Source organism: Archocentrus centrarchus, chromosome 9, assembly GCF_007364275.1.
Source record: "Archocentrus centrarchus isolate MPI-CPG fArcCen1 chromosome 9, fArcCen1, whole genome shotgun sequence".
Lineage (NCBI taxonomy): Eukaryota > Metazoa > Chordata > Actinopteri > Cichliformes > Cichlidae > Archocentrus > Archocentrus centrarchus.
Window position 1 is genome coordinate 11,725,641 of NC_044354.1, and position 288,358 is coordinate 12,013,998.

General features: G+C 39.3%; 14 protein-coding genes across 30 annotated transcripts in view; 8 read left to right on the forward strand and 6 right to left on the reverse strand.

Moving 5' to 3' along the window:
• Positions 1-22,414: 22,414 nt before the first annotated feature.
• Positions 22,415-51,383, reverse strand: agtpbp1 (ATP/GTP binding carboxypeptidase 1). 6 transcript variants are annotated; one of them, XM_030737022.1, is made up of 27 exons: positions 51,220-51,383; positions 49,784-49,842; positions 48,500-48,630; positions 44,339-44,406; positions 42,307-42,370; positions 41,933-42,079; positions 41,359-41,490; positions 41,076-41,169; positions 40,911-40,948; positions 40,531-40,739; positions 40,232-40,409; positions 39,967-40,008; positions 39,061-39,155; positions 38,506-38,622; positions 37,453-38,222; positions 37,280-37,363; positions 36,996-37,085; positions 36,649-36,797; positions 36,356-36,443; positions 34,098-34,242; positions 33,602-33,752; positions 32,670-32,850; positions 32,306-32,435; positions 31,773-31,904; positions 30,905-31,081; positions 29,062-29,213; positions 22,415-24,753 (listed from the first exon to the last, which is right to left on the reverse strand). In XM_030737022.1, the coding sequence occupies exons 2-27, from the start codon at positions 49,813-49,815 to the stop codon at positions 24,579-24,581; spliced, it is 3,771 nt and encodes a 1,256-aa protein (XP_030592882.1). In that variant the 5' UTR covers positions 49,816-49,842; positions 51,220-51,383; the 3' UTR covers positions 22,415-24,578. The 6 variants fall into 6 exon arrangements, with proteins under 6 accessions (XP_030592882.1, XP_030592880.1, XP_030592881.1 ...); XM_030737020.1 differs by having other exon boundaries at positions 22,415-24,756; XM_030737021.1 differs by lacking the exon at positions 51,220-51,383 and adding an exon at positions 50,728-50,739 and having other exon boundaries at positions 22,415-24,756.
• On the forward strand, positions 50,852-68,318 carry naa35 (N-alpha-acetyltransferase 35, NatC auxiliary subunit). 3 transcript variants are annotated; one of them, XM_030737029.1, is made up of 23 exons: positions 50,852-50,990; positions 55,578-55,706; positions 55,820-55,853; positions 56,152-56,266; positions 59,912-59,986; positions 60,426-60,593; positions 61,062-61,128; positions 61,587-61,630; positions 61,743-61,793; positions 62,174-62,257; positions 62,504-62,618; positions 62,987-63,165; positions 63,624-63,683; positions 63,854-63,960; positions 64,707-64,773; positions 66,011-66,109; positions 66,219-66,397; positions 66,507-66,643; positions 66,796-66,863; positions 66,943-67,083; positions 67,211-67,333; positions 67,600-67,680; positions 67,913-67,972. In XM_030737029.1, the coding sequence occupies exons 2-23, from the start codon at positions 55,586-55,588 to the stop codon at positions 67,970-67,972; spliced, it is 2,175 nt and encodes a 724-aa protein (XP_030592889.1). In that variant the 5' UTR covers positions 50,852-50,990; positions 55,578-55,585. The 3 variants fall into 3 exon arrangements, with proteins under 3 accessions (XP_030592889.1, XP_030592888.1, XP_030592887.1); XM_030737028.1 differs by lacking the exon at positions 50,852-50,990 and adding an exon at positions 51,500-51,647; XM_030737027.1 differs by lacking the exon at positions 50,852-50,990 and having other exon boundaries at positions 55,586-55,706; positions 67,913-68,318.
• A 644-nt stretch (positions 68,319-68,962) lies between these two features.
• LOC115786293 (kallikrein-2-like) lies at positions 68,963-70,726 on the reverse strand. The gene is made up of 5 exons (XM_030738385.1): positions 70,594-70,726; positions 70,179-70,341; positions 69,648-69,949; positions 69,430-69,569; positions 68,963-69,318 (listed from the first exon to the last, which is right to left on the reverse strand). Exons 1-5 carry the CDS (start codon positions 70,631-70,633, stop codon positions 69,169-69,171), a joined length of 795 nt encoding a protein of 264 aa, XP_030594245.1. The 5' UTR covers positions 70,634-70,726; the 3' UTR covers positions 68,963-69,168.
• A 7,278-nt stretch (positions 70,727-78,004) lies between these two features.
• On the reverse strand, positions 78,005-79,627 carry LOC115786341 (kallikrein-2-like). The gene is made up of 5 exons (XM_030738458.1): positions 79,588-79,627; positions 79,206-79,368; positions 78,675-78,976; positions 78,457-78,596; positions 78,005-78,344 (listed from the first exon to the last, which is right to left on the reverse strand). The coding sequence occupies exons 1-5, from the start codon at positions 79,625-79,627 to the stop codon at positions 78,195-78,197; spliced, it is 795 nt and encodes a 264-aa protein (XP_030594318.1). The 3' UTR covers positions 78,005-78,194.
• Positions 79,628-80,770: 1,143 nt separating this feature from the next.
• golm1 (golgi membrane protein 1) lies at positions 80,771-93,060 on the reverse strand. 2 transcript variants are annotated; one of them, XM_030738411.1, is made up of 11 exons: positions 92,882-93,060; positions 91,661-91,802; positions 88,370-88,549; positions 88,098-88,152; positions 87,908-88,010; positions 87,636-87,756; positions 86,486-86,636; positions 86,095-86,322; positions 84,581-84,745; positions 83,788-83,886; positions 80,771-82,776 (listed from the first exon to the last, which is right to left on the reverse strand). In XM_030738411.1, the coding sequence occupies exons 2-10, from the start codon at positions 91,787-91,789 to the stop codon at positions 83,789-83,791; spliced, it is 1,230 nt and encodes a 409-aa protein (XP_030594271.1). In that variant the 5' UTR covers positions 91,790-91,802; positions 92,882-93,060; the 3' UTR covers positions 80,771-82,776; position 83,788. The 2 variants fall into 2 exon arrangements, with proteins under 2 accessions (XP_030594271.1, XP_030594270.1); XM_030738410.1 differs by having other exon boundaries at positions 86,486-86,639.
• A 2,691-nt stretch (positions 93,061-95,751) lies between these two features.
• Positions 95,752-105,695, reverse strand: LOC115785934 (LMBR1 domain-containing protein 2-B-like). Of its 2 annotated transcripts, XM_030737876.1 has the most exons (19): positions 105,561-105,669; positions 105,239-105,285; positions 104,820-105,081; positions 104,508-104,617; positions 102,960-103,058; positions 102,202-102,369; positions 101,897-102,107; positions 101,682-101,756; positions 101,444-101,548; positions 101,131-101,311; positions 100,021-100,202; positions 99,640-99,773; positions 99,306-99,411; positions 99,117-99,214; positions 98,286-98,389; positions 98,000-98,046; positions 97,684-97,792; positions 96,345-96,438; positions 95,752-96,217 (listed from the first exon to the last, which is right to left on the reverse strand). In XM_030737876.1, the coding sequence occupies exons 3-19, from the start codon at positions 104,991-104,993 to the stop codon at positions 96,154-96,156; spliced, it is 2,061 nt and encodes a 686-aa protein (XP_030593736.1). In that variant the 5' UTR covers positions 104,994-105,081; positions 105,239-105,285; positions 105,561-105,669; the 3' UTR covers positions 95,752-96,153. The 2 variants fall into 2 exon arrangements, with proteins under 2 accessions (XP_030593736.1, XP_030593737.1); XM_030737877.1 differs by lacking the exon at positions 105,239-105,285 and having other exon boundaries at positions 105,561-105,695.
• A 12,215-nt stretch (positions 105,696-117,910) lies between these two features.
• On the forward strand, positions 117,911-131,090 carry slc1a3a (solute carrier family 1 member 3a). The gene is made up of 10 exons (XM_030737499.1): positions 117,911-118,057; positions 118,523-118,841; positions 119,794-119,931; positions 125,559-125,763; positions 126,068-126,110; positions 127,187-127,455; positions 127,535-127,768; positions 128,072-128,266; positions 128,560-128,694; positions 129,300-131,090. Exons 2-10 carry the CDS (start codon positions 118,661-118,663, stop codon positions 129,505-129,507), a joined length of 1,608 nt encoding a protein of 535 aa, XP_030593359.1. The 5' UTR covers positions 117,911-118,057; positions 118,523-118,660; the 3' UTR covers positions 129,508-131,090.
• A 2,585-nt stretch (positions 131,091-133,675) lies between these two features.
• Positions 133,676-161,388, forward strand: nipbla (NIPBL cohesin loading factor a). 4 transcript variants are annotated; one of them, XM_030737123.1, is made up of 49 exons: positions 133,676-134,085; positions 135,606-135,680; positions 138,773-138,922; positions 139,197-139,362; positions 140,207-140,307; positions 140,435-140,546; positions 140,735-140,898; positions 142,098-142,246; positions 142,523-142,613; positions 142,844-143,065; positions 143,238-143,486; positions 143,609-144,360; positions 146,101-146,311; positions 146,437-146,613; positions 146,777-146,950; positions 147,299-147,460; positions 147,574-147,680; positions 147,794-147,880; positions 148,137-148,368; positions 148,997-149,148; positions 149,256-149,336; positions 149,516-149,616; positions 149,832-149,961; positions 150,075-150,157; positions 150,494-150,626; positions 150,946-151,089; positions 151,269-151,355; positions 151,694-151,914; positions 152,015-152,117; positions 152,316-152,414; positions 152,613-152,759; positions 153,713-153,847; positions 154,002-154,100; positions 154,236-154,289; positions 154,391-154,499; positions 154,674-154,804; positions 155,354-155,494; positions 155,603-155,696; positions 155,940-156,094; positions 156,343-156,433; positions 156,643-156,816; positions 157,048-157,238; positions 157,501-157,608; positions 158,151-158,351; positions 158,886-159,032; positions 159,146-159,531; positions 159,632-159,806; positions 160,152-160,349; positions 160,451-161,388. In XM_030737123.1, the coding sequence occupies exons 3-49, from the start codon at positions 138,859-138,861 to the stop codon at positions 160,811-160,813; spliced, it is 7,653 nt and encodes a 2,550-aa protein (XP_030592983.1). In that variant the 5' UTR covers positions 133,676-134,085; positions 135,606-135,680; positions 138,773-138,858; the 3' UTR covers positions 160,814-161,388. The 4 variants fall into 4 exon arrangements, with proteins under 4 accessions (XP_030592983.1, XP_030592985.1, XP_030592984.1 ...); XM_030737125.1 differs by having other exon boundaries at positions 147,577-147,680; positions 160,451-160,813; XM_030737124.1 differs by having other exon boundaries at positions 135,609-135,680; positions 160,451-160,813.
• Positions 161,389-163,125: 1,737 nt separating this feature from the next.
• ndc80 (NDC80 kinetochore complex component) lies at positions 163,126-169,955 on the forward strand. The gene is made up of 17 exons (XM_030737980.1): positions 163,126-163,332; positions 163,812-163,910; positions 164,265-164,348; positions 164,731-164,857; positions 165,106-165,278; positions 165,471-165,573; positions 165,729-165,818; positions 166,040-166,133; positions 166,533-166,633; positions 166,759-166,903; positions 167,184-167,389; positions 167,520-167,669; positions 167,844-167,933; positions 168,057-168,149; positions 168,371-168,501; positions 168,719-168,821; positions 169,483-169,955. Exons 1-17 carry the CDS (start codon positions 163,325-163,327, stop codon positions 169,609-169,611), a joined length of 1,926 nt encoding a protein of 641 aa, XP_030593840.1. The 5' UTR covers positions 163,126-163,324; the 3' UTR covers positions 169,612-169,955.
• Positions 169,956-186,323: 16,368 nt separating this feature from the next.
• Positions 186,324-188,592, reverse strand: LOC115786198 (glial cell line-derived neurotrophic factor-like). Its single transcript, XM_030738252.1, has 2 exons — positions 188,079-188,592; positions 186,324-187,541 (listed from the first exon to the last, which is right to left on the reverse strand). The coding sequence occupies exons 1-2, from the start codon at positions 188,296-188,298 to the stop codon at positions 186,958-186,960; spliced, it is 804 nt and encodes a 267-aa protein (XP_030594112.1). The 5' UTR covers positions 188,299-188,592; the 3' UTR covers positions 186,324-186,957.
• Positions 188,593-198,951: 10,359 nt separating this feature from the next.
• Positions 198,952-225,515, forward strand: egflam (EGF-like, fibronectin type III and laminin G domains). Its single transcript, XM_030738146.1, has 25 exons — positions 198,952-199,376; positions 204,636-204,745; positions 208,036-208,122; positions 208,235-208,261; positions 208,512-208,629; positions 208,739-208,874; positions 211,551-211,717; positions 214,454-214,566; positions 214,669-214,919; positions 216,494-216,681; positions 216,837-216,937; positions 217,022-217,122; positions 217,309-217,453; positions 218,504-218,693; positions 219,628-219,753; positions 220,190-220,433; positions 220,522-220,633; positions 220,809-220,925; positions 221,178-221,358; positions 221,665-221,688; positions 221,866-221,944; positions 222,115-222,258; positions 222,605-222,688; positions 223,321-223,424; positions 223,523-225,515. The coding sequence occupies exons 1-25, from the start codon at positions 199,271-199,273 to the stop codon at positions 223,672-223,674; spliced, it is 3,207 nt and encodes a 1,068-aa protein (XP_030594006.1). The 5' UTR covers positions 198,952-199,270; the 3' UTR covers positions 223,675-225,515.
• A 5,773-nt stretch (positions 225,516-231,288) lies between these two features.
• Positions 231,289-237,657, forward strand: LOC115786174 (putative defense protein Hdd11). The gene is made up of 6 exons (XM_030738224.1): positions 231,289-231,352; positions 235,146-235,403; positions 235,597-235,709; positions 236,109-236,218; positions 236,386-236,450; positions 236,534-237,657. Exons 2-6 carry the CDS (start codon positions 235,211-235,213, stop codon positions 236,641-236,643), a joined length of 591 nt encoding a protein of 196 aa, XP_030594084.1. The 5' UTR covers positions 231,289-231,352; positions 235,146-235,210; the 3' UTR covers positions 236,644-237,657.
• Positions 237,658-240,214: 2,557 nt separating this feature from the next.
• On the forward strand, positions 240,215-247,960 carry opn4xb (opsin 4xb). Of its 3 annotated transcripts, XM_030738143.1 has the most exons (9): positions 240,217-241,146; positions 242,297-242,430; positions 242,567-242,770; positions 243,048-243,219; positions 244,137-244,298; positions 244,914-245,021; positions 245,170-245,341; positions 245,630-245,773; positions 245,902-247,960. In XM_030738143.1, the coding sequence occupies exons 1-9, from the start codon at positions 240,980-240,982 to the stop codon at positions 246,307-246,309; spliced, it is 1,671 nt and encodes a 556-aa protein (XP_030594003.1). In that variant the 5' UTR covers positions 240,217-240,979; the 3' UTR covers positions 246,310-247,960. The 3 variants fall into 3 exon arrangements, with proteins under 3 accessions (XP_030594005.1, XP_030594004.1, XP_030594003.1); XM_030738145.1 differs by lacking the exon at positions 245,630-245,773 and having other exon boundaries at positions 240,215-241,146; positions 245,170-245,186; positions 245,900-247,960; XM_030738144.1 differs by lacking the exon at positions 242,567-242,770 and having other exon boundaries at positions 240,216-241,146.
• Positions 247,961-256,603: 8,643 nt separating this feature from the next.
• The window catches only part of pdlim5a (PDZ and LIM domain 5a), a 76,872-nt gene continuing 45,117 nt past the window's right edge, over positions 256,604-288,358 (forward strand). For all 3 annotated transcript variants that reach the window (XM_030737156.1, XM_030737157.1, XM_030737158.1), the window contains exons 1-3: positions 256,604-256,706; positions 257,586-257,839; positions 275,241-275,392. In XM_030737156.1, coding sequence (XP_030593016.1) covers positions 257,741-257,839; positions 275,241-275,392 — 251 coding nt within the window. In that variant the 5' untranslated portion in view covers positions 256,604-256,706; positions 257,586-257,740. The remainder of the gene's footprint in view (positions 256,707-257,585; positions 257,840-275,240; positions 275,393-288,358) is intronic.

Below are 288,358 nucleotides of genomic sequence, written 5' to 3' on the forward strand. Positions count from 1 at the left end.
AAATATTTTCAAATGTACTGCTTTCTTAAAAAAAAAAAAAAAAACAGAAAAAATGTAAAACACATTATTATTATTACATTTTTACATGTTGATTTACTTGCATTTTTGAACAGGAAAAAATCATTTTAGGGGCTAAATGTTATGCTTGATTAATCTCTGACTTCTCAGAGAAGACCAGTGTGCTGGCTCAAATTTGTTATTTGCCAAATAAATAACAATTTTTGGTTTTAAACAAATTTTGGACAGATTTCTAAAATATCTGTTTTCTTGTTTTTTGTTTTTTAGGACAGGTAGTCAAATAAATTTGTAAAGCACTGCATTTGTTATGGGGTAACCTGAACCACTGGCTGAACTAGTGAGTCCCCACAGCCCAGGTCATGAGCTTACTTGCCTTGAGGTGACTGATGTGATTTGGTGCTATATAAATAAAACTGAATTGAATTGAATTGAAGAGTTATAAGAGTTTTTCTTCCACAGCAAGATGAAAAAGGAAAAATTCTATCCAAATTTAGGGTCAAAGGATTAAAACTGTGTATTTTTCTCAGGTTATTACAGGTAGAGAGGGTCAGCTTACCCACTGGCTCATCTTACCCTGGTCTCCCTGCCAGAATGAAAATACGAGAACGATCCTTGCCTCTTGCATGCTAAAGCATTTGATATATGCCTAGCTGTATGCGTTTTAACATGCCTCTATGTGTTATGTGTGGTTACTTAAAGATCTGCATGTTTTTGTTTAGGGCAAATCAGGTCAAGACTTCGGAAATGGTTGATGACGCCAGGCGTCAATCTCCACTTCCTCTCCACTTCCACTAAACAGTGGGGTATGAAAAGCCTTTAATTTTTTAAAGAAGCAATGCTTCTCTGAGCCGGAAAGCCTCTCCTGTACAGTCATTTCATGCATTTTTAACACAAGAAAACAAATCGGACAAAACGCCACAAATTAAAATTGCACATATGAGAGTAGCTCACCTAGTGTTTTACTGTTTTTCACAATTCACACAATACTTTCTGCAGCCGTGCTCAGAATCCAGCAATTAATCATGAGAAGAATCAAACTGAGGGCCAGAAGTAAAAGGACAGAGGGAGAAACACAGCGTGTGAGAACGCCACCACACACAGCATCCTCTATTCATGGTAACACAAAAAGGTAAACAAAACTGCTATTTGAGAACATATTGGTCTGGTAAAATTACTCTAAAACATCCTGTCTTTGCAGTGATTTCCATCAACCCCCAGACTTGAACTGTAAGCCAGGCTGATATTAATTTCTGGGGTGCTGATTGTAGGTGAAGCTAATTGCGTGCAGATGATATCATGATGACAGTGTGATTAGGCGGCATAGCTCTAATTACTAAACAACTTGATTCAATATTTTTTTTGAATCACTAATCAAGCAAACCTAAATTTGTATTCAAAGTGTGCACACCAACACCAGTGGATGCATGTAAAACTGCAACTATTAAACTCCACTGAAATTAACTTACAACAATCCAACTGAGTGATTTATTTATGTCCTATTAAGCAAAAACTGCAAAGTGATTATGAATAGCTTTAGGTTTTATGATGAATGATCAGACATCTGGGACATTTAATTTATTTTTTAACACACCAAACAGAGCTTGATAAAGAAGACCTCATAAACTCAACATCTCAACATAAAAGGTTTTCATTAAGTATGTCTTTCAGTGACCACAGGCTGTCTTGACTACTGTTTTTCTTCTTTTCCCTCTACATGATGTCTTCTCCCTTTGTCCCCTTCCCTGCTTCTCCTTCTCCTCCTCTGGCTCCACCCCTTTTCCTGGCTGATCATTTTCTCCTCTGTTTCCATATATCTGCTATTAAAACAACTAAATTATTAAACCTATAGTGATAATCAATAACACTCTTTCTTAGAAGGATAGACCTCTTAATAATTGACTAATCCTGAGGGAACCTCTTCACCCAGTGCATGCTTTTTTGTGTGTTTGTGAGCGAACACACATGCGTACACCCCTTTGGAAGAGCTGAACCATTTGCATTTGTGTGCACCTGGATGTGCTTATTGTTCCTTTTGATTGAGATGAATATTATTGAGGTAGGCTGGCTCTGATGAGGGTCATGCAGTACTAATTAAACCCTTAACTCTCATTTCTAGAGAACCAGGAAAAGAGAGCAGTCAGTGCACGTAATTAGAATGACTAAGCCACAGGTGCAAAAGGGTAAACAAACACATTGCACGCTACATCACAAGACGTCACTAGAATTCTACCACTTCATGGAAACAGTTTCTTGATTTATATATACCTTTAAATGATTAAGCACTGATTTAACAGATGTATACTTCACTCCCCCCTGTCCCCATCTAAATATCCTTATTCCCTCTCCTTTCAAATCTCAACCTATAAAACAAAATTGTTCTCTTTTAACCTGCCAGAGTGGAGACAAAAATGTGACCTACTTACAAAACAATGCACGAACCCCATTAGTCCAGTGAAACTAAAATTTCCAGATCCTGTTCCATTAAGGAGGAAAATCTTTCAAACTTCTGAAAAGGTAAAAGTAAATTAAATTCACATTATCATTAATCATTATTATCACATTTTTAATTTACGGGCAATTAATTTTAGTTATTTACTGTTAACAAGCAATCAAATGATAATGCTTATTTTGTTAATAATTGGTGTAGTGATTTACTGAAACATGCAAACATACATGGCAAAACAGTATATAAGACAAAAACCGAGTTTGTACAATTCTAACAAGTTTGAAGGATGGTGTGTCCAATAGTATGCTCACCTTTATTCTTCAACACAGCCTGAACTCTCTTAGGCAACTTTCTTGTAATTTCTTTAAGTAGTCTTCAGAAATAGTTCTCCAGGCTTCATGAAGGACATTTGAAGCTCTTGTTTGGATGTTGGCTGCCTTTTGTTCCGTTCTCTGTCAAGGTGACCCATACTGCTTCAGTAATGTTCAGGTCTGGGCTCTGGGGAGGCCAATCTACAACTGATAGTGTTCCATTGTGTGTTTGGGATCATTGCAATGCTGAAAAATGAAGCTGTTGTCAAGCAGATGCTTTCCAGATGGTGTTGTGTGATGGCTCAAAATCTGATGGTACTTTTCTGCATTCACAGTTTTGACAAAATCCCCAACACCACTGGCTGAAATGCAGCTCCAAACCATGACAAAGCCTCCACCATGTTTTGCAGATGGGTGCAGACTGTCATGGTCCTGGGCCTTTTACCCAATGTTTTGAGTTTATGGTTTTGCAGTTTTGTATTTTTTCTATCTGTTTCAGTTTTTGAGTGTTTTGGTTCTGTTGGTGTGTTGTGGGTTTTCCTCAGAGTGCTTGCCTCCAATGTCTAGTCTGTGTTTCTGTTTCCATGTTTTCACACTTCCTGTTCTGTTTTGATAATGTCTTCCTTGTGCTTTGTGTTTAGTTTTGCTTCTTGTCTTTCCCTCCCAGCTGTTTCTAATTGTCTCATTCTTGGTGTGTATATGTTGTCTGCATTTCCGCTTGTTCCTCGTCATGTTGTCGTCTATGGCTCCCTGCCCGCTGTGTGCTCTCCTGTCTGTCTGTATGCTAGTTTTGAGTAGTTTTCTAGTTTGTGCTGTTGCCCTGCATTTTGGGTCCATCTCCTGCCTGCCACACAGCTGACCTTGACACTCACTGCCGTACCTTTCTCCTGACCTCCTTTGTACACATTGATGTAAATTTGAACCAAATGTTTCAAATGTGGATTCATCAATCCATCAGACCTGTTGCTACTGATTTTCAGTCCATTACTTGTATAATTTGGCATACAAACAATTTCAGCCTTTTTTCCCTAGTTTCCCCTTCCTTAAGAGTATCTTCTTGACAGCCACTCTTCTGCTGACACCATTTCTGATGAGGCTTCAGTGAACAGTAGATGGATCAACTGGAGGGCCAGATGCATCTCTCAGGTCTTGTGTCAGGTCTTTATTTCTGAAGGACATGACTTTCAGACACTGTTCATCTACTGTAGATAGTTTTTTTAGGCCTGCCATTTCTTTTGCCCTCCACTTGTCCTCCAGGTTCCTCAAAGGACACACTGCACACAAGCAGTGATATCCCAAGTTCTTGGATAATGGCTCTTTAGGAATCACTTAGTTGGTGCAAAAATACTGTTTAATGCCTGTCAAGCTGTGTTAACGTTGCCATCTCTTTGCAGATTCAGCTAAAGAAATGGGAAGAAATTATATGTTTCTGCAACAGGCTGCTTATGAATGATTGATCTTTCTTTTTCTTTCTTCTTTCTTTCTTCTTTCTTTCTTTCTTTCTTTCTTTCTTTCTTTCTTTCTTTCTTTCTTTCTTTCTTTCTTTCTTTCTTTCTTTCTTTCTTTCTTTCTTTCTTTCTTTCTTTCTTTCTTTCGCCCTGGTTTAAATCAGTATGATTCAACCCTGAATATCTTTTTGTGGTATTGTGGTTGTTTTATAGTTTATGTTTAATAGCATGTTTTGGCTCCAGTGAGTCGTTGCTCTTAACATTCCAAAGAGCTTTTAAGCTCTTTTATTGAGTCAAGAATTCAACCTTTATCCTACCTCTGTCCTTTGTATTGATAGCAACTCTTCTGTCAATTGCAGTAGTGTGCTCCATCTGCCTTAGTCCTTAAATTACCTAGTTAATCTTAGAGGACTGTCACACAACGTCTTAGCTGATGGGATTGGAAGCTGCCTATTACATTAATAAGTGGCTAAAAGTCACTCATGTAATCCTAGGGTCACGCAGGAGGTTACTCTTTTTAACCTTTGATGGCTTGGAGATGTTCTGAGACAGCTGTGGGGGAAAGACAAGACAATGACAGAAATTAAACACCCCGCTGTTTTCAGGAAAAAATATTCTATCTCCTTATCAGTGTTATATTAAATCTAAAAAATGCATGTTTTGAAATTGTAAAGCAGGTTTGATTGATAGGGATAGGGATGGATGCTCAGGTCTTTGTTTGTTTCCTGTCACACCTCCTCCCAAACAGTCTCTTTGTTGTTGAACTAACATCTGTTTGAGATGCTCTCATCGTGTCCCAGTTAAAGAATGAGCTACAATCCTATGCAGAAAACCTTAAAGGAACTTTAATATTGCATTTATTGATTTTTATCTTTTGCACAGCATACCTATTGTAAAGTAGGGTGTCCATAAGAGCTCACTGTACTGCAAATAAAGGAAAGATATAAATACAGAACATATTTCCTAGTTTGACAGGATGCACCAAAACAGAAAAAAGAAAACAAGTACTTTACAAATTTAGGCAGTACAACTAAATGCAAAATCTTACATGTATTGATTACCTGTCAGTCACCGGAAGGTGAGCCAATGGTACAGTTTATTCTTTTTCTCAGTTTTAACATTTTGAAAAATCCTAATACTATTCTTGAGTTCTGCTGTATAACTGACTTTAAACATGTAAAGATGGTGCACAGGCTATAGATTGCCAAAGAGAAGCTCTACAGGCACTTTTCTGGGTAAAAGGCTTATTTTTGGGTGTGAAATGAGCTCAGTGTTTCCCCTCATGGCTGCTGGGAAGGAAAACATTAACATTAAAATAAACAACTCCTTACAAAGTGTCCATCGTTAAACTATGTGAAGGATTTTAAAGATGAAGACAAAATGGGTGTTTCTGAAAATGTACATTTAGCATTTAAGCTAATGCGACTGTACCACAGGAGTCATGACTTCATTGTTTTCTCTGTTTATTGTCTAGATTTGTAGTAATTTGGCTTATGGTTGTGTTTTCAGTTTTTTTCAGTATATTTTGTGATTGCCGGCGAATATGTTTTCTTAATTGTTTCTTGTTATGTCTGCTTGTATTATTATATTTAGCTGCAGCACAGTGACCTTTCCTGGCCAGTAAAGAGGTATGCAGAGAGGCTGCTATACTCATATAGCGGACATACAGTACTTTAACTCATGCATTAATGGCACTCCTGAGAGAGTGTGTGCTGGTCTGTTTGTATGTTTTTCTCTTTGGATCTATCATCACCATTCACTCCTTACTACCGTGTACACTGAGCAGTCTCTACACTGGCATCCCATGAACTTAACATGCTTCATGTGTGTGTTTTAGGTGTGCACATAGTTGTTCCCTGTGGAAAGCTGAAGGTTATGGCTGTTGACCTTGCTGGCGTCCATCCATTGACTTCCCCAAGTCGCCTTGGTCCTGGGTCTGACTGGACGCTGACACAGGACTCTAAGAGTCTGCTGTCACTTTGTCTTTCTTCTCTTTCACACACTCTCTCTCTTGCTCTCTGACAGAAAGCTGACACAAGAGTGTAGGCCTATCCCTTCCTCTCTTTGCCCTTTCTCAGCATCTTTTTCTCTCTTCGCTGTTTAGCTGCATCTAAATGTCTAAATTTGATTCTTTCCCCATTTATAATATTGTATCTTTACATTTCCCTGTTTTCACACCATAATTTATCTCTAATTCCTGTCTATTTGTGTATTCAGTCTTGCTGCATTGTTTTGGCATGAAATCAATGAAAATAAAATGCAGGTGGTTATTTAATGGCAGACTAAATAAAAATTCCGGTAAGTCAGTTCAACTGGGATAAAATGCTGCATGTCTAGATTGGCACAGAACCAGCAGAGGGAAAATCTGCAGTGTACGTGCTGCTGTTTAGAAATACAGCATATTCCTTTTCACACTTATTTTCTAATTTACTGAAGGATGTTTGAATGCTGTTCTTATGTATTTTTATGTAACTGTAATTACCCAGATGTAAACCTCACACAATTATTCAATTTTATTAAAGCCTGTCATTTTGCTTACTTCCAAGTTTGTACATAATTAATATGCAACACTGGAGCTACAACATGTTTTTCCTCTTTTTCCAGAGACAACATTTACACTATAACACAGGAGGCTTTATTTGCTGTGTTTGTTTGTGTGTGTCCAGTATCCTTGAGTGTGCATATATTTGTCCATCTAGGATCTCCAGAGCTCTGTCTATGAGGCACTTCCTGCTTCCTACTTTGTCGGCCAGTGATAACTTGATACACCCATGAGAGCTCTGCGGGGGCGGCGATGGGGGCAGTGGAGTAGAAGAGGCAAAGGATGAGAAGTTTAATAAGATGGGGCAGCAGTGGTGTATTGAGGTTTTAAGTAAAGTGTCAGTCTATAAAGACTTTTTTTTGTTTGTTTTTTTTTTGAGCAAATACAGCAAGCTCCCTCTGATTTGATCCCCACCAGGTGAAAAGAAACACAGACTAATTTCCAGGTCCTTTGCTCCTCTATCAAAAGCAAATTACACAGACATTGCCGCTTAGATGTCATGTGGGTCTAACTGAGCCACTATCTCTGTGTCCAACCTCTGAGGACACAATGCTGTTCGTTATTCAATTCTTTTTTAATTGGTTTCAAGTCTGCCTCATTTGCATATGCATGCCAAGAGGGCATCTTATTGGAGGAGAAGTGGGAATGGAAATGGCCTGAAAAGCACCCAGAGAGAGAGAGAGAAAGGGCAAGAGAGCGAGATATAAAGGAGACTAAAAGGAGGAATGAATGAACAAACAAGTGAATAACAGACGGGATGTGAGTAAGTGCTTCTAGAAAACTCCGTCTCTCTGGTTACCACGGCAACGAGAGGTGCAAGTTGGCTCTGCTCCCTACGTAACCAATTATGTCTGTGTATGTGTGTATGTGTGTGTGTGTGTGTGTGTGTGTGTGTGTAACTACTATCTAGGACTATTGATATGCAAAAGAGAAAGCATATCCACATGAGGGTCTGTGAAAATGTTTGCAGGGCATTTGATTTTAATGTAATGTGTTTGCATCTGTGATCTGTGTCAAGCTGTCTTCTGTCAGTCTATCACCAGCCACAATTTCTGTCCTCACACACACACACACACACACACACACACACACACACACACACACACACACACACACACACACACAAAAGCGAACAAAATCCACTGTGTTTGCACTGTTGTGTTCGTTGACTGTTAACAAAAAGCTTCACACTGGGCTTGATAGAAGAATACTATCACAAGTGTTTCCCCCTAGTGAGAGACACAATATATGCTACCCTGTCCTCTTGACGTAAACATTTTATATTTTGGTTTCCTTTCATGTCTTCTGTCAAATAGAAAAGGCACTGTGTTTATTAAGATCTATCTCTGCGAAAAGAGCATTCAAAATAATATACAGTTGGCTTTGTATTTTCAAAGCTTTACACATGCACATACTCATGTTCCTTCCATTCTGTTGACATTGGCTTTACTTCCTTATTATGTTGGCTTTTTGTTCCCTTTTCTGACCTTTTAAAAACCCAATGCAGAGTAAAGTACACAATCTGTTTGAGGTCGTTTAGAGTCCATAGACATCTGTTTTTTCAAGAACAAACTCTTATAAAACTACAGTCAGAAATCTCAATAGGCATAGATTTTAGGACCCTACAAGATGCAAAAATGAAGCAGATCCTTCCTTTGTAATTAATCATGCTTTACTCCTCAAAATAAATAAAGCTACAGGAAGTCTTATGTTTCTTTAGGAGACTTAAGCATTCATTTCTATCTGTTGTCAGTGTGTCATAGAGTGGTGTGTATCTGTTCATGAGTCAGTCAGTGTTCGCATTTTTGTCTGTTAAATTCGGATCACTTTTTTTTTTTTCTTAGAACAGTACTTTACAAAAAAGCACTTCTCTTAAAAAAAGAAAAAGAATTACACAGATTGGTTAGTTTGAGGCTAAAACACTGAACATGTGCTTGAATGTGGTACCTTCAGTGCTGAGTGGCACCAGTTTTAACCATTTAAGCATCTTCAAAAGCACTTCTTCCTATCATGATGTGTAATAGTTTATACAGTTTAACTCTTTACTGAGGACTTCTAAAGCTGCATCACACACACACACACACACACACACACACACACACACACACACACACACACACACACACACACACACACACACAGTTATCCTACTTCTGTGACATGCAGCCCATACACACATGTCTTTGTCAGGACGTTCTTTGTGGACTTGTACCTTTTCAGGGGAGCCATTCTGTCCCTCAGTGGGACCACCAGTGAGTTAGAGAAGCTGCCAAGTCAGACTCTGGCACTAATTGGCTCCACTATTAGAGGCTCACAGAGCCACACTTAGACTACAGAAATAAGCTCGTCAGTGTGAGGATGGAGGTTGGGCATGGTGCCTGCATGAATGCATGAGACGGCGAGAGAGACAGAGGGAGAGAGATTACTAATTAGGGGTCTCTGATGAACATGAGAAACCTACAGAAGCAGTTCAAAGCCCTCCACCCTGTAAGACTCACGCACACACACACCTAGCATCCTTTGGCTTGGGCATTTAATTGGTTGGATGATGCTGATTCTTTCTGGTGTTGGATGGAGCAAATAGGGGGGTCTTTTGTCCGATGCACTTCAGCTGCTCTGATTGACAGCAGGGACAGGAAGTGAGGGCGTGGGGCTTAGAGTGGAAAAGAGCTTTTCTCTCTATGCTGCCTTCCTCAGATTAACATTCTCCTCCAACTCTCCAAATTCCTCTCATCCTCCTTTCTGCTTTTCACTCCCTTGCGCTCTCTCTCTCTCTTTCTCTCCCCCTCTGACTTTGCTCCCTCCTGCATCTTTCTCTCCAGTTATACCAGTTTACATTCAGCATCAGTATACAGTACTGATTTTCTGACCATATGTACTAGCTTTTGTTGCCTCATTCCCCCATGTTCATTTCCTCAGAACCAAGAGATTAGTTTACTCAGGGCATTAGCAGTGAAGATATATTGCTAAAAAATGCTTATACAACTGTGCCTCTGACAAGAAGTGATTGATTATCTGCTTATGCTCTATTAGCACAGAGATAAATCAGACCAAACCAAACCCAGACAGAGATTTGTGGACTTGACCTGGTAGTGATCCTGTGACCTGGCATGTTACATGGTTCATAGGTTAATTTGTAAACCTTTTTTTTTTTATTGCAGTTTTGTTGGAAACTACACAAACAATGATACCACTGAAGGATTCTGTCAATTATTTTCTACTCCTCAACAGTGGCTTGAGAGCTGCTATGCTTCAGGAGGCTGAGTGAGAAGAAAGCATTACATCATCAGATTTTCAAAACCTCCTCTTTCCCAAATGTAACTGCTGAATTTGCGTGGGAACAGAAACATTATCTTTTTATCACACTCATAAGTACATCTGCCTAAAGAGGAAGAAGTTTCTCTGCTCTGTACCTCTTTTTTCCCCTTTGTATCAGATAGATAGATAGATAGATAGATAGATAGATAGATAGATAGATAGATAGATAGATAGATAGATAGATAGATAGATAGATAGATAGATAGATAGATAGATAGATAGATAGATAGATAGATAGATATGCTTTTAATGGAGGAGACCTAGAGTTAATTTTAATTATTTTCAACCTAGCTAATCTAAGCTAATTTAATTCTATTTATTATTATATTTATGGAAAAACTTATCAGGTACAAGTTACTTTTCACTGCCAAGCATTTTGTACTGTATATCTTCCAGCATGCCTGGAGGGGATGTTTGAAGAAAAAGCAAGTTGTTGACCTTTTTCTGATCTGTTCAGATTCGTTGATGTGGAAACTTCTTCATGTGTTATGGAGACATGAGCAGTGTACCAACAACAAAACTAAGAATAAAAAAATAGTCTTCTAACAAAGACACTGCTCAAACAAATTAAAGGAACACATTCTCAATGGGAAAAAAAAAATCATGCTGGATATCTGTACTGATATTGGCTGGGTAATGAGTCACGAATGAAAAGATACCATTTTATGGAAATGAAAATGATCAACCTACAGAGGGCTGAATTTAAAGACACCCCAAAAATCGAAGTGAAAAAACTTTGCAGCAGTTTTGTCTATTTTGCCTAAATTTCATTGCAGCAACTCAACATGATACTCAGTAGTTTGTATGGCCTCCACATGGTTGTATGCATTCCTGACAATGCTCCTAATGAGACAATAGATAGGGTCCTCTCAGATCAGGACCGGGGCATGACTGAGCTCCAGGACAGTCTGAGGTGCAACCTGGCCGTGTCGGATGGACTGAAACATAATGTCCCAGAGATGTTCTATTGCATTTAGTCCAGGTGAGTGTGGGGTCAGTCAGTGGTATAAATTCCTTCATCTTCCAGGAACTGTCTGCATACTCACAACACATGAGGAGTGACAATGGGGCCAATGATTTCATTCTAATAGCTAATGTCAATGAAGGTGGCATTGCCTAACCTGTAAAGGTCTGTGCCTCTCTCTCCATGGATACGCCTCCCCAGACCATCACTGACCCATCGCCAAACTGGTCATGCTGAATGATGTTACAGGGAACATAATGTTCTCCACAACTTCTGCAGACCCTTTCATGTCTGTCACATGTGCTCAGGGTGAACCTGCACTCATCTGAAAAAGTACAGGGTGGCAGTAGTGGATCTGCCAATTCTGGTATTCTATGCCAATCAGACTCCATGGTGCCAGGCATGACTGTTTCTGATTGTTTGGTCAGACATTCACACCAGTGGCCCACTGGAGATCATTTTGTAAGGCTAGCGCTCATCCTGTTTCTCCTTGCACAAAGGAGCAGATACCAGTCCTACCGATGGGTTAAGGACCTTCTACAGCCCTGTCCACCTGTCCTAGAGTAACTACCTGTCTCCTGGAATCCTGGAATGCTCTTGAGATTGTGCTGGGAGACACAGCAAACCTTCTGGCAATGGCACGTATTGATGTGCCATCCTGGAGGAGTAAGAATCTGAGCTGCAATAGGCTATGTACATATTTGTGTAATGTATGCTCCAGCAGTAAACAGCAGCATGTACAGTTGCGCATGTTGTAAATTGTAAAATGTAGATAGTCAAATATAGTTGCAAGCTGAGGTAGACCAAGGTTGTAAACTCATATCAGGTGTTTAGGAGTCTAATGGCAGTCTACAGGTCCTGGATGTCACACTTCTATACCTCTGGCCTGAGGGTAGAAGTGTGAACAGTCCATGTTGGGAGGTGGGTAGACTCTTTGAGAATGGAGGCAGCTGTCCTGTGGACTCTGCGATAGTAGATGCTCTGCATAGCAGACTATATGACTGCATAAAGGATTAAATTAAGAGATGTCATTAAACAATACTTAGATGATAACAGGAGTATTAAAAGTGCAAATCACTGTCATTGCACTCCCTATCCATGTTAGTGAATAAAGCTCTTTCTGAAGAGATCACAATGTAAGTGACTGTAGAAAAAAAAAAAGTATTCTAGCCTTCAGCACAAGTTAATTTGCATGAGCTGTCTGAGTTAGAAAAACTAAAGTGGATATCTCCCAAAATTTATGTTTTTTGTACCTGTATTTCTGTGCTTAGCAGTGAAGAGGCAGTACCGCAAGGAGGGAATTTCATTCCCAAGACGACCCAGTTAATTTGTCTAAGTCAGACTACAGAGGCCTCATATTAACACTGGCTGAACTTTTAAATAATTTGCTACACAGAGGGAGGACTGGGAATATTTTTCAAAGTCGTGAGCATAGAGTGAACAGGGTAAATCCAGGTTGGGGTGTTGGTGCATACCCAGCAGTCAAGCAGGGGTTTCTGCTGGGGTACTATTGTCATGTGGTGGAAGCAATTTTAGTGTTTTTACCCTGTATTTTTTTGGTGTGGTTTATATTAGTAAAGTTGGTTTTATGCTTTGCATGTTTGTATTTTGTTTGCTTGCATTTATTTTAAAAATTGTTGTTAGTGATACTTCCTACCCACATCTCCCCAATTAAGGCAATGAGGCACACCTGCCCTGAAACCCTTCCTGAAGTGGAGACAGGAGGCCAGCATGGGGGTCAGCACAGCAGGAGAGAAACAGCAGAGTGGGCACAGCAGGCATCACAGAGACCCAGCAGAGCAGGGACAGCAGTGCAAAATGGACATCAATAATGGACATCAAAGAAACCTGGGACTGGGAAGCTGTGATGAGGAGGTCATAGAGTTGTTTCTTTGGAACCAGCATTGGACATGTAACAGGCAATTTACAGTAAAATGCAACTGATGAAAGACTAAGTACGTGCCTTCTGCATTGCTGCAATGGTTTGTTTTAAGACTGTTGTAGGCATGGATACAATCTACTGCTGGACTGCCAGTTTGCTCTGTCTGATTTTATTTTTGCTATTTTTGGCTTGTTTTTAATTGTCTTATGTTTAGGAAGAGTCCATCTTTTAGTTGATTTTAGGGTATAGGGATTTCACATATTGAAAATAAACTGCATTTTCTTAACTGCTACTCTGGTCTCTCTCTGTACTCCTTGGTTGCCTTCCTTCTTTTCAGCAGTTCTTTTTCTTGCAAGTGAAACAAAGCAACATTTCATAATAAATCATTATGTTCATAGTGTAAATTTTGGTTATTTTAAGTCTCACAAAGATTATGCAGGGTATGCTCGCTGGCTTACAACTCATGACTGACAAGTTATTAGCCAGTAAGAGTGCGGTTACACAGTCAGATCCATCCCTCAATCATCACATCTGATTTCTAAACACCAAGATCGCCGCAGTTCATCCTGAGGCTTTAAAAGAGGCTTTCACAAGCCAGTGGTTTATATCATGGCAGCATCACATCTTTATATAATGTCTGTGAGTACAACTGACAGTTACAGCAACATATTTTCAGAACAGGAAGTGCTGAAATTTTGCTCACTTTTCTCCAAGCTCTCCTTTTCTGTGCCTCTAAAAGCAAAGTTGAACCATACAGCTCCAGCTTCAGTGCCAGTTAGCGTGTCCTCCACTTCTGATTGCTGGTGACATCAGGAGAATCCAAGTTGATGAGTTTTCGCAATGCATCACGAAGCAAATTTTTCACCAAAATTGAAAAAAAAAAAAAAACATAAATTGCATGAATGCATCTTGGTTTACATCGCACAGCACAAATTCACATCAGTCGCATCAACTTTTTAATGTAAAACTCTGCTTTGTTGGAGTGAATGCATCATAGTAATAATACTGGCTGAGAATTAGCCAAAGTTGTTGGACTGGATTTTTAAAAATTCTTATTATATCAATAGATGGGGCAATTTTAGAATATGTGAACACTGGCGTAGCCTTAACATATGAATTGGCTTTAGGAAATGATCTTTACATTGTGGATAGGACAAAGCAACCATAGGGGATTCTGGTTTTACAACAGACTAGAAACAATGTGAGTCCCTCCAGTAATGCATTATTAAGAAGCTAACATTTCTTCACTCGCTCACTGAAAAGATTCATGTGCACTGCACCAAAGCTGGACAGGTTGTTTAACAGGCACACTTAATGCTGTGATTTAAAAGAGTATCTGTCAAAGAAATAAAGTGAAAACCACTGTATATAAAAGCCCATCTGAAACCACTGTTTAATGGTCTGGCATTTTTGAAGTCTTGACTACAGTTTCTTGGTCTCTTTTGGAGCCAGAAATATTTACAGGCGTTCTAAGCTACTGGCTATGCCTAGTAACCTTATTTAGCATCTATAGCCTCTGTGGATGCATTGCACAGACACAAAAAAGTAAATAATACTGTTTCTTGGAATATCTGCTGGCACATTTAACCACACTGCAAGCCATATTGTTTATCAGATACACTGTGTACAGTGTCTTTGCACACCCGTCATTTCTTTATATTTTGCTCAAAAAAATGGCAAATAGGTGCAGTGATTAACTGAAACATGCAAACAAAATGGTAATGCAATATATAAGACATTTCTGAAGGACATGACTTTCAGATACTGTTTATCTGCTGTAGATAGTTTTTTTAGGCCTACCACTTCTTTTGTCCTTCACTTGTCCTCCAGTTTCCTCAGAGGACACACTGCACACCAAGCAGAGATATTCAAAGTTCTTGGGTAATGGCTCTTTGGGAATCACCTTGTTGCAGCAAAAATACAATTTTATGCCTGTCAAACTGTGTTATCTTTGCCAATTTTTGTAGATTGAACTAAAGAAATGGGAACAAATAACAGTGGAGTAAATAACTATTTGATCTCCTGTTGAATTTGCAAGTTTATGCACTTCCAAAAAAGTCAACAGTCTCAAAATCCAGAAACAAAATTGCATAAAAGTTATAAATTGATTTGTATGCCATTGAGTGAAATAGGTATTTGATCTAAGTGTCCAAACCCACCCACAATTCGGGCTCCCAGAGATTGGCTGTGTGCCCATGTGGCACACAGATTACAATCAATCAATTAATTACAGTTACTCCTGACCTCAACTCGTTATGTGTATAAAGCACATCTGTCCACAGAATCACAGAATTTCTTCATTTCCAGCCTCTTCACCACCATGGGCAAGTCTAAAGAGCTGTCAAAGGGCATCAAGGACAAGATTGTAGACCTCCACAAGGCTGTAATGGGCTACAAGATCATCAGCAAGAAGCTTGGTGAGAAGGTGACAACTGTTGGTGCAATTATTCAGAAATGAAAGAAATAAAATGACCATCAATTGTCCTCGGTCTGGACCTCTATGCAAGATCTTGCCTCATGGGGTGAGGATGATCATGAAAAAAAGGTGGTGGATCAGCCCAAAATTACACAGGAGGAGCTTGTTAATGATCTGAAGGCACCTGGGACCACAGTCACCAAGAACACCATCAGTAACACACTACACTGTAATTTATTGAAATCTAGCAGCACCCACAAGGTCCCCCTGCTCACGAAGGCACATGTACAGGCCCATCTTAAGTTTGCAGATGAATATCTAAATAATTCAGAGAAGGCTTGAGAGAAAGTGCTGTGGTCAGATGAAACCAAAATCCAGCTCTTGGCATCAATTTGACTCACCACATTTGGTAGGATGAGAATGAGTACGGTATGATCCAAAGAACACTGTCAAGAATACAGAATACTGTCAAGCACAGAGGTGGAAACATGCTTTGGAGATGTTTTTCTGCTAAGGGTGCAGGAAGACTTCGCCACATTGAGGGCCAGTGGACGGGGCCATATACTCTAAAATCTTGGACAAGAATCTCCTTCCCTCAGCCAGAACGCTGAAGATGGGTCGTGGATGGGTCTTCCATCACAACAATGACACAAAACATACTGCCAAGGAAACAAAATAGTGGCTAAAGAAAAAATACATTAAGATCATGAAATGGCCTAGAAAGTCTCCACACCTCAATCCTTAAGAAAATTTGTGGAGGGTTCTGAAGCTTCGAGTTTCCAAGCAGATTTAGTTTCTGTAAAGAGGAGCGGGCCAAAATCCCTCCTGAGATGTGTGCAAACCTGGTGACCAACTACAAAAAGCATCTTACCGCTGTGCTTGCCAACAAGGGTTTCTCCACCAAGTACTAAATAATGTTTTGCTTGGGGATCAAATACTCTTACCTCAATGAAATGCAAATCATTTTATAACTTTTATGTAATGTATTTTTTCTGGATTTTTGGTTGATATTCTCTGTATATGAAAATGAAACTGCAATAGAATTAGAGACTATGTAAGTGAGCAAACTTACAAATTCAGCAGGGGATCAAATAATTATTTCACCCACTGTATGTATTTTCACAATATGCAGCTAATTAAGTGCCTAAAGATACAATTTAAAACTGGTTCTTGATCAAGTTGTCTGTATGTGCCGACACAACACTGGTTCATCCCTTGAGTTACGTGGCTTTTTTATGGTTGAATAATTCATAGGTCATTGTTAAGTGGCTCAAAAGCAAACAAAAAAATTTTTGAAGAAAAAAAAAACCCTTACGAAAGCCAGGAAAAATATTATAAAAGACAGCTTTAAAAATTACAAGAAAGTCTGGCTCCTTGAAAGCAAAATATCAAGAAACGAGGAGTGGCTCTGGATGTTTGCATAGTACTGTGATTCAATTAAAAATTTCCAAAAAGGCACCAACAACTCAGGTCCAGCTCAGTAACTTATACTAGCAAAGTTAAAGACCGGCAGATGGCTGGCTACTACTATTTTAGCAAACCAGGCAAAGACCCCACACTCCCATCCAGCTACAGGCCAATCTCTCTCATTAATGTAGATCTTAAAATAATTTGCAAAGCCCTTGCCAAAGATTAGAAAGTATTACTCCATTTATTGTACATCCAGATCAAACAGGCTTTATCAAGGGTCGGCACTCAGCCAATAATACACGTCGACTGATAAATATAATAGACTATTGTTCCATTAACAAATTAGAGACGACAATCGTGTCTTTAGATGCAGAGAAAGCATTTGATCGGGTAAATTGGAAATTCTTACTAGCAGTTCTGCAAAAATTTGGATTCGGTTCATCCTTTATAAACTGGATCAGAACACTACACAGCTCTCCGAATGCGCGAGTTAGGACAAATGATCTCATTTCACAAAGTTCAGTCTGCAGAGGGGCACTAGGCAGGGCTGCCCACTCTCTCCCTCTCTTTTTGTAATTTTCATTGAGCCGCTAGCAGCAGCAATCCGTCAAAATGCAAATATTAAAGGGATTCAAACTGAAAATATGGACCATAAACTTAGCCTTTATGCTGATGATGTATTACTTTTCCTTGGGAATTCACAAGGCTCTCTTTTGAAGACTATCACACTGATAGATAAGTTCTCATCTATATCTGATTACTCTATCAATTGGAGTAAATCAACAGTTTTGCCTCTGAATTGTAATTTCCAGAGAACCTCTAGGACCCCACTAAAGTCAGGAAATATTAGATATTTAGGCATAAATTTTTCCGCCAGGCTCTCAGACTTGGTACGATTAAATCATATCCCCTTATTAAAAACAATAGAGGATGATCTCACACGTTGGAACAGTTTACCTATATCACTTATGGGGAGAGTTGCTGCCATTAAAATGATGGTTTTACCAAAATTAATTATCTATTTTCATTGATCCCTAATAAACCTTCTATTCCTTGGTTCAAGTCACTAGATTCAAACATCTCAAAATTTTTATGGAAAAACAAACCGTCAAGAATAAGCTTAAAAACTTTACAAAAGCCAAAACACAGTGGAGGTCTAGAATTACCAAACTTTTATTACTATTTCTTAAGCAGTAGATTGCAGTATATTTCAAAGTGGATCAAATCCAACTCATTAGACAACCCATGGCTGGATCTAGAACAGGCGTTTTGTGGAAAAATAAAAATCTCAGATTTACCTTTCATTAGTTCCAGTATTAAACATCATAACTGCTATAAAGTCCTTAGTATAAATACCTCTCTGACAGCCTGGTGGGAATTTTTAAAAATAACTAAGTCTTCACTCATCCCCTGTAAACTAACACCCATTTGGAACAATCCAGATATTTGTCAGAAAAAGAAAATGCTGAATTTTCCGTTATGGCGTGATAAGGGTATAAATAACTTAGAACATATTATCCAAGATGGAAATTTTATCACGTTCCAAGAACTTATATCAAAATATAGAATTGGCAACGGTAGATTTCTGGAATATCAACAAGTTAAGTCCGTCCTACAGGGAAGATTTAACCTTAATCAATTGAATCTAGAAATGCCTACTTGGGTAACAGAATTTCTTAACCTCTGTACCCCAAAATTGTTATCAAAATTATATAAATTATTAATAAAAACTGATGATTCAGTTTCCCTCCCAATTACAAAATGGGAGCGTGATCTTTCTGTCAACCTGGATCAAAATTTATGGACAGAAATATGTTTAAATATCTTCAAAATGACTAAAAGACCCCAAATACAACTTGTACAATATAAGATTCTCCATAGAACATACTACACTGGACAAAGGATGTTCCAAATGGGCCTTACACACTCAAACATATGCACCCACTGTACAAGCAATTCAGAGGATAATCATCTACACGCTCTGTGGTCTTGTGTACCAGTTCAGAGATTTTGGCAGAGGATTTGTGAAGATCTATCCACATGGTTTAGCTGTCATATCCCAACTTCCCCCAGACTATGCATCTTAGGTGATGTCAGTGAATTAATTATGGAGTTAAATATATCACACATAGTTCTTACTGCCTTGTGCATCGCTAAGAAGATGATCCTCATGAACTGGAAGACAAAAATAAACTATGTATTACTCAGTACAGAAATTTATTAGTAGATCATGTTAGTTTAGAGAGAATGTCTGCTTCTTCTAAAAACAAATTGGAGGAATTTGACTCTCTTTGGTTCCCACTGCTCAGCTCCATTACTTAGTGGGGGTGGTGGGCTGCGGGCTCTGCTCCTGATGTGCTTTGTGGGGGGGTGGGGGGGGACTCCGGGGGCCTGGGTAGCTGGTAGCCTCCTGGGGCTGGGGTCCTGGGGCGACCTTCTGGTGATGTCTGTGTGCCTGTCCTGGTTGATGGTGGTGGGGGCTTGGATGGTGCTGCCTTCGGTCCTGGGGTGTGGGCGGGGTGCTTGGGGGGGTGGTGCCGGCCCTCGGTCGGTTGGCTGGTCTTCCCTGTATGGCTTGGGGGCTGGGGTCTGGGGCCCCGGCACTGGGGCCGCGCCGGCTCCCGGTGGGGCCCCCCCGGGGCGGGGGGGGGCCTCTGCTGTCCCGGCCGCGCCGCCGGGTGGGGTGGGTTGGCCTGACGTCGGGATGTCCGGTCTACGCTTTTGGGGCCCTGGGGTGCCTGCATTGCAGGGGGGTGGGGTGGGGGATGGGGCCGCGGTGGGGTGGTTGGGGGGGACTGGGCACTGCATTTCCATGCCCAGGCCAGTATGTCCTGTCGCCTGTTTGTGTCTATTGTTGAGTGAATGGGCATCTAGGAGGAGCGGGCCGCCCTCTGCGGTGGGGGCGAGGGCGCCAACCTCGGGGGCGGCAGTGCTCGGGGATGCTGTCCCCGCGGCCCCGGGCTCACCTCCCCCTGCCCTGTGCTGGGGTGTGGGAGGTCGGGGTGCCTATTGAGCCAGCGGCCAGCTGGCTCTCTTCTTCCAGGATTTTTCCTGGTCATATGCCCCCCCCCCCCCTCCCCCTCCCCATACACAAACACACACACACACACACACAGAATACACATCACTCACAGATGTAGGATGGAGAGGCCACGTGGAGAGCTGCACCACCACTTGCCTCTCCGTTTTAATTGCACTTTAGTCATTATAACTCACAACACATACACACTTACACCCTGATACACATAGGACCTTTGGGGCAGGCATGTTACTCAGAGGTTGATGAGATGGGCCGCTGAGGTGGCCCCACTCGGATCCTCGTCACTGTCTGTCTCCAAATTTTATTTGCACTTTAGACATGGAGGGTTTTGGGGGGGCAGTGTGGGCAAGCGCTGACGACCAACAGTTGGCGCTTGTGGCATAACTGTCCCCTCAATTTTAACTGCACCCTATACACCTCATTCACTCACAAACATTAACACATAGACCTACAAGTTGGGGAGGAGGAGGGGTGGATGGGTCATCTTACACCCCGATTTCTTGCGTCTCGCCCGGGGTAGGGGTCGGGTGGTTCCTTGGGGACCGGGCTGGTGGCGTCCTGGGGTCGCTGTTGGCCCTGGGGTGGTTTCCACTTGCCCCGCCTTCAGAGGGTGGGTAGCTATGGATGAATGTGTGTCTTTGTGTATTTGTCACCGTCTCCGTGAGTATGGGTGGGTGAGTGAATGTGTATGTATGGCATATCTGTGTGTGGGTAAGTATGTATGGGCATGTATGAGTATCTGTGTATAAATGTGTACACGGGTGTCTGGGTGTGTTTGTATGTATGGCTGGACCTGGGTCTGGGCCTTGTGCCTTGCCTCCTGGCCGCTCCTTGCTGGTTGCCTCCTCCCCCCTACCCCCCTGGGATGGGGGTGCCTCGGGGTTCCTGGGTGGGGCTGGGTGTTCTGGCGTGGGTACTGGCCTGCCCCCCTTGGGGGTGCGGTGCGGGGCTGCGTTGGCTTCTTCGGCGTGGGGGGGGGCTCTGTGGAGGGTCGGGCGGTCCTTGGGTGCCGTGGGCCCGGGAGCCCTGCCGCCGGCCAGTGCAGGGGGCTGGCCGCTGGGGGGGGGCTGGCTTCTCATCGCCTTGGGTTCCCTGGAGCCCTCGCTCCTCGCCTGGGGGGGCTCCGTCTGAGACCACCCTCTCCCGTCTGCTGGGGTAGGTGTGCGGTTGTCTTTGGACTGAGTGGCCGGGGGTCTTCCTGGCCCTTGGTGGGCTGCTGGTGGCCTGGGGTTCTGGGGGCTTTCCATACCTGCCTCTGGCTTCTGATGGGTGGAGCTGCAGCGTTTTGCCCTCATTGGTAAGTACGTTCCATGACACAGACACAAACATGACACAGACACAAACGCCCACTCAATCACAACTCAACAAAATTGTTGGTGTGCGTAACATGCTTTGTTAGTTTTGTTTTTCACACACAAATTTATTTTTGCAAGTATTGATAGTATTTTTTTTTATATGTTAAAGTGATGAAGTATCTGATTAATAGACTTGTGCTCTTTCCCCTTTTTTTTTTTTGCTCCCTTTCTCTCTCCCTTTTTCTTCTCTTTATTTTCCTCTTCTTCAGCCTGTCAGCTCTGGCTGTTACATAGTATGTGGAAAAATAACTCAGATAAATAAAATAAAGGGTTAAAACAACAACAAGAAGAGCCTATTGAGAACCTATAGAGCTCATCTTGAAATAGCAAATATGTTTGGCACAACAACGCATTCAGATCACAGTTCTGCTTGCAAGATCTACCAGACATGACAGGCTAAAAAAAAAAAAAAAAAAAAAAAAAAAAAAAAAAAAAAAAAAAAAAAGAAAATGAAACTGCAATAGAATTAGAGACTATGTAAGTGAGCAAACTTACAAATTCAGCAGGGGATCAAATAATTATTTCACCCACTGTATGTATTTTCACAATATGCAGCTAATTAAGTGCCTAAAGATACAATTTAAAACTGGTTCTTGATCAAGTTGTCTGTTATGTGCCGACACAACACTGGTTCATCCCTTGAGTTACGTGGCTTTTTTATGGTTGAATAATTCATAGGTCATTGTTAAGTGGCTCAAAAAGCAAACAAAAAAATTTTTGAAGAAAAAAAAAACCCTTACGAAAGCCAGGAAAAATATTATAAAAGACAGCTTTAAAAATTACAAGAAAGTCTGGCTCCTTGAAAGCAAAATATCAAGAAACGAGGAGTGGCTCTGGATGTTTGCATAGTACTGTGATTCAATTAAAAATTTCCAAAAAGGCACCAACAACTCAGGTCCAGCTCAGTAACTTATACTAGCAAAGTTAAAGACCGGCAGATGGCTGGCTACTACTATTTTAGCATGTACATGTAGTCAAAGCAGCAACACCCCTAAAAATTAAACTTTAAACCTTGAAGTGTAAAAAAAAAAAAAAAAAAAAAAGCTCTTAACGTGTTTTGTTTTAGTCTGCGAAATCAATATATTTCTCATAACTCTTTTAGGATCAATTACAGCTGCTTTACTATCTTTCAGAGAAATGTTTCCATGAGGACAAAGCTGTGTGAATTTCAGGTCAAGTTCGAAGAAACCAGTAGCAGTCACACTGTGACAAAGACTATGTTTTGCAATGTACAGTTCAAGACCAGAAAAAAAAAATACAGCAGTTTACCATGTTCACATTTTATTTCCATGTATTCAGTCTCAGCTTTTATTTTCTGCATTACTATCAACTTAAAGTGACTGACTACCCCCAACAAACGCAGCCCAGCATTGCGTTGCTATAAAGTAAACTGCTACAGACATAAATATGACAAACACAAATCTCACTGTGCCAAAATTACACATTGTATATCGCTTTCACACAAACACGCAGGACAAATACCCTTCCTGGATGTCCCAAACAAAACTTAAAAGGAAGAAAAAGACAGACACAGAGGAGTGAAATGGGTTTAGAAAGGAAGAGGAGAGAAAAAAAAATGATTGGGGGAGTGAGAGTGGATAATCAAATTGAAAGTAGAAACACACTTTAAGAGCATTAGCTGAGGGGAATAATGGAATAACTTAAACTCCTGCACACGTGCACACACAGTATGCAACCACACAAAGAAAATGACTCAAATACATACAGGAAGCATCAGAGAAAAATACTTAATAAATAAAAAAAAAGAAGCAAACAAAAACAAGCAACATTAAAAAAAAAACTCATGCACGATCTGTACAGGTGCAACAGAAACATATCTCGGCTCCATGACTAGGAAAAAAAAAAAACTATTTGATACTCAGCACCATCTGTTTTCATGCATGGGTCTCTCCTACACAAAATATACACACACGGACGGAAAGGACAACGAAGAGAAAAATTCCAGTATAGACGTTACAGAAATGTTACCATCAGCTTTGGGCTGGGCTCAAACAAATGAGGTGACTAAAGATGGGGCTTCCACGCCGTGACGTGTAAAGATTTACTCTCATTCAGTTTGTCTGTCTTTGTTCTGTGTCATTTATGTTTGTCCAAAGTGCACAAGGGTTTTCTCCTTTCTGTGCAGCTTTTGCTTTCTTGTCCATTAAATGGTAAATAGTAAATGGACTAGTTCTTATATAGCGCTTTTCCACTCAGTATGAGCACTCAAAGCGCTTTGTTATACTAACACAGTACTGAAAAACAATGAAAACACCAACATGTGGATGCTATACATTCCATCTAAATGTGTTACTGATGTGGAGAAATTCAAACTTGTGTTAATTTGTGGTGTTTACATCCACGTTTTATATACTGTACAAGGTTTGTCTTCATAAAGATGTGAACATTCTACATTTGTGTGATACGAATACTTTCGGTTTTGGATAAAGCAAGGCAGAGAGCACATAGGTGATCTGATCATGTGCGGTGTGGCCAAAGAGGGAGGCGTTACAGAGGTGAAGAAGTAAGGTCACGGCTCAAGTCTGGTCACATAGGAGTTGGGTCTCTTTCAAATGATGTTAAGATATGAAAGCTGTTTGGTCATCTCTGCATCCCATTTGAACAATGATACCTTGGCTTCTCAAAAAAAGGAAGTAGGCAAGCAAGGAAGGCCTAAACAAACCAAATGAGTATAAAGTTAAAGTGCAGGGCAACAATGAAGAAAGCTAGAAAGAGGAAATATGAAGGCAGGCTGGTTGGATCTCGAAGCTCGCCAGTGGAGGAGATCCGGTTTCCCTAAATCACCTGCAGAAGTGTTTCAGTCAAACACAGCGTCACAGGTGAGAGGACTTTCAAAACTACAGAAGCCACTGGCTCTATAATACCACTACAACCTTTGCAAGAAGCTTTAGTGTAAGATTGGAAGTGGAAAAAGCAGAGTGGACCGGGGTTCAAGTTAAGTATCCAAAGTGCCTGATGGTTGCAGCCCTGTGCAGCTATATGTGAATCTCAGAGGCTATATGGTGTCTGAGGTCAAGGTTTAGAGTTCATATGGTTAAATTCTGGTAGTGAAAAGTGAAAACATTCATTAAAAGCCATCTTGATATATATATTTTTTGTTACTGTGTCTTACACCATTCTATCTGAAGTGAAAGGCAGGTGGAGTACCTTCAGGAACAACAAGTCGGCTCCATTGGTCCAACAGAGTAAATCTATCTGCGAGACAAACACCTGTGTGGTGCTTCTGTTCCATTTGGATTTGTGTTTATAGTAGGGTCAGGTTTAAATTGATGTTATTTATCCAACAGTCAAAGTGAGAAGTGTTACTATTTCACCTGTGAAATTTAATTTTACATAATCTAAAAGCCCATGCACTGGCTGTTTATAAGTTCAAACTGCCAAGTACAGATGAGATTAACCCTGCAGCACTAGTCCCTGTGATTAGTATCAGAGTCAGACAGCTGATCAAGGTGATCGGGATTCTCGTGGACATCGTTGCCGTGTTCGTTTTCAGGCTCTGCGTCCTCATTGTCGCTTTCTGCGCTGTAGTCTATTGCCTCCAGAAAGGACGGCTCATCCTCCTCCATCACATAGGTAGTTGGGCTGCTGGATAACAAAATAAAAAGTTACTAACACAGGTGGCATGCATGATGGTTAAACTGGAAATAATGGCTGGAACAGTCGCAAAGTTCAAATCTTGAAAGGACAATCAAAATATGACAGGAGCATTCATTAAAAAATAAATGGTTCTATATTTTGTGAGACATGATTTATTTTTTTAATCTAAATGCAATAGCAGTAAGGCAGGACATTATTTTTTATCACTGATGGAGCTAGTGATCATCTTGGACTGACTAATAAATTCTTGGTCAAACACAAATTTAATTTTTCTCAAAAGTTCTAAACATAAAGACATCAAATAAGGATCTCAAAAGCTGGATTTTAACAGTTTTTGCTTGATAGAAAACTTAAATGACTGATATATTTGCAAATTTGCAGCAGTTTGTGACCCTAAATGTGGCTAAATTTGAGGAAATTGTCTTTCCTCACATTGCTTGCCTAACTCTATTGTAAAATGCCACAAAAATAATCACACTGTAGGATAATTCCCTATCTGCAAGGGTAATTGTTAGTGAATAAACTCTCCTATGATGTGAGAACGTAATCAAACTGTTTATTAGAGGAAAAGTGTGTTTTTAAGACACTCGATCCAAACATTAGCCAGCATAATGTTAGCTTATAACCAGCTGTTGTTTTTGTTTAGCCAGCGCTCGTCAGATGTCCAGAGAAGGGAGGTTCACATGTCTAATCTGCTAACAATAAGGAATAAATAAGCATGTTGATGCACATTTTCATGTGCTAGAGCCTTGACTTCAGTTCAGGAGATGATGCTTGAGGTGAAGAGAATACTCATTTTATTAAGGTGGTGTTGCCTCTTCACGTTTTCATTTCTTTGGTGAAGAGGACCCCCTTCTTCGACAATAAGTATATCTTGAGCCTGAAGGTGCAGGCACAAATTTAAATGTCCCTCCACAGCAGGCTAACACCTTCAAGTTCTCTTCTTCTCTGCCTTTGGCATACTATGTATGTGGCCAGTCTCTAGCCACATACATAAAACGTGATTAGTTATAGATTAACTATAAGTTTATGAGAATGCATCAACTTGGAAGACATAATTACATACTAATCATATATATATTTATAAGTACAATATCCTTTTTTTCCTATTAAATAACCTTAAAAATTACTGATTGTACCTTTAAAGGCTGCTAACGAACAGTATGTGTGTGCTTTCAACTAGCAAGGCTGTGTGTGTGTGTCTGTTTTTTTTTTCCTGTGGGTCTTAATGGTTAAATGGTTACTGGTTCTTTGAGGTTTTAGTGGCTTTAGTGGGTTTTTAATGGTGTTAATGGTCTGAAATGTGATCCCAGGGAGACAGTCGATCAGGGGGGCTCAGACAATGATCTCCCACCAAGCTTGCCAGAGTATGAGTGCAGAGATACAGAGAAATTACGCATCAGTATATGTACAGTAAATGTGTATGTGTGTGAGGTAATGTGTGTGTGTGCGTGTGTGTGTGTGTGCGCGCGCACGCGCGTGTGCGTATGTAATGCATGTTGTCCAAGCAGATAATGAAAGCTATGTGTCAACCATTACAGGCCATTACAGAAATATCAAACTGATTTTTTCCCCCCATTTTCTGCATCCACCAAATTGCAGTCGTTTCCATCTGTCGGAATATACAGATCCATATATGTTCATTAAAACCCAAATTACCTTCAGTTACACAAGGATAAACCTTCACATCTGCAGAACCTTCTAAATCGTTTTGGGTCTTTCTTTCTCGCACAAAAAACAGACCCCATGCTCTTATCCACCCATTTAAGCACTCCAGTTATTTGCAGACACATCCCAGTGGCCACAATATCATCGTTGTGATGAACTCTTAAATGGTAAGTGGTACTATACCAAGCCCCACGAATAAAGCCATAAATCCAGGATGAGAGCAACCAATCCCGGAGGGTTCTAATGCACATACACACACACACGAACAGTTTTGGAGTCCCTTAATGATCAGACACATAAATGATGAATGAATATATCAATATGAGAGTAGAGTAGGTTAGTAACAAAGAGACAAGGAGATGCAGAGAGAAAGAGATGTAAGCATTAAGTGGTTTTGAGTATAAAGCCATCACTTGGATTCAACTTCCTTTAACAAAGCAGAAGCTAATGTATTAAAATAAGAAATGAAGATAATCTTGGTGGTCACGACTTTAGTTTAATAATTTATTTGCAGTGTTGAACTGAGTACAATCTATTATGTGTTGACCTCAGATTTCTGAACTGATCTTTTCAATCGAGGTGCATGAAGCTACATAGTGGTTTATTTATTTTATTTTTTATTTTTAGGATGAAGAGCAGTGCTGACTCACTGTCTGACGTCACTTGTTAAAATATGGATGAAGACCCAAAACTTGAGTGCAACTATAGTTTTTGAATGAATCTGGATTTAGATGTTGATGCCAAATTTAGACTTAAAACAACACTTTTCTTGTAACCCTTAAAACTCTGTTTTACATCACATTTTTTTCTAAACTTACTTATTCGTTTGTCAGCTGCACTGGGTTCAGTGAGAAAAGTTTGGCACCCCAACATGAGGTGAAATCAAAATGTTACAAATTATTTAATAAATAAATCTGATAAACTTCTCTCATGCAAGTCTGGGTTGCTGTCAGCGAGGCTGCCATTTTTAATATTGCTCCATGGGAGTCCACTTCCAACCACTTACAGGTCTGTAATTTCCCTTATATTACCTCAAACTTGTGCAGAGAAATCATCATCTGTCTCAAACTGGCCCAACTTTTGTGTAAAAGATCGCAGCGTGTGATGACAACTGGCTCTGCAGCTATGGGCCAGCAGTTTCCAAGCCTGAATGTGGTGCATCAGTTGAGGAGCGTGTTTATGATCCTTTTCCAAAAGGCTGATCATCCTAATTCATCCCACAGGGTGAGACTATGAAGGTAGAGTTTTTCTGTAAGGTCCTAATGTGTCTGGGGGGGGTGGGGGTGGGGGGCACTCAGTGATCTGAACTGTAACAGCAAACGCCACGCTGAAGAGGCGCGGGTTTTTTTCCCACAACAACAATCATTGCTCACCACCCTTCCTACTCACCAGACTTGGCTCCCTGTGACTTTGTCAGCTTGCCCGAGATAAAAATCAAATTGAACAGCTCCCATTCTGACACACTGGAGAAGATCCAGTGCGCATGGCCAACGCACAAATGCAGGGGACAGAACAAGACTTTCAAGGAGCAAACTTAAAATAGCAGCCTTACTGAAAATGGTCTGAAGGTGCATGAGAAGACAAGGATTGCACCACATATAATCTACAATAGAGTAAAATGGAGAACAGCAGCAAATCTATACATCAACTACAAAAATAGAAATATGTCATTTTTCTATATTAAACACCAAAACACTGGTTTGTTTAACCCTAATGAGCATCTACTAATACTTCCGTAACAAAGGAAACACTTGTAGAGAAGCAGTATATACAATATAACTATATAAAATATAAAGACGGGTAAGATTAGTGGTCATCTTTACAGCTGAACTATGAAGACATTCAGTGCTGCCATCCTTTGGCACTTACGTGGATGAGGACACACTCTGACGCTGACATTAATAAATTGCTTTCCTACTTTTTGCAAATGTATTCCAGCCATGGAGGGAGGCCAGTGTGCACGTTCCATGAACATTTAATTCACATGTACAATCCTGCACAATCAACTACTTCATGCGGCCCTTAACAACTCCACTGCGTAGGTGTAAATGGTTTTATCAAAAGAGATCTTCTGGCTGTTTTAAGAAATAATGATGCTACTGACAATTATTCATGACCATTTCCCTCTCAGACCAAAGTTTTCATTATATTCATCGCACATGATCATTGGTAGAATTTCAATGATGCTCACAGCAGCCCTGCATAAATTCAGGCCTTCATTTGTTTCTTGAGTAGTGCTTCAGAGCCAGAGTGACAGTCACACCGTTGAGAATCAGAGCCGAGGGGGAACGTGTCTGGCAGTAATGAGGATATTTGTGCCGATAAAAAAAGAAAGCAGGCTGTGATCATTTCCAGGTAGATTTATGGTAACAGAAAACATTTTCAAAACCTCAGATATCTTGAGAAGGATACGTGAGGATAAGAACACTGCAGCTAAGAAACAAAAAGCTGAAAAACTTAAAAAAGAGAAAAAAGGTTTATGATGCGAGTGATTTTTGTTTGCTTTCTTGTTTCAATAAGATCACCAATAAAACTATATTCCACAACTGTGTGCGGCTTTTCAGATGGCCTTTGTGCACCTGCATGAACTGCATGCCGTAACTTTGGGTGTTCCACATTACTAACCTGGCCACTTTGGACTGTGTCCCAATAATATCGCTCTCCAAATCCAGTAGGTGTTGGTGGTTGCGGAGCCCCGTCAACCTCTTCAGCCTCAGCAGTGCCACGCAGAACTGAGCTCCCATCTCCTCCAGCTCTCTGGTGCCAATGTGAAGACCCTGGAGAGAACACTAACTGGTAAATGGTCTGCACTTACATAGCACAGTTCTTAGTGGTTCTACAAAGTGCATTAAAATGTGTTTCACAATTACCCATTCTCAAACACACTCCAATGACGCCAGAGCCAACATGCAAGGTGCTAGCCTGCGATAGAGAGCAACTTGGGGTTCAGTGTCTAACACCAGGGAACTTTTGCAAGTGGAGAGGCTGGGGATTGAAACACCAACCTTGAGATTACTTGACAGCCTCCTATACCTCCTGAGCCCTGAGAATTTAAACTCAATATGTTCACCAGCAAAAAAATAAAAATAATAAAACCTCACAAACAAAAACACCGCAGTTGCACATACTCGTAAGTACTTCCAATATACAGACATATTCAAAAATAACTGCAAAGGTCAGAGTGAAATCTAGTTTAAAATGACTGCTGTGGGTTTTTTAAGCTGCTCTGGAGCCTGGGGATGGAACCATTGTCCATCTTCAAACGCTCCAATTCTCAATGCCGCCAAGCACTTGGTAAGGAAACTTTTCATGTGGAGACGTGATAATTTATTTCATTTTCAGGGACACACATTCAAACGCACATGCACCCGTTCCTACAAACCTCAAAACGTCTGCACTGCACAGTTCAATCGTACAAGCAAATGCAAACTCACATAGGGACACACACATACAAAGCTAACCTTCAGCTCAACCAAAAAAAACAAAACAAAAAACTTTCATGTTCTTTTCCCCCAGAGCAGAGCAGGAACATCTAAACTTGGCCATGAAGCTTTGCAGCCACAAATCAGTAGACATTAGTTCCTGCACATCTGGACAAAAACTTTCATGAAAACCAGTAGGGGTGCTAATCAGAGCCAAAATGGCATTGTGGGACTCAATGTTAGATGTTGACATTGGCAGTATTCAGTAGGAAGGAAGTCAGCTGGGATGGAACACCATGGAGTTAGAAAGAAGAAAGGGAGGCAACACAGTCAAAAAAAAAGGAAGGAGGAGAAAGGACCGAGATGAAGCAAGGCTAAAGGAGGGAGAAAGAAAAAGCACCACAGCTCCACCTGGTGGACATGTAAAGATTTAGTGGGGCACCTCCCTCTGTAAAAATGACAAGCTTGTTCAAAGGAAAATTTTAATTTCAGGGTCATTGTTTTGAACTACAAAAAAATGGTCTGACTAAAAGTGTCTGACTGTGATCCTTTGACAAAGCTGCAGCTGCAGCCCATCATTAACTAGGAACATTTAAAGAAGTGTGCTGATTTAAACTGGAAACAACTGCATTTTTAGTTTAGCATCTCCATCTGCATTGGAGAAAGCAGGCTGCACTGAAGATGCCCCGAAGAAGTAGGCGCTTTGCTATAGGAGTCAAACTCACTGCACTCCTTATTACAAGAATGCTGAGTTTGAAAGTCTTTCCAAAGGTGGATAACACCTGCTCACATCAAACAACTTCTTCACCATCAGTGAATTTTCATTAATTGTAGCAGTTATTCTGCTCAGACAGAAGAGCACAGAAATGTTATCATGAGAGCAGGGCTCAAACAGCTGTGCTAGAATTAATTATAAATTATGATTATGTTGCATAAGTAAAGAGAGTGGCACTGTTTGTCTGGGAACTTATTAATACTTCTGGTATTGGTACCAATTTAATACTGGTCTTCAGTACCCATCCAAACTGAAACAAATATACCCCTACCTTATATTTGCCCTGATCACAGCCACAGAGCGTGCTCTCCATTGTGTAGCTACGCTGCACTCCAATCTCTCGCCACACAACCACGCGGGCTGTGGCCTCTTTGGAGCGCTCCACCACAAAACTGCAGCTCCCCATGCTGAAGGCTGGGGCGATTTGGGACAGAATCTTGGGAAGAGTCTGAAAAAACGTGCAAAAATATTTGAGAAGTATGAATGTCTTTGTGTAGATGTGTGTGTGTGTGTGTGTGTGTGTGTGTGTGTGTGTGTGTGTGTGTGTGTGTGTGTGTGTGTGTGTGTGCATATATGCGTGTGCGTTAGGGGTGCAGATGATAAAATAAAGAAAAACAGGCATAGATATAAAGCTATAGTTATGCAATCCAAATGTGGGGTTTGTAGCCTAGAGCTACATGTCTACTAGGAAATTCATGTTTTGCATTCCCAAAAAGCAGAGAGTAACAGCAAAAACTTCTTCATGTTACCACTCTGAACAGAGAATGAAAAGAAAAACTATTTATTTCCTTGTGAAAATTCACTGTGAATTTAAATACACTTGAATATTTTTGTCAGTTAAGACCTGGCTACAGTGTAAAAAACAAAAAACAAACAGAAGAGGTACCATTACAATTACAAGATTTACACTTACTATAAAGAATACCTTAAATGTAAACACAATATAGGATTAACTGTGTGTTGGTGCAAATATAAGCTGCCTGATAACATGTCTTTTCTGGACTCATATGAGTATAACTTAATAATAGTGATTCAAATTCAGCGCAATTAATATGCTAATGGATTAACAGTACTTTCAAAAACTGGGGAAGTCTGAGAGAAGTATAATACATAGGTTTGTGTGTACTGTATATATTCACCCTGTATCCAAGGTCCTCGAGCAAGTCGCTCGATGTAGCGCTAATATTAGACTGCCAAACCGTCTCTTTTACACTGCAGCCGTACATGAACACGTTCTTCTTCCTGGAATGACCGTGGTAGTCGCAGAACACCTGTGCATTCAGGCACAAATGCACAAACACACACATACATGGAAAGAAGTATATTGCAGTTTTTTACTATGACATTGTGACTCAAGTTGTTAAATAATGATATTCTCTGGTCCATTTGATCTCAAAGAATAACAGCCTCACCCTTCTTTGTGCCTTTAAGTCACCAACCATTGTAGTGTAAATAAGTTAGCCCATTATATGAGGCCAGCAAAGAGGCCAGCACAGGGTGTAGTTTATGATAGCTGCATTTGTGTAATAAAAATAATGTGCTTATTTAATGATGTTAAGTTCAGTGAAATCTATTGAAAAAGGAGCCAAACAGGGTGTGCAGCTGGATGAAAGAAATGGTGTCACAAAGTGCAAAATGTCTCTGAGTAATTCCAGTTAATTAAAGGTCATACCAGTGGTGCCCTTTGTATATGTGCAAGGTACTGCAGCAGGCTCTTAGTGTGGTAGATGGTGGGGTGGAGCTCAGGATTGGGATTCTGCCACTGGCGATTCAAATCCTCTCCACTCAGAGAACAACGATGACTACAGTAGAAAGGAGATGGCAGAAGAGGGGAAGGATACAGAGTGGAGCACAACAGAGCAACAGCTAAAGAATCTTTTAAGACAAGATTTGATGTGTGTTAACATAAAGCTGTGACCACCGTGCAGGCCCAGGGTTGGCAGAGTGTGTGTGTGTGTGTGTATGTGTGTCTCTTTGAAGTGTGTACTTGAGAGTTACACGTCTGCATTAATTTAGTTCCATTTCTTTTTACTCACTTCCCATTTACAACTCCATCAGGGTTGAGCATAGGGACTATCTTGAAGATGTAGGCCTCCCTCAGGCTGGCTGCCAGTGGGCTCGTGCCCATTAGGAATTCCAGCGTGCCCTTCATTACCCAGCTGGCATTGGTCTCTCCGGGGTGCACTCTGGCCGACAGGAAGATCAATGGACGGTTCCCTGAAGAGCGAGAAAGAGAGTGCAACACAAACACGAGCACAGGAAGATGGAATGAGAAGAAAAAAAAATAGCTTCTTCAATTTAAAGTTTTTTCACAGCAGAGAAACAACATCAAGCAGCACAGTGCAAAACTATTTTAGAAAATACGAGCATGCCCTGATACCCCAAGGCTGTTTCCTTTTGTACTATTCATCCCAATATTCCTGAGATATTAGTGAGACATTTCTATCAGTTATTAGGGAAGTTTTTTTTTTTTCTTAAAGGACCCAAACAAGCTGTAACTAACTAATGACACATTACTTAATAAAATAATCTCAAGTGGATCAAAAATGTGCCTGAAAGAGCTTAATGTGCTGAAGATGTCAATGAGATACTGATGAAAATTCACAAAAAGTAAGCTGGACCTTCAAGATCAGATTACTTTGTTACACAGACTGCTGCCAGCAGTCAGAAATAAACGTCATGCTAAGGATGACAAATTAGGTGTGTCTGAAAGGTTGTTTCAGATGACGGTCTAGAGCACAAATATGTTTTAAGTTACTTTGTTTCACCAGGATAAACCTTCAATACTTTCCGCAAAGTCTTGGGTGAAAACAACACAATAAGTCCTGCAGAATCCAAAATCTATTGGGTCTTCCATTCTCCAGATTTCACTGACATTTGAAACCACACTGCACTGTTCCCTTTTAGCCAACTCTGGCTTTAACTAAATAAGAGACATCTCCATACAGACCTACATCCATTTACTTACTAAACTGACAGATGTGATCATTTGAGTTGGACTCAGGCATGGCAGTGATAGTAAGAAGGGGGCAGGTGTTTCCCCCGAGGGTTTCACACAGCACGTCCTGTCTCAGGTAGATCTGAGGGGTCCTCAGTGCCTCCAGTTTTGCCAGGTGCATCTGTGTACAATGACAAGCTGCAGCTTTTAATTCTACTCCCACCCACTTTTACCTAAAACTTCCATTTCTGTGGTTCTAATGTTTCACTGTCTATTTAATTAGCTGATAATGATCAAGTGACTTAAATTGGGTTTAGCTGTTGCTACTTAAGTAATTTTTTAAGGCTGCTTTAGATAAATACTAACAAAACTGAATGCAACTATTCTCATGATAAGCGCACAGTAGGCTGAGTGCTAAGAGTTGTCTGCATCAGAGTCAAAATTATTGTATGAATGCATGTTAAGACCCAAAACATCAGTTCAACATTCTTGAGGTTACACATATGCTCTAGTGCTGCAATAATACCTTGAGGGTAGAGTACGTATAAGGGTAATGATAGGCAAAGTAGCAGACATCATCCTTATGGCTGAAGGTTGTGCTGAAGGTCAGAGTGAAATAGGACTTTCCTTTCTGACCACCAGCTGCAATGGAACTCCTTGCAAAATGATTCCTACAAGAAGGAAAAACATTTCATGAGTATTTGTTGAACACCAACAACACATACACTCAAATTCTTTATTTGCTATGTCTGGATAGTTTTTGCAGCACAATAATTACATTTTCCATAAATTATGTTGATTTTATAATGCTCAGTTTTTGTGCTAATGTAAGAGTAAACGCACACTTTTATAGGTAAAGGTGAAATCACAAAACCTTTCAGTCAAAAAAAAAAACCAAAAGAAAAAACTTGAGCAAGTACTGGAAACTATACTAGAAGTGATATTCTGTAATGACTACCTTAGTCCACTGGATGGCACTGTGGTTACCTTGTGGAATAAATATGACTGACCTAATCTGAGCTGAGTAAAACTAACTAACATAGAAGGTTACAGCTTTGTTATTTCAGATGATATAAAAACAGGTGTCGCATGAAATAAAGTGAAGACACCAGCTGTAAACAACTGATTAATATAGATATTGGAATATTCAATATACAGCACCAGTCAAAAGTCCGGACACACTCACTCATCCTGGGTGAGTGTGTCCAACTGGTAACGTAACTCACTTTAATGGTACTGTTATAAGACATGGCAGAGGCCTGTGAACCTTATCAGAGTGAGGTCTTTGGATGTCAGCTAGCAAGATAGTTTCTTTCACCCTTCTCCTAAAATTTACAGTTAAGAAGAGCCAAAAGGTCCTGAAAAGGTTTGGTCCTGCCAGTAACTTATTACAACTGTCAAAGCAAGGTCTCTCCTCTGGGGTGAAGTGATGGCCACACTGTAAATCCTACTAATCTCTGAGTCTTTAACTTGTAACTTTTGTAAAAAGATATAAAATATGAGATAAAATACACTCACTGGCCACTATAGTAGAGTAATACACCCTTTTGCCTTCAGAGCTGCCTTAATTCTTCCTGGCACAGATTCAACAAGGTGCTGGAAACATTCCTCAAAGATTTTGATTCAAATTGACACGATAGCATCACATAGCTGCTGCAGATTTGTCAGCTCCACATCCATAATGTGACTCTCCTGTTCCACCACATCCCAAAAGTGCTCTATTGGACTGAGAGCTGGTGACTGTGGAGGCCATTTGAGTACAGTGAACTTGTTGTCACGTTCATTGAATATTGATTATCTGAGCTTTGTACGCATTATCCTGCTGGAGGCAGCCATCAGAAGATGATCATAAAGTGATAGACAAACAACAAAGCTTTAAGTTTAAATGATGCTCTAAAGGGTCCAAAGTGTTCCAACAAAATATTCCCTACACCATTCCACCACCACAAACCTGAAAGATTTACATAAGGTAGGATGGATCCATGCTTATATGCTGGTTATGCCAAATTCTGACCCTATCCAAATGTTGCAGCAGTTTTTCCAATCTTCTGTTGTCCAATTTTGGTGACACCATGTGGATCAGAGCCTCGGGGTCCTGTTCTTAGCTGACAGGAGTGGCACCTGGTGTGGTCTTCCACACTGGGTGCACAGGAGTCCATAAGCATCAAGGTTCGACGTGTTGCGCGTTCAGAGATGCTCTTCTGCATACATTTGTTGTAACAAGTGGTTACTTGAGTTACTATTGCCTTCCTATCAGCTCAAGATAGTCTGGCCATTCTCCTCTGACAACAAGGCATTTTCACCCAGAGCACTGCTGCTCGCTGGATATTTTGTCTTTTCTGGGCCATTCTCTGTCAATCCTAGAGATGGTTGAGCAGGAAAATCCCAGTAGAGTAACAGTTTCTAAAATACTCAGAAAAGCCCATCTGGCCCCAGCAACCATGCCACATTCAAAGTTACTTAAATCACTTTTCTTCCTTTCTGATGCTCAGTTTGGTCATCTTGACCATGCCTACATCCCTAACGCCACCAAGTTGCTGCTATGTGATTGGCTGATTAGATACTTGCATTAAGCAGTTGAACAGGTGAACCTAATAAAGTGGCAGGTGAATATAATTCAAGAGTTTGTTGCACAGATATATAATATGTATAAAGATACAACATACTTAATATACTATGCTGCATTAAAACAGTAATCTTGGCTTATGCAACCCATACTGGTTTAAAACATTTGATTTTCTCCTCAATATTTCCCCAGGTTCATTTCAATATGATTGTACCTACTTGTAGTAACAGATGTCTGTTCCTGTTCTGACCCAGCGAGGCCTGCCAATGATTGCCTCCTGCACAGAGTACATCAGTACCTGCATGCCTGCACAGACAGACACACAAATGGGGGGAAAAGACCAAATGCAACAGATGAACTGTGTTGAACAATGCATAAATTACAGTCCCATTTTGTTACTGTGTCTTTAATATAGTCCAATTCCACATCTCTTGCGTAGAAAATGTAAAAAAAAAAAAAAAAAAAGAAACTCTGTGGGTCAGGTTGTTAGTGTTTTTAATCAGGATCTCACCATAGTTGAACTGGCTGTTTGACTTCTCACAGTTGATGATGTTGAAGCGGTAGTTGGTCCCAACACGCATGCCACTCACTTCAAAGTAAAACCACTGGTGGTAGTGATTACTGTTGATGTCTGAATTCAGCACAAGGTCATACTCATATCTGGACAAATACCACAGAATAAACTGTAAATATGAGCCCAGACATCATCAACTATAAACAAAACTCACCTAGAACATCCTAGGCCTTTAATCTTAGTAAAGTCAAACACAGTCAAAGCTTACCACAGCATTATATCGCATTAAAGTGATGGAGTGGTTTTAGTAACACTGTACACCCCATTGAGTATTAAGTACTTACTTCCTAACTTGAACTGCCTTCCTGAGGTTACCAGACTCAAACTGAGAGTTAAACTTCAGTGATTCACCACCGTCTTCAATTACAGGACAACTGAAACAAAAAAAAAAAATATAGATGATGAATTAAAATGATTTTCTTTGTGAATGTCATAACTCTAATCATAAGAAAAAGGCGAAACCGTAGCTTTTCTTAGTACAACTTAAATGAAAATGCTCAAAAATGGAAACAAAATTCATAATCTTAGATCAACTTAATCCTGACTGATGTAAAGCTTTTAGACTCACCTCGGAATATCCAAGTCATAGACTACTTTATCCAGGATGTCATTAGGGTGAATTAACCTCTCAATGTCCTGGAATATCTTAGACCTGCAGCATAAGAGCCAAAAAAAGAACACGTTTAACATACTAAAGGATAAATATTCTTCCATTGCTCATTAATGAGGATGACTTCTCACCTCTGTACACCATAAACTCTTTCCACAAGGGGCTCCTTAAATGTTGGGGCTACATGGCCAAAGTAGTCTGGGTAAGCCACTTCAGCGTACTGTGGTACAGAATGCGTCCCCTTCACCATCTCCACATATAGGTCAGGGTCATGCAGTGGAAGGAGGAGGGCTGTGTCAGGCACCTCCAGAACCGCTCCTTCCCCTCCCTCATCCTCGGCACCCTCTGATCCACAATCTGATCCTCCTCCTCCCACACGACGTGTAGCAATATCTCCCAAAAGCAAAGGTGACTGTATGTGTCTCGTAGCACTGACTGGAGATCCATCATGTTTTACTCCCTTTAAACCTTCTCCTACATTCAGAGACCCCTTATCTTCTAGAGAGACACAATCTAGCGCATGTGGTAATCCCTGTTCTATCATCTGGCCTTGAGGAGAATGCCTCAAGGAGGACAAGGTTGTATGCCCATCTGGGGTAGGAATGTGCGCCTCCTCTTTGTTATCTTGGTCCTTGGTGAGGTGGATCGAGTCCAGTTCTAAAGATGCTAGAGGAGCAGCAGGGGTTCGAGTGGCAGCAGAGGGAGGTGGCTGAGTATGTTGTCCTTTGACAGAGTTGCAGCTCTCCTCCTGAGAGCCTGGTGTAGTCATGTGCTTTGGGGACAGAGCTTGAGCTGTGGGCACTATAATTGGACGAGTCGATCGAGTTGAGGCTGATGATGAAGAAAGGGATCCTGATGAAGACGTGGTAGAGGCACCCTTTGAGCCTTCAAAGTTATACCCCTGTAGGAGAGATATGTTAACAGTTTATATGTTTTGAAGAATGTCTAGACTAGATTGCTGTGTCAGCCAATACGTTTTTTAGTATGTATTATGCGTTCAACAATACTAAAATAATGATAACACAATTTTCTTAATATGCTGCCAAATGTGATGAACAGACTAACACACTGACACATTTGCGAACAGTTAAGAAACTGTAAATTGCCTTATTTGTCATGCGATACCATGCAAACATGCAGTCAAGGTCTTGAAGAACTATGAGGACCATGTAGAAAACACTAACCTGAAAGTCTTCAGATAGCTCCAAAAAGAATCTTTCGTAGGCCCTCAACTCTTCAAATGGACGGCCAGGGCTCTTTACAGGATGGAGTTTGTTCAGGTCCGTTTCTATGTCATCGTTCTGATTGACAGGACACAACGGAAGTAAAATTTCCTTTACACATTTGGATTTGTTATGTCAAGGCTGTTCCTGTCTAGTTCTCTTCGGTCAGAGCATTCAACCGTGGCAAATAATGTATGCCTGCCATCTACTGGATGTTTAGAGAAGTGCAGCTATCAATGACAAGGCATGACTCATGGAAATGTAGGATTTTGTGTTTCATACAATGATACTACAATTCTCAGTTCTTTTAAAGATAAATTTTGATAACACTATCACACAGGTGCAGTATACTTAATATAGTGAGCAAGTTTACCACATGTCAGTGTAATGTTGTCATGTGAAATGTGACGTATGCATGTGAGTGCTTGCTATTACCAATTCAATTCAATTTTATTTATATAGCGCCAAATCACAACAAACAGTCGCCTCAAGGCGCTTTGTATTGGTTTGTATTACCAAAGTGCGATGATCTTTCTCATCCTCTTCATTCTCTGTATCGGATTCTGCCTCAGTCTCCTCATTATCGTCACTTTCATCCACCACATCATCTACTGGGTGCAACACACGCAAACACAGAAATTATTCACCTGATATTTCTGTTCGCATTTTACCCACGCTGGTGGAGGAGAGAGGTTATTAATTCTGAAAATGTGAAAGAGGTCGGTACATGACCAGAATAGTAGTTCCCATAGGATTCTGGTCAATGAGTCTTAATGCTATGCCCAGAACAGAGGAAATGTTAACAAAAAGATGTGAGCAGCCATGTTCGAAAGATGGGTGACCAAGAGAAAGAAGAAATTCTGAGCATGTTTCTTCAAATACAAATTCAAGATGAGCTGATAAATCAAACTGCTCGCCATGGATGGGTTACTCAGATCACTGTCATGTTTTTAGGAATGTACATGAGTCAGCACTTCACAGTGAGGCATTTACTGAGTTACCAATTAATGCTGTCATAACTGATGTGTAGCACTGTTTGTTCCTGGTTGATTCTACCCCCTGCAATAAACCAAAAGAAAAGGTGGGGATAACTGAAATATGTGTGCACCTAAATTCAATATTCAAATAAGAACAGTGCTCCTTGAAAAACAATACATTTTTTATTTTAATTTTAGTTAATACTGAGAGGAAAGGAAAGAAACTCAAAAATTTCACCACACAGCATGTGGACACAATGTAGGAAGCAAATCAGCTGAGTTAAATGCAAGAACATACAATATGTCTACTAGTGGGAAAGCAAGCCCTATGCAGTGTGCTCTTTATTACCAACACATATCATGTGTTAGTTTAGTAAAGTATGACGTGAGGTGAATGAGAAAGAAATAGTGAATCTATATAATCTGAGGATTACGTACGTCTTACCCTTCTTTAAGGGCTTGTTGCTGAGCTGGTGACTTGTTGTTCCTGTAAGGCACATTGTGTGCAGCAGTGTCAAGAGTGTTGCCATTAACCACTTAATATTATTTATCAGTCTGTATGATATGAAGTGTTGAATCTAGCAGTTACAACTGCAATATGAGCATGTCAGTATTATATAATCACAGATGGAAAGCGTGCACATACACCGTGATGAGCTGGGGCACACTCTTGTGAGCTCTGTGTGTGTTTGTGTGTCCTGCGTTCTCACCCCCAGGAGGCTGACTGTACAGCTGTGCCACAGGCCCTACAGGAGGTACATGAGGCAGCTGGTAGTGGAAAGTTGATTTAATAGTAGGCACAGGCAGACGGTTTTTAGGGAAACACTTCCTCATGATGAGACTCGAAGTGTTGACCAGAGGATCCAGAGTCCGCACCGGCAGACACTCCTAGAAACAAAGCCACAGAGAAATCAGACAGCAGTTTAGATCCAAAAACTGTATACATGTAAATCTGTGCTGTTTTGTATTATTTAACTGCTCGCCATTCACGTGTCATTTTCTCACTCACAGTAGATGTGTTGTAGAGGATTCTCATGCCATCAGCCTCTATGAATGCCTTTCTCCCAAGTTTGATATTGGTAATGTTCCTGAGGCAGACCAGCAGCCCTCTGCGAATCACCATGTGACGATGACGTGTGTCATTACGGTGCCAATCCAGGTACAGAGCCAGCAAGGCAGGCACATGACCGCCATCCACTGCACGGCGAGCGTTAGTTTCTGTGTAGAGAAGTGAAAGAAGAAGAGAAACCTCTGGTATATATATCACTTTGCAATTGTGTGGCGGGACAGAGAGAAAATGAAAATAAAAGCAGTAAAGAGCAGAGAACATAGGAGAAATTCAGGTGCTACTCAACTTTAAATTTAATCGCACAAAGTTAAATTACTCACTGGATTTGAGAAGTGCTCCCAGAGCATCCAGAGCGACCCTGTAGATTTAGAAACAAGAAAAATGGATTACATGGCCTGTCAAACAGCAAATGTGACAAAACTAAGGTCAGGGGATGTAACCTGGGGACGTTTCAGGTCTGCTACCGAGCCAGCATTGACACTTACTTGAGCAGGCTGGTGTTCTTCTTGCTGTATGGTGCTATTATCTTGAACATCAGCTCCACCACTCCATTCTTGCCCAAAGAAATCGCATTCACCGCTTTACAAACAAATACAAAAGTGTAGCAACATCAGGTAAGAGTAATAAAACAAAATCAAACACAACTTATAAGTGAGCAGAGCAATTTCAGTAAATCATTTTTATCAGCTGCCGTCGGTGATTGTTTACTATTTTTGAGACTACTCCGCTTGAACTTGAGATAAAAAGTAACAGTTGCCAGGTACTTACAGTTGGCCGCATAAACCCTGAGAACCTGCAGGCACGGCAGAAGGAGTTTGACATTCTGTAGATTCTGTTTAATCAGGTTGACAGTGACGTTCATAGCTCCACTCAAGCGGGCCTTCACGCCAAACTTTCTGTCTGAACACACACACAGGCTGCAACGTCACCACTCAGTAAATAAACACTAGAGACATTAGGTTTGTCCACACCTTCCTTCTATTTTTCCTGCTGAGCAGATGGCTTATCTTTTTTTTTTTTTTTTGGTTGTTTTTCTGCAAACGGCTTAAAGTTATCTATTTACCAATGATAGCAAAGGAAGTGAAAACAGAGGGCCAGTCACAAGGACATAATGAATGTACCACATGACATATTTTTAAAACAAACCTTACACATGTGCTGTGAGCAAAAACATGCATTAAATGTTCTGGTTAGGCTTCAAAATAAAATGTATTTAATAATGTAAACATAACTCTCTTTCTTTACAAGCACATTTCAGACACATATGAGAACAGAGACAAAAAACAATCATTGGCTCATCCAGTGGGTGTACAGTGTGTGTTGTGTTGGTGTTAGACATTACCTTTTGGGCCAACCTTGGCTAGCAATGAGTGAAGCTGCAGCATGAGTTCCTCACTGGGAGGCAGCTCTTTGCTGGCAGTGATCTGAATCTGAAATAATATTCCTGTTCCTCCTTTGGAGACAAACACACCAATCCTGCGACCTCTGCCTGAGAAAGAAAATGACCAATTAAAACAGCAATAAATGCAGTGAAAAGAAGCTCAGGAGAGGATTAGAACCACACAGACACTGGTATTATTAATCCAGTCAAAAAGTACAGTTTACTAACACTTAACCATTTATTGATGACAAACTCAATTGTTGACATTTTTATTGATTGTGTATTATTAGAGCATGAACAGATTTTTAATTTAGTGAAAAAAAAAATGTACTCACCCACAGACAGCAGCTCACTAAGAATGTACAAGATGTTCAGAGTGGTCTGAACATCTCTGCTGTTCTGTAATAATCACAAATATTACACATGTTAAAAATATATATTTGGCATAGTAAATTGGAGAAATTGGTGTAATTATAATTGTCATTATACATAGGTGTAAAATCTAACTCCAACTGAATTCACGGATCAGCGTGAACAGAGCTGCATGACGTACAACCTCCAAAAACTAAAATAATGACTGTGTTAAGATGAAATTTCTAAGCTCTAACTAAACATGTTGAAGAGAAAACACAAAGAGGCACTATTTTATAAATCAACGTGTTGAGCTGCTGTTTAAGCGAACTCAAATCATGGAATCTACAGGATCAAGATTACAGTCATGTAAAAAAAGAAATTTTAAGGCTTTAGGTAACAAAGTATAACAAAAAAAAGATCTTTAGCAGGATCTAATTTTTTTAATACTACCTATACCTAATACTATATCACACTGTGTCATTATTTATTTTACAAAAATTAAGTCAAAATGCAGAAACAAGGTGTGAAAAACTAAATACAGCCTTACTGCTTCTATAGGAATTAAGAGGGAAAGTAGCAGCCAGGTGTTTCTAATCAAATGCACTTGATTAATTGATCACCAGCAAATTTGACCAAGTCTATAAAAGCAGAAGTTTTATCAGTTTGCTTGTCTGGAGCATTCAGGTGTGTTAAGACAATTCCAAGGAAGGAAAACATCAGCAATGATCTTACAGGAGCAATAGTTGCTGCACATCAATCTGAGAAAGGTTATAAGGCCATTTCCAAACAATCTGAAGTCCATCATCCTACAGTGAGCGAGATTATACAGAACTGAAAAACAGGACAGCTGCCAATCTTCCCATGAGTGGGCGTCCTAGCAAATTCACCCCAAGGTCAAACCGTGCAATGCTCAGAGAAACTGCAAAAAAAAAAAAACCAAGAGCTACATCTCAGACTCTACAAGCCTCAGTTAGCATGTTAAATGTTAAAGTTCATGACAGTGTAATAAGAAAAAAGACTGAACAAGTATGGCTTGTTTGGTAGGTTTAACAGGAGAAAGCCTCTTCTCTCTCAAAAGAACATGGAAGCACAGCTTAGGTTTGCAAAGTTGCATTTGAACAAACTACAAAACTTTTGGAACAAAGTCCTTTGAACAGATGAGACTTAAGTGGAGATGTCTGGCCATAATGCACAGCATATCAACACAAACAGCTCATAACAGCTGTCAAGCACGATGGTGGAGGGGTGATGATTTGGGCTTATTGGTCAAATGTGAGTTTGGCATGACAAGTTGTGAAGAACTTGGGGCCTTATTTTTTTTAGTGTGCAACAGTAATATTTTTTTTTAATGTTTTCAAAGTAAAATGTGTAAACCTTATTGGCCTCTGCATTACACTGCAAAAACATATTTTTGTCCTGAGAATGGCATCTAAAGCTGCATTTTCTAATCAACAAGTCAATATCATTAGAAAGACATTAGAACACAAATGTTTCACAGCAAACTGCTTAAGAATGGGCCCGTGTTTCCACTGTGTTTTGCGAGCTGATCCTTTACATATGAGTGTGGGCGGATCCTCATCTGGAAACGTTAGCCAAAGGGCACAAACATGGGAGAACACGCTCCCCTTTCTTGTGCTGCGAACATATTTTATAGTCCAAACAAAACTACTGCAGCATCTGTGTGCGGCACATGGTAAACACAGACAGCGATTACGAGCAAGACGACAAGTACGCACTTTGCATCCTTTTGTCTGTGATATGAACTGATACAAAGCTGCAAGTTTAGTCTTATGGTCCAACCTAATTCACGGCCATGAAAATCGCATCACTTTTCTCATGTAATACACACCACGCCTTTCTGCTGCTTGCGTCACGCGTTCTTGGTTCCAGACCAGCTAGCTTACGGTGCTGGAGTTGAACACGTTTTTCGGCTGAGCTGTGGAAAAAACACTAAACGGTTTCAACACTGGCACCGGCACCCGGTCAGTGGAAAACGGGCCTTGGTGAACTTACCTCCAGTGAAGCCAGGATTACTTCCATGCCACTGGAGCCTTTGGACATGACTTCTTTTCCACTCTTCTCTGCAACACACAACAAAGGCAACATGAGCACAAAAGGAAAGATTAATAGACTTGCTATGTGCGAGTACTCAAGAACATGTGAAAAGGTTACAAAGCCTTGCAACAAACCCTACTCTTTCTTCATCTCCCTATGTCTTTAAATCCATACCCTCTGTCTGTCCTGTTATTTAGGAGCTGACAGATTCCTGACCTCTGAAAAGGACAGTATTGGTCCTACCCTGAATATAAACACTCACACAGGATAAGGAATAGGGAACAGTTCCTGAAGTATAACTAACACTTGGTGATGGTTCTGCATGACAAGTTTATGCATTTGGCACATGAGGTCACTGATTAGACGTTATCTAATCCTGTTTCAGGATTTGATCTCTCACAAAAAGCACATTAAAGCTATGTAAATTATGTATGAGATGTGCATTCACAAGCACATACCTGCCAAATAACATGCATATCTGAGGATACAGTGTGCTGGAAAGCAAAGCAGTAACCTCTTATTTCTGCTATGCCACACTTTTCAAAGCACTTAATAAAGGGTCACACAAAGAGCATCACTCATTTTTTTGATGATATTTTTGTCCATATAATTTATTTTGCTTGTAAAAATGTGTTCCTATAAGAATTAACTCAACTTCAAGACTGAACAGTGACCTTTAATTTAAATTGCACTTTTTAGTCAGTAACAGCTGACAGTGAAAAATACCACATATGAACTGTGGAGGCTGAAAAGTCAGAGTGGTTGTTGTAATATACCTTCACAGTCTCACTATAAACACCCAAAATGAAATGTGTGAAATGTATGAAACAAATGCCCACTGAATTGCATATCTATATTTTTTACTCAAACTTGTTCAATAACTTTTTTCCCTTCTGGACTCTACCTGGCGTGTCCAAGGAAACCATAGATTCACAGTATCTCCTGGTGTAGTGGTACTCCATTTGAGGGTAAAAATGAAACAGTGTCCTATTTTCCAAAGTCCCAGCAAGGCTTCCACAGGAGTACTAAAACTGAAGGCCTTCTGTGATACAAAAAGCACAACAGCTTAAAACATCTGCTATCAAAAAACAAAAATCAAGGCTTTTCACTAAGACTTCAAATGGTCAATCCAGACCTCCTACTTTTCAACTATATGCCCAAATGCTGCCCTCTGAGGCAGGACTCTGTGACTCTCTACGGTAATCTGCCCCTCTTCTGGCTCGCTACATGAAACTAATCCACAGATGACTCCTATAGATATCTGACAACTGCATAAAACAACTCTAATCATGCAGAGGGAGTGGGGGATACTTCACACTCAAATGAAAACGGACCTTAAATTTTCCAAACATGCATACAAGACGGAAAAACTACATAATTTAACATTTAATTAATTCTGCAGTAAACCAAATGCCCACTGGTGTGTGGAGTGATTTGATTTTTTTAATTATTTCACCAGATGACATTATGGCTGCCTTTACAACCCCTGGCCTTCCCTTGTTCTTTCTCATGTTATTTCTTGACTGCCTCTTGAGCTACTGAGACCCTGAACTTGAGACAAGAGTACAGCAAAGTCTGTCCTGGGGTGTACAGTTACTGCGGGCACGGTCACAGACCCCGGCACTTCCCTCAAACCAACGTCACACTCATGCACATGACTTGAGACTGGTGTTGCAGAAAGCCAAGCAGCAGGTGAGAGAAACAGCTGATATTTCATGATTGATAGAGTCACAAACAAGCCTTTCCACTGTGCCCATCAGTCATGATGGATTAGCTAGGACTTGGCTTTGAAGAGGGCGGAAGCAACAAATTATGGCAAGAGGAAAGATGAAACTTAAGAAAAATGAGGGGAGTGGAGAGAAGTTGAAAAGCAGGTGGAAATCATGATACAGCGGAATTCTTCAACGCATACCACACCTTCATACAAAGACTGCAATAAGGAGGAAGGACTGACAACACTAAGCACCAGTAACTGAAAGCTATGCGCTATCGGGCAACATTAGTTAATTATAGCGGAAAACAAACAAAAGTGTGTTTTTCCAAGCTAGCATTCATAAAGACTTTTTTAATCAATCAAAAATTTCTATGCACATATAGGCTGTTAATATTGATTATTGATCATGTTTCTATACTTTTTACTCTTTTTTTGTTTTTTTTACAACTTTTACTACTAATCCAAAAAATGTCCCAAACAAGTCAAATATGGTTAAAAAAAAATTCAAAGGCAGGAGCTGAGGTTTATGACTTCAGTTTGCTAGAGATGAACTTTTTGCAAAGATCTAAAAGTGAGAAAAAAAAACAGCAAACCTTCATTTTTGAGAAGTTGTAACCTGAGAATGATTTCCATCAAATGATGTGGCAGCATTTTGTTCCTAACACATTACCCAGTCCATATCGGTACAGATATCCAGCATGATTTTTTTCCCCATTGAAATCTGGTGTGTTTTCAAAGTGTTCCATTCATTTTTTTTTTTCAGCTGTGTATATGTGTGTACGAAAATCACAATTTTTCCTGTTTTAGTCATTCCAATTCCAGTGAAATCAGGCCCTTTTAAGGGCTTAAAAAATTGGTTAACTTACAGCTCTCAAGAACCAGTGGCAGCAAATTAACTCTTTAGAATGTAAATAGTTCCAACAGGAGTTCCGAGGAGTTGAGGTATGGTGGCGCCCTCTTGCCTGCAGCCAGGTCCCTCTCACTTTTGCTGAAACTTGCAAACCCTCCACTTGTAGAAAAACCAGATGTGTTTGAATGTAAAACTATACCCTCTGACACATTAGGCATATATATTCATTAACACCCCATTCCATCTTGCAAAATGCTTTTCAAACCTTATTTTGAGGCAAACTTTTTCTGGATTGGGTTTTATCAGCTATACATTTTTTTTTTTTTTTTTTTTTTAACAATAAAGGTTGGCAATCTCTCCCCATTCATTTTAGACAGACGCTTTAAGACAACTGCACAAATAAGTGCCCATTAGCAAGACTTGCATCTCGAAAGACAAAATTTGTTAACAGCTGGAACTAGAAATACTAGTGTGAGGTTGTATCCCTACTCCAACCCCTCAAGATACAGTTTGCATACAGTACATGTCTGTACACGTCCATACATCTCTTCAATAGTTGCAGGAAATTAAGGGGGGGGGGGGGGGGGGGGGGGGGTCGCTCCCACAAGTGAAGGAATTTAAGGATCTCAGGATCTTGTTCATGAGTGAGGGAAGAATGGAGTGGAGATTACAGACAGATTGGTGTGGCGTGGATGCTGTACCAGCCTGTTGTAGTGAAGAGAGCTGACTGTGAAAATGAAGCTGCTGATTTACTGGTCCATCTATGTTCCTACCCTTACCCATGGCCACGAGCTCTGGGTAGTGACCAAAAGAATGAGACTGCAGATACAAGTGATCCTCTATAGAGATTCTGGGCTCAGCCTTAGAGATAGGGTGAGGAGACAGAGGGGCTCATGAGAGAGCAGCTACTCCACCACAACAAAAGGAAACAGTTAAGGTGGTTCAGGCTTCTGACCATGATTCATCCTCAAAACAGACCTTTGACCTTTTGGATATAAAACAGCATAAAAATTGTGCTTTTACAACAATAGACATTTTGCAAACCTTTGTCATAAGTAGCGCATTAACTATTGAAAAAAATGTGAGGTCACAGTAATCTTGACCACCTAATTCCAACAAGTTTACATTACACATTTGTAGCAAAAATATGGAAATGAATGAAAGCTTCTGATCAGAAGTACTGAAAAACTGGTCCACAAATAAACACAGAATATCATTTTGCAAATTACTAGGAACTGCTTTTTTATAACCTATTACAGTGCCTTAATATTTTGCAGCTGTTCCCACTGCCAACAATACAATTTAAGGCTGGGATTGCTCAATGCAATCACAGCCTTAAATTGCATTGCTAGTAGTGGCAATGTAATTTAAGGCTGGGATTTCATTGAGCAATCCCAGCCTTAAATTGCACTGCTGGCAGTAGCAACAATGCAATTTAAGGCTGGGATTGCTCAATGAAATCACATTTGGCTCAAGATAACAAAACTATACAGAACTTCAACAGATTACATGTAACACTGTGTATGTTTTTTTGTTTTATTTTACATATTCTTACCCTGTGTCTGTATTAGATGAAGGATCTTTGTAGTGACCTGTCTTGCTGTTTCGACATCCCTGACCATGGCCTCGCCATTCATCCTCTCCAATTGGCCCAAGAGCATCACTATCCTGGAGTTACTGGGAACCCTTGCAACACATAAAATCATTTTTTTTCCTTTTAGAAGAATGCATTCAACAGGATAATTCTGTTGTATGTATTAAAAAGCATGTCACAGGATGATCCACTGTGCCCTCAATTATGGGAAAAGGCTGGAATGGTATTAATCACAATTTGTGGCTGACACTGAAGAACAAATAGAAAGCATCATCTAATATGTGCAGTGACCTCATATGCCCAGACTGAGTGAAGTAAGTCTTAGCCCAATAAAAAAAACAGATATCCAACAAAAACAGCCTTATCTGTGTTTCTTTTAGCAGTGGCAATGATTACAAATTGGCAGTCCACGATTATATGACTTTCAAGTTTCATTTATTAAAGCTCATCAACAAAGCTGTCTCTTTGTGCTTCATTTCATTTCTTGAGTACTGAGCCATCCTTCTCTTATAATCCTAGCTCAGTGGCACTCAGCTGGAAACTCAAGGTTAGAGGTCAGTTGTTGGTACAGCAACAGCAAAGACTGGACAGAGAATCAAGACGCTGATTGTACCCAGGGGAGAAAAAAATGTCTTATATGTCCTTATAAAGAGAAAAGAGAAGCAGAGAGAGAGAGAGAATGTGTGTGCTGGAGACAGAATAGCAAAAAACATCAGGAATGAGGGGAAAATAATGCATTAATAGAAAAAGGAAAACACAGAACAAAGAACAGAAAGCCTAAATAAACATACTGCATTAGGCACCATGACAAACACAGACAAACAAGAAAAAAAATACAACTATGTGATCTTGGAAAGCCAAAATACTTTTTTCAAAGTATATGACTTGAGCATTAATGACAGGTTTTATGTTCAGTCTTGACATACTGTATGGCTGTTTCCACCAATGTCCGCTAATTATCTACCACAATCTGCTCTGTTGCACAAATAAGAAGAAGGCAAGCAGAGTCAAACCCTTTTGCAAAGGGTGTTACACGGTAAAACAGAACAAAAGCAGAACTGCATCATAAAACTAAGGGCTCACTGAGACAAAAAAAAAAAAGGGCTAGCAAGTGAGTGTGAACAGATGGCAGTGACAAAGCAGCCTTCAATCAGAAACGCATGCAAAAATATCACAACCCCCACGTGTGTTTGTATCTGCATCTGTAATGACATTTATTTGCCTTTGAACCACAAACCAACTCACCCCTTCTCTGTGGCCATTTTGGGTTTGTTCATTTTTACCACATCAACATTTCAAGTCATCTGCAAGTGAAAGAAAACAATTTAGACAGATTAGATAAGGATACAAGGATAAGGATTAGATAAGGAGAGGACGAAATGTGCAAATTCAGAAACCAGCATTTTGATCAACCTTTACCCCACTGGACTCCCTCTGTTGCAGACTCGGGCTGCAGCCAGTCTCACTGCTATGCCAAACTATGTCACAGAAACGTTAAGTGTCCCTGGCTACAGCATACAAATGCCTTGTGAGGTCACAGCCACAGACCAGAAGCAGTCACTTTAGGGGACACATTGAGCAGTGGACATATTAGTCTGCGAATATGCAGCAGCTCTGCACCAAAATAAAACCTGTCCTCAGTTTAGCTGCCTAGCAGTGAATGCAGGACCACCTGCAGCTTCAGAGACATAGTACCTCAACTGATTTCACACAACAAAAGGAGCTACTCAACACACAGCAGATCTCAGATGTCCGCACAAAGCAGTCGCAGACAAGATAATGTGAGCACAGGATTTGAAAGCATACTCACATCCATTACATTGAACATGTCAACTTATTACAGTATCATTAAGCAAAAGGGATGAGCAGGTAACTGCAAGAACACTGGATTAGTTAGTGTGCTACGGTTTCAAAACAGAAGCATTTATAGGCTGAGATAAGATGAGTTATAAACAAGTGTTACTTGGGGTCATCACCGGTGCCAAATACTATTTACTACATTTTTTAAAACAGTTTTGAGTTTTGTAATAAAATTCTAACGTGCTAGAAATGATGATGCCACATTAAAACATTACGCCACTTTAGAAATAAATAAATAAAACTTTTGCAAAACTTATTATAGTCTCAGACTCGGCCAATCACCCATTTTACCAGGAGGATACAGCCTAATCTAAGGATGACAGCATTACCTAAGTTCACGCCTTGTTACCAATAGGCAAAGAAGAGAAAGATGAGCAAAGATGAAGCTAGAGGTCAGACCATATACGTTTAAAAAAATTCCAAGGCAGTTATGAAATCTGACATGTTATAGAGGTCATCTTACACAAGACTGTCGTAAACAGGTCGAAATAACCCTATAGAGATCCACAGTCCAGTAAGAAACCAGGGTCGCTGCTCTCATTACAGCAGCCCAGGGGGCGGTTGTCACTGTCAATGGACTATTGTTAGAAAGGTAAACAGCTAGCCAAGACTGTGTGCAGTATATGTTTACAAGATGCTAAGTGAGATAACCTAGCTGAAGCTGGTGGCCGCTGCACCTGCTGTGCTAGTCACTCATTAATGGCTCGCCGTCTGCGCCAGCAGACTAGCTAACTGAAGAATATGCTAACAAAAACAACATACTGAGTATGCTAGCTAAGCAGTACTTCTTCATAACAAGAAAAAAATGAATATTTACGAACCTGTATGAAAAAGGAACTGTTGTCCCGTTTAGGGTGGAGGACCAGTTGCAGGATAAGGGGCGATAGCTACTGTGTTTCTGAGCGTTGTCTGAAACGCCCTGATGATGGTGATGAGATGAGAACAGACACAACTGGAGGGGGCAGCACCGCGAGAGCGGTTATGTCTATCCGCGGGGTTTAAGCGGCAATTAGTTCTAAAATATGGGACCTCGTAAATGAGCTCACTGGATCTATCAACCTTCACAAAAATAGTTTTCATACCATCACTGTCCGGTTTTTAAGCCATAAGCAGTCCGTTAGGCTTTTAGCGGAACTGGGACTACATTTCCTATCTTTACGACGGACTACGACGTCATTCCTGTGCGCCAATCTTTACAGTCTTCGGGGGGGATCTTTGATTAGCTGTATGGTTAATAGACTATAGTAAGGTAAGTGCTAAATTTACAGCGAAAGTATAATTTGTGAGTAACGGTTTTCGTGTTTTGTATACCTGAATGGAATATCCTGTTAAAATAGCCATGAGTAGCCTTTATTCACAGAGAACACTCACTGTGGGCAACATTAGCTTGTTTGCACACGGTTAAAACTAGCTAATGTGACGATTGATGATAGCTAGCTCACATCATCTTATATGTTTTAATGTCTTGTATCCTGTCTTAGAGCTGTAGTAGGTTTTTGTAAAGAGTGTAAACGTATGTGACCTCATGACATCCGTGTTAGTAGTTAAAAAAATGGCTAAGTAAGCAGACAGATAGTTACTACTTGTATCATTGATCATTTACAGGCATGTCATCGGTTAAAATCAGTTTCTGATAGGCTTTATAAACGTCTAGACAAATTGTTGCCAGTTCTGCCTTCTCTTATCTGCGCTCTCAACGTTATTGTGCAACTCTGTCTCCGTGAAGGTGAACGAATCAGTCATTTATAAACGGTTTCAACTCTCCCTGACCCACATCAGTTCATTTGATAGACGGCTGAGACTTTCCAGGGTACTCAGGAGTGCAGTTTACACCATTTTAGGCTATAACAAGCTTCTCAAAGCATGTTAATCCTCTGTTGTTGGCTTAGATCAGCCTCGTCAGAGTTCCATGAGTAGAGGTTTAATGTAAACAAAAATGCGTAAAAGCGTCTAAGAATATACAGAAATGAACTAGGTTGTTTATTTTACACATTTACAGTTTTGAAATAATAATGCATTGTGGATTTAATGTTGGGAAGCAAAAAGCAAGATTTATGACTGATCCTGTATAAAATTACATTGGTTCACACTGGAACATTATAACATTCAGTTGTAATGAATGGGTGTTATGTCTGTCTTAGTATACCTTAACTTTGAGTTGTGTTACAATTGTTGCTGTATTCAAGCATATTCAAGTTTGGAATGTCTAGAGAACGTGAAATGAGTATATGCATTTTGCATTTGTGTAGTAGTTTTTAGCTTGTATCTTCTTAGTATAGCTGACTATTGCACCCAAATGTATCAGTGCCATCATTAATGTTACTAGTTTAATACTTAGAATTGTTTATGATCAGGTCTATAATTAGATAAGTGCCAAGGAGCTAATGTGGGAATTTCACTCAGGTTTTACCCCAGGGTACTCTACTGATACTACTCTTACATACCTCCATGATAAAATTAGATGTAATATGGATAATGGCTTGTATACTGGTCCTGTAGTATTAAGTATGCATACTGGGTCAAATATATGCATACACCCCCACTAATTTTTGGTTAAATGTCCCTTAGCAAGTTGCGCCTCAACCAGACTTTTAATAAGTGGTGCTGAAGGTTCTATGTTTTTTAACCTGATGAGGCCAAGGTCTATTAATTTCTCATTAGTGATCATGACTGTCTACAACTCGTAGTTTCTCTTTGCCAGCATAAAACTGATTTGTTTGACAGCACTCATTGGATTGACCAATACTCAGAACAATGGGAAAGTCCAAGGAACTCAGTGAAGCTCTAAGAAGGAGAACTGAGCATTTACAAAGGTTGGGAAGGTCTCATGGAGCCTTTTCTAAACAACTGCAGATTCCAAGATCATCAGTTCAAACAACTGTAGAGAAGCACAATTATTCAGTGTTAAAGTTATTCAGATGTGTCACCACTTGGCCGTGGTCTGGAAGAAGAGCCAAACTATCGCCCTCAGATGACAGAAAATTGGTTAGGATGTTCAGGAACAAGCCAGGAACCACCAAGGCTCAAGCCTGCCATGAACTGGAAACCACTGGAACACCAGCATTACTGTCCACAGTGAAGCGAGTTTATTGTCATGGACTGAGAGGGTGCTAACCAAGAAAAAAGCCCCTGCTCCAAAGTCAACACCTTCAAGCGCGACTGAAATTTGCAGCACCCCCCATGGCAAGTGCCTTCTGGAGAAAAGTTTTATGGTCAGACGAGACAAAGATTGAGAAATAATGACAAGAGGTATGTTTAGAGGAGTAAAGCTGGGGCTTTCAAACCTAAGAACACTGTATCAGCTGTCAAGCCTGGTGGTGGTAGCATCATGCTTTGGGGCTGTTTTGCTGGCAGTGGTGTTGGTACATTGCTTGGAATGGGTGGAATAATGAAGAAGGACTACCTCCAAATTCTTTAACTTTATCTCAAATCAACAGCTAGATGGTTGAAACCTAGACACAATTGGGTGTTCCAACAGGACAATGATCCCAAACACACATCAAAACTGGTCTTTGGATGGGTAAAGTAGGCTTCTGAAGGCCATTAAGCTTCTGAAATGGCCTTCCCAAAGCACCAACCTCAACCCTGTTGAAAATTAATGGACTACGCTTAAAAGCCAGATCTCTGCCACAAAGCCAAACAATTTAAATGAATACTACCAATTCTGCAAAGAAGAGTTGTTAAATATCCAGGTGGAATAATGCCAGAAGCTTGTTGATGGCTACCAATTATGTTTGTTTGAAGTGGACATTTATCCAAATATTAGTGGGGGTGTATGTATGTATTTGACCTTGTATGTATACTTTTGACCCTGTGTGAACTAGAGAAATTTTAACCCTGTGCACCCAATTCTTGTTTTTTAAAGTAATTAAATATGTATGTTGTGCAATCATTTCACCTTGGAAAAAGAACACTTTAAAGAAATCATTAAAAGCCTGAACTGACCGTGACATTCATGCCCAGTGTGAGTGTATGTGAACTTCCAACCACAACTATAGGTTTAGAGAATATGTCTAAGGTGGTTCAAGTTCTAGTTATCAGAAAGAAAACAGTATGTAGAATTAAATAATGGTTCTTCACAGTCACCCTTTGAAAGTGTTATTTGTGGTATACTACAAGGATCTGTCTTAGTTCCATTACCTTTTTCCAGCTATGTTAATGGCATGCCTCAGGCTGTCTTGTGAACTTGTCCTTTATGCAGATGATTCTGCTCTTGTAGTTAGTGGGAAAAAATCCTAAGGATATTGAATTTAAACTGTCTCATGAATTAGAATCTTAGCCTGTGACTTGAGGAAAATAAGCTTTCACTTCATCTAGGGAAGACTGAAAGTATTCTTTTTGCTAGTAACCAAAAACTTAAAAAGGTAAGAAACTTCTCAGTTAAATGTAATATGGTTAAAGTTAGCTCAAAGTATCTAGAATCAGAATTTATCTGGTACAAGCTTGCCTACATCTGTTACTAAAAGATGAATACAAAAATTTGATTTTTATATAGGAAAAAGTCTTTCTTTTCAATAAAGACAATTAAAATATTCTGCCTTGGGCTTTTAATGTTTTGTTTTGGTACATTCAAACTGATTATACATATAACTCATGGTTTAGGTACCCGTTTAGGTGCCTTCAGAAAGATTCAAAATTACAGTAAACTCAAAGTAAACCAATAATCTTTAACTATCCACATCAGCATACTTTGGTGTTTGATGATCTTTGCAAATTAAAATTGTTAAATGTCTTAAAGAGGTTGTATAATAGGTTGTGTGTGTGTGTGTGTGTGTGTGTGTGTGTGTGTGTGTGTGTGTGTGTGTGTGTGTGTGTGTGTGTGTGTGTGTGTGTGTGTGTGTGTGTGTGTCCTGATCATTTGGGTCCTGATCATTTGGGGACTTTCTGTGTGGTTTTTACCTATTTTCTGTGCACTTTCAATGGTGTGCTTTGGATGGTGTGGTTTTAAATTGCTATTAGGTGTGGCTGGGAGAGTTGAGTTTATGGTTGTCTGTGTTAGCCCTGCGATGGACTGGTCACCTGTCCAGGGTGTGCCCTGCTGCTACCACTCCACCACCACCCCCCCTCTCCCCAGACTCTTAAGTTGGATAAGCGATTGGATGGATGACTCACTAAAATGCTTTTTCATTGCTTTGTAGTGGTTAATTTACTGTAATGTTTCATCTTTTTTTGTCTTTAGCTGTCACCATGGTGATGAAATCAGCAGTTGAGGATGATGACACTGGCTGGGGGCTGGGTATCCCAGAAAAGATGAAGAATAATGCCAACTGGGTTGATATTACACATGAATTCAAGAGCGCCTGCAAAGGTGAAGACTTTGCTGGGGTGTGTGTGTGTCTGTGTGGGGAGGTAATCTGTGTGCAGTTATAAAAAGGGACTGACGTGTTTCTCCTTCCTTGTTCTCATCTTTTATTCATGCAGAGTTGAACCTCGGAGAGTTGCTTCATGACAAACTGTAAGTACTCCAAAATGCTTTGTGCAGATGCAAATTTTAAAGAGCCACTTCACTCAAATTAGAAATGACCTCTTCCACTTACTGCTCGACAATTTGAGTCCTTAATAAAAAAATAAATAAATAAATAAATAAAAGCGTCCCAAAGTCATTAGTTCAAAACATTGACAGGACAAAGTTTGCAATGAAAGCTGTTTTCACTACAAATGGCTTTGAATTTAAGTGTACTGTCAATACTGTCATTGTTTACATTACTCAGTGCCCACACAAATGAGAAACAAATATTTTTGTTGTGCTGCAGGTTTGGCCTGTTCGAAGCCATGTCAGCTATAGAGATGATGGATCCTAAAATGGATGCAGGAATGATTGGAAACCAGGTCAACAGGAAAGTGCTCAATTTTGAGCAAGCTATTAAGGTACTGATCTTTTTTTTTTTAACGTAATAAAAACAGTACACAGACAAAGATGTAATGCAATCCTAGATTAAATTTTACAGATCTGGTTGCTTTTTCTAGATTTTCTATTTATATTATGCACACAGTAACACAGTACCAGTCAAAAGTTGAATGGGTAAGTGTGTCCAAACTTTTGACTGGTACTGTATCCCCACTTTCCTTGCGGGCAATCTTTGTCCTACAAACTTGGGTCCTCTGCCAGAGGCCTGGGGGCTTGAGGGTCCTGCACTGTACGTAGGACTGCTCTCTTCTGGACAGAGATTTTAGCTATCATTCCTGGAGTCTGCTGGAGCCATTCCCCCAGTTTGGGGGTCACTGCTCCGAGTTTTCCGAATACCACGGGGACCACTGTTGCCTTCACCTTCCACATCCTCTCTAGCGCTTCTTTCGGGCCTTGGTAGCTCTCAAACTTCCTGTGTTCAATTTTCCTGATGTTGCTATCGCTTGGTATTGCTGCATCTATGGCCTTCTTCCTGTCCACAACTACTATGTCCAGTCTGTATCTGGAAGTCCCACAGGATCTTAGCTCACCTTTGGGGGCCACCTCTGGGGGCATATACCATTTTGACCTTGGGACTTCCAGGCCATACTTGGCACAGGTTTTCCTGTTTTCTGATGTATTCGTGAATCTTTGTTGTTTCATCCAGGATAGTGGTTCTGACGCTCATTAGTTCTCTGCGTCCTTCCTTCAACTAGGCCACTAGGCCTTCCACTAGGATCCCTGCACTAAGCATACAGTCTCATAATGCTGGATTTGGGGAGAAACCTCCATGCATGGTAAGGAGCTCTTTTGTCTTGATGTCAGTAACTTCTGTCTCCTCCTTTGGCCAGCTTAATTATCCCAGCAGAGTATCTGATGACTGGTGGGTCATAGGTGTTGATTGGCTGTATCTTGTTCTTTCTATTCAACTGACTCCTCAAGACTTGCCTTGCTCTCTGCAGGGAGTGTTTGCAACTTTCCTAGTGGCCCTTTCATGGTTCCCATTTGCTTGTGGGATTCCAAGATACTTGTAGCTGTCCTCACTGTCTGCAATGTTGCCTTCTGGTAGTGCAATCCCCTCAGTTTTGACTGCCTTCGTTCTTTTTGTCACCATCCCATTACACTTCTCCAATACGAATAATATTCCATTGTTGTAGATCATAGTGGTGTGGATCAATGAATCGATATCTTCTTCACACCTGGTATACAGTTTGATGTCATTCGTGTAGAGGAAGTGGCTGATGTTTGCTCCATTCTGTGGTCAGTCTTGTTAATGATCTGGCTGAGTGGGTCCAGGTTTATGCAGAACAGCAGTGGGAACAGAATATCTTCCTGGTAAATCCCGCACTGGATGGTGACCTTTGCAATTGACTTGAAGCTGGTTTCTAGTGTTGTTCTCCACATCCCCATTGAGTTCTTGATGAAGGCTCTTAGGGTCCTGTTGATCTTGTGCAGTTCTAGGCTTTCCAGGATCCATTTGTGAGGTATTGAGCCATAGGCTTTCTTGTAATAAATCCAGGCAGTCCACAGGTTGATCATTCTGGCCTTACAGTCTCAAGTGACTGCTCTATCTACCAGTAGCTGGTGTTTCTGCCAGTTCCTTTCTGGGCTCCTCTCATGTATTGAGCCATGTGCATGTTCATCTTAGCTGCTATGATGCCTGACAGGAGCTTCCATGTTGTGCTGAAGCAGGTTATTGGCTAGTAGTTGGATGGGACTAGTCCCTTCTGAGGATCCTTGGCCTTCAGTTAGCCATTAGCAGCTGGTTCATTTGTGCTGCTAGGTGCTCATGGAGTGTAGTTATGCTGCATTTCCGGCGCCGGTTGGCTTGACTTGGCACCACTCACCACGGTATTGTTTTGTTTCCATTACAATTGAGGACCACCTCAGTGTGGGTGGAGTCAATATAGCAACACGGGCAGAAGTCTTGTGACTTTAATTAGAATGCAACTCGAAGTGTGTTAGATTTTGTCTACACTGCTGTGTTGTGCGATGGTACCCCTGTGCAACAATTAGTTTGGAGACCTCATGATAAACTTTCTCATTTCTTGCCTCATCTCCCACCAAGCACAGAAATGTTTGCACCTCCTCATTCAACCACGGTATTCGTTTGTGTGCATCCAGTTTCTTGCTGTCGGGTTTTAAAAATGGTGCAGTTGATTCTGGTGAAGGAGTTCCTCTCATGACTCCGCTAGTGAGGACACTCCTTGGCCAATCAGTGGCATGTTGTTCTTTGACGTCACATTTTTTGGTCGCCTTGGATCACTTGGAACCCCAGCTGAGTGGGTACTAAAAAAAAAGTAACTGGTACCAGATACTAATGGAAATGCCTACAAACCATGCCGAGTTGAGCCGCAGTGAGTAGGTACTAATGGAAAGGTGGCATTAACGTCTTTAGCCAGTAGGTTTGAATCATGTCAGGGCCTGGTATTGTCCAACTCTTCATATTTGAGACTCTTTCCTGGATATCTGCCATTGTGATGGTTACTGGATCTTGTTCAGGGAGGTTGCTGTGGTCTGCTCTTCAATCCAGTAGCCACTGAGCATTGTTTTTGTGTTGCATCCTTCTCCCATATGCTCTTCCAGTATTACTCCATTTGATGGGAGGGCTGTTGTCATATAGTTCCCTTGCCACTGAGCCTGGATGTTTCAGTGGAGAAAATCTGGTTTATCCTCCCGGCGTCTATCTCTCTGGTATACAGCTTCAAGCGATGAGTCTTTGTCAGTTATGGACAGCTTGTTGTACTTCTCAGGCACCTCTTTCTTCATCACACCTTTTTGCAGCTCTGATAGTTGGCTCCATGTTGCCTTGATCTTGGCCTCTAGTCTCCCTCTCCCTAGGGTACTGCTCCTTGTAGCTGTTGTTCATTTTATACCAAGCATCTCAGTGATCACTGTTGCTGTGGTATAGATCAGCTGGTTGGCTTCAGTGATGGTCACAGTAAGGAAAGTACATAGTGCTGTACTCACTATTTCTAGTAGACTTTCAGAGGGTACTTCATTGGCCACAGAGGGTCCAGGTTTCCAGTGTAGCCATGATCTTCTCTTTCAAGTCAGCTGGTCTGGCATTCAATGTGCTAGTTATTCTTGGGGCTTGGTACTCAATCTCAGAGTGTAGAGATGATGATGTCTCCCCTCTGACTTGACATAATCCCCACCCACCCCCTTGCTGTAGCATTTGTGTTGTACCTCATCAATCTCTAGTTATGTCAGTCACTGGCGGATGTTGGAACACTGAGCTACTAGTTGTTTCGATGTTAGTTTAGATGTTGGATGTCAAAGAATCCATAGGTCCCACATCCTCTTCAAGCAGCCCCTTTCACTGGGGTTACATGCATTAGTAGCATTCTAAATGCTTCCTATTCTCATCTCGTGTTGTGTTATGCTGTAGCCTTGACCTGGTTCCTCAACACCTAATCTGGACCTTGTTAATCTGGGCAGCGTCCAAGCCCGCATGGCTTCAGTTGTATATCTCCCACTCATGTTCCCAGGTAGGCTTGGGTAGCATGGGTGGCTGGGTGACCCTTACTGGATGGGCTGGGATGCAAAGGCCAAACCTATTGTTCCAAAGATTTTAGTGTTGCCACTACATTTGAGGATCTTATTTTATTCTTTCTTTGTTTCAGGAGGGTGCCATCAAGGTCAGAGACCTTAGTCTTCCTGAACTCATTGGGATCATCGACACTTGTTTCTGCTGTTTGGTGAGTTAGCTTTTGTTTTTTATCATACGATGACATTTTGAAAGACAAATTCTCTTTTATAAGTAACTGCTCTAGGAATGTTTAAGAGTGCATACACCGTAATTGCTTTGTGTCAAAGATTTTCTTAAATGTCACTGGATTTGAAAAGGTTTACTACACCTGGTATTAGCTTAATCTGTTTATAATAATGGCAGAAAATAAGTATTTGTCACTTTATGTATTTGACATCTGATGAATTTCTGTAATACCTGTAGCTGTTTTAAAGATTTTATGGCATTTTTGCCTTTATTAGATTGTGAAAGTTGAGACAGACAGTAAATGTGGGCAAAGACAGTACTGATAAAGGTCAGGCCAGCTAGGAACCAAACTGGGCACTCACTGATGAATGCATATTTATCCGTGCATGTTTGTATGTGTTTTTTTATGTATGTTTATCTAGATAACATGGCTGGAGGGTCACTCGCTGGCCCAGACTGTGTTCACCTGCCTGTATGTCCACAATCCGGACCTTATTGAGGATCCAGCCCTCAAAGCATTTGCCCTGGGTTTGCTGAAGGTTTGCGACATTGCCAGAGAAAAGGTCAACAAGGCTGCTGTGTTTGAAGAGGTGAGCAGTTTTCTGCTGTCAGTCAGTCAGTGTTTGGCTACTGTGGTACTGCATGTTTTATTGTGGACATAAAGGTTGGAGAAGGTAGCAGGTTTAAATCCTGGATAACACAAAAATACCTGGATAGGAAAGTAAAAAGGGCAGTTTTCATAACTTCTTCATTAACACCATGGTGGTGACCTCAAGTTCCAATGGAACTGCTCATTGGCCAATGGATACGTGAAACACTGAATGTGATCTGGGTGGTTTCTTCTCAGTTAAATCGTCGCTTAATACTAAACAAAGGCTAAAAATGGAGATTTCTGAAAGAGATGAATCAGTAAAGCATTTCAGTACCCAAAGAGCTTTAGTTTGATTGCAAATGTGAATGGTTGAGATTTATTTGTGTGAAAAGTTGTACTTGTAATAGGCCATTGATAACAGTGCCATATGTCAGAATGGTGATTTGTCTTATATTTCATTATGCAGGAGGATTTCCAGGCCATGACTTATGGCTTCAAGATGGCCAATAATGTCACAGATCTGCGGGTGACAGGTATGAGGACATCCAGTAATAGGTGATTAAGGCCCAATCCCAATCTCCAACCTAAAGCATTAAACCAAACCCTGTATGTTACCTGTGTGCACAGCAGCAGACTTTGAGTAAGTGAGCTTATGATGATATGAACAGGAAATGGGGCAGCACTTTATAATATCACATTATCTTAATGCATTCTTACTGTGTGATTGGAATTTTTTTTACTTTTTTGTGGGTGATTCCCTTAGACAAGGTCTGCAGAAATGTGTATAGGTCTTAAAATGCCTGCCAAAGAACACTTACTTGATACTTTGACAGTAGGACAGTCCTAAGCCCTCATGGTTTTAACATGAATGCATGTCCAACTTTATAAACCTGTGGGTACACATTAGGATTGGGCCTGAGTCTGCAGCATCCCATATACTGTAGATAGCTAAAGTCATTCAAGGCTGACACACTGCAATCATCCCTTTCAGGTATGCTGAAAGATGTAGAAGATGAATTACAGAGGAAAGTTAAGGTATTTGCTCTTGAGTAGTTTGAGTAAAACTCATTGCCATTTCAGTGAAACACTGATGATACAAAAGCTTTTCTGACATATAATGTTTCTTGGTTATTCTGTGCGCCCTCAGAGTACACGCAGTCGACAAGGTGAGCAGCGAAATCCGGAGGTTGAACTGGAGGTAAGTGAGATCGTTTGCTCATTTATATTGAGTTTTCGCAGTAGAGGCTTTTGTTAGAGGCATTTTCTTGGAGTAGTAATTGGAGCACTTAAATTGAACTCTAGGAACAGATTCTCCCCCTTTTCTTTGTTAATGAAACTTTTAGAGTCATATCCCCCTGTAACTCTGTGTCAATAAAGAGTGTGGGACCCGGATGACCTTTTATAAGACTCTACTCTGGACTTTCCAGCTGTTTCGGTTATAGAGTTATATAAATAAAGGAAGGAAAAAAAACAAGGAGACCCAAAAATGGACTTTTATGGGTAGTCAAAACAAAAATAAAACAGGTGTATTAATAGCTCTGCAATGTTCTCCCATGCTTTTTTTTTTTTTCCCCCCAGCATCAACAATGTCTGGCACTTTTCAATAGAATAAAGTTCACACGCCTTCTACTGACTGCACTGATCGCCTTTACCAAAAAAGAGGTAATGCACACATCGACAAAAGCCTAACATCAGATAAAGACTGATTCAATGACTGCCCTATAAGAGGTTTATAACACCCTATAATATACTATGTACCTGATCTATTTATTGCATGTGTTACATATAAATGGGTTTTCCTGGCTTAAAATTTGGGGAGTGACTACACATGTAAAGGCGATTGATACCAAATACGGGGACTTGTTAGTAAGCATTTTGTTTTGTTGCTTATGGCTATATCTTTATCAGACCAGCTCAGTGAGCGAGGCCCAGAAGCTTGTGGCTCAGGCAGCTGACCTGTTATCACCCATTCATTCCAGCATTCAGCACGGCATCCAGTCACAAAATGACACCACTAAAGGAGGTAACACGCACATTCGCGTTTAATCTATCAAGTGGAAGAGTAGCAGTTTGGCTTGGTTTGGATTTACAAGTCAATAGTTCAGCTACAGCTACAACAGATAGGTAACCAAGGAAGCTGAGCATCCATTAATCACATTCTGAGGCTTCAGACATCCAGTTAAGTCATCCTCATGGCAACCTAGAGTTACAATACAGTCCACACTAGATGTAACTTGTCTACATTCCTCACCCAGATCTGAAAAAGTAAATTTTTTCCACTTACATTGGTCCCAGGCAGGCTCTTAGAGAAGATTCAGTTTTGGTTTTTAAAATGTGAACTGTGTTAACTTCTCTGATTTATGTAGTGATTTTATTTTTTTTTTGCTGCAGACCACCCCATCATGATGGGTTTTGAGCCTTTAGTCAACCAGAGATTGCTGCCACCTACCTTTCCTCGCTACGCCAAGATCATCAAGCGGGAGGATATGGTGGCCTATTTCAGCAAGCTTATAGAGCGTATTAAGACTGTTTGTGATGTGATCAACACTACCAACCTACATGGCATACTGGTAAATACATTTCCTGTGCTTTCTTTGCTTTCTGAATCTGTATGCCCCACCACTCCCCACCCCAAAAAAGCAATGTCATTGTATTCATTAACTCCAAACCCCTGAGAAAAAAGTATCTGAGGATTTGATGTCTGTATTTATTTGTATATGTATTTATTATTGCATTAAAACACACACACATATACACACCCCACACATAGATGTGCTTTTCAGGACATGAGAATGTTTCTCCTTAAAGCTAACCTATTTTGGCTGCTCCCTTGCCACAAGGGGTTTCCACAGTGGGTAGCTCTGCATGTTTGATTTGGAGGGAAAGGGGGGGGGGGGGGGGTATGCCAGATGCTCTTCCTGAGACAACCCCAAAGGGCATTTGAGTGTTCAGCTAGAGATTGGAATCATAAAGTTTAGACTGTTTTGACTTAAAGATTGGTTGTTGTTTTTTAATATATCTTTACTAGGACTTCTTCTGTGAATTCAGTGAGCAGTCTCCCTGTGTACTCTCCAGATCTCTTCTTCAGGTAGATGAATAAGTTGCTTTCATGCATCTAAAGAGTAATTCTTGATGTTCTGTCATGCCCATCTTCCACATGTACTTGTGTTTTTCTCTTGGTAATTTGTAAAGATCCATTTTAATACAAATATTAGGTACTGTGAAATAAAATGAAAACTAAATTCCTTTTCAATTCAGACAACATTCCTGATAGATAATAGGAAAGTATTTGGCACCCACCTGATGCAAGACATGATTAAAGATGCTCTGAGATACTTTGTCAGCCCACCAGTCCTCTCATACAAGTAAGTCTACCATCAGCTAAATGAGTACATTTTCTATGAATTTTGTAATCAGTGGCAACTGTATGCATTTTTGTTATCTTAAATTAGTTTATTGTGTCTTTTGTTTTGTCCCTAGCTTAGCTGTGATTTGAGGTTTACAATAGAGTTTTACCTGTATTGATTGCTTTAACCTTTCAACTGTTGTGGTTGGTGCAACAGAAGAATATAAATCACAAAAACTAGTGATCATATATGTTGTCAGCTCTGACATAGTAATGGCATTACTATAGGTTGAAATGAAACATAGTTGGAAATTAGATATGATGGGATCTGATTTAAATATAACTATACTATTCAAACTAGTCAAATATAATAAGTGCAAGGACCACTTCTTTAAGGGGCTCTGATGCGGAAAATGTTTGGTCGTTAGATATGGAACACAACGTCATTCAACGTGTAAGCATTAGATCTAAATACTTTGTGGAAAAACATTGTGGAAACATTACTTAACACATTAAAACCACAGACACAGTATAATAAATGAGATAAAAGTGATTAAAAACAGTGTGATAACACTGATCATTTCAGAGCCCCTTGGCATGCAGTTAAGCTATTAGATACACCTACCCCTAGTTCACCATAATGTTTGAGTTCTAGTTATAAGCCACAAATAGGCAATTCAGAATCTAAGCTGCAGAACAACATTCCCTTTGTGTAGCTTACACTGACCATATTTCATGTGTGCATGTACCTCTCTCTCTCTCCAGGTGTTGTCTTTTCAACAATCACCAAGCAAAGGACTACATTGACTCTTTTGTTACACACTGTTCCAGGGTACGTTACCATTATGGCTCAAAATTTTTACATCTAAGTCAGCTTATTAGCTCCGCTGTTGATTCCTCAGTCAGTTATGTTTCAGATCTTTTGAAACTTGGTACAAAGAATCTTTGGGTAAGGCTTTACTAATAGGGGAGCAATACTTTTGAGCAATACTATACCTGCATATTTACCTTTAAGGGACTCCTCCCTTATTCCTAGGTCGACTCTTTTGAAACTTGGTATGAATATTCAATACAAAATGCCTAAGACAAATTTTTAATTTCAAAAAGAAGTACTTTTTTTAAACTAATTTTTAATTTTCTTTTTTTTCTTTTCTTTTTTTTTTTTACAAGTTTTTTTTTTTTTATTTTGAAGCTTAAAAAGTACATTCATGTTTAATTTCAATGACTTCTTCCTTGTTAACTGAATATTTTGAAGCTTGCTGTAAGTATTCATTGGGCAAAACAAAATGCTGCAAATGAATTTCAGCTTTTTTTTACTTTATTTTTTATGAATTTTTGAAATTTTCAAGAAATATTGTACATTGATGTTTATATTCAATCACTGCTGCTCTCTTGTTGGCCCATTCCTCTGAAAGTTGTCATGAATATTTTATTGGGTAATAGTCAACAAAATATTGCCAATAGATTTTGTTTTTTCTAAGAAATACTGTACATTGATAACATCAGTCACTGTTCCTCCCTTATTTATTGGCAAATTATTCTGAAACTTAGTATCAGTATTCATTGGACAAAGGTCTTCAGAATGTTGGAGATAGATTTTTAATTTTTTACTTTTTTACTAAAACATCTGACAGCAGATTTCTTGATATCTTTTACTCTCAGTAGTTGAATTGAAAGTTATGGATGAAAAGATGTATACATCTGTTTACCCACTGAGTGTTGTGTATAGTATAATGTAAAAAATACATACAAAATATTCAGCTCTATTATAGAGAAATACATATTTATATAAATTTATGTGTGTACGATGTATTCGTGTTCTCTTGCCCCTCACCCCCAACTGGTCGTGGCAGTTGGGGGTGGCAAACTTCCTGTTCTTCCTGTTAAAAGGGAGTTTTTCCTTCTCATTGTTGCCAAGTCCTTGCTCATAGGGGGTTGCCTGATTGTTGGTTTTCTTTCTAATACTGTAGGGTCTTTACCCCATAATAGAAAGCGCATCCAGGCAACTGTTGTTGTGAATTGGTGCTATATAAATAAAACTGAATTGAATTGAATGTGTTTTCCCACAGCCTTTCTGCAGCCTCATCCAGATCCATGGACATAATCGTGCTCGACAGCGAGACAAGCTGGGACACATTCTTGAAGAGTTTGCCACACTGCAAGATGAGGTTAATTGCAGTTATTTTTATCCAGATTTGCTGTTTTTGCACTTTGTGCTGCAAGCTGTTTTTCTAAATTTATAAACCAACTTCTGAACTCTTCCTTTGTACTCTGCAGGCTGAGAAGGTGGATGCAGCTCTGCATAGTTTACTGATGAAACTGGAGCCTCAGCGACAGCATCTAGCTTGTCTTGGCACCTGGATCCTCTACCATAACTTGAGGATCATGATCCAGTACCTGCTGAGTGGCTTTGAGCTGGAGCTTTACAGCATGCATGAATACTATTACATTTACTGGTAAGATTACATGCATTTGTTAATAACTGGCGGATATAAACTGAACTCACTACCACATACCTGGGTGCGCTTTTGCTTTGAATGAATATGTGTTTGTTTTTGGTTGTAGGTACTTGTCAGAGTTCCTTTACGCGTGGCTCATGTCCACTCTAAGCAGAGCTGACTCCTCCCAGATGGCGGAAGAGCGGATTCTGGAGGAGCAGCTGAAAGGGCGCAGCAGCAAAAAGACCAAGAAGAAGAAGAAAGGTACATTTTGTTATGTTGTCTTTATCTGAAGTGGATGATCACAACATACAAACCAAAGTCTGAGCAGTTCATTGTATAGGTGATATCGTCTTGTAGATATTTTTCTAAAGACCAGATATTGAAGTTATTGTTTGGGATTTTTCTTTTTTCAGTTCGTCCTCTAAGCAAGGAGATTACCATGAGTCAAGCATACCAAAACATGTGTGCTGGCATGTACAAGGTGGGCATAAAATAATGATCTCTCCCCATCCATTTTTGTCACAAAGTATAATATGTCCTTTCCCTGCCTCTCTCTTCAGACTATGGTAGCTCTAGATATGGATGGGAAGGTGCGTAAACCTCAGTTTGAACTGGACAGCGAGCAGGTTCGCTATGAGCATCGCTTTGCCCCCTTCAACAGTGTGGTCACCCCCCCACCTGTGCACTACATCCAGTTTAAGGTACTGTTTGTCTTTGTAGATCTAATTCATCCCTTATTTTGTTCCACTTCCTTTTATCCCTTTATATGTGTGCTCTCTCCCCCACAGCTTTATCTATTTTAAAAATTTCTCCTCTTGCCTATTTCAGGAGATGTCTGATCTGAAGAAATACAATCCTCCTCCAGGCTCTGCAGACCTCTACCTGGCAGCTAGCAAACACTTTCAGCAGGCAAAGCTCATCCTTGAAAATGTGCCCAGTCCAGATCCTGAGGTCAGGAAACAAAAATATTAGAAAATAAATACATCAGTTTATATTCATTAACATGTATTTAGCCAAGAAGTGAAACTCTTGAGATTAAGAGTGTCTTGTGAATGCACCAGCAGCACACATACAGTGCAGAGGTCCAGTTTAACAGACTGTATAAAACTGTGTACGTTATTATCTTGAGGTGATTTCTAATTTTAATTTGAAATTTTTTGTGCACCTTTTCTTTTGTGCTTGACTATAGATAACCAATTATTAATCTTTTATAACAGGTGAACCGTATACTGAAGGTGGCCAAACCCAATATTGTAGTTATGAAACTACTGGCTGGAGGGCACAAGAAGGAAACCAAGGTAACACTTTACTCACATTACTTGTATTGTTATTTGTCTACATTTACATTTTATACAACCATGTACAGGAGTGTAGTAAAAGTGTTACAAACCAAAGAAACAAATGATAATACAGAAAGAAGCAGTTAACATTTTAGTAAGAACTGTCTAAATATCATGTTTAACCAGAAGGTACTGCACCTTTGCTACACTGTAAATCTTGTTAGACTTAAACAAATTTGTGCATCCTCAGGTGCTCCCAGAGTTTGACTTCTCTGCTCACAAGTACTTCCCCATAGTGAAGATTATTTGATCCTGCGCTCCACCACAGGGTGACAGTGTTCCTCACCTGAACAGGTGTGCAGTGCCCCTGACCCAGTCCTCATCCAACAGTCTGTGTGACACATTTAACAGTAACGCCATGTACAGGAGTGTCTGATGCATCTGACTCTTTTCTCACCTTACTGAGAGATGAAACCAGAGAACTCACCACTGGACCTCAATGACTGTATGCACATTTGCATTTCTGTGCAGAAAGAATAGCCATTGTGCTTATGTGCAAAGAACTGGCAGATGGATGCTGCCTGCTGAACAGTCTTGTGAAAACTTACAGTGCTGTATTGATAATGGGTTCATATCATTAAATCATATGAAACTTTTCTGTGTGTCTGCATGTTTTTCTGAGCAGCAGTGTTGAATCCGAAGTGTCCTGTTAGACCTTATATTCTCTGACTTTATGCAAGTAATGGCTCGCCTCAAACTGAGAACTGGACAACGTGCAGTCTCTCCAAATGTTCACTATCCTGTAAATGCAGAGTAAACTAAGGCCTGTGGAAATCAAGCAACACACTTTAAATACCACTACGTATAGAGCAGTTTGATTTTCTGGAACTTAAGAGTTTAGCAATCAATACTTCTGTTTGCATGACACAGGATCTGTTCTGTCCTTTTTGGAAAATAAACAAAAAATGATGATTGCCTCAAGTTCCATCCTCAGTAAATTGAGGAACCTTGGTAACAGATGATTTCCTATCAGCCTTTTAAATTAGTATCCAAAATGAGCTGACTGCATTTTCACTCCTTGCATAAAGGAGACATGTCTTAGAGACAGACACTAAATGAAAATATAAATCTGATTGGAATGGAGAATCAGGTTTTATTGTTCTGTTCAATTTTATGCACAAGTTTTGAGACAGTGTGTGCCCTACAGTGACAACGCAGCTGAAATTCAAAAGTGATTAATATCTTATGGAAAACAGACCTGATATTCAAATGCTTCAAACATATCAAGCAACACATGAACTCCAGGCAGACATGCTTTTTATTCACAAAGAAAACGGTGATTTTTATAGACAAATAACAGACTGAGCCAGTGCAAAGTACCAAGCAGTTTGCATTGTAACTGTACTAGGCCTCAGTTTTAACTAATCTTTTCAATTGTATTTTGTATTTAATGAATTATGAAGAATAAGCACTCTTTTCAGGAAATATATCTCCTGGAAGTTTTACTCATGGATTGTTCCGCATGGTTTCAGCAATCCACTTTCTGTAGTGACAAACATTCAACATTACAATGGGATTTGCACACTTGTCAACAGGGTTGCTGACAATGATTCCATGTAAAAGGTGGTTGTACTCCACAGCTGTACCCGCATCACCCTGGAAGACAGAGGTCAGAGGTTAGATCATTTTAAATATTTGATAGCAAAAAATAAAATTTGTTTAATATCAAAACCAATACGAGGTTCATGTATTAAACAGTTTGCTTACAAAACAGGAGTCCACGCCAGGTTTATGAGCACACATGGTAGTAGCTTCTTCGCTGTGGTATTTACTATCAGGTTTGTCATTCTCACCACATTCAGTGATCTCTGTGTTGGCACACTTTAAATTTTTGGGGTTGCTGGCCTCTGAGGAAATAAAATAAAGCATTATGAAACTGATTTCTATTTCTAAAAACTGACTCTAGTGTCTGAGGGTTTCCTTACTTTTAACATCAGCCGTCTTGAAACCCCAGCCTCCAATCTGAACCTGAGCATTTAGTGTTGGTTTTTCACACTCAACAGGAGGAAGCTTGATGGTGGGAAGTTTAGCAGACACATCCTCATTCAGTTTTATCAGCATGATGTCATGGGGTGGACCATCCCCTTCTTTGAAGGTAAACTGTTGTTTAGGGTCAACTTCTTGCTCAAGATTTTTTGGTGGACCCGAAAATAGATTCTTAAAAAAACTCTTAACTTCTTTCAACAGTGGCAGCTGGTTGTTTAAGCCAATCTTAACTTTGACAACCCTGAAACAAAGAGAGAGAAACAAATTTTTGTATATTAAATAATAACAATCTCACTGAGCAATGTAAAAAAGCAGGCAGTTTTGTTATTGATTTTCATTTCACCTTCCCTTGTAGTTTGTTATTGTGTTGTTACACCAGGTTTAAATGCCAGTGTCTTCTCATTGTAACAATATCCATCCCATAGTAGACATAGAAAGCGACATAATGTGAGAGTCTGGCAGTTTCTTACCGTTCAGCGCAATGAGAAGCTGTGATGACCCAGCGAGTGTTAATCAGAGCACCTCCACAGGTCATGCCCCCCTGAAGAGACTCTATTTGGACATGGTACTGCCTGTCCTCCTTACAGGATATCCCCCCAACAATCCTCTTCTCAATGGCTCCTGATGCAGAACCTGACATGGAAGGAGAGACGGGTGAAAAGTGAAAGCACACGGTAGGCCTACTTGTCAAGTTAAGCCTTAGAAATCCCTTCAAACTTGAATGGATTCAAAACATATAGAAGCAGCTGTAATTATAAGATCCTGACTGATTTTTACTGAAGTTTTCCATTGCAGAAACTCAGCTGTGTTACTCTCACACCAAATAATTTCTTCCATTTAAAAATTTGAATGTAGAGGAGAAGAATGTGAAGAAAAACAACTCACCAGCGATCACAAAAACAAAGACAATGGAAAGCATCGTCATGGTCCCTCTGGATGTGGATCACTTCAGGTGACCAACTGTCTGATCCTGCAGCATTTTATAGTAAAATGACCATTGAAGCCAGTGTGTCACCATATGACCATGTGGTGTCATATGCCTAATATGGAAGTGAAATGTACAATTAGGGTGGGACATGGAGAGGATTGTATTAACATACTGTGCAGGGTTTTGCATACCAGCTCCACATGTGACCTCTTGAACTTGAAGAACCAGTTCAGAGCCCCTTTTAACTCCACTTTTCTTTTATATAAATAATGGTTCAACATTTATTTCAAGAAAAGCCTTTTTACATTTACTATATTTTAAATCACTTTAAACTCTAAACTTTAAAATATAATTGATTAGCAATTTTGTGCTTTTTCCTTATAATCAACAGTGTATTTACTGCAGAATACAACCCAATGTTTGATTTAGTCTTAAAGGGGACCTATTATCATATCCGATTCCCCAGTTTTATTCAAAGACTGCTGGGTTAACTTTCCTTCTTTCTATTATATCCACTCTCTCCCTGGAAGAGCTCTGCTAAAGACTTGGGTCAATTAAACAATATCCACTTATAACATATAAGACTGTACAAAAGGGATATATTTGTTCTGATGACATATCAGACAGCATGCTAAACTGAAGTCAACCTCCAAGTTTATAATCGTGTACATTTAGTTTTATATTGCAGGCAAATTTTGCATTTTAAAGTTAAATAATAGACCTCCAAACAGTTTAAAAGCCTATTGTATGGTGATAAATATGCACTATTTCTTTACTCGCTTTTGGTAAAGTGTCTATGTTATATCTATGCTATTTTGAATATTCAGTGTCATGAAGAGATATTTATACAAATGCTTTATAACCAAATGCGATCATGCTGATACTGTTTCCCGTTTGAATGTACCGGTAAATTGATTCTTATTGGCCCATCTGTTGAACTACATGCAAACTGTACAGTTAAAATGTGTAAAAGTGTTTTCTTAAAGCATTGTTTATTTAAATTATTTAAAAATAATTGTCCTAACACGATGACTTTCTAAATATTACCTCAAGTTTACTTCACTGGTACGGCCATGCACTTACTGTGCTCCTGTTTTGTATTATTTTTAACTGTATCACAAATTAAATTTACAAACAATATAACATTCCCCACATGAAACCACATTTTGACAGAGGACAGAAAAACATTTTTATTGTCTATAAAGGCTACGATTATTTAAATCAGGCACAAGTTTGTTCAGTAGTTCAAACTAAAAATTCAAATTCTAACAAATCCAATCAACAAAAAAAAAGTGAATGAAATTTGTATTTTAAAAAAAATCATGAAAACCTTGATAGTTTTCAAAGGCACTGAAACATTTAAAAAAAAAAAAAGAGGCAGCAATGCAGAGAAATTGAATTCATCAGTTTTGAGGAATGCTGCTGCAGGACTGATGTTGGCTGATGTTCAACCCTGAGATAATGCTGCCTATCTACTACGATCTCTTAGTCTGTGTTACTAAAAGAAACAAAGTTACTCAGCCAAGGCCTTGAAATAAAATATTGCTTCCAAGACTCTGCAGCCTCTTCTTATGTATTCGATCATTTTCTAAGAACACAAAACATTTTTTTAACATTTCAGTCATTTCAGATCTCACCATTTCAAGGAAAAAAAAACATGAATTTTAGAAGAAAAGCATATTCAAACTATTTGTTGGAAAGTTTTGTTTTTTTGTTTTTTTGTCATGTTGTTTCCAATAGTCCACATAAAATCAGCCTAGAGAAGGTTTGATGAACAGTGTTTAATGTTTTTGTATTCATGGACCTTTGCTCTTTTAGGTTCTCTGTGTTTCAAAGCTGGAGAAACATCTACAGCATATACATTATTCCATATATATTCCATCTGTACTTCTGCAGGGAAGAAAACTGTTACAGTAAGTCTAATAAGCTGTCATGGAATCAGACTTGAACCTTTGGTTCTCAGTTATCACATTTCAGTTTTTTCCTGCACACCTGTCTTTGAACCAGCCAGAAGCACAAAAGCTGAACCTACACTATATACACTTGTTGTACTTTAAGAGATCGGGGGGGGGGGGGGGGGGGGGGGACAGAGAGAGAGGTATATAACAGTAGTCTGGAAGATAATAATAGGCATTGTTTCAGCATTATGAAAATTATGTTGATAATGCCTCTAACATCATGAGATAATGAAGATATGTAGTCAAAGTTTCTACACAGAGCAGAACACCTGCACAAAAGTCAGCAAACTATCCACAATATTAATACTTATCCTATTAGTTGATATTATAATTTCCAGTTTATTGCAGAGAAGAAACTGAAATGAAGCTACTTTCAGCCACTCCAAGGGATCTGCATCTTTGATCTGCAGATTTTTTTTTACGCTGAATGCCCTTAATGATGCAATGCCAAGAGGATTTGTGTTTCTTCCAAATCCTTTATGCCCATTGCTCTTCTGGTATTGAGGTTTCTCATGTGATGTTATGCACACGTTGTTCAAGAGTTGTCCACCATATTGGATGTGATACATCTGCTAGGAAAACATGTATTCCGTGACTAACTGGAAACTGGAAATGGAGATGGCGTACTTTAGAAGTAAAAGTTGCACCTTCTTAAACACGGGCTCCAGCAGTGAGGCACAACTTTTAGCTAGGTCTGACCCCTGCATGAGTTCAGCATTAAGGGAGGTTGACTGAAAAGCTGCTTCACAGTCAAACACAATATTACATTACCTTTGCAAGAGTGATACACTCCATAGGTGGGATATACCACAATCACCATTCACCATATGCCAGTTCATCAACAGGTGCCTACTTTACTTACCCCATAGAAATTATGTTATTTATTATGTCTATGTACTTTTGTTAGAATGATGGATATTTCCTTAATCTCTTCTTTAGGTTTAGAGCACTCTCCTCTGCAACCTTCTGATTGCTTATCACGTCACTCCCTTAAAAGGAGCCAGCTATCTCAGATGAGGCCGTGTCCCAATTTCCTTCTGACATGAAATATTTTCCTTATTTGCAGATAAGCTCTCCTGGGAGTAGTTACTTAGCAGTTTGAAGAAAATCTCACCAGCTAAACCCAAGTCATGAGCACCCTCTCTTGACCCATTTTCTGTTAAATGAGATTCAGATTCCTTCCAGAACGTTGAAGCTCATCCATCAGTGTATAGTGCAAAAAAAATACATTAAAAATAAATGAAAATAATGCTACCTTGAGCCAAAAAGGTATAGGTTAGCACTTTTATACACTGCTCAAAAAAATAAAGGGAACACTTAAACAACACAATATAACTCCAAGTACATCAAACTTCTGTGAAATCAAACTGTCCACTTAGGAAGCAACACTGATTGACAATCAATTTCACATGCTGTTGGCAAATGGACTAGACAACAGGTGGAAATTATTGGCAATTAGCAAGACACACTCAATAAAGGAGTGGTTCTGCAGGTGGGGACCACTGACCACTTCTCAGTACCTATGCCTTCTGGCTGATGTTTTGGTCACTTTTGAATGTTGGTGGTGCTTTCACACTCGTGGTAGCATAAGACGGACTCTACAACCCACACAAGTGGCTCAGGTAGTGCAGCTCATCCAGGATGGCACATCAATGCGAGCTGTGGCAAGAAGGTTTGCTGTGTCTGTCAGCGTAGTGTCCAGAGGCCGGAGGCACTACCAGGAAACGTGGAGGAGGCCGTAGGAGGGCAGCAACCCAGCAGCAGGACCGCTGCCTCTGCCTTTGTGCAAGCAGGAACAGGATGAGCACTGCCAGAGCCCTGCAAAATGACCTCCAGCAGGCCACAAATGTGCATGTGTCTGCAAAAACGGTTAGAAACCGACTCCATGAGGATGGTATGAGGGCCCGACGTCCACAGATAGGGGTTGTGCTCACAGCCCAACACCGTGCAGGACGCTTGGCATTTGCCAGAGAACACCAGGATTGGCAAATTCACCACTGGTGCCCTGTGCCCTTCACAGATGAAAGCAGGTTCACACTGAGCACATGTGACAGAGTCTGGAGACGCCGTGGAGAGCGATCTGCTGCCTGCAACATCCTTCAGCATGACCGGTTTGGCAGTGGGTCAATAATGGTGTGGGGTGGCATTTCTTTGGAGGGCCGCACAGCCCTCCATGTGCTTGCCAGAGGTAGCATGACTGCCATTAGGTACCGAGATGAGATCCTCAGACCCCTTGTGAGACCATACGCTGGTGCGGTTGGCCCTGGGTTCCTCCTAATGCAGGACAATGCTAGACCTCATGTGGCTGGAGTGTGTCAGCAGTTCCTGCAAGATGAAGGCATTGAAGCTATGGACTGGCCCGCCCGTTCCCCAGACCTGAACCCGATTGAGCACATCTGGGACATCAGATCACCACCAACGTCACGTTGCACCACAGACTGTCCAGGAGTTGGCGGATGCTTTAGTCCAGGTCTGGGAGGAGATCCCTCAGGAGACCATCCGCCACCTCATCAAGAGCATGCCCAGGCGTTGTAGGGAGGTCACACAGGCACATGGAGGCCACACACAATACTGCGCCTCATTTTGACTTGTTTTAAGGACATTACATCAAAGTTGGATCAGCCTGTAGTGTGTTTTTCCACTAATTTTGTGTGTGACAACAAATCCAGGCCTCCATTGGTTAATAAATTTGATTTCCATTGATGATTTTTGTGTGATTTTGTTGTCAGCACATTCAACTTTGTACAGAACAAAGTATTCAATAAGAATATTTCATTCATTCAGATCTAGGATGTGTTATTTGAGTGTTCCCTTTATTTTTATTTTTTTGAGCAGTGTATATAAATCTTCTTCTCACTCCCTGTGGGGTCACATATGTGGGTTCCTCCAGCTGGGGTTCTCTGCCAGAGGCCTGGGAGTTTGAGGATTCTACACAGTATATATGATTTAGGATTACACTCTTTTGGACAGAAACCTCTGATGTTGTGCCTGTAAACCACTCTTGGGGGTTACAGCTCGTAAAGCTCCTATTATTACTAGGACCACTTTGGACTTTACCTTCCACATCTCCCCCAGTTGTTCTTTCAGCCCCTGGTACTTCTCTACCAGAGGCCAGCCTGTCACAGAGAGACAGACAGCCATTCACAACTGTGAAGGAGGAAGCCCGGAGTGATAAATGTAGCAATACCAAGAGACAGTAGCATCAAGAAGAAGGAACACGAGAAGCTTGAAAAATACCAACAGCTCAGAAAAGAGCTAGAGAGGATGTGGAAGGGGAAGGCAACAGTGTTTCTCGTGGTAATCGGAACACTCGGGGCAGTGACCCCCCCAAACTGGAAGAGTGGTTCCAGCAGATTCCAGGACCAATATCTGAGATCTCTGTCCAGAAGAGCACAGTCCTAGGAACAGTTAAGATACTGCACAGGACCCTCAAGCTCCCAGGCCTCTGGTAGAGGACACGAGCTTGGGGGATAAAGACTGCCCACAGGGCGAGTTTGTATATGTATATGAACGTATGTGTGAGTGTGTGTATAGATATGTAGATATATCGTCACCCTCTTTAAATAATGGTCTAAGTAATTTTTTTTTTCAGGTATTTCAGAAAAGATGAAAGAAAAAAAAACTGAACCAAATATAGAAAATGTGATTTTGTCAAAAATTAAAATTTTGTTTAAAAATTACTTATTTTAAGAGGTGATTATATGTAACCTACAAACCAAAAAAAAGAAAAATTCTCCTTTTCTGTGTGTATTTGTTTGTTGATTTCTTTGTTTGCTTGTTGATACCAAGGAGAAAATTGTGCCTTTAACAGAAAAGTTCAGGGAAGCTTTTGCTCAGAAAGCTGAACTGTTATCATCCATTCATTCCAGTATTCAGCACTTCAGTCACAAAATTACACCACTAGAGGACGTAACACACACAAATTTTGGCTTGGGGTGACTTGACAAGCCATCAGCTACAGGTACAACAGATGAGTTTAGAAATAAGGTAACTAAAGAACAGAAAATATAACACATACATGAATTTGTGCACACATCACACAAATTCAGAAAATTCAGTTACACAAAAAAACAGTTTTATACAGATAATCCATTAAAAAAATGCCCCCAAAGACACCGGCAGCTGCATACAGTGCAGAGGTCCAGTGTAATGATTCAAATTAGTCGGGGTGAGGCCTCACAGATGCTGATCCTTTCCAGTGATCACCTGTTAATCTATGTGATCATACCCCTAACTCCAGTATCCACATGGATGAGTTATGAAGCTCAGAGTAGTTATGAAGGGAGAAACTTTCCAGGTTCTTTTAATTTGTGCACGTTAACATGGGAGTCTCTCGGGCTCGTTTTTTTAAGCCTCCTCAAGGACCACTGGAGGATCTGCAGTCTTTGGCATTTCCACATTAGTTTAACTTTGGTTTCCTTAGCTCCAGTGTTTGCCTCTTGGTTTTAACCTGAATGCTGTGAGTCTAGTCATGGAACTGGCTCAAGGGCACAAGAAGGAAACCCAGGTAACACATTACTCGCATTACTTGTATGTGGTTGTATCTTAATTTACAATTAATACAAAGTAGTAGTGTTACGCTACAAAACAAAGAGATATTTCAGAAAGGAGCAGTTAACTTATTAGTAAGAACGGTCTAATAATTATGTTTAACAAGAAGGTATTGCAACAGGCTTATCTTAATGCAGCTGTGCTACATTGTGTAAACCTTGTTAGCCTTGTGTAACCTTGTAACACCAAAGTTATGCATTTTGATCCCGCCCTATACCACAGGGTGAAAGTGTTCCTCCCGTGGACAGTGCCCCTGACCTAGTCTTCATCCAGCAGTCTGACACATTTAACTGTAACGCCATGTACAGGAGTGTGTGATGCAATTGATTGTTTTCTCACATTACTGAGAGATGAAACCAGAGAAATCACCACTGGGACTCAATGAGTGATAATATACACATTTATTTTTGCATCAGAGAAGAGCCAGTGTGTTTTTGCACAAAGAACAGTCTTGTGGAACAGTCCTGTAATAGCTTAAATGAATCCTGTAATCATAGTGGGTGCCGATCGTTAAATGTTTACTATCCTGTAAATGCAGAGTAAAGGTGGAAATCATGCAACACATTTTAAAGGCCAATAAATATAGAGCAGCTTGATCCTCTGGAACTTGAAGATTTTTGAGATCTATACATCTGTTGGTATTACACAAGATCTGTATCAGTACTGCTAAACTAAATAATTAACAGTTAAAACAATTGTATTTTAGAGGCATCCTGACACCTTGAGTTGTTCTCATTAAACTGCAGGTCAGCTTAAGTTTAAAGTGTGTGCCTTATGAAGTGGGAGTGTAAATGAAATTTGGAAGTGGTCAACTTTTTATGGGAAACAGACTTCTGATATTCAAATGCTTCAAACAGGAATAAGGTAACACATGAACCCTTTTTTATTCATGAAATAACTTTTTTAATAGCCAAACGACAGACTGATCCAGTGTCATCTTCCAAGCCGTGCTTGGCCTCAGCTTTTGACTAATCTTTTCAATTGTATTTTGTATTTAATGAATTATGAAGAATAAGCACTCTTTTCAGGAAATCTCCTGTAGGTTTTACTCATGGATTGTTCCGCATGGTTTCAGCAATCCACTTTCTGTAGTGACAAACATTCAACATTACAATGGGATTTGCACACTTGTCAACAGGGTTGCTGACAATGATTCCGTGTAAAAGGTTGTTGTACTCCACAGCTGTACCCGCATCACCCTGGAAGACAGAGGTCAGAGGTTAGATCATTTTAAATATTTGATGGCAAAAAAATAAAACATGTTTAATATCAAAACCAATATGGGGTTCATGTATTAAACAGTTTGCTTACAAAACAGGAGTCCACGCCAGGTTTATGAGCACACATGGTAGTAGATTCATCGCTGTGGTATTTACTATCAGGTTTGTCATTCTCACCACATTCAGTGATCTCCGTGTTAGCACACTTTAAATTTTTGGGGTTGCTGGCCTCTGAGGAAATAAAATAAAGCATTATGAAACTGATTTCTATTTCTAAAAACTGACTCTAGTGTCTGAGGGTTTCCTTACTTTTAACATCAGCCGTCTTGAAACCCCAGCCTCCAATCTGAACCTGAGCATTCATAGTTGGTTTTTCACACTCAACAGGAGGAAGCTTGATGGTGGGAAGTTTAGCAGACACATCCTCATTCAGTTTTATCAGCATGATGTCATGGGGTGGATCATCCCCTTCTTTAAAGGTAAACTGTTGTTTAGGGTCAATTTGTTGTTCAAGGTTTTTTGGTGGACCCGAAAATAGATTCTTAAAAAAACTCTGAACTTCTTTCAACAGTGGCAGCTGGTTGTTTAAGCCAATCTTAACTTTGACAACCCTGAAACAAAGAGAGAGAAACTAATTTTTGTATATTAAATAATAACAATCTCACTGAGCAATGTAAAAAAGCAGGCAGTTTTGTTATTGATTTTCATTTCACCTTCCCTTGTAGTTTGTTATTGTGTTGTTACACCAGGTTTAAATGCCAGTGTCTTCTCATTGTAACAATATCCATCCCATAGTAGACATAGAAAGGGACATAATGTGAGAGTCTGGCAGTTTCTTACCGTTCAGCGCAATGAGAAGCTGTGATGACCCAGCGAGTGTTAATCAGAGCACCTCCACAGGTCATGCCCCCCTGAAGAGACTCTATTTGGACATGGTATTGCCTGTCCTCCTTACAGGATATCCCCCCAACAATCCTCTTCTCAATGGCTCCTGATGCAGAACCTGACATGGAAGGAGAGATGGGTGAAAGTACACAGTAGACCTACTTGTCAAGTTAAGGCTTAGAAATCCCCTCAAATCATATAGAAGCAACTGCAATTTACATTAAGATCCTGACAGCCAAAGTTTTCCATTGCAGAAACTCAGCTGTATCAAACTCGTGCCAAATATTTTTTTCTTTTCAAAAAAGTGTAGATAAAAATGTGAAGAAAAGCAACTCACCAGCGAGCATAAAAGCAAAGACAATGGAAAGTATCATCATGTCCCTCTGGCTGTGGATCACTTCAGGTGACCAGCTGTGTGAGCCTTGTGGTGAGACATGCCTAATATGGAAGTCAAATTACAATTAGGGTGGGACATGGGGAGGACTGGGAAATGGGAATGAGTGTATTAAAATACTGAGCAGGATTTTGCATACCAGCTCCACATTACCTTTTGAACGTGAATAATCAGTCCCTTTTTTTACAGTAACTACACCTTTTGCCTCAAAGATTGTGGAAATTAATATTTTTAAAAATAGTGGTTCAACTTTTACTTCAAAAGAAGTCTTTTTACATTTACTATATTTCAAATATATTTAAACTTTACACGTTAGTCCTTTGGGGATTTGTCTCTCCTCCTGGCATTCAGCACAGAAATCTGCCAAATCAAATATGCAGAGCTACCTGCTTTGGTGACCCCTTGTCACTGAAAGTTGCTTGTGCATATTTTGCATTTTGACATTAAATGTTAACAAAGTTTAATAATTTTACGGTAATTTATATGCAATATTTCTTTACTCTTTGTAATTCTGCGCATTAAGACACACTGTATTGACAAATGTAGGGGAAGTAAAGGGGAAATAAACTTTAAACTTGGCACAATGCAGTCAACGTAGTACCGTTCTCCTGGCATCCGCCAAACCCAGACTCATGCATCGGATTGCCAGACAGAGAAGCGTTATTCGTCACTTGAGAAAACAGGTCTCGAATGCTCTTGAGCTTTACAGCACTCCATCTGACACTTTGTATAGTGATTGGTGATGTAAGGCTTGGATGCAGCTATTTGGCCATGAAGCTCTCTGCATACTGTTCTTGAGCTAACATGATCTTGAGCCACATGAAGTTTGGAGGTCTGCAGCGATTGACTGCACAAAGTTAGTGACCTCTGCGCACTATGCACCTCGGCAGCCACTGATCCTGCTCTGTGATTTTCGATGGCCTACCACTTTGTGGCTGAGTTGCTGTCATTCCCAATTCCTTCCACTTTGTTATAATACCATTAACAGCTGACTGGAATATTTAGTAGCAACAAAATTTCACAACCAGACTTGTCACATTCAATAATCCAGTTTGATATGATTTGAACTTTGTGAAAATGTAACTCCTGCATGAAACCATAGAGGAAATAAAGATTATTATTATAATTATTTAAACCGGTCAAATTTATTCAGCAGTTCAGAATCAAACAAAATAGAATTCTAACACATCAAATCAACAAAAAAAAAACTGAATCTAATTTATAAAATCATAAAACATTCTCTCTCAGGCTACACATAATTTGAGTTCAGTAAACAAAGGTTCCTGAAAACAATGCAGTAGTTGACAAAGATTTGCAAAGTTAGACAACGAAACAGTGAAAAAATAAAATTACATAATCATTAAAAGGAAAAAAAATTATATTCCCTGTAAACCAGTCAAAAGGGAGACAAAAAGGCAGAGAAATTGCATTCATTAGTTTTGAGGAGTGCTGCTGCAGGACTGATGTTGGCTGATCTTCAAGTATGACATAATGCTGCCTATCTGCTATCATCGGAGTTATCTCTGTACTAAAACAAATCAGTGACTTGATTTGAAGTGTTGTTTCCAAGACTTGGAGTTTCTTCTTATGTGGGCAACTGTTTTTCTTTTTTTTAAGAACAGAAAACATTTATTGCTTTTAACATTTCAGGTCTCACAATTTCAAGAAATCACATTCAATATTTTAGACAGAAAATTATACCAGAGAGAAACTCCATCTCCATCCACCTACCCGCAAAGCCTTTAGTTTTTCTCACAGCACATATATTAGTCCATATATATTCTATCTGTGCTTCTGCATTGATGCTAATGCTTTTAATTATTAAGTGATAACCACATTTTCTTGGTGGCTGCACTCTTTAAAACAAAACAAAAAAAAAAACAAAAAAATTATACTATGAAGCCAAACTGTAATGAAACATTAAAGAACTAAAATTCATCCTTTACTGAAGAATTGTGTTGCTGAAGAATTGTGAAATGAAATACCATTTCAGTTCCTTCCTGCACAGCTTTCTTCAAGCCAGGCAGATGCACAAAAGCTGAACATCACTATATTAAAAAACCCATTCTACTTGAACTATCAAAGAAAAAAAAATTCAAATTGTCAAATAAAAGTAGCCAAGGAAGATAATTTCACACTGCACATGTTGGTATATTTGCAATGATAACCACAGTGAATGGTTTGTTATGAAAACTATGGTGATAACATTTCTAACACCGTGAACAACTGCAGCTCCTTAGTCAGTTTTATTTGTCATTTGCCTAACAGCTTCCAGGTTAGTGCAGAAGAAATAAAGTTCAACATACAGTCCCTACGCCAACAAAATGTCCTTCATAACGCTACAGAAACAGCCCCTCCCCCTCCTGATAATGGACAAAATACACAGTCCATTTAGTCCAGCAGACCAGAGACAGCAGCCATAAAGTAAGAACATAAAACTCTGAGCAGATAAAGAATTTATGTAAAATATATCCGTCTAGTCCTTTCATTATAATTTAAAACTGAATCACAAAACACTACACACACATTTGACACTGTGACACACCTAATAAAAGCCTGGCAGCCACTAAAATGCCAGAACAGTTTGATAATGACGTTTTACAGCTAACATGCCCATTAACATATCCTGACCATTGACCCCAAGTCATAATCATTTCTATGAGAGAGTTAAGGCTTTGTTCAACATGCTGTCGAAACTCGGAGAGGAGGCCTGATGGAGCGGTTCTGTCACACACATCACTCAGATCTTTAAACTTGTTACAGCATTTCAGACCTTGAAGCCACTGAAAATTGGACAAAACAAGTCAACCCGCCATTATGAAGTATGCATTCCAGGTATGCTGATCTCCGTTTTTCCAAGTCAACAGTCTTAAAAACATCTTGAGTTACTTTAAATTAAATAGTCAGTGACAAGAAAACACCAATTCCAATTGAAAAATGACAAAAGAAAGATAATCCAGGAAGCTACTTCTAAACAGTTTTTCATACAGTGAGTTCTATTTGATGACTGTTTTTTCCCCCTGGGTTGCATGAAGTTGTATGGCATTGTGCAACGTGGTGTAAAAAAAAAACAAAAAAACCAGAAGGTCCTGTTTCTTAATCTGGTATCCGGGATCCTTGTCAAACACTGCCCTGCAACAGAAACACATTCAGTGAAAGAATGTTCCAGCTGTTTTCTTAATTGTCTAAATGTCTGTGTGTTGTACTGAGCTTTTCATGTTCACTCTTAGTTAGTTCCCCCAGCATCATTTTTCATTTTTATGTCCCAGTAACCAGTAACAGAGATCACAGAGTTTATTCACATTTCTGTTTCTGCAGTAATAAAAATGAGTGGACCTGGCTCCAGCCTGGCCATCTCCCGCGCTGAGCACCACAGGATATTTCCATAAAACTTTATCAAATTTTCTCTGTAGTGTAGTTGGCTGCTTTTCTGAGTTGGCTGAGATCAGTGGGTGTGTGTGGGTGTGTGTGTGTGTGTGTGTGCAGGTTTGTAAAGCCAATTCTCTTTCATAATAATTATCAGTCTGTCACTCCTGGAGCTTTTTGGGCATGAACCGTTAGGCCCACAAGTTCATATGCAAACTTTAAACTCCTTGAATTCAAGCTGAAACAAAAGTACTGTTAGCTGTTTAGAACGTACAGTCATTTACATACATTGTTCCCTATTTTCAGAGGCTCAAGAGTAAGTGATAAATGGCTTGGTGAGGCCTCTTTCCTTGTTATTCCATGTATACTTAAGCAGATTCTAAGTGTTGAACTTTCATTTGATAGCTGTTCACTTCAACTCTAAATATGAGATTCAAACAAATGTTGATGCAAATGAAGGAGGTCTTTCATTAGATGGAAAAACCAGAGAGACAGCAAAAGCTTTAGGAGGGCCGAATCAATTTGAATTCGTTGTGGAATAATGTGGAATGTGTCGATGCTGAATAGTCTTCAAACTGATAGAGTGAAGTAAACAATGCTGAAGAACATGTTGAGACTGAACCAAAACATGTGCCTGATAGAAAATTATTTCAGCAATTACGCTGCATCATGATGAGTCAGTGTTTTTTGTGTCATGAAAACTGGAGAATGAGAATGCCAGGGAAGAAGACATCAGTGTGTGTGTGTGTGTGTGTATGAGTGTGTTTGAGTGTATACCTCAGTTTTGAGCAAGCTCAGCTTGTTTGTCTGCTTCAAACTCTCCTTCATTCTCATCATCTCCATTGTAGTCAGCCAGTTCATCCTCCATGACCTTGTCTACCAAACAGTAAAAAAAACAACAGTACATTTATTTTTGTAATAATCAAAAACAAAAAAAAAGGGGGGGGGTGGTCAATACAGCCTCAAAATTATATCATATCAAGAAAATTAATGATGACATTTCTGACAATAAATGAAATACTGAATATTTTATTGATGCTTGCAGCTTGGTAGACAGCAGTATTTAGAAGTATAAGTAAATGAGGGGTATTTTTTCATCCTGCATTCCCAATGAGCTACTGTCACTGATGACACACAATCTGAAGTGTCAATCTACTGAAACAAGGCGCCAGCAGCAGCATTATAAGGCATTAGTAGTGGCACAGCATTACATTGAGTGACACAGCATAAGTCACTCGACTTATGCACAAAAGTAGCCTAGGTTGTGTTTTCCCTGGAAATTTGTAGTAAAAGTAAAAAATAACTGCTTAATGCTTTAGACTAACAATAAGTAAAGTAACTTAACCTTGTAACTCTTCAGAAACAGATGGCCTTGCTAACGCAATTGTACTGCAATATGACATTTTTATTTCACATAAAAATTTTCCCATTATAGTGAATGATATATGGCACAGCCCTAATCACTGTCCTTCAGCCAAACTTTGGCATTCACATGGTCCTTTATACTGACATAAAGCCTGCTTAAGACATAAAGCGTGTTTTTCAGCTGAATCATATTTAACACAGATACCTATGTTTTCAGCCTGCGTGTTCTGCTGTGATTTCTCTAAATCTTCTCCACCCACTACTTGCTCATCTGCGTCGTACTCGTCAGGTTCCTGAAGTTTTTGACCAACTTGGGTTTCATCGACCTTTCCTTGACCAATCAGCATCCCTTCCATCCCGGGATCTGCCTCTGAAAAAACAAATCACAGTCAGACTTTATTTAAAAATAAATAAAATAAATCACTGAAAAGTCTGTAAGATCTATAGATAGATAATCTCTTGCTACTCAGTGAATGAGATGTGGTGAAACACAAGCTGGCGAGCTGTCTCAGCCACGCTCGGTATGATATAAACATCAGCCAAAGAAATTGCTTGCTTACATACATGTGTGCATGTACAATGGCTTTTGGGGATTAAGCAACTAAAATAGTGTGATGCTGCAGGAGGAAGTTTTAAAAAATGCTTCCTATTAACACTGTTGTAAAACGAAGAGCTTCTGTCCACTTAAACTCAAGAGCTTTACAATTTAAAATGGTTAGAGGAAGTGCTCAGTTAGTATTGGTTCGGGATTCTTGGTGAAATCTTTCTGCTAGGGCTGCAACGATTCATCGAGTAAGTTGAATAACTCGATTATAAAAAAAAATCTTCAAGGCAAATTTTTTTTGCTTCAATGCTTTGTTTAATCCATGAATCTGTAGTGCTCAGGTGTCACCATGTAAAAGCAAGCGTTTCATTTGTGACTAAAAATAGACCTACAAATTCCTGGTAGACCCAGGACATGCTGGAGAGATTATATCTCTCGGCTGACCTGGGGATGTCCCTGGATAAACTGGAGGAAGTGGCTGTAGAGAGGGAGGTCTGGGTAAGCTAAATAAAATGGATGGATTATTACTATTAATTATTAACATGTACACGATCATAACACCTGTTTTCTGTACCAGGAAACATTAAATCAACGCACAGGACAAACCCACTCTGAGAATGCTGATATGCTTCGTTGTTCTTCATGCTCCTTACAGACACACATGGTGACTTATTCACTAATACACCTATATATGCACGCACACACGTGCGTGCACACACACACACACACACCAAATTTACATCATCCAGGAGATACAAGACTCTTAGCACTGTTTTTTGGTTCCTCTTAAAGCATTCCAAGAAGACAGAGTAAAGGTTATTTTATTACATGCCTTAGTTTAGGCTGTATGTATACCTTATTGTATTTGACACTGCTGTGCTTTTGATGATTATTTTGATTATTCATTCTTGCATTTAAAAAAAAAAAAGGTTTTATTTTTTTCTCTTTTGAATAATTATTTATAGTAATTGCTCATTAATAATACCAAGTATTTCTTATCCAATTACTCGATTAATGGATGGAATAGTCAATAGAATGTTTGATTGCTAAAATAATCAACAGTTGAAGCCCTACTTTCCACTAAATGACAGGACATGGGATTGCCACTGAAATTGTTTGGTAGGAAAGCACAGCTGCTGGTGCATTCAATGTGTATGATTATGTAAATTCTCTACCTTCTCTCTGAGGGCCTTCTTCATGAGTATCTATCACTTCCATCCCTTTATCTTTGGTCAGGTTATTCTTCACAAGTTTACTGGTCTCTGCTTCAACCTCGTCTCCTTTGGCAGCTCCCTCTTTTGGCTGTATGGAGTCCTGCTTGAGTTCAACATCTGAGGGAACAGCCTGTGGCTCTGCTTTGGAGAGATCCTTTGATGTAGGGTATTCCACTGGATCGCTGGGAACTTGAAAAATAAGACAAGCGCAAGTGCAATGTGAGGTTGTGCGCTAGTTATGACTAGCGTGCTTAGACACACAATATATGAAAGTGTAATTGCATGCTTTTATGTGTTATATTTCAATTAAGTAGACTGAGTCACCAGGATATTCATGGTTTTTTTGTCTTACCTTTATTCACAGTGACCTCATTTGTTAGTAGTTCATTGGCTTCATTTCTCTTGGGATGCGAGAGGCTCGGTGTGTGGCTTACAACAGTTGCGTGAACTCCAGACACAGGCTTGACTGACTTGTCTTCCACTGCTCTATCCACTGTGTTTTCCTGCTAAGAAGCAAATATTAAATGCTGTGTTCCTTTATCTAACCAAAGAAACAAAGATAAGCATTCATAGCTTTTGCCATGCAGGAAAAGAAGGATCTTCCTTTTCATCTGGATATGCAAGCAAACACAAGCAAAAGGAACTCAGTTTTCAAATTTGAATGAAACAAAATAGTAAAACAAAACTCAAAACAGTAGTGAGTATAAGATTAAACAGTTTAAAAAAAAAAAAAAGAGGAACACTATACTGCCAAAAGTATTCGCTCATCTGCCTTCACACGCATATGAACTTGAGTTACATCCAATTTCTAATGCATAGGGTTTAATATGATGTCGGCCCACTCTTTGCAGCTATAACAGCTTCAACTCTTCTGGTAAGGCTTCCCACAAGGTTTAGTAGTGTTTATGGGCATATTTGACCATTTTTCCAGAAGAGCAATTGTGCGATCAGACACTGGTGTTAGACAAGAAGGCCTGGCTCACAGTCTCCACTCTAATTCATCCCAGAGGTGTTCCATTAGGGTGAAGTCAAGACTCTGTACAGGCCGGTCAAGTTCTTCCACACCAAACTCGCTCATCCATGTCTTTATGGACCTTGCTTTGTGCACTGGTGCACAGTCATGTTGGAACAGGAAGGGACCATCTCTTAATTGTTCCCACAAAGTTTGGAGCATGAAATTGTCCAAAATGTCTTGGTATGCTGAAGCATTAAGAGTTCTTTTCACTGAAACTAAGGGGCCAAGCCCAACTCCTGAAAAACAACCCCACACCACACTCTCACCACTAAACATTGCACTGGGCACTTGGTGGTTTTAAAAAGTAAAATGACTACATGTGTGCAGAGCAAAAAAAAAAAAAAAAGACTACAATGCACAAATGAACAGTAACTATTCCTTTATGTGATCAGCACTGCCCCTTTGCCCTAGTCCCAATCATGCAGAAAAACTAATGGCTTTCCATCCTCTCACACGCTTCACTGTTAAACTGAAAAGCCAAAATTACCTGTGATGGGACAGCTGAATGGATGAGCTTCTGCATTTTCTTCTCAACTTCAAGTTTAACAGCAGCCACTCTCTCATCACACATTTCTTTCTGGGACAGCACCTGGGCGTTACACTGAGTCCTACATATATGCAGCAGACAGAAAAGTTAAACAGGAACATACTGTATATTATAGTGGCATTAGCAGTTCATGTGTGCTATAATAATTATATCATCTCTCTACAAACAGGCCTGTATAAATATAACTGGGTAAAAAAAAAAAGTTTTCTTACATGTCGTACATGAATTTGTCATTAAGGGTTTTGATGTTGCCTCGGCAACCCTGCAGCTCTTTCTGAAGCTTCCCCACGACATCATTCAGCTGATTCAGCTGACCTACAGTACACACATGAAATTAATTGTAGCTTTTTTCCGCGGCCCTCTGATTGTCAATGCAAGCAGAGGTTAAACATTAACTGTTACCTTTGAGTTCCTGTATGGTTTTTGCACTGGAGGAAATGTTCTGCTGCAGTGTGGCCTAGATACAAAAACACCAAAATTCACACTTATTTAGAGCTTAAATGGGATTCTGCTCCAATAATGTGTTTTTTAGGTGTGAACCACAATGGTGAGCAAGTCAAAGAAGTGTTTTCATTGCCCCCAGATTTCCTTGTGACTACAGCTGATCGACAGCCGCTGTATGTCGGAGTCCGTGCAGATAAAGCTTTTTTGTCACCGGTTGTGTTTGTGCGCACCTTGTACTGGCTGCAGGTGTTCTCGGCTCCTTCCAGCTGTCTCTTGTAGAGAATTTCTATGTGGCTGATCTGTTCCTTTTGTCTCTCGATCTCCTCCTGGAACTCCTTCTTCTTCATCTCTTCTATTCCTCTTTCTGCTACTCCACGTCGCACCTGGCTCTCCAACTCATACAGCTTAGTCTGTGTCACATGTACAAAAATCGGGATATTCACTGCTTTTATTTAGATTTAGATCATTTATTTGTTCTCATTAAGAACTGGACATGGGTCATGATACCATTGGAAATCTCAGCATAAATATTAAGAGGAGACGTGTTTGACTGGCCTCATGTTTGCGCTGTTCTTTTAGCAAATAAGCCGGTTTCACATTTGCTGCCTTGTGTTATAAGATGTGACCAAAAATAATCAACAGGAAAACAACTAAATCACGACATGAGAGAATAATGTATTTGTGTTTCACATGTGCACCAAGGCAGGTACTATTAAGTAGTTCCATCATCTTTAAAAAAGAAAAAAAAGAATACTCTTTGTGCACTTTGGAAAATGTTGATAATTGTGAATGACTCCTAACTGTTAAAGCAGTTCAATTCAAATTTTTTGCTTTGACGCTTCGTTTAATGTCCGCCTCTGTAGCCCTTATCATGTTAAAGCGAGCACTTCACCCACATTAATGGCGAAATGTATTTAGGAGCACTAGTGTGAATCAAAAGTATGACAACATTAAGCTCATGCAGCCCCTAGTTTTCTTAACAAAAACACTGATAACACAACAGTAGCAGAGAATGCTGTTATAGTTTAAAGTGGAGTCTGTCGACACACAACCGGTGAAGAGCAAAGAGGATGAGCCGTTACTGAGACGGTGACCTGAGGTGCAGTCCTATTTAGCAGGTGCACTGCTAAATAGGACCTAAACCATTCCAATGCAGTGCCACAAATACCCAAACGATACTGTAAATGGGATATTAGTCTATCATGGTCAACTGTATCAAAAGCAGCAGAACCACATAATCACCAGAATCATAAGCCAGGAGAATATTATTAAAGACCTTTAACAGTGCTGACTCTGTACTATGGAGGCTTTTAAATCCAGATTGAAAAACCTCCAGGATATCATGCTTTAACAAAAAAGACTTCAACTAGCAATCTACACTAAATTCTTAGAAAGAAAAGGCAGCTTAGAGATGGGCCAAAAATCAGCTAACACAGATTGATCAAGGTCAGATTTCTTAATTAAAGGTTGCACGACTGAATGTTTAAAATTTACAGGGACCACACAGAAGACAAACTGCTATTAATGATGGTGAGCACTAATTGATCTATACTAGGAAAAACCTATTTTATATGAAGAAAAAAAAATAGAGGCAGAGTAGCATCACGGGGAGAACCTGAGGGCTCAATATGATGAACCACATCCTCTAAGAACACCAGAGTCACAGGCTCAAACTGGTTAAAAACAGCACAACATGGGACAGAGGCGGAGGGGTCAGAGACAGGGGCTGAAATGACAGCTATTGGCAACCTCATCAATAACAAAGGGACATCTGCAGCCTTCATCCACTTAAGTTCAACTCTGCAACACTCCCGTCCAATTGTACGACTGTTATCATTGAACCAGGGCTCAAATCTAACTTTGGGCTGTTTAGATTTTAGTGGAGCCACAGAGTACAAGATGGTTCAACAAGAAAAATTAAACCAGGCACTGAGCTCCTCCGGATCGGAAGAAATAGCAGAGAACCAATCATCAGTGGAAGGGCCAAAGATCTGACAGCGCATAACGGTGACGGAAGTTTGAACTGTAGTATGAGACAACCCAACTTCAAAGACCACAGGTATGTGACCAGAGAAAGCAGTGCTGCAAATTTCATGGTTTAGCACAGGCAGATCCAGTGTGTGTGTCCAAGTTCATGTTTAGGACCAGACACATTTGGCACCAAATTTAAAGAGTCAGTAAGATTTAAAAAGTCCTTTACCAATGGCTTATCACAGGGGTGGGCAAACATTTTGGCTCCGGGCCACACTGACTTTTAAAAATTTGACAGACGGGCCGGACCAGCACCAGATGCATACATATCAAACATAAATGTTAAAAAAGGCATTACAGTGTTAATACTTACATTCACTTTTAGTGGGAAAGTGTTGTTTTTGCCAGTGCACTGAAGTCTGTTGTTAGTTTTGTTGTAGCAATTCTCAGAATCCTCGACATCAGTCATAATTATGAAGTGATTTGATTTGGGCAATTCTGTACCAATCTTCAGCAGGCCCGATTAAAAAGATCAACGGGCCAAGTGTGGCCCACGGACCATAGTTTGCCCACCCCTGGCTTATCAGGACAGCACACATGGATTTTAAAATCTCAAATAATAAGGACACGATCGTAATTATGCATGATTTCAGCCAAGAAGTCAGAAAATTCAGTTACAAAGTCCTTATTGTGTTTGGGTTGGTAATAGTCACCCACCTCAAATAGCGTCAATTCAAAACTGGAGAATGAAGTCAATAAAAAAAACTGCTTACATTTATAGTTCTTTTTATAAACAGCCAGTGTTCCACCTCCTCTCCTCGAGGTCCGTGGGGAGTTAAAATAGCAACAACCAGCTGGTAAGAGTTCGGACAGAGCACTGATCTCAGCACTCTGTCATGTCTCAGTCACACAGAGGAAATCCAGGTCATGGGAACTGAAAAAATCCTGAAGGATAAAAATTTTATTTACCAGTGATCTGCTATTTATGGAACTGAACCTTGAACCTGGACTTCAGCAGGACAACGATGCAAAAACCTCAAGTTCCAAAAATTCCCCAAGGAAAGCTAGGGGCAGCAGGTTTGAAGCACCTCATCCCGGTCAACCACAGGTACCAGGTACCATCAATGCAATCCAGGAAGTGCCAGGACACAAAGAAGTGAGGGGATAATCCATGCTTTCTCCAGAAAAAGGTAGAAATGCACGGCAGAGAAGTCTTCAGCTTTACCATCATACGCGTCTACCGCGATGCCACTGCCGAGAGGGCAGAGCCGAAGCTTGGCGCAGCTAAGCTGGAACTTGTGACAGGAACAGAGGCAACATAATTAGCTTTTTAAATAAATAGACAGAGACCCAAAAGTGTTTGGCAATCATACACTAGCATCGACATGATCCCTTGAGCTGTTTGTTGTCTTTGTCTAATATTAAAATTTATTTGATGACCTGAACAGCATAAGTGTGACAAATATGCAAAAATAAGCAGAAGAAAAGAAAAGAAAAGAAAAATTAGGAAGGGGGCAAATACTTTTTCACAGCACTGTAGATTAACCCACCTGAAGCTCCAGGTTGCGGGAGCTGGACACCCAGTAGTTAAATCCCAGAACCAAGATACAGGCAATCAGCGCAGCAATCATGAGAGGGGGTGATCTTCCTCCTCGACGCCCGTTCCCCAGCCCGCCCATTGCTGTGTACTAACTGAAATCACACAAACCACAACCAGGGTTATCACACTTTCCCCTCATTTTCTAACTACATGTTTTAAACACATCTTTTCCCCTCAGAATTGCAAGTCTACTGCACATGGGTAGTGGTTTGCAGTACATTTCTGCCTGTTGCACACTTGGCATGAGCAAAAACACAAAAAGCTTAGCACAGGAAATGTTATCTGGACATACGTGCAGACACAACAATATGTTGTGTATTTATGTTTGAAATGCTATATAGCTTTAGCTTTATGTGCACAAATATGACACACCTGTAAAATGTCCCACTGAAAAATATCCATCACTATATAGAGCAAAATGATGTCTGTTCTGAAATGTTTTTATTGGGGCGGTGCTCGGATATTACCAAGGACCCATGGGAGCTAAACTGTAACAACTACAAGCTGAAGTGCAGCATCAATTCCAAAGTGCCATATTGTCTAGTGGTTGTGACACATACTGTTGATGTAAATATGCACATTCCTGCTTTCCACGGTTCCCTTCCTTTTTACAAATGACCCGAGGCTGACAAAGGAGCAAAGAACTGTTTAACATATGACAGCGCAATCTAGTAACCAAACGACTGACATGAACGAAGATGCTTTAATCTGTAACTCCTGTAACTTTACATTAATGATGGCCCCAGTAAACCTCAGTACAACATCACGTAAGAACATCTGGTGTCTTCTAATAAATTACAACACTGGCCCGGAGAAAGGTTAGACCTTCAGAGTGTTTGGTAGTAAAATCACACCCGAAAAAAACAGGTCCTTCCTGTCATCGATCGAGCAAATTCAGGTCATGAAAGGCTCCAAAACTGTACCCACAGATAGTAAACACTCTGCATAGCAACATTTTTTTTTAATATTATTTATTACAAGTGTGACAAAGCTACAGACACGTGTAATGAAATGGCTACAATTTTTACTGGATCTGAGCCTGTGCTGAAAGCAAGCAACGAAGGCGCTCTACGTTGCAAGCTAGCGCTAACGTTGTTAGCAGCGCTGCTCCTACACAGTTGCCATTATAGCTTGAGGTTACTTAGCTAAGACTAGAAGCGAAGCTACTTACCGGATATATCTGCGTGTTAGAAATCAGAACTAGAGCTATGACGCGATATATGAAGTGACAACTCGTTATATATCCTAACAGGTTTTCTATGTTATTAATATTACACGGCTAGCTCGCATCCATCACTGCCACACAAACAGCTCAGTCTGTATGTGCGTTGCTCCCTGCCTAAGTGAGACTGGGGCATTCAAGTACTTCCTCCGATTGCTGCGCGAAAAATGAATGTTTGGCGTTTCACTTCAATAAATAAATAAATAGACATAAAAATTCAATTTTAATCCCCACTGTACAAAGGTATCTTGTAAGATTCATTTCAAAATAGTTTGCTTTTGACTGTTGCGAAGGAAGGATTACGGATGGTCTATGGTAGGAATTCTTTCCAAACTAAGATTTTATATTTTACAAAGAGACCCAGAAGGCAGCACTGGCAACGGTCCTGATCCTGTAATTTTTTTTATCTGTCTTTGATTGGGAATTTCATCCATCCATGCATCCATCCATGCATCCGTCCGTCCATGCATCCATCCATTCAATTTTATATCAAATTAAATTTAAATAATATTGTAAAAATATTAATACGTTATTTTAAAAAGTTTTTAAAATAAAGCAATAAAAACATTAACTTATTTAGAAACAAACTAATGTAAGGATGGGGATTTCTCAACCCAACTTTCTTTCTGTCTTGTGTGTGGTTTCTTTGAGTTTTTTTTTTTTTTTTTAATGATTTAAAATTTAGAGAAGTAGATAGAAATTTGCATGACTTTGCCTTTGTGGATGTAGAGAAACCATACGAGAGGGACTGCAGTACTGCATGAGGAAGTCAGAAGTGGCAGATAAGTATGTGAGGTTGATGCGGGACATGTATGAGGACAGCGAGACAGTGAGGTGTGCAGAAGGAGTTACACGTGGGTTTAAGCTGGGGGTGGGATTACATCAAGGACTGCGCCGAGCTCCTTCTTGTTTGCAGTGTTGATGAACAGGCTGACAGGTGAGGTCAGCCAGGTTTCTCCATGGACTATAATATTTACAGGCAACACTGTGATCTGCAGGGAGCAAACGGAAGAGAGCCGGGAGAGCGCTCTTTATTTATTTTTACAACCACTGCATTGCTGCTACCAGTTGCTGTGTATAGTTAGTGTGCTTCTGGGGGCGTTGTTGCAGTTTTCTGCCCTCATTAACTACATTTCGTGACAGAGACATTCACATTCTCTTACTCACTCACGCAAACACATACACACACACACACACACACACACACACACACACACACCACAAAACAAGATTGTTGGTTTGTGTAGCCATGTATTTTCACATGTGTAATTTTTTTAGGTACTGTTTGTTTTTTGTATGATTTAAAAAAAAAAAAAAAAAAAATCATAGTTTATGACACAATGGTTCATAGTTTATGAACCATTGTGTTTTTCTACTTGTCCTCTGGTTCTTATCTTTTTCTTCCCATTTTCTCTTTTTGTTCTTGCTTTTCCCCCTGCTTGTCAACTCTGGCATTGCCACAGTACATAGAAATTTATGTGAACAATGACACAAATGAATAAATAAATGAAATAAAAAGAAAAACACCAGCAAGAGGAGCCTAAATTTATAGAATTCATCTTGAAAAAGCAAGTATGTTTGGCACAACAGTCCATTGAGATCATAATTCTGATTACAAAGCTTCCAGACAAGACAGGCTTAAAAAACAAAATAAAAAAAGTACAGTGCACTAAAGAGTTGAAGAAGAGAGCGCAGGCAGGGTGGAGCGGGTGGAAACAAGTGACAGAAGTTAACAGCAGGAGTGAAAGGGAAGGTTTACGTGATGGTAGTGAAACCTGCTATGATGTATAATTTGGAGATGGTTGCAATAACAAAAAGACGGTACGCTGAACTAGTAGAGTTGAAGATGCTAAGATTTTCATTGGGAGTGACCAGAATGGACAGAATTAGAAATGAGGGTTGTGTAACAGGTGATATGGTGAGATGGAGGCAGATAATCCGCTGTGGCGAACCCTAAAAGGGAGCAACTAAAAGAACAAGATAAAAAATGTAAAGCAAAAAAAAAAAAATCTATACTTTTTCTCTTAGTGCACCCTTGAATAAGTTTATATCATTATCAAGACTTAATAAAGCTGAATTATTTGAATAGGAGAATGGTATCAATGACCAAGGGCAAAAAGACAGCAGAGAGAAAGTTGATGACTTTCCAGCTCTTGAAACAAAACACTTAAAACCTTTCAATCATTGATAAGTATATGACAATAGAGTTGTCTGCCATATACACTTAAAAATCTGAATACAGATTTGATTTTTTTTTTCCTCTTGTGTGTTTATAACTAATATGATCAATAAGTGCACAGATTTACTACATTTACAGATTTACTACTACAGTTGAAAAATGTACAAATAACAAAAGACTGGAGACTGCACCACATTCAAAATATACTATTTAGCAGATACAGTTGTAAATGCACCTTTCGACATGTTTGTGTTTTTGAGAAATTCTCTGACATTTTGTTTTAGGCAAAGTACCTCATTTAATTTAAAATGAAATGTATATATAAATGGGCAGCACGGTGGCGCAGTGGTTAGCACTGCTGCCTCACAGATAGAATACCATCTGGAAGGCCTGGGTTCGATTCCACCTTGGCCCAGGCCTCTGTGTGGAGTTTGCATGTTCTCCCCGTGCTTGCGTGGGTTTCCTCCGGGCACTCCGGTTTCCTCCCACATTCCAAAGACATGCACTTACTGGGGGTTAGGTTAATTGGCTACTCTAAATTGCCCATAGGTGTGAATGTGAGTGTGAAAGGTTGTTCGGCTTTCTGTGTTGGCCCTGTGACAGGCTGGCAACCTGTTCAGGGTGTACCCTGCCTCTCGCCCTATGACAGCTGGGATAGGCTCCAGCCCCCCCCCGCAACCCTGAACAGGATAAATGGAAGCAAATGGATGGATGGATGGATGAAATGTATATAAAATCTTTCAACATATCATCCACCAATTTGATTATTAAACTCAACAATATCAAAAATACATTTATATAAACATCTTAAGTCTTTACAGTTACTGATCTCTTTGTATAAATAATCAGAAACTGCTTGTGATAAAAAAGAAAAATTATTTATTAAAGTTAAGATTTTCAATTTCATCCAGTAAATGATAAACATTTCTCTTCTTAAAAGTGAATTATTTGCATTCAAACTTCCCTTGGAGAAAATATTGCATTTGAATAATTTATTCCATTTACATCACGTGTTTTGATTTCCGTCGAGGTCCTCAGTGCATCAGATGTTGTCAAACACGCTCTTCAGAGGAGGTGACAGAGAGCGGTAACGTCCTCCTGTGGATCTACAGCATCAAACACAGTGAGAGGGACTATTTGATTGAATAATATGTACTATGGTACTCTTTTTAAAACACATTATTTTTCAGCTTAAAACAGTAAATATGTTCTGTCTATTTAGAGGTATCATACCTTGTGTTTGGCAAATCCTCTTCATGGGAGCTTTCCTGCAGTAAGCCCGTCTGCTGCTCATCTGCCTTTTCATTTCTTCTGGTAAATGTGGAAACTGAATACAGAGATGAAAAGATACTCACTGTCAAGCAGGCTAATGTCTTGATGGCTACAAGTGATAAAAAAAAAAAAAACATGAAAATCTACATGTTTTTTCTGAATTGGAACAAAGGGGAAGACTACTGAGATGTTAAAAATGCTAAAAATGTTCTTTGTATTCATGGTCTGCAGCAAAAACACACAGAAATTATCATTTGTGTTGGAAGATTCTGCCAAAAAAAAATAACTTATTTATACATGTAGGTATAAATAAGTTATGTAAGGTATGTATTTACAGTCACATGAAAAGGAAAGATTTCACAGGACTCTATGCTGTCCTGTTAAACACACTTCACGATTCAATAGATTGTAGAATTGCCTTTGCAGTAATAGATTTAAGTAACTTATCTGTATGACTTTCAGCCATTGCTTCAGTTGATTTTAGTTTGTGGGCATCTGTTTATGCATAGCGTTCTTAAGGTCCCTCCACAGCATCTCAATCAAGTTGATATCTGGACTTTGACTGGGCCATTGCAACATATTGATTCTTTAATTTTCCCAGACATTCTGTTGTAGATTTGCTGCTCTGCTTGGGACAATTGTCCTGTTGCATGGCCCAGTTTCAGCCAAGCTTTAGCTGTCAGACAGATGGGCTCACATTTGACTCTAGAATACTTTGGTATACAGATGCAAACTGGTGCCCAGGTCCAGTGGCCCAAATCATCTCACCTCCACTACCGTGTCTGACAGTTGGTATGAGGTGTTTCGGTTGATATGCTATGTTTGATCTCCACCAAACACAGCACTAAGTCTTGTGTTTTGTTCAGATGCAACTTTACAAACCCAAGCCATGCTCCCAAGTCAAGCCATGTTCTTTTTTACAGAGAAGAGGCTTTCTCCTGGCAACCCTTCCAAATACTGCACAGAGTCCTGTAGGGTAGGTTTTTTTTTTTTAACTTGTATCACTTTCATTGAAACCTAAGAACAAGCTCCCATGGGAACACAGCGGTGTGCTTCTCCCAAAGAAACCCAATCAGGCACAATGTAATGCCTTTATGTATATACATCTCATGTGAGGGGAGTGCTTTATGTCTAAATTTATAGAAGTTTAGTTTCTTGCATGATCAGCAAGTCTAGTGGTCAACTATCTTAAACTATTCTTAAAACTAACACAAGTTTGAAGAAAACGCTACATAAATGTAGTTATGTGAGAAACACAGGAAGATTAGATTCAGAACTCTGGGTATTTAGTAATCATTACCACTTTTCTTGATCTTTGTTACAGGATCCTCCTGGTTATCCTTTAACTCAGTGTAACCAGTTCTGTTCCGCCCAGTGGCTCCCTCAACTCCATATCGCTCCCTCCACGCCTGAAACACAAAATAAAGTAGGCACACTATACACACAAACCAGCAGAACCGGTAAGGGTGGATTTTCTTGAGAGACGAGAAAAAAAAAAAAAAAAAATTATATATATATATATATATATATATATATATATATATATATATATATATATATATATATATATATATATATATATATATATAAGGAATTAGTGAGACAAAGACACACACCCATCTTCGATTCTCTCCATCTTCAGCTTTCTGTCTTTTCCTTCTTTCTATGGAAGAACAAATTATGAGACAGACAGTTAAAACAAGTAAATATTGCTCTCTTATAGTTAACAGTGAAATGTAAAACTGGGGAGCCCATGTACAAAAACAAAAAATCTTTTCACAGTTTGCTATAATGATGAATGAAAACAATAATTGTACAAGTCTACAAATGTTTAGCTTAAACATTGCTGTGATGTACAGAAAATTCTGACACAGGAAGTGGTTGAATTTGTGATCAAACTACCTCTTCTGATCAGTTCCCTGCCATCATCCACCAGGTCAGAGGTCAAATCGTCATCAGTGATGTACTGATGGAAGCCCAAGAGGTTCAAACAGCGAGACCCCAGACTACAAAACCAAATGAATGACATTCATACTGTAGCACATATATTCTTTATGTACAACACAAAGAAAGTAGTTTTTCAGGTTTTTCAGAGCAGATTCCTTCTACACATACATCATGACCATTACACTGGTCAAAATTAACCATCATCTTGAGTGTATCAGAGTGATGCAATGTATAAACAATATAGACCGATAGTGTACAATTATTTTTATAAAAGTTGGGATGAACCACCCTGTATTAAATTGAAAATAGTAAAAAAGACATGGCATCCTAATTTATTTGAAAACGGATTTGCAGCAACAGTTTGACAGCCTACAGATTTTGGACAAAAGGCAGAATTCAGAAGAAAAGGATACGTCATTTAGAGTCTACTTCAAACGTAGAGTGCAACAAAAAATGAAAAAGACAATATTTTTATGCATAAAGATATTGTACACATTATAACTCACAATAACTACCACACTTCATTACATTACATGGATTACAGACAAAACATTATGGATTTTTAAGACAAATACTCTTGATTTAATTTGATTGTATTTTATGAGTAAACAACAATAATAATAATGCTAAAACTTTTTTATTGGTTCTATATCTCTCTTTCAATAAACAGACTTCTCAGTGCTCATATCTACACCTGTACTTGTATCTTAAATCAGCCACTGGACTCCCCTCGGGTGGAATAAAATACACGAGTACATGTAAAGTTGTTAGTGATTTCTGGCTTACTTGTAAAAAGTAGCAAAGCACAGCAGCAACACCAGCATGGGATAATAGATGTAGAACCCATCAGATATGAAAGACAGCAGATGCATAGAGCCCATAATCTGACAGATGGAAAGAAAAGGTGCATTACACACTAATTTACGGGTATAAATGTTTGTGTACGTGTTGGTATGTGAAATTTGTGGAACCCACAGAGGTGTAGGATGTCTGTATTCTGTCCTGGTGCGAGATGGCAGAATCCATGTGAATCATTCCCAGAAAGTTAAGGCACAAAGAAGGAGTCAGACGACAAAACAACCTGAGCCATAAAACAAAACAAGCAAGAAAACAAAGACAACGCAACATCAAAATTCTGCCCGCAAAAAGCAAGAAACTCAGACTTCTTTTTTGTGCTGTTTGGAAAGCCTGATGTGTAAACCTTTCCTTCCATTGATATGAAACCAAACAGCAAAGACGTATTTGACTGACTCTATATTTCAACTCGCTTTGTCTCTTATAGTGTATTCTGTTTATGTGACGGACATACATGCCACTGAACAGCAGGCTGTAAGCATCAGTCTGGTGATGTGGCACCAGGTAATAGTAGTTGAAAAAGCGTATCCTGAAAACTGTGGAGTAGACGCAAACGCACATGAACAGGATAATGACAAAGCACACCATCTGGTGGAGAGAAAAAGGCAACAGGTTAGCAGGTTCGATTTGAACTGAAGAAAATGTAATAACTATAAAATGTTTATGTTCCCAGCAGATTTATGTTGGTTTTAAATAATATAATAATATGGGAGTCCAAGTGTTTGCAAGCCAAAGATTTGTTGTTTTCAACAATTTTCTGGTGAAAAAGCAAAATCCTTTCCAAAAGTTAAGTAAATAAAAATAATGTGTCACTCCTTACTGTGTACATGCTCACCTCAATGCAAATGTAGTTGTATTGTTTTTCAGCCATCTGAACAAAGACTGCAAACAGAGAGAGGACTGGGTGCGTGCTGAAGAAGGTACACTCGGACCAGACTACCGCAGCAGAGAAGAGGCATAGAAGGACGGCCAGCAGCCTGCAGTAGCCCTGTCTGAGAACACACTCCCAAAACCACTCTGAGCACAACACACACACACACACACACACACACACACACACACACACACATGTGTAAGTGCAAACGCTGGCATTTGGGTTATGCAAAAAAAGGCTACTATAAATGCAAAAAATAGTTTATTATTACACTGAGTGTCTCTCAAAGTCTATTACTGAGCTTTCCAGACAACAAAAAGTCCTAAAAGGAAAAAAAAATTATGTTGTTGCTAGTTGAAAACAAACCACAGCTGTCTATTAAGGAAGATATTTAAGGACATTTGTATGGCTCAACTGTACATCATCAATAGCACGTGACAGTCACAATAGAGAACTACCTTTACGTTGTACTTAACTGAGTAAAAGTAATTACCGTATTTTCCGGACTATAGAGCGCACCATACTATAAGCCGCACCTACAAATTTTTTGGAAAAAACTGGAAACGTACATATATAAGCCGCACCGGGCTATAAGCCGCTGGTATCTCCGCCGCTCTCGGTTTTCCACAATTACTCGGCACTCAGCAGAGGGGGACAGACAACCCCAAATTTGAGTTATAACAAGTCAATTCACCATTGATTCGTTCACGCCGAGCTTACGTGCAGCGGCTCTATTTCCCTCCTGTAGTGCCAGGTCGATAGCCCTCAACTTAAAAGCGGCATCATAGGAAGTTCTTTTTGTGGTTTCCATGATGAGGGAGTTTGAAAAAAATCTCTTTTGTGCCTGCTGCTAGCACTTGTTGGCGCTTTCTTCTTTGATTTCCAACTTTGACGTCCCATGATTCATATCCTGCTAAAGAGCCCCCTGGTGGTTAAAGAAAAATCCACAGAAACGCCGCACCGGGCTATAAGCCGCATGGTTCAAAACGTGGGAAAAAAGTAGCGGCTTATAGTCCGAAAAATACGGTACTCTATCTGTGAATTTAAGATTTCTGCACTGTGTGAACTCACCTACAGTAGGAGTGTAGATGAACCTACGGATCCAGCCATGGTGTGCTACAGGGAAGCTGTGGGTGAAATGTCGGAGTGGGCTGCTCCGGCTTTTAGCTACATCTTCCAGATGAAAGGCCTGCTCTAACAGGATAGACCACTGAACCTGAGTCTGATTGTGTCTCTGCACTGCACTGATTACCTGAAAAAACACACAAACACAAAACATGCAGGAAAGGTGGGCAAATACTTATTACTGGCTTTTCAATGTCCAATTATGTTTTTAGATTTGTTTCTGTTAAAAATCACAGTACAATTTTTGAAAAATAATTACTTTTTCGTGAAGGTTAACTAGGACTCTTTTTGTGGGAGGGGCGTTTGAGTCCACATGAGAGATTTCCACATTTATTCTCATCTCTTCATGGTACTTACTGGGACACTGAAATGAGATGACACACAAACACACTGTATGAACTGAAAATGCAACATTAAATTTCACATGAATTACACATGAAAGAAAAAAAAAAAAAGATGTGTATTTCATTTGTGTTATGGCCTCATGGATTTCTTACCTTTGTCAAAATTGTATCCACATACTTCCTGAGGAAATGGTTGTGCCTGACAGAGGCATGGACACCTGCTACATCCTGATAATAAGAAACAGATACAAAAGAAAAAAAAAAACAAAAAAAAAAAAACGGTACATTACTTTTGTTAAGAAAACAAAAATATGCCAAGTTTATTCTCTTAAGACTCTTTCAGCACAATGCTGTAAGTAAAACCTTGCCTCCATGACATCTGCAAGTTTCTCCTCTGCCTCTGCCTTCTCAGTAGCCATCTTTGCTACCTTGAAGTAGCTCTTTGCTAGCAAGTAATCATTGGAAGATGACAGCCAATAAGACCGTGGGATTTCCACCAAGCCATAGCCTAGCAACAGCACCAGGAGGAAGAGGCCCCAGGTGTTGGCAGCTGTAATACAGATGGTCTGGAACTCCATCCTACAGGATTTAAAACAAAAAAAAAAAGATGACATGCTCACCAGAGAGCACAAACACATTGCAGCGTAGTACATACAGTTACAACATGACTTACCATGTGAGTTTCCACTGTGGGTGAAAAGCCACATAGACGAGCAGAGAGATGAAGATAAGGAGGTATGTGCCATAATAAAGCGCATTTTCAATTAAAGCTGTTTTAATCTTTCCAACCACTGAGAAAGCTCCTGACCGTGCATAAGACTGCATAAAAGGCAACAGCAGCCTGCATGATCACACACAGGAGAGAAAGAGAGAGAGTCAATACACAAAACCCTTTTTAACTCAAGGTGGTGTGAATTAGAGCCTGACCGATGTGGGATTTTTAAGAGCGATAACTGGTGATTTACAAAGCCAATATATCTGCGATATTTTTTTCATTTCAGATGCATGAAATATAAACTTATTTCCTTTAATATTTGTAATGCCTAGTTATATGAGTCCTTACTAAAATATGATGATTTTGTTTAAAAGAAAAAAATCTTGTTTTAAATGTCACAGCAAGCTGTAGATTACTTGATTGCGCTCTGCCCGACTCTGCTCACACGGTTTTTGGGTTTGTGGTTCCCAAACAGGTGCGTTGCCAACAGGGAGGTTGCAGAGTTCCATCTGGTGTACAAACTATGTCAACACACATAACATGGCTAAAGGGTGTTGTGCCCCATCTCTTCTTTACTTTATAAATTTTCATTTATCTGCAATTATAAATAAACTGACAGATATGTTGGTGGGGCCAGTATATATCGGTCAGGCTCTAGAAATAATACCCGGCACAGCTGGAGTATCACAATGTGTTTCTGAGTAAGAGGATCTCACCATGTAAGAAACTGGGAAGTCCAGTATATAACTCTCCACAACACTGGAAGGACATCATCTGGGATATAACTCCAAGGCTCCTCACAAACCTTTGGTACACTGTAGCACATGCACGCACGCACACACGCACAAGCATATAAACACACCGATTAAATAACCAAATGATAAGATAATTTGAAAAAAAAAAAAAAAAAAAAACACTGGGAGCCAGCTATAAAACAATAAATGCTCACAGATAATATGACACATCATCACAGGTTTAAACACAACCTCACCTTGACTCCCCTCCCTAAAATATATAGATGTACAGCAAATTGAGGTGCCTAAAAGGTTCATGTCCCCCAAATTACAGGAAATAATAGTAAAACAAGAAAAAGAACAGACACCAGCTAAATAGTGAACTTTTTTTTGGAAAGAAATGTTACTGTTGAATTCTATAAATGTATTGTTCAAAGCTGTGAGAACTGGAATTTAATTCACATCAATCGTATTAGCGTAAAGGCTGTAATCTCAGATATGATTATACACTCACCAGCCGCTTTATTAGATACACCGATTGTTAACACAAGTATCTAATCAGCCAATCACATGGCAGCAACTCAATGCATTTGGACATTTAGACATGGTAAAGACCTGCTAGAGTTCAAACCAAGCAGTGAAATGGGGAAGAAAGGTGATTTAAGTGACTTTGAATGCGGCATGGTTGTTGGTGCTAGATGGGCTAGTTTGAGTATTCCAGAAACTGGTGATCTTCTGGGATTTTCCTACACAACCATTTCTAGGGTTTACAGATTGGAAGACAACAGTAGCTCAAATAACCACTTGTTACAACCAAGGCATGCAGAAGAGCATCTGAACACAGCAAAAACTGACTATCTAACTAAGTCTCACAATCTTGTATTCAGCCAAAAAGTATTTTTGATCTTGTTTTGAGAGTGATCTACTAAGCAAGAGCTGAATGAGTAAGATTAATAAACTTGTTTTGTCTAATATAGATATTTGACCTTATTTCAAGAAATCTTACCAAGCGTCATTATCTTACTCCACTGGCAGATTATTTCACTTACTTTGGAAAGATTCAGACTATAATCAAGTGAAATAATCTGACAGTACAATAAGTGGCTGATGAGTGTATGCAATACAGACAAATTATATAAACACTATCTGGCAGTATTGGTATCATCTAGTGGAATTAGAAAAAAGCCAAAACCACTGATTCTTAAAAGCGTTAGAACATCAAAAAAAACTTGGGTATATAATTCAACTAACTGAAAAAAAAAAGAGCCTGTTTCAAATATTCAGTTTTACTTGGGCTTAAAGCAACCAAATACATGGAGAAATCATGTGAAAGAGGAGCAAATGAGATTATGAGATCCCCGAGGAATGCTGGCCACTTTGCTAAACAAACTGCATATCTGCAGATCACCAGATTATCTGCTGTGTTGTGTATAAGGCTGCATGGCGTTTGAGCACAGCCTGGAGGAAAACATTCTTCTGAGTTAGCAAACTGTGGCCGTAGCTCTGTAAAAGCAAAACAATGTCTTTTACCTCACAGATGGATAGGGAGATGCGCTGGCCTCATTCTGATTCCTGTGCTTCGTTGGAGTTGCAGCGGTAGTGTGGTTTGTATTGGTGAAAACACACTGCTTGTAGACGGTCTGGCAGAAGAGTAGAGTTTGCATAGTCAGGCGGACACATAAAATAGTACAGTGAAAATAGTAAAAGTAAGGCCTCAGAGGCAAGACTTGTGTAAATTAACACACAGCTCAATAGACAATGTTGTTGCTCCTGCTTTAAAAAAAAATAAATAAAAGTTACACTAATAAAAAAATGAATAAAACATCTGCTGTGGTCTACTACCGTGCTGACATCAAGTGGCAGGATGAAGACGATGAGGAAGCAGAGGTACCAGGACAGCAGCGTCCCTAACAGGACCAGCCGCTGCTGTTTCCGCAAATCTCCATAACGGTGGAGGAGGTAGAGGGCCAAGAAGAAAACGACAACCACCACCACAGCCAGCGCAGCACCACTCATGACGACTTAGAACAAGACAGATGTCAAGAGCTCATGATGGCAGACTGGAAGGGCCGGGAGACCAAGAGGGAGACAGGAGTGGCGTTCACTGAATGAACAGAAAGTAGAATATCAGCCCTTATCTGCTGGATAACAGGAAGAAACAGCTTGACCTGCGGTGGAAAATCAACCAGAAAGAGCGCCGGAGAAAGGACCGACTTACATGCAGCAGCACAGCATGACTTTGTCAACTATTATTTAATTACCGTAATGGATTAATTAAAAAGCGCAGGGTCTTCTTATAACTTGGAAACTGAAACAGAGAAAGTTTTTCAAGTGAGAGATTTTTCACACATCAAAGCTCTAAATCCTATTTTTTTGAATTTTTTTTTTTTTTCGGTGACCGCAACTGTTTCAAGACAGTTAATTAGCTATTGTGGTTATGCTTTCTTTTTTAAAATACAGAAGCGATGATTTGGATGCATTTCCTCGCTGTGGTCTCGGGCTGTTGATTCCTAGTCAACACTGTTTTATTTCATGAACAAAGCAGGCCTACGTTTCATTACTTAGAACCGGAGTGACTCTTACCTTCGGAGATTTTATTCTCTGCCTGAAGCTCAGAAAGCAAAAACTTTGTGAGTTTACGGCTGCATTACGTTTCCTGGACGTAAACCCCGACAGATGTACACAACCTTTGAAACTACGTTGCGTAACAAATGTGCGGTACGCTGTCTCGCTGTCACGGCAGGGAATTATGGGTATTGTAGGCAACACGCTTTCCTCCTCCTGGAAATTGGTGACTTCTGGGATTTTAACTGATTCTATTATTAGACAAAAGAATAATAGTAACCCTGAATTTTATTAGGGCTATCAAATTATTAAACCGGTTGTAACACTGGGATCTGGCCCTCTTTTTCAAGAGAGACATGGGTTAAAAAAAACATACAGTTTGAGAGTAGTCAGACAGGTATGCATAAATACAAAGATGCACAGGTTCAGATATTAAGAAAAACATATGCAAGTGTGGATTCTGATACATAAATGTAACAGTTTAAATGTTCTGGGGAAAAAAAAGGTAGCTTTACATTTCTTGTGCCTTATTTTATTTGTAGTAGCAAAATATTTAACCCCAATTTTTCCACATTTAGTGCAAAGAACAGCTACATCATATGTTAGAATATGTTGTGACCTGTGTATGTGAGCACTATGTTTCAATTTAAGCAAACAGCAGAGATAACCACTCAATCTTTGCAGTAATGTCTCATAAGGAAACCTCACACACTCTACTTTTTCGTACAAGATGCAGAGTGAGAAAAGAATAATCTGCACAGAGTCGAGATGCTGGAAGGTGGACAGAGAAGCAAATGATATGACTGCTTATGACTGCAATGATCCAGCACAAATAAAATTGTGGACTGGACAGTACTGAAAAGAGAAGCACTATTATTTCTGCAGAAAAAAAAAATCAGAGAGGCAGGGTATACCCTGGACAGGTCGCCAGCCTGTCACAGGGCTAACAGAGAGAGACAGACAACCATTTTCACTCACATTCACACCTATGGGCAATTTAGAATCATATGTGTTTCATGAAATTTACACTGCTCATTACAATTATGAAAATAATTCTTTAACATAATATAACACAACACAACACAACAGCAACAGCAACATTACAAACAAATTCCAAAAATGTAGTAGTTTAGAACTTTCACTGGTTAATGTAGTTTTTTTTCTCAAAATATGAAAAGGTTAGGGTGTGCATTAAAATAATCAAAGATGGTACACACACTGATGTCAGAGCGGTCACCTTACTTTTCATTATTTTAAGTCCATTGTCTTAAAGCAGAAGGCAAAGTAGACTCACACATGTCAAAATATATCGCAAATTTTGGATGTACCTTATTATCTAAATGTTTTCCAGCCAATAAAGTTGAAACATGTTTGACAAAGATGCAGAAAAAAAGCAACACAGAATGTTTTCAGTCCATTTCAGTTGTTGCGGAACAACCATACATATGGGTCATCAGCATACATTGGGCCAAGTACGTTCAGGCACACAGCTCGGTGCTCCAGCAAAAAGTCCATGTGGGATAGCAGATCCAGGCACAGATGTTCTGTGAGATTCAGTAAAACGGTCCAACCTTCAGTTGCTCTGGACGCACCCAGTGCATTCAACCAAAGTGACCCAAGAATGTCCAGAGAGGCTGGCCAGTCCTCTAGAAGACTGTCTGTTAGCTCCATTTTGTCCAGAAAAATGTAGGATTCACACTTGTGACCAAATCATTCAATTTATTCCAGTCAGAGGAGTGATCTGTGGTGGCTGTTTGTCCATATGCAGGCTTTGATTGCTTGGTTTCTCAGTTTCTCTACCACCCTGCTTGTGTCTTGTTTCTGTGGTGCTGGGCTAATTACTGCACAGATAAAACCCAATGGCAGGTGCTTAATGAGGCCATCTGTCAGGCTGCCTCCCTCCATCCCCCTGGATTAAAAGAATTAGGTGCATAGCCATTCAGGCCCTTATGTTGTAAGTACAGTCATTGATAAACCTGTTTGAATGAAATTCAATTCTTAAGTCACTGTGGAAGAAAGATATATCCAATTCTATTCATGTCCTATTCACACTAATCAGACACAGTAACACACTCTGACAAATCTAAGGCAGAGATAATCTCACTCAAAACAAAAAACAAAAAACATGTTTCTTGATGAATTTTAATTGATGAATTGCAGTGAATGCAGTTCTTTTTTCACCAGTAGATGGAGGTAGCGAATTTGTCTCTAAAGGTTCAGCTTTGCAAAAAGAGAGAAACTGGATGACGCAGATATACATTTAACAATAAATAAATAAATAGGTAAAAAATAATATTGCTGTATATAAACATCATTTATTTTGACATCAGCTAAACTGAAGAAAATATAGCTAATAAAACCAAACATCAAACTGTATGCGTACTGACACGGTTGCACATATGAATGCCGGGAAGCTGCTGCTCATGGTCATTACTGTGACTACTGTGTGGAGTGCGCCTCTGATTATCATGAGTATTTTTCTTAAAATCTCAGTACAACACATACAGCAGTTATACATGAATGCAATAAACGTATTGAGCTCAAAGACAGCTCAATACGTATTTGAGCTCAAAGACGTATTGATGCACTGGCCATCTCTTCTTCATGCTATTATCTCCTCCTGCTGTTAGAAGTCACTTGAATCTTTCTGAGATTAAGTACAACAGACAGTTGTTTTGATACAAAAGAAGGGTGTGGTATTTTAATCTCTGAGAACTTCAAACACAACATTAAAGGTCTGCTCAGGTTTCTGTTCACACCCTTTGGCACAACAGCATGCAGATAATTCAGGAAACCTTGTACGCCTGGTGCTGTTGAAATATATTATGCTGAAACTGTTTCCCTATCACCTGAGCAGGTTTATTTATGTTTACTTGCTTCAGTGAGATATGTGATTATCTTTTTTTTTCACGCTTTTTTTGTTTATTTGTTTTTTGAGTTTAAATTAAATTAAATTTCTTAACTTCATGGATGCACTTGGCTTAGCTATATGTTAAATTGCACTAGTTTGCTCACAAAACTAAAGCAAAAGTTAATAAGAACATAGTGTTATGTTGAGTGACAACATAGCCACTTTGGTTTGTCTTGACACAACTGCACGTAGCCAGCTGATGAGTCAAATGTGTGTCCGAACTTTGTCATATTCCTTTCTTCAGCTTTCTGACTGAGCCCTGTAGTGGGATTGTGTTATTAACCAAACCTCAGCTGACAATGTTGGAATGATATTTCATTGAAGACGAAAGGAAAAAGAAAATCTACAGCTATTCTAGTGACGCAAACTTTATTTTAAATGCTACAATAACAAGGACTGAAACTGACTCAGAGACACAACACACACATTATACAGTTCATAATTTCAGACACATCAGAGTTGCTGCTACTGTATAGTTAAAATATGACATAGCAGATAGAATAAGTCAGCTATTTATCATGATGTTGAGAAATGTTTTATTATCACATTATTGTCATCGCCTTATAAATGGCAACATGCTCGTTTGTTTCTGAGCAAGTATTCACGCACGCTTGGAAGTAATGTATTGTGAATTTTAATGCTAATATGACAGAGGGCAATAGAATAGTCTTATTCACTGAAGATGAGACAACAAATTGTTTGCAGTCTTCCTCACTTTCAGTGAAGTTTCCTTTTTTAAGGTGTATCAAGACAATGTTTCAAAGTCCAAATTAAGTATATTCCATTTCTGGTTTATAGAGTATATTGTATTTCTGGCTTAATATGTACTCATTACTTTAACATTGCTCTGAGTAGAGGTAGGGCTAACTGTAACTACTGTAACTGCAATTACTACTTAATTACTACCAATTATTGACTTTCAAACTTGTTAGAATCGTAGAAACTCTGTCTTTGCCTTATATACTGCATTTCCTTGTATGTTTGCACACGTTTCAATAAATGGCTGCACCTATTTCCCATTTTCTATCAAAATATAAATAACTGAGTGGTGGCTAAAGATCTTTGCACAGTACTGTATAAATTTTTGCCTCCGCATTTGCCTCAAACTGTAGCATAAGATTGAGCTACCTCAAACATTCCACCACTGCTGACTACCATGCAGTAAAATGCATGCAGTCTGCCAAATGTTCTTATCTATGAAAATACATCATCCTCAAGATCATTACAAGATGTACTGGTCTCCAATTTCTCCATTTGTGTGCTGCTGTCTCATTTTGTGTGGAATGGAAGCATTTCCTCGTTTGCAGGCCAGGGAACTTTGTTTACTTGTGTGCCAAATGCTGTTTCTAAGCCATGTCTGCTTCTATTACTGAGTGTCTAGACTTCCTCTGTCTCTTTTGCTGTCATTAAACACTCCTTCCAAGTATTCTTATCCATGTGTCTAGCAGCTCCTCTTCTACCTCCTGACTCCCCACCATCATACTCCTTCTCTGCATCCTGGTAACAAGCCACCGGGACCACATCCAGTGTGGCCTCATTGAGATCAGTGAGAAATGGTGTGTGAACAGCCTCGTCTCCCATCGTGCTCACTGAACAGCTATGAGTGTGCTGAGACCCCTGGGTTTGAAGTCTGTAACATTTGATCCATGGGAAACCCTCACACACAATGATGCCGCCAAACAATGTGGCCCCAGTTCAGTGTGCCCCTAGAGAGCCACTGTAGACTGAAGATCTTATAACCTGTCCTGGATACATCACCCCCTTGGGACTGGACCACTCCCATCTGATTCTACTGGCCTCATAGTTCAACCAGGACTGGCTAGAATTACACAAGCTTGCTGGTGCTGAGACTGAAGGCATGATTTATATGTGTGTTTGTGTATAAAATGCCTGTGTGTGAATGAGAGAGGAAATATTTTAGTGGTTTTGATACAAGGCTTAAATAAGCAAGCAGACTGCTGATGGCATCACTTACTTCAAAATCTGCCAGACGATTGGCTTGATTTTCCTCCTCTTCCTCAAACTATGTAGGGACGGCATGGACAATCACTGTTTCCTCTTTTTTAACAATGAATTATTAATTCAATTCAATTTTATTTATATAGCACCAAATCACAATGACAGTTGCCTCAGGGTGTTTTATATTGTAAGAAGAACCCAAAAATCAGATGACCCCCGACAAACAAGCACTTTGGAAATGAAAAAAAAACCTCTCTTTTACAGGAAGACACATCCAGCAGAACCAGGCTCAGGGATAGGGCAGCTATCTGCTGCAACTAGTTGGGGGTGAGGAGAGGGAGACAGGACAAAAGGAAGAGATCCAGAGATTAATAATAACTAATGACTAAATACAGAGTGGTGTATAAACATAGAGTGAAAAGAGTTGAGAAAAGTAGAAACACTCAGTGCATCACGGGAAGCCCCCAGCATCATGGGTCTATTGCAGCATAACTAAGAGAGGATTCAGGGTCACCTGATCCAACCCTAATTATGAGTTTTATCAAAAGGAAGGTTTTAAGACTAATCTGAAAAGCTGAGAGGGTGTCTGTCGCCCAAATCAAAGCTGGGAGTTGGTTCCACAGAAGAGGGGCCTGAAAACTGAAGACTCTGCCTCCGATTCTACAAGTAAGCCTGCAGTCTGAGAGCAAAGTGCTCTTTTGGGGTGATACAGTACTATGAGAACTTTAAGATAACATGGGGCCTCATTATTCAACACCTGCATGTGAGAAGAAGAATTGTAAATTCAATTCTGGATTTAACCAATGAAGAGAAGCCAATATTTGCTCCCTCTTTCTGCAGCAGCATTTTGGATCAACTGAAGGCTTTTCAGGGAGCTTTTAGGACAGCCCGATAATAATGAATTACAATGGTCCAGCCTAGAATTATTAAATGTATGAACTAGGTTTTCAGCAGAGAGATAAGATGTTTCTAATTTTAGAGATATTGCACAAATGCAAGAAAGCACTCCTACATATTTGTTTCATATGTGCATTAAAGGACATATCCTGGTCTAGAATGACTCCAAGATTCCTCACAGTGTTACTGGAGTCCAAGGTAATCAAAAGTAAGTATTTGGTCAGACATATTTCTTAGATTTTTAGGGCCGAGTACAATAAACTCAGGTTTATCTGAATTTAGAGGCCATCCAGGTCTTTATGTCTTTTAGATGGTCCTGCAATTTAACTAATTGGTTTGCGTCTTCTGGCTTCATGGATAGATAAAGCTGTATAGCAATGAAAATGCATGCTATGCCTTCTAATAATACTGTCTAAGGGAAACATGTACCTAGCATGGAACCCTGTGGAACTCCGTAATTAACCTTATTGTGTGAAGAAAAATGTTTAGTTACCACTGTCTTACACCAGATTCAGCCAAGGGAACCCACTTTTCTTACACCAAATTGTTATGGAAATTTTTAATATATCATTAGCCTGATTTAATTTTCAACCTAAAATCAATCTACACAAACAGGTTGTCTTTTGTGAGTTTTTAATCTGCCTTTGCAAGGGGGTCAAACAACAGAGTACAGCAATAGTCTGCATGGTATTTGACAAAGAATAACAACAAGCATAGAATAATTTATAGGAAATGGTTATCTATCCATCATGGTTACAGAATATAATCAGAGCATTCCGGGCAAAGGATAACTGTACAGATGACTATATCCTGTAACAGAGGATTATATGAAGACAACATGATACTATGGAGCCTTATGTCTAGCCATAACAACCAAATAACAAAATACAGAGATGGTTAAAATCTTAGAAATTTCCATGACTGGTTAAAGGAATACTCGGCTCAACAGAGCTGTGAGTCTTTGTCAGCCTGACTATAGCGCTGAAAAGAGACGTGGGGTTGTTCTTATTTTGTTCAGTGATAAAACAGTAAGATGTCCTAGCTTTACAGAGAGCTTTTTTTCCAGGCTAAATGCAGATATTCTAATTTAGAGTGAGCCATTTCCTCTTCAGGTTATGGGTTATCTGCTTTAAGCTGCGCATTTGTGAATTATACCAGGGAGTCAAGCACTTCTGATTTGAAACTCTTTTTGTTTGAGGAGCCACAGTATCCAGAGTGAGGCACTGAGGATATAAAACTACTGACAAGATAATCGACCTCCGTGGGAGTAGGGTTTACGCAGCTGCTCTGTATTGTGTTGGCACATGGCATTGATAAGAGTGGAGGAATTACTGTTAAGACGGTCTCTTTTAGGATCTTCAGACAAAAACAAGGAACAGACAAATACACCATCATGAGGGGACAACACAACAAAGAGCAGAGGGGAAACCAAGACAATATATACACACTAGGTAATGAGACAATAGGAAAGAGCTGGGAGGAAAACACAGGAAGCAAAACTAAACACAAAGTACAAGGACCTAAGGTGCACCAAAATAAAACAGGAAGTACCAAACACAGACACTAAGACTAAGACACATGAACAAGGACAGAAGATAAACAATACGAAAGAATAAATGTGGGGCAAACTGAGACAAGGTAAACAATAAACACAATAAAATAAAACACCGGCTCAACCTGAAACACAAACAAATCCAAAACCAATAATAAATTAAGAATCTGAGCTACAAACCAAACTTTGAAACACAACAGAATAAATTTACCAACAACAGAATGCCAAAGAAGAAAAACACAAAACACTGGGCAAACAGCCCAGAACCATGACAATTACACCCTTAAACTTACTCGCAGCACTTTCAGAAAGACATCTACTGTAATGAAATTTATTCCCCACTGCTGTAAAATCCATTGTTGAGAATTTAATTGTTATCAAGAAATGATCAGAAAAAAGAGGGTTTCAGGGAATACTGACAAATGTTCAGTTTCTATGCCATATGTCAGAACAAGATCTAGAGTGTGATCAAAGTGGTGGGTGGGCTCATTTACATTTTCAGAGAGGAATAAATCAATATGTTGATCAATTATTAAATCATTTACTAACAGGGATTTAGAAGAGCGAGACCTAATGTTTAATAATTCACATTTAACTGTTTTACTCTTTAGTGCAGTTATGGATGCTATATTGTTTTTTCTTTGTGAATTTTTATGCTTGAATCATTTTTTGCTGATTTTTTGTTTTTTACTGGTCTGGGACCAGACACAGTCTCTATGGGGATGGAGTTTTGGGGGGATGCAGAGAGGCATGTAAGACTGCAACTCTGCTTCCTGGTCTCAACCCTGGATAGTCACGTTTTGATAAACAATACATAACAAAGCATAAACAATGTTTTTGCTACTATGCCCAACGTAATATGATTCTTTGCTTTGATCCCAGAAGAACATGTGACACCCTTAAACAAATAGCTTCTACAGTGAATCACTAGATCAGGACTAAACCTATTTTGTTCCACATTCCTTCAATAATCTGTTTAAGAGAAATGAGAGATCACTAAGTATTTGAGGCGCTGCCGTTACCTGAAGAGAGCTGAAGATTTGTTTGTCCATGACAGGACTGTTGAAATGAGATGTGGTAAAAATTTGTGACAATATTACAAGTTGAAACCAATCAATATCAATTATCAATCAATAACAATAAGTATTTAAGGTGAGTTTAGCTGATGCTGTCAGATCCAGATGTCGGTGAGACACAACAGTCTTTTATATGGAATACAAGAAAAAAATTCAGTCATGATAATGAACTGATTTGGTTCCCATAATTTGAATACAAGCATACACTCAAAGGCAGCACCTTCTATCCAAACTCCAACAATCTGTCACAATTATGCTTCTCTGTTTTTTCTGTGTTTTATGTCATGGCACTGATTCTTGTTTTCTTTCTTCATTTTACAAGTTCAGCCCTTTGGTTGCGCCAATCAGCTCTACCCACTGAAGACAAAGGAGACTGTTGTTTCTTGTTACTTGTTGGGATAGCTGTGTGACAGATGCCATGTGGGCCTCTGTGATGAGCACTGGGAATAGTAGTATCCTTATTTAAGTCGTCCAGATGACTGGCGGACTTCAGAGCTCACATGGGCAATGACATTGTGACCTGGAGGGGTGTAATTAGGAGGAACAGCCTGCTCAACCTGACCCCGAGTGGTGTTTTTTGTTGGACTTCTGTGCTAACTACAGTTTATCCATATACCATGTTTGAACATCAAGTTGTCCGTAAGTGCACATGGCACCAGGAAAACCTAGGCCACAGGTTGATTATTGATTTTATAATTGTACTGTCAGATCTGCGGCCATATGTTCTGGACACTTGGGTGAAGAGAGGAGCAGAGCTGTCAAATGACCACCACCAGGTGGTGGGCGAGGATGCTGCACAGACTTGGCTTACTCAAATGTGTAGCAAGGATGTTGCTGGGAGCATCTGGCAGAGGCCCCAGTCTGCAAGATCTGTAACTCCCACCTTCAGCAGAGCTTTTACAGCAGGACATTGAATCTGAATGGACCATGTTCTGCACTTCCATTGCTGAGGCAGCCATGTGGAGCTGTGACTGCAAAGGTGTTTAGTGCTTCTCATGGTGGTAATCCCTGAACAAGATGATGGACATTGTCAATTTGAAGAAGTCCTATTGGGCTTGGTTAGCCTGTGGGACTCCAAAAGGCAGCTCACAGGTACTGGCAGGCATGATGGAGTGTGACTCCGGTGGTAGTGGATGGGATGAGAATTAGCACCTCTAACTCTGAACCCAAGGCTCTCAGTCAGAAAGGGGTGGTGTGCACACTCCAGGTTAGGGACAAGTTGCTGCCCCAAGTGGCAGCAACTTGTCCCTAACCTGGGTTCGTGTTCACGAGTGAGGGGAGAGTGGAGCAGGAGATAGACAGACCATCACCTATGGTCACGAGCTCTGGGTAGTGATCCAAAATAATAAGACTGCAGATGCAATCTGTGGTAATGAACTTCCTCTGCAGTGTGACTGGGCTTAGACTCAGAGATAGGGTTTGGAGCTTGGACATTTGGGAGGGGTTCAGAGTAGAGTCGCTACTCCACCACATTGAAAGGAGCCAGGTGAGGTGGTTTGGACATCTAACTTGGATGCCTCCTGGGTAAGGTGTTCAGGGTTTTGTGCCATCAGGAGACCCAGGACACGCTGGAGAGATTGCATCTCTCACCTGGAGAAAAGCTGGAGGAGGTGGCCAGGGAGAGTGAGGTTCCACTCATCTCTACTTAGATGGACAACCCCCCACAATCTGGACCCAAAAGCTGAAAAAAAATTCATACTTCTCCGGTGAAAATGTAATTGTCATGGAATGAAATGATATCAGAAGTTTGTCAACTTTACGCTTACTTGTGATGGTTGTAAAATAGATTTGGTTAGTTTTTAAACAGAACTTAACTGTGTTTCTCAGCCTTTCATATGGCTATCTTCTATGAAGTTATCAGGCTAAGAAATTCTGGCAAAAATATCACCTCACCCCCATGTACTCGGATTGTCTGTAAGTCAAAATGCTTTAAAAGTATTAAAATACATTTTTTACATACATAAATTAATTAGACTAAAGCCATTTTACAAAAAAACAACAAAAAAAACAAATACAAAAAAAAAACCCTGCTGATTTTGTCAGGTACCAGTTAGGATCCTTTTTCAGATTTCACTGATTTTATGTGGGATGACCACTTGTAAGATTAAGTCTTTGAAAAGGATTGTTGTGCCACCATGATGTCTTTTCATCAGTCTCTCTTCACCTAAATAAATGTAGCATTAATATGCATTAATATGGTGTGATTTACCTGTGCTGACAAGACAGCCACAGACAATGCCAGTCTGTGAAGACTTCAGACTGAAGTGTAGAGTGGATCTGTTCAGTGTTCCTGAGGCCCAGGGGATGACAAAGGAAGATCATAACAGCACGGATGAACTTTCTCTGCATTTTAGATGTAATTGTATGTTTCTTCCAAAGTAATAATAGTTATTATGGTATTCTAGTAGGAGTCTAATGTCACCAATAACTCTGCACTTTTCTATCTGATCCATTATATTATGAATAAATGTTACAGTCTAAAAATATCTTCAAGTATTTGCTCTCTGACTACAAACATCACGATCGGCATTGTGTGCACACATGATTGAATCTGGACTAAAAAAAGTTCACTTTCATCCTGAGGGGAACATAATTTCCAGTAGGTAGTGTCTCAGTCTGTACCACTGTCATTTCATCAAAAAACTTTAAAAAAATAATCTGCAAATTCTGGCCCAGTGAGTTAGTTTGCAAATGTCCTTAGTGGCATTAGATCTGTAGAAATCAAAGTAACAAAATGCAAATTATTTTTCTGGTACATTTAATGATACTGTAATAATGCACAGATATTTCAAATAAGGACTTTCTTATATTAAAGAATTTATACAAAAAGGGGCCTAGTCTGGTTCACTGTATGAAATATCTGAGTGCTGAATTTGGTGTTGAATTACTCCAACCAAATGTTAAAAAAAAAAATCCAGACCATCTGGATGAATGCTTGGCAAGGGAAATGTTTTTCATGACCACATTGAGTGACTTCTGCCTTAGATTCAAGGCTGCAAATTCAATTGCACGTATCATGATATCTGGGAACAAACAAAGTGGCAGACATGATACAATTTCACCAAGGTCACATGACGAATGCGGTGCAGTGGGTGAGTGTGTTTGTGTGGAGTGACGGCCGAAACATTTCAAAACATGCATGGATTTCCTCACTGTGAGCCAGAAGGGACACACTGACACACATTTTCATAGATACACAGCACAAACTGGACTCTAAATTCCTAAATTTCACTGCCAAAGTAAAGTTCACGTCATTACTCTCAAACCACTGTGTCTCCTGTGGTAAATCTTAGGTTTACGTAACAGTAGCACTGCAGTCAGCTCATTTATAAAAACACTATTTGCAGACTGTTTCTTTAATAACTTGAAGTTGAGCTCCACTTGTGCGACTGCCACTTGGTAAATATTTACCTTCTCTTTTTTTACCTTAACAAACTAGAAACTTCACGTTTTCATAAAGAAAAGGCAGCCAAGTGGACTTTGTATTCTATGAAAAAATGCGCAATGTAGAAAACACAGAAAAAAAAAAAGAGACAGAGAGAAAGACTGACTATTGTGTCTATTGGAAATGTGCCAATAAGAAATGTGTGAATAGGTAATCCACTTCCACAGTGTTTGATGGATGGGGCACTTTTATTTCTCTGTTGACTCATTCGCCACAGGAATCTCCAATCAGGCTGAACTTATCAAGCGTGAAAAACCATGTGAATGAGAGGCTGACAGAGACAGAAGGAAACAAGAAGGTTCTTTCTCTGTTTCCTGCTTGGAAAGCTCATTATTCCTCAAGCTCCCCTCAACTGAAAGCACCCTCCTTTACCTAACTTCATTTTTTTTTCACTATATGAGTGACTAGCTAGTTTTTCTTCTACTATAGCACCGCCTCCATTCTCTCACTGGCTCTTTCATTCCCTCAGTTCCACCACTCCTCCCTCCTTTCCTTTCCTTTCTCCTCCCCTCTCCTTTTTCTCCCCTGTTTCTCTTCATTGCTGGTTGTTCACGTCAGCCAGCTGAAAGCCAAAGAGCTTCTCTGTCTGCATCCCACTGATCAAGCTTTAAGACAGAACTTTCCCCTGAAAAACTGAGACTTTACTCCAAAGGAAGTATTCACTTGAGTGTAAAGGTACAGAAACAGCTTCTACTTTTAGTATTTTATTGTTTGATGTGTCTGCAGATGCATTTAACCATCTGACCAGAGGCATTTGTGTATGTGTGTGTGTGTGCATGTGTGGGAAACTGCACACATGTGCTGTAGTTAGAGCGTGCATAAGAGGAAGTTTGCACATTGCAGCACATGGACTTGTCACTCATAAGAAAGCATGTTTTTACAGAAGGGTTAAAATGTTTTTTTTTGTGGGATGCTGCTGCGTAATTATTACTGTCATCTGTCAGAGGTTGTAATAAGATATTAATGATTTTTTTAATGTCACTTAAATGTATGTTGTATATATGCTGTAGTGGTTTTAACTCAAAGTATGGTAAAGTCACAGACCTCTATTATCTGACTGAAGTAAATGCATGATTGTCTAATCGTCATAGGTTTCTTTTTGGTGTAGCTTTTAAAATATTTTCATCCCCTCTCCACCAGGCAACTCATAATTCAAAGGAAAGGTGTGACAGTGAAGAGCAACGGAGCAAGTGACTCATTCACACCTTTAAGGTGACAGTCGGGTGGAGTTCAAGATTTCCCACAGTCAGAACCAAGCTAAAGAGTTCATTTGTAGCTATGACTCAAAGCAACAACGAGAACCCGCAGAAGGCTGGGGGTCTCCACCAAATCCGGGCGAGGATCCAGTCCCGATCACTGATAGCTAAGAAGAGAGTGGAGAACATCACAAAAGATGATGTGAAGGGATTTTTTATTAGAAATGCCTTTGTGATCCTCACCATTGCTGCAGTTGTTATTGGTAAGTGGAAAACGTTTTGAGGGGGAATGTATTTTAACTTCAGGCACTTTTTAGTTAAAGGATAAATAAGTTAATGTAAAACTACGAGATTACTGGAGTACTCTTTGCACCTTTCTTCTCTGTCACTACATACCCCTCCTCTCTTCAAACTTGTAAAGAAGAGTGCGGCACATTTTATGCATCACCCCAATAATTCATCAATCTGGTGTGACCAATAGCTTCATGTTGTACTGAAAAAGGAGAGAGAATAAAAACAAACTCTGCCAATGAAAGAATAGCAGGAACTAGCAACTGGCCTTTAACTGACCCTTTAACTGACCTTTGGCATCAAGCCAAAGGTCAGGTCTGTGCTCTAACCTCTGACTCTTACCCAGTAGGAAGTAAGCTAGGCCCGCCCGCTGCCTGGACATCTGCAGCCCTGCTAGAATTACACCATGCCTTGACAAACACATTTGATTGATTATTAAACTCTGGATATTCTTCAGTTCAGGCTGCAGGGTCAGCCACCTGGGCTTATTGGCGGATTACTGCTGGAGTGAACAAACAGATTTCACTGACACAGAAGACAAAAACACACACATTTTAACAAGAAAATCTAATTAAAAAAATGAATTAAAGCAGGAGTGGCAGGCATTGCAAAATCACTGGAGAATTCTGCAGCCTCTTAAAGGCACCACTTCAATTCAGCCCTGTCCAAAAACAAGCAGTTGTTAGTGTGTACTATATACATTCACTTTTAACACTATAGCTCTACCTCTTTTGGGAGGTATTGTTATAGCCTACTATTAATTTTAACACATAGTAATGATATATTTATTCATCTCTTGGTGTTTAATCTGGATGATGAATTAAGATGATGATGAATTAAGATTATTAAGATGATGTTGACATGGAAATTTAAAATGGTCAAATTGAATTTCTACTTTGCTTGTGCTTCTGATCCAAACTGCAGGTATAATCCTGGGATTTGCCCTGCGGCCATATAACATGTCTTACCGGGACATTAAATTCTTCTCTTTTCCTGGAGAACTGCTGATGAGAATGCTTCAGATGCTAGTGCTGCCCCTGCTGGTTTCCAGTCTCATTACAGGTATGGGTATCAAAACATTTTAGTGCCATCAGGACACCAAGAGCTACATTTGCATCTCAATGAAAAATACCGATTTACAATAATATATACTCACCGTCAGTAGTATGTTTTATTCTTGTTTCAGTCACTTAACCCTGTGAGTGCATAAACCTAACCCTAACTCTGTGCTATTAGATTTTTGAAAATTGTTCTCCAACATTTTGTCAATCAGGTGACAAAAAAAAAAAAAAGGTTAGGCTTAGGGTTACTTTAAGTCATGATAATGACTTAGACTAGTCATTTATAAACTAATGTCTCAAACCTATCAAATAGAAATGGTTTACTAACTGCATCAGTAATTGCATCATAAAGTTAAACACAGCTGACTATGCTGTACACACCCAAGGCCACTTGTTTTTAATATATTATTACAGTAGGTAAATTGTAGTCACTGACTATTTCTGGTTTAAACATACCTCTCAAAAATGTATGGGTGCTGCCTGTGACCGTGTTCGGTTCTAAATTTACATCAAATAGATAATAACACACAGCGCTTTACTCCTAATATCATAAATACACAGCACTACATTTTGTCTCAGCCACACATTTACAACAGTAATCCTGAGTGCCTGCTCAGCATGTCTCCACAGCTTTCTTCACACTCTGCAACATGGTATCTTGTGTACTGTGATACTGAGACCCTGCTATCCTGTACTGGCTGTGCAGCAAAACATCAGTTTTCACATATAAAAGAGGGGGCCTGACTTTGTTTATATAAGATTTTATGAATATAGATGTAGCTTGTGTTTTCTTTGCAAAAAGCTGATAAGTTATTTGCTGTTTTTTGACTTGCTGACTAAAATGTACCTCATGTGTGGCAGTGTGAGGCAGCTGTTTAGCTGTTGGTTCACCCAATGGCACTTGTTTCTTTAGGCCCCATGGTAGATGTGGTTAGGATGACCTCATGAGAGAGCGAGAGAGAAAGACTCAATCACATGCTTGATCAGTGTAGTAATGGTCTAATCTTGCAACAGCATGTCCACAGCAGGCACATACATTTAGTTTTATTTGCAGCAATTCTGAATTTGCTGAAAGGTTGCCTTTTGTTTCTGCAGCTCACATAAATTTGGCCAAGCGTTACTGAAAAACAAAGACAAATGACACAGAGTTCTCAAGTTTATAATCCAAGCCAGACATACACGGACAGTTACGGCTTCTACTTGTAACAAGTTAAAGAATAAATAGAGTTATGTAGATAGGAGGGCCTAATGTCCAATCGCTGAGCAGTGATTGGAGGGGATCGAAGGGGCCAGTCTCCTGAAGGGATGACATAGACAGCTGTCCGATAATAACCTTCTTTGTGCTTCAGCAGGGCGTAACATCAGCATCCTCTGACATCATGTCACATGACCACAGCAACAGCATGTGGAACTCAACAAAGGGAACTGTTCTGTAACAAAGTCATGAACTAATGCAAGTTATTAAAAACTATAATTTTTGCTTCAAAAACCACAGAAAGTGAAACACTGCATTTCTGCAAATACAATAGCGCACGATGCAATGGTACACTTCATCTGCATGAAGAGATAAACCTAATATTAGCACATGGAAAGCAAATTCCAATGCATTACATGCAGTATAACAATAATTTGTTGACATGTAATTTTTAAAAAATTCACTTCACTTCATTCATACTTTTTATTACAAATACTTTGTTATTGCATTACAAGGCTTTTTTAGAACTCAGTTAAAAGATTGCGTTGGAATCTCCATCTTTTGCATGACAACTAATGCCTGCATGCCACAGCCTTTATATATTTGCATTAAGCGCTATTTATAGAGGACTGATTGCTTTACGTGCTTTATCATGACTTTGAGAATAACATATTGTAGAGCATAGGAGCTGCACAGCCATGGCTTATTTTCTGCAAACATACAGCCCTGTCACGCACTTAATACTGGGTAGACGGATGGTCCTAGCTGAAAAGCACTTGCCTCTGAATTGATCTCATCTAAAAGTGAAGTCAAAAACTTCAACAGTATTTCGAACAACATTTTGTTTTATTTGAAGCAGTTCAGAAATTGCTGAAAGGCTGCCTTTTGTTTCTGCAGCTCACATGAATTTGGAAAACACATAGGAGCTCTAAAAAAATTAAAAAACAATGGACAGCAAGAGGACAGACAGGAAGGAGAATCAGAAATGAAGGATTATGAGAGAAGGGTGCATGTGTTTTACTGACAGAATAAGAAAGAGAGAATGCAGAGAATGCCTATGTTCTTCAAAATTACATTTCCTTCAGTTTCTCTCTCTCTGTAGCTCTCTTTCACATGTACTCCTTTGCTCGCTCCCTCATACAAACACACTTCAAACTAACCTCTCAATCCATATTGTCCTCAGGCATTTCAATGTGAGAGCCAACTCCACCACAGAATATTTATATAGCCAAGAATGGGCTGGATAGGAAAGGGAGACATAGGCAGTAAAAAAAAAAACAGAGGAAGATCAGAGCTTGAAGTGGGGCTTGAATGAAATCTATTTTTAAGTGTGTCAGGATGAAAGTGTAATTTCGCAAGTATCTGGTGAATGAAAACACTGAAATAAAGTCCAAGAATACCAACGCTGGTCTCATAAAAAGGTTTTGCAGCATTATTTTCCTCCTCTGCACATCATCAAAAACACACAAAAACGATGAGCACTGTCATGTGCACAGATAAGACTTTTAACTAGAAGAAATGAAGAGGCATTGAAATGTACAGGACCTCATCAGCCAAACTGCAAGTTTAATGACATAAATCTAAATATGAAATCTTCCTTTCTAGGAAGGTACAGCCAGTATTTCCTGTGCTAAAAGATCACACACCCCAGCTGATTTTCAGCATATTTGTTTTCTTTAAGGAAAGCTTCACACCGAGAAGCTGTAATAAAAAAAAAAAGAAAAGAAAAAGGATCACTGTTATTTAACCTCTTATAGTTATACCCACTAATATGCAGAAGTATTGACTGACCTTTGGCTCACAGGTGAAGTCTGCTGGAACTGTGGAGTTAGCGTTTAGGGCTGACCTCTTGGAATTGCCATGTCCTGTGTTTCAACTTTCTCCCCAAAGCAGGCCCACTTTTGTATTTGATGAACATTCCCCATATGAAAAAAGAACGTCATTGTCCTTGGCCTCCCTCAGTCTATTATTCTTTTGAAAAGATGGAATTGGTAAGGCTGTGTCCACTGTTGCCTGGACAACAGGCTGGAGATTATTGTGTATGTGTGGGGCTGACTAAGTCAACAAGTTTTCCCAGGGCTGTCAGAAAGGGAATGGGGCAAAGCAAGAGAAGGGGCTTGACTGGGAGGGAAAGGGTGGCAATGAAAAAGGACTGAAGCAATAAGACCAGTGTCCAAAAAAAAAAAAATGGGCAGAGGGAGGCGAGACGGGGGTTTGGAGCGAAGGAAGAGCAGAGGAGGTGTACTGGGGAGCATACTGAAATAAGAGGCGGTGATGGAGGGGTGGCAGAGAAAGGAGGTGAAGAATTTGGGAGAGGAGAATGAGAGAGGGGAACGGTAAGGAGGGAAGGAAGAGGATCAAAAAGAATTGGATAAAAGCCCAAGTCTGGACAAGTTAAGACAAGAGGAACAGAGAGGGCCAGAGCAGGGGTAGTAGGTACACCCACCCACACAAACAGAGACACAATTGTGCTCTTTGTCTGGATGCTAACTGACATAATCCATTTGCTGCCATCTTACCGTAAACCTTAACCACCACAACTAAATGCCAGAGAGCAACCTTTAACCTAACGCTGATCTATACCCAGTTCTAACCTGATACCATGACCAAGTCTTAGCCCTCAAAATAACTTACAAGTGTGTGTCAGCAAGTGAGGACAGACCAAAGTGCCTTCACTTCCAAGTGAATCTCAAACAGGTCCTCTCACACACACTATGGTTTACACAATATCAAAGTGTCACATGCAAAAGAAACACATACATCTCCCATCACACAAAGCTTTCTTTTACTTCCACAGCTCTGAATAAAGATAATGGCCATAATAGGACCTGACACTTTGAAAATACGGCACCACTATCACGCCTATTGAGGCAGCTTGTCAGTTTCTAAATCCAGCTCTCTGAATGGCTGTATTTCTTTTTGCCACCATTATCCCTACAAAGTCTGTTTAATGCTATTAGAACTGTGGAGGACAGTTTAGCCTCCAGGCGCTGTGACTCTCTCACAAATTCTTTCTAGCAGCTGTTAGACTTCAGTTTTTCTACAAAATCGATTCTTTTCTGAGAACCTTTTTTTTTTACTAGTTTCTTTTGCAAGCTCAAAATTGTTTTGTTTTTATTAGAGCTTCAGTGTCAGTGTAATGATATACTGGTGTTGATATAAGCTTCATGGAATCTATAAGCTATAAAAATGAAGAACTAATACTGCATTTAAATAATACTGTATCTATCTGGTTGTTATGTCAGCATAGTAGGTGGCAGTATTACACCTTTACACTGGTTGCTACCTTCTATAAAATGAAGATGGGGGAAAAAAGAAGATGAAAACCAAACACGCTCACTCACAACAATAAAACATACCTTTCGATACGTTGTAGGTTTTGTGTAACTTCACAGTATTCAGCTTTCCGTGCAGGAATGCAAAATTTACTAGACTTAACTTACTGTACAGCAGGAAGCAAAGTCTTTTTTGGTAACTGGATCTTCAGTTGTTTGTTGTGAATCCTGCCTCAACACATTCTTTCAGCAAAAAGTTGTCACATTGTGTTCTCAACTGCTTTCTATGCCTTGGCACTGGTTTGATTTGCCTCATACTTCTTTTTCCCCTCTGTGACACAAACATTTAGCTGCGGTTAAACTGTTTATCTGCAACCCACATCTCAGCACACTGTGTACACACCAAACTAATGGCAGTCAGGACATGTAGAACTTGTCAGTGATAAAGACCGTTCACCAAATGATGCCAACTCTAGTTTATCCCCAACTTATGATTTGTAGTATACTACATGCATTTAAAGTATGTGCAGTCTTGTGTAATATATTTTCTCCTGGGCAGTGTGCATTAGGTGTTGTTTTTTCACCAGCAAAGGTCAGTCAGATTGTGTTTCTTGCTGCTTTTTGTTGGCACAGATAGTCATTCAGATGATCCTGATAGAGACATTTGATCTATAATTACAGCCCCTTTTCCCAAGCTAACCGTATGCTCACAGGGATGGAGTTTTGTGATACATCAATGAAAGCTTCAACTTCTTTGGGCATCATTACTGCATTACCCTTTTTATAGAAGCAACCACAAAAACAGGAACATGCTCTATTATTATAGACTTCACTGTGATATTGATTCATTCTATTTATAATATCGTCTCATTCTTTCTATGCTACTATATATAGACAACAATTATTTTTTGTTATTATTTGTCTCACTGAAAAGCTGGTGTGTATTTAGTAAGAAACCTGTGACTGAAATGAAGTGAGCAGTGAAAGAAATAATGAAATATTACATTCATGAACTCTGCAGTGACTAATTTACATGAAGGAGAGATTACAGCATGAGTCTGTCTGTGTTCCTGGAATTATTAGTAGCCTGAGATTGCATTTATTGGTGGATTTATTGGTAAAACTACAGTCATATGTTTATGATTTATCCCTTCACAGGTATTGCTGCTCTGGACAGCCGTGCTTCTGGTAAAATGGGTATGAGAGCAGTGGTCTATTACACCGTTACAACCGTCATTGCTGTTTTCATCGGTATTGTCATGGTGCTCATTATTCACCCTGGGAAAGGATCAAAGGATGAGTTCTCCAAGCAGCAGCAGATAGAGCAGGTCAGCGCTGCTGATGCCTTTCTGGATCTTATCAGGTATACTTTTATGCATTCTGACCAAACAAACATTCTCACAAGATCACTCCAGTACAACGATTGAATCAGCAAAAATGAAAATTCATAGTCCCTTACTAACTGCCCTTTTGATATAGGTCACTGAGATGGAGGTGTTCAGCCTGGGAGAAGGATTTTTAAGTTGTGTTACCTTTGAATGCTGCAAAATGCACAATCACACAATGGCCTTAATATGCATTTTTGATATATTTTTTTAACTGATGTGCATTTGCAGTTTGCAATTTCTTAAATCTAATTTATATACTGATTTTGTTGTGTTTTGCAGGAACATGTTTCCACCTAACCTTGTGGAGGCTTGCACCAAACAGGTAACTCTCCCTCCACATCTTCCCTTTTTTCCTCGACACTGTCTTAAAATGTTCTTTTATTGTCTCACGCAGATGCCTCACATCTGTACCAGGGGGCCGTGTTAGCATTGTTTAAAACTTCCCAGTTAGAAATTCTCTTCACATTGCCGCTGTCATTCTGACCTTTGTCGTTGAAATTAACAGAGGAGTAAAATTCAATAATTAACTCCTACTTCGGCATCCTCATAAAAACACATCAGACATATGTTGTTTATCTCAGTCTCTGCCAAGGTGGAGATTGTAAGAAGTTTTTTACACAGTGATTTTTTTTTTTTATTCTCATGGAACCCTAATGATTAAATCATTCTTTAGTGCCAGCACATCACCCAGCCAAGCTCTTGTCTTGCCTTGTTCTGTCCTGTCTTGTAATGTCATTTTACTTCCATATTTGAAGACAATTTAGGGACACAGACTTACATTTAGGGATTGTGAAAATTTTGTGTGCCATCTGCGAAGGTTTTTTTTTTTTTTTTTTTTTGAGTAGTTCCCTGTATTTGGTTAGGTCTTGCTGTTTTAGCAAGATCTACAAAGGTCAATCTACTGATCTGACCATAGAACCTCTGCTCTGGCATCTTCTATTTGGGAGGTCTGAAGGATCAGACAGATGTCCCGTCTGTGTTCCTTTATCTGAAAGGAAAAGTAAACCTAGAAGGGCATGTGAAAGACTAGTGGTGGAGGTAAACTTCAGAACTGGGTGACTTACATTTGCTAATATTTTGTCTACATTTTATGAAGCCTGTCTACAGCAAATTTATCTATATTTTATACTTTACATCTGCATCATCTGACATGTTATTCCAGTGAAATCCTGGACTTCCATATCACGCTGATGCCATACAGAGGTGGAAACCTTAACCAACTGTATTCTGAAAGTGCTCATTTTTAAATTACATATTACACATCCCTTTCACAGTAATTTATAATAATTTAATCATTCTCTTTAATAACTTAATCACTTTTAATTACTTTTTCCAGATATTTAGAAGCTACTTCCAGTCACTATTTGAGAGCTTTCTTCTTCCTTTTGTATGCTCCAGTTCAAGACACAATACGCCAAGAGAATAGTCCATGTGACGATGACAGTAAACGACACATTATTTGCACCAAATGGTAGCCAGGAAATAACTCGGGAGGAGATGATCCCTGTGCCAGGATCAGTAAATGGAATCAATGCACTTGGGCTGGTGGTGTTCTCTATATGCTTTGGTCTCATTATCGGGAACATGAGAGAACAGGGACAACCTCTAAAGGATTTCTTTGACTGCCTCAATGAGGCCATCATGAGGCTGGTTGCCATAATAATGTGGTAAGTAGCAGGAAGGATATTTATAAGATGGGTGAATGAAATGTTTCACTTACAAATTATAACACCCATCTATCCTCAGGTATGCCCCTATTGGTATTTTGTTCCTGATTGCTGGTAAGATTGTGGAAATGGATGACATTTCAGCCATGGGTGGCCAGCTGGGCATGTATACAATTACAGTCATTTGTGGCCTGCTCGTCCATGCCATTTTTGTCCTGCCCACCCTCTACTTCGTCATCACCAGGAAGAACCCCTTTGTGTTCATTGGTGGGCTGTTGCAGGCACTCATCACTGCTCTAGGAACATCCTCCAGGTATGTGATTGAGTCAAGTTTAAAAAACAAGAAATCACAGAAATACAAGAAGTTTTAAAATGATCTGCTCCTAAGTGCTCTGCACTCTTTAACTAAAGATTGACTAAATATATAAAAATGCACGATACCAGTGGCCATGCTGGTCCCAGACCAGTTGAAAATAAAGCTCAGTAACTTTTATTATCATATCAATCAGCATTAATTAAAAAAAATGCAACTATGACAGAATTAATAGTAGCAGATGAGAAGTGTTGATAAGCACTTAATGCTCACCTCAGTCTCTCTCTCTCTGTCCTCTCTCAGCTCTGCCACATTGCCAATCACTTTCAAATGCCTGGAGGAGAACAACAAGGTGGACAAACGTGTAACCCGCTTTGTGCTCCCTGTCGGTGCCACCATAAACATGGACGGCACTGCTCTGTATGAAGCCTTGGCAGCCATCTTTATCGCTCAGGTCAATGATTATCAACTTAACTTTGGACAGATTCTCACCATCAGGTATGTGCTGTGTGCTGCACTACCATCCCAGATTGTGCCCCTTAGACATTTATGTAACAAGCAATAATTTTCCTATGGCTAGTATTTCTATTACATTTTCATTTATGCATGGTATTTCTTAGCGGCTAGCCTGGCTATTTGCACAGGGATGGGTGCAAAGTAGTACTGCAGCTAAGCATATAAATTTAAGTGACCCTCCTCAGTGCTATTACCAAGGAATGACTAAGAGGTCATTATGGGGACAGAAACAAAATTTTCAGGTAATTCTCTGCATCTGCGTTTATTTATTTCAGTATCACAGCTACGGCAGCCAGTATTGGAGCAGCTGGAATCCCTCAAGCAGGACTGGTTACCATGATTATAGTGCTAACATCTGTAGGCCTTCCCACAGATGACATCTCACTGATCATTGCCGTTGACTGGTTCCTGTAAGTATTGGTTATATATTGCTAAAAGAAAAGAAAAACTCAGTTGTTTTGTGCAATCCATACAAAAGAAGCCTAAGCCAGGCTTTTTCACAAAGTAGTTGTGAAGCTGCATCACTCACTGTACAAACTGGAAATAGTCTAGTTTTAGGGAGGAACAAGGAGGATTTAATCTTAAGGAAATAAAATGTAGTGCTGCACTGTAGTATGAATTCAATCAATTTTGACCCAGCAGAAATTTCTGTTATGCCTCACACTCTTGATTGGAGGAGGATAACAGCCCAGCTTCCAGAAATGCTCCCTTCACATTCCATGTTCCTTGATCCATCTGGTTTTGATTCAATCCACAACCATCTCATGTGGAAACCCCCCCCACACACACACACAAAAAATTTTTTTTAAATCTACTGGCTGCATTTGTGTGGTGTGCAAACAGCCTAAAAAATTTGGCTTTCAGTTTTATAGTAATATTTTTTATAAACACATCATGTGGCTTGAATTTGAGACATATTCAGTTTATTTTTATTAAGCTTTGCATATTTTGTCATGTCTTGCTTTGGTTTGTACTCTCTTGTTTCATCCTCCTGTCCTCACCTGTTTTTCCTCAGGGACCGGTTGCGCACCACCACTAATGTACTTGGAGACTCCATTGGTGCAGGCATAGTGGAACACCTGTCTCGCCATGAGTTGCAGACCAAAGACGCTGAGGTGGGCAACGCTGTAGTGGAGGAGGCAGACAAGAAGCCATACCAGCTCATTGGTCAGGAGAATGAGTATGAGAACGAGCACCCTGTCAACAGCGAGACCAAGATGTAGGGGCAGGATTGAATTTACTGAGCTGCTTTGAACCACATTTTCAACTCTCAAAGTCTTTTTGAATTTTAAAGTTTTCATCTCATGAGATTGTATGATTAAAATGATTTACAGCTAGAATATATTTCAGCCAAGTGAGTTTCACTAATGTGTGAGGCTTCCCTCACACTCCACAGACTTGAAGTGATTAGTAGCTTTGTGCTATTTCTAACAGTACTTTATGCAATGCCATAGGGTGGCAGCTGTTTGCTATTAAGAATGAAAAACAGAGCCCAGTGGTCCGTGGTGTGCATGTTATCCAACTTGCCCCAGAACTGTGATGACTAACCTTACCCACTAGAGGCCAGTATTGCTGTAAATCTTAAAGCCACAGTGAAGCAGCCCCGTACTTGCACACATATTTTCTGGCTTTAATTTTTTTTTTTTTTTTTTTTAGTGGTTTCATTTATGAGAAATGTATGTGAAATGGTAGTAAAAATCTATCTAGAGACTGACATCATATGCACATGGACTGAGTGGCCAACTTCTTTCAAATTATTTGGAGGAAAAAGGGCTATTACAAACTTCTGTGCAGTCATTTATGGCTTTATTTTTTTTAATTATCATTGTACAGATTTCAGCCAAATGAATGATATGATCTACTATAAGTCACACATGGATCCTCCCTTATTTGTCCAAAGCAGTATGTGCTGCCAAGCAAACAAAACTCTAAGAATGCATTTTTTTTTTTTACAAACCAACTCCTTAAACCAGTCACTACAATCACAAATAGTGACATACCAAAACTACTCAGCTATGCTTTTCCCCTTTAAATCTGCTTTGCTGCAGATTAGAACTTTAGTTCATTAGATTTTTACCAAAAAAAGACCATTTTCCAAATTTCTCAACAGTTTAACAGCAACCAACACAACACAGTGCTGTTTCAATAGAAAGATATTAATAATAAAAAATAATTAGCAGAAGCAAATCTGCTTGGTGTGAAATATTTGTTACAAGAAATTAGTTAAATAGTAGGTTTGATGTAAAATTGTCATATTTCACTAGAAAATATTACAATTATCTTTTCTGAATTCAGCTTGCTTTAGAAAGTTAAATTTATACTTATTTCCTTTGATTTAATAGAGATCTAACAGCTTTTATTTCAGTCTTTTAGTTTAGCTTTACATTTGAACTAATTCAATATATATGACAAAAACAATACATAGTAGTTTCTTTGTATAAAAGATTCATCCGAATATAATGTAATTGTATAGGCAAATGTAGATGTAAATGTGTAAATTAATTGTAGGTTGAAATGGCAAAAGGTTACTTGAGGATTGTAAATGTGAAGATGCTGTAACCATGCTCTTACCACACTAACAATCCCTCTAGGTCCCCTTACAATGCAAAAGGTGCCTGATCAAAGGACCAAATGTTTTCCTTTACACACCTGAGGAAAATGAATAGATCATTTGTTTACAGTTGCTGGTGTCTCTCTCAATATGATTGTTTCTCTTTATTCACAGGTACACACACACACACACACACAAACACATACACACACATGCACGCAGAAGACTTAATGATAGTTGTAGTTTTATCTTGTATGGATTTTTTTTTTTGAATAAAAAATAAAATCATTGGTTGTGTGTTTATTGTTTTTGTTTTTTTATCGTGATCATTAAAAATACCAAATAATCGGTGAATTTTTAGATTCTAAGATTTTATGTATGAGGACATAATTTTAAAAAATCATGACAAAACATGACATATTACAATGTCATTATTTAATTAATAAATAAAGCCAAAATGCAGAAGAAACTTTTGAAAACTTAAGTACACCCTTACAGCTTCTATAAGAATTAAGAGGGAAAGTAGCAACCAGGGAGCTGCTAATCAATTGAACTTGGTTAATTGGTCATCAGCAAATGTGATCACCTCTATAACAGCAGAAGTTTTGTCAGTTTGCTGGTATGGAGCATTGATGTGTGTGTTAACACAATGCCAAGGAAGGAAGAGATCGGCAATGATCGTAGAGGAGCAATTATTGCTGCTGCCCATCAAGGTGAGAAGGGTTATAAGACCATTTCCACAAAATCTGAACTCCATCCTTCTACAGTGAGAGAGATTATTCAGAAGAAAAAAACAAGACACGTGTGGACGTCCCAGCAAATTGATCCCAAGGTCAGACCGTGCAATGCTCAGAGAAACTGCAAAATACCCAGAGCTACATTTCAGACTCTTCAGGCCTCAGTTAGCATGTTAAATTTTAAAGTTCACAACAGTGCAATTAGAAAAACAACTGAACAAGTATGGTTTGTTTGGTAGGTTTGAGAGGAGAAAACCCCTTCTCTAAAAAGAACAGGTTTGCAAACATGCATCTGAACAAACCATAAGACTTCTGAAACAATGTCCTTTTGATGGATGAGACCAAAGTGGAGATGTTTGGCCATAATGCACAGCACCCAGTATGATGAAAACAAATCACAGCAGGCCAGCACAAACACCTCATACCAACTGTCAAGCATGGTGGTGGAGGGGTGATGATTTCAGCTTGTTTTGCAGCCACAGAGCTAACCATGAACCCCTCTGTATATTGAAGTATTTTAGAGTCAAATGTGAGACCATCTCTCTGACAGCAACAGAACAACGATCCCAAGCACAGCAGCAAATCTACAACAGAATGGCTGAAAAGATACTGCAGTGGTCCAGTCAAAGTCCAGTCCTGTATACCCACAAACTTCAATAGAATGAATTAACTGAAGCAATGTTGTAAATGAGAGCAGGCCAAAATTCATACAGAAAATGAATACTTCAAGTTATTGTTGCTGCAGGTGGTTCTACAAGTTGTAGAATGTATTCACACTGCTTCTCCACTTTGGATTAGTTTTTGTTAAATAAACAGTGACAAGGTGCAATAGTTCATTTGTTGTTGTTTACCCGAGGTTGTATTTACCTCATTTTAGATCTTAGTAAAGACCAGATGTTTTTAAAGTTACATCTTAATACATTAAAATAAATTGGAAAGAGGGTGTGCTTTTTTTTCACATGACTGCACCTAAGAGCTGCCCAGAGAGATTCGGTGTGTAATTCCTGAACAGTTTAGCAATTGGAAGTGGAGGCAGTTTCTTGCTTGGAGTGACATTAATATGTGAAAGAAGTTCTCAATCAACCCTGACTGTAATTTGCTTGAATTGGTGCTTCAAACTGGCAATCCTAATCTACAGTCCAGAATCCTTCAGTCTATCATTTTTCTAATAAACACAACACAGTTTCCAAAGTGTCTGTCATAGCTAACAAATGCACTTCAGCTATCAAATACTTCATTTTGCAATCTGAAAAAAAAAGGTCCCAAAATGGCAAATGCAATTATCTTGGTCAACATTTTGCTGAGTAGATTAAACAGATATTTTATCAACTAACATGCCTCCCATCCTGATGTACTTTGAAACTCAAAACAAAGAAACAAATGACAAAAAAAAAAACGACAAAAAAACATGTATGAATGGGGAGCAAGGCAAGGCACCTCTTTTAAAAATGTGTCAAGTACAATTCGAGTATTTTTTCCCCCACTAAATTTCATAGCCTTTAAAATAATAATTATTATTGTATTTTAGAATTTAAAGTGAGCTCCAACTTAATCTGCCATGGCAATTAATTGCTGCTTATTATGTTAATGTATTAATAATTACACTTTTCAACACAGATCACAAAAAATATTGTTATGAACAGGTGCACTATACATATATATATATATATATATATATATATATATACATATACATATACATATACATATATATATATACATACATATATATATATATATATATATATATATATATATATATCTATATATATATATATATATATTATATATATATATATATATATATATATATATATATATATATATATATATATCTATATATATAAAATGTGTTATATGGCGTTTTAACACACAGGCTATCGTAAGCCACACGTGGTGTACAAAAAAAGGGAAATATACTGATATATATTTGTGGTAATTCCATCGCCTGTTTATTCTCCAAAAATGAATTAATAATTCGTTTATAATCCAGAATTTACAATTACTGTAAACAGGCCAGGGGAGATAATCTTGTCTTACAGCGCTCCCTAGGGGCTAAAATATGAAATGTCGCATGGCATTTTGTTTGGCGCCGATGGAGGGAGTCACTCCTGAGATCTTTGGTCAGTCAGACGGCAGAACTTCCGGTCGGCATTTTGTTCTACGAGAGGAGAGCCTCTTGATGATCGCAACAATCGTCATATTTCTCATTTACTGTCGAAATTGGCTGCATTCATTGGTTATGTCGGCGCAGACCGACTGAAACTCCGAAGAACGAATGTTTCCCCATGATTGTACGCTGAAATATTCACCCTTGAGTGACGGAAGAAGAACGAATCAGCCCGACCCGGATTATTGTTGATAGCTAGCAGGCTAGCTCATCAGCTAGCTGGCAAGCCTGTAGAGTTCCTTCTGGAGGAGCTGCGAGAGAGAAGAAAGGGGGAGCTAGAGATACGGACACGGACTCAAACCAAGCTAAAACATTCCCCTCCCTTTGAACGCAACATCCGAAGGTAAATATAATCACACATCTGTATTTTAAATCTAAGTTTTAAAATTCCGATTATTATCAATAACATTGATAAATGTTCCGCCGCGGGACCACCTACGGCGTCGTTAATCGTTGACCGGGAGGTAACGGAAGCTAGCGAACTAGCCAGCCAGGCTAGCTTAGGTGTGTTTTTGCTGTACCGAGGCTCACGGCCTCGACTGGATGTCATTTGTCGAGCCCGAGGATTGGGCCGTTGCCACGGAATTAAGAGTCTGTGCCATATTCTTTGCGTCTGTTTACAAACATATCGCCTTTTCCCCCCTCCGAACAAAATGGAAATTTGCTAAAAAAAAAAAAAAATTCATAAACCCTGAGTAGCGCTTCCCTGTATTATTTGCATTGCCTTCCGTTTATTTGAACGAGGAGCAGTGTTAGGAGCTAACTGACAACATTTATAGCTAGTTAGCATAACTGGCTAGCTATTAAAACACGACTATTGTTGTTAGCGAATGTTGGGCAGCTAGCGTTACTCATCTTAGCTGCTATACTCAGTGGTAACACTAGCTTCAGGCTTAGCTTGAACGATCCAGATAGTCAACTTCTTGGCACTGGAAGGGTTGAAGGGTTTTGTTCGCGAGTAGCGAGCTGCCCCTTGCAGTTAGGCTAAGATAAACATTGAAATTGATACTAATATTTACTGCACAGCAGCTAACTTTTAAGCTGCTTTTATTAATGCTTTTTGACACCTTAGGCTGTGTTTTGGATTATTGGAGCCTTTGGCAGGGCTGGTGTTGGTTTTGGTGGCGTACCTGCTCTGAAATGTTTTGACCACGGTTCGAGCAAAAAACGGTACGCTGCCCCAGCAATTCCTTACTTTAGTGTTTGAGTTTGGAAGGCATGTTGTCAGATTTTTACTTGACTCCAGCGAGTGCAGTTTCGTTGCTTTCTCCAATTAGCCAGTGTGCAGAATATGTACGGTGGCTGCTGGTTTCTGGAGGATGCAGCCCCCACTACTACCGCCACCATCACAGTGCATCTGTTCCTTTGTGCTGCCTCCTGCCTGTCAGTCTCACAGCTGTCAGCCAAGCCCCTGCATGCAGAGGGAAACCACACTACCACTGAGCATGCTAACGTTACCGCGTGCTAATGCAATGTTTACAGTATCCGTCTGTGGGTGTCCTGCAACAGTTTTGCCGCGCGCAATAAGTTTGGCCTATAAATGATCGCTCCGTTTCAGTTCTTGCACGGTTGCAATATGTTGTTTACATATTCGCATGGCTTCAGTCATGTGCAAAAGTTGATCAAAACTTGTTGCATTTTCTTAGAAGTCAGTGTCACACACTTTTCGTTACAGTTTGCACATAATGTAGCAATAAGACGATGTTAATAGCAAAATAATGATGCATTGCTGGCCTTATTTTACTGCTTTGCATTAGCTTCAGTGGCTGGCTGTAGGCAGAACTTATTTTGAAGTAATTACAATGAAGAATAAGTTGCAGTTTTATGTCACTGAGTCTGATGCATAGCTATCTTCTCTTTCAGCAGATTGAAGGAATAGGACTTTTTATCTGAAATGTCATTGAGTCCACAAGAGACTGCACAGAGTTCGTCAAAAAGGTATCAATTCACAAAAGTTAAAACCACTTGTCTTCTTTATTGGCTGTGTCATTATTTACTGTCTTTATTGTAAATATAGTGCATGTAATCATGTCGTGAGCCCATAAAGCATGGGTTGTGATTAGATGTGCTTTAAAGATTACAGCTGCTTTTTCTTTGCTTTTGTGTGAACCCCCTTACAAGATTTGTCAGAGGTTAAAGATCTCTAACAGCCAAAGGCATTTAAATCCAAAAAAGAGCCGCAGTTTTTCAAGGTCTTGCACGGTAAGCTGCGACCTAAGAACCATATGGTTTAAAATTAGTCAAGTTTAGGTATTAGTTAATATGGTTAAATGGTGGTAACACAAGATTAATCCCTATTTAGGTTCACACTGTTTTCTGTATTCAAAATTGTTGTGGCCTATTTACTGGAGTACATTATGATGGGGCTTTTTAGTATTTAAAAACACGTGCTGGGGGGCAGTCATCCCATATCAGTGTTAGTCCTTCTCTTTCATTTAGCTGAGTAAGGCAAGCTTTTGAAATAATAGAACTTTAGCATTATGCTATTGTTCTTCATTATTTGCCATGCAGATATGGTTTGTGTTTACATTGTATATCTGCGGTTAGGAGAGATTTAAGTAAAATGACATGTCATTTAAATAAGTGGTTCTCAAAGTGGAGTCGAGGAACCATAGCCAAGTGGTTCAAGATAATATGCTATATATAATAATATTGTATCATTAACAAGCATGGACTGCATATTTACAGTTGGGGACCATTTACATTCTGTGTCCACTACTATCTCCCATGTTATATTTCCATTTATATATTAACCCTTCCTCCTATTGCGTAATTATTAACCATAGAGCTGTCAAAATTGCCCCCCCTCCAAAAAAAAAAAAAAAAAAAATCACATTTGCTTAACTCAGTCCCCCACCCACCACTGGGGAGGTATTGGAGAGTTTTTTAATTCTGAAGTTTTCCTTTTTTGTTGTTGTTGTTTCTGTTTCTATGGGTTTTTTTTAAACAAATGCTACAACCACTAAGCTTTGTAATTACCAGTAACCATTATTTACACCTATGTTAACAGCTTGAAAAAGTTAATATAACTAGAAAAATGTTGAAGTTACAGAACCAGGCAAATGTTACAACTTAACACTATTTGTGTCAGTTGCATATGTTATCCAGTTACAGCAGGCTAAATCATTTTCTGTTCCCTCTCTTTCACCTTGCACCAACAACAATGTGTAAGAAGTCTGAAGCAGCAAGAGCTGCACCTAGGCCTTTGTCATACAGCTGTTTGACACACACAGTATGTGGTGTTGCAGGTGGATAATGCCCCAGTAACCTCCAGCAGTTCTGGGTCTAACAACTTTTCTAGTGGAAATCCAGCTTCATTTTCTGTCACACTTGGGAGACGAGAGGTGCTGGCAGCACACAAGAACAGTTGACTTAATTTTTCACAATCAGATGTGTAATATTTAAAGTATACAACTATATAACCAGATTTAGAAGATTTGTTCACAGTCCTTTTTAGCCAGCTAGCAAGTTGTTGAGCATGTAAAAATACGTTTGTCAGTCCACCTGTTTTTTGCTCAAAAATTGCAATGCCCTAGTCAGCTCAGCTCAGTTAGTGGTAGTATTATGAGGGGGGTCCATAGAAAAATGTTTTTTTTTCTATGTTAAGTTGTTCCCAACCCCAAAAGGTCTGAGAGCCCCTTATTTAAATTGCTTACATTAACCATTATTTAGCTTACAGACTAGTGAACAATAATCAAAACCATACATTGCACTGTTGCTTGCATATAGTATATTTTTTTGTATGATGGAAGTGTGGCGTTATCATTTAGCAGTCAGTTGATCTGTAACCTTGCAACCTGAGGGCTAACAACAAAGCAAGTTCAACAACACTCAGAAGCTTTTTCTGCATTAACTGACACACTCACACATAAAAAGTTATGGATATCTCAACAGTGTCTGGCAATGTTCTAAAAATGGTTTGGTAAATCAGACTTTCTTAATCTGACTCTGCACATGTTTCCATGAGCAGAGGATATTGATGTGCCATACCACTTTTATTCTACACAAAATGGACTGATTGTTGCAATTTTGATTTTCCTTCATATTGCACTAACTACAATTTGGCAGTGTTGATTTTCCAGTCACTACCATCTGCAAATAAGATGAGAGAAGAATATCCAACTGAATATGCTTATTTTAGCACTCAGTGCATGCCCAAAGCTCCCTTTTTTCAGAAGTAACACTTGCATATTAAAGCTCTTAAACTTAAAAATTAAGTTTATATTTAACATGATTCTCAGGAAGTGCATTTAGGTCTGAAACTGTTCTATATTAAGGTAGTGGAAAGAACTTTAGTTTTTGACCATATTAAAGTGTAATTAATTTTATGGTTTGAACTGTCTCTGTAATAAATAACAGTGGATTGAAAATCAGCACTAAAAACATGTTTATGCGTTTTCTGCATCACTGGCTGAATGCTTGCCGGTTTGTGATTCATACAGTTTGTTCTACTGTAACTGCTTGGCTTTGTACAGTGGCATTACAATGAGTGGCTCAGCGGTTTTGTATATATAACATACTGCCAGTGAAAGGGTGGCACTTGTTTCAACCAGTTTTAATCAGAAACTTTGATTTTGTGTACAATTAGCCAGATTTAAAGAAAACCACCTTTATGACATTGGAAACTGGCTACATGCTCAACATAACCCGCTAACCTATTAATTAAGCCTTGTGGTACGTTCCTCAGGATTCAGTTCTCTGTGCTTTTGTATCTGTAGAACATTTCCTGAGTAACACATTTAACCTGTGCTTGTACTAGGTGTACTAGTTTTATTTTGATAGGCATTTATTACAGCACACACCATTACCACATGAAATGCAATGTCATTATAAAGGCAGACAGAGAATATACATCAAATATTTTATTTATTGTGAGTCTGTGTTTTTTTGGTATGTTTAAATAATATAAATAATTATATTGTTTTTAATTTTATTCATTACTTTTGGTACATTTTTATGACCCTTAACTCATTTTGTAATTCTGTACTGCTGTTTTTTGTCTTTCTCTTACTAATCTCCCTCTCTCCTAGGTGCCAGGAGATGTGAGGACGGGTGTCGTCCATCGACCCCCTGATCTACCTGTGTATCAACACACTCCCCCACCCTCACCTTCAGCATGAATGGGGATATGCCTCATGTTCCCATCACCACTCTTGCTGGGATCGCTAGCCTCACAGACTGTGAGTGTCACATAGTTATGTTACAAACACAAGTTTTCACAGTTTTGTTGGATCTTGTCTTCCAGTGTTAAATGGCAAACTGAAATATTCTGTCTGAACAGATGCAAATTTGCAATTGTGATTACATTTGCTTACCTTCTTCTCTCAACTTTCCTGAGACCATGTGTCCGATATTGCTCACACTTAATCAATCTGTCTGCCTTGTCGCCTCGTACTGATCTTTTTTTTCCCCACTCCTAAAATGTGTCCGTTCTGAAAACTCTTCTTGTCTCAGTGTTGAACCAGCTGCCCCTCCCTTCTCCTCTACCTGCCACCACCACTAAGAGCCTCCTATACAATGGGAGGATTGCGGAGGAAGTTGCATGCCTACTGGGCTGCCGGGATGAGAATCTGGCATCCCAGCTAGCCCATGGCCTGAACCAGGTCTCCACAGAACACATGTGAGTATAAAAGTATATAACACTGTCTGCAAGGCAGCGTGGTATCTCGATGAACAAGGATGCAAACTCAAAAATGGGAGACAACATGTTTGCATGGATATATTTGGATATTAAAGCTCAGTCTTCAGAATAACTTGGCTTTAAAACTGATTAGTAAAAATGGAGTAAAAACAGAAGAGATGGCACGACATTACTTAATTCTTTTACTAATTAAACCATAAAAGATTAATTTTTAATGAAATGGAAAGATGAAAGACTCAGCATTGATGCTGCAATGAATGTTAATGCTTCCACTGCAGGAAACTTTGCTAGATGCTAATACTACATATAAGTACTGTGTACTTAATATTAACATTATTATTTATAGTTGCATCTATATAGGTTCTTTCCAGATATTCCAGTTCCCTCCCACAGTCCAAAGACATTCATGTTAGGTCAATTGGTGAATCTAAATTGGCCATAGGTGTGAACGCTAGTGTGAATGGGTGTCCGTTGTTGGTTTGTTTTTGGCTGTTGACAATGACAGGAGGATGAAAATTCTGCTTTGTTATTAAAGTGGTTGTTGGTGGTGTATTGGACTGCATTTTATTGAGAAGTGTTTCCACTAATGTGAGTGGTCAATATGTTAGAAACAGTGAAAAAAGTTCATGTTGTACTGGGTGTTACTGCATCTCTTCACCCTGAATTGAATGCTTTATAGATCTTTAAAAACTGTTATTATTTAAATTGTTGTTTAATGGTTCAAATGTATTCAGTATTTTTTTTCTATTTTTGATATTCAGTTTGCCACCTGCCTAATATGTCCTGCTGTTTTATGATGTGACCTATTTTTGTGTGTTTTCAGAGAACTGAAGGACAACCTGGGAAGCGATGAGCCAGAGGGAGATGCACCACTGTTGCTGCAGACCATGCTGGCCAGGAACCCTGGCATCTTCAGGGAGAAAAGTATGGACACAATTACCTTTTGCACATTAAGTTATTCTGTTTTGTTACTAATATAAAAACAATAGAATAAGTCAAGTTTTGTGCATTTTTTTTTTAAGTAATCCATTTCAATTTTCTTTCTAAACAGCTGTCATGCAGCAGCCAATGGTACCACCTTTCAAGATCACCCAAAATTCCATGCATAGCCCTGCCCAGTCTGCAAACTTCCAGCCAGCTGCGATTTCTCCCAATCCATCAAGGTGCGTTTGGCTACAGACTGAAATTAATTTATTATAACTTCAAAAACTATGTCAATTTAAATGTTAATTAAAATGGAAAACCAGACACAATATCTTTGAATTTAAAAAAATTCAATTTATTTCATTTGGTTTATGCAGTGTTTTTCTTCATGTTTGCTCACCTTGTCCTTACCTTTTGTCTGTTCTAGCCGGTTTGTGGCACCTCAGACAGGTTCCAGTGGCCGGTACATGGGCCAGCAGAACAGTCCAGTGCCCAGCCCATACACTCCTCAGAGCCCTGCCCCAGGTTACATACAGCAGTATCCCCACCAACAACCACCCAGCTATAACCAACACCAACAGATTCAACAAGGTGAGAATCAGTGTTTAATGCTAATATGCATGCATGGAAGATATGGCCCCTTATACATGTCACATATTTAACTTGTGACTTTGAGTCTATGACATGATGGTATCTTTGTTTGATTTTGTTAGCAATACATAAATTGGAAAATTAATTTATATCTGTCATGTCAGGCCATATTCTTGGGCATTGTCTTCTGGAAACTTCTTCCTCTGATTTGCATAATCAGCAGGGCTTTGAAAATACTCTTCACACATAAACCGAATGTACAGTTAAGTTTAAAACACATCAGATGGCGTGTCTGCTACTGTTAAATATAATTTATTGAAAGATTTGTTTTGTATCTACAGCGCATTTGCTGGTGTATTCAAATTATACTCCTTCGATTAATTCTGCACAGGTGTGTGTTAAAGGTGTAGTCTGTTATTCAAAGGTTATCAGCTAAAAGCCAACAGAAACCTTTACTGTACACCTATTAGCCACAAATTTAAACTGTGTGTATAATTTTGTGTTGGTCTTCCTTGTACTGCTGAAATAGCTCTGACACATCTGGGCATGAACAGTAGACCTCTGGGCGTTCTAGTTTTTGGCACTAAATTGGCAACAAATTGTCGGCCTCTGTGCTTTGTGGGGTGGGTACTCTGTGGATCAGCTGTGTTCTGGTGCATCCAGATTGTGTTCTTGGTAGTTTGAATTCTTGGTCTATGCCTTGGGCTTTTATTCATCTTCTTTGTGCCTTACTTGAGCAGTAATTAAGGTGTGGTGGGGTACATTGTCTTCTTTGGGAGGAAGTTGTTGGGGAGCACTATTACAAAGGGGGGGGGTTTCAAAGCCAGAATTCAAGGTTCCAAATTCCATTATAACAAAATCATGAGTTATACACATTCACATGTCAGGGGTTTTAATCTTGTAACTGGTGGGTGTTTGTATATGAAAGCTTCAAACTTAAGATTACATTTTTTAGTAGTCCTGATAGTTCAAATTATTGAGTTATTATTTTGCCTCATGAAACCTCTTTGAAGAATTCTTAGATATTTCAAAAAATAAAAAAATCAATGCTCATGCCTACTTTATGTTATCAGCAATTTTTGGGTACACCCCGAATTCAAAAGAAAGCATTTTATTTATTTTGTTTTGATCATCAGTGTTTGTATTTGCCTACATAATGGATAATTTGAAATAATAAAATATATATTTTTTTCTGTTAGTGTCTGTGGCCAGTCCCATGGTTCCAGGTGGGATAAGAAATTTCCACGAGGGCAAAGTAACAGGGCAGATGGCCAATACCGCCAACCACCACTCAGACAGACATGGTACTGAAGACTACCTGAATATTGTACATCGACTGGGAAATGAGGTAATTTAATTAAATGTATAATTAAAAACATTATATGTTTGCCACTAGGGATGCGTACTGAAACTCAGTATTTAACAACTGAAGGAAATCCTGGCAAAAAGGTTCTGCTCTGGTATTTTGGTGCAAATTTAAGTCATATGTAGGGTTCAAAATTTTAATTTTATTTTTTAAGGAGTTTATTTGTCAAATAATATTTATTAAGGTCTCCTGTGTTAATATAATTGAAAGCTATGTTGAAAGTTGCTAGCTTGCATTTGTATTGTCTCTGTTTTGCAGGAGGGTGATTCTGCCATGAAGAATCCGTCTTTTCCTTTGAGGTCTCCACAGTCAGGCTGCTCTCCAGCCAGCAGTGAAGGAACGCCCAAACGTAAGGACACTTGATATGGAAAGGGGCACTACAGTGTATATATCTTGCCTACATTTTCTTCATTAAGGGAGAAACTGCTATAAGCACTTATATACTCCTTTGAGGCTATCCCTCATTGGTATTGTCAGTAGTCATCAGAGCTGTGTCTGGATTTGTGTAATTGCATGCCTTTTGAAGAAAACGTTTTCTCACTACTCTTATCTTTTCTGCCTGGTATTGCTTCTTCACAGCGGGTTCTCGTCCCTCGCTGATTCTCCAGTCACCACCTCCATATGCACCCTCACCAAGGGAAGGAGTGCCTGACCAGAAACCGCAGCTCCAGCAAAGAAAGAAAGGCCCAACAGTAAAAGAGGAGAAAGATATGTATGACATTGTTAGCTCTCCAAACAAGGACTCAACAAAACTCACCCTCAAGCTATCCAGGGTCAAGTCAAATGAGTCGGATCCCCCAGGTGAGATCTTGTTTTCACTCAATTGGTTCCATAGCTATTTGATCTGCTTTCAGTGCTAAAAAGGTACACTGAGTTACATCTTTGTGTTGGTCTTCCCTGTACTGGTGAACAACTGGAAAACCATCAGCCCTTTCAAATATAACCATGTAAAGTGTTTCTGTTAATATCTCAGGTGACGTTATGCCGGGCATGGATCAGAACTCGGATAATATAGAGGGCTTTCACCAGGTTCCTGTTCTCCAGCAAAACCTGGGAGCTCGACTGCAACAGTCTCAGTTCTCCCAGCAAGTAGGTGGTGCCAGTGGACTTCAGCCTCCCAGTTCCCCTTATGATGAGGCAGAGCTGGATGCACTTGCTGAAATTGAAAGGATAGAACGAGAGGCTGCTAGTGAGAAGTGCTCCAAGGAGGTGCAAGATAAAGGTATGCTGGATAAATCAATAAAGAATTAATGTTTATATATAACTATACAGCTTAAAACTTTGTGCTTTTAATTAAAAGCATCTTTTCATGACATTTAAGTTTAATTGTCTTTCTCTTTACAGACAAGCCACTGAAGAAAAGAAAGCAGGACTCCTTTCCCCTGGAGCCAGGTGCAGGGGGACCAGGTGGGCCCACAGGTGCCCCAGGCAGTGGATCAACAGGAGGGGGCAATGCTGGCAAACTGACCCCACAAGAGGCCACTGCAGCTGGGAACGGTGCCAGCCGCCCTCCCCTCATGGTGAGCATCGACCTCCAGCAGGCAGGCCGAGCTGATGGTCAGCTCGACCCCTGTCTGGCTGCCCCTGTCCCAGCCCTTGAGGCCCAACGCTGGCCTGAAGAACAAGCTAGTGGACAAGCGGCTGTGGAGGGTTCTGATACAGTTTTGCGATTGAAACCAGATGGACGACCGGAAGTCATCAAGAACAGGGTCGATAAGCATGACAGCAGGAGAGAAGGTCGGGAGTCCTCAAAGCACAGACATGATGAGAAGTCCTCAGACAGACGTGGAGAAATGCCAAAGTCATCAAACCGAGGGGAACACGGACGAGACAGGGAACGCGAGTCTGACAGGGATAGAAGGCATCGGAGTGAGACTGGTGGCCGAGACAGACGGTCCCCTGACTCTCGCTCCCGAAGTGATCGAGATAGGTCTGGCTTCCGGGCTTCCTCCACTGGAGAGCCTGGTCGGAGCAGCAGTAGGCAAGATGGTTCCAAACTGCCCTCGTCAGCTTCTGGTGCTAAACTTCCAGATTCTTTCCCTGCTCAGCTTCTGGGAGGGCATAGTGGCGCACTGAAGAACTTCCAGATCCCTAAGGTGATCTGGGCTGATCCAAATCCCATATCTACCCACCTACCAGTCATTCAGCTGTCACTGCCTGCAATCTCACAAAACCAAATCATACCATTGTACACTCTTTTGGTTTTGGTTTCCCATTTGTAATCCTTTTTTATTCCTGGTGTTGGTCTTTAATTCCCTTTAACACATTAATTCACAGTTAACTATCTAGTAAAGTAGAAAAAGTAGAAGAAATTTTTTGGTTTATGTTGCTGATGTATAAATGAAAGCAAACATGTTAAAGAAATCTTCCACTGTGGGTTTTTTTTTTTTTTTTTGATGTGGCATGCAAGCAAATAATTTCTTTAAGCACTTCAACTACCCCTAAAATCTGGGCTGGTAAAAGTAAATGTTCTCGTTATAGTCAGGTTTCCATATTAGTTGTCAACACAGTGGTTGACGATGCTACATCCACCCATGTTTGATGCACTCTTATGTACTTACACCAAGGTAAAGTCTGCTGAACTAATAATTTTAGCATATATTTTGTATATTTTCTTAAAAAAAATACAATATCTTGTATTGCAGACATGAGTCTTCTACCACTTTCCAGAAAGAGAGTCACTTGATACAAGGGATAAGTGTAAGAATGTGCAGTAACCTTGTTTAGCACCCAGACTGATCAACATTACATTGTTGCAGTTTGATGTTCTGGTCAAATTTGATTAACTCTCTGTAGCTCACCTAGTTGAGAGCATGACCCCTCTGCCCAAGGTTTAGTCTTTCTTGAGCAGCTTGGGTTTGGTTCTGGATCAGGCCCGACTTTCCTTTCTGTTTTCATTGTCAATGACAAATTAAAAAAGCACAAAATATTTTAATTTTCATGTCTAAGGAATTCAGACAAAAATTAAGCTAAATATTCACTCTCTTCAGACTAGAAGTACAAGTGGTTCTCACTATAGGGTTAGGGCAGAGCAAGACTAGTTTTGGAGTTGGGGCTGGACTTCACCTGTGGTTCTGTAGTGAGTAGCCATCTGGAAGTTCTTAGTAGTACTTAGCAATGATTTAGTTGGTAATTATTAGAGCATGTCTGTCTGTTGTAGTGTAGAGAGTGCTACCATTGCAGTGTTGACTAAGGAGTTAAGACTGTCCTCAGCTGAATGTGAGTGGGATTAAATCATATTGTAAGAAATTTTATGCCCAGATTTTAAACATTATATTGAAGATCAAGAGTGGTATGGTGACTGAATGAATGTTACTTGTTACAATAAAAGCATTTTCTAGCATTTTCTAGCTGGTTACTTAAATATATTTTTAATATGAACAGAGCATGTATCAGTCAGCTGCATGCTCACACCGTTTTCACATAGTACATTTAGCATAAATTACCTGTTGCACTGAGAGCACAATACACGTGGGAACATCCAAATTGACGTCCTAAATTTTGGCTGGTCATTTCAAGTGGCAGTGGGTATTTGCTATCAGCCCTCAGTGTTCATAGTGTGTAATTGACCATTCTACAAAATAAGACATGTACATTCTTGACAAAACAGTGGAAGATCTCTTTGTGCTTTGCTATCAGGACACTGAAAACTGACATCAGACTCACTAATCTCATTTCAGTTTGAATCATTATTCACACTTGAGTTCTGTAGATGAAGCTCATGCTTTCTGTCTATAATTGTGTGAAGTGTGGAAATTGATTGATTTTTGAACTTGCTTATACCAGATTTATTTGTTATTTTTTTTTAAACTCATCTCTTATTTTTTTCCTCCCAGATCAATCGTGATAAGGATGGCAGTGGGTCAAATGAAAGTCAAATGTGGGGCCAGCCAAAGGTTAAACTGGAGAGGCTGGGATTGGTTCAGGACTTTGAGAAGCGACCCAAGCCCGTAGTGGTTCTAAAAAAGCTATCAGTCGACCAGATCCAGAGGATCATTCGGCACAGCAAGTCTGGAAAGAACCGGCTCTCAGGAAAGTCTGGCAAAAGTAAGAACAAACTCACTTGCTTAAATTATATTAGCATTTTTTTTTCACTCTATATATCAGTCTATATATATATATATAAATGAAATTATTTTGCTAATAATTGTAAAATGTTGTCAAATTTTCAGGTGGTATGGACCCAGCAGTTCTGAAGGAGCTGCCCCCAGAGCTGCTGGCAGAAATTGAGTCAACCATGCCCTTATGTGAAAGGGTAAAGATGAACAAGCGGAAACGAAGCACAGTAAATGAGAGGCCCAAATATGCTGAGGTCAGCTCCGATGAAGACTACGACGCAAATGGAGAGTGTGAGTCAATTAATTCTATTTTAACTTATTTCAAGTTTGGTTATTTGATTTGAGATTTCTTTTTTTTAATTCAAACATTGTTTTAATGTATCCATTTGTTGCTGTAAATTAGGTTTTATTTTGTAGATGTTAGGCCTCATTTCTTTATGTTAAATCTCTACAGCTGCAAGGAAGCGGCAACGCCGAGACAAAGACAGAGCCTGGGAGTTTGAAGAGAGAGAGCGACGGGGTTCGGGGGATCACCGGAAAAGTGGGCACCGAGACAGCCGGCGAGGGTCAGGGAGCCGCTACCGAGACTCGTCTGAGGAAGATTCACCGCCTCCGAGCATGAGTGAAAGTCTGTATTCAAGTACTTTGAATTATCTTTGTTTTCCTTCTGAAAAGTGTGTTACTGTAATAGAAGAGATGTGCATTTGTTGGGTGTTCAGAGTTAAATTTAAGTGCCATATTTGATTGGGGAGTGGTGTTGGTATGCTTATATACAGAAAAAATAAATACAGACTAATGAATTGCATGGAAGGAAATGCATCCTTAATTTTGCTTGTTAGTTTCAGTTAAATGTGATATGAGAAACCTGGAAAAAACATTGTTATTTAAAATAATGGACTTTTCGAGAGGCAGTTTTGCTGTCTGGTGCATACAAAGATGAAACAACAAACATTGGACAATTTCTTCTCTCACTTAGTTGCCAGAAAAATGAAAATGAAGGAGAAACAGAAGAAACGGAAAGCCTATGAACCTAAGCTGACCCAAGAAGAGCTGATGGACTCTTCTACATTCAAGAGGTTCTTAGCAAGCATTGACAACATACTAGAAAATCTGGAGGATGTGGATTTCACTACTATGGGTAAGTATCATTGCAGACAGTCTTTAAGAATGTCAATGTGGGCATGTCAGTTTTCTTATTATTAGTCCTCATTTATTTAGTTTAGTCCTCATTGATTGGTTTGTGTTTTCCAGCAGGAGATGATGATGAGATACCTCAGGAATTGCTGCTTGGTAAACATCAGTTGAATGAACTGGGTAGTGAGTCTGCCAAGATTAAGGCCATGGGCATCTCCAGCAGGGTACTGTATCCTATTTATTTATTCATTCATATAAAAATTTCATTTGGACTGTTGTGAATTTGTAATGCTTTTTCAGATGTAGATCTAAATAACAGCATCTGTTCTTATCACAGATCCCGTCAGACAAGTTGGTGAAGCTTTTGAACATCCTTGAAAAGAATATCCAGGATGGGTCCAAGCTATCCACCATGATGAACCATGTGAGCACCCTTCCTCCTTTGACCATTTTTCTTATTCTTTGCAGCATTACCTAATATCTGGAGTGTTTTTCTCCCTGCAGTGATGCATTGCAGAAATCTATACAGAGACCACGAACAAAACATAATAATGCCCAAATGGCTGACAGTCATAAAAAATACTACAGATTTCTTCCTGAAATACATAATAGCTTTGCCCATTCTGACAGTGGTTTATTGATGTAGAAAGTGTTCACATTCTTCTCCTTTTTACCCACAGGACCATGATGCTGAAGATGAGGAGAGACTTTGGAGAGACCTGATAATGGAGAGAGTCACAAAGTCTGCAGATGCCTGTCTGACAGCTCTGAACATTATGACTTCAGCGCACATGCCGAAGGCGGTCTACATAGAAGACGTCATAGAGCGGGTGCTACAGTACACCAAGTTTCATCTTCAGAACACACTGTATCCACAGTATGATCCGGTCTACAGGGTGGACCCACATGGAGGTGAAGGAAGAACTGTGCATTATTTTCTCTTCTGGTGACTTTAGAAACTCTCCCTGCTTGGACATGTACTTGATATTAGCAGTAGACCAATTGGTAAATAAGCTAATGCCAATTTGAAAACTGCATTAGATGATTGCTTTACGGAATCAGACACTCATACATATCTACATTCAGAGGTGTGGCTGCTTTTTTTTGTTAACCTGTGGACATGTATTTAAAATAAATCAAAAACAGAGTGCAGAATGGATTTACTAGCAAACAGAGGCACTGCAGACATAGTGTTAAATCAGATCAGAAATGTTGTCTCATTTGTCACAGATTTATAATTTTTGTTTCATAAATACAAACAAAATATCAGCATTATGTGTCTGCTGTTGAAAAATTTTCAGTTTAAATGTCATGAACTCTGGAATAGACTTCACAGAACACAGAATTATTCGGACACTGATTGGAAACTAATTTCTAGGAGGAGTGAATCTCTGAACTATATATAAAAAATATATATTCTTGGCTCTTAGAGGAGTTTACCAGACTGATTTCAAGAGTATACTTTATTTTTCTTCGATTAAGAAAAAAAATGGTTATGTGGTTTATAAAAAAAATTAACATGCTTCTGTTGTTTGTCTAGGTGGTATGTTGAGCTCCAAGGCAAAGCGTGCAAAATGCTCCACACACAAGCAACGTGTCATAGTCATGTTGTACAACAAAGTGTGTGACATTGTCAGCAACATCTCTGAGCTCCTAGAGATACAGTTGCTTACAGACACCACCATCCTTCAGGTAAAAAAAAATAAAAGTACAGTGTTGCATTTAAGTCATCAGTTTAAGTCAGACATTGCATTGCAAACCAGGCCATTACTCATGTGGCCCCTGTCCCTTTTTTCCAGGTTTCTTCAATGGGAATCACTCCATTCTTTGTCGAGAATGTTAGTGAGCTACAGCTGTGTGCCATTAAACTAGTTACAGCGGTGAGTGTGCACAAAAATTGTTTATCTAAAGGCAAACCTGGTATCCTTTGGGGTCACGTGAGCCAGAATACTATTTTTCTTTTTTTCTATTTACATTTCTCCACCTGACTATTTTTGTATATTGCTCTGTAAACTTGTGCAAAATTAGAGACTGTAGATTGATTATTTCCTGTCTCCAGGTGTTCTCACGTTACGAGAAGCATCGGCAGCTGATCCTTGAGGAGATCTTTACTTCTTTGGCCAGACTGCCCACCAGCAAACGCTCGCTCAGGAATTTCAGGTAACTCATCTTCACAGAAATTCGCACAGATTTAAGGCAATTCAGAGTTGCAGGGTTAATGCATCACTTGAGAGGTTTGGGTATTGTGTGACCATCAGTGTAGGAAAATAATTATTTGTGCAGAGATGATAATGCCTCTTGTACTGTCTGTCACCAATCTTCTGTATTGGAAATACTACTAACTCATCACTTTTCTTGACCCTTCTGTGCCTTAGGCTGAACAGCTCAGACCAGGATGGAGAACCACTGTACATCCAAATGGTAACTGCTCTGGTGCTGCAGCTGATCCAGTGTGTGGTCCACCTCCCTAATGACAAAGATGTTTTTGAAGAGTACGACACCAAGGTAGGAGAACAAGCTGACACGCAAGCCCACAAAACAAGCAATGGCATATAAAGTTTTAATTAACTCAACACACAGACACACAATTTGCTCAAGAGTTCCTTTTTTGTTTTCAGGTGGATCAGGATGTGTTGATCACAAACTCTTATGAGACGGCAATGAGAACAGCGCAAAACTTCCTCTCAGTCTTCCTTAAAAAGTAATTTCAGGTTCTTTTGTTCCTACATATACTTTTTGATGACACTGTTGCATATTGCTAAAGATACATTTTGTCATCAGTGGGCATTAAGACAAACTATGAGATACAAACATTGCAGGAACCTTTTGAAGTAGCTGCCACTCTATAAGGTTTTCTAGATTTATTCTGCCAGCTTGTTCAGCTGTAGAAAAGTTAAATTTCTTTCTTAATTCTGGTTGTTGGCTGTCAGACCCTGATTGCAGTTGTTGTCATTAATCCTTTCTCTTTATGTTTTCACTTTGATCCATTTATTTTCCTGTTATTTATTCCCCTTTCTTCCTTTTTTGCCTCCCACAGGTGCGGCAGCAAGCAGGGAGAAGAAGATTACCGGCCATTATTTGAGAACTTTGTCCAGGACCTTCTTTCAACAGTAAACAAACCAGAATGGCCTGCTGCAGAGCTGCTGCTCAGTTTGCTTGGGAGACTGCTGGTAAGAATGACTAAGATCTTTCTTTAAACTAGAAATGCGAGTACTTTTCTCAGTGTTTCTGAGAACGGATGTTCCAGATTAATAGCAGGAGATGGCATTGCCAAAAGACATGGAGGCTCCAGCAGAGCAAATGTGCATATTGTATAGTTAATGACACAGGACATTTTCATAACATTTGTGCCGCAGTTGTTCAGATGTTAACGTGTACTTTTTGTTTATGACAATGAATTTAATAATGGGATAACATTTTTTCTGTTCAGCTTTCAAATGAGAGCGTTCTTGTTTTCATCTGTTCCTGTGCTTTTTTTTCTTCCATTAGGTACACCAGTTCAGTAATAAACAGACAGAGATGGCTCTGAGAGTAGCATCTCTAGACTATCTGGGCACAGTGGCTGCACGTTTGAGGAAGGATGCAGTAACAAGCAAGATGGACCAGAGATCAATTGACCGTATCCTACAAGAGGTAAAAGGGCCGCTTTAATGACCTTTAATTTAGCATACTGTTTATTTAATTTTTATGGTGTCAGAAATTAGTAAAAAGCAGAAAATGTTTTTATATGTCTTTGCTTGAAAATTTCCATCCTAACCTTTTGGTAGAGTAAGAACTGCTGAATCTTGTGTATCCTTTTTTTCTGATTAAAGTCTCCAGGCAGTGATGAGACCCAACAGCTGCAGAAGGCTCTGCTGGACTACTTGGAGGAGAACGCTGAGACCGATGCCTCACTGGTGGTGGGTTTTTATTAGGCTGAATGTGAAAGTGCTGAACTCTTTAAGTTTTAGATATGTCTTTCACATTGGCTTTGAAATAGCTTTTTGAGGAACCTATTGGAGACTATCAAAAAATCAAAACGGTAACTATAAATATATGCTGTACTCTGCTTAAATTACTTAACAAATCTTTCTTCTTTTAAATAAGAAAATATTTGAAATGCTTTATATATAAAAAGCACAAAAACTGTGTTTGCTCATTTTATCACAGTGTGCAAATGTGTGTTTTTGATTCCTTACTTTAAACAATTTTCTTTGAATGAGATTAACCTAATATTGAGACCTTTGTTGCCTTATAGTTTGCTAGAAAGTTTTACATTGCTCAGTGGTTCCGTGATGCCACCACTGAGGCTGAGAAGTCCATGCGGAACCAGAATCCAAAGGATGAAGACTCCTCAGACGGTCCGCAACATGCCAAGGAGGTGGAAGCTACCGGTGAAATTATGCAGCGTGCCGAGAAGCGCAAGAAGTTCCTGCGCAATATCATTAAGACCACGCCAGCTCATTTCACCACACTGAAGTATGTGTGATATGTCAGCAATGTAGTTAGTGTTATTTACATAGTACTTGTGTAAATGCAGCTGTATGACTGTGTAAATCTCTAACTTTCTTCTAACCAGAATGAACTCTGACACTGTGGACTATGAAGATGCCTGTCTGATCGTGCGTTATTTGGCCTCTATGAGGCCGTTTGCCCAGAGCTTTGATATTTATTTAACACAGGTAAGATTGTAATTTCCTTTTTAGCAAAAGTGTCTTCATTTTTTTTCTCAGATAAAAAATATATAATAATAATAATTGTTTTACATAGTACATTACAGTTTATGACAGGGTGTACTGGTTTGTCTTTGTTTTGCAAACTTTTGAACAGGCTAAGAGACAAGTTTGTTTAATTGTAGGCTGGTGTATTTTCTTTAACAGATTTTGCGAGTCCTTGGGGAAAGTGCCATCGCTGTAAGGACTAAAGCCATGAAATGCCTGTCTGAGGTTGTGGCTGTGGATCCCAGCATACTGGCAAGGGTATGTCTCAGTCTTTCTTTGCAATAACAATTTCATTAATGTTAGAATTTTATTTACTATACATGATGCTGTCTAAATTTATATTCTTGGTATATTTTTGCCCTTTTAAAATATGCTACTCATTCTGTTCAGAAGTTATCTTGTAGTTAAAATCCTTGTAGTTTGCTATATGCTGACAGACGCTCTCTCCGTCTGTAGTCTGACATGCAGCGTGGTGTCCATGGTCGTTTAATGGACAACTCCACCAGTGTGAGAGAGGCAGCTGTAGAACTGCTGGGCAAGTTTGTGCTCAGCAGACCCCAACTCACTGAGCAATACTATGATATGCTCATAGAGAGGATACTGGTAAGTTGTCCAGTCACACTCTTATTTCCAGTTATGCTGCTGTTTGCTGTGTCATCAAAATGCTGATCAATAAGTATTAGCTATAGTTGCATCAGCCACCAACATAGTTGCACAGGTACATGCTAGGTCCATTGTTTCATGATGTCCACACATTGGGACGCTGGCTTTAGAAGTTTACATTTGTCAGAACAGGTAAGAGTTTTCATTTCAGTGCCAATTCATTGATTTGGAAATACCTGATGTGACTCCACAGATAATGAAGAAATGTGGTGTTAAAATTATTTTTGTACTTTTATGTTGTTTTATCATAGTCATCATTGTACTGTGGACTTTCAGTTTCTGTTTTGCTCGGGTCATCTGACCTCAGTGGCTCTTTAATTGTAAACCCCTTACTGGCTCCTGCAATATGGTTTTTTGCAGTTTAATACTTTCTAAAGTCTTTATTGATGAACTACATACATGAAAATTTAGTGTTTCTACTATTGCTGTGCACTTCTTCTGGGGTAGAAATACAGTTTTGTTTTTTCTTTCAGTCAGCAAATGTACCTGGTGAATTTTGGGAAGTCAGGATAAAAAAAGATTTTCAAGTTTTCACTTGTGTTATTTATGTAAATCTGTTTTCCAGCAGCAGTTTATGAGTTTAGGATTAAGATGCAGAGGTGATTGATATACGCTATCAGTACTAAAATTCAGCTGAGCACAAAAGCTTTTTCCTTACTCTTTGTACTTAGCATCTTGGAAGTGAACACATTACAATTGTTGTCCTTGTTGTCATGGAAATGTTCAAGAGGGTTCATGAGAAGTTCACTCTTCATTACGGTCTTATTCTGCCACCTGTTGGTGGAAAAATGCTACTACACTCAATGCATTCATTTCTTTTGTAAATGAACTTAGGAGTCTTCTTTTATAAGATAATGATTCATTTTATTAATCGGATTGCTTTTGATGAACAGGACACTGGTATCAGTGTAAGGAAACGGGTGATCAAGATCCTCAGAGACATCTGTCTGGAGCAACCGACCTTCAGTAAGATTACAGAGATGTGTGTGAAGATGATCCGCAGGGTCAATGACGAAGAAGGAATTAAGGTATGGATCAGCTTACAGATATGATTTGTTGAGACATGCCTTCCAGTCTTCATTTCTCATTCCTCTGTGTGTGTGTGTGTGTGTGTGAGTGTGTGTGTGTGAGTGTTTGTATCCCAAAACACTGATTAACTGAAGATACTTTTGTTATATATAGAAACTGGTGAATGAGACATTTCAGAAGCTGTGGTTTACTCCAACTCCAGCCCATGACAAAGAAACCATGACCAGGAAGATTCTCAACATCACTGATGTGGTACATTTATTTGACTTACCACTTTGTTGAGTGTAGTAATGTAAAGTTATGAACATAAAAAAGAGCAAACTCTTCAATCCTCACCCAGTGGTCAGTGGTGTGTATATTGTTAATGTTCTCATCTGATATGTTCAGGTTGCGGCCTGTCGAGACACTGGCTATGACTGGTTTGAACAGCTTCTTCAAAATGTAAGTGTTTGATTTTGTGTTGGAGTTTTGTCAGATAATAGACAAGAAATATATTATTGTTTAAACCCTTATAAAAATAAACATTTTTCTCTTTTCTCTAGCTCCTCAAGTCTGAAGAGGAGGCATCATATAAGCCAGCCAAAAAGGCCTGTGTTCAGCTTGTTGACAATCTGGTTGAGCACATCCTTAAATACGAGGAGTCTCTTGCGGGTATGTTTGGTTATTATTTGATGCAAATGTCAACTGAGTTGAATGAATCTTCTACAGCAAGTTTAATGGGATTTAAATGTAAATATATATATACCCGTACTTAAGCACTGTACTTCTGTAAAAGAGAGTTAAGTGATTTTCCGTGTATTTTTATTTCTCTTTTCTCCTCTGTAGAGAACAAGGGGGTGAACTCAACACGGCTAGTGGCATGTATCACCACCTTGTACTTGTTCAGCAAGATCAGGGCCCAGCTTATGGTCAAACATGCTATGACGATGCAACCCTACCTGACCACAAAGTGTAACGTAAGTTTGTTGCTAAATTTCTAAAAAAAAAAAAAAAAAAATTTCTTGCAGAATTGAAGACGATAAATTATACTAGTATACTATAACTAATGATCCATCACATTGGTGTTGATATGTAAACATAACTTGATGGTTAAAACCCTTTAACACCGAATGTGTCCCATGTGACACGACATACTTCAAAAGTGCCGCCGTTCGCGGACTTCCGGCAGCAAATACCGTAATACCCCTATATGGCTGTGATGCGCAATTTCTGGGCTTTCAGGAACCGTTTGCATTTTTTGGATAGGACAAACGGTTGCGGAGTTACGGTAATACGCCAGCTGATCAATGTTCCTTTGATCAGCTGACTACGAGCTGATATGCCACGTCTCAATCAGCTGTTCGCCACTATTGAGGGCAAGAAACGGGCACTTCAGCAGCGATCACCCGGCGTTAAAGGGTTAAGCATACTCATTAGGTTGGAAGAGGAGGGAGAAGCAGTTTTTTGGAGATGCGTGTTCTGATTTTTTTTTTTTTTTTTAAAAACAATGTATTGTTTCCCTGCAGACTGCCAACGACTTCATGGTTATCTGTAATGTGGCAAAGATTTTGGAGCTTGTGGTCCCTCTGATGGAGCACCCTAGTGAAACTTTCCTTGCAACCATTGAAGAAGACCTCATGAAGCTCATCATCAAATATGGCATGACGGTGCGTGGCAGCACTATTTTACGTGTTTATATGTAGTTGCTCAATGAAATATAAATTGTAACCAGTTTTGTTAAAGAGGTAACATGATGGTTTGTCTTCTTTCTTCAGGTGGTCCAACACTGTGTGAGCTGTCTTGGAGCAGTTGTGAACAAAGTCACACACAACTATAAGTTTGTGTGGGCTTGCTTCAACAGATTCTATGGTGAGATATACGAATGCCTGGACTATTAAAGTTTGTGTTTTACAAGGATAACATAACTCTGCTGAAGTGCCACCTTCATCAGTTTGGAAGGCAAAGAAATATAGCTCTTTATTTCCCAGAGTCTCTTTAGAAGAGTGGATGAAGTTTAGCCACAAGTGCCAAAAAAAAAAAAAAAACCCACTGCAGAAGACCTATAAATAGAATTTAAAAAATAACATTCAAGTCTTTTTTTCCCCCCCCTAGGTGCACTTAACAAGCTGAAGATTCAGCATCAGGAAGATCCTAACAGCACAACGTTGGTAGCAAACAAGCCTTTCCTGCTGCGATCTCTCTTCACTGTGGGTGCCCTAGCTCGACACTTTGATTTTGATCTGGAAGAGTTCAAGGGCACCAACAAGGTAGGATAGCAGTTACTGATTTGAATGTAACATTTCAAAATAAAACTGCGCCTGACTTTGGATGAGAGCTAGAGAGTCCAGCTATCATTTTTTGGGGGGGCTCAGAAAGAAAACATCCTAATTTTGGTCCACAACCAACATCAGCTGTGATGAAACACCCCATTGCTTGATTTTACTGCTGCTGCTGCTGCAAATATATATATATATATCTGCTGTCTCACAATTATGTGTTTATATATGTTATCAAGGTTGTTATTAAGGAGAAAGTTCTTGAGCTGCTGCTATACTTCACCAGACATGAAGATGAGGAGGTCAAGACCAAAGCCATCATTGGCTTAGGTAAGACATTATTTTTTAAATATGATTAGACTGACAACATGACTCTGACTTGCATTGTCATGTTATCAACTTCAGGACAGTAATATAAAGGCCAGAGATGAGCTAAAAGCTCATTTCCAAACAATTTCCTAGCCTCAGGAGGTAGATATTATATAGATGGATATACTGTTTACTACTGTTTACATGTCTTTGCTTTTCTGTTCCCTCAGGTTTCCTCGTGATCATGCATCCCAGCCAGATGTTTGTACCTGAGGTGAAGTCCTTGTATAACGGCATCCTGGCTGACAGTGCCTCCTCCATCAACCTCAAAATTCAGATCCTCAAAAACCTGCAGACATACCTTCAAGAGGAGGACACACGGATGCAGGAAGCAGACAGAGAATGTAAGCAGAGATGATTTTTTTTTTTTTTTAACTTTTTAATTCAGCACTTTAGTTTTCTTTTTAAATTTTTGATGTCAACATCTACCTTCTACAGTGAATAATTTACTTATAACATTTCACCATTCTTGGTTTTTTTAAAAACTTATTATTTCACTGTATCACATTAGTTTAATAAAAATGAACATTGTAATGGAAGGGGCAATCAGTGCATTTTACTTTGTGTCCTTTTAGGGAAGAAATTGTCCAAACAGGAGGATCTGAAGGAGATGGGAGATATCTCCTCAGGGATGAGCAGCTCCATTATGCAGCTTTATCTAAAGCAGGTGTTGGAGGCATTCTTCCACACCCAATCCAGCGTACGGCACTTTGCTCTCAACGTCATAGCTCTCACACTGAACCAGGGTCTCATCCATCCTGTACAGGTAAATAAAAGCTAGAATTTGTAATATGTCATCGTTATAGCATTATCAAGAAATTTTTCTATTTGGTGTATTTTAAAGCACCTTTTTCTGAAATAAAATAATTTTAGTATGCAAGCACCTTAAAACTAACCAGTATCTATTAGTTTTTGTGGACTATAAAAGCGTTTGTTAGTTTCATTTTAATCTTTTTTTTTTTTTTGCTTCATGAACAGAAATAAAAAGCATATGCATGTGAACTTAACTGTTTATCCTGTCTGTGTAGTGTGTACCCTACCTCATTGCAATGGGAACAGACCCAGAGCCCAGCATGAGGAACAAAGCAGACCAGCAGCTGGTGGAGATTGACAAGAAGTACACAGGATTCATCCATGTGAGTTTGTGTTTTAATGTTTGTTGTGTCTTTTTACTTTGCTTCTTTTTTTTTTTTTTTTTTTTTTAAACCTTCTTCACTGTATAACCTTAAGCACAGAATGAGTAACAATAATCAACTGGAACAGCACTAATACAGTTTATGTAACTGAAATATACATCCATCCATTTTCTTAAATGCTTGTCCAGTTCAGGGTTGCGGGGGGCTAGAGCCTATCCCAGTTGTCACAGGGCAAAAGGTGGGGCACACCCTGGACAGGTCACCATTCCGTTGCAGAGCTAACTCATAGAGAGAGACATTCACGCCTACAGGCAATTTAGAATCACCAGTTAACCTAACATTCATTCTAACCACTGCACCACTGTGCTGTCCTGATTGGAAAATATTTAGAGTAAAATATTATAGTAAATGAGACATAAAAGTGCCAGAACAGTTTCCAGACTCTTGAAAGATTGGAAACTGTTCCCATGCTCTGGATTTGCGTTACAGCAGTAGTTTTTGGTTGAACGTTATCACTTATCTTTCAATATATTTTATGACAGATGAAGGCAGTTGCTGGGATGAAGATGTCATACAGTTTGCAGCAGGCCATCAATTCATCTCGTAAATCCATCATAAGAGGCTTCAGACAGGATGAGACCCACTCGGCACTCTGCTCCCACCTCTTCACTATGATTCGGGGGAACCGGCAGCACCGGAGGGCTTTTCTTATCTCGCTGCTGAACCTCTTTGATGACAGTGCTGTGAGTTAACCAGCCTTCATCTTAGAGCATATTATCAAAAATGGCAATGTGAAGATCTACCTTCAGCTTTTTGCTTTGTAGTAAATGTAATAACACGTGTTTATTACAACTCGGAGTAGCCTGGCATCACTATGCAAATGTAAAGTAGTCTAGAAATGCCTCTGGATGCAACTAGCTAGAATTACAACAAATCAGAGCAACACAATATGCAAAGTAGCAAATTGACTGAAATGTATTAAATCCATTCCACATTAGGCCAACACATGTAAGGGGGGAAAGCGGGGGGGGGGTGTCTGGACTCAGCTTGGCTACAGCAAATGGAACATGGGCTCTCATATTTCTCTAGTTCATGAGCTGGGATAACACTAATATTAAAGCAAAATATTTTTATTAGATGACAGATGCTGAAGTTAAATCTACAATATTAATTCTTTGCTGATCTAATTATACATAATTCAAACTCAAACTGGGTAACACTGCAGTGTGATTGTGCTGACTCTCAATCATGCTCTTCCTTTTTTTTTCTTTCTGCAGAAGACAGACGTAAACATGCTGCTGTTTATCGCAGACAACCTTGCTTGTTTTCCATACCAGAGCCAGGAGGAGCCTCTCTTCATCATGCACCATATAGACATCACGCTGTCCGTCTCTGGCAGTAACTTGTTGCAAACCTTTAAAGAGGTGGGATGGAATAACATTTCTGAAAAAATCCTGAGAATGACACCACTGGAACAAAGCATACTGAAATCAGTTTTATTAGGGAATTTTATCAATAGTCTTTCCTTTCTGTTCAGCTTCTTTTAAAGGAACCAAGACGTAAGGAGAAAAAGGTCAAGAAAGAGTGGAAGAACATGTCAGATGGAGAGGACGAGGAGGAAAAGATGAACTGCGATTCTCCACGGAGTGAAGATGCAGAGAACAGCAACAGTGAGGACGATGACGACGATGATGACGATGTGGTACGGCGGCCAAAAAAGACGAGAAAACCTGTTCCAAACTCGGAGAGCTCAGAGTCTGAGTCCGATCTGGATGATTTGGATGTGGATGATGCGGAGAAAGTAATGAGGCTCCTCCCAGAGAATCCCACAGGTCTCTTGGACTTTGCAAATGCAGTTCAGGGCATCCTGCTTCTGCTGGTGCTCAAACAGCATCTGAAGAACCAATATGGATTCTCTGACAGGTTAGTAACTGTGGATTCATTTAACAACCTCAGAACTTGTACAAAGATGGGAACACCATGACTTCTACATCTGACCAAAAAATGTTTTGTCTTCCAACAGTAAAATCCAGAAGTACTCTCCAACTGAGTCAGCCAAGGTGTACGACAAGGCAGTGAACAGAAAAAGTACCATTCACTTTAACCCACGACAAACCCTCGACTTTATCTCCAACAACATGGCTCACGCCACGCTGACAGAGGGTGTAAAAAAGCAGATAGTCAAACAGTATCTAGATGTAAGTAATAAAGCTTAATCAAATTAAGTGTTGTGCGTACATTGGTTTGTATTATCATCTGCCCTCTAACCAGTTAAATCAGTATGTACATACATCAATTTAATACAGTATTTAATTATCACTAAAAAATTTTATTAATACTTTTTATAAACTTACTGAAATTACTAAAATATGAGTCTTGCCTTAAATTTGCCGTTCAAACAGACCACGGTGTATATGTGTGCCTGCTGCTGCTCATGGGTTTTGCCCATCAGATTATTCAATACTTGTTTTGCAAGGGTGACTGCTGATGAGGGTGAAGCATTATCTCAGAATTTGTTTTTCTTGTGTTTTTAATGTACACAGTTCAAAGTTCTGATGGAACATCTGGACCCAGATGAAGAGGATGAGGAGGGGGAAGCATCTGCCAGTGCAAACATCAGAAACAAAGCCATAAACGCCCTATTGGGAGGCTCTGGCCCCCTGTCAGGACCGAGTCCGCGCAATCAGGCCGGACCAGAGACCGACGATGATGATAGTGATGGTGACGAGAGGACCCCAGGGGTGAGATAGATGGATACCAGCACTTTTTGTAAAATGCTTACTAAAAGGAGTCTAAATTAATGCAGTCTCTCTCTTTTTTTTAAATTCTGTCCTCTCTGCAGTCTTCTCGAAAGTCAAGGCGAGCAGGTGACTCTTCAGATCCCGGCCGGATGAGTGAGACAGTGGAGGTTATGGATGTGATTGCGCTTTGCTGTCCCAAATATAAGGACCGGCCGCAGATAGCTCGAGTCATCCAAAAGACCTCTAATGGGTACAGCATCCACTGGATGGCTGGCTCCTACTCGGGGCCCTGGGCAGAGGCCAAGAAACGCGATGGCCGAAAACTGGTGCCTTGGGTGGACACTATTAAGGAGTCGGACATCATTTACAAGAAGATTGCCTTGACCAGCAACCACAAACTGAGCAACAAAGTAGTACAGACTTTACGCTCACTGTATGCAGCACGGGAAGGAGGGGCTAGCTAATGGCTCCCATGTGGTGTTTTTTTTTCCCCCCTCTTTTTTTTAAAATTTCCTCTTTTTTTGGTTCCCCTGTTCCATTTCTACTTTATTAAAAATCTTCCTCTTCACTGCTCCTGCTCCTCCTCAGCCTGCCACCTCCAACAACACAGCCAAACTTCACTGGATTCCTACCCTCCCTCTCCTTCCTCATTTTTGTAAGAAAACACAAGAGGGCAAGAATATTTGACACTACATACTTTTACATGAGTTATTCTTGCAAAAATGACACAAAACATAAGACTTATATTAGAGGGACTGCTCATGTTTTGTTTGTGTACAAGTTCAGAGGATAGAATCCTGAAGGCATTAAAGGAATAATTCACCCCAATTATCCCTTAAAAGGCTATCAGAGAAGAGACCTGGAGGGAAATGTTTTGTCAACATTGTTGTGGGAGCTCCTTCGCTGTTGTGCAGCAGATTCTAGTCGCTCATTTCTACTCCCACTGTATCATAGTTTAACACGACAAAAAATTAAAATGTTTATATCTCTGAAGACAAAAAAGCTGTAAAAAAAAGAATAAAACCTTAAGTGAATGTTGGAAATTAGTCTTTTTGATGTTCTTATTAAAGTGTTTTTGGAGTTTATTATACTACTAGCAACCGGATGTTTTTTTCCTTTTAGCATTTAGATATTTGAGGAAAAAAACAGAAGACAAAAAAAGAAAAAAAAAAAAAAAAGAATTTTTATTTTTGTTCACTTTTATTTGTCCATGCTGTACAATGGCAGAGTCCTCTGAATATAATTTATTCTATTTCGAACTACGCATGCAGTATATGTGGCCTATTGCAGGAGGATATTTTGTAAATGTAGATTTTGTTGTATTAGGTCACCCTAGTAATAAGAGGAAAAGGGATTCATACCCTTTTGGTGGAACAAATACTGCAATAAATTTTCTACTTCTCTTTGTCACTTGTCTGCTCAAAGTGTTAATCCAGTCTTTTCGTCATGGTTTCATCGTGGATATGGATCATGAGGGAGACGGCCTTCAAATGATGTCAGATTGTAGTATTTTGGTTCACGTTTTGATGTTTGAACAAACAAAAACCAAAGTGTGATCATAATATGAGCCCAGTTTTTCCAAAAGTGTGCACAAGATGTAGTTTTAGGTTTACTACAATTCAGCAAAAGCAATCTGTCAGACACATTAAGGATTATTAGTACAACACCAAATGTTTACCGGAGGACTAATCCAGTATTATGAATATTCTTAGAATTTTAAATAAATATTTTTTTATGATTTTTTTTAGATTTCATCTTCAGAGCCTCAGAGATTTTGGTCCATATTGACGTGAGAGCATCACACAGTTTGCTGCACATTCATGCTGAGAATCTCCTGTTCCACCACATCGCAAAGGTGCTCTGTTGAACTGAAATCTGGTGACTGGAGGCCATATGAGTACAGTGAACTCATTGTCATGTTCATGAGATCAGTTGTGTTATCCTGCTGGAAACAGCTATCAGAAGATGGGTACACTGTGGTCATAAAGGAATGGACATGGTCAACAGCAATACTCGGGTAGGGTGTGGAATTTAAACCATGCTCAGTTTGTATTAAGGGGCCCAAACCATTACACCTTTACCAGCATCCTGAACGTTGATACATGGCAGGTGGATCCATGCTTTCATGTTTACGCCAAATTCTGACCCTACCTAGCCTCAGTATCAATTCAATTAAAATTTATTTATATGGTGCCAAATCCCAACAAACAGTCGCCTCAAGACGCTTTATATTGTAATGTAAATACCATACAATAATTAGAGAAAATTCAGCAAACTTAATAATCAAAATGACTCCCTATGAGCAAGCAGTTGGCGACAGTGGGCAAGAAAAACTCCCTTTTAACAGGAAGAAACCTCTGGCAGAACCAGGCTCAGGAAGGGGCAGTCATCTGCCGTGACTGGGTTGGGCGTGAGGAGAGGGAGACAGGACTGTTCTTAATTAATAATAGTGGCACCCGGTGTGGTCTTCTGCTGCTGTAATGTGGATACCATTTTGCAAAGACTGTCTATGTTAATAAACTTACACAGAGACTAGATTAATATTGAGCAGAATTGAGATTAGCTTATTGGTGTCCCAGTTTCTCATGTGGCCTCTTGGAAAAATATATCGCCCACGTGTTGTTATGAGATGCTCTTCTGCATACATTGTAACAAGTGGTTATTTGAGATACCGTTACCTTCCTGTCAGCTCAAAGCAGTCTGACCATTCTCCTCTGACCTCTGGCTCTCTCACCTAGAGAACTGCCACTCACTGGATATTTTCTCTTTTTCAGACCATCCTCTAAATTCACCGAGTTCCTGTCATTTGATTAGAAGCCGTTGAATAGGGGACGTGAAGCAGTGCGGAGCATTTTTGGACTAAATGGCTCGCCGTACTGCAGGGACGTCACCGCCATCCGATTTTTGTATTGTTTTGGCGGGTTTGTGAATCTGCTCGGAAGTTTTGTTCATTTTGTAAACACAACCTACAAAACATGGAGCGGTAAGTGTAACTTTGGCCAGAAAAATAATACTGAAAATAAGAGCCAAACAACACTCTGGCAAATTGTAATGTTTCCGGTAACTTGGCTAATTCATTTCTCATTCAGCTACGGTCATTGTAGCGGCCGTTAATTTAAACGACGTCCCCACCCGCAGCAGTTACGTTAACACCCTTCATGTTATTATAATCTAGAATAACGCTTATTCTAGATTACAATACAACTTATTCGTTGTGTGAAGTCAGGTCTAGTGAACTCTGGGTCACTGAAATATTATAGAAGTTACGGCGCTAGTTAGCAAGCAATGCTATTTCACAACATTCCTATGGCGTACATTAACCTCAGCAGCAGTTTGACCTGCGTCTCCAAATGCACCATTGATCCCACTAATACAGGCAGTGTTGTGTATTCGGGGAAATGTTGGGAATCGGTGGATCGACCTTCATAAACGGTACATTTTCCTTTGTGATACCTTGTCCAGTGGAAGGCTGAGTCGAGCCAAAGGGAGCAGACCATCGGAGCTGCCGATGCGAGTGCAAGACAGCAACAGGATGAGCATGGTGTATACGACGCCTCAGAGGTTGGTTTAAAGAAACTCGACTTGTAATCAGTTCAGCTCCGCAAATGCGCTGTTTAGTTTACTCCTGTATTTGATAAATACCTGATTGTTGTGACCGAATGCTTTTAATAAGGGGTTGCATCGAAAATGCTGAATTAAGATCGCTTGTTTTGGAGCACACAACCAGAGTAAGATATTGGGTGTATGCGTTGTGACAGTTTGGGGCTTCCTAGTTTAGGTAAGCTTAATGTGTGAATGGGGTGAAGAAGGGTGTAGAAGCTATATTTATAGACTCCATGGAGAAAAGTGGATTAGTAGCAGCGTGTTAAATGATTTTGCAAGTGGAGCTCTTTCAGTCAAGTTTTTTCTTTACAGTAAGCAGCCTTCATTTGGAAAGCTCAACATACCCAAACCACAGTCTGGGACATCTGAAAGGCGGACCAGCTTCTTTGGTCCAAGGTATGTCACAAATGTCCAAAACTCCATTACAGTGTTACTGTAATAGGCTGAGAATATACAGTAAAAAGAATAGACATTCAGAAATTGAGTCCAAATGGATTACTACCTTTTGTAAAAACCTCAGGTGATTTGGGCCTTTTAGTTTAGTTTAGTTTTTAACCTAAAGTAATGTAAAATATACAGTAAGAGATTGCCAAAATAAAACTGACAAAAGTCCTGAAACTAGTAAAAAGGAAAAAGCTGATCATCCCACTTAAGTCAAAAATTTTTCTCATACATTGTGAATTCAAATAAACTTTTGCTTTTTTCATAAAAAAAAAGAAAGAAATGTTTTTCCTTGTAAATTAGTTAAACTGCTCTTTGACATGTGGCACGTTAACAGGACTAGTGGAGTCGGCATGCCTCGCAACAGCACCATGTCGGGGTTTGGAGGAGCTGAAAAGATAAAAGATTCTCGACCTCTACATGATAAATCTTACGTTCAGCAATGTATCAGGCAGCTGCATGAGGTAAAAAAAAACTGCCTGTGTGTGTTCTGACTGTAAGCATTGCAGCGCTCTAATACATCAAACCCACTGTTTGAATGTTAAATGTAGAGGTATGTTTTATTTTATTTGACTGCTTTCCATTATTATAGCACCGCTGTCTCAGATTTACCACACAAGGGGTCTTAAATGCTTGCAGTTAGATTGCTGAATACACTGTACTTTGGGGCTCTGTAGCACTATCCAACTGTATTTTCTCTTATATTTTCTAGTTCTTGACAGAGCAGGGTTACCGTGGCACTCTGTCAGCCAAGACCCTCCAGTCTCCTTCTACCAAGGAGTTTGTGAAGATGTTTGAGTTCATCTACCGCCAGCTAGATCCAACTTTTGTGATGCCAAACTCAAAAGTTGAGGAAGAGGTTCCAGCTCTCCTTAAAGCCTTGAGGTAAAAATGTTTTGCTGTTAACAGGTGTTGTGTGTGTATTAGCATTTCTTTGTTTCATACAGTGCAGTTAGGAAAAAAAAAAAACAAGGAACATTTTTTTTAAGCTAAAGAATATATTCTGAAATATCTTGTCTCCTCTTATATAGTTTAAGACACATTGCTGACTTGCTCTGTTTTGGCTTCGTGTTTAAGGTATCCATTCGTTCTCTCCAAGTGTTCTATGTATTCTGTTGGAGCTCCTCATACCTGGCCTCAGGCTCTGGGGGCTCTTATGTGGCTCATTGATAATGTCAAGGTGAGAAATAACACTAAACTGAGGTACATTATTATTTAAAACCAGGTTCATTTGCCCTGAATTTCAGATGAGGAAAATGTAGAAACTAAACAAGTATTTTTATTTAAATAAACTAGTTAAACGTGTTTTCCTTATTTTATGTGTTCATGTATCAGATCAACTGGAGTTTGAGCAAACAGGAGCTGCTGTTCAGTGACTCCTGTGAAGATGGTGACAATATTGAGGAAGGAGCTGAGTATAACAAGGTACTGTAATGTCTTTGAACAGTGTGCTGACATGTTAAGAGAGTGTACTGTTTATCTGTTGATGCGATAAAACACAAGACCTTGGTATATAGTTACTGGTACTGTATATTTTTAGCTATTCAGGTATTCTGTCTCTGTTGTTAAGCAAAGTCAGTGTGAGCTGATTATTAAGTCTGCCTGTCTAAATGTAAATGTTCTTTCTGTACTTTGTTCTTATGTAGCTCTTCCTGGACTACACAGCTGAGACATACTCTAAGTTCATGCAGGGTGATGACACATATGATAAAGAAGATGAAACATTCCTCATTAAACTAAGTAAGCACAACATCTCTATGAAATTGTTTTACATAAAGAATGGCTTGTGTGTGTGTGTTTTGAGCATAACATTAAGGAAATACAGAGATTTACATAGATTGGACCTACAAAATGCAAAAACTATCTGATTTAATTTGGCTGTTATCTGCTCTAATGCACTGCTCCAAGCACTCTCTGAAAGGCCTTTTTAGGAATACTGGAAGCAGTGTATTTGCTACCCAAGGAGACCAGCTTAAGTGAATAAAATAGTTATGCCCAAATGGTCAACATTTTTTCTCCTACATTCAGGTTTGATTTGCAGTATATTAATTACATCTTTCTTTTAAAGGGAAACTTAGATTTTGATCACATAAATTGATCTTGAAAATTAACAAGGATAGGGTTTGTTTGTGTTCACAGAGAAGCTTTACAACGTTGATGAAGCCCTCCTGGCCACAATGGAGGAGAAACACAGAATACTTACTGATGAGGTTGCACGATTGGAGAAGGACAGTCAGACTGTAAGACTTTTTTTCTATACTTAAACATTATTTTTCCTTTAGGCTGTAATGAATTATGTGCTCACTAATATATCTTTAGTGTTAGCACCAATAAATTAGACCATTTTCTGTCTCCTCCTGAACAGGACCGTCTGATGACCAAGAGGATGGAAAAAGTGAAGCTGCAGGCAGACCTCAAGAAACTACAGAGTTATCGTGCCAGCCTGGACTCTTTTAAAGATAACCTGGAGAAAAAAGCTTCAGAATTGAATGATGAGCTGGAGACCTCTGGTAAATACAACAAAGTATTGATCTAACCATGTTAACGAGCCTCTTCTTTGGCAGACAGCATTGGATTCTGTTAGAATCCAATTATGTTTTGATCAGTCACAATGACGAGGTCTGTCTTTAGAGTTACTTAACAGAAACTACACAGCATTCATGTTCAAAGTAGTAGGTGGTTACCCAGGTTAAAATAATGGTTGTGTGGTCAGAAGGAGGCTTATTGACTCCTGCCAGGTCAGAGGATCATACATATACAGTATGCTCTTGTTTTGGTCATTGTTTTTAGTTAGCCATCTGGAAACTCTGAAACATGAGAGGAATGAACTGCAGCACCTCCTGCAAAATCAGAAGTTTACTCCAGCTGATGTAGAGAGGATCAACAGAGAGAAAAGGGAACTTCAACAGACCATCTCCAGTCTCTCCAAGTCTCTGGAGGATGCTGAACAGCATAAGTGGAATGAAGAGATTGCATTCGCCAAAGTGAAAGAGAAGGTACTGCATTTACATCTCGTATATGTGCAAAGAGAGAAAGCAAAGAGAGATAGTCAGTGTAACTGTTAATATCAAGCAATTCTTTTCAGTAACAGAAATGTGATTTTTACTTCCTTTCCATCTTTTCCAGGCGGAGTTGAAGCTGACAGAGTACCACAAGCTGGCACGTAAACTGAAGCTGATACCGATATCTGCAGAGAACGCCTGTGGTCACGATTTTGAGATCCGGCCTTTTGAATGTGGACCTGGTAGCGTGGTTCAGTATAAAACACAGATCCAGGTGACTCCAGTCTATATTCTGTTTACACAGCTATTCAAAACAGTAAAAAAAAGCAGATTTTAATCAGTTCAGTGGACAATACTTGCTTACACTCCCGGTAATTAAGATTACTTCTATATTCTGCTAAGTTGTAGCTTTACATGATGGTGTATTCTGTGTACTTGCTCTGATCAGATGCTCCTAAGAAAATTGATCAGTGATGTTGAGGAGGAGAACAGTCGATTAGCCAACATGAAACTCAGTTTGGAGGAGTCTTGTGAACAGGTAACAAAAGTTTGATGATGCTGTATCATATTTGTTTCTGAATATAGGGAAGTCAGCAGCATTAGTTACATATTAGTTTGTTTGTATTGTGGTATTTATATTTGGTGTATGTCTGTCTGTTAGGTAAATTCTAACATCATGGATAAGACCAATGATCTGAAGCAGCTGAGAGAGCAGATCCGCAAGCTGGATGAACGGTTGGATTGTGAAATACAGGTATTGTCCTGTGTTCTGTATCATGACACAAAGTCATATCCACATTAACAAATTATAACCCTGTATCTCCCAAAGAGCTATCAACATCTCAAACTGATAAAATAACTCATAATGGTAAAAGAAAGTTATTTTCTCCCAGGAGAGGGAGAAAATCTTTCTCCTTCCTCTGGGAGAAGAAAATACACAATAGTTTTTCATGCACATGTTGTATGTTTGTCTAGGAGCTAGCCCGAGAGGAACAGGAGTGGGCAGCAGAGATGGAGTCTGTGGAAAACCACCGTAAACTACTTGAGAAGAAAGTTAATTATGGTTACGACGAGGCTGTGCAGCAGCTGAAAGTAGCACAGCAGCAGTAAGCAACAACTATATATTATTATATTTGCATTTCTTCAAGATTTTTAAGATACCTGTTTCCATTCAAAATAATGACAAACAGACCTAAAAATACTGATTCTTCATTGTTTAGTTACATATTAATAAAACGGGGAAGACTTTTAGCATGAATAGTGTGTATGTTCATTCCAAGTGTTGAGAGTTTAGAATAAGACTTGTGGTACTCTCTTCTCAAGGTACCACCTCGTGCTGCAGGAGACCAATGAGGAGATGCGAATGGTCGCCAACAACCTGGCGTCTGTTTTTACCGCAGCTGCCAACCACTTGTCCATTACAGAGGTAACTCTGCTTTCTCTTTTACTCCAGAAAGAATATGCTTCAAGACATATGCTTAAACTTCCATGTCTGCACACTTCTCCCAGCACGAAGCATTCATTTTACACTAAAGTAAAAAGGCTAATGTAGTGTGAAATGAGGTGGCTTTGTCTTTTTATCCCAACAATGTCATAACAGCTAGATAATATTTTTAGTATTTGGAGCTATATTCACATAACGGATAATATGTTGAAACTTCAATTTGATTTGTATTAAATACACAAGAGAAAATTTGCAAATAATTTTTAATGAAAAGAAAAAAAATTGAAATGTGTTCAGCAAAAAGCACAACTTTTTCATTGGAGGCAGATTCTCTGTTTCCCAGTCTGCATCATGCTTTGTCAAGTTTCACTACAACTCAGAGAGTAAATGGCAAGTTTTAGCAGATAAGTTGCCATCTTCCATGCAAACTACAAGAATTCACAGCAATCTGATAGCCACCAAAGCAATCACAAGGAAGTTTTTCATGCAGCACCCTCTTTGAGACCAATTTCACCTTGCTGCAGCCAGCAACCTCCAGCAACCACTTACTGAATACACATTCTTCTGCAGCAATGGGAGGTTGCTAGGTGGCGCATATTGCATTTTTCCCTCACCGCTCTCTCCTGTGGTTCCTGTACAACAGAAGTGCCTGGAGGATCTGCACAGCAGAGTGCAGCGGATCTGCTCGAAGGCTGTTGAAAAAGATGAGGCTGCTGTTCAGAAGCTCCGGAAAACTCTGAAGGACTTCGTGTCCAAGGCAACCAATTTATAAAGGACATCCAGTTCAGCATGCGGGGATAATTTAAGATGATTTGATGGTTTGGATTTCCCCTAATTTTTATTTTTTAATTTGTTCCAAACTTTGAATCCTTTTCTCTGTTTTCCTTTCGTTTGGACTTAATGCATTTAATATACTTCCAAAGTTTGTTAATTAACACATTTCTTTAAATTTGAATGTTTAAAAAAAATAATTCAGACGTTTGTTGTTACAGATACATTGTAAATACAGGTTTGCATCAAGTTAAAGGTTCAGTAGTTGTCTTGAGAGTGTGTATTTCTATGTGTTTGTGTGTTTGTGTGTCTTCTTTCTATATAAATGTTTTTTATATACACAATAAAACTTAGTTGAAACCCCCTTTTCAGTTATTTTTTTTCTTCTAAATATAAATTTAAGACAACTCTCGTACTACCAACCAAAAGGAGAAAGATGTCTTGCATCTGTGCACCTTTGTATTTCATCCTCCCTGCTCAGCATTGCAGGCTGTCCCATTATCCCCTTATTTTCCCTTCCCTCATACTGAGACAGTTCCCCATATTTTGGTTGGTTTGGTTTTACAAAGGTCAGCTTGTGTGAGTCTCACAAGAAAACTGGCTCAAGAAGAGATGCAATCCCTACAGAAATCAGACTGATTATGAAGTGTACATAGTGAGACTGCAAATAAAGTTAATATAACAAAAGATGGGAAAATTGCATTAAAATAAAAAAAGAGAAAGTCTTTGTCCTGTGCCAAATCTGTAACCTGCATAGTTTATTTTAAATTGCATGTAACAGCATTTCAGATGACCTCATTAACATTTTTAGTTAAACTGGTCACTCCATTATCCTTATTGCAGTCATCTCAGTAGAGTAGTTATTCTCTATTGAAGCCACTAGAAGGCAGCACACACCACCAGCTGCTCAAACTTTTCAAGTTGCATTTTGTCTGACTGAAAAATCAGATAAACTATAACATTGATGACAATTTTATATAGTGGTGGTGGTGGTGGGGGGTCTTTGCCAGATGAGTGGAAAAGCAGACTTTATTACCTCCATATTCCAGTAAACTTTTGAAACGGTGACAACAGTTTTCCCTGTTTCCACTGGGAACTCTGTCTCTGGAAAGGCAGGTTTCTCACTACCACCAAACCCAGCTAATATTTAAAGTTTCATCAGTGTTAAGTTTGACTTTTGTTTTTGTTGACTGATCATTAAAGAAATGTGTTTCAACACATGTACTCTGTTTATTTGCACATATTTCTGTTTTACAAACCTTTTAAGCTGTGAATTTATGAATTCCTCACCAGTTAGATATTGGGTCAGGAAATAATTAAATTAAATAACGGACAAACAGCAGGAATAGTTTCCATTTGTGTAAGGCTCATTTATTCTATTTTTTACCAAGCACATTAACATATTTAGGTTCCACATATCAGCCAAAACCCATAAAACTGACTGCATCATTAGTAAATTAAGCGTTTGTTTTTGAAGTGAACATTTTCTGTCCAGAAGCATTTATTGCAAATGCTGAGGCAAAGTTGGCAGTGAGGACACAAACAGGAAGTGGTACATGTCTCTCTTCAGTGCTTTCACCAGATATGGTCAACACAGCTTAATGTACCTGTTTCCAATTAACTCCACATACTTGGCATCCAAATATTAGTATTTTTTTTCTTTTCTTTTTTGCATCTATACTCAGTCCAGAGATTGAATCCAGATACCCTGTGGCAATCTGCATACAATTCAAACTATGATTCTAGTTTATTTTAGGTTTTGAAAGCAGATTTTGAGAAGCTTTAAATCATTCTGTATGGTGTAATATCAGCCCTGATCCAGGATTTGTCAAACTGTCTCGAATCTTTATTGTTTGCAGACTCAAAGGATCCTCCTTAGATAAAGATGTCTGTTTACTGATTCAGCTTCTCTTGCTGGACATGGTGGCGCTGATTTATGAATTCACACAAGCACATCTTTTTCCAATTCTCATGTTGTTCCACTTCAGCGGTGGCATCCGCCCTAAACCCCAGCACTGCTCAGTGTTCTTGCTTCATTTGATCTGAATTCAGTTTGTGAGTGTCTTACTTTAAAAATTGCAAACTGTGAATGATTTGAGGCACCAATGTCAAGAGATTATTTTACTGCAGCAAAAAACAAAGAGTTAGAGTCTGTTTACACGGCTTTACTTAATAGCTCTGTAGCAGCTGAATACAGCAGGTGACATCAGTGTGTTTTACTTTTAGATTTGTTCTAATTAAAATGATGGTTAGTTTATTAAATCAGCTTCAGTATGATATTAATTGTCTGAGTAAAAGAAGATTGTTTTAGCCTCTAAGATAGAGTTTTCTTTCTTTTTATGTCACTGATAAGTGACTATTTTTAGGTTTTGTACACCTTGGATGGCAATAATTATTACCGCCTAAGCAACTTATAAAATATGAGAAATTAAAAAATTTTTTTTTTTTGCTGCAATCAACAAAATTCCTCTGGACCCTCTAACAGCACAAATGTCTGAAGTATCTTTCAGGAATTTGGGGTGACGGCTGAACCCTGAAACTTCACATCGTGCCCATACAGTAAAGTCAGAGGCGTTCTTTATAGGAGCAATGTTTGAAAACCTTCAGCACCGCAAGCGTGAGAGAAATGTTTTGGCAGATGTGATAAGGAGAGATGAGGTGATTGTGAGGGGCTCCATGGAGAGAGGGAATGAAAAATGTGATGGATAACTTCCACCGCTTGCAGAAACAATCTCAAACTGAGGTTTTGTGTGTGTGTGTGTGTGTGTGTGTGTGTGTGTGTGTGTGTGTGTGTGTGTGTGTGTGTGTGTGTGTGTGTGTGTGTGTGTGTGTGTTGGGTGGGACAGTGGAGAGAAAGTCATGTGCTAACAGCCACAGCGGCTTAATTCAACCAAACATGAAAGGCCTCGGTGTGTTTATTAGATCCCATATGGACAGGTGGCATCCATAAAAGCAATTTTACAGGACCCATCTTTGCATGTGTGAGAAAATGAATGTCATGATTTGTGTATCTTTCTACCCTCGGAGGGATGTACACGGTGGCCTAAACGTGTGTGCGGAGTGCGGGAATTTGCGTGCTTCTCTCTGCACAAACCTGTGCTGCGCATTTGGTTTCATGCTTCTTCGTGTGTTATGTGGTTCTTTCTCGAGCGTGTGCGTGTGTTCTCTTTTACTGCCTGTGGCCCTCAGCCTGTGTCGACTTATTTCTATCATGGATCATTGCATTCAAAGATGCAAATCCCTCATGAATTCTTAATACACTGAATGCCCCTGCTCTCGCACAGGGAAAGTCAATTCAACTTGGGCTGAGTGCAAAAGCTTAACACTGTGCGTGTAAGTGTGCGTGTGTGTCTAACTCACAGGGCCTCCGATGAGAGAGACATGTAAGAAGAATTGCATGTAATGGTGTGGAAACGCAAAGGTTATCTATCTTTGTGTTTCCTGGAGAAGGTGTGTGTTGTTACTTCGCCAGTACTACAGGGCTTCCAGCAGCTAATTCATCATACCAGAGACAGGCAGATGCAGTAGAGCATTGAGGTGTTAATGTGGAGTCTTATTAGGGGTTAATCTCATCCATCCGCCACTAGAATAATGTGTTCTACAGATGTGGGAAATGGGTGCAGAGAAAAGGGGAAAATAAAGAGAGGCAAGCTCTACCCTTTCTCAGGCACACTCTCCCTTATTTTCTTTCTCCCAGCTCCCTGTCAAAACACCATTGTGTAGCTGAAATCTGCCTTCCTTAGACTTATATTATGACTAGCTCTGGCATTCTGATTTCTGTTCCAGCAGCTAATTGTCTCCAGATTTAGTAGACAAATCAACTTCTGCTATAGTTGTGTGGCAGGCACATGCAGAAGTGATGCAGCTGTTTTAATAAGACTCATATTAGAAAAGAAAAAAAAAAAAGGTCTACCTTCAGTCCCTAATAACAAAAACACAACCACTTGCAGAAATAATTATGTGAGCTTTTGCTGTTGTCAAGCACAGTGTGTGAAATATGTTCTTTGAGCTTGTTTGTAATGTGCTTGAACTGAAACTTGCAAGATTTGCAGCAGAGGCCCTGGTTAATGTTAACTTATTCTTAGTTTCCTGGAGAATGATTAATGTCTGCTTATCTGAGTGAATTTGAAATTAATTGTAGATAAGAACTCACTGGCGGACATAGAAGTAATGTGGATCAGGCTGCTTTGTGTGCAAAATATGTTTCTGCATGTACAGGTGTGTTGCATTTCAATCTTGTGTAGTTTTCCAGCTCTGGACTTGATATCAAATCCAGCCAATTTTTGTTTGTCTGTGGTTTTTTTTGAAAAATATATTCTTGTTTAATATTGACTTGTATCCTTTTTGCAAGTAATCAGGGGGCTGACCAACTGCTTGTTAACACAAATATCTAAGCAGCGATTCACATAGCAGCAACTCAGTGCATTTAGGCAGCTCAAACCCAGCATCAGAGTGGGGAAGAAAGGTGATTTAAGTAACTTCGAACATGACATGGTTGTCAGTGCCAGATGGGCTGGTCGTAGCATTTCAAAAACTGCTGATCTACTGGGATTTTCCTACACAACCATCTCTAGGGTTTACAGAGAATCATCCAAAAAAAGAGAGAAAATCTCCAGTGAGCGGCAATTCCCTGGGTGAAAATGCTTTGTTGATGCCAGAGATCAGAGAAGAATGGCCAGACTGCTTCAAGCGAAGGCAACAGTAACTCAAATAACTACTTGTTACAACCAAGGTATGCAGAAGAGCATCTCTGAATGCACAATATGTTGAAACCTGAAGCAGATGGGCTACAGCAGCAGAAGAATGCGCTGGGTGCCCGGTCTGATGAGCCACATTCAGATCATAGGGTCAGAATTAGGCTTATTATCCATCCTCCCTTGATAGTGGAGGTGTAATGGTGTGGAGACATTTTCTAGTCAAACTTTGGTCCTAGTGGTATTAGTTAAATATGTCATGCCACCAAGCTTAAATCATCTCAAGCTGGTTTTATTGAACATGATAACATGTTCACTGTACTCAAATGCCTTCCACAGTCACCGGATCTCAATCCAAAAACTTTGGGATGTGGTGGAACAGGAGAGTCACATCATGGCTCTGTAGCAACTGTCTGAACCTCTGAGAAATCTTTCCAGGACCTTGTTGAATCTATGCTATAAAGAATTAATGCAATTAAAAGTAGGAATGTGTAATTAAAAACTGGAGCATCACTTAGTTCATATTTGATCAGTTTAGCTGCTTCTCAGACAGTGAAAACGGCTGTATAATTGTTCTCTGTTGTTCTTCTGAAAGACTTCGGCAAGTCTGAGAAAATGATTCTGGTCATGTCATATATTATAGCATATTACACAACAAAGTGTTGAGTTTGGAAGATGTGGGAACTTACCATCCAGGGTGGGCCTAATAAAAAAATGAGCTTATGGGAACTGCAGATCCAGTGTTTTTGTAGGATGACTCATTTTAGGAAATAAAGCGATCTCTTGTGGTTCCACTAGATTTGTGGGAGTCCAATACAATCTCGCTGTGGAACCTGTTTAACAAAACCTTTAACTAACAATGGGGAAGTGTCATATAGCTGGGTGAATGGTGGTGAGAGAAGAAAAGCACACCAACAAAACACAGAGTGCTGCAAAACTACTAAAGAAAAGCTGTGTAGAGCAGCAACCCTTCACTCAGCCGGTCATGACAGGAGGAGACAGCTTCACGGCTCCATGTGCACGCGTAAGGATGGCGCTTCCTTCTCATTATGGTTCCTTTGATGACAGTGTGCCGTGGTGACAATATGGCAGCTTCCTGTGTGACTTCACCATATGATGACAGTTCTCTGTGTGCTCAGCGTCAGCGTGAAGTGCTACAATCAGGATATATTTTGTTGAATAATAGATGCAGTGAGTGACCAGTTTACACACAGCAGGTTTTTCCATTTCAGCTCGCTCATTATTCGGCATAGCAGTTTCTCAAATATTTTTCTTTTGTGTCACAGCCATTTATCCACAGAACCCACAGTGTCTACAGTATGGAAACACCGCCACAGATTTATCTAGAAAAACAAGACAGAAAATGTGTCCCACAGTGACGGCAGAGTCATGCAAAGGAAAGAGAAGAACAGCTGTAAACCTTCTGAAACGTTACACATAGTAGTGTTGTGTGAATTAGAGCAGGTTATGTAGTGTACCCTCATACAGCTTGCTTTAACACAAAGATAAATGACTCCATGCTTCTTCCAATTTATCTTTATTATCCCCAAAGAATTATTTATGTTGCCACTGTGCTGAATAGAATAATAGAATAAAACATCTTTTGTGTGCATGGCAAATGTATTGAAATTTTATTCAGCTTCTCCTGTTTGTAGGTATGGATATTCTTAAATAAAGCGGAAGCACATTTTGTCTTTCTTTCACACCTGTTTGATGTAACTTACGAGGTTTATAATTACATTGCTATAAAGCTTCTGGAGACTAACAAGAAGTCAAAACAGAGCTGTTGAGGCTGAGATATTCTGACTCAGATGGCACGCTATATATTTCCTGTGTTTCCTGTGAGTCTGCTACAGTCCGCTTTGGTCTGAGTGCCGTAAATTTCATTGTTAAATGGTGAGTGCGAGCTTCTATGTGGACATCTCTGTGACTGTGGAGACCTTACATTAAAATGCACCAACTCCCTTCAGGAGGACTTCAAGCAAACTTTACGACTGCTAATCAATGGTGTGCCACTATCTGCAACAGAGTACAACTGCTACTTTAGTAGGATTTAGTAGCATCTTATGGTAAGGCTTCAGATTTTCAGCAAAATGAATACCTTTCTCTAAACACTTTCTTGGTAGCTTTAAAAACTCAAAAAAGCCCTCAACAGAGCCAGAGTTAGGACTGTTCCTTCTTGGCTAGGGTTAAAACCAGGCATTAAAATAATCTTTATATTATTTTTTTTTCTGCTCTTGTAAGATCATCTGAAAATGTGCCTTCTTCATAGTGGCACAAGACACTTTCCTCCATTCCTCAACTAAAGTGAATCAAAGCACAAATAATCATATCATCTGATTATATATGTTTTTCTTTATTGACATCATGAAAGGTATCCCTTAAACTAACAACAGTCAGCCACCAGTCGTCAGTCAGTGTGTGTCTCTGTACACGTGCACGCCCATGATGAATGTCTGAGTACATGCAAGCATGTAGATTTTTGTCAGAAGTTGACAATGTGCATGACAGATCAAATTTCCATCAGTTTTGTCTGACTCACTCAGGCCTGAATGGGGGTTATTTAGGCACGGTGAGAGGTCACAAGAAGGTCATTTGAGGCTATGAAAGGTTGTAAAGAGGCTGTGAGTCAGACGTTTGAACTGTTGGCTCCCTGTGAGTCATTTTCTGGCTTAGTGGGATCCATTTCAGGGTCCACTCACCTCAGGGGGGAAACAGATGTCTGTTAGGATATCAGAGGCTTATAAATACTTGTGCAGGTATTTTGGGGCTCACACACACAAAAATGTTTGGTTTAGAGTTGATCATGAGCTCTTAATTTGTGTTTTTTTTTTTTTTTTTTAATAAAGTCTGCTTTCTACTCAGGTGTTTAAGTGCAGTTTGTGCTTTGCACAGCACCCAAATATAGTTGTGGGCTGATTTGAACACATGATCACAATATTGTTAGTGTATTTGAAAACATCCATCTCTGCAAATTCTCTGCAGCTTTTCAGTTTAGTAGATCTTAACATTGTCACAAAACTGTGACCATTAGCTCAAATATTGTATTTGATTTAAATGAACATGTATGTGTTTACAGTCCATATTGTTTTGTCTTTGTGCAGAGATAAAGGACAAAATGAGGACACACTTGTGCAATGCTGGAAGAATGCTTGCTTGGTTGGGAAGCACATATTGTTTTAGCATCCTGATGAGCAGTAGATTTATGTAGGCACATATGGTCCAGTGGTACTGTATGTCAACTTTTGGCATGCTCCACTGTTGTTTTTTCCATGTGCTTCAAGCTTAGAGTGTGGATGTAGCTTGTGTTAGAACACGAGAGTACAGCACATTTGTGTGTTTCTGCATGTATCACTTATCTTAGTGACAAGCAGAATGTCAGCATGAGGGCATTTCTGCACAAGTGCTGCTTGACTTGGTTTTAGGGTTAAGGTTAGATCTAGTCTAGTCCTGGGGATTAAGGTAAGGGCCAAGGAAATGCATTAGTATAGTGGATATCTTCGCAATTATAGCAACACAAATATGTGTTTACATGTGCATATATGCATCAAACTGTCAGTTAAACATTAAACCCAACCTTTTTAATCTGACACAAAGCACCGATTTACAAGTAAATTTCACATTCTCACCCTTGCATTTTATAATTTTGCTGTACATGCTCTCAGTAACTCTGAGCAAGTGCTGGACTTTTCAGTATGACTAAAACAAATGTGCTAATTTGTCAAAATTAGAAACTTGCTTGTTAGTGGACCACCTGGATTTATTTACGTACAGTGTATTAGGCTTTAACATGAATCTGCCCATTGTCACATTTTGTTTGCTAAAGGAAAGAAACGCAGATGATTAAAAGCACAATTTGTTTGTTTTATCCTAGCTTTGTCCTGTTGTGATGCTTCAGCTTGCTTGCTCACTGATTACTTGAGGTCTGGTACCAGCAACAAGCTCAGATCAGGGTTGATCCCAGATTAACCAAATTAATATGGGAACCACATGAATCACCCATTCAAGATATGATGGTACATTAAAACCCTAATGCTTGACTTCAGTGGCTATGGATTCCACTCTCCTTTCCTTCTCTTTCAATGCTGAGCCAAAAATCTGACTATTTCTAAACACCAGGGAATCTACAGACACTGAGAGAAGTGTAATGTGGATTTACACTTGCAAACACAGGAGGCAGTGAAGCAAGCAAGACAGGTTTTGCATCTTTTCTCAGGCTACAATAAAAAAAACACCAGAAAACAGAAGAACAGAGTGAAGAAGTGGGAGTGTAAGAGAGACGTGGGAGGTTGCAAAGGAAAGAAAGAAGATGGAGGGATAGTGAGGCGTGGGGAAGGGGCATAGGGAGGTCTGCTGTTTCCTTGTGAGAGGAGGATGAATGGTAAGTTGGGGTCTGGTTTGCCTCCTGGGTTTTTAAACACACACATACACACGCACATGTACACACACTACTAGTGTGTTTACAAAGGAGAGTATAACGGTTCCACTCTGTACCTCAGTGTAGCAGAGGTGCTTCAGGGCCACATGTGTAAACGATGAGAGGAATGCACACTGATGCATTGACATTGTGTGCCGTAACATTCATAACCTTTATAACCCTGAAGGGAACAGCTGTAGTATGTTGTCATGTAACATCCAAATTCATGTTTTTTATGTGACACAGGGTGCCTCGCGGATGGAGGAAACAACATTAAAAGGCCTGCAAATTTAATTCTTTTGCAAAAAATATTTACATATATATCATGACTGTTAAAACTTAGTGTTTGATGTTGTTTATCCTGATTGTCATCTTTACAGATTTAATAGGTTTTGACCCAACCACAGAAGTCTCTCTCGGGAAATCTAAAACACTATATAAGCTGGGGATGAGTGTACATTCTTGACCTTAGAGATAAGAGTCGACACTGTTTTTCGTTTTTTTAATATATAGACATACATATATCACATGATCTTCCTAATACTTAAAAAGGTTTAAATTTCTCCTAATGAAAGAAAAAGATACACTTACTGTATATATTAAATATTTTAAATTTATTGAATAGAGTCGAGGTCAAAGGCCAAGACTGAACAGCCTGTATATAAAAGGTGGACATAGCTGTTGTGACATCAAACATTGGTCTCATTGTGAAGCCTCAAGCTGAAGGTTTTAGTGGTCGCCTTCTTTGCATGACACGTGAAAAGTGGATCTGTCTGTGAAACCATAGGCATACTGCATGGTTAATGACTTGGGACTGAGAAGTCACTATTCAGTGAGCATATCCTGGTTCATCCCCACTGTCTGACTCTAACAATGACCACAAATTGCAAAATGAACTTCACATTGTATTCAGTGTGACTTCCGATTAGCATCTAAGCCCTTGAAACCATCAGGAAAGTGCTTGTTGAGGTCACAGAGAACTAGAGCTGAGCACCATTTTCCCATAAACTTCTATACAACCAGAAGTCTTTTTGCAGCCAGAGTTGCCCCCTGCTGGCCATTTAAAAGAATGCAGGTTTTAAGGTAAGGCGTTACTTAGGCCTGAATTATGCTTCTGCGTCGGGTCTTGGTGTGGCCTTCGTACATAACCGGAAATCCCCTCTGAACCTTATGCAGTAATCACAATCTTTGTGGACTGCGTTGACCCAACGTATAATTACATTTCTCAAGAGGTCTACGTCAGGTTACTTCATAGGGTTCAGAGGGGACTTCCAGTTATGTATGTAGGACTGACGCAGAAGCATAGGGCTTAGACAGTATAAATGATGGACGTAGCTACCGTTGGTTTGTGAAGTCTCATTCTGAAGCCTCATGACATTTTTGCCACCATCTTAGTGTTTTGAAACCAGATGTGACAAGAAGGGGGCGGGTCTGATAGTGAAATTGCATGCTTATTGGCCAAGGACTTGTGAGTGACAAGTTGTTATCTCCTAGATAATCCTTCTTTCTGAAATATAGTATGATCTACTTAAAAAAATGAGTGACAGAACCCATTGACTCAGCAGAACCATGTTTACAGTTGTGAAGTCAGACTTCTATAGAAACTGAAATCTTTTGCAACCACAGGTATTAAAACTTGGAGGTCAAAAAAACAAACAAAAAAAAACAAAACAAAACAAAACTTGGAGGTTCAAAAAAAAAAAAAGCTTAAGGCACTTAAACTAAGACTTAAGTCTATGTCCATCTTTTATATACAGTCTATAGGGATAACTTTTAATGGTTTCTTTAAGCCAACATGTACAAGAAGTCCTCAAAGTGTTAAAAAATGGAAACTTGACCTTCTACAACTGATTACATTAATTTCATCAGTAGCTACACACGTATTTACCAAGCCACAATTGAACAGGGGTTCAGAGGTGAAAAATCAATTTGCTTGAGCATGGCTCCAAAAGCGAATTAAAGACCCCCCCACCCCTATGTTAAAATGTCCAACTTAAACGCAGGTATGTACATGTTTTGTGCCTGGTACAACAAACAGTTTTTGCCTTAATAGCTTTGTGACGGCGACAAGTGATTTTTATTTTTATACAACTCACCCATTGTACTAATATTGATTAATACTGAGCAGAATTGAGTTCAGCTTATTGTTATGGCCCTCCACAACAGTACCTGTTTCTCATGTGGCCTCTTGGGAAAATGAATTGCCCACCCCCGTTTTAGTATATACATTTCACTGATGTAATCTCTAGCAGGTCAAAAAGAAGTCAAATTTAACATCTTTGTTGGGGTGCGTCTTTTTTGGCAGCATCAGTCGTGGTCTGTCTGTCACATCAGCTCAGCAGCTGCCTCTTTGCTTGATGTAGTGTGCCACATTGGAGCAGACAGTTTCCACTCCAGCAGGGCTACTGTTTGCTCTGCCCGTGAGCTGTTTCTTATCATTACACTCTAACAAATACAGAAGCCGACAAGAGAGTCACGTCATTAAACTTCCTGTCTACAAATCTTCAGCTGTGCCTTCTCGAAGTGACAGCTTTCATTCAGAAAAGAGTTTGCGCGCATGTTTGAGCCCAAAAGCACCTCTGTGAAAGCAAAACAGAGAAGGTTAAACACTGTAAATGATTTGATACAACCTCTTTAAAAAAACATAAAAAAACAAGAATTTAAAGTTGGAGGACACAATGGCTCAGAGGTCTTAATGATTTAAGATGTTTGATCACAAATTTGTATTATTTCTTTTTTGTGTGTTTTTTGTTTCCTCTTATAATCCACAGATAAGTATGTGCCCCCCCCCCCCCCCCCCCCGAACTGATCAAATATAAATTGCTTTCTTCTATTAGAAAAGATAAGCCTGTGGAGAGCAGTTTTCATTGTATAATGATCCATTTATCTCTTCAAAAATGTTTCAGATGGCACATTTTTACAAAAAGATAGGAAAAATTATTAAAGCTAATGTATCTATAATATAGGCTCATACACATTCATGCATGAATGCATTCACACACAGTGATGCAGCACAGGTGTGAAGCACATTCTCTGGTTTCACCTGAATATTTAACCATGTGAACTAACACCTATCACACAACATGCAGGGTGACAGTGTTCGCACCTCTCAGCACTTCATACTGTAGGACAGCAAGTCATGTTTAAAGCTATATTTGCCTAATAACAAATGATTTAGATATTTAAAGAATATTGAATAATATTAAGTATTATGTATATCACTGCACACCAAAACGTTTTCTCAGGAACCTGACTGAATATGGTTTTCTTACTGATGTCATAGAGTTAGAAGGCGGTGCTGTCGTCCTCTTGTTCGCCATCGGGTGAAACAGTATGTGTTCCATCTGCAGTTCACTACAGTGATGACTGATAACACGTGTCTTTGTGTGTGCGTGTGGTAACAGTGATGAGTGTGGAGTCTGCGGTTGGTGGTCCAGACTGTAGGTCTGGTGATAAGCCAACTGATGATTGGTGCACCCTGGTTATAGCTCCAAGTTAATTCCCTCTGCCTCTGTGTTTTGTTTCAGCCAATCCAGTGATCCACAACAGCGTTTAAACAGCGCAGACAGGGCGGCAGGCCTGTTTCTTTTATCAGAAAAAAAAAGCGTGAGTTTTTTTTAATATCCTTTATATTGTCTATTTTGACATAGCAGAAATTTGGCACCAAAACTTTAACCTTCTCTTCCTCCCTTTGTATTTTCACTTGTGAACCAAGAATTTCTGATTAAAAGACTCATGAAAACTTTTATCAGTGGTGAGTAAAAGAAAGATCTTAGAGCATCTTTTGATCTAAAAAAACAGGGTGAGACAGCATCAGTATTGTGTTGTCATAATACATCTTGAATTGGTAGCTGTATTGTTTTCATCTATGATGACTCTCCTTTCTCCTTCTGTGGTTGTCTTTGCAATTGTCTTGTCATGTAGCCTGAGTCATACTGACAGATTCCAGAGCAGTGGCACAAAGAGCTTCTTTTAGTTTGACAGATTTCTCATGAAGAACTCAGACATGCTTGATCTAACCATGATTACATTCAGGTTATCATTTGTATCTTTTCTCATGCCAGCTGGCCCAATAGTGACTAACAAGGCTCTGCCCACATTCGCTTCCTCTTGTAAACAAGATGGTCGCTGAATTGGAATTAGAAAGATGGGAATTTGAGCTTCCAGTTTCTTATAAAGTAAATCTTGACATAAAGCACAAGCTGAGATGCAAAGTCAGAAAGGCTAGCATCTAACAATAGTTAGATTGGTTTAAAAATCATGGGCGAAAGGAACTCCTGCACCCTCAGGTTTGTCCTCAGTGACTAAAGGACTCTGACTGCTCAGCTATATACTCACTGATAATTAGGTACACATTGCTAGTATAGGATTTGACATTCTTTTGGCCTCAGAACTGCCTTCCCATAAGCTAACCCTTTAAATAGACACACCCTGACTGGTAAATTTCCACATCTTCCAAACTGAACAACAGAAAACAATTTTACAACAGTTTTCACTTGTTGAGATGCACAGCTAAACTGACCAAGCATGAAATAAATGAGAGATGGACAAGGTCAGCAACAATTCTCAGGTAGGCTGTGGTGTTTAAATGATGCTGTTGGTGTTAAGTTAGTGGTATTTGAGTTACAGTTGCCTTCCTATCAGCTCGAAGCACTCTGGCCAGTCTCCTTTGACCTCTGGGATCAACAAGGCATTTTCACCCAGAGAACTGCTGCTCACTGGATATTTTCTCTTTTTCAGACCATTCTCTATAGAGATGATTGTGTGCAAAAATCTACGTAGATCAGTAGTTTCCGACATACTCAAACCAGCCTGTCTGGCACCACCAACCATGTCACATTCAAAGTCACTTAAATCACCTTTCTCATCATCTTGACCATGTCTGCATGTGATTGGGTGCTGCTGTGTGACTGGGTGATTAGATATTTGTATTATAAATAACTGTATGAAAGTGGCTGTAAGTGTAGTCAGTGAAGCTTTTATTCTAACTTATAAGGTATTAATTTTATTAATTCACCTTTTTGATTTTTTAAATGCTATATTCTGTTCAAAGTCACCCTCTAAAGACCCAGTGGTTGTGAGCAGTTGTGCTTCTGAAACTTTACCTTTTTGTTTTTTGAAAATAAAGTCTCTTTTCTCTAAGCTCCTCTGACATCACAAAGCCATTGCTAAAACAAAGAATCTGTTTTCTTCTTTTGTTTTTGTCAACAGGAGTAATCTGGATCCAGCCATTACATTTGGGTATGCCAATTTTCCCATCAGCCAGGATAATTTAATGTTTTTTACAGCAGTGACCTAATGGGTGAACTGTATTGAAAAAATATATATGAAATATATGAAAACATGTGAAGCCCTGCCAGTATTTAGCACCTGCTTGGAACACCACCCCCTTAACCACTAACACTTGTGTTGTATTACAGTCGAGTGGAACATTATCCTTCATTACAAGCTCCTCTAACACCATGAACAAAAGAACAGAAGACTGCTCTGACTATGATGACACTGCCTGCTAGGTGTCATTTGGCTTGAATGGTTTTCTCTGTCGTCTAAAGCACTTTTTATTTATACGTTCCACAGTGGAGCTAGAACAGGCTGCTGTTGCCATCTTTCAGGATTAAGTTTAATTGTGCACATATTATTAATATTATTCATAAGGCTACATTTTACTATTGTGTTAGTAAAACAAAAGGTGGATGTTACAAATATTTATACACAAGGCTTTTTGACTCTTATTCTGGAGTGCAACTTGTTCATCTCTGGCTTGGACACTAAAATAATGAGAAGAAGTAGACACAATGACTGTGGGAAGTGACTCATTCTGTTTACTCTGTTCATTCATTTTAACTTGAGACCTTGAAATTACATAACTGGCTTAGTAGTGAAATTACTAGTTGGCACTGTCTTTTGTTTTGCTTTTTTCTGATTGGATGGCCCTTGCGAACAGTAAGTTTCAACAGCACATGTGGAATTCATAGCAAGACCTATAACCATATAAAAGATATCTCCTCTCTTTGACATCATTATGATTGCTAGGGATTACTAACATCCACCATTGTACCAGAAAATAAGGAAAAATATAGCAGATCATTAAAGGTCTTCGAGTAATATCTCCAAAGCAAAACTGCTGAGATAATCATGGCTGCCACTAAAATCCTAATAAAAATTGCTTTGAGCGTGTCTAGTGTAGGCCATGATTTCTCACACAGAATCACTAAATGATGTTTATGGAGATAATAGGCTACCTTAAAAAATGAAAAGAAATCAGTAAGCTGGCGGATGCCCTGTAGCTTTTGAATCAGGTTGTACTGACTCAAAGTTCAGAAGACAGCCAGAGGAAAGGCTGTGAAATGTGAGAGAACAGGAGTGGATCAGATAGCGGCCACACACATTAGTTAAACAGCTCCCTTCTCATGTTCTCCAGTCCCCACATCATCATCCTCATTGCTGTCTTCTCTGGATATTTCCCAAATTTTAATTGTCCTCCCTTTCTTTTCCAACATACACTTCATCTCTTAACTCCAGTGTTTATTCTTCCATGCTATTTTGCTCATGTTCTAAGATCTTTTGACACTCCTCTTTGATCCATCTTCTTTTCATCACTCACTGTCAGTCTCACCCTCCTTTTATCCTTATACTATGGGTATTGTACTATCTAGCCTCTCCTGTGTTTAATGTTTCTTCTTGTCATATGATAACATCAGGTTCTATTCATCTTTTATTATTTCTTTACGAACTAAACTCCAGTGCTTTATTGCCCCCGTTAGGTAAAAAATTACTTAAATAGGATCACTTTATGCTGTTATTAATGTTCATTATTCCCTACACCTTGGGTTTTAATAAAGGTTTATGTGAAAGCATTCTGGAGTAAAATTGCAAATCAGAACATTTTCTGAGCTTAAGGTAATAATTAAAGGTGGACAGACATAAAACAGCGTGGCATGTTGTTGTCTAAGCTCATCGGCAAAGAACAGAAATGTTAGGTCCTGTTTTTTAGATTACAGAATACACTACACTGTGTAAAAATGCATTTATTTACAATAAAATCTGACAATTCGAGCATAAATACTGTAAAAATAAAGCTGCACGTTTATTTTTAAGGTGAGGAATTTTTGTTTAACCAAGCAATTCTGCTGTGAGGAGGAGCGAGCTCTAACCATGAGAACAATTTCATATAAATTCAATCAGGAAACAGTCAAATGAGGCACTTGTAAAAATGCAGAGAAAACTTAAAAGGTTCCCTGTGGAGTTACTGATAAACAGAAACACCTCAGAGTAATGGGTGCGCATTTTGTTTGTGTCGAGCACACAGATGATGTTGTATACTCTCCTGCACTTTTACGATATTTTGCTGATCAGTGGCAGTGATATGTAAAGAAGCAGGAGCAGCAAAGACAAAGAAGAAGCCAAAAAACTAGTGTACATGCTTGTAAACAATGTTTGATTTAAAATGTGTGCTGGCTCATTTGCTAGACCTCAAAGACACACACACACACACACACACACACACACACACACACACACACACACACACACACACACACACACACACACACACACACACACACACACACACACACACACACACACTGTGTTGTGGTGAGAAACCCTGGACCCTAACATTGTCAAGACAACTCAGCAGGGTACTTTTAAGATTAGATGCTGAAAAGATCAAAATGCACCGCTTTTATATGAAAATAAATCATATTTGATCTGAAACTTTGGCACACTCTGATGAGAGTTGATCACAGCAATAAATAACATTTATTCATTAAAAACAATAACAAATAAATATCAATAACTTAATATAGTCAATATTTCATAAATACATTTCATGTGTGACTTTTCATGTAATATATGTGCTGTACAGTAGATAGAGTGAGTTGGCTGAATTACTCATTGTGTGTGAATGTGATTGAGTTGTCTTTTTTGGTTAACTATAGATGGGAATATGAAATCCCATACAGCCAATCTGGAGACCGTAAAGGAACTCAAACAAGTTGTAATGGTGCCGAGGCAACTCCTGAAAGTAATTTCTTTGGGGTAAAAATTTATGTAATGCCACTTCCTCTCTTTATTTACTCCTATACTGCTAAATCCAAGTCATAAATCACCACATGCCAGAAAGCTTTCGTGAGTGAAGACAGAACTGAAGAAAAAAACAAAACAAAACACTATACCTCAAAGTGGGAGTATAAAAAGTTAAAATTACACAAAGCCTGACACCAGGTCGCACTCCCTACATGCAGCCACATTTTCTGGCAGAGTGCTTCCTCACGGTGTGGTAAACTAGGCTGTCATCCAGAAACGAGAGATCATCATCGAACGCAATTGGCCGACAACAAGCCTGAGGGGGCATGTCTTTGGCGGGAAGCCTCCTGTTGTGAATGAGGTTGTAAAGGATTTTGTCGTAGTTGGTCTCAGACTTTCTGCACGGTCCAGAGCAGTACCTGAATATCATTTCCTCACTGGAGTGATAGCCCAGACCGAGGTCTGACACATTGAGGTGGATCTGTTTTAGCACGCAGCCCTGTCCTCTGCCACCTCCTCCTCCTCTACTCTTCCCACCTGTGCCAGCACCCCTAGATCCTTCTGCTCCTCTGCCACTATTTCGCTGGCTTGTCCCCTTCCTTTTCCCCCTTCTATGTAGAGTCCTGCTGTCAAAGTTATCATTAGAGGGGGAGGAGGAGGAGGAGGTGGGGATGGTGGTGGTGGTAAATGAGGACACAGCGAGTGAGGAGGAGCGACGTATTCTACTGATGGTCACTCTGATGAAGTTCACCACATCATCAAACTCATTCGGGAGGGGCTCCTCCATGGTGTCTGAAACCCATTAAGAGAAATGCATCAGACTCAACAGAACAAGCTGTTTCACTTCTACACATCCCACTGGCTATTGAACTAAACTACACATGCAAATCTTTAAAATGGTACACTGTTTCTTCTACAGAGGAAATACCAGTGGAATGGATTCGTATGGCTTGCAAATGAACCCCATTGTCACTAGACAGTTTTATGTTTAAATGGGAAACAGTGCAAACACAACAGCTACAGTGTAGCCTTGTGGCACAAATCACTAGACAGAAAATGAATTCTTAAATAATTATTACATTTGAGTGTAACTGCAAATGTTTAAAAAAAATGATCATGCAGAATAAAATATTATTTTGTTGAGTATAAAATTAAGTCTTAATTTGGTCTTTTTAAGTAAAAATAGCTTAACTGGTGACCACCCACACATGTTTTCCATTTGTTGTTAAATTTTCCAATTTTAATGCAGTTTTTCTGCTGGGAAATTTATAAAAAATAAAAAGAAATTGCAAATGACTTATTGGGGTTTAGCACTTTTGGCAGCCTTACATTTTTCTCCTCCAGCCAGCGTTTCGTCCGTGTTTGCTCTATCTATGCTCGGGGAAGAAACAGACAGGCGGATCTGAACGGGCGGGAGCTCGCGGGGACTCTCGGCGACGCGCCCTCTCTTCTTGGTGGAAGTGGGCTGCTGTGGGCTCTGGAGCAGCGGGCTGGCGTGAACGGTGCTCAGTAGTATCAAACAAGTGGTCAGGCTATCCCATAACTTCATTGTCCACTTCAGTCCGACAGCAGGACATGGCGCGATACAAAATCAACAGGTATCATCTGGCAAAAGCGCCCCACAGACGTTTAAGAGTTAGACTCATCAGCTCATCCGAGTTCCTGCCAGTTCAAACGGTGGTGATCGGTGGTGCGCACTGCAAACTGCACGCAGTCACTCACATGCCAGCTGGACAGCGAAATGCTGCGTGGCGCAACATCCACGGCACAGACGCGCAAACGCAAATCACTTGCTTCCCTCTCAAGTTGACTTCAAAACGGGTCCAACAACACTTTGCCGATAAAAACGAGTCCCAGTTTTCAGTTCTTCATTCAGCACAGTTCCTGTTGCACAACGCAGCGCAGCTGTCTTCAGGTCATCCCTCTCACCATCAATCCTGACTGAGCTGCGAGGAAGAGCCAGAGAGCTGGGGAGTGCCGGTGACGTCCGACGGTCCATCCTCTGCTTCTTCCTGTCTCCACCCATGCATGCAGGCTATACGGAAGGATGGAGTCCAGATACAAGGCTGAACTTGAGGTGTAGAGCTGGTGAGAGTTAGAGTTGTGTGATGAAAGAGGCCCAAAATGTGCCTCAGACGGGAGGGAGAAGTTTCACACTTTCCACACCAGAATCCCCGTCATGCTTTTCGAGTTGGGTTGATATTGGATGGAAAACGTTTTTTTCCAATCAGCCAGTAAAAACAGATCGTATAGATTATGTTGCTCCTGATAAAGACCATGTGCTTGAAATCACACAGTTCTCCACTTAGTGTATTTAAATGACATTTCACTTCTAGAAGCTGATCTGACAGCCATTAGCTGAAGAATAACTGGAGCAATTGCGCCAATCATTTCTTTTCTCTCCCACATTAAACATTAGAAAATGTCATTTAAATCAGATTTTGACTGAGGATAACTATGTTTCTTTTAAACTTGAATCTCTCTTGTTTTGTTTAAGAGAGAGGTAAAGAACTAATGGGTCATATAGTGCAAAAGAACAGTTTAAACATGTTAAATTATCATAGAGTGGTCACACATTAGCATTTATGATGAGCAATTTTGTTTGTAATTAATGTAGCAAACAGAAACATACACAGGTCAGCTAAATGAATGGAATGAGTGTGTTTGCCTCATCCGCACTTCACTGAGAATGTGAATATGACAAAGTCAGTTTTCATATCTTTTTAGACAATGTGTGTTATTTTTCTTTTTGAGAATTTTTCTTAAAGGGCATAAGGAACAGATCTGTTAATGACAATCAGAGAAAATGTCAGTGACATGATCTGAGGGATTTAGATGGGCCTGTGTTAAGTGTCCTGCTATGAGAACATTTCAGCAGTAACACTAACTGCACTCAGACAGCTGTAATGCTTTAAAAGAATGTGAACCGCATTGTGATGAAGCAGTACTTCAGAAAGTTTTTTTTTTTTTTTTTCGGGAGTTACATTTTAAGCAAACAGCACCCTGCAAATCTGCTTTGTGTCTTCAACATTAAGATAAGGAAAAAAGGGAATAAACAGCAGCCATGTTGTTCATTTTCTCAGTTGTTTAAAAATGATTATAGTAGATAAATTGTAACCCCCTGACAAACCTTTTCCAGAAAAATCTTTCCATTTCCTCCATTCCAAGTAAGCCTTATACTTTACAGCAGCCCATGAGCAAGGTTGATGTGAAATACACTTATCCGAAGGCATTTGTGCAGCATATGCAGATGTGTAAACATGTGCACACATCCGTGCACCCTTGAACTGTAGTGTTTCATGATGAATCATGTCTATGTCAGTGTATGCCTGTGACAACCACATTGTATTGTAATCACTTGACTACCCTGAACATGCAAAAACGATTTGAGCATCTGAGTATGCAGTAACTGTGAAGTCATGCACAATAACAGTCTCCTTCCACTTGTGTTTTTTCAGAAGTTAGCCCACTAATTACTCAGAAGAGGCTTCCCTTTCCACTCACTTGCTTACTTAAATACCCCATCCTCAAGCAATCACACCTGTGCCAAACAACAAATACATCAAACAGATGTTCATTTCCCTTCTTGAAAGGCATGGGGGCTGTTTGGGAGCTGCTTTGCATTCAAATCTGTCAGCCATTTTGAGGGTTTAATTTGACTAACATGCAGTAATCTAAGTGTGCAGTGTTATTTCACCCATTGTTACTGAGGTTAAAGTGAAACTGAATCCCCAAAAAGGCTTGTGGTAGCAACTCCAAAGTCATGTGTCACTGTCTTAATGGGCACTGTCTTAATCTTATTTTTGTTTCTTTGTATTTGTTTAACTATTCATTCCATTGATAACAATATTGCATAAGATGACTTACATTCTATTCAGTGAAATATAAACATACACATATATATATATACATATATATATATATATATATATATATATATAGTCAGAATTAAATTCTAATAAAGGGACAGCACACATCAAAACCCTAAAGCTATGATTCCACAGATTGCTGGAGATCCTTCATAGAAAGAACAAGTTATGAAGCTTGTTCGGGCTTCATAACTTTACTGTGTTAGTGTGCAAATGTTGTTGAAGGAACATTTTATTTTAAATAATTGAATCTAGACAAGTACCTAGACATCATGACTTTTTCAGAGAAATCAAATCAAAATCTTTCAATAATTTTGTTCATTTTAAGCAAAAGAAAGCTCAGATTCATAATTTTTTTTTACCCAAATTTGAGTCTGAGTGAAAGCGATGTCAGTGTGTCCAGGCCATTCTCATTCCCAACACCTTAAAAAGTTAAATTTTGTCAAAGCCCGTGGCATCTCAAAGATATGCACAAGCTGTACTGTGTTATCAGTGGTATGACGCACCAGGTTACTTCAGACTTGGAGACTTACACTATATGGACACTTGTAAAGGACAAGTGTCCAGCAGCACCAAAGGAAACCCTGTTTGTATCATTGTGCCACCAGCAGCATCTGACAGAACAGCAGTGTTTGCCACACTGGGATAAAAATGTGAGATTCATTCAATGTTTTGGTGCAGATTGAAACATTTAATTAAGTATTAAATGAATTGCTTAGAATTCTGGCAAACATATCCATGATGACATGATAATATCAACTTGCAACTTTGGCGATCCCCATTTTTCATCTATCCATCCTCTTATCTTTGACTGAAGCCTATCCCAGCTGTCATAGGGTGAAAGGCAGGTCACCAGCCTAACACAGACAGACAGACATTCACACTTTTGGGCAAGTCAGAATCACCAGTTAACCTAATGCCACTAACTGCATGTCTTTGGACTGTGGGAGAAAACTGGAGTACCTGGAGAAAACCCACGCAAACTCCACACAGAAGGCCCAGGCGGATTCGAACCCAGACCTTTTAGCAGTGAGGCAACAGTGCTAACCACCATATCACTGCACTGCCCCATTTTACATCTAGATCAAAATTGCTTTTTTTCCATCGACATCCCAAATCTCATCATTTTGTGTCCAGAGTTAATGTTAGCATGCTAACACACTAAGACGATGACTATGGCAAGCATCTTACCTGCTACATATTAGCATGTTGCTGTGTCCAGATATGAATGCTTATACTCACATAGCTGCTAACACTCTTGTTTTATTTATGCCAAATGGATTTACAATAACACGCCAGCTTGTGTATTTTCCCATTGCTAAGGTATTCAGGGGCAGCTGATCACTTAAGCCCCCAAACACAATTAATGAGAGGGGGTCCAATTCCCTTTTCTTTCTCTTTATTTTGAAGATTACCTTCAGGCATTCCCATACGCAAAAAATCTTCCTTAAATAAAACCATATACCTGGTTAGGAATTCCATTAGTCTACTATTATACAAATACTTTTCATTTCAAATTTAGCTACTTCATTCATGAAGTGCATACACTTATGCCCTTTAGGACCAGGTCAGGTCACTAGTTTTGTTAAAAATGTGGATTTCCAGCCAACACAGAGAAGCAAAAGCTAAAGAATTTGTAAAACTGTCTTCCAATGTTAGACTGAACGTGCTTCTGGACACCAATGACCATCCAAGACATGTAATAACAACCAAAACCATCATAATCTAGGCTGCCAAATTAACCTTTTTTTTTTTTTTTTTTAGAAAGTTCCAAAAATATGAATGTTGCCAAGAACATTACATAGGACTACACAGGACTTTAATATTTTAATGGACATGCTACATTAGAGCTTGTTGGTCCAAAGTTTGTATCCAAATAAAAGAAAAAAAAATGTCCCTGCTGGTGATGTTACATCTACATTTGTGTGGTGTGTAAATCACTGAATACATGGTAAGAAGCACCCCCTTGGTGAGCCACTGCAGTGTTTAGAGAGTAATCTACACCATATGTACTTTGGTGCCGCTGGAGCCTCGGGGAGAGAGCGATCAGACTACGGGAGCTGCGAATGTGGATGCTGTCTGATGACATGAACCACAGGGAGTTGGCTCAGAAATGTTAAAGTAAGGTCAGTAACAGTTATTATGCTTAAGCAAATAAACCATTTACTCTGTAATTGTCTCCAGTTTTGTGGCTGTGAGTTATTGTGAAATTGTTGCTTGCCAGGTGCTTGTGCAAAATCTAAATGTCTGACTACATTTTAGAAGTTGGAATTTCAAATGCAGATATGAAACAGGAGAACAATGAACCCAGATGTTCTGGTTCATTACACATTTGCATGCAGGATTTCAATACTGCCACTAGTGGACACTGTTTACTGCTGCTGAACACATTAACAGTTGGAAACAATGTCCAAATTTGCAGCATACTGATGGCACCTTCACCTGAGAGTAATCTTTTCTTTTATCTTTTTTGTTTGTTTGTTTGTTTAATGATTTCCTGAGAGGTCTCACTGACCCCAAGGATGAGCTTCTTTAAAAAAAAAAAAAATTAAATAAAAAAAACAAAGTTATAAAGTGAAGTTATAAAAAAATGTAGTTCACTTGAAAAAACATCAAATGATTAGGTTTTATTGTTTTTTCTATGCAGGGTTCTAATAAAACATAGCTTCAACATGTGTATCTGATATAAAATAAATAACAATCACTGATATAAATATTTGAAGGCTGATGGATGATGGCACCACAGAGGTGTTGAAAAACATAAAACTTTGTTTCATCCAATAAAAGGCTAAAATTAATATTGACATTTTAATGATCTTCATGGTGTGGTGAGAAAGAACCAATTAGTTCCCCTAAAACACCTCACGCTTTTTTGACTTCAGGGCAGCCAACTGTTTTTCTCATTAAGCTCCACAATTTTCTAAACCATCAGTCTGGTTGATTTGCTTCAACACCTTAAAATGAAGAATAAGAAATAATTTCTTGAACAAGGTTCACAGTCTGAATGAGCTTGGTGAGAGAAATGAGAGAATAGTGTTAATATATTCATTAGGTTCTTAAAAACAGAGCACTAATTGATTGACCTGTTGTCTGGATGACAATCTTATTTGAAAAATCTAGGTCTTTGTCAGTGGCTGCTTCTGTTTTGTTGCTATTTCCATGTCTCTTATATATATATATATATATATACTTTGTGTGTGTATATTTGCATTTGACCAGGAGATGGAACCATTGAGTTCTCCACTGAGTCTGTCAGCTGAGCATTTCACCTCACTATCCTGCTATAGTTAAGCTTAATGATAACCCTCCCCCGTTTTGATATTTTCCATAAGCTTAGCACTTCAGGGTTAATAATTTCTGTTTCTTTATGTTGACACTTTGGCCTGTATGAGCAGAGCATCAGACTGGATACTGGTATCAAGAACTGCTTTCAGATCTTTCACAAGCAGTCACTAAACTGGATGATTTCCTGTTTCCTCTGGGAAAACACCACTATGACTTAAAATATCCATTTACCTGTAATGCTTGATAAGTCACAGTGACTAATACAACTAATTTGATTAAGTTACCTTCATCATGTTAAACTGTTTAAGAACCTATATACTAGTGGTTAACAGGAGTTGATGGTTCCCAGATTAATGTAAAAAGGTTGTTTCTCCCATCTTTGGCAGCCCGTGTTATACAGTATTTGATGGAAATGGGTAAAATATGACTTAAATGTCAAATCATGTAAACTGTGTCGCCGCTCAATAATTGCATTATTTCTAAGTTGGCAAGTGGTGTATTTCTTCTTATGAACAATCAAACACAAACAAATTTGTTAGAAAACCTGTTATCACCGAATTAAAACTGAGTAACCTGTGATTTCAGTGGTTGTGGCTGTGGCTCAGGAGATGGAGTGGGTTGTCCACTCACTGGAAGGTCGGTTGTTTGATCCTCAGCTCCTCCAGTCAGCATGTTGAAGTGTCCCTGGGAAAAATACTGTGTGAGTTTGCGCATGATGGGTAAAAAGCATTTAAGGCAATAAAGCACCGTATGAATGTGTGTCTGAATGGGCAAGTGTGGTTTTTAGTCTAAGAGCACTTTGAGCAGAAACGCATATGTCTAAGATGAGTCTCAGTCCATTTACCATTTACAATTTGTCTATTTACATGAACACAGTTATAAAATTTTTCAGTTTTGGATGTATGGGCTGTGCATACCAGCATGTTTACATAATGGCTCCACATGCAGGGCCATTATCAGAGTAACTGTTAAATCTGATTGTGAGATCTCACAAAAATGGAAAAGGCTGAGGGAAGATTGGCGACCAGCTGAAAAATCATTGGGAAGACTGTTGCAGCAGTAATCTCGATGCAGAACAAGCCATCAGAGCCATAGCCACAAAATGACACCACTGACAGTGCTCTAGCTGTAAAAATGCAGAGAGCCAAGTGATTCACGCTTAGCACAAGAGTTTATGTTAGATTTCAGACAATTTATGGAAAATTATCCAAGTTGCAAAAAAAAAAAAAAAAGGCACAAAAGAGTAAGAATAAACTTTGCTCAAGAATGTAAAAAAAAAAAATATATATATATCTTTTGGGAAAAGGCCACCATGACACATTTGTTCAGCTCAAATGGGTTCCAGTGTGCCATAAACCTGACCAGGACAGCCATAGTAAATGTAAAGTTATGGTATGGAGGTGGTAGTGGTGTTCAATAGATGACATTTATAGATGGCGACATAAATGCCTGTGGCTATACCAAAATACCAGATGACTCAGCCTCCAGAAACTCATCAGAAGACGGGGATTACAGCATGATGGTGACCCAAAGCACTTTACAAAATACATATAAACATTTTAAAAGAGGGAACCCTCCCCCACCTGAAAACTGCAAAACATGGCCTTGGGCATTACACTGAACCCTAGATTGCACCCAAAACTGTAACCTGAACAAGTATGCTACCTGACTTGAATCTAATGGAACATGTTTTGGGTATTTCGCAGATAAATGTAGAGTGACACATTCCCTCCAGAAAAGAGCAGCTGAAAAATATTTGAAAAACATCTTTCCTAAAACCTGTGCAACACTGGCATCCACCTTGCCAAAGAGGGCAGAACCCTCATGAAAAATAAAGATGGACATATGAAATATTGGATGAAAATAAAAGATTTAAAAGTGCATTTCCTTTATTGCAACATTGTAAAATTTACCTTACAAGTAACTAAATTGCTCTAACGTAGTACAATTGTGAATCATGTGACCATTAAGTAACGCACAGGAGTGTACTCACTTGTACACTGTATTATAAAACTGGCCAGACATCAGTTTAAACTTAGGTGCAATGCAGTAATTCTCACTTTTGAAGACAAATAGTTAAAATTCAAGCTTGCAGAGTCTGATCTGAGCTCTACCTTGTTGCTGAAAGCATACGATCAATATGCCGATACTGACTTGAGTAAATAACAACTCTACTGATTTGTTGTAGGGGGCTTCTTAATCTTTTTGAACTTCTGGTGTGAAACAGCTGTGTCTTGATATTCTCAGATTGCTTTTTGTTTTTTTTTCTATTTGTTGCTTTTCATGTTAAAGTGCCCTTGGGCAATACACTGAACCCCAGACTGCTCTCAACAATCAGTCAGTACCCCTGCCAATGCAGATAAAATAATCCTGTGTCTGCAGGACACTAAACCTTAATGAATCCTGGTTAAATTATTTTAATAGTGCCTTTACAATATAGCGTGTACAGGAATGTTTTTAAATGATGATCTTATATGTAAACTTCTGACCAGAAGTTCTGGTCAGAAGTTTACATATACTCATCAAGGGCATATCATCATGTTGTGGTAATGTGATGTCAATTTTGAGCTTTTAATGATTTCCTTGAACTGTTCTTTTTCCAGGTTGGAATGATTGTGCAGCATACATCTTTAACGACTTAAAAAACAGCAACAAAAAGAACTGCATGCACAAGTTTGAATTTATTTTGGATTATTTTTAATGCACACAGAGTCAAAAGTATACACAAATAAATTAAATAAATTATAAACCAAATAAATTATATACATACACACCCACTAATATTTGGTTAAATGTCCCTTAGCCATTTGCACCTCACCCAGACACTTTGGGTAGCCATCAACAAGCATAACTCTTGCTGGATATTTGACCACTCTTCTTGGCTCAATTGGTAGAGTTCACATAAATTGGTCGTTTCTGGCACAGACCGAGCTTTATCTATTCCCAAACAAGTGTTGATGTGTGTCTGGGATCAATCTCCTGTTGGAACACCCTGTTGTGTCCAAGTTGCAACCATCTAGCAGTTGACTTGAGGTGAAGTTGAAGAATTTGGAGGTAGTCCTTCTTCTTCATTATTCCATCCACTTGGTGACGCTACCACCACCACCATGCTTGACAGTGTTGGCGCAGTGTTCTTAGGTTTGAAAGCCTCACCTTTCCTCCTCCAAATATATCTCTTGTAATTGTGGCCAAACAGCTCAATCTTTGTCTCGTCTGATCAGAAAACTTTTCTCCAGAAGGCACTTGGCTTTCCATGTGGACAGCTCCAAATTTCATTTGACCTTGAAGTTGTTGATTTTGGAGCAGGGGCTTCTTTCTTGGGTGGCGCCCTCTCAGTCCATGGCGATGTACACTTTGGACAGTTTCCAGCACTTTCCAGTTCATGGAAGGCTTGAGCCTTGGTGGTTCCTGGGTTGTTCCTGAACATGCTAACCAATTTCCTTTCATCTGAGGGTGACAGTTTGGGTCTTCTTCCAGACTTTGGCAAAGTGGTGACACATCTGAATAACTTGTACTTGCATACAGTTGTTTGAACTGATGATCTTGGAGTCTGCAGTTGTTTAAAAAATGGTTCCAAGAGACCTTCCCAACTTGAGTAATCTACAATTCTCCTTGTTAGATCTTCACTGAGTTCCTTGGTAGTTCCCATTGTTCTGAGTATTGGTCAATCCAATGAGTGCTGTCAGACAAATCCTTTTTATGCTGGCAAAGAAAAACTACCAGCGTGTTTCTCTTTGCCAGCATAAAACCTTCAGCACCACTTATTGAAAGATTTGAGTGTGTATGTATATATTTGAGCTTGTATGTATTCTTTTGACCCTGTGTGGATTAGAGAAAATCCAAAATAAATTCAAACTTGTGCACCTAATTCTTGTTTTTTTTTTTTTTTTTAAACCATTACAGATGTATGCTGTACAATCATTCCACCTTGGAAAAAGAACAATTCAAAGAAATCATTAAAAGACCCAAATTACCATGACATTCATGCCCATAATCAGTGTATGTAAACTTCTGACCACAGCTGTATATAAATGTAATGAACAGATAAAGCTATGTTTCTGCAGGAATTAATTTAATGTCCAAAATATGGATTTTCTATTTCCTAAAGAATTAATTTTGCTTGTGTGTCAGGGATAAAATACTAGATCAAAATGAGACAAAATTATTTTCCAATTACTTCGCATGGCTTGAGGGATCATTGAATTTTTCATACCTTTTCTGGAGGTGGAATAAGCCTGGCAGAGAAAATTAAGCTGAAGTAGATGAGCAGCAGTGAAAATGGAAAATAGCCTAACAAATCAGAGTGGTTCCTAGCTGTGGGTTAGATTTTTATCAAGCCTAACTAATATAACAAAAATGGACACCACAATGGAATCGTCTGAAAATGTCTTCCTCCAGGTGGATAGTTCAGGTTAATAGGCCTGCTGCTACTGCTGTGGCACTAATATGTACAGGACATGTAATGGATGAAACTGCATTTTCACCATGTCTGTAGGTAATGCACTTTATTAATATCAAAAGTGACTTGTATTATTTGTGCTTTTTTCTTTTTTTTTTAAAACCCTTCTTGCCTGCTTCCACCATTACTGATCTAGCTGAGCCTTTCTCTCTCTCATATGATGAACTTAAATCATGCAGAGACCCCTCGTTTTAATCAGATTTGACTTATTTTATGCTGAGACCACTATCAAGCACATAATTACGTATCTACTCAGTAATTCTGTTACAGATTAATGTGGCACTGGCTAACATTAATTAATCAATTCGTTGTTTTTGGTCATTTTTGCATACGCAGCCACTCAATTTTAAACACAGTATTCATATGGAGTGTCTGTCGCTTGCGTAAAGACATGCTCTCCATCTGTGTCCAGTGTGCGGATTAGACGCTTATTATCCTCTTAGCTCTAAATGGCCCTACGTTCTTGCACTTCGCTGTCCATCTCATTTGCGGTCTAAGACCTGGACACGAACGAAAGGAAAGGGATCTCCACGAGTTAAAAAAAAAAAAAAAAATCATCGTGGCCACCATCCAGTTGTGCGCATTACGCGTGAATTGTCGGAACAACCCTCTCCATCGTCTATCAGAGCGCCTGTCAGAGCACCGTGGCTGGCTGTCCGTCCGTTAATGTGTCCCTCCCACTGATCTTTTGCAGATTGTAATCTTATCAGTGTCAAACCGTAGCTGCCCTTTCCTCTCGGACATACCCTACACGTCTTTGGATGGCGTTCGTCCCAAAAATTTGGATAGAAAACGTTTGTATTTGAGAAAACTTTACCAGCAACGGGTTTACCTGCATTTACGTGCGCGTTTGAATGTGTAATAAAATGAACATTGGACTGTTTTGAAAATTTCGACCAAAACAAGACATGGAATCTAAATGCAAAGAAAGAAGTCTTTTGTATCTACTTTTCTTTGCAATTTGCACAGCTAACGTTTGCTTTTGTGCGAGAAGATCAAATACACGAAGATCTGGTAAGTTCTACAGCTAAAACCAGCTCTGGCAAAGTGTTTGCAGTAATAGCCTAATAATCATTACTCGAATGATTTTTTAAGTTGGACTTTACATCGAAGCCTTGTGGATGTGAGGACCGCATTTGTGTCTGCTTATCATTTTTGTTGCATTATAACAGAAACGTTTAGCTTGCTTTAACCTTACATAATTTTATACAAAGTTTTTACATGATACATCTCAGTATTACTTTAATATCCTTAAGAGAATTATCACATACATAGTTACTACGTTCATATAATAGTTTCTATACACAGTTTCTATATTGATATAAAACCTAGTTAAATTACAAAAGATAAATGTTACTCGAATTTAATAGCTGTTATTTCATTTCAAAAATATGCTTAAGAACAGTGCCTGAGGAGCAGGAGTTGAGTAAATATTTATGATCTGGTTTATATGTTTTTATGATCTGGTAAAACGGGATAAAATGGAAATTTCGTATCTCAAGGCATAGTATATGATGATAAAAACTGACTATATACAAGTTTTACAGAATATGTCAGTTTGATAGAAAGAAAGAAAATGAAATCTTCAGCTTTACTGGGGCAGCCATCATTAAACTTGCCAATGTGTCCTTTGGACAGAAATCCCTGGATGTTGATTTCATCATATACACACTGGCTACTCTCCCTCTCTCTTTGTCCCTCCTTTTCCTTTCCTCGCTTTGCTCCCCTTTCTTCCCTTTTCTTTCTTCTTTCCATCACTTCCTTTTTCTCTCTCTGTCATTCTGTCTGAATGTTGTATTTCTCCTGCCCTCACTCTTATGGGCCCACAGGCCACTGCAGGCTGACTTTCACATCTGTCTGTCAGCACAATAAACTCACCACAGTTTAGACTGCCAAACCAGAACGGCTTTACTTCTGTCTTCATGACTGCTAGTGACAATTGTACTTATTTTTTGTTGTGAGGTCTTTCAAATCTCATTCTCAGGGAGAGGAGCATGTCAACAGGACTCAGTGTCTATATGAGTCACATCTGTCTTTAATGATGAAGCTTAAATTTAAGCTTAAAAAATTTGGAAAGGGTCCACACTGAATGATGTCCAGGTGGTCTGCCTGTTTCAGGAGTTTGACAGTGTTGTCCCCTGTTGGAATACTGAATTAATAAAAGAATAATTGGGAATTTTTTTCACTTATTGCAAAGCATTTCTAAAATGTATTAATTTATTAGGAAAGCTTTTTAATAATCTCCTCTATCACCCCACACTTGGTGTATTAGACTTTTTTTAATCACTGGGAAAGGTTTTCCCCTGAGTGGCTTATACCTGCATTTCTTCATAACTGACTGATACAGAATAAGAAGGAAGAGGTGGTCCATTCTGAAAAAAAAATCTCACCTAAGATTTGATAATTGCTAATTAAGTAAGAGCAAATACTATGAGAGCACCTTTTTTTGTTCAGGTACTAAGTACTAAAATCTCATAGTGTCCTAACTCTTGTAGCAGATAAAAAAAATAAAATAAAAAGGCATTAAATTAAAATTATATTTGAAACTGAGGATCGTCATGTGTGGCTGTGATGTGTGGTACAGTTTGGACTAAAAATAAACAGTATTAACTTATGGTAAATGTGCTGGTTTAACTGTATCTGACAGCCAGGTGGTAATTTGGTCATACTATGCTCACCAGCCACTTTATTAGTTACACATCGCTAGTACTGGGTTGGACCCCCTTTTACTTTCAGAACTGCCTTAATTCTTCATGACACATTCGGCAACGTGCTAAAAAACATTTCTCAGAGATTTTGGTCCATATTGATATGATAGCATCATATAATTGCTGCAGATTTGTCAGCTGCACATCCATGAATCTCCTGTTCCACCCCATCCCAAATATGTTGTATTGGATTTGAGATCTGGTGACTGTGAAGGCCATTTGAGTGCAGTGAACTCACTGTGATGTTCAAGAAACTAATTTGAGATGATCTGAGCTTTGTGACATGGTGTGGCAGATAAACAATGCTCAGCTGGTACTAATCGACCAAAACTGTGCCAAGACGGTATCTCCCACACCATTACACCACCACCACCAGCCTGAACCACAGATAAAAGACTGGATGGATTTATCCTTTCATGTTGTTTATCCAAATTCTGAACCTTCGATCCAAATGTCACTGGAGAAACTGAGTCTCATCGGATCAGGCAATGTCTTTGCAATCTTTTGTTGTCCAATTTTGGCAAACTTATGACAATTACAGGAGTGGCACCCAGTGTAGTCTACTTCAGCGTTCGACATGTGGTGCATTCAGAGAATGTCCATCTATATAATTTAGTTGTAATGAATGGTTGTTTTAGTTACTGTTGCCTTCCTGTCAGCTTGAAGCAGTCTTTCCATTCTCCTCTGACCTCTGGCATCAACAAAGCATTTTATCCCAGAGAAGTGCTGCTCACTGGATATTTGATCTTTTTCGGATCATTCTCTGTAAACCCTGAAGATGGTTCTGCAGGAAAACCCCAGTAGATCAGCAGTTTCTGAAATACTCAGACCAGCCTGTCGGGCACCAACAACCATGCCATGTTCAAAGTGAGTTAAATCACCTTTCTTCCCCATTCTGATGTTCAGTTTGAACTTTAGCAGGTTGTCTTAACCGTGTCTGAAAGCACTGATTTACTGCCAGGTGATTAGATATTTACATTAATGAAAAGCTGAGCAGGTATACCTGAAGAAGTGGCTGTGAGTGTATACAGACATGATAAATATCTGTTTAAGAAAAGGGGAAGAAAATGGATGGATGGATAGATGGAAGAAGTTGTCCATTACATAGTTTGCCTTTAGACTGAGAGTGACAATGCTGTTTTTCAAATGGTAATTTTCCTACTTATATTATCTTCACCACAATTTGAAAAAACAATGACAATAAGAAGCATAGAAGAAGACACACATGAGATGCTGCAGCTGCTTTATCAAGAGTGTGCAGTTTGTGGAAGTTGTGGCCACACTCAAATGTGATCTCCAATATGGGCTGACTGATCAATTTTTGTTTTGGTAGTTTCAGACAGGACCATACACCAGAGTGCTATAAGTCCTGTTTCACAAGTGCCGTGATGTCGCCACTGCTCAGAGTGGTTAGTTTGGCTAAATTAACTCTCAAGGTTTGTATGAGTTGGTGCTGAGTGTTTGAACACTGCTTCTCTGCACTGAATAGGGCACCTTGAGTAGCTGTGACTGCACCCACAGATGAAAAGTTATATATACTGCAGAGTACTTCTGAATGGCATCTTACCAAATGGTTCTGCAGGTTGTTTTATAACATTTTTTTAACATGATTCTTAATAATGTTTTATTTGAGGAGGCGACCAAACATCTATATGTTTGAAAGGACAAAATTTGGGCTCTTGTTGGACAAAAGACAAATGGTAACTGCTATAAACATAGAATCTATTCTGGTTGGAAATAAAAATCCACATGTGTAAGGGGGTTAAATCAAGATTCTCTAGTCACACAATGAAAAGAGATAACAGTTTCACCTCAGTTCACTCCAGAATATTAAAAGTCATATCCATCCTTCATGTACATTTAGTTTGTTAAAAGTTTACAGACATGCAGTTAATGAATCAAGAAGATCCCTCTCTCTTTCTGCTCTAAATCAGTGAGTTCAGCTCACCCATGTGTTTGCTGGGACACACCCCTGGGGAGAGGTAAATGATCAGGGACTTCACCTGACATGTTGCATTATCCACTCAGGTGAAAGAGCAGAGAAAAGGGTACGAGAAAGGAAAAGAGATGACGAAAGGAGAGGACTGAAGTGGGTAGGAGTGAGGTCGTCCTGAGAGGAAGAAAAGGGTAGTCACAGGAAAGAAAGGACATGAACAGAGGAAAACAGCAGTGCTGTGTGGCTACATGAGATTTCAATTTACTGAGCTTCACTTTGCTATATATTTACGTTTGTTTGATTCCCATGTCAGTCTATGCTTGGGAAAAGTATATTTTTGTCAGTTAGATGGGCGAAGATAAATTGTGGCTAATATTTGACTTCTGAACCAAACCCTAATCACATTCACAATCTTTATGAGATAAATCTATCTGAAAAGACACTAAAATACATCATATTGAGCTACTGTATAACATTATTTAGCAGTTTTTTAGTGACAAAAAACATGTATGGATTTGAGTCTCTAAGGATCCTTGCCTGCTCATGTTTCTCACTGATGTGCAGGTTATTAGAAGCACTGATGATTGACAGCTCTATAACTGCTCTTTTTGTTTCTTGCTCTTTTAAGAAGTACTGTATTTTAAGGCCATAGCTGAGCAGTGGGATGACAATTACATACCTTTCTAATATCTAGAACCATGAAAATAATGGCATCTGAAGTCAGAGTCAGTTGATATTATAAGCCAGAACATCAAGTTACAGGTTATGCCAACTAAGTGGTCCATTTTTTCACCACTCAAATACACTCAAGTGGAAAAGAGTGTACTGTAATTCCTTTCCAGACTGCGACTAAATGTTGGGAAATATATTGCAACAGACTTTATTTTGTTCAAAGCTGGCACAAAAGCACCTATACAAAAGTTAAGCTTTTGGTGGTTTTCATGTTTTGCAAGCAATCCTTTTACTTTTCCAAAAAGCAAAAACAACAAACAAGTATTTGAAAAACAACACATTTTTAAATGTATAAAGTAGGACAAACGTACATTCAAAAATCTGTATTTCAGTATTTTAAATTATCAGTTAATTAAAACTACATTAGTGGGGTTTTTTTGTACACTTGAAGCCTTGGAAACAACCTTACAGTGACTTACAGCAACCACATTTTAATTCCATTTGGTCTAGAGCAATTCCTGATGAAAATGTCTGCCTGTTTTGCTGTTAAATGCAATATTATACAACCCACCTAGTCACCACTACTTCTGCTTGGTGTTGGGTAGGTAGCGTACAATAATACAGTGTTTGGTGATATTTCCCCATGGGTTTGTTAATACATGCAACATGTTTAAGAGCAAAGTCATTATTGGACTTATGGTTAATATGAACACATTAATTTATGTGTTTATTTATGTTGTCTTTGTTATTTTATTGTGAATCGCACTAGACTGTAAAATTCTTTGCAGTGAAATATAAATCAATCCCATAATGTTTCAGGCTTAACATTATTTAAGTCCAACAATGGCTGATAACAGCTTTCTAACACAACCAAACTTGTACTTCCCCTCTTGTGTATCCTTTGTTTCTCTCACTGATTATTTCTGTCACTGAATGTGTCGTGTTTGTGTAAACCAGATCGCCTGAGTCCTCCATTAGACATCCAGCTGGAGACAATCAACTGCACTGCCTTCAGTGTACGATGGAAGATGCCCCGGAGACATGTTAGCACCATCACTGGATATAAGGTAATTAGAATCACATAATGTAATATAACAACTGAAGCAACACTGAATAACAGTAGGTATGGATGTTGGTAAGGTTTTTCTTTTTAATATTAGTGGCAATATTGTTCCTGGTTACAGGTCAGATTCTCTGCTCAAGTCTCATATTGAAAATAGAAAAAACTAGGCATTTTCAGCATTTCTACAATACTTTTATTCTGTTTGAGTCAGAACACAGTATAGAAACAGAGGTAAAAGTGCTTGAGCAAAAGCTCAACTGCCATGAGTTTGACGTTATTGTTTTGCAATGCAGTGCCAGGAAAATGCCAGCGCTGATGAAAGGAACTGGTGTTAACACCATTCCAATGGATTAGACAGATAAATATGGAAGTATCTAAGTTACTAACTTACATATTAACATATATGTTATTGCATTGAATTAGCAGCAGTAGTTTTTCCACTCCTGGCAAACTACCAAACCCAAGGACTCAGTCACATAGGCTTGGGGACCCCCTGGCAACCTGTGGTTGCAAGGAAAAAAAAAGTGTTTCCCATCTAGTTGGGGAGTGGTTGCTGGAGCTTCTTGGCTGTTACTGGCTGAAATCAGTCGCAAAGTGAGTGCTACACCAAAAACCTCCTTGTGATTGATTTAGTTCCTAACAGATTGCTGCAGTTGCCTGTAGTTTGCATGTAAGACACTGATTTGTCTGCAAACACTTGACATTTACTCTCAGAGATGTAGTGAAAATTGAAAAAGTCCGATGCAAACTTGAAAAGGGGACTGTTCGCCTTCAAAATAAGGAGTGCTGAAACCAACAAATTTTAAAAAGACGCAACTTTTACTTTGAAAGCAAAGATTCTCTGTTTCTGGTTTGCATTACACTTGTCACAGTTTCACTACAGCTTGGCAAGTAGGTTGCAAGTGTTTGCAGAAAAGGGGGCGGGGCGACTTCCATGCAACTACAAGCAACTGTGACAATCTTTAGAAACAAAAGCAGTTGGGGAACCCGGTTGGCTCAGTGTTGGAGCAGGCGACCACATGCATATGCCACGTTGTGGTGCAGGCAGCGCAGGCTCGAGTCCCAGCCTGTTGCCAATTTGCCCATGTGTCTTCCCCTGCATCTTTCCCCCATTTCCTGTCTATCTATACTAATGGAAAAAAAAGCTACTGTGGCCACAAAAGCAATCACAGAGGTTTTTAGTGCAGCGCTGTATGCCTCTTTGCAACTGATTACACACTAGCCAACAACCACTTGCCAACCACTTGCCAGCTGGTTGTGGAATATATCCTTTACCCTAGCAACAGGTGGTTGCAAGGGGTCACTGACCAATCTCCAGGGTTACATGACTGTGGCTTTAGCAACACTACATCCAATCAATAGCCAAGAAATGTGACATTGTCTTATTTCAAGGCCATATGTGTTGTTTAGAAAATGTAATATGAATAAGTTGGGCCAAATAGGTAACGTCTGGACCTCTTTCACTCTTTTTTGTTTTTAGGTCATTTGTTAAAACAAGCATGTGTTTGAGTGAACTGAGCAACTCAGTCTTGTGCATGCCTATCCACTACCACAGTTACCGCAGAATGCTATCTGTAACTGTTTGCTGTACTCCCCTGGCAGTAGCTAAAAAAATTTAATTAAAGTACACTTATTTCTTCTTTCCACTAAAATTTCAAAAATGTTATTCCCTTCTTCCACTTAATTTTTTTTATTTTTGCTAGTAGAAAGTGATGCACGTTTTATATATAATAATTCATATAGCTGCTTATTTTATGAAAATTGAAATCCTGTTATCCTTGGTCAACATGTGGCTGTTTCACTGTGAAGGTTTTCTTTCTAGAGAAAAACAGTATTTGGTTTTCACAGAAGTGGACTTATATAATTCTTTCAAGAGCTCTTTTTCAAAATCCATAGAAAGGTTTTTCAAACTGGCAAACATCCATCCATGCATCCATTTTCTTCCTGTTATCCAATTCAGGGTCCTGGTATGGTTGGAGCCTATCCCAGCTGCCATAGGGCGAGGGGTGGGGTACACCTTAGATCGCCAGACTGTCGCAGGGCTAACACAGAGAGATAGACAACCATTTGCGCTCATATTCACACCTATGATTTAGAATCGGCAATTACCTAACCCCACTAACTGCATGTGTTTGGACAGCCAGCAAACATAAAGAGCCAATTCTCAGATATGTCACAAATCAAATTTTTTCTCTTTTTCCCTTTGAACAAATTTCCATTTCCTTCTGCACACCGCTGACATGAGTGGTCCCCACTTTCTTTTTTCTGTTTTTAAAGTGCCTGTCATCTCACTGCCGGCTAAGAAGGCCTTGAGGGCTAGATTGATATTTGAAATTTGTGGTTTTGGGGTGGAACCCTTTCACTTCCAAAAATATGATTTTTTCAAGGACAATATAGCTGTGAAAAATGTGGTCAGAAAGCTTAATTTATTGCTTGCACCATTTTACGCAAGGTGCACTTTAAACACTAAAGTTGGGCTGGCTTTTTTTTTTTCAGTAGATGAATAATGAACAAAAAAGTTGCAGTGATGTTTTGACATGAAATTGACTGACTGTAGGATTTCTTTGTTATGCTGTTCTAAATTTTGGGTACTAGTAGATGCCTATGGCCATGCCCTACTCTATTAAATGAATGCCATTTTAGTCCATAATATTCAAGTTTTGTGGATCTTGTTGTGAATTTAAAATGATGCTTTTATAATATGCTTTTGTAGTTGCATAAATTGGTCATTTTAGCTCATTGGTAGGTGGTTGCTAGGCAACATGATAACTTCACAATATTCACAATATTATATTCATAACATAATGTGCCTAAGATGTAACAGGGTGGCAAATTTGTTTTCTCAACTCATTTGCTCAAGGTTCAACAAACAAACAAACAAACAAATTAGATTATTTTGTAATAAGTCATATTTTTTTGTTTGTCCTTTCTTTGACTGAGAGAGAAGAGAACCCAAATCCTTCCTTCCTTCCTTCCTTCCTTCCTTCCTTCCTTCCTTGTGTTTGTTTTGAGTCAGCCATTAACAATTTGTGGATCAGTATGACTGCGTGTGTCCTGCTTTTGACCATATGTCTACACTAAGAGGATTAGTCAACTACCGAGCTACCCCATAAACATGTGGGATGGCCAATTGTTTTGAAAGTTTAAGAATAGTCTTGTTTTCTCACAGCATTTTCTAGTACTTAATATTATTATTATTTTTATATTTTCAGTGCTATGTCTTGAAAATGGAAAAGTAAAAAACAAAAGAAACAAAAAAACTCATCGTGTTTTATGAATGTTTGTGTCATCCAGGTTTTCTACACAGAGATGAAGAATGGCCGTACAGTAGGGACTGCATCCATAATGGAGGTCCCACTCAGTTTGGACATGCTGACTACTGTTAGTATTCAGAGATACTTTCAGCTGCAATAAGTGTTTGAAATTCTTATTAAAGGTAGAACACTGTACACACTTTGATTTTCTGTAAACCCCTGCTTTTTCTTTGTCAAAGGGGCAATTTGATGGACAAGCAAGCTTTGTAAGTACCATTCTAGCCACCACTTGGTCCACTATCCCTTCTCTCTGCAAAATTAGACGCTGCATGATTTCTTGTCACGACTGACATTTATATGTGGACTTGATATTATTTCTGCTCTGATGCTGAGAAAATCCCTAATTAGTAATGTCATCCCTTCTTTCTTTTCTTTTCTTTCATTCTTTTCACCCTCTAACCATCTTTGTCTCGCTTCTTTTCCTTTGTTCATCGGTTTCTTACATTCACCTTCTAGGACGTGGACATTGGTAACCTGAAGGTGAATACTAAATACAGAGTCAGTGTTGGAGCATATGGTTGGGCAGGGGAGGGTAGACCCAGCATGCCCAGAGACATCAGCACTGCTTCACAGGGTAAGAATATGTGAGTAGACGGAGACCATTTTTACAGCCGATGTCAGTATTTTTAAAGTAGTATTGTTTATATCAGCCACTGATTACAGATTCTTTCCCCTGTCATTAGAAATGTGTATGCCCCCTTCACCGCCCTCTCAGCCCACCGTCATGGCTGTATCTGACACAGAGCTGGCGCTATCGTGGCAGCAAGGAGAGAGCGATGGAAGTGCACCTGTTCTTCACTTCCTGGTGGCTTACATCAGGTCAGTCACTGCCTGCTTTCTCAAGATCTCGTCACTGCTGAATTGATGTTAATACACAGACACACATTCAGAGGGATACACACAATGTCACAAGTATCAGCCACCTCCTTTACATCAACACAACACACAGTGCTGGTTAGTGCCTTTTAAGAACTGGCCTATGTTTTGACAGGTTTGAGAGCTAAACATTACATAGCATCATGTAGCAGAACTTTGAGTAATTTCAGTGGGAAGAACTAAGGACTAGTAATTTTGTGGTGCTGTGCAGCTGTTGACCTTTGCACCAGAAGGGGTTTTTTTTTTCAGTGGGATTTGTGTAAAAGAGTTCATGCAAACACTAAAAAAACAGCTCATATAGTTACTTAACAGGTGAAGAGCAAGTGTGATTGTCATGGAGAAAAAAAGCAGGCCTCAGTGAAAAGCTTTTTTTTTTAAATTTTATTTAATTGAATTTTTTTAAATATAGGTTTCTAGAGAAACCAAAAAAAGACACATTTACAAGTTTGGCAAAACTTTGTGCAAGATATTTAGACTTTTCTTATGCAATCTTGCAGACATCCTAGACAGACAAAATATAGGAGTGCATAAAGACATGATTGGTGGTTTAAAGATTAGAGCCACCAATGTGAGTATAGCATAAAATGTGTAACACAGCAAGATGGTTGAGCCTGCATGGAGTTGAGTTGTTCAGCTTGTGCTCATGAACTATGAGAGGGGGAAAATTATCTCCAAGCCTAAGATGGGCTCTGTATTTGTGTTTCAGGTACACCAGCAATGACAAATCCTATTGTGCTCATATCTAATATTTAGCCAGGAGCTTTCTCTGCTTCAGAGAGGTATGCTTTGGCTTCATATCAGCTATATATGTATCCTAGAATACCCCAGGTTGTCCCAACCTCAAAGTTAAGAACTGCTGCTCCAAGGATTCAACCACCAACTCTCATTGTTTCTTGTTTGCTTTATCCTTAAGCAGGCTGAAATGTAAAAGCAGAATCTTGTGATTGTAGATTTACTCAAGCTATATTTTAGCCAGATATCTTGACTTGGCTTTGGAAGGATCTACCACTATGAAGCTGCCAGGCAACCAGAAGTGGCTCTCAGTAAAATCAAATTTTGTTGCTTCTGCTCGTTTTTCAGGACAGTGGTTTCCCCAGCTTTCAGTTTTTATGATTTACTTCCTGAAGCTGATCAACTCCTCAGCCCTTGCCACACTGTATGAGTCTCTCGAAAAGGAACAAGCAGACATTGGACATAGATTAACATGTGTATATGTTTAAAACAGGACCTTTTCATTGATAAAGCTATAATAGCAGTTATAATATTGTACTATGCTTTCATTATTAGAAGTAATTCATTTCAAATATCCAATAATAGCTCAATAATATATATTTCTGATGAGAACACATTTGAATGGAAACAAAACACTAATAATGGACTATAGTAATAGAAATCATACTGTATTTCAAACAAATCTCAGTTGGTTTGCATTAATAGATGCAGAGCTCTGCACCTACTCAGAGTCAAATAGCTCTCTTTCACAGTGACTGTCATGAGGCTTTTCCTGTCTGTTCAGTGTAAGCTTTTGTGTTTTGACATAAGGGTCAGTTGTGACATGTGAAAGAATGAATTTCATTCTCCGTTTAGTTCTGTTCAGCCACACGCACGCATTCATGCACGCATGCACACACATAAACACTCTCAGATAAAGAGCCTCCCATGTCTAGACAAGTGTTCTTTCAAAAAAACTTGAGGTCAGAAATAGTTTGCCAGGAGTTGTCTGATGATCTGCCAGATATTTAAAAAAAAAAAAAAAAAAATATATATATATATCTATCACATGGAATTTAAAAGAAATGTTCAAAAAGAAGTCATAAAAGAAACAAAACTTTAAAAGCTATAAAAAAGAAACAAACTTTAAAAGCAGCGTTGCTCTTCACGGTGTAAAATCAACACCCTGCGAATGAGCCAAGAGTGAGAGGGACAAGCTGAAAAACACTTACTGTGTGCGAGCAAGAATAAGTGTCTGTTTTTGTATGTGGGGGATTTTCTACACAGAAGGACCATCTCAGAAGCAAATCTCCCCCCCCCCTTAGATCAAAAGAGGCCTCACTAAAGAGAGGCATTGCCTGTTGTTGAAGATGTCTCTGTTCAAGAGGGAATTATAGCTCCAGGCTCCCTGAATCAGGCAAAGAAGGGAAGTTGGAGGGGAGGGGAAGTTGGAGATTAAAGAAAGTTAGCAATATTATTTTTTGCTTTACTTTTACAATAATCAGCAATGTTTTCTAAGGGCCTCCAAAATAGTACCTTAACAACAACAACAAGAAAAACATGTCAATCAGTTGCTCTTTTTTATACTTTGAAAATGCTCTTTGCAACTTGAATTGTTTAGATCCAATCTTGCAACTGTACTCTATGCAGATACCCATATTTTTTTCAGGGAGACAGAACAGTAAGAGCGGCTGTGATTACATCATAATTTTGATCCTTCACAAAACACTGTCATTCCAAAAAACAATTACTTTGCAGGGATTTTGAGTGTAATCACCTTTTTTGTTCATTGATTTCTAAAAGACAAAAATACTGGAAAAAAAAGATAATTTATTTTTTTCTAAAATATCAAATTTCAAACACATATTAAATTCATATTAATGTCTTTATGGTCTTTTCTTTTCTCAGGCCAGAAATGGACATGGAGTGGACATATATTCGTGAGCCCATTGAGACTAACTCCATGGTTTTGAAAGGGTTAATACCAGAAACAGAGTACCAGTTTGTTGTCAGGGCAGTCAACAAGCATGGAGTTAGCCCACCCAGCCCTATCAACAACCCTGTGCGCACACTTGGTAAGGCCAAATGTTGATATCTGAGCCAGAGTTTAATTTCACGATAGCCAAGAAAGCTCAGTCCAAGCTCCCTCTTTACTCTGTTTTTAACCACATTTTGAAACAAACTCTTTTCCTGTTTAGTTTAAACAATACACCCACACTAAACAAAACAGACTGTGCATATTATTGCATCACCAAACTAATTCTCACGATATAACATTTACAAAACACTCCAGTGTTGCTGTGGAGGCAGTGAAATTCTCTCTCAGCAGTGTGCAGCAATAGTAAGTCAATGAGAAAGCACCAAAGCATAATAGATTACTCTTGCACTGCACCAACATATTTTAACTTTCCCACCAATAATATGTGAGTGTCCTGGTCTGAATTTATGGATGGATGGATGGATGGCTGGATGGTGTTATCACAGGAAATTCTTAAAATGTTGCTTTTTTTTTGTTTGTAGCTGTTTTTTGGAGGCTAAAATGTCCTCAAATGATTGTGAAACTCATGTCAAGCTAAAAAACACACTTAATTGTTATTTTCAAAGGTAAGGTTTTGACATAGAAACACATTTTGTGCAGTTTGAATGTAGGACAGCACCCAGCAGTGTGTCAGTGGGTTTTTGTGACCAAAGCCTTGGATAATGGAGCTACAGCGAAACAGAGTCATTTACATTATTGTTTTGGATGTAGCCTCCTGCTGGGGGCAGTACAAGGTTGGGGGGATGGTAGGGGCTGATTGATATTAAAACACACACACATTCATACAGGTGTGTATGTGTGCGCACTAGACACACACAAACAAATATATGCAATAATAATGTCAAATGGATCCAGGATGAAGTCACCTAAAGATTAATGGGCATAGTATTATACTTGTATGTGTGAATGTGAGTTATAGGGCATGCCGGGCTTTAGAATTGCATGTATAACCACTGAAATTTAACAGCCATGTAAACACAATCACATCATCCAGATTTCTCTTCTGTGACCTGCAGGTGACACTGCTTCACGCACTGTGAGCTGTCAGATAGTTGTAAACTGCTGTGATTGAATCAAGAGCCTTAAGTCCCGCAAGACTGCTCAGAGACAGAGAGACGGCACAGGAACAGCACACAGGGAGGTAGATTAAGTTAAAAAGACATTGTTAAGGATCATGTGAAGGAAAGTTACATGAAACACGGCACGGCGAGCGAGTCAGAGAGACGGACTGACAGAAACGCGAGGCTAGAGGAGCGTGGTTTCTCAGCAGGGGATAAAAGCGGGTTACGTCCGAGTCTCATCAGACAGGATTAAGGATGGGATGCCAGACCCCCTTCTCTGCCCATGCACACTCCTAATGGATGCATACACACATGCACACAATGCGCCACTGCTTCACTGAACAGCAGGCGTGGGCTTGACTGACTGACTGACATACTTTTCTTGCCGCTCTTTCTGCAACAGTTCTTGTTTGTGTGTGGTCAGAGTGGTTAGAAACAGGGTGGTATGGTTTGAGGGGGACTGTTACACAACAGCAGATTAGTTTGATGAGGGTTTTTTTGGGTATCCCCCCTGCCTGTATGCCAGCATTTGCTATTCAATGGATTTAATGCCATTAGGCTCTGCTAATCACAGTTTAAATCGTGGCACCGCTTCAGATTTTAAAGTCATTTTATAAAAAATTATAATATATTAGATCAATTACATTTTTTTTCTTTTTAAAATGAATACGTTGTCCAGAATCACTCCACAACAGTACACAAGGATTTCTGTTTTTATCCCTCAGACTCCAGAGATTGTACATTTACACAGTTAAGATGAATGGAGAGCAGAAGAGCAAGAAGCCGGGGTGGTGGGGGTGGAGGTGGTTGTTACATAAGCTAAGATTAAGCTTTCTCAGGGTAAGATGGATGGGAGGGCATGTGCTAAGTTGAACATGCACATATTACTTTGTTTTTTGATTCTAATGTGTAGAAAGGACATTATGAAGCTCTTTGATTCTCACTGTACAAATATATAAATGTGTAATGTTTACCTTCAAAGTTCTTTTCATATTCCTACTTAATCAGTTAAAATACCTTTTATTGCTATTATGAATTCAATTATGCAACTCTTGAAAAAATATGTAATTTGTGTCAATTTCTAAGTTTTATAAGGGAAACAGGGTATTCACTCTCCGGCTTTGTCTTTGTAATTTGTGAGCTTCCTATGACAGACTTCTGAATGGAGGAGACACTTTTCAGTATGTGGTGCAGCAGCCTCGGTACAGACTAACAGGTAGACTTACTGGGCCAGCAGCAGCTAGATTACTGTTGTCACCATTATCATCATCATAGTCAGATGAAGCCACTCCATGAGTATTTGTTACAGTTATAACAACACACCCTCTTCTGCATTGAACCCATCATTATTGTTTGTTGTTTTGGTCTTATTTACTGTTGCCAATATCTAAGTGTAATGAGCCTAGAATATATTAAATTCTCACTTTTTTAAAATAATTGATGGAAAATATTGAACTTTTTTACAATATTTTAATTTTCTGATGCACCAAAATAAATATTAGTTAAAGCTGAACTTTACTGTATATTTGCGATATCACTCCTATATCTTCAGCTTTTTCAACTACGTGATTCTCTGACCTCCATTTACTGCATGTAACTCATGACTTGTGTTTTACCATATCATACTCATTGTTGTGTTGTTGTCATAATTTATCTCTTTGAACATCTTATAATAATTGCCCTGTCATATTCCTCTTGCACATTTGTAACAGGTGCATCAGATGTTGGCAGTGGTGATTATGGGCGTTACATCACAGATTCTGGGCTCAAAGACGACGATGGATTTGACACTGATGACTCTGATTATGATATTTTTATAGAAGAGGTGTGTTTTTACAATCCAGTGCTAAACTGCAACCCTGTTTTATGTTTAAATGTTACTCTCTTCATCTTCTTCTGAAATTTCTTTACTCTTTTTTTTCCCTAGTTGAAGCCATTTCCAGGTATAAGTCAGGACAACAGGAAGTCCCAGCTCCGTTCACACTCTGGTCCCCCATCTGGTCGAAATGTCATTTACCGTATGAACACCATCGCTCCTCCTAACATTACCTCCACACCAGTTTCCACCACCACCACCTCATCCATCTTTTCAGAATTTACAGATCTGGTTTTCTCAGTCACTTCACAGCCTAGTAGCACTCTTGACACCAAAACTGCTGCCCCACGTACCCCTACCAGGTAAGATTTATCTTAAAATTTCTTTTTTAAGATGATTATTTGACTTAAAGTCTGGTTTTTAATAAGGGAATTTAATTTTTACTGATAAAATTTCAAAGCTCTTTAAAGACAAAGTTAACTATTTACAGGTGTTTGCTGATGGAAAGAAAAAAAAATACATCTCTTACTGCTCTTACTCTTATGCTTACTTTTCTTCTTGGTCTGTGATTACTACAGTTCCATCTCTCTTGGCTTTCTGCTTTTTTCCCCCGTAAAAGCTACCTGGAACATGTCTTTTTTTGTGCTCTTATACTAAATTATTTGATAAAGATGGCGAATGGAGCAGTGAAATGTCACACGTCTGTCTGTTTGTGATGTACTGTATGTCATTATCTGAGGCAATATAAGGTGGCTTGGCTACAGTTCTGTTGAGTTCAGGTGAACATTTTTGCTTTTTGCTGTTCCTTTCCTTAAAAAAAATAAGGACCAAAAGTTTCTCCAAACAAAAAGAAGCAATATACAATCAAATGCCACCCTTATAAAACATAACTAATAATGAAATAAATACATGACAAAATTGCCTCTTACAATGGGGAAAATAATTATTTGATCCCCTGCTGAATTGGTCTGTTTGCTCACTTCCAAAGAAATGAACAGTAGTTTCATTTTAATGGAGAGCAACAGAATATTAACCACAAATCCAGAAAAATATGTTACAGAAAAGTTATAAATTGATTTGCATGTCACTGAGTGAAATAAGTATTTGCTCCCCTACAACCCAGTCAGAATTCTGGCTCCCACAGATTGGCCGTGTGCCTCGTGACACACTTTATTACAATCAATGAATCAATTACAGATACTTCTCATCTCAACTCGTTATGCGCATAAAGCACACCTGTCCACAGAATCAGTTTCTTCCATTCCAGCCTCTCCACCACCACGGGCAAGACCAAAGAGCTGTCAAAGGATGTCAGGTATAAAATTGTAGACCTGCACAATGCTTGTTAATGATCTGAAGGCAGTTGGGACCACAGTCACCAAGACCACCATTGGTAACATACGCAGTAATGGACTGAAATCACGCAGCACCCAAAAGGTCCCCCTGCTCATGAAGACACATGTACAGGCCCATCTTACTCACCATGTTATGCAGCCAAGTGACCGTGGCAAACCTAAAGGATTTAGAGAGTTTCTCTAAAGATGAATGAACCAAAATCCCTCCTGAGATGTGTGCAAACCTGGTGACCAAATATAAGAAACTTCTTACCGCTGTACTGCCAACAAGGGTTTCTCCACCAAGCACTAAATCTTGTTTTTCTTGGGGATCTTATTTCACTAAATGACATGCAAACCAATTTATAGCTTTAATTTTTTTTTCTGGATTTTTGGTTAATTTTCCATCGCTCTCCATTAAAATGAAACTTCCAGAAAAATTAGAGACTGTTTATGTCTTTGTAAGTGAGCAAACTTACAAACTCTGCAGGGGATCAAATAATTATTTCCCCCACTGTAGGTTCTTACAGCACCACCTAGCCAGTCAGGAGACTTAACTAACTAAAGTTTCTTATCTTTCTTCCTCTTTGGCTCCAACTCAGCATCCCTTTGTCCACCACCACTGCTACCTCAAACATGTACCCTTGGAGAGGTGAGGTGCCTCGCGTGTCCGATCTGACCTGTGATGATATTGTGTGCCCACCTGACAGCTTCTGCCTCACTGATTATGAAAGCAGGGGTTCACGCTGCCACTGCAACCTTGGACGAGGAGGGGACACATGCTCTGAGGGTAAGAAGGATTTCTGAATTACTGTTTTTCTTTAGCAGTTTTCTGATAGTGTAGTATCTTTGTCAAGGTTATAAGAACGGGCACTTCCCACTTTCCAACCCATGGGTGATGTTACTAGTCATTTGTCATGATTTTTTTCCTTTGTTGTTCTTCAGCGGTATCAGTGAAGTTTCCCAGGTTCCATGGCTACTCTCATATGACCTTTGAACCCTTAAAAAACTCTTATCAGACCTTTCAAATCACTTTGGAGTTCAAGGTAAGCCATCAAGTTTCATGCTTTCCCACATTTTTTTCTTTCCACCAGTGATTTCAAAAAGATTTCAGTTTCTCTTTGGTGCAGGCGGACTCTGAGGATGGTTTGCTGCTGTACTGTGGAGAGAATGAACATGGCCGTGGAGACTTTACTTCTTTGGCTTTGGTTCGGGGGAAGCTTCATTACAGGTGAGGAATGGCTCACAGAGTCTATCACTTATGGGTTTAAATGATCCAAAATTCAGAAATTATATTCAACCACCAAAGCTTACACATCAGATCAACGTTAGCTATCACTATACTCTTTGTTAAAAGAAATAAGTAGCGAGGTCATTTGTCTCTGTCTGCTTACCTTGTGGATTTTTGTCTCTGCAGGTTTAACTGTGGTACAGGAGCAGCTCAGATAGTCAGTGAGAGCAGCATTGCTCTTGGTCAGTGGCACACAGTAACTGTCTTCAGAGATGGCATGAGTGGCTGGCTCCGCATGGACAACGACACACCCATATCTGGACGCTCACAGGTAATAACATACCAGCACGCAAAAAGCAAAACATTTCAAATAGTTTTTAAGTTAAACAGTAATTTAAAGCATACTGATGAGCCTCACCTCATGGTATACTAAACCTGAGTGTTCAAAGTTGCAGTCAGCTGCCGTCTTCAAAGCAACTTTGATGCATCAATAGATGTCTATGTCTGCTCAATCTGTTATTGAGTGGGGGCCAAATTGGCTATTATGTGCAATCTGTTTGTGATAATACAGCGATTAACTATGATAAATTGGTGAAAATTGCAAATCTGTTGCTGTATGTTTCAAATCTGTTACCATCCACATGCACAGAAATTCACAATAACTACTTACATTGATAGTCCACCCAGAACGTCATCAATTTGGAAAAGAAATTCAGAAATTCTTCCACAAACAGTCATGTAGTTACTGCATTTGGCGATTGAACAAAAACGCTAGGTAACCTTGCATTTATTTAGGATTATAACCAGAATACAGCAAGTTGAGTTGAGTCCACTATTGCAAAGAGACTTGTTGAAGACCAGTTGCACTCATCTGGAAAGATTGAATAAGTTTGATTACAACATATTGGCAATCTCCAATATGATTACAACTTGTTGGAGATTGACAACCAAACCTTCATCAATCTGCCCAAGAATGATTGCAGTCAGTCTGTGTTGAATCACAATTGTTTGGAGACAGTTTGCCTCCCACCAGGCAGCCTGTAAAATTGCCTTACAGTCTCAAAAGTGGTTGCCCAGAGGTTGAGGATGCTGCATGTTCATGCTCTTGGCAACCGGTTGGTCACCACAACTACTTGGACCAAATTTGGTGCATTCAGTCACCGAATGCAAAAAAATTTAATGCAATCACAGGGCAACCACTGGATTTTTCCAAGTTGCAAAGAGGCTGCCATCTTATTTTTGCTCTAGTGTGACTGAGACATTATTTATTGTCTTTCAAGTGGTCAAATTGCCTCAATCTGAGTAAAGAATATTTTTACAGTGACTAAAAATGACATTTTTTCTTCTCGCGGTCTTCAGTTTCTTCATCTTGTCTTCATAGGGTCAGTATAGTAAGATCACCTTTCGCTCCCCGTTGTATGTGGGTGGATCCCCAAGCACTTACTGGCTGGTCAAAGCGACAGGGACAAATCGTGGCTTTGTTGGTTGCATTCAGAGTCTGACCATCAACAACAAGGCTACAGACATCAGACCCTGGCCCATGGGCAAAGCGCTGAGTGGAGCTGATATAGGTACGAAAGCACACAGAATGTGAGAGAATTTGCGTAATCAGTTTTATTTTAATGTGGCTGCTGCCAGTTGCACCTTGCTCTTATCCATATTATCTACAAAACACCAGTTCTCCTGTGATGTTTTGGTGCTCAGTTGAGTAGCTGAGCTATAATTTTAGAGTTTGGCTGTTTGGCTTTCATACATACAGTAAATAATTCCAATCATTAGGGGGCATAATTTGAATATGGATGACAGTGTTTATTCATTACACCGCCTGATGTTATTGTTATTTTTCTTTACTTAAAAAAATGAAAGCAGACCATGACATGGTGCATAATAAGTGCATTAAAAACATCTGACATGAACAGAAAAGACAAAACCAGTAATGTAAGAAAAGAATTGCTGCCACTTTAGATAATTTTCTGTCTCAGTGACAGACAAAAATAGCTTTTTAATAACTGGGTTTAGGCCAGTATGTCACTGAAGCAGGAAACAGATTGTTTTTGGCAAATTATGGAACACAAAGGGCTTTTCACAACATGATTTTATAAATGTGGTAAGAATATTAAATAGCTGTTGTAAGAAATTAAAAATGCCCTGAAGTCATTTTTTTTTTTAAGAAATATGGTCCAGGCACAATAACCCACCCCCCCTTCAAAACAAACAAAAATGCGTATTTAGATTGTTCGCGTGTGTGTTTGTGTGTAGGTTCTGTAATTATTATGATTATGTCTTAGCATTGTCTCAGTATATCAGTTACAGACTTTTATATAGTCCCCTTTTTTGGTGTGTGGAACATTCAAACTCCTTCTAAATTCCTGCTAACTTTACTGTATATTCCTAATTGGAGTAGGACTGTTTATAGGAATAATGCAATCATGGAAACTGTATTTGTTTTGTAAATGTGTACATCGATACCTCGGTACACATGCTGACTCTGTCCTAATGTCCCAGGTGAATGCAGTGACAGTGTGTGCGACCAGGTCAGCTGTGCCAATGGTGGAGTCTGCTTTGCAAACCGTGCTGATGGCTACATCTGTCTGTGCCCACTTGGCTTCAGAGGAGTACTTTGTGAAGAGAGTGAGTCAGCTGTTTTTCTTTTTTTCCCTTGCACATGCAAAAGAGCGCACATGCACGCATGCACACGCACAGACACACACACACACACACTGTTTACAAGGAGAATTTTAAATAACTGTGAAAGAAAATAAAATCCATTCGGTATCTTCTTACTTGATGTCTTCCATGTAAAACTTTCAAGGTAATTACTCAGCAGTTGAAGAAAATGCCAAGTAAATCGATTGAAATAAGGATTATTTCATATATGGAGGCAGAGCGATTGATTGCATGTCACACCAGCTTTCACACAAAATAACCTTTCATTTTTATCTCTCCTCAATAAATCTCCTCCTACCATCTCATTCTGTTCTTATTAATTTCTCTTTTCCTCTTCATTCTAAATCATCCTATTATTTATACTTACTTATTTTCTTGTGTCTTTTTTCCTATGCCTCAGGTTTCTCACTGTCCTCGCCACTCTTCAATGAAACAGTGTTTTCATATGCTGTCATCCCATGGCCTCAGTCCTCACAGAGTTACCTGTCTTTTATGGAGTTTGAGGTGACATTTCGGCCGTCAATGCCCGATGGAGTGCTGCTGTACAGCGATGACGCAGGGAGCGGGGACTTCCTTGCTATAAACCTGGTGGACAGATATGTAGAGTTCAGATTTGACTGTGGTTCTGGAGGAGCTGTCATAAGGTGCTGGATAGATTTTCACGTTTCACATTGATTCTCACATTTTCTAACTACATGTCCAATACTAAATGTGTGTTAATGTGTGCTTCAGGAGTGAGGAGCAGATCAGTCTGGACTCATGGCACGAGCTAAGAGTATCACGCACAGCAAAGAGTGGCATCCTGCTGGTAGACAGCCAGAGGCCTGTGGAGGGGATTGCCGAGGTATTTTAAATCCCATTGAATGCGTTGCCAAAAAAATGTATTATGTTATTATGAGAAAACATACTTGTCTTGTGAGTTTTATAAGCAAAACATATCCAGAATTATACATTTTTAACAAATATATGGATACATGGATGAATGAAATACCTTTTTCTCTGCTGTATTTACTTTTCAGGGAGCTTTCACTCAGATCAACTGCAGCTCGCCTCTCTATATTGGCGGTGTGCCAGAATATGATAAAACGAAAAGGACAGCAGGTGTAATAAAGCCCTTCACTGGAATTATTCAGAAGGTGAATGCTTCTATACTTTTGCCAACACCAGCATTTAATATTAATTATGTAATCAGTGATCTGGGATAAGGTTATTTTGGTAAGATCATTACTCAGTAATTTCCAATCCATCACAAGTGATGTAGCAAACACATTATATATGATATGTATGCTGCATACAATCTCTGTCTGATTTTTTTTCTTTTTTTACACTGTTGCTCTCTTCCATTTTCCCCCTTTCCTGTCTCTGTTCTTTTCTTTTCACCCCCTCAGCTAATACTCAATGACTGCACCATCCCCATAACAACTGGCTCTGCTGGTGGAGTTAATGTAGCCAATTCTGCACACCCATGTGTAGAAAGCCCATGTGCCAATGGAGGGACCTGCAGGCCAAAGTGGGATGGATATGAATGTGACTGCCCCCTAGGGTACGATGGGAGGCATTGCCAGAAAGGTCAGTTGAATGAATTGTTCTCAATGAACAAGGTTGATGGGACTGTGCAGTTTGCGGCAGTTTGCTGAAATCAGCAAGGTGTTCATGCAGTGCTGATTAATGTGTGTGATTAAGGCTGACTAAGCATAAAAAATACATTTTTACATTTTATATTCAATAGTTTGTACTTATTTCTGTTTGTAATACTTTTAATGTTGTTTTAAATTCACTGAAATATTTCCTGTTCATAGGGGTTAAAGATCTTCTCATAGAAACGTATTCCCTTAAATTTATGTTTTCTCTGTATTTAATGCTTTCATGGAACAGAGTGTGGGAATTACTGTTTGAACAGTAAGTTTTCTTCTCTGACTTCAAAAAGTAGATATTAACAGTTTATTTAATTTTTTTTTATTTTGGAAAACATGTAGGATTTCTTTCAGAATCAGATTTAGGCTTCTATCTTAGCTGCAGACATGCTGATGCTGCCACCTTGTGATGGTATTAAAGGAGCTCTTTTTCTCTTCTCAGCTGTGACTGAAGCCATAGAGATCCCACAATTCATTGGAAGAAGTTACCTGACCTATGACAACAGAGATATCCTTAAAAGGTTATATGACATAAATATGTTGTATGTTTAACCAAAAGCAAAGAAAAGAAGAGAGAAATCCAGAAAATAGCAACTCATGTTTTCTAATGTTGCAACTGCAGTTTGTGTTTTTAATCTTCTAGATTTTTCAGAAAGTGCATTCTTCAGTTTTTTTATTTTTTTTTTAACAGAGTATCTGGGTCCAGAACCAGCCTTTTCATGCGTTTTAAGAGCACAGCCAAAGATGGGTTGTTACTCTGGCGAGGGGACAGTCCGATGAGACCCAACAGTGACTTTCTTTCTATAGGTCTTCAAGATGGCGCTCTTATCTTCAGGTATTTATTACTGTGAAGCATGAATGGCACTGTAGAAAGAGTAAAAGAAGTTATTCTGGATTAGAATTATTTTTGAAATATAACTGTATTGTAAAGAAATGTTTTAGTTAAAATGCAAACTCTGGATACCAGGCAGAAAATGAAAAGTTTAGTGCATAAGAAGGAAGGTAGTAATGGAGTGGAATGTCAATCCTACCAAGGGGTAGTGAGAGCTATGTGCTCAGCAGAGTTGGAGCTAAGAAAAAAGTCCATGTGAGGACCATGACCTCTAAACAAAGCTTGTACCATTAAAAATATAAATCCCCTGCAGTCCATTTTACTTGTATGCATTTCCATGTTGTTGTAGCTACAACCTGGGCAGTGGTGTGGCCAACATTGTTATCAATGGGACCTTCAGCGATGGAAAGTGGCACAGAGTCAAGGCTGTGAGGTAAGCTCATAAAATCCTGTGAAAAGGACGTCCAGTACGTTGATCACATTTGACTGTGGCTGTTTGCTTTAACTTACCTTTAAAATGAAATTGAACCTCACTTAATCTTAGACGGAGACGTAAACACAACATTAACATTCTGTATTACAGCCTTATAACATTTATATAGGAAGCATGTTGGCAAACAGGTCCAATAGAAATAGCAGCAGTAGATCATTCTTCATCATCTTTTCCAGCTGTATGTCACCTTTCAAACCCTGCAGAAAATGGAAAATCACAACTTTTAAAATACTTTATTTTTTATATATAACTAAATTGTTATGAACAAATAAGAGGTCCAGTTTCTCAGTTTTATTATTACTCAGTTTTATTTATTATTATTTATACTGTAAATAGTCCGGCACATCATGCACATTGTATATAGTGTTATTATTATTAGTAGTATTAAGGTTAATATTGTTTGTTGATTTTATATATATTCTTTTCTTAATAGTGTGAATTATTATATCTTTATTTATATTTATAATAACTGCGGCTGCTGTTACACCCAAATTTCCCCTCTGTGGGACAATAAAGGCTGTTTCTTCTCTTCTTCTTCTTCTTCTTCTCACTATTATAACCCTTGTATACAGGGATGGCCAGACAGGAAAGCTGACTGTTGATGACTATGGAGCCAAGACGGGAAGGGCGCCCGGCAAGATGAGACAGCTTAATATCAATGGACCCTTATATGTTGGTAGGTGAAACTTCTCATTTCTAATCCCATAAAATGATATAGATCAATAATAATTTTCACATCTGTATGTTTGCTGTCTCTCTATTCTTCGCCTAAAGGTGGCATGAAGGAGATAGCTCTTCACACAAACAGACAGTACATTGGAGGCTTGGTGGGCTGCGTGTCCCACTTCACACTGTCCACTGACTATCACTTAGCACTGGTGGAGGACGCTGCTGATGGCAAGAACATCAACACCTGCTCCAACTAGGGAATGACTTCAAAAGATTAAGATCCTTTTTCAACGCTATTTCCAACCGAACCATCTGGTTTGTCATCTTAAAACTCATTTTCCAGCAACAAATCAACAAAAATTTAAATTATAATTTTTTTTTTGGTACCAATTCAGATCTGATGATCCTGAGAGGATATTACAAAGCACAAGTACTTTGTGAAAAGAGGGAGAGAAAGAGCTTAGCATTATGGTTGATGAGGATCTTTGAAAAACCCCTCTGAAGGACTTTTTCATGGGATGACTGCATTTCTATCTTTACTCTTTTTTTTTCTACTGTAAATCCTTATTTGATTGCTTGAAGAACCAAGTGATCCAAGGGATCAAAAGTCATCATGAACCTGACCTAGAGCAGCTAGCAGAGATAAACTTCTTTTTTTTAGAGGATTTTGGTTTTGGTTCTAGAGGATTTTTGTTGTCTTTGTTGTGTTGTGGCATTTGTATTCTTGTTTGTGATATATTATCAATCTGTAGACATATTTTCTAAAGTCTGATGGATGTCAGTTTTCTAAAAGCTTTTTAGTTTTGGAGGGTAAATAAGTCAGCTACGCAAAATGTTTGTTTTAATCTTCTTTTAGTTCACTCGATCTTTTGTTCTCTCAGATGTTAGTAACATGAAAGTCTAACGTTGGCACCGTGAGGCAGATGAAATCTTCAACAAATTACGTGTGACAGACTGTTACTGTCATCTGACACAAACCACAGTACTGTGGATGTCAGCCTTTAAAGCTGCTTTGTAATTCTTGATTAAAACAGATTTTATTTGCGCATTTGCATGACTTAAAATGATCAAGCTACTTATTTTTCATGTCTGAATTTTATCCCTCAAAAAGAACAATCTGCAATTACTCCATTTGCATCTTATGACCTGGTATGGTATTTTTTTTTTTTTTTTGTGATGGCCATTCTCACAAGACACCATTGTTCAGATAAGATGGTTTGCTGATGAGAGATAGTCCCCTGTTTCAAAGAAAGTCTGATACTTATCCTTGAATTATGAAAAGTGTTTCAAAAGATGTGCATCTAATGAAGTCACTATGTGACTGTGAATGTACATGGTATCAGCTGACTTCAACCACAGAATAACTATAATAGGTTGACTGTGTAGAACGTGTAGTATATACTAACTGAATTTAAAACATAATAAGTAACTATAGACCATGTGTCTAAAAGTCCATTTAAAGCTTTAGGCTTAGATTTATGATGCTATCATACTTGTCGGATAGTGAAGGGAGAAAACCTAAAATCCGTGTATAGGCCTGAACTGCGCATAGCCAAAATGGGAGACGTAAGCAGGACTCATCCTGAATGAATGTGCACACAAAGAAAACATACTACTCAAGCCTTAATGTGCCCCCAAATATATCCCCCTGGAAATGAAAGTGAATAATTAAGTGCAAAGAGGCATGCCAAGATGTCATCTTTTGTTATATGATGAGATATTGATTGTTAGGATTTTGGAAAGTATGCTTTTTTTAGACCTGCAGACTTTTCCTATTACAAGATGATGAAATACATTACCAGTCAAAAGTTTGGGCACACTTAGTGTGCCCAAACCTTTGACTGGTAATGTACATAAAGTGAGCTGAATTATGTTCAACTTGGTCTGTATGTGTTATTGGTTCACTGTGACAGCTGTACATCAAAAATGAGACCCTTCAAATAAAGTCCAGACAAACAGATTAAACAATTTGCTAGCCAACGTTTTGCTGTGGTTTATAATAACTAGGTAGTGCTATTAACATTTTGTTTGGGAAATGGACTTAATTTCATAACAGTACACTTTATGAACCATTTTGTGCTGGCTACTGTGCTTGTTATTTGATCACATTGTATGTGTACCTCATTAGTTTGCATTTATATGAATGAAAACAATGATGAAGGAATGACTTAAGTCTTTATTTTTTAATTATTGTGTCATATCCACAGTTCATTCCAGCTCGTACAGAGTTGCAAGGCACCATGGATTTATACAAACATGGTCTACTATAGGGTGCTGCACAGACATTACCCGCAAAAACCCAAAAACTAAACTTTAACTATTTTACAATAAAGTGTATACCATGAGACAAACTTGGTAAATTAGAACATGTGCATTACACACAGAAACTTAAACAAATCATAACCATTCAAACCAATTTCTTCAATGCTGTTGAAATCCATATAATTTGTATATTACAACATAAACTCACTTTCACCTAGGTCACACTTCTTTAAAAATTCTTCCTGAATAGTTTAGTAGTTATTATATATATATATATATATATATATATATATATATATATATATATATATATATATATATATATATATATATATATATATATCACATTTACAGAGAACAAAAGACTGTCAGAGAATTGCTTCATAACCATGAAAATATAATTAAAGAAAGTAAAGCAAAAACTATAACAAATATATGCACAAATAAAATAACTATAAAATGCCAACTGCAAAACAATATCAGGTTAAAAACAGTAAGAGAATAAAAAAAAAAAGTCTACAAACAGAAACAAAAATCACAAACACTCCATTTGACAAAAGCATAGAGAACTTAAAATTTAACAGAAAGCAGGTGAAATAGGTGCTTCTCTAGAACTGATTCAATATTCTTAACTGTTTGCTTTTGGTTTTTAGGCAGAAGGCCTGCTTGCCACTAGTCAAGGGTCTCTGAGCAGCCAGTAGGCCCCTGGCAAACTTAAAACTATAGCAGTGAAAAAGGGGCCCCACCTGACCTCTCTCACTCCCCTTCTAAGTGGTGCAATGAAAGCCACTCAGTGAAAATGAGTTATCCTTCTGGAATTGAAGAAAGAAAGAAGAAAAAGTGGAAGAAGATTAAAAAAAAAAAAGAAAAGAAAAAAGCTAGACACTGGTGAGTGGAGAAGATAATAGCAATCAAATATAATGCTAAACAACTAAATGCTGCTAATCTAGTCTGAAATCTGGGAGAGAGACACTTGAATAATGCAATTTCTGTTAGCTAGCAGAGCATCCTCCTCTGCTGGCCCTGATGGGACCGAGTTGTGTGGATGCGGGACACTGGCGGTGACCATAGCATTAATGTTAACATTAAAACTTCATAACCAGTCAGCTTGTTCTTGTGTATGGTTAACAAAATAAAAGTGGTCTCTGGTATTTCTAGAATATGTTTTACCTGCCGTTTTATAGGATAATTGTTGTTGATGGTGGTGTCAGATTATTTATAACATAATGATAATGAGTGGAGGGGCTGCCTGTTAATTTTTGCCTAGAGCCCCAACAGACAATCACCCCTGCAGACAACAGGGATGTCCTGAGAGGAGTTGTTGAAAGGATGACATAGAAGAGTTCTATGGAGTTAATAAATTAGGGCTGGGTGATATATCGAGTTTTTAAAAAATATCAATATATTTTCATACTTGATATAAGATGAGAAAATATCGTTTATATCGATATAGTCTATGTCAAGTTACAATCATACTTGTAGATCCACCAGTTCACACTGCCCCGCCTCTCTCCCTCACCGCTTCACCCATAAATTATGCAGGAAGCAACAACATGGCAGTGTTGCCAACTTAGCGACTTAGTCAGGCCCCCCCTGGCGACTTTTATTTCCAAAAAGCGACTAGCGACAAATTTAGCGAAGTGACATCGACGACTTTTGGAAACCTGAAATCCTCCGCTATGGCTGTGTTTTGTGCATATACAGCCTACTGCGTCCATTCATACACTTTGGCATCGCCCCGACCCCCAAGAGTCCCTGGCTGCAGGTAAGAGGGCCTCGATATATCACAACTCCATAGCAGAAGTTGGTTTGTACCATATAGTAATGGGTCGGTCGCGAACGATCCGGCTCTAAGAGCCGGCTCTTTGAAGTGAACGACGGGAGTTTCTTTTTTTCTTTTCGTTCATTTCTTTTTTTTTTTTTTTTTTGTGGAAGCCACACATGATTGGTTAAGATGAATGGTAGCATATGATCGTCTACACTGAGCGGGAGGGGAGGGTCCACGGACACATTGCGCAGTGAGTAAACAAACACCAGAAAGGGAGGGGCTCCTGCAAAATGCGCTCAGAGACAGGAAAGAGCCAGATGAAGTTGCGTGTTACTCATGCTACTTTCCCACCGCCGAGGTTCTGGAGCCGGAGCAAGGAACCCAAGGAACCGGCAAAACGATTAAGAACGGCCCGCATTCCCACCACGTTTCTGTGAACTGCTCCTTTACGTATGAGTGTGGGCGGGTCCTCGTCTGGACACGGAAGCCAAAGCGCACAAACGTGGGAGAACACGCTCTCCTTTCTTGTGCTGCAAATACGTTTTAGGGTCCAAACCAAACTACTGCAGCATCTGTGTGCAGCACAGAGGTAAACACAGACAGCGATTAGAGCAAGACGACAAGTACGCACGTTGTGTCCTTTTATCTGTGATATGAACTGATACAAAGCAGCAAGTTCAGCCTTAGAGCCCAACCACACACAGTCGTGAAAATCACTTCGCTTTTCTCATGTAATACACATGTAATATGGTAGAAAACTTGATGTTGAGATGGCAGCCCCTCTGCCGCTTTCGGCACGCATTCCTGGTTCCAGACCAGCTAGCTTGAACCCGGAATTGAACCCGTTTTTCGGCCGAGCACCGAGTGCTTTGGCGGTGGAAAACCCGCCTAATGGTTCAAATTACAGCACGGGCTCTGGAACCCTGTTGGTGGGAAAGAGGCCATAGAGGCTACACACCGAACGGTGAGGAAAGTGAATGACGGAAAGTGTAGCAAAGACTGGACACATTTTAACCTTATACCTCCAAACATGTCTAACGAGACACCGCGTACTTCACTGCGGACTTCCGGTCACAAATACCGTAATACCACTACATGACTGTGAAGTGTGATTTCTGAGCTTTCAGAAAAGTTCCTTTGACCAGCTGACTCTGAGGTGAGAGCTATGTCTTATTCAGCTGTTCGCGGCTTGTAAGGTCAGGAAACCCGCGATTCAGCAGCGATCGCCTGGTGTTAAAGGATTATTCTGATAGAGTGTAGACTGCAAATTTAAAATTTAATATCAAGCAGGCTTCACAAACAACCTACATAGGTATACAGTGTACGAATTCTTCATCCCTCAGTGTAATTAGAAGAACAAAACAGGGCAGGTCATCAGGCAGGAGAAACAGGATCAACTCCTCAAAGGCCCTTGTTTTTTCTGATTTCCAATATTTTGTTTTATAATTTGTATTTGGAGCACTCTATTATATGTTGAGTATATAAAGAAATGTTTGATATAGGCCTAATGTATGTTTTTACATTAGTAATTCATTTTACACTTTTTTTTTTTTATTAAAATCTAAGGAGCCATTTGGGAGCCGAAAGAGCCGGCTCTTTGAAAAGAGCCGGAATTCCCATCACTAGTACCATAAGTGGTGCGACCTTAATAGCGGAAGTGGGTCTTTTTCTTGTGCTTGCAGGCGCTGCTTTGAGCGGGTGGGCCGTTGCTGTGATAGGTCAGCGCATATGTCTATGGATTTATTGAGCTAGCTAGAACTCTGCTGAGTGAAGGATGGAAGTTTGTTCGTTCAGTCTGTTTACACGTTTTGTTATTTGCACAGAGTACAGGAATGTACAGGAATACACACAGGAGGAAGCACTTTGGTGAAGTCTACTTTGCTGCAGACTGGGTTTTTACAGAATAAGTCAGCCTTTTGCTATTTGCTCCTATTCTGTTTACATTTTAATAGCACAGCTGTGAGTCGTTTGTTTTCGAGGAAAAATGCATTAATGTTTTTGAGGAGCATTATTATTTAAATATGACAAGAGTTTATAAAAGTTTATAAAAGTCTTCGGTAAAAACACCACAAATCTTAAACGACATCTGCAAGCCAGTTATCCAGATCTCCATTGCAAAGGTAAGCATTTTAATGTCATGCAGGTTAAACTGTTTTTTCCCAGTTTAGCGTTTGTGTTTAGAGAAAATCACCACACCGTGGTGCATTAACCTTTCCTAATCTTAGTCCTGAAGGCGCACTGCCCTGTACCTTTCAGAGCGTGTCCCCCTGTGACACGCTCGTATTATCTCAAAGTGGTGTTAATGATCAGGTGCGTGGGAAGCTGGTGAAACGCTATAATATGTTTGTGTGTGTATTGGTCTTTCAAGCATTAATAATATTCCATAACTTTTAATAAATGTTTAATGTCTTGTAAGTGTGTATAATGACTAATTCAAGGGAACTGAAGAAAAAGGATTTACATTTTACACCCTTTAAATTTTAGTCGACTGAATCGACTGTAGATTTAGTCGACTATATTCATTTAGTCGACTAAAACTAGACTAAAACTAAAACTATTCAGATGACTAAATTATGACTAAAACTAAATCAAAATTTGCTGTCAAAATTAACACCGCACTGAATTAATGAACACTGAATACGTTATGGTTACTGGGGTAAAGGTAAGGCCTGTTATAGTCAATACTCGTATATACTTGTATATGGTAGGATGCAGGAACATCTTTGGTTCATTTGACTTGTAACCTCATATTGTATTTAAGGAAGTCTTATGAGAGGTAGCGTTCTGCAGACCCACCTGTGTTTTTGTTAGCAGGGCCATCTGTCGCAACCGGTTGGGTTAATGTACTTGGGGCAATTGCTGTTTTGGTTCTATAAAAACTACATCTTAAAATTTAGAATTTAAATCAATTGAAATTGGTCTTATTCTGAGAAGCTTCTATCTACACTAGTTGTTGTTTGTATTATTTGTATCAGAATCACAAATCTCTGCCTCTATCTCTAAAGATATACCACAGAGTTGTAATGAGACATTCTTCCATTATTGAATAGATTAAATGTTTTTCATATGCAATGAATGCATAAAAAAAAAATTAAACAACTACCAATAATGTAAATGCAAATTTTAGCAGCTATTCAGAGGTTTTCTGGATCCAACAATCTTTGTATGAAAGCTGCACTTCTTTGCCAGACCTTGGAAGAAGTTTGTAGAATTGCGGTTGCAGTTGATCCATGGCCTCAGGATTAAAAATTGTTCCTCGGCCAACAGACAGGACAACAGCTCTGGCTCCAGAATAAGATTTTTAAGGAGCAGCTGTTTCAGTTAAATAACTGTAGATTGAAATATCTCCTCCAGAAGCTCTGGGAAGAAGCACATGGTCACTATTTTCTTGCTCTCTTCTTTTTTGCTTCTTCTTTCTTTTTCTTGTCTCTACTTTCCTCTTCTGGATTTCAACTGTCAGAGAGGCCAAGGATGTACTTAAATAATAATGCTCCTCAGATAAATTTATGTTTTTTTTCCTCTATAAAAAAGACTCACAGCTGTGCTATTAAAATATAAATAGAAAAGATACAGAACAAAAATAGCAAAAGGCTGATGTGGTGCGCCTAAAAATGTGTCACTCCAATAATTTTTTTAGTTACTTGGTTATTCAGTAACTGTGTTTAGATGGACTGTATTTGTTTAACTTTTCACACTAGACATTTTAATGTGCCATTGCTAAGTGCTTTCCTGAGTTTTAAGGGTACAGAACTATTAAGAACAAAGTGGAATCTTTTTGGTGGGAGTAGTTGCCCTTCAGGTTGCTCTTTCTGTGTGGACTTCCTGTTTACTTCAGTCGCAATCTGGATGTGAACTGCAGCACTCCGTAGTGATCATTGTTCTGACCCATTTTTATATTATTTCAGGTTAGTACATGGTTAATTTGCCAGAAAGTAACTCTGTGAAGTCATACTTCATTGTTTACCAGCATGTGCAACTTTTATGTTTGTATGAACTTTTCCTGTTTATATACCATTACTCAGTCGCAGTGGCAGCTGGCAGGAAAGTTTTGGAAAGCTTTGGAAATAGCATGAGACCTCATCCTCATTATCCTGTACTGTTTTTTTTTTTTGTTCTCGCAGTGTTTAATCTGCACTTTTCATTATTTGTAAAGCTTCCACATGACATCTCAAAGCCACAGTGTTCAATAAGTTTTAGTAAGTTGTCTGAAGGTGTGTCTGTTTTAATTGCTGTTAGATTCAAACATTTTGTTTGTGTATTTTTCCAAGTATATTAAGGTTCTTTTGAGTCAAATACTGAAGTGCCAGCAGTGTACGGTTAGGGGAGAGACCCCATGGATGATATAGCTGAATATTGCTGTATGTTTCACTGTGACCCGGTGATGATGGTAATTGGAGAGTTGGAGATGAAAGGTGATTTGTGCAATTGTAAATGTAATGCACATACTTAATGGCAATAATGTATTGTACATTGTTGCATACTTTTGTTTTTTTGACAATTAAATTCGCAATCTGGACGTGAACAGCAGCACTCCATAGTGATCTTCCCTCTGACCCATTTTTATATTATTTCAGATTGCATTACTGGTGCAGTGACCCCACTCCTCGGGGCCTGTAACACTGACTTATTCTTTAAAAAGTCAGTCTGCAGTGAAGTAGACTTCACCAAAGTGCTTCCTCCTGTGTGTACTCCTGTACATCTTGTACTCTGTGCAAATAGCAAAACATGTAAACAGACTTCTCAGGCAAACTTTATTTTAAAATCTTGCAACCATGCATTGTGACCATTGCTCATGGGTAATTTTAGAGGCAAACTATATGGAAAGTTTGTGAAGACATGACAAAAAATGTGAGAAAAGCACACAATGCCTGGTAGAAGAGTGGTGTGCACTCTTGTATTTTCAAAGCATGCGATTATTCTCCTTTCTGGAGGGCTTTTCAATCACAAGCAACACTGTAGTATTTGACATTACATTTCAGGACATTCCAGCCATTATGTGAGATCCTTGTGGCTATGACATTGTTCTATTGTGCTTTGAAAATATGCCAGTTTGGACCATTTTTGTAAGCTGTAATACAACCTGCTAAACACAAAATGTCCTACAAACACTTTATCTATTATATTTCATGTGTTTTTCTCGGTTCTGATTTGCTTAAAGTTATAACACCCCATATGGAAGAACTAGATGTATTTGATACCTACCATAGATTCTGGTATCCAGATTTTGTAATGACTATTGTTATGTATTTAGACTGACATAAAGAAGGGCACTGTCCTGATTAAATTCTGAGTGTGATATAAACTGCTAAAAAATAGCCTAAATCGAACTTTCCTTCATGCGACTTAAGCAACATTTCCATATTTTGAGACTTCTTTATTTCACACGGGTGGTGATCAGATGACACGAGTACCACGCTGTGAAATTTTTTTAAAATATTTTGTTACACTGTGCTCTTTTGGTGTTTTGTCTGGCCTCATATTGTGTCACAGTTCTGTGAGTTCAATATTTTAGAGGCAATATTATTCCACAAAACTTACACAGAACTCCATGTACTGTTTTATTTAGATAAAGCCATTTGAAGCCCCATCATATTCATGTCATCCACATCTTATCACAGTATCCGGTCAAAGGTAACCAGTGGAAGATTAGTTAAAAGCTGCCAAATTCAATTCGGTTCTGAGAACAGTCAGAAATGATGAGTAATGGGCTGTAATTTGGTTTTATCTGGATACACTGTATATCACTTTTTATTAATGATGTTATCAAAATAGCTACCTAAATACCATAATAAAACATATCACACCCTTAGAGCATTATAACCCCGTTCTGCTCTAGCTGCAGCCAGGATGGTAGACAAATGGCTGAGTGTGTCCAAACTTTTGATTGGTACGATAGATAGATAGATAGATAGATAGATAGATAGATAGATAGATAGATAGATAGATAGATAGATAGATAGATAGATAGATAGAACATACTGCATTTAGGAATGAAGAAGATGATGCTATTTAAGTAAATTTTTCACTAAAAGTGAGTCAGTTTTGAAGTCGCTGATTAATACAGAGAGCAGGAAAGTTTAACTAAACCAGTGTAGCATAACATTGTGTGGGAAGTGAATGCACCCATCAACACTCATCAACAATACATTAGTCAGGTACAATAAAACCTGATCATTAAACATGACAAGAAGTGAGTCAGCCAAAAAAAAAATGACATCAGGCTGTGTTATAATACTTCTTAAAATGTCAGTTTTAAATTATTAACCTCATAATAAGAGATAAAAGAATGGAGTTCATTTTGAACAAGTAAAATGTAAATTTAAACAGGTGAGAGTGTAAGAGAACATAAAGTGGAATGAGATGTTTTCAGTGAAGTGTAAAACCTAAAGCACTGAGGTGAATCTGTTAAGACTAAAACCCCACTCTGTCTCTGCCATATGCACAAGAAATCAAATTATTTTTGTTTTTAATGCTTTTAGGTACACATTGAAGAATACATTAAACTTTTATTATTACAAATTAAAGAATAATCCTTTAAGCGTAAAGATTACACCGTAACTTAGGAAACATATTTTTAAATTCTTGCTGTTTGATGTTCATTAAGCTGTATATTTGTTCTTAAAAAGTAAAGCTTCTGATCTTTGATGTCAAGGAAATGTGCTGCAAGATCAGGAGTAAAAAAAACTGACAATAAAGACATCTTTGTCAGCTTCATGGACAGCATCAGTACTTTTGCATGTGATTTAAGACAGCGTGTAATCTCTGCAAGAGAAGTGGAAATTAGTTGAGCTGAACTCATGATTGATCACTGACAAAAATAGGAACTGTTAATCAGTTTGAAATAAGTTTATTTTGTCTTTTTTTACCTATTTTGATTTTTAACTGTACAGGTGCTGATTGCCAGGTGTCTTCAATATTGAACCTTTTCACAATATTCTAATTTTCTGAGATGCTGAATTTGGGGTTTTCATTAGTTTCCAGTTATAATCATCACAATTAAAATAAATAAACATTTGAAATATATCAGTCTGTGTGTAATGAATGAATATAATATACAAGTTTCATTTTTTGAATGGAATTACTGAAATAAATCAACTTTTTCATGATATTCTAGTTTTATGACCAGCACCTGTATACAGTAACTTGATTTGCATCATAAAAATGAAAAATTGTCAAAACAGGTCACAAAAGTAAAATTTCACAATAGCCAATTTGCCAAGCAGGTATTTCTTCAGGCTGTGAAAAGCAGCTGAAGCACCATGTGCAAACCTCATGCTGCAACCAGTAGGGTCAAACCAGAACTAGTTCACCCCCCCCCCCCCCCCCCTCGATTAACGCCTGTCAGTGTGCCACAAATTTGCATAAATTTAACTGCTGACCCAGAAATAATACATAAATACTTCTTTCCCCAAAATCTTCCTGAATCCCTAAACGCTGCAGTTATTTCCATTTTACATGAGAAGATGACAAATTTTTATTTGGTCTCAGACTCAGACACAGCATTTAGTATTTTTGCACTTGAAAGCAGAAAATTTGCTCTGCCCTAAAACACGTAGATATCACAGCATCTTTTCAAGAAATCATGTGAGCCTTCTGAGAGCGTGGTTAGATAAGTAATAGCTAGAGAAAATTTAATTTTTTTGGTTGTGTGACTCAGCAGACATATTTCTTAATCCTCCATCTCGTGACTCCTTTCAGGATATAATCCCATGCCACTTGCTTCGTCGTTTTCTTTGCACTGAGACTGCTCTTCATACGGTGTGATGGAGCTGTTGTGGCCTGGTTTGTTTATGCTTCAAATGTTCTGTTTTGTGAACGGTTATCCCGACGGCGCTCCCACCAGTGCCTGTGAGGATATGTTACCTCGCCATGCTGGGGTGCTGCCTCAGCCTTCACCTGCACCCCACTGTCTGCTCACCAGTGCTAGGGTGTTTCAGCCAGGGAAGCCCATTACAGGTAAGGACTTCTTTTAGAGAAGATTCTGTGAAAGCCTTTGACAAAAGCTGTATGCTCAAAAAACATCCATTATTGATTTAAATGCCCTATTTATAATGTAAAACTAGGGTTTATTATGATATACCTGTCTAAATATTATATTGCTATAAAAATCATCATAAAATAACCGAAGTTTTTGTTGGATTTTCTGCAGTGACCATCATTGGACCAAAATACAGAGGGGTGCTTCTGGAAGCTCGAACAGCTGGGAGCACCAGCGCTCTGGGGAAGTGGCAGAACCCTCCTCCAGACACAAAGTTCCTTCAGGTGCATTTTTCAGTTTAGCATCTGTTGAAGTGTGAGCTGCAAATAATAATAATGAAATACATGCCAAAAAGACAGACAAGAAGTCGTAAAAAATCCAAATAAAATGCTTAAATCAAAAGAGGGCAGTTTGGTGGTGTGGTGGTTAGCACTGCTGCCTCACAGCAAGAAGGCTCTGAGTTTGATTGGGGCATTTTTGTGAAGAGTTTGCCTGTTCTTCTCCTGATTGGTTGGGTTGTTTCTGGGTATTCCCAGTTCCTCCTACAGGTCTTACAGTTGACTGGCAGCCTATCTATTTCAGCTTGTCCCTCTCCCATGACCCTGAATCGAATAAGCAGAAGAAAATTGATGGATGGAAATCAGAATAGTAGAATTAACAGCAGTTTCTGATTATATCAACAGTGCACGGGTAATCCTCGAGGTGCTATCACTCATTCAAACACCAACCACAAGGACAACAGCACTGTGTACAGCTGGATACCACCTCAAACTACAAGTCCTATCTACTTCATGTGAGAGAAAAAAAATCCTTTATAAGCTTTTCAATAGGTCCAAATTGTGCTCTTAAATATACAGATTTTTAAATTTTCACTGATGGTTTGTCTTCCAAAACTGAATATAATGCTTTTTAAATGAAGCCAGTATCTAAGTATGGAAAATCTCTTCTGTGGTTTTTCAGGGCCACAGTAGCTCAGAAGCGCACAGTGTTCTGGGTTAATGTAAGGTCCACCACTCTGACCAGAGGTGGGTATAGCCTGGTGACAAATCAGAGTAAATGCAGAGAGACAAATGTTTGTGATACTCAGTCCTCATCTTCTGCTTTTCAGGGGGGAAAAGCAAGCTTGGTCTGGCAGTAGATGCTTCTGCTGGAATGGCTGAAGGCAAACCTCTGCTTCTCTTTGTGATATGTTTTCTGATTTTAAACATACTGGGATGAATAGAAAATATGTACCAGAATCTCCTTGTTTCTGATTGTTGTTGTGCATTATGTGTATTCTATGTATTACATATATTAATCAAATATTCTGCAGTATTATAACCCTATATCACATCTCAGTGAATAGTAACAGAAATGATATATGTACCTGCATTGAAAATGCATCATTTGATCTTGTTCTGGCCTTTATGGGGTGTGTTCAGTTTAATATAAAAATGCATTGAAGGTTTTCAAGTGTAAGGTACGAATATGCCAAGATATAGCTTTACTAATGAGTATTGTATTCATTTTTTATTTCAGTATAATGAATTTCAAAACAAGTGTGGTTCACAAATGTTTCTTTATTGTACTCAATTCACATGTCTCAGTTCTGATGCATATATTGAAAAAATGTTTTTTGTTTACTCTCAAGAGACTGAAAATAGTTGACTGGACTTATATGATTTCTTTCACCGCTCATCCAAGAAGCTTCTTCAGTTCTAGAACCAAAAGGTGGAGAGTCCCAGGGAATTAAACCCTAAATGGGTGCTGTCTCCTTTGGAGTTGTTCATTGCCCCAATTGGAGTAAAAGAAGTCACCTGTATCCACTTTGAACGACCATCACTAAACAGAGGTGGTGGCTTCACCCAAAATCCCCCGTGGTAATGACCCACACCTGTTTTCACACCTTGGCTCATGTGATAACATACATGATTAATAGTGGGTCAATGACCCCCTTGAAGGGGGATAACTCCCACTAGGGTTTAAATACCTGGGACTCTCAACCTTTTGGTTTTAGAACTGAAAAAGCCTCTTGGATGAGATCCTAAACGTCCCCATCTTAAAGAAGTCTGGTTGCTTTTTTTTTTTTTTTCAAGCCCTTGCGACTGCCATGACCTGGATGGCTGAGAATCCACACAGACTTGTTGGTTACTCTGTCATTGTTTTTTTTTTTTTAATCACTAGATTTCTCCTCACATATCCCGTGCATCTGTTGTATCTATGTATGTATATCTAGTGATCAAGCCTCTCATTACAAATAATAAAACAGAGAGAGACAGAGAGAGAGAACTAGTGTGAAACAGAGTTCAGCTGTTGTGGGCTGTTATTGACCGAAATTCATTCCGCTTATTGAAGAGCATGTTATGACCTGCTTTTTCCACATGGTTTGATCTATAACTTACAGTATTGCAGTTAGCTAACACACTAAAAAGGCTTAACACTTAACACAAACCTTATATAATATCACGCTTCCTATCGGCATACTTTTATTAAAGTAGGGTTGGAATAAATAAATGTTAAAACATCTTTTCTGTTCCAGTGGAGTACGAATGATTATCAGCATTTAAAATTCTAATATAGTTGGTGATTAATCAAATGCATGCTTAAAAATCAATCTTTGTCAGTGTATTTGTGTTTAGGACATGATTAGCATTTAAATTAATTGTGTTTGCAAAATCCATAGAGGGAAAAAAAAAAGCATCTGTCCTCAAAATTCAGATCTATGATGTGGGAGTGAGCAGCAAAAATAACAAAATAATATAATAAAAATAGAATTACATCAAAAACTATGAGATAACAGTTTTAAAAAATGACACAGTTCTCCCACATGTATTACATCAAAGCTCCCAACTGATTAAATTAATTGTTACTACCCATGTCCTAAGGAGGAAAACTGGGCCAGGGTAATAGATCTGATGGTTTAACTTCTCCTGATGCTCCCTTTTTTATGCTCTTGATGGTACTCTGTACCATAACCTAGTTGCCTTTATGTGGTGAAGTATTGATCTCCAGTTGACTCATGTGCCTGAGGATGAAGCCGCAATCAGAGCGTCAGCAGCACTCAATAATAATTAGTCTCTTTTCACTCTAAGCCAAAAGCCGACAATATCTTTAACATGAGATGCAAGCCTAGGAATTAAGCACCAGTGTTACCAGCTGGTTCAATAGTCACTCATTGACATTTGAAATAATGTCTGCCATTGTCCAGATCACACTCTACTTAGACCACACCGCTCATCCTTTTTCCATCAAGACAAGGTTATTTGTCCAAATGGTGTAAACAGAGAGAAAGCTCTGCATGCAATAGTCACTATGAAGATGATAGGCTAAAACTACCCTGCTATATTTGGTCTGAAGGGAAACCTTTGAACTTACATCAATAGAGACAATAGATACCGTGTATACTGGAAAAACAAACAAACAGGCCTTTAATTTTAGAATAGGCAATGGAATTTTTTTTCCAAGTCAAAGTTGCACCAATGTAAAAACAATATGTTTTTAGCTTTTCAAAATAATACACAGTGCAATTTATTTTGAGGTTTAATAATCTACACAGCTAACATGTTTTGTTTACAGATTTATGGGTTCAGAAATGAGAAGTTTCAGCATGCAGTATACAGTATATAGAATACATGTAAATCTTCATGTACACTAGTAGCAACAATAGTATAACAGTGGAGTCAAGAAGACTGACAGTTGTGATTCCTGAAAACATCTGCCAATATGAGAACTCTGTGATGGTGTGCAATATACAGTATGTATATATAAGCGCACACACACACACACACACGTATATATATATATATATATATATATATATATATATACATAAAGGTCTTTATAAATAAAATTTATCATTATTATTATATGCTTATATGGTTATATATGAATACAGGAACATGTGCAACAACAACAGACCCACACATATAAATTCTTGCTGTACATGGATCAAACACTGATCCACATGTATGCACAGATTGCAGATTAAGACTATCCCTTGCTGTAAGGGCTTAGTTGACATCTCTGTCTAAGCTCTGCATTCTTCACACACCCCTTTTCCCTTCATCTTCTTTTCTCAGCATGTTCAGCACCATAAAAAGCAATAACCATCTTATGGGCTCTTCTGACCTGTTGTACTACTGACACTCATAAGAATGCAGGGTCTCTATTCGCTCTGTGAAACTGATCTGATGATCAGACAATTTGCACACTTTCTTGGTTACATGTAATAACCAAACTGTCTGACTTGGACAATCATTGTAATGAGTTACCAGTATTTCTCCAAATCAATAACTTGTAGAGCTAAATTGAAGGCATAAATATCAGAGGTCTGTGTTTTTGTGTGCAATAGCATCATGTTGTGCCCACTGGTGATCAGTCTGTGCATGCCAGTGACTAAACACAACGAGGTGACAACATAGTATGCATCATTTGATTAATGTCAGTGTTCAGCATGTGTGATTACTTAACGTGCATTTAAATATGCCACAGACTATTCATCATGGTAGTGATTTGTAATGACTTGCAGTAGTAACTGGAATCAATTGATATATCAAATATTACACTGTGTGCCCATCTCTGCAATATCCAACGCATTTCTGAGCTCAGATGGCTTTTGATGCAAGTAGAGTTAGTGAACATCATGTCTGTTATGTAAGAATTTGGTCATTAAAGGGTTAGAGCTCAGGGCTGGGCCATATTACATGCAGGATGGGTAGGGGATGGGAGAAAGAGGAGAGAAAGGCAGTGTGAATAGAGAGCGAGAGCAAGGGAGATAGAGTGAGTATGACAAGGGGACCACAGCTGTATTGGCCAGTGAGAGAGAGGCACATTGAGAGAGAAATGAGAGGTTAGAAGTCGCTAGTTCACAAGATAATGAGAGACAGTCCACTGATTCAGATCTTGGAGGACAGCTGGTGTGATGGGTGAGGAGGCTGCAGGCTGACACTGAAAGTGAAACAAGTGTGGGATTTAACAAGAATATCAGCAGCTCAATACCACAACAGGAAATACTTGGATACAACTGGTGAAAGACAAGTTTTTGAACAGCAGACCTGCAGGGAGTAACAGAATGGATGTTGTTTTCAAGTACATTTGGAGATAACATCTGAAAGGATGTGGACACCATCTTGTATCTAATACTGGACAAAGAAGTAGAAGATGAGCTTTAATATTTCATGCTTTACATTTTATTGCAGATTGTTTTTGCAATATTTCGATATTGGTAATGTAATCATATCACATTATGCATCTCACCCCTTTTATTCGTACAGCTTTCTCTCCTAAACTAATCATATGAACTTAATTAGATTCAACATTTCATTTTTTCACAAAGTGGCGATCGCCGGGGTCCTCGCATTGAGTGCATTATAATGGGAGGATTGAATGGGAAGTCTTGAAAACATGCAGCAAGGTTAAAATTGATCACATCTAGAAACTGTTTTCATCTCCAGAGCATCTTTTTGTTCAGATGACACAACTACGGATACCCAACATGAGCAAAAAGAAGTAAATTCCAAACTGGTAGACTTGTTAAAACCTGCCATGCTGGCAGTCCTGATGAGGTGTTTGAACCATGTGGTCCACTGAGAGCATGGAGCCAGAGAAAGCACAAAGCCAGAGCAGCTTCTCCAGTAAGGTGGATGTGCCTGACCATGTTCACTACATTGTGGCTTTATTTGTCTTTGTGATTGGGGCACTGGGCGTCACTGGAAACTCGCTGGTTATGTTTGCCTTCTCCAGGTAGGTGTGAGACTGGCTTAATTATTTAGATTTTTGTTTTTAATCATTGTGCATATCTGCTTTTTGTGGATAATCTGAGCGCTTGCCATTTGCAAGATGTGATGATCTCTCAGAGAGCTGTGGTCAGATGAGAAGACTGAAGAAAGGTTACATACCTTTATTGTGTTAAAATGTGCAGGTCTACACACTTTTTGTACATGTCGATTGTTAGGAATAATTTGTATTTTTTCTTTTTAGGAGATAAATCAACAATAAAGCTTTAGAGGTTATAGCAGTGCATTGAACTCTACAGATGATCAAACAAGTTTCCAAAAAAAAAAAGCTAGTAATTACATGTAAAATAATATCTGCAACTTGGTGCTCAGGCTTGAAGATAAAGCTACATAGCAACAAAGTCAAACAAATATTTGAAAAATCAAATGAACCACACACAAAAAAGTATAAATGATTTGAAATTCTCAGCCTCAGGTCATACTCAGAAATACCCATACAGCACTAATAAGGGTAAAAAACTATGCTGCACACATAAATACCACAAATGAGATTAATGGTTGCATAAAAATATTGTGCTTTGGAATAAAAATCTTATGTGCTATGGAGTTCAAGTCAACCATGAAATCCACACAGTCCATTTACAGTCACATAATGCAATTAAAGGGCACAGTTTTATAAGTGTTGTATGCCATTGATGGATGAGTCTTGTAACATCACAATTGTAAAGTTTCTCTAAGAAGTCAAGCATGGACTTTCTGTGTTATGTGTTATGTGTCGTGTTGGACTATCATTTAAGTTAAATGCTTCTCAGAAACTGGGTCAGAGTGTGCGCGTGGTGTTTGTGTTCTGGGGATTGTCACAAGCTTTCAACATCCACCATCACAGACAGATTAGATGGATTTTCCATTGTGTTGTACCGATAATTTGTGTTTAGTGAATCACAAATGCACATGATGTTATGGGTTCCAAGAAAATGTGTTTTCCAAACACACACACACACACACACACACACACACACACACACACACACACACACATGATTTTCTAGGAAATGCACATATCCCGTCAACCTGTTCATTATGTTAGAATTACCACTGCACTGTACAATATGCTTTACCATACATCACTCTTTCCTGTGTCCTTGTGTGTTTTGTAGTAACAAGAAGCTTCGTAACTTGCCAAACTACCTCATCATGAACCTGGCTGTCAGTGACTTCCTCATGGCTTTTACACAGTCCCCCATCTTCTTCATCAACAGCCTCTACAAGGAATGGCTGTTTGGAGAGATAGGTTATTATTTTATTAGTCTTTTAATACAATAAAATCTATTCTTGACATTTTCATATATATAGTACCATTTATACATATTTCTATTTTTAAAAAAAGGGTAATTTTTTCTTTAATGTTCATGTTATTTTTTTTGCAGGATGTAAGATGTATGCATTCTGTGGTGCCCTGTTTGGCATTTCCTCCATGATAAACCTGCTAGCCATCGCGATTGAACGCTATCTAGTTATCGCCAAACCCCTGAAGGCCATACACTGGAGCTCAAAACGAAGAACCACTCTTACCATTCTCATGGTCTGGCTTTACTCTTTGGCATGGAGTCTGGCTCCTCTAGTTGGTTGGAGTGAGTTTCCTCAAGCTGGATGTCTTTTCTTATCATTGTCTTTTACCTACTTCAGAACAGAAGCTAATTATGCAAAGACACATTACATGTTTCCCATAGAAAAACTCACCTAGTGATTAATCTTACTAAACGTCAGTCATTTACCTCCAGTAAACACAATCAGATGGCACTACAAATATTGTGTCAGAACAACAAACTGCACACAGTGAAACCAATGTTTTACCCAATTACTGCTTTCTGTAACTTAGAAATATTTTATGTTCTTTTGTATTTCTAGGCTCCTATATCCCAGAGGGCCTCATGACATCTTGTACATGGGATTATGTTACATACACGGCAGCCAGTAGGAGTTACACAATGATGCTGTGCTGTTTCGTCTTCTTTATCCCACTGGGGATCATCCTTTACTGCTATCTTCTAATGTTTCTGTCTATCAGGAAGACTAGCAGGTACTGTTAATCTCATCAGGCAGAATTTTTAAAGTGTTGTGTGCTTGTATATTTATAATATTAAGTGAGGATACACTGTAGAGGCCACTTTCACAAAGAAAAAGAATCCAGAGATTAATTGTGCATGAACTGGTTACTGCTTACTGTTTATTATTTTCTTATCTACCTACTTTACTACAGATAAAAAGAGGCATCATTTGCGTTTCAAAAACATTTGCTTGTGTGTTATTGACCTGGAATGACCAAGGATTATTCCATCTAATGCATGTGCAGTGTGCTTCATGCTTCAGGGAGAAAGACAGGTGTATTGCGTACACCTGCAATACACCAGAAAGATAAAAAAAAAAAAGAAATTGTGGGAACAATAGCATTTTGTGAGTTAATTGTAGCAATATGAGTCCTTAAAGGGAGAGTTACATCCTTAAAGAAAATTGAAGCAATTAATGTGATACTGGATGGATTAAGTTATGGTTTTTGAAGCTGTTTTTTAATTAAATGAACTTTGCTCAATGTGGAAATTATTAAAATACCTACCTCCTATAATAATGTGTACTGAGTAATGTCCATACAGAGTAAAAAAAAAAAAGCCAAAAAGCATAAACTTAAACATAAACTTAGCACAAAACATAAGAAAATTTGTGCTCGGTCAATTATTTCTTTGTTGCTGTTTAGCATTGGCAGAGAAGATTTGGCAAGTTTTTCATGGGTGCACCCCACATACTCAGCTCTGCTGCTCAACCCACAAATGCATTTTCCTTACAAATGTGGCACCATTTAAGAGTAAATAAACAGGATTTTCATTGGTATAAGATTTATTGCCAAGAAGCATTATTAAAACAAATAAATAATTGACCAAACACAAATTTCTTTACTTTTTGTGCTAAGTTTATATATACTCATTCCTGCTCTACTTACAGGGAAGTAGAACGTTTGGGGACTCAGGTGAGAAAATCCACTCTCGTCAAGCAGAAATCCATCAGGAGCGAGTGGAAACTGGCAAAAATCGCCTTCGTTGTGATTGTGGTTTATGTCCTCTCCTGGTCTCCATATGCCTGTGTCACACTAATTTCCTGGTCTGGGTAAGAGTTTTTAAAAATGTATTAATATTTTTTTCATTTTTATCATTGTAGACTTATAGATCTTGGTTATTATATAACACATACATACAACTGTAGATCCCTCATGTAAAAGCATACCTGTTAGAAGAGTAAGTTTCCTGATACAAGTAATCACAACTTAAACATACAATAATATTTGCTTTATTGTGTTCAGATGCGTTTTAATTTAGTTTAGTATGTGTTGAATACAATGTCATGTGTTTATCCAATGTGTTTATCCAACTTATGACAACATTCACTAAACTGCATGTCTCTCCTGGGGCATACAGTTGGTTGGGGTGTAGTTATGTAACTTTGAAATCACAATCTGCTCATTTAAAGAGGAAAGGTAGTCACATACGCATGCACACACTCACACACATGCATACACGCAAGCAAAGATAATCAGATGGACTTAAATGACCGTCTCTAGCAGCTAGCACATGTTGGTTAATCCCTGACCAAATATGTCCCTTAATTATGTTACAAAACACGAAAGAGAAACTGGAACTTTGTTGCAGTGAGTGTTTTGATTTTGTGTTCTCACGCAAAAAACAAAACAATCTTTTTGAAATGCTGTTCTTTTGTTTCAACCAGCCATGCCAACATCCTGTCACCATACTCCAAAACTGTCCCTGCAATCATAGCAAAAGCTTCCACTATCTACAATCCTATCATCTATGCTATCATACACAACAAATACAGGTAAATAATGATTCGGTATTTTCATTTTAAAATTTCTTTTAAGCCCCCTGTGTTGTTCAGTGTAAATTTATTATCTTGAAAAAAAAAAAATGTTACCAACATTAGCAAGCTTAAAGTCTAAATTAGTGCATCGTTCTGTACTGAACAGGATGGCTCTGGTAGAGAAATTTCCCTGCCTGTGGTTTCTGTCTCCTACTCCTCGAAAAGAATGCAACTCGTCCTCCATCAGTGAGTCCTCTTTCAGGGACTCCATCATCAGTAGACAGTCCTCAGCATCAAGGACACACTTTATTACTGCCTCCGCCAATCTCTCTGATGTGGTAAGTAGGGTTGGAGTAGATTTCATCTCCGAATTAGGCTGTTGTTTACAATGCCTGAAGGAACACGATTTCTCTTATGTTGGATTTCTCTTTCTATCTAAAATGGTTCATCTCCAATGATTTCTAACAACTATGAAGAAATAACTAATCTTTCTTTTTTTTTTTTTAATAACCTTTACAAGATGCAGTTGAAAATTACACAAATATTAGCTTTGATTTATGTTTGGTATTCCTATAATTCCAGGTCAGTTTTATTCAGCTTTAATTACTTTTTTTTTTTGCTTGCAGTTATTGAGGGATATGGAGATGGAGCCTTTGGGCAGGAGGTCAGGTGATTCCTTCAAAAGCATGTCATCATACAGTCAGTCTTGTAAGAGGTCCTGTAAGAAACACTTAGACCGGAAGACAACCAAAGCCCACACAGCAGAGAAGGTGAGAAAACAATGCAAAAAAATGTGTTACTTTATTAACCTGCAGGCGGTCAAACATCAAATATCCATGATTTGAAAATGATTGTGTTCTCATGTATGTGTTTGTTTTATTTTTTTTGTTACTGCCAGCATCCATCTACAGTGGGTGACCCATCAAGCACCTGTGACCATGAGCTGGTTTCCAGTTCTCTGACCATCGCTGCTTTCCCTCTCCTAGTCTTTAGCAGGAGGCGCAGCCAGAGTCTGACCAATGCAATTTCAGATGTCTGTGGTGAGAAAGGCAGGATCTATGACAGGCTCAACAGCCACAAGAGCGATTCTTTTGATTCCCTGAATTTTGGAAAAACGCCACCCACAGACCCCAGGTCACCCCAGGGTGTTCCTCGCATCATCGTCATCAGTCCCACCACTGAAAGCAGCCTCATTAAACAAGACAGTGTCTGCTTAGATGACAGCATTGAGGCAATGGAAAAGAATGTTTTTGTCAGCCTAAACTTTTCATCAGAAGTCTTTGAGGCAGTGGAACTGCTCTCTTGACCAGCTGAACTCGACTAATAATTACACTTAAACTCTTTTCCACTGGATGCTTCTGGATTAAAAAAAAACACACCAAACTCTTTGCTATAGGCCAGCGTTCATGTTCACTGTAGACATACAGAATTATTTATCTCTTTCTGCCAAAATGACTGCAGTGCAAAACAGGTAAAGCTTGTATGGCAAATGAAGCATTAAGCTGGTTCTGGTATACAGTGTGCAGTGTTCGTCAGAGTTTGGCACTGACACAAGAACCCAAAGGGACAGCATGCTTTTATTAGATCCTTCAAAAAATGACAAGTGCAACTACATATTTTCATGAGCTTGGGGCTCAAACTTGACAGGCTGAATTTAAGTTGATCTGTTCTAGCAAAGGTCCATCTAGCTTTCAGAGTTTTGATCTGAAACAGAATTCATTTGTTAGGCCACCATCGTGGATTCTCTTCTGGGCACTGAGAGAGAAAGAGATAATTCCCTCCTGCTTTTTTTCTAATGCAATATGTGTAAAAATGTTACCCAACAAGGCAGTGAATCAAGAACACTGATTATATGTCCACCTCAGAAAAGTGGCATAAATGAACAAAACAAGTATTTTTGTTTCTTTCTGCTTCTATTTTTATAAAGAATTTGACAGAACATCTTGCTCTGTCATGCTGTAATACTAATCCTTTAGGCCATATGGACCTCTTGAGCTTTTCCACTGGCAGCGAGGGGTAGTGAGTGAAACGAATTGAGGTCATTTCTACTATTCAAATACTGAAACTGGGTCAAATGTGTCTCATAAAACAATGGTATTTTGTCTGTGAGATATTTCTTGAAATGTTTAAATACAGTATCCACGTGTGTGCACATCATTTGCTGGAGAGAGTGAAAGATTAATGTGACATGAATCAAGGCAGATGTGAGACTATTACAGCTGCATCATTTATATTTTGCCATTTGATGCTTGCACATCTTTTGGTTTTATCACTATAGAGCCATTTTTAAAAATAAAGTTGATGACATAGTGGAGAAGCACATATACTTTAATCAGTATAAGAATAGTACACATGTAAAGCAATGCTTTATCGTTGACAGCTGATCTAAGCTTGTATTAGTCAAATCAACTCCCATCAGTAGGCAGAATGCTAAATATTGACTATTTTCCAAAACCATGAATTACGTTCAGTGACAACCCTTTAATACAGTCAATGCGACATATGTCAAATTTCTTCTATATGTGAATATGCATAACAGCTACTGTTTGGGCAGGGGAAAGTTTGTGTTAATGGCAGATAAACTATCACTGATATTCAGTGTTCCACAGTCATAAACATTTCTGTACAAGATATTTTAGTATCTTCCTGCTCTCTGGAAGATTAAGTCAGTTTGTGACTCACCGTGAAGCTAAAAGAGCAAAAAAAAAAAAAAAAAAAGGCCAAAGTTGAAAGTCAAGAATGAGACACTTCTCTTCAGTTTGTCCATAAAGTCAGTACAGACTGACATTTCATTAAAGAGGGCGTACGTGAAGGTAGGAAAGTAAATTTTAAGTTGCTGATGCTGAACTTGAATGTACACTGACCTTTCAACAGTGATCGGCAACTGATGCAGCTGATTTTGTTCTGCAGCTCCCACCTAGACAAGCAGTAAAAAAAAAAAAAAAAAAAAAAAAAAAGGGAAGTACTGTACTGTGTTGGCTCCTTTTGGGGTTTTATATATATATATATATATATATATATATATATATATATATTTTTTTTTTTTTAATTTTGTTTTTTTTTTGTCTATATGTCACTTTCCATCACATTAGTTTGACAGCTAAGCACAGTAAGAGACCACTGTCTGCCACACTCTTGATGCCCCTGAGCTTTTGAAAAGAAAAACATTTTTTCAGCCTAGTTTGGATCCACAAAAAGTATCGTATGTGTTATGTATTAAAGAAATGACCGTTGAATTTTTATGGTATTGTTCCATACTGCAAACAAAAGCTCCCTTTTTTTAAAGAAGCACACAAACTGCTAGTAGACTTGTGGCTAAAATCACAGCAAAGCTGAATTAAATCATGCCAATGAAGCATCATCACCAAACCCTCTAATGAGGAATGTTTGTTTCTTTTTGATTCTTTCTTTCACTTTTTAATTTACCCACAATAACCTTTAATGTATTTCCATGTTGTGAACTAATGCTGTAATGTGATGTGTGTTTATGCCACACCACTGCTATTTTACTGTATGTACCACTTTCTTGTCTTTTGTGCTACTATAATAATGTGGAAATTTTTTATTTATTGTCTGAATTTGTGGCCAGTTAAAGAGAGTCATGGTAGAGACTTGACGTCATGGCACTTTAACAGTGCTTAAAGTGTTTGGCTTCATTGGTTTCATGTAGGTAAAATTAATAAACCTGTGTACAACTTCAGTTTACACTGCTGTTTTGTGACAAAAATGATTATACAGTTTATAGCATGCTCAACCTGTGTAAGTGTGCAGTGGAAAACTAAATAAAATATGTTGATTATTGTGGAGGTTTTAACACACAATGTTACAAGAATAAATTGATCTATTACAACTAAAGAAATACTGGCATTGCTCACATGGAACTAAATAGGCATATTCTTGATGCCTCATAATTATCTCAGCAGTGCTGCACAAAAATCTCAAGCCACCCCTCATTTCTTTATATTTTACAAGAAAAATCGAAAATAGGTGCAGCAATTTATTGAAACATGCAAACACAAATGAGAATACAGTGTAAGCTGCAAAAACAGGGTTTGTACACATCTAAAGTCAATATATCTTTGACCACCTTTATTTTTCAACACAGCCCGAACTCTCTTTTATTCAAGCATGTCATTTCTTTAAGTAGTCTTCAGGAACAGTTCTCCAGGCTTCATGGAGGACATTTGAAGCTTTTCTTTGGATGTTGGCTGTGTTTTGTTCTGTTCTCTGTCAAGAGGATCCCCCACTACTTCAGTAATGTTGAGATCTGGACTCTGGGGAGGCCAATCCATGAATGCTATTGTTCCATTGTGTGTTTTTCTATCCAGGTATGCTTCTACTGCATTGGCAGTGTGTTCGGGATCATTGTCATGCAAAAAAATGAAGCTGCTGCCAATCAAATGTTTTCCAGATGCACGGTCAAAATCTGATAGTACTCCATACATATTCATGCTGAATTAAATAAAAATGTTCAAATTTGGTTTCATCACTCTTAAGACCTATTGCCACTGACTTTCAAGCCAGTTCTTGAGTAATTTGGCATACCTCAGCCTTTTCTCCCTATTTCCTTTCCTTAAAAATGACTTCTTGACAGCTACTCTTCCACTGAGACCATTTCTGATGAGTCTTAAACAAACAGTAGATGGCTCAATCGAAGATCAGATGCATCTCTCGGGTCCTGTAACAGGTCTTTCCTGGATTTTTTTTTCTTATTTCTTAAAAACATGACTTTGTTTTTTATGCCTGCCATTTCTTCTTTCATTCAGAACTTATCCATTTTATTCGAATTGTTTAAGGACACACTGCACACCATCCTGAGGTATACCACATATTCTACTAAAGGTTCTTTGGGAATCACTTTGTTAGTGCAAAAATACTATTTTATGTTCAACTGTGTTATATTTGACTCTTTTTTTCATAGCTTCAACTAAAGAAGTTGGAACAAATGATATGTTTTTGCAACAGGCTGCTAGTTACAAAATGCCTGAAGATACAATTTAAAATTAATTCTTGTTAAGTTGCCTGTTAGGGGTAGGTGCCTTTTGATGGATGATGGAAAAATTCATAGGTCAGTGTTACGTGGCTTAACAAACAACCCCCCCCCCCCCCCCAAAAAAACAAAAAACAAACAAACAAAAAAATTTCTGTGATTGATATATATATATATATATATATATATATATATATATATATATATATATACTAAAAACATGATACTGTCTCTTCCTTGAATTATATGTAATGACAGCATATAACCACTGGAGGGAGGCAGAGAATATAATCCACTTTGGCTTTTCACTCAATGCTCCCCTTTTTTCTTGGAAAAAAAAAGGACCCTGAAAAGGATAAGCGAAAGACAATGGATGGATGGATGTTAATGATGATGATACTACCACCCAGTCAGAGTGACTGGCTGTGAGCTTCTGTCGCCTCATACCTGACATATGTGTCTTGGTGTGTGTGTGTGTGTGTGTGTGTGTGTGTGTGTGCGTGTGTGTGTGTGTGACTGTGTGTTCATGTTTCGATGGAAGGCACACAGAGAGATGACATCACTGTGCAGGGACACATACTGTATGCACGAGCAATGAAACTAAGGCTGCTCCAGACCGAAACTGGCGATAGCTACATAATAACCGGTTAACAAGCATAACTGCTCTCTGATGTAAGTCATACCTTTAGGAGTGGGAATGTGTGCACTTCTATTAGTCTACATGACAAGCTCAATTCATGCCAGTGGTAACGATGTACTTGCACGCGAGTACCCACTCGCAGATCAGGTGGTATTTTGTTCCACACCGCCTTGAAGTTGCTTTACAAAATTAAACTAAAAAAAAAAAAAAAAAAAAAAAAAAAAAAAAAAAAAAAATATATATATATATATATATATATATATATATATATATATATATATATATATATTGATTTAAAAAGCCCCCTCAATAATCAATTAAAGTTCATGTAAAGCAGTAAATATCTAAAGTTTCTTTGAAAACCGACCTTAACGCAGTCATGCATGTAGCTTATTGAATAAGCTACATGCTCAAGGCAGTTCGTGCAATAGTCACCAAATATAATCTATTGATTCGTGCGCGCGTGCATGTCAAAATATCTTTGCAATCAAGAGAAATGAACCAACTATCCGAGTGCGTCATGACGTCCCTCCATTAGGCACCTCAATAAGAGCTCAATAAGATGTCAAACAAACGGAAAACTGGCTGACAGCAGGGGCCAAAGACTTTCCAGTCACACGGAGAGTCGTTTACTGAACACCTGCTCAGTAGACTGTGAATACCTTTTTTTTTTTTTTTCTTGTACAGTAGGCCTATTTAGTTTATTTAGTCTTAGTCTTTGCTAGAAAAAGAACGCCTTTGTAAATCTAAGCTTGACCACTTCTCACTTTTCAGGGCATGAGATGAAACGGTCACCCAATGTTTTTCAGCCTCCGTTGGTGTTGTGGTAGTTTGCATGTGAATGGCAGACTGCACCCTGGCTGTTTCCTTTGTGCTGTCCTAAAAATCTAAAATCCTGGGCTGTTGGCATCATTGCATGAAACATAAGGAGAGAGGTGTAGTATGCGTGTTGTTGGGTGGGTGGGGGGCAATATTGATGTTTGGTGGTGCTTTGGTGTGTGCTGAATGGAGCAGATGCTTTGATCTTCCCCCAAGACCCTGCTCCTTCCAAAGCTCTGCCTCTGGTCACAGATATACAGGCAGGGATGGCAAGCCTAAGCTGCACACAGACATGCGTTTGTACTTCTCTTGTTGTGTGGATCTGCACCAACAGAAAGCACATCCTAACCTTAACTATTAGAAAAACCCCAAACCAAGTCTTAACCATCAACTGGACTGATTTAAAGTCAAGGCCAGCCAAATATTTGTGGGTCTTCATTTTCCACAAATGTCTTCACTCCCATGGTTGAAAAGTCAAACTGGTCATCACAAAGTTACACACACTCACACCCTGCATATTAAATACAGGTTTTGATCCAGTTAAATGATCTTGTAGCTTTAAGTTCTTCACCTTTCGCCTGCTTGGTGTGATCTTATCTGCCCTCCTTCACGTCTCTTTCTTTGTATCCTGTGTTTATTTCTTCCCTCTTTTGCTGCAGTCAACACAGAACAGCTGCTGTCTACTAGAGAGGAAGGAAGTAAAGCATTGGAAAGTCTACTCAGTGCACCAAATATGTGGTGTGTGTGTGTGTGTGTGTGTGTGTGTGTGTGTGTGTGTGTGTGTGTGTGTGTGTGTGTTCATGTCTGTTTCTGGATCTTGTCTGTGCTTCTGGGTTTATGGATGCATAGCTGCCTAAAAGTGGCAGGAAGCACACCACTCATGCATAATTCATTCTATCCACCAAGACCCGTGTCATGACATTGACGCCATGATATCATGAATGCTGTCGGAACAAGGTATCTCCATCATGAAACATTGTGACAAGCTGTCAAGTCCGAAAACTTTGGACATGGAAATATCCTACTCACGTGTATCTGCCATAAAGTGTCTGATATATATGAAGAGGAAATGATTTTAAAAAAAAATGTGTCAGTAGACATTAATCATATTTCATTTTAGTTATCCCCTTCAGTCACAATTATATATTGAACTTTAATATTAATTTTCTGAAATCTCCTACCCAAGAAGATTATGTCAGTAGAAGATTAATTTTTTTTTCTTTATTTTCAGAGATGTTCCCACTTTATAGTTCTTTTCAGGATCAAGATGCTTATTTCTTGAGCTTGTTTTATTTAATCTCAGATGAAATTAAAGTATTTGAGCAAGAACCACAATTGATTTTATTCAGCTGACAGTCTTACCAGTTGTGAAGGTACCAGTGTAAAATTTGCCCTTTGGACAGCTGATGGTTTATTTTCAGGGGAGCACGAACATCCCCATTAAAGTTCATATGAAACTGCTCATTATGTTTGATTTATGTGCAAAAAATGGTAATTGTAGAGTGTTCATCACTCTGCCTCTAAACAGGAGGTGGACAGAGTGATTAAGAGCAGCTGATCCCAAAAATCTTAAGTGCTGGATGGTCTGTTTGAAATCGGTGTATTGGCGTCCCTGAGGCAACATTACACTTGGCTTTTAAATGCCTCTCTTTTATTGACCCAGACTTGACCCAGGTATTAAGCATTTCTATGTGTACATTTGTGGTCTGAGAGAGAAAGTGTGTGTGTGTGTGTGGACCTGTGTGTTCATGCCTGATTCCTCTCAGTTTATCTTTCCCAGGATGGACAGTCATTTTGGCTGAGCTGTCTGAATCCCAGTGTGTTTGTTTGTCTATTTCTGTCTGTCTGTCTGGTCAGAAGGGAGGAATATTTTCCACTGTGAATGGAATCAGTTATAAACAGTGATTCAGCTTAGAGAGTAGATACAGGGTTTTCACATTAAGCTCATCTCTAGGGTCCTGGCATGTTTTCTGTATTACTGTATTTTTTACAAAATGCAACACTAACCCTAACTGCATGAGTCACAGTACATAAATGGGTTGGGAGATTATTTAGGCTTATAAGGGTCAGACTGATTAGATTGCTGGTGGGCAAATACTCTTTATATTAGAAAAAAATGTTGATAGTGTCAACATGTACACACCTCTGAGTAAATGTATGGAGTAATATGTGTAAGAAACATTTTTTCATGGGCTTTGAACTAGAAGTGCCCTCAGTGATATAAAAGTGAAAAAAAAAAGCCAAATTTTACACCAAACAAAGCCGCCACAGCAAGTTTATTTGTACATTTTTTGTGTTCTTATGAGTTAGAAAAATTCCTCCTTTTTTTTCTCCTTTGTACATTTTACAGAATAGTTTTACAGAATAATCTTCAAAGTTCAGTATATAGAGGTGACACTCAGGAACCAGACATATTTTTATAGTGTATTCACTGTACATCTTGACATTGTGCATTTAACTGAAAAAGAGTCATAAACTGATTTATAATTAATAGTATTCAGACCACTGCTGCTGCCCTCAGTTTTGACCTGAAACACGGGATTTACACACAATAGAGATTTTATGTATGTTGTGTCCCTCGGGGTTGTGAGTGTGTGGGTGTGTGTTTGTGGGCAGCTGGCAGAATAGGGGGTGGGTGTCCCGTTTTTATTCACATGGATGATGTATTAAATGTCATTTAGAAGGGCAGATTATGATAGCATTAAGGGGTGGAGCTTGTCTCAGTGTGAGCATGTGTGTTTGACTGCAGGCTGCTAAGCTGTGATCATTAAGCATGTGGAGAAGTGAGCATATGGGGACTGGAATAGACCATTTGACAGAACAAAAGACTGGCAGGGTGTCTGAGGTTTCATGCTGTAGCCCACTCACTATTGTTAGTGTTTGATATTATTATCCTGTGGCCCACAAATCTCTTTTGTTCTCCCTGATATAGTTTTTGACAATATAAACAATAGATCAATGGTCTTTAAACAGTAAATTAGACTGATGGGCCCATATTTTAGTAAGTATATCACCCTGGGACTCAAAACCTGCCTTCTTGTCACACAGGAATGGGACAGTGATACAAGGCAAGGGTAAATTTATTTATTTAATTGTTTCATTTATTTACTTGGAAGGACACTTTTGTGTATAAACATGGTAGTTATAGGTGCCCAAAGCAAACCATGCCTTCATCATAGGGCAGGTTAGAAAATCTCGAGTTCATGCCTTTTTCTTCATTTATGAGGTTTTTTTTTTCATAGGCTTATGTTAAACATGTCGAAATGAATGAAAAATAAAATGTTTTGATGACCGTTGCTGTAGCACATTGTTTTGGGATACAACATGTGGACTCTTTATGACTGTTTAGCAATTTTTGCTACTTTAACATACATAGGTCATTACTCTTGTCCCTTAAAAACACGGAGGTCTAGGAAAACCTTAAAGAAGACACATTTTTAAATAAGTGCTTCATTATTATTTGTGTCATCTCACTCATGAAGAGTGCTATTAGTTCTTTTTGCAACAGGCCTGATCAACCATCTGCGCCTAAACTAAACACTGCATCTTTAATTAGATTTGCTGTAAAACTTTGGATAGCTCTAACTGTATCCCAAAGCTTCAGCTCTGCAATGGAAACAAGGTTAATGACTCTTCCATCTTTGCTCCTCTCAGGAAAAGCTGTTCTTTTGTTGCCTGGCTGTACTGTACAGGTATGCACTGTTAGTATAAGTATTAGCAGGCTAATGAAAAGCATCTTGTGTTTGTGTGTGAGTCTGCTGGATGCATTTAATTGCATACTGTATGTGAAATGTTAGCCCCTTTACTGCATCCCTTTGTCTTTTCATCTTAAATAGCTGCACTTTTTTCTCTTTAAGTCTGCTGGACCCTTTGCAGACACACTTTTCCATGCCAATTTTATATCCAACAGATTTCATACTTTTTCTCAGGCTTCAGCTGTCGTTCTTTTCTTTGATATTTGTTGATTTTTCTTGAGAAGTCATCTTTTGACTGTGGACTCAGGTTGCTGTATCTAGCCCTGCCATGACCAGAGTTATGACTTGGGAAGATGTGATGACTGTGTGTATGTTTGGTCAGGTCCAAAAAAGGAATGGGATGAGTTTTTAATTGAGCCACTACTATGTCAGTGTAACTATAAAGTCAACATTGATCTGTCTGGGGTAGAGGAAGGGGGAATGGGCAAAAGCCAGTGCAGAATGAGACAAATTGCTAGCTGTCTGGACATAAATAATGGAGCTACTGATAAATAAACAAGTGGAAATGACTATGGTGCACTTAGGAGTTATACTGCTGAAGTATATAACAAAAACATTTTGAACTCACTTTGCCAAAATTTGCTGAGATTATAGAATAAATTATGTAATTTAGTGTAATTTAGTCCTGAAGGGTGTTGGTTTAATTTTTAGAGAGAGGGAAGCTAAATCATTCAAAGGAAAAGAAAACACTGTAGATTTAAATACCCAGTAGCCATGAATGGATATCATGAATATGTTTCTCTTAGATTCTTATTGATGGAACAACAGTGTTGCAGTGGTTAAACAACCATTAGACACTCAGACAGGGTGATTTTGAGCTTATGCATTTGCCATTATTAAGTGACCCCTGAATGCCCTTTGCATTGATGCCGTTGGAATGAATTCCCTTGTCATGATATGGTTATGCTGGTTCCACCTTAAATGAAGCCGCCTGCAGCACTGAGTCTATGTTCCCAAAATATCTGGATGAAAGATAAACTGTCCCCTCTCCTTTACTCCTCACTCCCTCTCCTGTGCCTCCTCTTCCTCCCCTGATCATTTTCTCTGTGTGCAATGCTCCCACTGTTTTTTCCTTAATCCCCCCTTCGCCCCCCTTTTCTCCCCTCTTGTCGCCCCATCTGATTTTTTTCCAAGTGTGGTCTCCTCCCATACCCTAATCTCACCCCTCATGTTATCTACACTCACCCCCCACCCCCCCTCCCCTCTCCTGTGTTCATCTTACTCCACCCATGGGTGATTTCCCCTCCTCTTTCTCCTCCCTCTCCCCTCCCATATTACCATATACCCATTCTCCCACTCGCCTCCCTCGTCTTCTTCCCCTCCTCCACCTTTCCCCTCCCCTCTGTCGTTAACTAGTATATAAGAGCATCGCATCCCTCTGTACCTCTCTCACACACACGGTGTGTTTGCTGGGAAGGGGATATTCCAGGGGAAACTAAGAATTACGCAGTCCACCTGCCCGTGAAGGAATTATTCTCTCTGGAATTTCCATTAAAGAGGTACAGCATTTATCTTCACATAATAACAGCAGGAAATATGCTGCAACTAATATTTAGGTGTGTAAAAGTCTTCTGGTGAGGTTTTCCTGAAGGGTATTGTTCATATTTGAAACTACATAACAGCTGCAACATTCTCCAGTGTATAGTAGTTTAAAATAATATATTCACTATTTATGTTCAGTGAAGTGTTTAACATGAAAATTAACATTTGATATGTTTTCCTTTTCACTTAAAAGTGTTTAATTACAGTGTACTTTGTAGAGAATAACTGCAAAAAAGTCATTTAAAATATACATTTGCAGCAAACATTTTGTAAACCCTTCGGAAATGCAGACAAACACACTGGGTCAAACAAACAAACAAACAAAAAAAACCAGAAAAAAAAAAAACAGAACAAACAATTTAATGTTTTTATTTAACCTTTTGGCAAGTGCATGCTATTATTTGGAGGGTAGAAGGCACTCTGCACCAATGGTAAAACCTCATCCCAACTATAAAGCATGGTAGAGGGAGCGTCATGGATTTGGGTTGCTGTGTTGTTCAAAAGGTCCTGTATCTGGAAATTTTACAGCAGTATTTGACCTGGACTTTAGGAAAGGCTCACACAACTAAGTACAACTATCTATCTATCTATCTATCTATCTATCTATCTATCTATCTATCTAGCTATCTATCTATCTATCTATCTATCTATCTATCTATCTATCTATCTATCTATCTATCTATCTATCTATCTATCTATCTATCTATCTATCTATCTATCTATCTATCTATCTATCTATCTATCTATCTATCTATCTATCTATCTATCTATCTATCTGTCTGTTATATTACCACACAATGACACATCTTTTTGCTTTTCTTTCATACCTTTTCTAGATCTTGGATCAAAACCTTAAAGGGAGCCTTAGAACTTCCCATCAAAATCTTACTCATCATCAAAACTAGTGATATTTCATTGTCACTTGATCTGGAAAACATTTTCCAGCCATCAACATCACTTGTGAGTCAAATCAACGCTGAACAAGGAGACCATGAGCAGCAACTACAATGTCACTCTTATAGGTCCTGCCCCTTGGGGCTTCAGGCTGCAGGGCGGAAAAGACTTCAACATGCCTCTCACCATCTCGAGGGTAAGATTAAACCGCCCACACACACACACACACACACACACACACACACACACACACACACACACACACACACATTCAGACACTCAAATGTGGACACACTAATATTGTCTTCTACATGATAAAATTACATGCCTTTATTTTATGTCAACAGAGGCACAATTGGCCATTCATCTCAGAACCCTTGTATTGTTTGTGCTGTCAATGTCTCTTCACTACCTTTCTTTACTTCTGTACCCCTCTTGACTCACCCCCCCAACCACACCCAAGATAGCTCAGCTAAATCATATGCCATCTGTCATGTATTGACCACAGAGGAAACCTTTTCCCTCTTTCTTTACATTCCACTTCACTTTGAGTGTCTGTATTGAAATTGCAGCAATCAAAGTTCTGGCACACAGGTCTTGGCATCAATCCCTCTGCTTGAACAAGTAACTTGATGGTCCCTTGGTTTCCTTGCCTTTCGGTGTCTACTCCTAATATTACCTCTTATTGCCCTCCCAGTCTTCTGATCATTCACACATCAAAGTTAATGCATGCTCACACACACAGATTCACACAGTATGCTTTGCTCATTACTTTAACTACACTGTGATCTTAAAAGATGCAAATCCTTCCCAATGTTGTTCAAGCTTCTGTTCTGTTCTGTTACACTATGCACTGCCCTCCAACACATATGTAGTACATTTACACATGCAAAAGTCACACAAAAGTCACTAAAACTGGCAGTGTACAGACTTATAGCAACATGAGTCTGATGATGAATGGCTTACTAGGTTCTGTGCCAATCCCCTTTGGGGCCATTCTGGGTTGCCATGTTTGTGTTATTACTTTGGATGTGATACTTTTCCCACTAACTGAAGCCATGTGAATTTTTTTAACCACGGTTGTGTGTGTGTGTGTGTGTGTGTGTGTTGGGGGGGGGGGGGGGGGGGGGGGGGGGGGCAGGGTGTATGTAAAACTGAAAGGAAAAAACAACAGAGAGAAGCCAGAAATAGAACATACAAAAAAGAAACAGACTACTTATATATAATACCACTTTAAACTGTATATATATATTTATATATATATATATATAAATATATACATTTTTATGAAATTAGTTCTTTTGTGTTGGATCTAAAAATAATGCATAATGCATTGCAAATGCTGCATTCCAGAGATACTGAAAAAAAAAGAAGTTGGGATGCTGATGTTACTTATTGAGAAGTTGGACACATGTAAGTAATAATGGCCAGTCAACTCTGACATTTACTGCAACATCACAGTGAAAGTTGTGTGATCGGACAATCTACGATACTTTGCCTTGTGGGCTTGTTTGTTAGATGTTGAAATTTCTTTAAAAAGTGTAAAACAACCATTGTCTGAATCTCACAAATACCAATACATTTTAAAAGATTTGGGAAGACTCGAACTGACTAAAGTGGATTTTTTTACTTAGCTTGGCGTCTCTAAAAGCAGATAAATGAAGATTAGCAGAGATGAGGTAGAGATGGGGGTTGAGGCATGTGAGGTGGTATGCAGTGCATGTAAATAATGCTACACACACTATGCACAGTCTGAACTTGAAGAAGTGATGGCAGTCACTCGGTGTTGCACAAACATATGTCACTCAGCAGGTCATCTATCTGTATGTGCTTCTCTGTCCCACTGATTTGTGTTGTACCTCTCTGTAGCTTCCTGTTTATTTCTCTCTCTCTTTTTAAATCTTTGCCTTTCCTAAATCATTTTGCCATAGCTGTTCTTATGCAACACATATCTGACTCCACATAGACCATACAGTTTTTGTTCTAGATACAAGAACCCATGCAAATCTTAATCTTATCAGCTCTATTAAATTAGGTTCATGACGATAAGGGGAGTGTTTCTGACCACCTATTACTGACACATAAACATGTATAGCAGTGCACATACATACTACTCTCTGCCAGTCTAACCACAGAGTTGGTTCTAAGAAGAGACCACAGAGTATGGGTTATTAGAGAATCCTGCACAACTGCCAGACCACAGTTACTCTTGCAGCTGCTGTTGCTAAGCTCTATAAGCATGTCAATATACAGTTTGTTTAATTTATGGCACTATGTAGATGTACCAGTATTGCATATTACCGCTATTGCATTATTGGCATGTATGTCTTGAGGTACCTGCCCATTAGCTATTTTTTATACAACTTGCAACATTTTTCTAAGGTACATTTTTGCATAGCTTGTGCACACTGTCATACACTGTAATACACATCTGTACAGTACTAACCTTATTTACAGAGTGGCTAATATGAATGCGTATCTTCATTTTCAAAATGGATTTCAGTAAGAATGAAGGATTCTGACCAGCAACGAGTAGCTGTTTATAGGCTTTAAGAGAGTAATGGAAGCTGTATCATTATGGTTACATGCCTGTTTATATAAAAACTAGAATATCTTGCCCTTTTGTATAGCAAACATTTGGATTTAGATAACTTATAGATATCTCACTGAAAGGATTTTGGAGAAAATAGCCTGTGGAAAATTCCAAACAGAGTCAATTAATCCCATTTACTGGGAAATCCATTTACTTCTTTTATTGATGTAAAGAGACAGAAATACCCACCAACGGTACTATTCCCAGTTAAATTTACAACACAGTGAATAAATATTTAAACCTTTCTGAGGGTAGTCCATTTACAGAATCTGCTGCTAAAATAATTTAAGGGAAAACAACCCAGGGGAGGAGATGCATTAAGCCTCTAAGAATAGATACATCATCTCACAGGTCAACCCTCATGAACACACCCACTTAGAGGCACACTGGTCACAGATCTGTACCCCTATTTTAAGCTGTGCTTAGCCAGTACTCAGTATTACTGCATTTGTATTATATCACAAAAAAGACACAGCAGATACAAAAGCAATGCCTGAATAGATTTCTCCCCTTTCTTGTGAACAAAATTTACACGTGTTGCAGCAGTGTGTTGTGTGTGTCCTTGAGGCCTCGGTGTGTTGAAGTGTTTCAATCAGGTTTTATGTTGTACCTTTTTAGTAGCAGTCTTCTTCTTTCCATCACATTACTACCATAATAGTGTGAAATGACTGGCAGAGTGTGCATGGCATCCTCATGTAGATGCACTAGATCAAACATAACATTCACCCCTTTGTACATATGGTGATCTGTAGTGTCTATACTACTGGAAAAACTCTACAACGTCCAATTTACTTGGTTTATTTATCACTGTTTGTGCCAAATAAACACCATGAGCACCATGACCATGAGTGGGACTGGTATGTGCTCCTTTGTAATAAGGAGGAACAGGATGCGCATTGGCAGAGCCCTACAAAATTACCTCCAGTGGGCCACTGGTCTCTGACCAAAAGGTCAGAAGCAGACTTCATGAGGGTGGTCTGTGAGCATCCTCTAGTGGGCCCCGTCCAACACTGTGGAGCTTGATTGGCATTTGCCATAGAATGCCAGAATTGGCAGGTCCACTACTGGCACCCTGTCCTCTCACAGATGACAGCAGGTTCACCCTAACAGACGTGAAAGGGTCTGAAGAAGCTGTGGAGAACATTATGCTGCCTGTAACATCGTTCTGCACGACTATTCTGGTGGTGGGTCAGTGATGGTCTGGGAAGCATATCCATGAAGGGACACACAGACCTCTACAGGATAGGCAACACCACCCTTACTGCCATTAGGTATTGGGATAAACCCATTGTCAGACCCCTATGCTGGTGCAGTGGGTCCTGGATTCCTCCTGGTGCACGACAATGCTCGGCCTCATGTGAAAAATACGCAGGCAGTTTCTGGAGGATGAAGGAATTAATACCATTAACTGGCCCCCGTGCTTGCCTGACCTAAATCCAATAGAACACCTCTGGGACATTATGCTTCACTCTATCCGACACCAGGTTGCACCTCAGACTGTCCAGGAGCTCAGTGATGCCCTTGTCAAGATCTCGGAGGAGATCCCCATTGTCTCATTAGGAGCATCCCCCAATCTTATAAGGCATGCATGCAAATACACGGGGGGCATACAAACTACTGAGTACCATTTGAGTTGCTGAAATGAAATTTTGGCAAAATGAAATAGCCTGAGACGATTTGTATACTCTGCAATTAATTTCTTGACAAATACACCATATATTTTTCAGGTTGTGATTGTGGACTGTCGAGGAACTCTTAGAAAACCCTTAGAGAAATTTTTGTCACCAGTGACAATTTTTTGTACCTCTAATGGCCCCTGAAACAGCAAAATACATTGAATTTTTGTACAAATATATTATAAGTAAACTGTATGATATCTTTTTTCTGTGACCTTGTACAAACTTGTGTTAATATATTCTGTAAAAAATAGATTATGTGAGTTTGATTCTCTATAGGGCCCCCCCATGACCCCCAGAAAGGGACGAAATTTACTGATTCTAATATATTATTCGCAACTGCTGAAAAAAAACCCACTAATCTTTTTGTGTCCTAGTGATTATTCTTAAGAATAATAATACCGCTGATATTAAAAAAAAATCTCTCTACTATCATCTTAACAATTATGCTGCTCGCTGTTCTTATCATGCACCAGAGTTTTCTATCATTTACTGGAATTAGGACTGTCCACAGGACTTCAGGGTCTCTGTGACCCTATTTTTCACTTTGATTTTTGGGGAGTCTTTGTAAGTTGACAAATTTCATTTTCATCAAACAATCCACAAGTCCATATCTGTACAGATATCCAGCATTATCTTTTTTTTTCCACATTGAGATCTGATGTGTTTTCAAAGTGTTTCTTGAATTTTTTTGAGCAGTGAATGTATATGCAGGTTATAAATATATAAATTTATATACTTTGTTTAATATAGTGCATCCTTCTATCATGTTTTTTTCAGAGCTCCATGTAGAAATCTCATCAAACTTGAATAGCAGGTTTCTAGTTGCGCACTGAGTACACCAAAACGAGTGGACAGCCAATCTATAATAAAACCTTTTCATGGAAGAATGCAGTTCCTGGAATTGAATCAGTGATGGCTGCATCCTGCTTCCCTAGAGATGCTTTTCATCAGGCGATGATAACAACTGACCACAGGGATGGGTCTATTTCAAAGACAGTTTAGTTCTATACATAGTCTCTGTCTTTCTTCCCTGCTCCTATTCCTGCCTTAATGTCTTCCTCCTACAGTACTTGCTCTTACACTCACATCATCACCAGGAGCCGATACTACAGTATGGAGCAAGTTCAACATACCCAAGATATTTTTGTTAACAAACCACACAATTGCCTCGGCAAGTCAACCAGAGTTGCTGAATCTAGCTATGAGCAGTTCATGTAAAACAAGTGTCTGCACCAGATGACCAATGACCTTTCTCACAAGAAAAAGAAAACTAAGCAAAATCACACTGCATCATATTCTAAGCAAAAATGATATATTTAAAGGTACTACTAGAGTCATAGCCAAGAAGGAAAGTTGGCAAAAAGACTGGTTATGTAAAAAGTTGCTGTTAGCGTTATGCCATATCATATCGCCTGCAATAATATCAGTATTTTTGCATGATATAAAAGTGCCATATCACAATATCAGTGATATAACGACGCTATGTGTTTACATTCATACACAACAGGAAGACAAGCTCAGACATGTGACAGTGAGCGCTTGTGTTAGCCATCAATGACAATTTCATTAAAAAATGAGCTACTTCAACAACCTCCAATAAAGCAAAATGCTTTGCAAAATATGCAAAAAAACTATTCCTACTAAAACTGTAAACTACAAAACTGTTTCACCACTTGAAGAAAAAAAATGACACAGTTGAGAACAGCCAGGCCATGAAGGTATGCGAGGAGGAGCAGCTGGTGATGTGTGGCCCCAAAGTAAACAAATGACTGAGCATTGTTGGAGCTCTTGCTAGTTAGACTACTCCACATGACAGGAAGCATAAATTGGTGGCCGGAAATTACTGATGTGGTTACATCATGGTAAAGGAGGGCTCTAAGCAGCTGGTTAAAAAGCTTGAAACAAGTTACAAGCTGGGTATTGCATGACTACTTCCTAGTGCTAATAACTGCGCCCGCTTATAAATAGTGGCAATAGTGATCAGTTCCAGTGGCGAACTGGTGAAATTCTCAGCTTGGTGCGATGATAACTCACCCTGGCAGTGCCGGGCAATCAGCTGGTGACTAGAACCCTGATTAATGTCAGTAGCTCTTTGGAAAAGAAGGATAGAATAGGCCCTTTATTTACTTGCACTTATAAATGCTGCTGCCTGCCAAGCTGCAAGCATCAATAAAATGTTGCTCTGTATTTTGTAGTAACTTATGAGGTATACTGCATGTGTGGCCAGTTTCTAGTCACATACAAAAAAATGTGATTGGGGGAACAAAGATTTCCATCTCAGCCACTGTATTCAAGATGGCAGGGCAACATGGCGGCTTTTGCAAACATTGGCTCGCTCCTATGCATTTTTAATAGATTAATTCTAGCTTCATGAGAACACATCAGCTTGTTGGACGATGTAATTACACACTAACCAATATATATTCAGTACAACATTATTCTTTTCCTTTAAATAACCTAAAAAATGACTTACTGTATCTTTAGGCATAACTATAAATACAACTGTAAACCCTTCTACAAATGTAGAAGACAATTTTAGCTTCATCCTTGCAGCTCCAACCTTAGCAGTATTAAAAACTGTTGGGAGCCAGCACAGAACAAAAAATAAGGTGAGTTTTAAGAAGTTACCACGGTCTTCCCAAACCCCACAAGGCTCTGGCTTTAAACCAGCGATGCTGCAGATTTTGCATCTTAAATCTTTCAAACCAAACTTCCCGAGCCTGTTGACAGCTACTCCAAATGGCTTAATAATGCTTAAATCTATCTTAATCAAAACAATTCCCATGCTTGCCTGAGTATCTTAGTCAAATATTGCCAGAGCCAGAATCAACAACTTATCATTTCCTCTCCCATAAATCACTCTGTCAGTGTGTATGTATGTGGGTGTGTGTTGAAACTTGTTATATTTGAAAACTGTCACAAACTTGACTTTTCTGTAATCACAGCAGTGTGAGAATAAATCTTACACTCATTAAAATTTGTGAGATTTGACTTTTCCTGTCAATATCTGGCATTCGCTTATCGTGGCTTTTTATGATGTCACCATCACACTAGTACTAGTTGTGTTCATGTCATGTTTGGGAAATATCGCCATCGTTCTTGCATGTTAAGTTATTTGAGCTTGTTGCTGACCTTACAATAACATTTCTGACTTCACTGGTAATGTACTGACTAATCCATTGTAAAAGCTATATCCGTGTCACACATGCCAATAGAGGAAATGTTGTGAAATAAAAATAACATGTTCAGTACTCTCAGCAGCAGCATATATATACATTATATTTCATACAGCCATGTTTGTTCCAGTGGTAATTTACTTCAGGTAATATCTTTAAATTGCTCGCATTACTTAATAGGCTGTTAGTGTCAATACCTTTTAAGGACTTTCACCAAGCCACTTTCATTATGAGAAATCTCATTGCTTTGCTTTGAGGTGGTAATATAGTATCATATATTTTTCAAAACACTTTTATGTTGAAAACAACAGGCTGTTTAAGGGCAGAGGACTCTTATGACCCCTGACCACCTGACTGGATCATGTAGAACAGCACAGACAAATCATAACACACTGCAGTGAATTCACAATGACGAGACAAGAATAACCTATTGTTAAATGCAGCTATAATGTGTTTTCCACAGTAGCTGCTAAACCCGTCATGTCTCCTTTGCCTTCCTCTCAGGATACCGGCCACCTGACTGGATCATGTTTATTCAGATTAATATTGGTTGACTGTAAAGATTGACAGAAATAAAACTAAAATGGTTCTGCGTAGTAAGTTCAAAAGAAGCAAAAGAAAACATCTGGTGTAACAGCAGTAGCTTTCTGTTCTCTTTGGCTTTTGTTAAGCTTTGCTTGGACTTTGTGCTGGGACTCTAGACCCTTAGTCTTTTCCTACAAGAGTTTGAGATTTATAGAGACTTGTTCTACATATGTTAGCGTACAAACAGAAACTAATGGTTGATATATTACTCACTAAGCTTATGTGATGTTTTTCTGAGAAAAGACTTATGTCTCCAAGCACCAACTCTGTTTTTCTTGATATTTCCTAGTGCCTAGATTCACCCTTGATGACATGTGCTGCTGTGTTGATTCTTCTCATGTCTTACTAAACATTCAAGAAGTCTCCATTCCCAGAGCACAATTGTTGCACACAACAATAAATGTTTTTGGCCAGGTTTTATCAGATTTTGACTGTTGCATTCCATTCAATAGCACACCATTAAACACAAAATACCTGTTATCCAAAATCAAGATTTTTGGATTTATTACAACCTACTTGAGTGTGTGCCTCTTAACTCTTAACATTCATATGGGACAAGATCATTCCAGTCTTGTGCTCATGTGCCTCCATTCTTGCCCTGTCATTGCCCATACTGCCACGACAGTCTTTTTAATGAGGCTGGTTGTGAAAACTAATTTATTCACTTCTGGTTGAGCAAAGTACGGCATTGTATCATGTGGGTTTTATGGGTTTAAAACTCCTCACGTCAATCCATGTAGATGCCCCTAATACTTACAGGGAAACTGATAAATATGATGTGTTTAATGCTTTCCAGCAAGGTTTTCCTGGGGTATACACTTTATTGGGGGCCTTACTAGTTTACTTCTACTTATGCAGTCAGAGGTAGGTTGTTTATTTTTTTTTGCACCCAGTTTACTTCCAGAAAATATACCTTGTGGAGTTTTGTCTTTTGGAGCTATGTTGATGCAAGTGGAAACCCCACTGTGTTTTCTTGATCTGAATACTTCCTGGGCAAATTGCATCGCATAATTTCAGGGATCTACAGATGGAACTAAAGCACCAATAAATTTAATATTGTTTCAACCTTCAAGAGACTGTGGATATAACCAATCATGGTTTAATTTTGTTTTAAAACCACATTAAGATGAGGCATTTCATGCTATTTAAACATTTGCTGGATGTGAGTGTTACAGTTGTAAATCTAACAATTAATTACTTTGAAAAGTCATATCAGATTAGTCATTTGGTTTCCATTTTTGTGTGCACAACCAAATCAGAAGCAAGCAGCTGAATTTTAATAATACCCATAAGCCCACATCAGTCGGATTAAGCTAAACAGGGAAACTGCTTAACTGCATGCATTGCAGAAATCATATCCAAAGCTTTATATTTATTTATTTGTGTACAGTCTGTTTGGGGGTTTTGCAGCTGTAGCTGAGCTGAGTTCAGTGGGAACTCAATCTAATATAGCCATGTCTTATTAATGTTTGTGCCATTAACACACAAGTCTGACAGGGACTATTAGAAACTAATGTTCATAGTGCTTTGGGAAAGAAATACTTTTTTTTCCAATATTTTCACAACTAGTACATGTCCATGCTACAAATAGTTTAGTCCGTGATTTAAGTTTTTTTGTTAGGTAGGTGCTAGGCCACATGATGACATCATAACATATCATGCATAATTAAGATTTTGTGGATATAAATTAAATGTTATTGTCATGAAATTGATATTTTATAAGGTGTTATAGGTGCATAGTTTCTACAAATGGGTCATTTGAGCCCATTGGCAGGTGGTTGCTAGGAAATATGATGATGTCATAGTAGCTGATATAGATAAGAACCTTCATGGTCTATGATGTACCTGTGTGCCAGTTTTGGTTGTTCAATTTCTGATCGTGTAGGAGGAGTTTACAAACAAACAAACAGAGATTTTGTATATTATAGTAACATATTGGTATGCTTGCGTGCTACTATAGAAGGAAACATAGAAAAGTACATATACACATGTCCAAAAACATGTCATGCCCAAATAATGACACTTATACTGACAACTGATAAAATTGTACTTTCTACCTTGATTTTATACATATCCAGACTGTCTATTGTACTGTCTCCTGCTTCATATTTTTTCATACCATACGTATTCATACATTTTCAGGGGTTTGGATTGATGCATATGTGTAGTAATGTGTTTTTTTTTATATTTTAGTGATGTTGTGGCTTTAGATTCTTTTATCCATCGCCATTTTCAGCGACTCAACTTCTAACCCCAAGCTGTGAGTTTGCCAGCAGCAGACTGCAGCCAAATCAAGTCAAATGTAATACTCATAACAGCTGACAAAGACCAGCGGATTTTGTCAGATGAATACCAGATTCCATTTTATAAAATCTCAAGATCCTGCTGACAAACCTGCATGATTTACTTTATTCTGGGCCATAAACTGTGAATGAAGCATTGCCTCACAGTTTACTATGTGTTACTGATGAGTCCATAGAAGTAGGTTGACATGATGTCTGGCCCTGCACACGATCTTCCTCTTTCTTTCTGCAAGCCTCTTTCTGTTTCTCTTTAGCTGCATGTCTCATAGATATTTCTGTTACTATTAGTCTATTTGACTGCCCTTCATTTTCTCTGTGCTTATTTATCTTTTTGTTATTAGTTTGCTGTTTTTTGTGTTAGTAAGTTAATACCAACACTTTAATGTAATGGGTATTTAAAAATTTTTTTTTTTTAATAAAAAAAAAAAAAATCAGTTTAAGAAGTATTTTTTTTTTCTTAGATTATTTCTGTATTAAAATTTTTATTAAAATTTCAGCAGGAAAATTAACAGCAGCAGAGCAGCTCATGTAAGTTTAGGGTTTGACTGGGTGCCATGAACTGAGAATTTCCTGTTGCAAATTCAAATTCTTAACAGAAGAAATGATATACAATACCTGAATGTTAGCATTTAATGGGTAAAACTGGGAGCCTGGGAATACCTTGCTAGTAGTGTCTAAGCGGATTTCTGGAAATTTCAGTACAGTAGCTCTTATAGGAAGATAATTGGCTGTCTGTAGAAGGGATTATGTAGAATAAAATCAGTACTGGGGTTTTAGAATTGTGCTGCTAAGGAATAGTAGCGAGTAGAATGAATATTAAGCCTTGATGCTTTATTTTGTTGCTAGGTGGACTTTATGCAAAAATGTTACAAAAATGTTAAAACCAAAAATAAGATAATTACTAAGGGGAGCAAATAAGTGGAAAGACAAGCCATTAATAAAAGAAAAGCCCCAAGCAAAATTTTTATAGAGTGAAGGGTAATTTCTTGTCACGACATCACTAAAAGATAGCGTCAGTTCCAGTCCTTAAACAGCAACACTGAAGTAAAATGGGTCAATTCTGAAGGCTTCCATATGGAAGCAGCTTTTGTGTACGTTTGAGTTACAGCGTATTTGTGTCTTCAGCTCTGTGTGTGATGTGAACCATCTGCCTGTCATCTTTGTCACTCCTTGTGCTGAAAGCAGGCATTGTTCAAAGCACTCAAACTGGTCAGTGTATGCTTAAAGCAGACAATGTTGCGGCACTCCTTCGAGTTTTTATTGCTATGTGTTGAAACCAGATTTTTTTTTTAAAGCACTTAAATCAGACAGCATATGTGTTGAAATCTAACATGGCTGGAAGCATAATAGCAAGTTCGTAGGAGATGGCTTTTAGACACGGCATGTGTGTTTCTCATTGTTTTGGAAAAGTGATGACACAAGAAGTGACCCCTTTACTTTTGCATGAATATTTAGTAAGGCAGCTGAATTTCACACAAGGGTGGTGTATAGTACTCTTAGGCTTGGGCCACCCTTCTCATTTCTTTATATTTTGCTAGGAAAATACAAAATAGGTGCAGCAACTTACTGAAATGTTTCCACATTTCAGTAAACAGAGTTTGTACAATTCTAATGACCTAGAAAGTCAAAACTTAGTATGACATCCTTTATTCTTCATCATGGCCTGAACTCTCTTGGGTAGCTTTCTTGTAGTTTCTTTAACTAGTCTTCAGGAATAGTTCTCCAAGCTTCTTGAAGGACATTCAGAGCTCTTCTTTGGATGTTGGCTGCCATTTGTTCCGTTCTCTGTCAAGATGATCCTACACTGCTTCAATAATGTTGAGGTTGAGGGTCTGGGGAGGTGTTCCATTATGTGTTTTTCTAATCAGGTGTGCATTTACTACATTGGCAGTGTGTTTTTTAAGTCATCACCATGTTGAAATATGAAGGCATTGCCAGTCAGACACTTTCCAGATGGTATTACAGGGTGGATCAAAATCTGATGGCACTTTCCTGCGTTCATAATTCCATCAACTTTAACAAGATCCCCAACGCCACCGGCTGGAATGCAACCCCAAACCCCGACAGAGCTTCCACCACGTTTTACAGATGTCTGTAGACACTCACTGTTGGACCTCTCTCCTGACCTCATCTGTAGATACTGGTGATGATTTGAACCAAAAATGTCAAATTTGGAGCTGTCATTCCATAAGACTTGTTTCCACTGATTTTGAGCATAGTGCTTGTGTAATTTGGCATACCTCAACCTTTTCGCCCCGTTTCCCTTCGTGGCTTTTTGACACTGATCCATTGAGAGCATTTATGATGAATCAACTGAAGGGCCAGATGCATATATCAGGTCCTGTCTGGTCTGCTTGATTTTTTTCCCCCCGTATTTCTTTAAGATATGACTTTCAGATACTGCTCATCATTGTTTTTTTTTTCACTTTTTTTTGTCCTCCACTTTTCCAGTTTCCACATTTCCTCAGATTTCTGTAAGGACACACTGCACTCTATGCCGAGAAATGTCAAGTTTTCTGCTAATAGCTCTTTGGGAATCACCTTGTTGATGCAAAATTACTATTTTATGCCTGTCAAACTGTTATCTTTGGCATGTTTCATAGATTCAACTGAGGAAATGGGAACAAATTATCTGTTTTTGCAACAGGATGCTAGTAACAAAGTGCCTAAAGATACAATTTAAAATTGGTTCTTTCTTAAGTGGTGTGGTATGTGTAGACCCAAAACTGGTTCACCCCTTGACTTTGGTGCCCTTTTTATGTTTGAATGATTCATAGGTCAGTGTTTAATGGCTTAACAAAACAAAACAAAAAATCTCTGAATTTAATTTTTTTTTTAAATTACTAGAAAGTCTGGCTCCTTGGAAGCAAAACAAAATGAAGGGTGACTTTTGCACAATAGTCTATGTTGAATGATTTTATGCAAGAAAAATAAAACTTGTAAAAGCTGATTTCTTTTCACCACCTAAATGCTAAAGATTTCCACATCAACCTAAAAAACATATTCCCATAATGCACTGAGTGTTTTTTTCATTCTCCAGTTTTCACTCACTATGTGCTTATACACCACTCTGCATTTAATCATAAGTTATTATTAATCTCTGGCTCTCTTCCACAGCCTGTTTTTGTCGTGTCTCCCTCCCCTCATCCCTAACCATTGTGGCAGATGGCTGCCCCTCCCCGAGTCTGGTTCTGCTGGATGTTTCTTCCTGTTAAAAGGGAGTTTTTCCTTCCCACTGTTGCCGCGTGCTTGCTCATAGGGGGTCGTTTTGACTGTTGGGTTTTTTCTCTAATTATTGTAGGGTTTTTCCTTTACGATATAAAGCACTTTGAGACGATGGTTTGCTGTGATTTGGTGCTATATACATAAAATTGAATTGAATTAATGTATTATGTAGACATAAAGTTAAAAAAACAAACAAGTTTATAAATAACCACTATTTCCTTTCCTTTTCTTTTCTCAGCTATTTTGGATTTATGGCTCATCAAGAGACCCATTCCTACAGGTTTATCAACATAAGTCAATTACGTGTTACAGTGCTGCTCAGTTTTTACAATTCTTAAAATCAAGTTTGGTACCATGAAAATGCTCAAGTAAATGTCAAAATAAAGTTTTGTATTTTAAAATTCCCTTATGCAAACTTTTTATTTTTTGTGACATGCACTGCGCTAATTCACAGGCATGCACACTATTATATTTTGACAGACTTTTAGACAGCAATCTACTGTTGATCTAAACTACATGATATTACTCATTGTGAACTTTTGTTTGTTGTACATCTGTACAACAGAAGTAGCTTTCACAGTTCACAAGCAATGATAACATTTATTGGTATGAATATTCTCAATTATCAAGAGAAATGTTACCTGGAATACTGCACAGATCTGAATAATTGTGTTTGACCTGGTTAGATAAATTTGAGGTGATTTATCCTTTTGCTCTTTCTTACCATTTCATTCTTGTTTCTTATACAATTTGCCCCAACCATCAGGCGAAAAAATGTCAGAAGCGGAGTTTTTCCCCACATGTTGACGTGCTGCTAAACTTACATTTGCAACCATTCCATTCCCTCAATTATCTACGGCATCAACCACCACTTTGGTACTACTGCTACACTTCTTTCCCACCATTGTGGTAGTACTGCCAGTGTGGAGCCAGTCTGCTATAGCCAGCCCACATTTTGACAGGTTTCAGAACCAAATTTTACTTAGCTCAACATCAGGGGAGGTACATAAGCTGCAAATTCTGAGTGAATTTCTTGCAGCAGCCCCTCCCATAGCCTCTGACCTCAATGGTTCAAACTTTTGGTCAAACAGTGGTGTGGTTCCAAAAAACAAATAACAAAAAAACAAAAGGACTGGCGCTGCTGTTGCCAGCTGTTTTGCACTTTTTGTGGTGGATAAGGCATGTACTGGGTACTTAGAAAAGAGATAATAGACAACACATTTCAAGATTTCAGCATTCAACTGTCAGCTGGAGGATTGGTCATTGTGACATTTGTGTAATACATGTGTGTGTCATCTTTGTTTTAGCCCTGTAGTGTTGAAGCTGCTGTTTTCTGTCATGACCAAAGCAGCAGAGCCATTAATCAAATAACCTGGCAGTCTTCGAGCACTTGACTTATTTGGATTTCTGTTTCTGATTTTCTTGGCTATGTTGCACTTTCTTTGAAATAAACATTGAGATGACTTTGAGCTTTGAAAAAAATGTTGTCATTATTAATTTCAAACAAATGTTTGCCTTTGGAAGCAGATTTCTTACCAGCACCAATAATTGCTTCAGACATGGATTTAAGACATACGTAATAAATTCATACAACTGAAATAAATAATGTTCACAAAACCTTCACTGTTTATGGAGTATCTTTAAGATCAGTTCAACTCTGTTGTATGGAAACAGGTTGCTTTTATTCCGAGAGAAACAGAGTAGTGTTTTGTGGGTAATGTGTCTCTATGTGGAGAGGGAATTTATGTGGGTATGGGGGGGGAGGACCTGAGCACTAATTGGGGAAAACATATAATAGAACATTTTGTGGTGAGCATTTGGACCATAACAGTGCCAGAGTGGTTAACGTGAACACACCCCTGGAAATGGGTCAAAAACATGCCGTATAAAACCTACTCAGTAGCATTTTTTTTCCCCTTTACTTCTCTTTCTTCCTTACTTGCCATCCATACCATTTTAATCATTGTTATATCAATCCCTCATTACTCTCCTCTTCCTGCCCTGTGTGCTTGAGACCGGTGGTGAGTGATGTTGCGTGTGTTGAGCTAATATGACTATAAAAGGTTGGGACTGCAGAGCCTTAACACTAATCCGGGTGCAGAGCCTCTTTTATTAGCCCTGCTTGTGTCTGTCTGTATTTGTGTGTGTGTGTGTGTGTGTGTGTGTGTGTGTGTGTGTGTGTGTGTGTGTGTGTGTGTGTGTGTGTGTGTGTGTGTGTGTGTGTGTGTGAGAGAGAGACAAAGATAGAGGCAAAGGAAACATACTTAACCCCATATTACTGTCTCATCCTTGACTGTCATTCTACACTTGAAGTGATATATAGTTAACAAGCATAAGAGCCATCTAATAGCAAAGCCCACGAAGGCCGGCTTTTTGTGTGCTGTTGGTGAAGCAGTCTGTGTGGCCCTTTTTCATAGTGTCAAAAGAAACAAATGACCTCACTCCACTTTGGACCCACTTGGATCCTCTGTGTGACCAAGAATGGGCAGAACTCCATCTGCAATGTGTTTCTATTTTCTAAGGATGTTAACACAGTTTAGTCACGTATGATTAACAACACGAGATACAAAAAGCCAGTTAGTTCCTTTAATCGCTTAGATATAAATATTTCACCAATATTTGTTTTTATGTAAATTGTGAATTGAACATGCTCAGTTTATAGAAAATGCTTTGGTGTAATGTGATGGTGACAATGACTTTGGGATAGTAAGACATATTTTAGCTCAGAAAAGCTTCGATTTTCAAAAAATCATCAAATGTAATATTTTACTGAAAACCATTTGATCAATTTTCTATGCATCCCGGAAAGTACATTTATGTTAATCTGTCCCACTTGTCTCACTATGTACCATCTCTTAGATAACAAATGATTTGAAATCGTAATGCAGTTCAACAGATCAGGAAACAGAGCTAGATCCAACACTGTGCACAATCAAAAATCAAGAATGCATAATTAGATGTTTAATCTAATTGATTTGATTATATTTTCATGTGGAGTCAAGCCCATTTGTGTGCCTGTTAAATGCTTAGTTGCCTTGCAACGCTTGTTTACAAAATATGCTCAGCATTGTTCACAAATGAATGGACAAGTGTGGAAACTGTTTCTGCTTTTCCTCCTGCACAATTCTGAACCAATGTTTAATGTCACTTTCAAGAAAATAGAAGTGCAGGATTCGTGTGTGATGAAGCCCGGCTGAACAGCAGAACTGGTATCCAATACCAATCACCGATTTTTATTTATTTATTTATTGTTTTGTTGCTTGCAGCTGGTTCAAATTAACCAACTTCCTCCAGAGTGGAGCAATTAAACTTTGTTTACATATTTAAAGTTTAGCTCAAAGATCAAGGACTACACTGAAACACGAAGATAAGAGAAGTGTATGTAAAGCGAGACGTGTCTGGCTAATAATTACTGTTTCCTCAAAGCCCATAAATGTGGTATGTGCCTACACCATGGAGCATCCCATTATCTATTTGTCACCTTTTTAACAACAATTTGTATAGGAGATAATTGCATTATTGCTTTTTACAGCGACTAAATGCACTTTAATTGATTTTTATTGCACAGCAGTGCTTAAGAAAGTGTCAGTGAAGCTCCTTTTTGTTTTGTTTTTTTGCTTAAAGACACAGACATCTCAGAATGAAAACCTTTCAGTTAGACTGCTGCCCTTTGCATGTTCATTCTTGCTTTTTCTCAGATACACTGTGGTTGAGAACCTTTGAACTCTTTTCTGTAACAAACTGTAAGGCCATTAAGACAGCACACCATAAAGAACACACAAAGGTAATTTAAACGTGAAGGCTCCTGCTATTAAAAACACATCAGCGAGTCTACAGTAGACCCTCCACCATGTGGTGCATAACCTAGGCCTTTCATTAGTTTTCTCAAATACTTATGTAAGAAAATGGATCCATAAATCCTCTGATAAATACAGGGTGAATGTGGACTTCCAACGTCACCTTGACCTACCCTGCGGCTCAGTAATCTCAATGTTGCCAGCAATTCATGTCATTTGTGGTTTTTGTGTTTCTGCAGCTGACGGATGGCGGGAAGGCAGCTAAAGGTGGTATTGCTGTTGGAGACATGGTTCTTTCCATTGATGGCATCGCCACGGAGGGCATGAACCACCTGGAGGCCCAGAACAAAATCAAGAGCTGCACTGGCAACCTTAGCCTCACTCTGCAGAAGTAAGCAATGACCTCACACTCTGTGTGCCTGTAGTTGTTAAGCCAAAACCTAGCCGCATCACCTTGAAATGATTTAATGTGTGAACCTGAGCGGGTAGACATTTATCACCATGACAACACAGGATCCCCGGACTCCCTTTCAGATACTCCCAAACAACCCATTTCTGCATCAAATTTAAAGTCCATGCTTCCCCTTTCTACCCCAGACATCCTGCATCCAGGCAGATGTTCACTGTGGTCGTAGGAGATAATCTTACCTCTGACACACAGCAACACCATTAGTTCTGCCTGATCGCCCATCCCCTGAAGGAAAGCAGGAGAGCTAAAATCACACAGAGTGCATCAACATGTGGCCCAGCACCCCCCCCCCCCCCCCCCCCCCCCCCCCCCCCCCCCCCCCCCCCCCCCCAGGGCTTACTCCTCACTGTCTGGTGGAATCCTGTACATCGGAGCTGAATTATCTCAAGAATTTCTGTTGTAGTGTGTGTGTGTGTGTGTGTGTGTGTGTCTGTGAGACTATCACTGTGTGTAGCTTCATATTGGTTCTCATGTGGTTTGAATTGTCTGTTTTTTTGGCAGCACTTGTAGGCATATGTGTGTTTTTATTTAAACACGGTGAGATGCTCGAGGCTTCTACACTTGTACTTTTGGATTACTGATCAAGAGAGAAAGGCTGATTTATTACAAGAAGCCAGCTTTCTTTTCTTTTTTTTTCTCTTTTTTTGTATCTCTTCATCTCTGCTCATCTCTCTGTCTGGATTTTACATTCTGTCTTCTCTTGGTAATTTTTCTTTTTTTTTTTTTCACCCTTTTCACCCATTTGAACCTAACTGAGCATGTCCTCTAATTTGTGTTCAAATGATGACAGACCAAAGATGTTTACTTTTGGTTGAGTGGTGAAGATCACACACACTAATATTATAAGGCATTCCGCTGCTCAAGGTCAGAGTGTGGGCTAGAGTGTGTGTATTTGTGTTACTGTGAGCAACAGATATTCACAATCTAGTTCTGGTTTATGATGAGGGAAACAGGTCTTAGAATAACACTTGGCTAAGATGGATGGCTCGGGGCGAGTCGCAAAGTTTTGCTGACAACGATGTGGAAGATATGTAGCCACTGAAGTTAAAACCAAAATCATTTTTGCAGGAAACAGTAGCAGTCATTCTATCCTTACTTTAAAAATGTGTTTAAAACACACAATCCAACCTCTCAGCAAAATGATAAATCACCACAATAGGTTTCTCACTGATTGATTCTCCTGATCGTTACACGCAGATTAGTCAGAGCACCGTCAGCCCGTTTTTGTATAAGCAAGGTAAACAAAAGTCAGTAATCAAGCAGTTACTGTACCAAGATTAAGAGATATTCCACCATATAACATTCTTATGGTACCACAATTTGTTGTTGTTAGACAACACGTCAAAGCACCCAATTCAGCTATTATCAGCCCAGTGCGTAGTTGTTCTCAAGTATCAGTTATTTTATCAGTGATTGAAAAAACAGATTCAATATGTGTCAGTATTTTATTATTAAAATTGTGTGATCTTTGGGGACAGTTTGTTCCAGCTTCTGCTGCACTGGAATACTTGACACCCAAAAGACTGACAGCAATTGTCCCTGTACCAGTCTGTCCTTGCTGCAGACTCCATTTACAAAGAGTCTGGATTTCTTTGTGTTTGGTCACCGACATTAACTGGCACTTTGATCGACGTAGTCTGTGTTCAAAATGTTTCATGCCTAGGTCAACATATGGTCCATCTTTTATGGGTTTGCATAGTGGAAAGAACCAATCCAATTCCTTCTTTCTGTTAGTTTTTATAGGTATCGCCCTTTTGTCTTTTCATTTTTTTTTCCCCTATTTGACCTGACCATACATTTTGATTGGGTTAGTCACTGGGTCAAAGAGCAAAAGCAATGATAGCAGTGAGGAGATGCAGCAATACATGTGGTGTCTGTATGTGTGTATTTTGAATGGGAGACTGGTTGTTATTCGTTTTCCAAAGAGGTGGTGTGGAGACGAGATGGACAGCAGATGTGTGAAGAACAAGAAGTGGAAAGCTGTAAAAGTAAAGCTGTCTCTACAAGACTGTGAAACTGACATGAAGCTACAATACATTTTTTTTTTTTTTTTAAAGAATGGCAAATATAAAGAGCCAAGTTATCCTGGCATTGACTGACCTCTCCATCCAGTAAAAAGCTGGAACAGAACTGGGATTTATTAACTGTAAATGCATGAACGCAAATACCATGGTTACTAGGGAAATCATCACACACGAACGTTCACTTAGTTGTCTGTGAGACTTTCCTTATTTCTTGGGGGGAAAACATTACAGTGAAGCAAGCGGTGCCAAAATGGCAGGCAGCAGGTGCCAAAACAACATCAGTGGAAATTTCTTGCTGTTCCGTCTATCCCAGCTCAGATCAATCACTTTAAACTGATCAGAGCAAGGAAAAGTTAGGCCAGCTGGAAAAGTTCAAATTAATAAGTCTGTGCATAATGTAAAAAAAAAAAAAAAAAGTCACTGGGATGAGCAGCAGATTAAAGATAAGTATTATCAAGCAATTTTTGAGATGGGTTTCTTGCTAAAATAATATTTACAGCTTACTGGCTGTATACTTTACGGAAAGACATCAGCTACTACTAAGCTACTACTTTTATCAGTTCTGTTGATCAGTGAACAAGAACTGAAGTTTTATCATAAATACAAATTAAGCCATACTTTTTGGTTTATATCTCTGCATGTAAGTTTGCTGCAGCTGTGTCTGTCAGTCTCTGTTTGAATTCACTTACATTGCTGTAAGTCTGCTACCTTATCACAGTGTGGTTAGGAGAGTGGGTGACAGAATCTGCAGGCTTTCAAAGGTCAGTGATTCAGCTAGAATTTCAACACTTCAATACTAAAATGTTTTTGTTTATCTGTTTACATGTTCCTGACAGACTGAAAAAAATAACACATTTCCCACAGTCAAAGAATGCTGCTAAATGGATACAAATTTGAAGTGTTTGTCTTTTGTCTTTGCCTGAATTGTTCTTGTGGTCTAGGAATGCACTTTGTATTGTTTTATGAATAATAGTTTTCAAAACACACTTTTGGCTCCTGACCTTTGGAGCCTTGGTGGCCTTGTTATTGAAACACAACCAGTGTTTTTGTTACTTTCCTGCCAAGAAAGCTTGATAGAAACACTGAAAAGAAGCTAAAAAAGGGGAGAAAACAACACATAAACAATGAGGGAGAGGAATTTTTCATTGCTGTTTACCTGAAATCTGCACATTAATGTCACTAATGTTTAGGTTCCTATATCTCCATAAAATTATACTAGGATTTGATATGGTCAGCTGTGGAAAAATGAAGCAGAGTTTCAGGGATTTTCTTTTGTTTTTTTCAGTGAATAGTTTTTTCCATCCTTATCGTCAGCGTCAAACTGAATCCTGTTTGATGGGACCAATAAAAACACCCAATATCTTGTTTGCTAAATGGGCTGTTTTATTGTGAGGAAGGCATGTGGCGCACATGTGTGCATAGCACGCTCACACACATACCGCACATGAATGCAAATAGACTTTCAGAGAGATGGTTGGTTAGGTTTTGGCACACTCCTTTCAATTTGCAGGGTTACAATCTATAAAATAGTTTCTTGATTAATCACGGAGTCTATGGGCTGTGGACACAACACAGCTTCCTTGAGTCCTAACTGACATCCTTAAACTCCTTGTTGTGTTTGACTGTCATAACCTAGGGGGAGGGTCTGCGTGTGTGTGTGTCTGTATACATGTGTGTTTGTCCTGCGGGCCACAGCGGAGGTTCCGGTGTCTCCGCCTCCCTAGGGCGGAGATCACCACACCTGCTACGGATCAAGCCATCAGGCAGGGTCTTTTTAAGCTGCCAGCAGACCATCACTCTTCGCTGGATCATTGACTACTTCTCAGTTAGTACCGGCTCTCTGGTGTGACTCTCGCTTTCGTGGATGTATATTACTTACCTGCTCTTCGTGTTCGCTCCTTTTTCAGATCCCCGTGTCAGTTCCTGCTCGTCCTTTCGGAAACCCCGGCTTTTCGTCAACCCGCCGCTCCACGCCGTACCACAGCTGGCCCCTCACCACCTGGGAATTCCTTCAGCCTCTCGACCCGCTTCAGCCGCCTCCCCCCTCGCCTTCCTGGACCCCCTTGTCTTTGCACCTTTATCAATCACTGTAAATAAACTTGCACCTTGCTTTCATCAGCCACCGCTTGTGTGTCCTCTTCCTCCTCGAGTCCTGACAGAATGATCCAGCCAAAACCGGACACCGCGGACGCTGATCCGGTTCATCGGGCCCTGGCTATTCAAGAGGAAACCCTCCAGCGTCACGACCATATGCTCCGTCTGGTTTCCAGTCAGCTGGGCGCAGCCACCCAACAGCTCGCCGATCTCCGAGGTATGTTGGAATCCACCATGTCATCCGCTACGCCCCGTCACCAGGATTTATCCCCTCCGCCGACAGATCCGCCGGCTGGTTTGGCTTCCGCGACCGAGCCCGCCGTAGCGTTGGAGAAAGCCCTGCCCATCCCGGAGGTGTTCCGCGGTGAGTTAGGGAAATGTGGAGGTTTCCTCACCCAATGTTCCCTCGTTTTCCGGCAACAGAGAAATGCCTACGCTTCTGACTGTGCAAAGATTGGTTTTATGGTCAATCTGTTCCGCGGTAGAGCATTAGAGTGGGGGCACGCTGTGTTACGGGGAAACCCCGATCTGTCTTTCCCTGCGTTCTTGTCTCGATTTAAGGAGGTGTTTGATAAAGGCACCAGCCCTGAATCCGCATCCCAGAAGTTGCTCAGCCTGCGGCAGGGACAACAGAGCATGGCGGATTTCTCCGTGGATTTCCGGATCCTCGCGGAGGAGGCCGGCTGGGAGGAAAAGGCGCTCAGGGGAGTATTCCTGAACAATATTAATGATGATCTCAAGTATGAACTTGCCACTAGGGATTTGCCTCAGTCCTTGGAGGCCGTGATTTCATTGTGTATCCATGTAGATGACCGCCTGAGAGCACGACGGACTCCGAGGAACTACAACTCCCAGCATGCCCCTCGCCGGGCGGTTTCCGCGGACCGGAGGAGCCTCCTAGCGGACGACAGCTCGGCTACGGCGCCCCCTTGCGGCGCGGAGGAGCAACCCATGCAACTCGGCCGCGCACGGCTGTCTCTCTCTGAGCGACGACGGAGATGGGAGGCGGGGGAGTGCATCTACTGTGGCAAAAAGGGCCACTACATCGCGTCATGCCCTGTTTGCCCAAAAGACCGCGCCCGTCAGTAATGGTGGGGATACTGGCGGGTCAAGCTAACGCATGCTCCTCCCTGCCCAGATTCACGCTTCAGACAAGGATAAATCTTCCATCAGGCAGTCACACAGTCTTGGCACTCCTCGATTCCGGAGCTGAGAAAAATCTCATGGACCGTGCCCTCGCCCAGCAGTGGGGTGTTCCATCCACAGCGCTACCCACGCCTCTCCTGGTCTCCGCTCTGGACGGCGCCAAGCTTTCTGAAATCACTCACAAGACCCAACCGCTTTCTGTGACTCTGTCGGGTAATCACTCTGAACGGCTCTCCTTTTACCTGTTTGACTCTGCACAGACGCCCATCGTCCTCGGCTTTCCCTGGTTGCAACTGCACAATCCACAGATTAACTGGGCGAATCGCAGCATCTCGGGTTGGAGTGAGCGGTGCCACCAGCGCTGCCTCAGATCCGCAACTCCCTCTCTCCCTCGGTCCACCGATTTGGGGGAGGGGACCCCACCTGACCTGTCCGGCGTCCCCTCGATCTATCACGACCTCGCTGAAGTATTCAATAAGGACCGGGCTGTTTCCCTGCCTCCCCACCGGCCTTACGACTGCGCCATCGACCTCATCCCGGGGGCGCCCTACCCCTCCAGCCGCCTCTACAGCATCTCTCCGCAGGAACGGGATGCCATGGAAAAATATATCACCGAAGCTCGGGCGTCCGGTCTGATTCGACCCTCCACCTCTCCCATGGGCGCGGGGTTTTTCTTCGTGGCCAAGAAGGACAAGACCCTCCGGCCCTGTATTGACTACCGCGGTCTGAACGAAATCACTGTGCGCAACAAATATCCTTTGCCACTTCTCACCTCTGCCTTTGAGCTCCTGCAGGGGGCAGCCATCTTCACCAAACTGGATCTCCGGAACGCTTACCATCTCGTCCGGATCCGGCAGGGAGACGAGTGGAAGACTGCCTTCAACACTCACCTCGGCCACTTCGAGTATCTTGTCATGCCCTTCGGCCTAACCAACGCGCCAGCTGTGTTCCAGGCCCTCGTAAACGACATACTCCGGGACTTCATCAATCATTTTGTGTTTGTCTATCTCGATGATATTTTGATCTTCTCATCCTCATTACAGGAGCATCAGGGACATGTGCGGCAGGTGTTGCAGCGGTTACTGGAGAATCGTCTATTCGTGAAGGGGGAGAAGTGCGAGTTTCATGTGGAGTCCACGGCGTTCTTGGGATACATTATTGGTAAAGGGCAGATCAAGGCGGACCCAGTTAAGGTACAAGCGGTCCTGGATTGGCCCGAGCCAGCGGATCGGAAACAGCTGCAGCGTTTTCTGGGCTTCGCCAATTTCTACCGCCGCTTCATTAAAGATTACAGCTCCATCACCCATGCTCTGACCTCTCTCACCTCTCCCAAGATTCCTTTCAGATGGACCCCCGCCGCTGCAGAGGCTTTCGCGCTCCTGAAGGGTCGGTTTGCCTCCGCACCCATCCTCATCCAACCTGACCTATCCAACTCATTCGTCGTGGAGGTGGACGCGTCCGACGTGGGGGTAGGGGCAGTGTTGTCCCAACAGTCCATGGGTAGCCTCCGACCCTGCGCCTTCTTCTCTCGCCGCCTCTCCCCGGCAGAACGGAATTACGACGTAGGGGACCGGGAGCTGCTGGCCATCAAACTAGCCTTGGAGGAATGGCGGCACTGGCTGGAGGGCGCGACGCATCCCTTCTTGGTCTGGACTGATCACAAGAACCTGGCCTATCTGCGAACCGCCAGACGTTTGAAACCCCGGCAGGCCAGGTGGGCCTTGTTTTTTACCCGATTTAACTTTACTATCTCTTATAGACCTGGGTCACGGAATGTCAAGCCCGACGCTCTGTCCCGACAGTTCAGCTCCACGGACTCCTCCTCGCAGCCAGAGTTTGTCTTGCCTCCCTCTTGCGTCATTGGAGCCATCACCTGGGAGATCGAATCCGCCATTCAGGCAGCTCTACGGACTGAACCAGATCCTGGGACGGGACCCCCCAACCGCCTTTATGTTCCCTCTCGAGTGCGAAGCCGCGTACTGCAATGGGGACACGCAGCCAAATTCACGTGCCATCCCGGGGCCAATCGCACTGTGGCCTTCCTCCAGCGTTATTTCTGGTGGCCTACATTGATTAAGGATACCCGTGAGTACGTGGCAGCATGCAGCATTTGTGCACAAAATAAACCTTCTCTGTCACCTCCATCAGGTCTCCTCCGGCCCTTACCCACCCCTAAGCGACCGTGGTCTCACATAGCTCTGGACTTCGTCACAGGACTTCCTCCCTCTGAAGGAAACACCGTGGTCCTGACCATTATCGACCGGTTTTCCAAGGCCACCCACTTCGTTGCGCTACCCAAGCTCCCCTCCGCCTTGGAGACGGCCCGGCTTCTCACCACCCACGTTTTTCGGCTCCATGGGATTCCTGAAGACATCGTGTCGGATCGGGGGCCCCAGTTCACATCTCAGGTCTGGAAGGAGTTCTGTACATCTCTCGGAGCCAAGGTGAGCCTCTCCTCTGGTTATCATCCCCAGACAAATGGGCAGACGGAACGGGCCAACCAGGAGTTGGAGGCAGCATTACGATGCGTGGCGTCCACCAATCAGGCCACCTGGAGTTCCCACTTGGCGTGGGTTGAGTATGCACATAACTCTCTCTCCTCCTCCGCCACAGGGGTGTCCCCCTTCGAGGCCTCCTTGGGTTTCCAACCGCCACTCCTCCCTGCCATCGAGGAGGATCTCACCATTCCCTCCGTCCAGCATCACCTTCGCCGCTGTCGCCGGCTATGGAGGTCCACCCGCGCAGCTCTGCTTCGGACGAAGGAGCAAAACAAACGCATCGCTGATCGCCATCGGACCCCTGCGCCGGACTACCAACCAGGCCAAAAGGTATGGCTCTCCACGAAAAATGTTCCAGTCCGTGCCGAGTCTAGGAAACTGGCCCCCACCTTCCTGGGGCCCTTCGAGATCGACTCCATCGTTAACCCTGTGTCTGTCCGCCTCAAACTCCCTCGTACCATGCGCATCCATAACGTCTTCCATGTCTCCCAACTTAAGCCTGTTGCCACCAGTCCTTTGTGCCCTCCAGCTGCCTCACCTCCTCCTGCCCGTTTTCTCGATGGCCAGCGGATCTACACCGTCCGTCGCATTATGGACGCCCGCCGTCGGGGGCGGGGTTATCAGTTCTTGGTGGACTGGGAGGGCTACGGTCCCGAAGAGCGATCCTGGGTGTCCCGAGCTAACATTCTGGATGCGGCCATGGTGCGGGAGTTCCGGCGGCGCCATCCCGAGAAGTTTCGGTCGCCAGGAGGCTCCCGTTGAGGAGGGGGTACTGTCATAACCTAGGGGGAGGGTCTGCGTGTGTGTGTGTCTGTATACATGTGTGTTTGTCCTGCGGGCCACAGCGGAGGTTCCGGTGTCTCCGCCTCCCTAGGGCGGAGATCACCACACCTGCTACGGATCAAGCCATCAGGCAGGGTCTTTTTAAGCTGCCAGCAGACCATCACTCTTCGCTGGATCATTGACTACTTCTCAGTTAGTACCGGCTCTCTGGTGTGACTCTCGCTTTCGTGGATGTATATTACTTACCTGCTCTTCGTGTTCGCTCCTTTTTCAGATCCCCGTGTCAGTTCCTGCTCGTCCTTTCGGAAACCCCGGCTTTTCGTCAACCCGCCGCTCCACGCCGTACCACAGCTGGCCCCTCACCACCTGGGAATTCCTTCAGCCTCTCGACCCGCTTCAGCCGCCTCCCCCCTCGCCTTCCTGGACCCCCTTGTCTTTGCACCTTTATCAATCACTGTAAATAAACTTGCACCTTGCTTTCATCAGCCACCGCTTGTGTGTCCTCTTCCTCCTCGAGTCCTGACATTGACCATCAGTTCAAAATGGAAATATTTACTATATTTCTAAACATTTAGAGTTACAAATGATAAATAGAACCCATATGTGCTCATGTTACACACAGTTTGTATTTTTGCATTAAAAGTGACTGAAGCAGTTACAGGAGTTTTAGTAATGGTTTGTTTTATCCAAATAACTAATTTGTGGTAACTTCATTCTTGAGTCTTTCTTAAAAGCAGGACTAGATGCCAGTGGAAGAGTGAGGCATTAAAGAGGAAAAAGTGCAAGTCAGAGAGAAAAATAAAAGATGGCAGAGGGAAGCTATGTGCAAAGAAAAAGTAGGGTAAGTCAAGGAAAGATAAGGTGAAGGTAATAAAGGTTTAGATATGGATGGTGGTGCTGAATTGGAAATTTGAGGCCATGGTGGAAGCAAAAGGTAAGATAATTGAGTTAGACTTTGTTTTTGTTTTTTGTTTATTTTAGAAATTACTAAGGCAGAAGGACATTTCCTTCTTGCTTGATGACTTTGTCCAAAAGGGGTCCCACTGCTGAAGTGTAATCACAAAGTTTCAGTACTTAAATTCACCTCTTTAGCAAACACCAAAGTATTAAACTGTTCATTTCAACCAATTACCCTGAGCCTCAACAAAACCACCTTTGTATTTCACTGTTACACACTTCAGCTGCCAGTGTCTGGCTAAATGGTTTATTCCCCACAGTAAAGTCCTTTCGAAGCCCATTTGACTATTTAATGGACCCTTGTTCATGTGTGCGTTTGAGGATTTTTCACTAGTAATGGCACAGTGTCAAGGTCCCGATGTGCTTGTTAGGGGGAGAAAATGAGACACAGTTGACCTGATGTACCCACCAACATTTACATAGGAACACACAGCAAATAAGTGCATTATGAATCATGCAAAGAAGAAATGATTTGAAGCAGCTTTTGAGTTGTGCTGGTTCCACTTTTTTTTTTTTTTTTAATCAGAGTGGAGATCTCCAACTGTTGAAAGTGCTTTAAACAGGATAATTAAGAGTGTTTGACAAGCCTTTTCTTTGTTGCTGTGTTTCTCAATAATGGGGTCATGACATGCATTTCTAAAAGCTCTTATGCATTAATGTAGAAAGCCACATGGATAGGCCATAATAAGGGATAGATAAACAAAATCAGATATTAAATCTCTTGTGTGTGATGTGGTATTGATCTTTTACTGCAGGGGCAATGACACCTCCCCACATGCACAAGGGTACACATAAGTCAGAAAGGAAGTTTAGCTCACCTCAACACCCTATAATGAATTCACACTCACTCTCCATTGACAGAGAACAGCAGTGGCCTCACTGCATATTTTTGCAGGAGGTGTGCACACCTAACCGTTTACGCCTTCCATGCGCACAAACCCTACAGACAGAGTCACACACAAGCACACATACATGCACAGAGCTCATATAAAATAAAACTCAAGCAGCTGCCTGGTTTATTTTGAGCTTGGAGGTTGGCCTGTGCTCAGGGACGGGGTTGGGTGAGGGAAGATTACGTCGAGATGGAGTATACGTTTTCATTTTGTTTATGTTGTGTTCTCTGAAAACAGAGACACAATCCCTGGGTTGTACTGGATATGCCGAGGCTTGTGTACAGCCACGTGTCCGTCCAGCAAACACAAGCACAGAAATACACATATGCACAGAAATCAGTTATGGCTTAGTCTCTTGCTGCACCTCAGTGTAAAGGTACAGTCTAGTACCAAATTAATGGCTATCCCTAGCAGTTTTATTTTAGTTTTTTCTTTTAAATTAATAGAAATAAATTTGTAAATAGACCAGTTACATATCTGCTCTCCTTCTCATATGTTTCTTGCAATGTAATCTTAAAGTGCGTTTGTGCGCACATACCAGAATAATTGCCTCTCATCTAAGAAATATGAGAAAACATGAGTTACATAATTGGTCATTTTATTTATGGGGGATATGTGTTAGTTACCTGTTTGAAGGCAACACTGATACTTTAATATAATGATGTATTGCCTGTTTTTAGCTTACACTTGAAACCCAGTATGGATGGCATTCTTACTTGGAACAGACTGCCATGTAACAAGAACAGCATGTTTGAATGACTGGGTTTGAAGGAAAGACTAAATCAGATTCCTTGTTTACAAAAAGCTGCATGGTTTTAAAAAATTCATCCAGCCATTTTCTTAACCACTTAACCAATTCACCATTGTGCGGGTGCTGGAGTCTATCCTAGCTGTCACTGGGTGAGAAGTAAAAAAGAAAATACACCGGTTAATGCACCAACTCTGACATTTGGATTGCTGATATGCTTTGGAGCCAAAAAAGGGGCTCGAATGATGTGTTTGTGTGTGAATGTGTGGAAAACAAGGCATCACCAAAGTGGCATATTGAAAGAGTAAGAACATGTGAATATATAAACTCTCAGTTTAAAGGCAGTAAACTGACGCAGTCAGTCCAAGTTCTATATTTTAAGTCAGATGTGAACAAAATGAACTTTTAGAGTTTTATCTCAACGCATAACAAGAAATCAACGCCAGATGGTTGTTGGATAATGCTGAGCAGCGTCTGGTGATGGCCAACATGAACACTTAACAGCCTAATAAAGCACCGCTGAGGATCCAGACCAGCCAGGATTCTATATGTCCCACCTTAACACTAAATGCCAATTTAAACTCAAATGCAAATATAAATAAGAGGGAAGGTTTATTAAAGTTCTTACTAAAAATATATAATTAAAATAAAATAAAGGCCCACTTAAAGCCTTGAAAATATGGTATATAACAGTGAATTAGAACATGTTAGATGTGTACTGTAGCTTCAGAAATTCACACCTTCTGCAGCTACAGTACTAATAGATTCTCTCTCTGCAGCTGCCATTGTCACTTATTCGCCTCTGATTATTTGCCAAAGCTATGAGTACTAAACTAGGCTCACCTGTCTCTGTCTTTCTCGGGTGTGTAGTAGTTTGCCAAAGATCATCTAAAGCTGATGGCCATCATCCTTGGCTTGTTGTGTTCACTGTTCATATCCTAATACCAGCTTCACACACCTGTCTCTGCCTGTCTTTTTCTAGCCTCTTATTTTTGCCAAAAAAATCTCCAAAAATATTAGGGGTCTGTGAAGCTAGCCCATAGATATTCCCAAGCCAAGAACACTGTGTTAAGCTCATCTGTCTCTGTTTTTTTTTTTTTTTTTTTTTTTTTTAACTATTCTTTGATACTTGCCAAAAATATCTTACTGTAAGCCAAGAGCACTCATCTTTAGGCCAGCCAGCATTGTTGAGCGATACCCAGGCAGGCAGCTGGAACAGTGTTAAAAATCATCTGGACTGACAGAAAGAAAAAAATAAGAAGCTACATTTAGTTTGTGCTGAGTAATTACTATAAGTGCATCTCAGGGTGCAAGACACCATGAGAACATAAACGGTACACTCAGCAGCTTTGTTCCAGATAAAATAAACTTCTAATTATAGTTACAAATGACTCTATAATAAATTGCAATTAATATGTTTTGTAACATAATACACACTTTTCCCAGACATGATTTGCTATGTTTTCCTTCAGTTCTCACATTAAGCTTTACGTCTACTGTTGTCGGTCCAGACTGGGCAATATAAATTCATTTTCAGGCAAAATTCTCATTATGTATTTTGTATCCTCATTTTATTACATAATCAGATAATACAATATTCAAAACATTCTATTATACTTCAAAGTCTTTAGGTACATCTGTTCAAATTTATAATGGAAAGAAGCTGGAAGAAACTCAAGTATTTCTTCAGTGTCAGAGCCAGGATCACTTTAGAATCCCTGTCACATACAGCACTGTGCAAAAGT

Excerpts from the sequence above, each read along its gene's own strand:
- agtpbp1 (XM_030737020.1), bottom strand. The coding sequence starts at position 49,815 with ATGAACAAACCCAAAATGGCCACAGAGAAGGG. Across the intron at positions 38,223-38,505 it reads AGCTATCTGAAGACTTTCAG|GGGTATAACTTTGAAGGCTC; the intron begins GTTAGTGTTTTC and ends TCTCTCCTACAG. Across the intron at positions 37,364-37,452 it reads AGAGTTTATGGTGTACAGAG|GTCTAAGATATTCCAGGACA; the intron begins GTGAGAAGTCAT and ends CTTATGCTGCAG.
- naa35 (XM_030737029.1), top strand. The coding sequence starts at position 55,586 with ATGGTGATGAAATCAGCAGTTGAGGATGATGACACTGGCTGGGGGCTG. Across the intron at positions 60,594-61,061 it reads AGGCTGCTGTGTTTGAAGAG|GAGGATTTCCAGGCCATGAC; the intron begins GTGAGCAGTTTT and ends TTCATTATGCAG. Across the intron at positions 61,794-62,173 it reads ATCCGGAGGTTGAACTGGAG|CATCAACAATGTCTGGCACT; the intron begins GTAAGTGAGATC and ends TTTTCCCCCCAG.
- LOC115786293 (XM_030738385.1), bottom strand. The coding sequence starts at position 70,633 with ATGACGATGCTTTCCATTGTCTTTGTTTTTGTGATCGCTG. Across the intron at positions 70,342-70,593 it reads CTTTGTTTTTGTGATCGCTG|GTTCTGCATCAGGAGCCATT; the intron begins GTGAGTTGTTTT and ends CTTCCATGTCAG. Across the intron at positions 69,570-69,647 it reads CAAGACGGCTGATGTTAAAA|AGGCCAGCAACCCCAAAAAT; the intron begins GTAAGGAAACCC and ends TTATTTCCTCAG.
- LOC115786341 (XM_030738458.1), bottom strand. The coding sequence starts at position 79,627 with ATGATGATACTTTCCATTGTCTTTGCTTTTATGCTCGCTG. Across the intron at positions 78,977-79,205 it reads GCTTCTCATTGCGCTGAACG|GGTTGTCAAAGTTAAGATTG; the intron begins GTAAGAAACTGC and ends TCTTTGTTTCAG. Across the intron at positions 78,345-78,456 it reads CTGGCGTGGACTCCTGTTTT|GGTGATGCGGGTACAGCTGT; the intron begins GTAAGCAAACTG and ends TCTGTCTTCCAG.
- golm1 (XM_030738410.1), bottom strand. The coding sequence starts at position 91,789 with ATGGGCGGGCTGGGGAACGGGCGTCGAGGAGGAAGATCACCCCCTCTC. Across the intron at positions 88,153-88,369 it reads ACACCTGCAGCCAGTACAAG|GCCACACTGCAGCAGAACAT; the intron begins GTGCGCACAAAC and ends TTTTGTATCTAG. Across the intron at positions 86,640-87,635 it reads ATTCAGCTGTCCCATCACAG|CAGGAAAACACAGTGGATAG; the intron begins GTAATTTTGGCT and ends TTTGCTTCTTAG.
- LOC115785934 (XM_030737877.1), bottom strand. The coding sequence starts at position 104,993 with ATGAGTGGTGCTGCGCTGGCTGTGGTGGTGGTTGTCGTTTTCTTCTTG. Across the intron at positions 99,412-99,639 it reads AGCCTGCTGTTCAGTGGCAT|GTTGTTTTGTCGTCTGACTC; the intron begins GTATGTCCGTCA and ends TTTATGGCTCAG. Across the intron at positions 96,439-97,683 it reads AACAAAGATCAAGAAAAGTG|TTTCCACATTTACCAGAAGA; the intron begins GTAATGATTACT and ends CTCTGTATTCAG.
- slc1a3a (XM_030737499.1), top strand. The coding sequence starts at position 118,661 with ATGACTCAAAGCAACAACGAGAACCCGCAGAAGGCTGGGGGTCTCCAC. Across the intron at positions 119,932-125,558 it reads GGTTTCCAGTCTCATTACAG|GTATTGCTGCTCTGGACAGC; the intron begins GTATGGGTATCA and ends ATCCCTTCACAG. Across the intron at positions 125,764-126,067 it reads GCCTTTCTGGATCTTATCAG|GAACATGTTTCCACCTAACC; the intron begins GTATACTTTTAT and ends TGTGTTTTGCAG.
- nipbla (XM_030737123.1), top strand. The coding sequence starts at position 138,859 with ATGAATGGGGATATGCCTCATGTTCCCATCACCACTCTTGCTGGGATC. Across the intron at positions 142,614-142,843 it reads CAGTGAAGGAACGCCCAAAC|CGGGTTCTCGTCCCTCGCTG; the intron begins GTAAGGACACTT and ends GCTTCTTCACAG. Across the intron at positions 159,532-159,631 it reads CAATATGGATTCTCTGACAG|TAAAATCCAGAAGTACTCTC; the intron begins GTTAGTAACTGT and ends GTCTTCCAACAG.
- ndc80 (XM_030737980.1), top strand. Across the intron at positions 165,574-165,728 it reads GGCTCATTGATAATGTCAAG|ATCAACTGGAGTTTGAGCAA; the intron begins GTGAGAAATAAC and ends TTCATGTATCAG. Across the intron at positions 166,904-167,183 it reads TGATGAGCTGGAGACCTCTG|TTAGCCATCTGGAAACTCTG; the intron begins GTAAATACAACA and ends CATTGTTTTTAG.
- LOC115786198 (XM_030738252.1), bottom strand. The coding sequence starts at position 188,298 with ATGAAGTTATGGGATAGCCTGACCACTTGTTTGATACTACTGAGCACC. Across the intron at positions 187,542-188,078 it reads GCTGGCTGGAGGAGAAAAAT|ACACCATGGAGGAGCCCCTC; the intron begins GTAAGGCTGCCA and ends AATGGGTTTCAG.
- egflam (XM_030738146.1), top strand. The coding sequence starts at position 199,271 with ATGGAATCTAAATGCAAAGAAAGAAGTCTTTTGTATCTACTTTTCTTT. Across the intron at positions 199,377-204,635 it reads ATCAAATACACGAAGATCTG|ATCGCCTGAGTCCTCCATTA; the intron begins GTAAGTTCTACA and ends TGTGTAAACCAG. Across the intron at positions 217,454-218,503 it reads CCATATCTGGACGCTCACAG|GGTCAGTATAGTAAGATCAC; the intron begins GTAATAACATAC and ends TTGTCTTCATAG.
- LOC115786174 (XM_030738224.1), top strand. The coding sequence starts at position 235,211 with ATGGAGCTGTTGTGGCCTGGTTTGTTTATGCTTCAAATGTTCTGTTTT. Across the intron at positions 235,404-235,596 it reads GCCAGGGAAGCCCATTACAG|TGACCATCATTGGACCAAAA; the intron begins GTAAGGACTTCT and ends GATTTTCTGCAG. Across the intron at positions 235,710-236,108 it reads CAGACACAAAGTTCCTTCAG|TGCACGGGTAATCCTCGAGG; the intron begins GTGCATTTTTCA and ends TTATATCAACAG.
- opn4xb (XM_030738143.1), top strand. The coding sequence starts at position 240,980 with ATGTGGTCCACTGAGAGCATGGAGCCAGAGAAAGCACAAAGCCAGAGC. Across the intron at positions 244,299-244,913 it reads ACACTAATTTCCTGGTCTGG|CCATGCCAACATCCTGTCAC; the intron begins GTAAGAGTTTTT and ends TGTTTCAACCAG. Across the intron at positions 245,342-245,629 it reads CCGCCAATCTCTCTGATGTG|TTATTGAGGGATATGGAGAT; the intron begins GTAAGTAGGGTT and ends TTTTGCTTGCAG.